At 42.3% G+C, this 222645-nt stretch overlaps 22 protein-coding genes across 26 annotated transcripts; 14 read left to right on the top strand and 8 right to left on the bottom strand.

The window, feature by feature from the left end:
* Window positions 1-10849: 10849 nt before the first annotated feature.
* LOC131284632 (serine/threonine-protein kinase PAK 5) lies at window positions 10850-15976 on the bottom strand. The gene is made up of 6 exons (XM_058313495.1): window positions 15645-15976; window positions 14294-15602; window positions 13391-13564; window positions 13086-13266; window positions 12060-12768; window positions 10850-11042 (listed from the first exon to the last, which is right to left on the bottom strand). Exons 1-6 carry the CDS (start codon window positions 15974-15976, stop codon window positions 10850-10852), a joined length of 2898 nt encoding a protein of 965 aa, XP_058169478.1.
* Window positions 15977-104760: 88784 nt separating this feature from the next.
* On the bottom strand, window positions 104761-107958 carry LOC131288958 (ubiquitin-conjugating enzyme E2 G1). 2 transcript variants are annotated; one of them, XM_058318143.1, is made up of 4 exons: window positions 107881-107936; window positions 107123-107688; window positions 105988-106090; window positions 104761-105236 (listed from the first exon to the last, which is right to left on the bottom strand). In XM_058318143.1, the coding sequence occupies exons 2-4, from the start codon at window positions 107166-107168 to the stop codon at window positions 104882-104884; spliced, it is 504 nt and encodes a 167-aa protein (XP_058174126.1). In that variant the 5' UTR covers window positions 107169-107688; window positions 107881-107936; the 3' UTR covers window positions 104761-104881. The 2 variants fall into 2 exon arrangements, with proteins under 2 accessions (XP_058174126.1, XP_058174125.1); XM_058318142.1 differs by having other exon boundaries at window positions 107123-107958.
* A 3250-nt stretch (window positions 107959-111208) lies between these two features.
* LOC131288840 (WD repeat-containing and planar cell polarity effector protein fritz) lies at window positions 111209-118865 on the top strand. The gene is made up of 7 exons (XM_058318018.1): window positions 111209-111961; window positions 114333-115074; window positions 115134-115340; window positions 115484-116306; window positions 116388-118156; window positions 118234-118411; window positions 118503-118865. The coding sequence occupies exons 1-7, from the start codon at window positions 111879-111881 to the stop codon at window positions 118592-118594; spliced, it is 3894 nt and encodes a 1297-aa protein (XP_058174001.1). The 5' UTR covers window positions 111209-111878; the 3' UTR covers window positions 118595-118865.
* A 1423-nt stretch (window positions 118866-120288) lies between these two features.
* Window positions 120289-120630, top strand: LOC131288843 (uncharacterized). Its single transcript, XM_058318021.1, has 2 exons — window positions 120289-120509; window positions 120549-120630. Exons 1-2 carry the CDS (start codon window positions 120313-120315, stop codon window positions 120553-120555), a joined length of 204 nt encoding a protein of 67 aa, XP_058174004.1. The 5' UTR covers window positions 120289-120312; the 3' UTR covers window positions 120556-120630.
* A 233-nt stretch (window positions 120631-120863) lies between these two features.
* Window positions 120864-134399, bottom strand: LOC131288842 (3'-5' ssDNA/RNA exonuclease TatD). The gene is made up of 4 exons (XM_058318020.1): window positions 134153-134399; window positions 122623-122971; window positions 122420-122531; window positions 120864-122335 (listed from the first exon to the last, which is right to left on the bottom strand). The coding sequence occupies exons 1-4, from the start codon at window positions 134283-134285 to the stop codon at window positions 122024-122026; spliced, it is 906 nt and encodes a 301-aa protein (XP_058174003.1). The 5' UTR covers window positions 134286-134399; the 3' UTR covers window positions 120864-122023.
* A 5078-nt stretch (window positions 134400-139477) lies between these two features.
* LOC131288841 (cell cycle checkpoint protein RAD1) lies at window positions 139478-140663 on the top strand. The gene is made up of 2 exons (XM_058318019.1): window positions 139478-139758; window positions 139817-140663. Exons 1-2 carry the CDS (start codon window positions 139609-139611, stop codon window positions 140600-140602), a joined length of 936 nt encoding a protein of 311 aa, XP_058174002.1. The 5' UTR covers window positions 139478-139608; the 3' UTR covers window positions 140603-140663.
* Window positions 140664-141492: 829 nt separating this feature from the next.
* On the top strand, window positions 141493-142583 carry LOC131287386 (RNA-binding protein 7). Its single transcript, XM_058316431.1, has 2 exons — window positions 141493-141678; window positions 141746-142583. The coding sequence occupies exons 1-2, from the start codon at window positions 141595-141597 to the stop codon at window positions 142433-142435; spliced, it is 774 nt and encodes a 257-aa protein (XP_058172414.1). The 5' UTR covers window positions 141493-141594; the 3' UTR covers window positions 142436-142583.
* Window positions 142584-143913: 1330 nt separating this feature from the next.
* On the bottom strand, window positions 143914-145822 carry LOC131286073 (tetraspanin-33-like). Its single transcript, XM_058314937.1, has one exon. It carries the CDS (start codon window positions 145480-145482, stop codon window positions 144649-144651), a length of 834 nt encoding a protein of 277 aa, XP_058170920.1. The 5' UTR covers window positions 145483-145822; the 3' UTR covers window positions 143914-144648.
* A 4204-nt stretch (window positions 145823-150026) lies between these two features.
* Window positions 150027-152805, top strand: LOC131286587 (mediator of RNA polymerase II transcription subunit 31). 4 transcript variants are annotated; one of them, XM_058315564.1, is made up of 4 exons: window positions 150027-150196; window positions 151061-151444; window positions 151821-151910; window positions 151972-152805. In XM_058315564.1, exons 2-4 carry the CDS (start codon window positions 151414-151416, stop codon window positions 152622-152624), a joined length of 774 nt encoding a protein of 257 aa, XP_058171547.1. In that variant the 5' UTR covers window positions 150027-150196; window positions 151061-151413; the 3' UTR covers window positions 152625-152805. The 4 variants fall into 4 exon arrangements, with proteins under 4 accessions (XP_058171547.1, XP_058171548.1, XP_058171545.1 ...); XM_058315565.1 differs by having other exon boundaries at window positions 150027-150199; window positions 151289-151444; XM_058315562.1 differs by having other exon boundaries at window positions 150027-150199.
* Window positions 152806-165017: 12212 nt separating this feature from the next.
* LOC131288673 (uncharacterized) lies at window positions 165018-165356 on the bottom strand. The gene has a single exon (XM_058317831.1). It carries the CDS (start codon window positions 165354-165356, stop codon window positions 165018-165020), a length of 339 nt encoding a protein of 112 aa, XP_058173814.1.
* Window positions 165357-166260: 904 nt separating this feature from the next.
* LOC131287616 (structure-specific endonuclease subunit SLX1 homolog) lies at window positions 166261-167570 on the bottom strand. Its single transcript, XM_058316680.1, has 4 exons — window positions 167386-167570; window positions 167266-167317; window positions 166999-167193; window positions 166261-166926 (listed from the first exon to the last, which is right to left on the bottom strand). The coding sequence occupies exons 1-4, from the start codon at window positions 167568-167570 to the stop codon at window positions 166276-166278; spliced, it is 1083 nt and encodes a 360-aa protein (XP_058172663.1). The 3' UTR covers window positions 166261-166275.
* A 701-nt stretch (window positions 167571-168271) lies between these two features.
* Window positions 168272-170110, top strand: LOC131287428 (DDB1- and CUL4-associated factor 12 homolog). The gene is made up of 3 exons (XM_058316477.1): window positions 168272-169512; window positions 169591-169779; window positions 169911-170110. Exons 1-3 carry the CDS (start codon window positions 168475-168477, stop codon window positions 170067-170069), a joined length of 1386 nt encoding a protein of 461 aa, XP_058172460.1. The 5' UTR covers window positions 168272-168474; the 3' UTR covers window positions 170070-170110.
* Window positions 170111-172097: 1987 nt separating this feature from the next.
* Window positions 172098-173881, top strand: LOC131286118 (methionine synthase reductase). Its single transcript, XM_058315006.1, has 3 exons — window positions 172098-172286; window positions 172369-172509; window positions 172576-173881. Exons 1-3 carry the CDS (start codon window positions 172191-172193, stop codon window positions 173695-173697), a joined length of 1359 nt encoding a protein of 452 aa, XP_058170989.1. The 5' UTR covers window positions 172098-172190; the 3' UTR covers window positions 173698-173881.
* On the bottom strand, window positions 173880-175089 carry LOC131286119 (muscle M-line assembly protein unc-89). The gene is made up of 3 exons (XM_058315007.1): window positions 174880-175089; window positions 174220-174814; window positions 173880-174133 (listed from the first exon to the last, which is right to left on the bottom strand). Exons 1-3 carry the CDS (start codon window positions 174972-174974, stop codon window positions 173906-173908), a joined length of 918 nt encoding a protein of 305 aa, XP_058170990.1. The 5' UTR covers window positions 174975-175089; the 3' UTR covers window positions 173880-173905.
* Window positions 175090-175448: 359 nt separating this feature from the next.
* Window positions 175449-176985, top strand: LOC131284630 (methionine synthase reductase-like). Its single transcript, XM_058313494.1, has 3 exons — window positions 175449-175550; window positions 175619-176017; window positions 176078-176985. Exons 1-3 carry the CDS (start codon window positions 175449-175451, stop codon window positions 176933-176935), a joined length of 1359 nt encoding a protein of 452 aa, XP_058169477.1. The 3' UTR covers window positions 176936-176985.
* A 6770-nt stretch (window positions 176986-183755) lies between these two features.
* On the bottom strand, window positions 183756-186781 carry LOC131289482 (serine/threonine-protein kinase PAK 1). The gene has a single exon (XM_058318752.1). The coding sequence runs from the start codon at window positions 185982-185984 to the stop codon at window positions 184383-184385; it is 1602 nt and encodes a 533-aa protein (XP_058174735.1). The 5' UTR covers window positions 185985-186781; the 3' UTR covers window positions 183756-184382.
* Window positions 186782-192299: 5518 nt separating this feature from the next.
* Window positions 192300-194955, top strand: LOC131284629 (angiopoietin-2-like). Its single transcript, XM_058313493.1, has 5 exons — window positions 192300-192311; window positions 192874-193193; window positions 193254-194357; window positions 194418-194678; window positions 194763-194955. The coding sequence occupies exons 1-5, from the start codon at window positions 192300-192302 to the stop codon at window positions 194953-194955; spliced, it is 1890 nt and encodes a 629-aa protein (XP_058169476.1).
* A 318-nt stretch (window positions 194956-195273) lies between these two features.
* LOC131283981 (T-complex protein 1 subunit eta) lies at window positions 195274-199039 on the top strand. The gene is made up of 4 exons (XM_058312830.1): window positions 195274-195406; window positions 195765-196983; window positions 197064-197252; window positions 198563-199039. Exons 1-4 carry the CDS (start codon window positions 195404-195406, stop codon window positions 198781-198783), a joined length of 1632 nt encoding a protein of 543 aa, XP_058168813.1. The 5' UTR covers window positions 195274-195403; the 3' UTR covers window positions 198784-199039.
* A 987-nt stretch (window positions 199040-200026) lies between these two features.
* Window positions 200027-201919, top strand: LOC131284628 (uncharacterized). The gene is made up of 3 exons (XM_058313492.1): window positions 200027-200588; window positions 200625-201393; window positions 201457-201919. The coding sequence occupies exons 1-3, from the start codon at window positions 200027-200029 to the stop codon at window positions 201917-201919; spliced, it is 1794 nt and encodes a 597-aa protein (XP_058169475.1).
* An 829-nt stretch (window positions 201920-202748) lies between these two features.
* LOC131284627 (uncharacterized) lies at window positions 202749-204586 on the top strand. Its single transcript, XM_058313491.1, has 2 exons — window positions 202749-204088; window positions 204157-204586. Exons 1-2 carry the CDS (start codon window positions 202749-202751, stop codon window positions 204584-204586), a joined length of 1770 nt encoding a protein of 589 aa, XP_058169474.1.
* Window positions 204587-204923: 337 nt separating this feature from the next.
* On the top strand, window positions 204924-206856 carry LOC131284626 (uncharacterized). Its single transcript, XM_058313490.1, has 2 exons — window positions 204924-206314; window positions 206379-206856. The coding sequence occupies exons 1-2, from the start codon at window positions 204924-204926 to the stop codon at window positions 206854-206856; spliced, it is 1869 nt and encodes a 622-aa protein (XP_058169473.1).
* A 421-nt stretch (window positions 206857-207277) lies between these two features.
* LOC131284625 (uncharacterized) lies at window positions 207278-209240 on the top strand. The gene is made up of 2 exons (XM_058313489.1): window positions 207278-208662; window positions 208736-209240. Exons 1-2 carry the CDS (start codon window positions 207278-207280, stop codon window positions 209238-209240), a joined length of 1890 nt encoding a protein of 629 aa, XP_058169472.1.
* The last annotated feature ends 13405 nt before the right edge of the window (window positions 209241-222645 follow it).

The following is a 222645-nucleotide window of genomic DNA, read 5'->3' as shown; positions in this document are numbered from 1 at the left end:
ATTCTAGACCTCAAAATACCCTTAAATATGTGGAAAACCATCGCTTGGTGGGTGAAACCAGCGTTTGAGGTTTGTCAAAATCCAAACCTCAATCGGTGGTTTCAAGCTTTTATTTGTCAAAATAGACCCAAATATACTTCGGGATGATTTTTCCGAAGCTCAAGAGATCCTTTCAAGGAGAAAACCATCATTTCATAGGTGAAACCAGCGTTTCAGGTCCGCCAGCAATGTTACCAGCCCAAGCCGTGGATCACTCTCCCGCTCTCGCACACTTCAAGCCGCGCGCGCTTCACTGAGCGAGGAGTCTCTTTCACACCCTCCTGGCTCATCCATGAACCATCGTTTGAGGTTTGTGACCAAATCCAAGGCGTTGGTCATGGCGTCTGCCCAAAAATATCCCTTTAAATCGATGCATACTTTTAGGCTTAAACCATAGATCGCTTATTGCAACCATCGTTTGAGGTTTGTGTATATTGCACAAACCTCAAACGGTGGTTACATCCTTCTGTGCTTCATAATTACTCCAAATATACGTGGTGATGATTTTTCCGAGGCTCAAGAGGTTCTTTCCGATCGCTGAAATCATCGTTTGAGGTCCACCATCAATCATACCAGCTCGGCTCAAGCTGTGGGGCACATTCTCACTTACGCACGCTCCAAGCAGCGCACACTCTCTCTCAGCTCGACCGTAAACCATCGTTTGAGGTTTGCGACCATAGGAACGTTGATCCATATTAGCTGGCCGTCGGGCCAACAAATACGGCAGAAACTCATGTAATTCGGCAGCCCACTTTCGGAGCCATCCATCCATTCTTTTATATGCATGTTACAGCAGTGTCAATCAAGTTAGAAATTCAACTATTGGTTTTGGCTAAATTCAGACAATGTAGATGTGGCTACCGATCAAGCAATCGTTTTGTTTTGAAATTCAACTCGCAAGCTTATCACACGAGCTTTTTGTTTTTTTTTGTAGATGGCGCTCGGGAGCTAACAGCTCGAAAACGATCGTCCGTTTCAAACGCATAAACCGTTATCACCGTTCGCGATCCACCGTTAATCATTTTCGTAAAATTAGTTTTACGCTTAGAATTTACGAGAGGTATCACCTCCATTTACGGTACCATTCAATCACACGACCAAATTGCGCAAAGACGAATTCATGTTCCATAATTTTAAAGACGAGTACGGTTGGTTTTTTTTGTGACGGTGATCATTTTATTTGAAGTCCTGACCTTTCCTCATTTTAGCATGAGGAAACGGACGTCTTCATTGCTCAGCTTCTTTCCGGGCACGGATTTCTGTTGACCTAGTGTGTCGACAGAGAACCCCTCGAGGGTACAGCAAACTGTTCCGTTTGCTTGGACAAAGACGAATAGGCCCTACACATCCTCTTCACATGCCCTCGTTTTTACCACACCTGTCATGTGATCTAGCGCTCCCGAAGAAACCCTGGCTGCGCAGAAAGTCTCATCCAGCAGATTTGCACCAGTCGAAAGCCCGGGGAGGTCGTTTGCCTTCCTGTTCGAAGCATCATGAAATGAAGAGCGGCCACAACCACCACGAAGCCGACGACGGATCGAACGAAGGTATCAACACCGTCCAATACCGTCTGGTATCGTTGCGGCCACAGATAGGGATACAGGACGAGCAGGAAAAGGTGAAAAGGGGGGATGGGAGGGAGGGGTTGAGATCCCCAGACAACCACCTAGCACCCCCATCGAACAGTGAGGTAATCTGCAAATTGCCGAGGCCGAGCCTTGTGCTTTCAAAAAAGAAGAAGCACCACTACCCACCCTACCTTGGGGCGGCGTTTCCACGAAAGGTATCAAGGGAGCCCAGGAGTTTCAAAGTTTGGCCAAATGGAGCGGGGAATCAAGTTTCAACTACGGGGACCAGGAATACGGCAATCCTACTCAGCTGACACGGTCGCTTAAGCCAGTTGTTGAGTGCACTTCAAGGTTTTGTCCGTATTCCGGTTAGAGATCGAACTTTAAACCCTGTGGGATCGGGTAATCACCGTAAACAGCGAACGCAGCTTACGAAAGGCTTGGCTTTTAATGTGTAGCAAGCGGTAGTTCGCTCCGCAGCTTCGTGCAAGTTGTTTTTAAATTTCACAGACCACAAGGCTGATCTTCTCCTTTTTCTTCGGTGGAGATCTCAGGGGCTTTCGTAAACATTTGCTACGTAATCAAAAATTGCGATTTAACGAAATTTAAGATAATACATAGTATTTGAGCATTACACAGACATTTCACACCGTTCTTTAAAAAATACGTCATGACATAGAGTTCCATTCACAGCACGGCAAACACAGCAATGTTTTATGACAATATAGACAAATATGGATATTTCACCAATATTGGATATAATGCATGTGAAATATTAAATCTTCGGCGGCAAATCAAACAAATAGTCACCTACCTTCTTAATTTATGTTCGGCAGTGCACCCTACATGGGAAGTATGAAATTGGCAATATGTAGCTGTAAATGTTGAGTTGCTGTGCTGAAAAATAGGTAAGCAATAAAACGTATTCCGCCACTACGATACAATATATCTGCAATAATTTGGATAGCTTAATCGATAGCAAAACACAGAAACATACTGCGCAGACTTTTCAATAAAAATTGAAATAGTAACATGCACGAGAACGCTGCGCACGCGGCTGTCAGAGTCGGTTTGGCTGGTGTGTATATGGGCCAGAGGGGCGCGAAGGAAGGGAGAGAGAAGGTAAGACGAGTGGACGGGAGAAAGCTCCACAGTGGGAGTTTAAATAGTCATGCAGTTCAAACCAGTCGAGCAGAACGTTGGATGAGTGAGAAATGAGCATGAGCGAGACGACCCGGGCTCTCTCACAGCTGCCCGGCGCTGGCTCACGCTCACCACTGCGACCACCGTTTGAGGTTTAGCCAAACAAACTTTTCCTCGACATGTTTAGTTCGATTCACTTTCTATATGTGTATAAGATGCAACACTAGTCAATTCGCGATACGAGCTTTTGGTGGATTTCAGTGGATTAAATTGGTTCGAATGTTGCCATCCTCTCTTCTAGTGGTTGAATTTGATTAATTTATTTTCATATATACTAAACGTTTTGAGCTACGAATCCGCACGCACTGAAACAAAACTATATAAACGCACAGCCTACCGTGGTTGTTGAGAAATTAAAAAAATGGGAAATTAGTCAACCAAACTTCGCATCAAGTAGTCTGATTGTGGAAAATGTAACAAAAATGTTTATAAATCAAACGCAGCACCCATATAGGATCAATTGTTTATGAGACGAGATGGCTTGCAGATGTGATATTATTCGCTCCCGCTCAAAAAGGCGCTCAACCCAAACAACAACTATACTTAGCGCCTTTCTGAACTTTATATTTTGCAGAAAGAAAAGGTCGTCACCGACAATGGGAAATGTGGTGGGGAAATGTGTAGATTGCCAACGAAAATCAACAAATAGACGCGAAGGATTTAAAACATTGTTCACCATCTTAGACAACGAGAAATATGGCTATACAGCGGAAGAAAAAGAACGCAGGAGGAACACCCAGATTCCAATATATTACAAATATAGGTATAGAGATAGAAATTATAGGCCTGTAAGTAGATATAAACAACTTTTTCGTATAATAAGGTGTTTTTAGATTGAAGAATGGTATTTAAGCAACTTTCGTTTTATTTATTTTCAGATCACGAAGAAACCGAGACTCTCGGATATTGATGAAAATGAGGAAATTTTCTTCTGATGTTTAATAGTTTTTCAGTAATCGATTAATTATGTATTTAGTTTTCTCTCTTTCTTTTCTTTCCTTCTTTTTTTAAAAATGTAATTTAATAATAATCGGGTAAAGGCAAAATGAAGCCTCGTGTGCCGTGTCTACTGGTTTTGCTGTATGCATACAGCCTTTGCCTCGGCACACGGAAAGATGTGCCTTGATTATGGCAACCTTCGCCGTTGAAGCCCTAACTGCGGCGGGTAATGCGGTAATAGCAGCCTCTTTTCCGAAAACGTGGCTTTACAAATCCGATTCGATGCACTCTTTCTAACACTGCATATCTTCAAGCATTTGCAAGCATATTAGAATACTCTCAAAGAAGATCAGTCTCTAAAATTAAAAAAACAAAAATTATTTTTTATAAAAAAAATTATTGATTGGTCCTTTGGGGATGTTCCGATCAAAATATTCCCAAAGAAGTATCAGTCTATAAAAAACACAAAAAAAAATTTATAAAAAAATTATTGATTGGTCCTTTTGGGATGTTCCGATCAGAATATTCCCAAAGAAGATCAGTCTCTAAAACTCAAAAAAAAAATATTTTTTATAAAAAAATTATTGAGCGGTCCTTTGGGGATGTTCCAATCCGAATATTCCCAAAGAAGATCAGTCTCTAAAATCAAAAAAAAAAAATTTTAAAAAAATATTGAGTGGTCCTTCGTGGATTTTCTGATCAGAATATTCCAAAAGAAGATCAATCTTTAAAACTAAAAAAAAACATTTTTTTTATATAAAATATAGAGTGGTCCTTTGGGGATGTTCCAATCAGAATATTCCCAAAGAAGACCAGTCTGTAAAATAAAAAAAAAAACTGCAAAATTATTCAGTGGTCCATCAATTGCATATCTTTGGGGGTGTTCCGATATGCCTTCCAAATGTCTGAGAAAAAGGTGTGCTAGAAAGAGTGCATTGCAATGCATTTCTAAAGCTACATTTGGTGAAAAGAGGCAGCTATTACCGAATTACGGGCGGCAGTTACGGCTTCAACGGCGAAGATTCCCATAATCAATGAACATCTTCCCGTATGCCGAGGCAATGGATGATCTTGCTACTATGTAGCAAAACCAAGAAACACGACGCCCGAAGCTTCATTAACCCTTTAACCGATTACATTTGAGTATTCCAAACTAAAAAAAAGATAAAAAAAATTATTAATGTCCCAGGAGTTTTCTTAGTGGGTAGGAATCCCACACTACCCATTCTCTTAGGAGAATGGGTGTCTTGATCGGGGATAACACTTGCCCTCCCGAACCAGAAGATCTTTCTCCTGGTAAAATAACAAAAAAGAAAAAAAAACGATTTCTCTCTTTTCAGAAACGGAACCAGCGCGTTGTATCGGATTTGGGGAATTATGTTTGAAATTTTGCTCATTTCACAATTTTGAAAAAAACGAGGAGGACGATTTAATAAAAGCATTCCTAGATCAATGTATGGAAACGCCTCCAGAGGAAGTACCAACCGGACCGAACGATATGTATATATTATTATTATAAATAAATCAAAACAATAAAACAAACAAAAAATTTTTCCTGCATGAAAATAATTATTTTGGAAAGAAAAGATATCCTGAACCCAGCTCAAACAAACTACTGCGAATGGGTATACGTTTTTTGCAACGTATAGTCAGAAATAGGTATTATAAAAGCACAGTCACGTTGTCTTTTTTATCTTTCTTTTTTGAGGTGTACCACAATTGTAAATAGAATTGTTTTACACTTCTTTTCAGAAGTCGGTTTACACCTAGGTGTACACCTATGGGAAATCTGCTGCAAAACAAGTGTAGAAAGAATTCTGAAAAGAAAACCGGGCAATTCCGAGGAGAATACTTTTACACCTGAAAAACATTTGTCAAATTTTGAAAACCGCGTATCTCCGAATCTGCGTATGTCGAGTACCGTGTATGTTGGATATCAACTGTACATTACAAGCACAGCGTCAGACAACCCGCTTCACGTATACGACGAATAGGTGTTTGAGCTCCCTTACACGCTTTCCAGACTGCACTGTCGCGTAACGCGACGTCGCCTGACAGGCGCTGAACTCCATGCAAAAAAAACCTAGCGCGATTCGCGCGACATCACGCAAGGTTTTTTTTATATGGAGGGTAAAATCCCAAATGAAGCCCCCCCAGTCGAAATCGCTGTTGTGGCTACACCATTTGTGAGCGGGTGCACCTTAAAGGTATGCAATTGGTGAAACAAATGTCGTTGTGTGAACCGTTTGAATTGAATTCTCGTTAAATTAAAGATGAGGATTATACTGGAAAGGATGTACAACATAAACTCCCTCATGCATTACTTACATGAGTGTATCAAAATTCGGCTACGCCATCAACCTAGGGGTGCGGTATGAGGGCCAAACCAATGAGTTGGACTGAAGAAATGAGTTTGAAACGGCGGCGCGCCCGCAGCGAGCGCAGCGAGCGGACTGCGCTAAGTCTACCGAAAAAGGGAGTTTGTTATAAATTTGTGAAATAAGGGCACCTCATACCGCACCCCTTGGTTGATGGCGTAGTCGAATTTTCATAAACTCATGCAAGTAATGCATGAGGGAATTCATGTCGTACATCCTGTCTAGTACAACCATAATCTTCAATTTAACGAGACATTCATCCGCTCACAAATGGTGCAGCCACGACAATGATTTCGGCTGGGAGAGCTTCATTTGGATTTTTACCACTCAATAATTAGATTATTACGCAGTGTAATCAAAGTAGCAGAAATTTTCTAATTCATAATTAGGACATTGTAGGCCAAATCCCTTGGAAATCCCTAGTATGTTAGTAGTCCATGGAAGTAGGTATGTATTTCAACAATTTCTTTCATCAAACTTGTTTCTCACCATAGCGACGAGTTTTTTTTTAGAAAGGAAGACAACACACTACTTGGTCAAAATAGAAAAAATTAATTGTTTTATTTGGATCAATCTTAATTGCTGTTAGCTTTTGTAGAATCTAATAAATACCCTTTCTAGCATTATCGATTGTATATCTTTAGTACTTACATAGGAAGGGAAGTGGGTGCTGCACTTTTATTCGTAAATATTGATTCGCTAGACGGTATTTCCTGTCTGTGAATGTGCTTGCCAACTGACTTTCATAATGATTCCTTTTTTTTAGTTTAGGGAGAAGGGACACAATTTTGAGGAATGTAAATATATTACATGCACAAAGATGGTCCAAGAATGTAGGGATTTTCAAGCTACTTATTTCGTTCCGCTTTCATACCAAATCACAAATTCAGTAAAAGTTACCAATTCCATTTAATCACAAATTTGGCATTTACATGACTGTGTGTAGAGTTTACATGTGCAATCGCACACAGTATTGGCTAAATTATATTACATGCCTGTTTAATTCATGTCTATAGACACTATATTCTCTAATGATTTCTTCTCAATAAAAAGACAATTTGTGAACCATTAATTGAACAAAGAAGATTGTCTGTTAAAAAATAGAGAATCGCTTTTTTAAGTGGCTTGACTTGCAGTATGACGGGAAAATTGTTGGAAAAACAACAAGAATAAACTTTGTCTATTTTCAACGACCCACCGTTCAATGGAGTTGGTTTCATTATTATGGTTACAGCACTCAGTGGAGAGTTTATTGCTATTTTGAGTAAGTTAAACACTGGCGATTTGAGATGTTTAGATTAAATACTAGAGAAATTGGAATGTAGATAGTGAAAATATGATTCAATTTGTGCGAACACGTTATGCAAAAGAAATACACATTGTGCAACTAGAAAAGTTGTGTTATAAGAATATCGCATTTGAATCATGTTAAAGCGATTTAAAAAGATTTGAAATTTGAATTTGAAAGTACTGCTGACTGTGTGAGATGGATTTTTCTATAGGGAGCTTTTTTCCATTTGCTCTTTCTTTCTTTTTTTTTGTGGTTAGTTTTGGCATGTTTTCTGTTGATTGCGTTTGCATGCGTATAGTTGCATTAAAGTATGTTTCCTTTCTGCCTTACGTTAGAATTGTAATATGAAAAGAGTAATACGTACTATAAAAAGTTTAGAGTATTTTATCGCAACATTGGTTGGAGATTAAGCCAATATATTCCAATTATTTCCTCGTAGCCGAGCATTCGCTTGTTTTTTCTTCTTTTTTTAATTTCTGTTCTTATCACTTATGAATTTTTAAAGATTTGACTACAAAGATTTGCTTAGATTCATTTGGAGTGTGCGAAAGCACAAGGTTATTCTTTTCGTATTAATGCGTTTTGTTTTCTTCTTTACTTTGTTCTTTCCTCGTCGTATTTGCCGTGTTTCATTAAAATCATGTCAAGGTCCATTCAATGATATGCTTCAATAGATCAGATGCCGAAAGGGTGATATAAAATTGTAATTTATACAGTTTTTAAAATATACTTTATTTCTTCCTTTGCATTTACTATTTCACGATGTTTACTTATGTTTTCAACATGTTCAACTATCTCTTCGATTAATGCCTTCTTCGCCTATTGTATCTTTTCTCGTGTAGTGTTTGACCGAGAGGATATCTTCTTTATTCGACTAGGAGCGGAACCTTTTAATCTACAAAATATCTCTCTGATCGACAGCAGTTTCAAATGCTATGCAAATGCATGTACCTTGATGAAGCCGACTCGTTGTGCCGTCTCAGCTTATTTTATTTCTTGCTACACCCTCCTTTGCGAAAGGTACACTGACTCTAGTTTACAATGCATGTAATAACTATTTAAAGCATTGGAATTGGTTCGAGTGCTTGCCATTGTAACGCTTGTGTATGTGCTGTTGTATAAATTGCAAACGGGTTGGTTATGATGTATATGTTTGTTTCTCATTTTTTGCTTACAGGTTTGCAACGCTTTTTTTAAACAAAATTTTTCTCGTTGTTTTTCGATCACGGTTGGGTTTTTCCTTTTCACAAGCGCTGATTAATAGAAATATGAAAATTCTGGAAAACATCAGGATGTGTTTATGTTTTATTGTAAGTAATTGAAGAACTTTAATTGAATATTATTATTTAGACAAAGGTGACACTTGATTGTAGTGGATGGAACTTTAAATAGGCTTCAGGACTACTTGGAATAATAGCTGTAAAACTGATTGAAGTTAAAATAAAACAACTGTGTTGAATGAAGAAAATCCAGTATTGACTGGCTCATCTCTTGCTCCGGGCGAAGAAGGTGCACATTCGCTTGGTCACTTGTATGGTGCGCCTAGTTGTAAGTCTTAGTCTATTGCTCTCGACATGCTTCGTACGGCGTCGGTTACGTCTGCGCTTCTCTTATAACATGAGTAATCATTACTCCTCAACTATTACTAGGTAAAAGGGCCATTTCCAATGCAGCCCCCAAAACAGCATCTAACATGAAAACAATATAAAATCCTAAACACTAAAACCCGTTTCTTTGGAGGAAACTCGTATGATCAATTAAAAGTTTATCGCCTATGGTTTAAGAGTATTTTACATACAAGGGGACATTTGCTCAGATCTATCATTGGGATTGAAGTGCTGTTATCAAATTCTCCAACAGCCGAGGATGATTGCTGTATACATTAAGTATAGTTTATAGTTTTGAAAAGTAATATTTTTATTTGTGCATGAGCGTGTTGTGCATGACGATGTACACTCAAAATGAAAGAGGATCCATAAAATGTGCGCTCGTTTTGGTATAGCGTTAGTGCGCCTTTAAATCATTCCAATTCCGTTTAGTTGCTACATGTACCGACATTTAGATGAATGTTTTATAAAAGACTGTTAGAGTACTAATGTAAAATGCTGCGATTAAAATGCCGGTGATCCCAACGATCGCCCAGATCTCGGTCGCTTTTCTTCGACGTTATAAAGCGTATTCTATTCTGAATTTCCCAACGATACTGCCTACTCGCCTGTCGTGGAATGCCTGCTGTGCCGTTTTACAGCACATTTTACTAGTGATTATTTCAATGCCAAAAATCGCCATCAATAAGTCTGTGCCCGATCTACATTAACACTCTAACAACTCGATTTAGAATCTTGAATGAAAAATGTTTCCTTTACCGTTGTATAAAAATAACTTTCTAAACTTCTTCCTGTCTGGTTGCCAACGGGGATTCAAAACTATTACTGTTAAACTTGGTCAATTTCGCATTTTGGCTGCAGCACAATGTCTTAAAACTTACCCCAATGGGGTTTTATAACTCCGACAACTCTGTGGAGTCGAAGACAAAGGTAAATATATGTATATATTGCAAAAAACATTACCACGAATAAACGAACCCTCTTCAGAAAGCGGATATCCTGTGTGCGAGAGCTTCGAGGGGATAGTAACTTTGATGACTGATGCCTTTGTACAGCGTGTACAAGCATGCTAGTTTTATCGTAATTAAGTCTTATCAACAAGTAACGTCCCTCGCGAGCTTCAACCGATCCAACGGGCGTCCGGATGGGGTTCCTCGTTGGGGGGTCAGATCTATTATTGCACAACGTCTCAACAAATGCACATCCACCAACCGACCCAGGGTCCTTGTTTCCCTACGGGTCCGTAGGACGTCTCGCGGGATCGGACCGGACCTTGGCGGTGCTGGTGGTGCGTGGGCTTTGTGCTGGCGTTATTTGTTTTGATAATTACCCCGGACGTGGTTTAGGGTACGCAACGCTTGCCTTTCATCCGTTTGACGGTTGAAGTGGTTTCCGTGTGGTGCTGCTGCTGCTGTTGGCGTAACTGGAAGAGGGCAAATCGAGCTAAAGCAGTACTTCATAGTAGGGTGTGCTAAGTAGCGACTAAGGGTTGAGGGAAAAGAAAATTGACCGTTTAGAGAGAGGAGAATAAAATCAAACGTTACACAAGGATGCATGGTGTACCAAGGGTAAGGTAAGTTGAACAGAAAAAAAGCAAATACGATACAACGAGAGAGAAAGAGAGAATAGGAAAAAGAGATAGAAAAGGAAAAAGAGAAACAGTAGGAGAGATGTTTGCGATTAGTTTGAAACAGGGTAAACATTTCGGAAAACTTTCTTCTACCACTACGCAAATCGGAAGCAGGCAGTTCGTGTTATGCCGAAACGGCAAGTTTCTACCAAGCAGCGCAGCCACTACCCTGTACAGTTGCTACGGCAAGCGGGCTACTCTGGCGGAGTGGTGACTATTTTTACCGTGGTCGTGTCGGTGTCGGTGCTGGAGGATGGATTGGACAGGTCGGACCGAAGCGTGAGGCTATCCATCTCGGAGATTATGCTGCCGGTTGGCTCGGGGCTGCCAAGCGGACTCGTGACGCCCTCGGTAACAGATGGAAGCAGCGATTCGTTGGAAGGTTGGCTGGAAGGAGATTGGTAGCGGGGCGTATTACTTTCCAGTAAGCCAGTGAGGAACAAAACGAAAAACAAAACGCAATACGCAATATCGTAAGGTTGTTGTTACAATGTCGTACAAATATCTCATGACTTTGTATTCAAGCAACGAAGCAAAAAAATGTTTTGAAAACCATTTTTTTTGGTTGATTGCCTATGTTATGTAATGGCTACCTTAATTTGTGAAAAGCATCGACTTTTTCCTTTCATTCTGTTTTTGTAGACTGAAATAATAGATACACAAAATTGTTTTAGATGTATATTTTTTTTTTAAATACGGGAGAACCTAATTTTCTTCTAATTTTCCTAAAAGTAATGTGCACATAAAAGAGATCGTAGTGCAATTCTGAACGCTAATGAAAGAAGCATTCGTATTCATTGTTGTTTACATCGAAAGGATGATTTACTAAGCCACTCTTTATAAAACGTATCAAAATGTTTACTTAATGTATTTTTCTACTGAACCACTTTAAAAAGTTCAAAATCATAAGCTCAATTTCGAGCTAATGTTTTTAACCAAAAACCAAAAAAAACGATTTATGAAGAGCTGTATACCGTAAAATAGTATAATTTCTCGATTAAAAACCACTAGAAATTCACCAAGCTGTAATTTAAAATGAAATGAACTTGGTCACTTTGCGTATTGAATTTGAAATATTCAACTGGAGACAAGAAAGAGCTTTTAAAGTACATTTATCATTGTCATGTTTTCTCTTGTCCTAGTAAAAAAGCCTATCTTACTTTGAAAAAAGAATCATATCCTCAAAAGTGCACCTACTTTAGATTGGTAAAGTGGGTAGTTAAAACAAACTTTATTTGTGCGGAAGTAGAAGTGCCTTTCGTGACTAAGCAATGCTGAAGAACAACAACTAACTACGCACTAAACGGATGCAAACGTCCGTACTAGTATTTTAAGAATTTATTAATCAAATGTCTATCAATTCAACACCGAACGATGTCGCAATAATTCGTACGAAACACTTACCGCTCCGATGTGTGGTAGTCTCCTGGAGCAGAGTTGGAACGGCCCGACCGACAGAAGCGTTCCAATCGCGATCCACCCGCTTGCGGAGCCCGCCCGGAGATGCCCTTGGTGAACGGGTTCTGGAAGGAATGCTTTTTCAACATCGTTTTGATCAGAATGAGCGTGTCCAGTTTCGGTATGCTCTTGACGACGCTGTTCATATCCTCATCGTTGATTTGCACCAGCCGACAGTTTTCCTCCTCCGTGGGCAGCTGGATCGTGCCTAGCTTTGTGAGCCACGGATGCTCCTTGATCTGTGGCAGCGTAATCCTCTGCTGCGGGTCCTTATCCAGCATCCGACCGATGAGATCCCGCAGCTCCTCGCTAATGGTGCTCGTGGCAGGATACTCCAATGGGTCGTTCTTTATCTTCTCGTACACGCCCGGCACCGAGGTGGCGATGAATGGCACGTTTCCGTGCACCAACGAGTAGAGGGTCGCTCCCAGGGCCCAAATGTCGGCAGCCTTACCATTGTAGAAGTGCTGCCCGGGCAGAAGCGTTTCCGGCGCCCGAAACGCTGGAGTGCCCGCTGTCGAGCCGTTGTTCATGGCGGCATCCTCACCGAGAAACTCGTTGCACACGCCCAGATCGGCCACCTTGACGCTGCCCGCGTCGGATAGCAGCAAGTTGGCCGGCTTCAGGTCCCCATGGATGATACGCTGGTAGTGCACTGGGCCAAAGGACATGGACGAAGGGTGAAAACATGTTAAACATTCAGTACAACTAAGCCAGGGCCCGCCTCCTGGTCGAGGGTGTTTCAATTAAGAGGGATAATCGGATCGCTGTCTGTCTGTGTCGATTGTTTTCCGAGCGTGATTTGGAGTCCGGGCAAAACAAAATCCAAATCCTTGACGCGTCGGTCGGAAATCAATCACACCGCCTGCTGGCAACGCCAGTTAAGTCCGGCCGTGGGTTTTGCGATTTTATTTTTCGCCTGTTTTATCGTTCACGGTCCGACGCTTTGCACCGGAAATACACATTACTTACGATATTCGACGCCCAGCAGCACGTCCCGAAACACATTCCAGGCACGTTCCTCGCTCAGTGGAGTGTCGGTCGGGATGCTGAGCACTTCGCCCTGCTGCACCAACTCGAAGACTAGATAGAGCGAATCCTCCAGTGGATCGTCCAGGACCTCGACCAGCTTCACCACGTTCGGGTGATCCAGCTGCAAGCGAAACGTGGACGAAAGTTAGGGACGGTTCGACATCAAACATGCGAAAACATGATCCGAGCCTCTGGGGTACGGATACGCGGCTCGACTGTCACTCTCCCGAGAGCGACCTTCCTACCTTTTTCAGCACGGCAATCTCCCGATAGACCCGGTCAAGCGGGGAAGTGCCCCGCTTCGGACCCCGTCGCATCAGCCCCGCCTTTCGAAGTAGCTTCCGTTTGGATAGGATTTTCATCGCGTAGTGCGTGGAGTCTTCCTCCGAGTATGCCAGCTTCACCAGCCCGTACGAGCCCTGAAGGAGTAGAGTTGAGCGATAATCGAGTTGTGTAAATCTTTCGACTTTATTGCATCAAGGCTCCAATCTGACCCGACGCAGCGATATCGAACATAATCGGTTCTAAGTGAGGCGAATAGGGTTCTTTGCCATAAAGCGACTTGGTCCAGTAATTTACTTAAGCCCATCAACGTCAGTGATAGTTTTGTGTGAGATTTTTCAATGAACTTCATTTGGTTAGTCAATGCAACCATGTTTGAAACCACTTGCTATTTAATAACGAAAATTCAATAAAAAAATACCTTTGAATCACTAATTTGGCTTGGGCCACCATTGAATACGATTCCATACATTTGAAATCGAAAAATTATCAAATATAATACTTTTTAAAGAATATTTTGAGAAATTTGAAAAAAAAAATAGTTTGATTATAAGCAAAAAGTTTTGGATCCCTAACTGGTATTTATCTTCCCGTGAGTTAAAGAGTTAATCCTTACGCATAATTCATCGGTGTTGGTCCGTTGGCACCGAACGATTCGATTAAAATGCAGATCAACGACATGAGGAAACGAATGAGGACATTCATCACATTTTACTTTAAAGTTACTTCACTTTTCACGGATCATTTCGATAACTGTTTAAAATATTCTTCTTGAAACATTTGTCTATTGGATCTTCATGGTTTTAGCGGTTTATGCCACGTATTGTTTTTGTGCGTTCATTACTGTGTCGGCTACTTTAACCTACCTGGCCAATTTGATCAAGCAGTTTGTACTGGTTCAGTTGCAGGAAGCTACCGGACTGCTCGATCGAGACGCGCCGTGACTCGCGCAGAGGCGTCCTCCGGCGACCACTGCGCGGACTTCCGTACGGACTGTTGTACGGACTGTACGGCACGTTCGGGTAGATCGGACGCGTCGTCTGATCGAGCGTTTGCAGCTTCGGCAGGACGCGCCCCTTCAGCGCTTGTGGCACGATGCCGGCCGCACTTATCTCCAGCTGCGACTCGGAGCGATTGGAAGCCTCCAGGATGTCGTCGTTATCTGCCAAATCGAGGGATTGAGTTTTGGGAAGTATTTTAATGTGCTGCGACATGAAGCGTGCACTGTGCGGCCTGTGGTAAGTTCCTCCTCCGGCCACCATCGGCACTGGACCGGCACTACCACCACTGGCCACCGGGGTTCGCCCCACGAGTGCTCCCTCCAGCACGTGATGGTGGTGGTAGCTTTGGTAGTGCTGTTGGTAGCTGTGGAGTGGCGGTTTGCTACAGCGTCCCGTCACCGTGTTAGTAGCCATGGGGCAGGTGTTGTTGGTGGGTACAATCGAATAGTATGGGTTGCTGGCGGATGCGGGGACGTCGGATGCGTCGTCGCCTTGATCGGCACCGAGCGGCACATCAATGGACACGGAAGGCAGACCAACGGTTGGATGATGATGATGATGGTGGTGTTGTTGGTTTCTATCACAGGTTTGGACACCGGCGTAGCATTCGTCTGGGCTGGCGCGGTTAGGGTTAGTAGTAGAAGTAGTAGTAGAAGTAGTGGTACATGCGTCGCTAGGGTCGCTGATGGTTATCAGTGGATGGTTATGCACAGGGTGAGCAGAGTTAGTCGATGGTGAGGATGATCCAGGAGTAGCGGGCACCGGAGGTTCACCAACACCAAGCGTTTCGGGGGTGTTGGGACGTGGGGAGTTTGCTCTACTGCTGAAGGTAACAGCCGTAGTCGCCGCAGCCGATGCCGCCGCCGCTGCCGCCGCCGCAGTCATCGCCACGGCCGCCACGGCAGCGGCCGTTGCGGAGTGGAAACTAGTACCTGTAGCTCCTCTGCCGCCAGCGCCCAACTCGCTCTGAGCGAATGCCGGCTGTGGAACACTGGTTGACACGCGCACCACGTCCACCAGACCCTGGGCTAGATCCCTACCGACAGCATCAGCATCGTTGGCCGCCACGGAACCACTGGTGCCCATCTCGCGGCAGCTAAAGCTATGATTCACGAATTGGTTACTTGTTGCACTAGCTAATGGGGGTGACGGTTGTCGCTCATCGTCCACCGTCCTCGAGATCGTCGTCGTCGTCGTCGTCGACGTCGTTGTAGACGGCGTCGTAATATTCGTCGGCATGCAACCCTTGGGAACCGCCGCATGAACGTGGCTCGTGGATGAGGTGACGAAGTTGAGGCATTTCATACTAGCACTATTGTTATTGCTGCTACTGGTGCACCCATCGTCGGTGACGACAATCGCCACGGCGTCTTCCGACCCTAGGAACTTGTGATCTTTATGCTCTGGTATAGTAGAACCGTCTGTATCTTCAACTTCGTCCCCTCCAACCTGTGTACGGGGTGCCGCTGGGGCTACTGCACAATCGATGTCCGCTTCCGTCTGTACTGTTGGAGACATTTCGTTCGGGTGCGGTACCCTGCTGGCCATAGCAATTGGCTCGTGCCTGCACATATGACGAAGCAAATGACGCAAAAACATGCACACAATTAATATTCGTCCAATAACCGCACAACTTGGTTGTACTCACCCAAACTTGGATAGGTTTGGAATTCGCGGAGTACATTGACTGCAGCTAATCGGTTGATCATTCCAATGGCACGATATTATAGAATCTGTGAAAAGGAAAAAAGGATATCCATTTAATTCCCATATCTTTAACACTCGTTCCTCTTTAACACTCGTTCTAATTTTTCGTTTCCATATCTTTAACACTCTATGTAAAACGAGTTATTCGTAGAAGAATTCTATTTCATCTAATCCAAATCCTGGAATAAAGGCCCGAGAACAGTTCATGGTAAAGCTCTAGTATGTCTCATCCTAATGAGATCAACAAAATCAAATTTGCTTATAGTCCTTTTCCCTTTTCGTAGGGAAGCTTCGTTACCGTGAGTCAATTAATCCCACAACCGTTCGCTCAATAAAACTGTGATGGCAGTGCATCCAAAACAATATAAAAGACGTTCCCAGTCTTCTGGAGGTACGCTGTGTTAGCTCTTTGATGTGTGCTAATTCATGCCTCAAGCAGTGAGTTACCTATGCTTGCGAAACGCACCTACATCAAACAGCATCGGTTATTCGACGAAATCGTAGCAATCACACGCCCTTTGGTCGGGACTGCTACGCTCTTGAAATGCTTTATACCATCGTTGTGTTAGGATCATACTTAAATATATACGCCTCGACGTAAATCGGCATCGTTCGGCGCTACAAACGTTGGGACGCCATCACTCAGGGATAAGTGGAAAGATGACGATTGCTAGCTACGAGAATCCGTGTGGGATTGGTATTTGTATTAATTAAATTTGTGTTAAAAAATCAAATTACCCAATTTTCTCTGATAAAAAGCTTTTATTAGTAATAAAAAAAGATGAACCTACTCATATTAAATTAAATTTTCTGTTTAATCTCATCATGATCAAAGTGTTGCACTGTAACAAATGTCGCACGCAGCGAGAAGCGAATTATGTTTGAAGGTGTGAACTTTCTTCAAGTTCAGGGAAGTTCTTCGAATGATATCGCGAAATGGCACAAATGGCGATTATTGGATCTATTGCTGCCTCCCACCATGGGGCACTCTTCGCCCCCGTTCCAATCCTTCAGACCAGTATGTGAATATAAGCGTTTACTGAACGCAAACAACGTGTTTTTTTTTCTCTATGAAAATAATATCCGGAAGAGAAGAGGAAGTCGACTAATTTTTGCTCGTGGCGAATAGAGCGCATCGGAATAAACAGCACCGGTTCCACCCTTCGAGCTAGCATACATCGTGCAGCAAATTCGAGTATCGTCTGCCGGCGACGAAAGATCTTCCAAGGATCAAAGCCTTCGCTCAACGTCCCTTCGTGCACCTGACAAAGTTTCTGCTTCCGACCCGCTTCGGGGCTGCCAGAACTGATATGTTGGGGGTGTTTTGTAAAGGTTTCATGTGTTTGCCCCGCCACCGCCATCGCCACCCGTAGGGAAGCGTGAAAGCGTTTGAACTACGTACCGGCGCAACCAACGTCCGATGTTCAAAGGGAAGCGCCTCTCTATCGATGATGGAATCTTGCGATGTGTTTATGGCATGTGCTGGGTTCGTTTCGTTCATCGTTTCGCGATGCTGGACGTGCTATGGGATTACACCTTGCACGAAGGAGTGGAAATTTCCTGAGCTTTTCCCCTATTTTACCTGATCGCTAACTTCGGGGATAAAAGTACATCGTGCAATGGGGTGGCTCGATATTCAATCCACTAGAAAATAAGACCTGTGCTTTTTAGATTCAGTTTCTACAGGAAAAAAAACCCTTGGTACATTTATTTTTAACATTTTAACACAATAGCTTTCCAATAATTGTGTCCCGTCCGTGGAGGACACTCGAGAAAAAATGGTGCAAAAAAAAGTTACACAAAAAGGATTAACCCTCACCATTGACCTTTGCAATCGCAACATTCCCCCAGGGGGGATAAAAGGTCTACAATGTGGGTTGCCATTGTATGTGGGGCGGACACAAAAAAGGCCAACATCCCAGCTATAAATGGTCACGCCATAAGGCCCTTCTACCAAAGAGTCGGGGTTCGCGGCGAGTGGCGAGGAAAAACCCATCTACTGCATTTTCATCACCACCCGAGCCTATCGACGACCTCCTCAACACGCCCCGATCGATTGCCCATCAATCAAAGCCACGGTGGCCGACCTGGCCAACACTGGTGGGCTGCAAATTTCCAGGTCAATCAGCATTTTTACAGATTACTTCGTTTCCCTTTGGCATGTTTCCGCTAGGATTCGCCGAGGGTGTGAATATTAAAAGCCCACCGGTGGTTCCGGGACGCCGGCACGTCCACCTGCGCGGGCACGTTTTTAATTGGTTCAAGCTTTAAAAGTTCATTAGGGCTGTGTGTTGGTGTCCCGATCGGGTCGCAATATGATGGCTTCACTGGATGCACGTACATTTTTACGATCCAGCGCCTCCGTATGCTTTGCAAAACTAATTAGTGCCTTCAATCCTTCTCGCGAATGCACAACCAGGATATATCGTCATAATGGATGTGCAAAACACGGAGAACGATCCACTCGAACATCCGTTCGATCGGTTTGACCACATTGATATCATTTAAAAAAATTGCTTGGTTTTTTAATCAAAAACCTTGCCATGGTGGATTACTCAAATGATCCGACAAGAATAGCAGAAGAACTAACAAATGCCTTATAATAAATTTTTCTACTGTATCACATAACTCCTTGAGGTAAGTTTAGAACTCATTTCTTCAAAGTTACTTCAAAGCATTTACTTTTCCCATCTCCAACAGTACAAAATGATTTCAAACGAATGAAATGGGACATTGTTTCATTATTCTACAATTCGTGGGCCTTTTGTTCGCTTTTCTTTTGGGATAAAACAAGCACAAGCCTTACAAGTTCTATTTCTACTTTAATTCATTCAATACTTCAATAAACAACCAATTTTTATTCCAGTGAAAACAGTGTAATAAATTTTCAGCTATAATATAGATTATAATAATTGTGAAAAGATAAAATAGATTCTACAAAAAAAAAAACTACAAAATAAAACATACATTTTGAACTGCAATTGAAACGAAAATATCATTCACCGTTGTATTTTTACATCTAACGCGTTTAACGCTTTTTATTGATATAGTGTGTGCGACATAATTTTCAAATGCATTACATTTTTTGACGACTTCACTGTTTTATTGTATAATTTGTCATACTGTACTATCATTCTATTATCAAATCTGCAATCTATTTAAATGCCATGGAGTCAATTCAGAATTTCCTCAATTGAACTTCAATTATGAAGATCAACTAAATGTTATGGCAAAACTCTATCTATTTATAATCCATTGATCATTGCTCATGTAAAAATAGTAAAATGAGGGTAAGAAACAATTATTTCATGCTGTGTTTCCCTTCAATGACTGCATGAAAACCCAAACTGACCGTCCTATGATTGCACCGGCAGAAGGTATAAATCGTTTGTAAAAAGCAAAATAAAAACTACTGCACTGCAAAGCAGAGTAATCGGTAAAGCGCAGACACGAGTCAATTTAACTCAGACCAAACGATTCGAATTTCCAGATTGCGTCCATTGTACCATTGAACCCAATTTGGGCGTCAACTAATTTAATCAATTTGAGTTCCTTATCCTTCGCAGGACTTGTTGCCGAAGGAGAAGCAAACTATTCCAGCAGACAAACTGAATTTCTTCCATTAAAATCGAAGACTTCCTGCCGTAGCAACTAGGTGTGCACAACGAAGCTGCAGGCTTTTCTGATTTTTCCTTTGTCCTTCGGGAAGTCGAATCAATGAAATTAAAGATGGTGTTCCTTTGGAAAGAACAAAACATGGACCAATCTTCGAAAAAGGCGATAGGAGGGCTGTCTACCGTTTTTTTACCCAAATTTTCCATTATAAAAAATGGCGAAGATAATATGAAACTTAATTAACAAATGTTCATCAATTGAGTAGCAATCCAATCCACTGATTTTTGCTACCATTCGTTTACACATTGATCACAAGCGCTTCAGTTTTGATTATTTCGAGTTGGTCAAACATGCGGAATCATAAAAAAAATCGATAAAATTATTTTACACAGAAATAATTTCAGTGCGAAAGGCCACGTACGCTCAAATACTTTCGGGTAGTCAAGAGAACGTTATATGTTATGAATATTTGGATTGCGTTTGCGTTCCACGGAATACTAATGCACATTTAAATATCGATCCCATCGTTCTACATTGTTATCCGTACTTGAAATGTCAACGGCAGTCGAAAGCGATATGTAAAATTGGCATGCGCTACTTGCTCGAATTTCGTTATTGAACGAGCTCTCATCGAGAAAACTCGTAGAGATGAAACGAGCGCTTTGCGGGAATCTACGCATCATGTAACGATGATCGATAATGCAATTGGCATCGCAAATTTCCCGTTTCAAGCGAACCCCGACCATCACCAGTCAACCACACACACGTACATACGATGTCATATCTGAGGTATCTCTGCGAGTTAAATGACCCTTACTAACATACCGAGTACGTGTGTCATCCAGATGATTCACGGCATGGTCTAATGGTAATTTCTAGTACACATCATGTTGGAAATGGATTTATATTTCTCCTTTTGTGCAAGGAACAATAAGGTTGGGATAAAACTGGTTTTCCTCACACAGCTTAACCATAATGTAACCGAATATGATAATTCATACCATGACCAAATGAACCTAAGGAACGAAATCATTCACTTCGAATCTTCGTTACGATTCTTCGTGCAGCTGGAATGTTTTGCTAGTAAATTACAATCAGTGTGAGCAAAAACGAACATTGTTTATACAACCTCTGCCATAGTTATAAAAAGTTAATAAATGAGTGGTCACAATATTTTTCAAAAACAAACAAATGAAGTCCATCACTTGATGTAAATCAACACGAACAGAATCGGTGATGATTTTTTCAGAATCCACTAGAATCAGCAGTTATTTGTTGCGAACCCACTATAATTACAAAAAACAATGATAATGGTATTTTACTGTTTATATTTCTTTGGGCAACCTTCTCACATTATCGAATTAATGTAGAACATGTAAAATAAAGAAAAAAAATAGTCAGCTTATTATTTTGAGGGTTTTACCTGAAAAAAACCTAGTAATTGTAATGGTAATTAGAACAACAACATAAAAAAAATTAGAAAGGTTGATAACGTGATTCACTTAGGAGATAGTGAATTGAAAGTATAAGTTCAGCATAACTAAAGGCAAAAACTAACATTCTATAAAATAAAGGAGTAGTAGCAAAGGATCAAGCGAGATTTTTTTGTAATTTCAGTGAATGGCTTCGAATGACTGCTTGCATTGCAACCGGATCAAGCTGCTTCATAAGGTTCTACTTTCACTCGCAAAACTTTGTTTGAATAAATCACCCCCGTCTTATGCGGGAACGGGCCGAGAAAGAAGGCATAACATTCATCCGGACCGGATGCAATCTGTTTCCGGGGCGATGCCACGTTCTGTTCCCTATCATTTCCCGAGAATTGTCCGGCTCGTCTCCTACGATGCCCGTAGTCAGCAAAACGTGAACCGTTTTATCCGATCCCAACGAGCGATGGCATTTGTCTTACGGTGGTAGTGCTACTATCGTTGTAAAAACAAACTTTTAACCAACTTATTACCCTACAGTTACGTTTCCGTTTGGTGCGATCTTTTGTTACAAACGGTTTAGTTTTTGTTTGGTTTGTTTGCACCGTCCATCTTCACCGGAGGGTTTCAATTTCCTTCCGCAGAACCGGAAAGGAAGTTCCCTTTCACCAGCCTGGTTGTATGGCGATGAGATGACATGGTGCAAATAAGCCGATACCGCGGTGCGTAGAGCATATTAATTTCTGTCCACCTAACCTGACCTTTGTCAACCCGTCGTAAGTTTATCAAACATTTGGGGATATTAGTTTCTTTAATATATTAACCAGTTGTATACTGAATCGAATACTTATTAATTCCACTCCTCGTTGTATTTGTAAAATCCTGCAAAATTGCTCACTAAAATTTCCTGCAAAGAAGATTTGTTTTCCCCTTCTGCTAAATGATCTTAAAAATTTATTGAATGATTTTCTTTTGCAATTTTCTCAAACCCAACACTAAAATAAAAATGTTCATTCCATTTCATTGCCCTTCCCAGGCCCTTCCGCTTTAGGCAATGCCACGCTTAGAGGGGCGGGCTTTATTTTCACAAGCACCCAACGAGTGACCACAGCCCGACCACCGTGGGAACGTCGCGCTACTCGCGCCATCTCGACAATGTTTCCACCGGCAGACTAATGATAATAATAAAAACCGGCTTCCAGCGATCGTGCCATAATAGTGCGCCCCGGCATCGATTGCCCCGTCAGCATGCGTGCACGTGGTGGTGCCGGGCAAGGTGCTCTAATAGGCAACCAGCCGTAGACTCACCGACTGGGTCCGACTGCCGCCCGAGACTAATTTGTCGAATGGACCCCGCGCAAGCCGGACGAGCACATTTTACACGATTAAAATCATGGCACCTTCCGCGTGCGGTCGATCGGCGGGCTGCGGTCTGCGGGTTGGTGGCGCCCCTCGGGGAGAAGAGCGCTCCGTTTCGTGAATTTCCAGCCAAGTGGTGCTAATTTAGTTGTCTCGATTGGTCATCGATTGCTTTTTCACGGTAAACGGGCCGGGGTGGGCTATAAATAGCCACCGGACGGGTGGAAAACTCTTCACCACGGAACGAGCATTTGCTGGAATGTGTACCGCTCGGTGGACTTCGTGTGAAATCGTGCACGGAGGGATATAAATCACAGCGTCCAATGTGAGAGAGTCTGTCGGGGCGCGTTGAAGTGAGACGACGATCGCACAACCGACCAATTATGGTGTTGGTGCGAGTGAAGAATTTTAATCTGGAAAAACAACTCCACTGCCGAGAGTTGCAGCCACATGCTCCGGTCGAGCGCATGTGGACGTGCGAAAACCCTTTTGCGGAACCCATTTTTTCCTTCAACCCATGGGGACCACCGATGTCGATCTGTTCGGTTTGTTTCCGGGTTGCGAAGATGAACGAACCAACGAAAGCGGGTATGAAAAACCTTTTCTGAACTTTAACCGTCTGCGGTCAGCGATTTCCAACCCGTTCCAACTGACCCATCACTGAATTCATTCACGGTCGATGGTCGACGGGTGCGTTAATGTGTTTTCAAGCACGGGCAAGTTGTTAGCTTGCGACAATTCGTACCAATTTCTCTAATTGCGTTGCTTAACTTTAATGTCTTCTGAAAGGGTCAACCTGCAATCCCCGGAATTACAGTATTCAATTGTTGATTTTTCGTTCCCTTGATAGGTTGTCATTGACCAAAGCAACATCGAACGATTACTTGAAAACGTGTTTCATGTAACGTTTGCATGAAAAAAATAGACAAATTTTCATCAGTGATAAGAAAAATTTTAACCAAGCTAATTGAATGAAGTACATTTTATTGTAAAGTTACATTTTTTAATACTTTTAACCGGCGGCCAGTAAAGCGGTCTTACGGTCCTTGGCCGTAACTTTAGCCATAGCCTATAAAACCAATCGCGTAAGGATGTTTTTCAATTGTTGTGAGAGATTCATGACCAAATGCTACTCCGTTTGGACTTTAAAATGTTTGAATAGGTCCTACCTTTAAGTGTTGTAAAGGTTTTTTTTAGATTGGATGTAATTGAGAGGCATAAGGAGGGTCAGCAGTGCTGGGTAAATTAAATATATTTGACCCAGTCAACTCCTCCGATGCTCTTTGCGCATGATTTACTGTGGCCAAGTATGTACAAACCACTGAATCGTACTCTTTATGTTCTCGTTTTCTGATAAAGTTGCTTAATTCCGGAAGACACTGCACACTATACACTTCTCCATACGCCGGAAGTCTCGTCAGGAAGAACAGCGACTTTGTGCATAACCTTCTCGCTGATTTTCAGCCACGATATGTCGTTCTATGGGAGTTAAGGGCCCAAACATTTTAAATATACTATAACAAGCTTCAAAAGCAACATAAAGTACCAGGGTTTTTTTACCACTTGCCTCCGCCTAGCTTCAAACAATTTTTGGACACGTATTCCACGATAAAGCTGGATGTTTTAACATATAATCAAATTTAGTTGGTTTAATGTTTTCGCCACCGCGGATTCAATTTAAATGATACAGTTCTCAAACTTATTCTAAATTTGAAAAAAACCACTACTAATTTTGCTTTCAACAGAAAATTGTTAGCGTTTTCCGTTTTTGTATGACAAGTCGTTAAAATGTGTCTATTTTTTATGCAAACATTAATAAGATGAAGTAAATTTTAAAAGGATTCAATGTAGCAAACATTTAATAGATAGTTTTGATTAAGTGGGTAAACATTTTTGGCTTGTTATTTCAGAGTACTTCCGTAACATGCAGGTGCTCTTGCAGACCTGGCTAGTCTTAACCGGTGAAATGCGCCAAGGAGAAGCATCTCCAGAAACTATGAAACCGATAAGATCTCCCTCAGGAGACATAATGTACACCGCGTCTGGGAATTTGCGGTTGTACGGTGTATTTGCATAAGTCATCAGTCGTGGTACATCTCCTGCAGACGGTTGAACAACGTTGGGTAAGGTTAGGCCCCGGCAATTTTCCATCCTTTTGGTTTGCACCCACAAACGGTCCGGAGAAAGACGTACACGGCCAACGCGCACGGCAGCATGTACGGAATGTGGTTTCTTCGAGTTGCATGCATGCATGTATTACAACAGCAACAAGGTTTTGTTTGCAGAGTTATAAAGTAAACTCGAAACTCCTTTGCAGAAGTGTAGGTAAAGCGCTCTCTGATGCACTTGAAATACTGGCGGAGAAGCCATTCAGACAGAAGTGAATATTCCTAAGAAAACTATTTTAAAAACCTTTCAAGATGATTCTACAACATGCCACCATTTTCTGTTTACCCTAGAGTGCTGTGTCAATCATCAGCGTAAATACATTTGTACAAAGGCTTTGAGGCAAATAGCAAATAAAATAATACCTGCAACACTTTTATGATCTACTTGGTCTTTTCTTTAAATAATGTCTGTATTCAAAAATAAGTTCATATTAACTCAAAAAGTTGTTATGAATATTATGGGGGCTTTAAGCAATTTGAGCAACGTGAGCAGGATTTGTTATCCTACTGATTTCACATGTCTAATATGATATCCAATTCGAATTGATTTATTAACCGACGAAATGAGTTGACAATCTTAACAAAAGAAAAGAGAAAATGATAAAGAAACCCAAGTTTTCTGATTCTCCCTCTTCAAGCTACGCAATCCTTGTACCAAGAAGCCACCAACTTACGGTGCTACGTAGAACACACTCTCTCCTTCATGCTAGCTCCTTTCCTTTCACCATTTACTGCGCCAACTCTACGGAACCAGCAAATTATGTTTCACTTATTAAAATAGATTGCCATCAGCAACAACACCCCATCGTTCCCTGCCAATCGCCGCACCAACTGCCCAACTAATCGGCTTTCTTTTTTCCTGCGAATGTTGAAACGGAGCAACGAGTTCGCTTTGCTTTACAACTTTTCCATCATTTGTCCCCCCCCTCCAGGGCCATTTTCCTTTATTTTTCTCCAGCTTTCCAGCCTTTTTCTGCCGTTGGAAAGCTGTCACCTTCAATGTGACCCTCGAAAGGTGATCGGAAGGAGATTGCAAACTTTCCACCCTTTTTTCTATGCCATCCGGAGAAAAGGAATTGCCTAGCACTGGCTTTCGTTTCATCTGATTTTCATTTCCTTTCTTAGCTGGGCCTTTTAGGGTGCCTCGCAACTTCAATCAGAAATAATTCTTTTAGCCAGGCCAGGTCGACACGCAACTCGAATCTCGCTTGCTGGGACCATATGGGTTCGTTTGTAGCCGGTGTCGGTGACCTTCCCACTTAGTCTCTACTTTTCCACTTGACATTATTTGACATGGACAAAAGCTGCGGTCAGCGCTTAATTGAGTTGTTCCATTCGGTTCTGCTCGGAAAACCTGTAGCAGGGTTTGTAGTTTCTTTGCTTATGATGATACTCTTAACGGGATTGTTTCTGGTCCTCTATAATTTTATAACTTACTTACGTGAAAATACGCTGTGTCAGGTAGTTTTTGCTTTCTATTAGGAATTTAGCTTCTGGTTGTTGATAAAACCGAAACTGTGCATAAAACTCTATGCTCATAATAAAATTATTTTCATTCAAACAATCAATATGAAAGGCTTTCATCATTCACAAGTGATAATTTACGAACAAATCAAATGATAAATGTTTATCAAAAGTAAAAAAGGCGACAGTGAATTTATTTTACACAGAAGAAGGAATTGTTACAAAATAAACCCGAATTGATGATAGACAACAAAACTTAGTCCATGTTTCATTTAATAAAAAAATAATAATAAAAAAATTAAATATATCAATTTTAAGAAAGAATTACAACTGTTGAAAAGGAGTGATCTACAAGATATGACTTCGTATGCAATAAAACAACGCATTAAAACTATCATATACGAGACTCGCTTCAGGTACGATACATCACCACATTACAAACAAATCATTACGGATAACATCAACAACGGATTGACGATGGTTAACCACAAATAGACCTGATTGAGCGAGATGGATTCGATGCCAATGTTTTCTTTTTTTTCCATAGCAAAATGCGAGATGAAGTTTTCAATGAAGTTCTTTGCGTTCATACTACATGCGGTTTAGCATGGTGGTATGTAGCATCGTTTCAATACGAATGGAAACGAGTAGACAGTTGTGGCTTTGTGGATAAAAATGGAAATGATACCCACCCATTGCCGGTAGCTGCCACATGAAAGAGTCAATAAAAGTTGTTATTGACAAATAATAATGGTGTGTGTTTTCTATGAATCGTTTATGTTTGTCCACCTGCAGATATCCTTGAATAAATAGGAAGAGAACATACTGTCCATGCAACACATTTTACCATTCATTGTTTATGTTATTTAATGGATGATCTTTAATTATATTTACAAAGAAAAAAAAAGGTATCAAGCTCACTGGAGAAAACACGAAGGAAAAATGGCTATAGTGGTTAAGAAATGTAATGAATGATGTTTTTTGTACAACCAAGATAAGGGATAAATGAATAACTTGATTAAAAAATAGATTTTGTAAAAACTAAAGTATTTGAAATGTATCACAACTAAAATACAATTTAAAAAAGTTCAATTAAATATCTTCTCTTATGTGGAAAGTTGTAGTAGAAGATTGTTTTAGTGCGAAGCAAGGGAAACATGTAAATCGTTCAAATTAAGTTTGAAATATTTATGTATTTGAATCTAGTCCCCCATTCTACATAAACGTGATACACACAAAGTCAGCACCTGGATTGATCCACATAAAGATGTAAAACACCAGGCGTCTCCATTAAGTTCTTGCCCGTGGTAGCACCTTGACGTCCAAGTGATTCATAATATTTATCTATTCCCGTTGTTTTTGTTCTATTAGATCGCTTGGTGCCAGCTGCTTTTTCGTGCTCTTTTTTCTATTCACAGAATTGCGACCAAATATATTTATTATACTTTTTCCATTTTCCGATTAGACACAACAAATATTTAAAAAATGAACGAAGCAATAAAACGCGTTAAAACAAAAAAGCTATAGAAAAAAATAGAGCTGTCATCACTCCAGTATAGTGTTATTGGTTGTCAATCAGTACATTTTTAACGTCTGGAGACTCTGGACTCTGGAGTGGAGACTCTGGACGTCAAGGCGTAACATATAATCTCTTTCATGTGTCAACAAGAACAATTGCCATTGCAACTTAGAACGAAACATAAACTTACAGTTCTGCTAAATGAACCATGTCGGTTGATTATTACTGGGGTTTACAATCAGGGTGGATGTGAAGGAAGAAGATTGAAGTGCTGGATGACATAGATACCGATACAAATTTAACTTTGCTTGACAGCTCAAAAAAAAAAGTATAACAAGTCAATTTGAAAATTTTTTGGACAAAATGATGCTATTTCCAACGGTACACTTCCTACAAAAAAATGCAGTAAAAATTTCACTCAGTTCAAAACCGAACTCAAAGTATGCTTCCATTGCATTTTGCCAGATCCATTGCAAACGCCAACTTTTCCGCCAACAAGTTCACAACCCGGTGGGGTTGGAATGTTTTACGCTGTAAACTTCTTATTTTCCAGAAGTTTACAACATCAAACGAGTCTAAAACAAGCACTTGATGCTCTCTCATAATTCCTCGGTTGATTATGCTACATGGGGCACGATTTTTAGGGCCGCAAAATGTAAAGGCAAAAGTATTCAAGAATTTAACAAACAGTTTTCTTAGATTCCTTTAGATAGAAATTTCGAAAAGCAAATCAGAAATGCAAGAAATGTGAGGAGGCATTTTTTCAGGCAAACTGAAAAACATTTATTTATTATTACGCTCACTGTTTTTGTTATTAGAAATGAAAATTTATTGAAAAAAAGATTATACACTCTTAAATACTGTTGTACATGTTGTCTATCTTTCTTAAATACATGTTGTTATCAATAAAATAAAATTTATATGTACACTGTAAAGCATTAGTTTATATAATTTTATTCGACAAATTATACTATTATACCATGCCTTGGAGCAACGGTAAGCAATCGAAGCAATTGGTAATTGATATCTAACAACAATCATCACGTTTTGCCCTCCAGCAACGGTCTATACAAACATCGTTGGCAGCATAACCCATCATCTGTGGGCCGTCGCTGCAGTCGGGATTTCTTCATTGAATTAATTATGCAAACAGAAGGAGCCTGTGCCCATGTTTCTTAAAACATACGTAAGTTCATTAGTACAAAGTTATGGACCGACCGGTGCAAGAATGTATCACACGGTGGGCCACAAGATGACGGTTTATATATGCCCCCTGCGGCAAGTACATGGATTAAACACGACCCTGTTAGCCGTCGGTATATAATTAATCCTTTCTCGTATCGAACGCTGATCGTTTAATTTCTACCCTCTGTCGCGCCACTCCGCCTTTTTCCCATCAGAAATGGAAATATCATTTGCCAGACTGTATTTTTGTCGATTAAATGTAGCATGTTTTTCGTTAGCTTATCCACGGTGGACGAAAGAGGCTGAAAACGCAGAAACGCTGCAAGACAAATACAATTGAACGAGTTGTTAAATGCGAGCCACAACGAAAACAGGCCCACGGAACCGGGTCCATAGCAACCGACTCCATTGACTCCTCCTTTCAAGTCAAGCGACATTCCAACAAATTTAAGTGCTGTAGAAAATTTAAATCCGTCCGATAAGGATTTCCGAATGTGATAATTAAAGTAAACCATGCAATGAAAAAACCAATGTATAAAGCATAAAACATACATTTAGCAAAGGCAAATATTGTTAAAATCATCATACCTACATCGATCATGAACTGGACTAATGAATCGAACTTAATTTATTTATAGTATTTATCATAATACGGTGGTCCACGATGGTTGTCTACTCTGCTCATCCTATTGAATATACAGTATCTCCGGATTATGCACTATCAGGTTTTTGTATTTGAAAAGGATTAATCGTACGAGAAATGCAAAAACAGCCCGATCACACTCCCTGATGGATGCCGTGTGATGCCGTATGACAAGCCGATGTTAAGGGTTTTGTTGTTATCACTTGCAGGAAGCCGTCCATGCCGGCGGCGTTACTCAAATGGGTGCACCGCTGGCTGTCGGTGGTGGACCGGTAATTGCCTATGATTGCAATCGCATTCAGGGACCATCCCCTCATTGGGAGACCCGTCCCCAGGTAGACCATAAAACGCTCTGAAATGTACATCTCTAGCCGTCCAACGGTAGCGTAAATGACTAATTACCGGCATGTGTGGTCATTTCAATCAACCGAAGGACAAGCACGTTCTTAGGTGTAATTTCATCAATCATCCTGGACGGTGCTTTCAAACGCGTACAAAGTGGGCATCCGTTTCATCGATTTCATGATTCCAACTATGCAGTCGATACCGATTACATTGAACATTAATTAATAACATTGGATGACAAAAACACGAGAACTACTAAAGGAAGGTAAACGATGAGTTTAATAAACTCGTTTGCTTTGCCGAGTAACTTTCGAAGAAACCAAAAAGTTAATTAAGTAATGTACCAATCAACTAATGGTTATTAAACATATGTAAACTAAACATAGAAACTGATTTACCAAATCCATCTCCAATTATTATAAGTATAAAATCAAATACAGTTCATTTACGTAGATAGATTTGTTAGTTTGACTTAAATAGCACATATCGCAGGACAGGGTGTAATGCATCCGTGTCAGCGTGTTTAGAGCTGGCGTTTGCGAGTTTTAAACACCTGACCATTAAAATCAATTACAATCGCGTGCGTACCTCTTTTCGATAATTATGAAACCTGAGACAAGTACATACGGTGTGAGTTTAATGTGTCTTCTGTAATCGACATACAATCACCGTATGTTGGGCTATAATGAAGTTTTCGAGCACGCTATCAGGTGTGTTTCGTAACGATAGCTTGTAGTTACTATGAAAAAAACTTACACTTTCTTTGGTATTTGCACGAATTAATCAATCAGTGAATATTATTTGCGTGAAATAATTTTTCTTTCAGAAAAATGTTTTTGTAACCTTTTAGATAAGTTGTATTGGTATTGTATCGATATAGGTATTGATATATTTGTTTATGATTGATGTCACTGAAATTAAATGTAGAATGCTAATATGCTAGCGAACGTTAGGCCAAAAACGCGCTAAAACCTAAATCAAACTAAATTGAAGCACGTGTAAACAAATGTCAAGAGTGTTAAGAAAAAACATCGCGGACACAACTGTCGCCGAGAGCCACTTTCTGGAACACTCTCTATCACTGTGCGTGACAACAAAAGTGCATTGGTTTAGATTTCAATTAAGATTAAGCTCATCTAAGACCGCGCCAATATACGTACGTTCGCACTTGGCAGAGGGCGAAAACCAGGCGATCGTGACGAGGTTCAGCGCCTCAGCGGCTAACTGCACATTGCATCCGTCCGGCCGTCAGCCGCATGCCGATGCCGGGCCGCGGTCGAGGCAAAGGTGTGCGTATTTCGATGCACCAATGCATCGAAACGCCCATTCCGTGACGACTTGTCGCCGGCCGGTTCGATGCGCCGATGCATCGACGGATCGTCGGGGCAACATTTCAACGGGGGTCGAGCGCAGGCGATGGTGCTTAGCTAAACCGGATAAACCAGTTCCGGATGACACGTCACGACTCTGCTGCCTGCCTGGAGTTTGTGCTGCGGTGAAATGTTTTGCTGTCCGATTAACATTATATCGTACAGCTTCAATGAACGAATTAGCGAACTGAAAAATGCATCAGCATGCATAAAGAGGCTATGACATTTGCAAAGAAATCAAAAGTTATTTACAAATTGAAATACAACAGTTTCATATTTATTTTTATTTTTTATTTACAATGTAAATACACAGTTGAGTATTTAAATAAATAGATATAATAGGTACAACTGAATATTTATATAATAATACCTCATTCCCTAGGAGGTTTGAATAACAAACTGAACTACTGAATAATAACAAAAACAGAGATCAGATTAAACAACTAATTTGTAACAAAAAATCTATTATTTCCCAACGGTCTACCTGTTTATTTTAATTTCAATGTAAGTTGGCTATTATGTTTTAATGAAAATGATATTGAGTGAAAGCTAATACCCACAGCCTGGTGCTAAGATGATGTGATTAAATTTAATCACAGAAATTGTCATCATTGAATTTTCATCAACTTATCTTTTCAACCCTTTCCCGACAGATCAGAAAATGCCAACACGTCGCCAAAGAAATTTGTCAGCCAATTCGTTGCATAATTAATGCAGTGTCTGTGTGGGTCGAGGCTGTGTTAGTTTTAGTTCTACGTGACCTAACGACTTACGTACCGGTTTAAGTCGTTTGGGTCTCAAAGAAATGCAAAATGTTCGGTAATGGAAATTCGTATATCCGGCACAATGAAAATGAGGAATACCACCCTGGTTCGAACAGATTGCGTGGACAGAGTGTCCGTTTGGGTTTCATTTTTCCAATAAGAAGAGGAAAATTAAGTAAATAAAATAAAAGAGTATTTTGTAATTTATCAGACAGCAAGACCAGTGTGTTAAGAACTTTCCTGTTTGGTATAAATAACATTAATCATATGTTTCAGTAACAAAATGAGCCTTTGATTTTCCGAAAAGTTGTTAACAAAACATTATCATGTCAAAGAATAAATTGTGTAGTGTTTGAATCAGGTTTATTTAAGATTTTAATATTTACGCTAGGATACCATATGGAGAGAAATCCATTTCACAATAGCATCGACAATCTCTGCTAGTGCAACGACATTAGAAAGAACGTCAACAAATGCAAGCTTGGTTTTGTAAAGCTCAAATAGCAGTCGTAAAGGATTGAAACCAAATACCAACATAAGAAAAAACCAACCACCGTTTCCATTTCTATGGTCAACATTAATTTATAAAGATGTTTATGTTGGCTCCGATCGCCACGGACAATTTGTAGTGACGAAATGAAAGAGCAAAAAAACTCCCGGAGAAGATGTTATGCTGATACCAACGATGATATTTAATCAACACCCGGATTGAAGCCAGTATATTCATCATGTAGTTAGTCAAGTAGCAAAGAAGCGGATCAAATTTTTTTTCAGCAATGCGAGTTCAATTGGAATTGTTTTGAAGCTCACTTCAACGACGAGAAGGAAGAACAAAAAGATTGTATTATGGAATAAAAGGAAATCTTTTTTGTATAGTAAATTGTGCGATCATGAATCAATTCAACCAGGTTATGCAAAAGGGCGTAGAAAATAAGCCTTCGGGAAAACTTTTCATTTGAAAATCAAATGTGATAAATCCTTATTTTCTATTATACTTCTTATAAACCCCAGCTTATCCGTAAAATGCAGCGTATCGAAACTGTTCAGGTTGATTTATATTTTATATCGCTGTCACTGCTTTAACTCATACTTTCTCATTTCCATATGCCTATGTTAGATCAAAGATGTATAATTTTAACAATTATTCATCTTTGTATCCAGGCTTTATATACTACTCCCATTTATGACAGTCTGCATCAGGTCCTTATCTCACCAAGAAATTTAAATACATAGATTTACCCTGAATTGTACATGAAAACACATTTGTTAACATGAAAACACACACGCCCGATACAAACGCCTCGGACGGCGAACCAACTACACGTTGCGGTAATTTAATGCCATTCGTGTTATGGTAATGCGGGCACCCGACGAAGTGCTTCGGTTCACTGTTTCACTGGAAAGCCGTATGTCCTGTTTCCCACCGTTGGTCGAACAACCACGCTGCCGTAACGCTTTGGTTTCGTAGTATCGCTCGATGTACATTCAATTTGAACTGTCTCATTGACAACATTTGCCGATGTAATTGCTGAGAAGAGATTTCAAAAGAAAACCCCGTGATTGAAGGCTTCGATACATCGCTGAACAATATTGGTCTTTGTGATAAATCATTACGTTTAACAAATAAAACAAAAACAATGTTCTCTAGTGTGAGAGCAACGACATTTATCTCATACTGTTATTTGTGTTATTTGTTGAATAAAGTTAGCACTTTGCCAGATAATTCAAAGAGCAACACGTCTATGTATCTCAAAACCCACTTGACGTGACTTTCCCGATCTGCTAAGATTTAAGAAGAGGGCGATTTACGAAAAAACCCAAACACACCCACCTGGCGCGGAATTCATGCGAGTCGGAAGCCGGATGAGCATCGAAACACGTGCAGAAGCTATTGCCCAATGCGTTGGATTCTGTTTGGACGCTGCTTTCCACCGACCGAACGGATCGAGCAAAGGAAACCCCTGATTGAAATATATCGGAAACTTAACCTTAAATGCAAACAACGGAGCGTGTTGCTGCCTGCCATCCTTAAACATTTCGCAACAGCTCTCCTTTTTGCATGCGCAATTTGGCGAAAGTTAACCATCTGCTTCGGATATCACTGAAGTGGTTCTCTATTTGCTTGCCGTAAGACACGGCAGTATGCCGAATGTGATCGATTTGGTGTAAAACGATACAGTGGTAGTAAGACTTCATGCTAAGAATTCAAATATTACTGAGAATTGCGCTCTCACGCATGAATGTACAAGTTGAATACACACGCAAAAATCGTTTTAGTTGGAATTGTATTTGTTTGTTTTTGGATGATCAGATTCGTTTAGATTCATCCATGTCAATCGGATTATTTTCTAAGCAAGACAACAATACCTTTGTCCAATTTTAACAAGGAATAATTAAGGAATTAAGGATGAGTTTCATCAGAACACACTTCATTCAAGATAAACTTCAAAAATGGTATGTAATTATCTTAACATCCTGTAAATGACAGTAGCTTAACAACCACCGCTTTTTAGTAGCGAAAAGAGCAATGCTAATTACTTTGTAATGCACATTTTATTCTCACGAGAACTTCAAGCGCAAATAATCACTGCTGCAAATCTGGTTTCATATTTTCATGGCGCTACTTGTGAACTTTATTGCTCCGTATTTTCTGTTTTCTGTTTTTCAACCCTAGCCTCGAAAGAAGTCTGCTCCGAGTAATATCAACTGGCACAAAGTAAACTTTCGCAGATCTTGCACAACCGCAGTGGACACCACCAGCCATTCAGCAAATCTGAGGTCGACCGGAAACCGAGAAAAACCGGAACCCATTCGGACGTGGGTAGCGTGGCGTAGTTACATCTTTATTGCAACCACGCCATTGCTAACCGACGTTTCTCGTTCAACCCTACGGCCATTTCCAGTGGGCTAGGCGGCGGGTGAGGGTTTTCTTGCGTTCCAGCGTGACAACTGCGTGCACACACTTCTCGTTCAGAGAACCTTCCCCGGTGGTGCTGAATGTAGGATTGAACTTAGTTCAAATGATTTACTGCTTCGCAAACAGTCAGAGAGAAAGAGAGTTCGTGTTTACCGCATCATCATAGCAAAAAAAAAAGGCAGTGTACCCCAATCTCATAAATCTTCCGAAACCGAACCACGCACCGTACGGCCAGATGTTTTAAGGGCATAGAATTTCGGACGTTTAGAAATAGACGCCTGGAGGCAGCACGTTACGACATGCAGAAGAAAATGGCACTGAAAACAAGCAAAGCTTTAAAAACGAAATGGTGACTGCGGTGGACGTTTTCTACCACCGCCAGGACGAAAATAAAGAACCAATAAAGCTTGCGTACGTAAATACGTTTGCAGGCAAATCCACCATCCGCGCGTGTACTGGTAACGTTCAATGGGCCACAAAATTTCGCTGGCAAATTCTTACTAAACTCTTCAGCGTACAGTGGATAGATTTTGTACACAATGACGGACATTTTTACGATTTCTAAACCAGATCTGTTTAGTGATTTTCAATTAAGGAAATTTGTTGTTGCTTGCTATTGATTACTAATAACGTCTTTACCTAATACTTAAATGGAAGAAACATTTTATTCGAAAATATTTTAAATATGCTAACTGCCACTTACACACCGTAGTACCACAAACAGATTGCACTATAGTATTCGATGGTTCTTTGAGTCACGCTAGCAACATTGGTTATAGAGACTCCTTTGCTTCATGAAGTGTGGCCTAGCAAATACCCCTTTCAATTTAAAGTTATACACAAAAATTACTGAAACCGACTTCTTTGACCTTTTTGCCATTCCACATTTTGCTATGGTGTTATTCAGCCTAAGCAATTTTTTTGGGGTTGTTGCATTATTTTTCACAAACTACCGTATAGAGTTTCGCGAGTTATGAGACTATAAGTCGGCAACCTGAAAGAGCAACAACATTACCAGAAAGGCAAACTTAGATTAAAGTTATTATTTGTATATAGAATATTTTTTATATATTATGCAGTCATCAATTCAAATAAAAACAACAAACAAGATTTCGCGACAAGCTGAAACTTATTCAACTCCCACTGTGTGCCTGGTTGGTGAGCTGCCTTCGAAATCGTCTACCAATAATGCCACTGCTGCGGTTCTGCTGAAGAAATGTTTTCTTTTTTGTATTATTTTTAGCCAAAAATAGCACGTTCGTGCAAGGATTTATAGCGTGGATTTAAGTGGAACAGGAGGGCAAACATTTTATTGTCCGCTCTGGCGGTAACTTCCCGGATTATTGAACACATTATTTATTTCCCACAGTTCGAAAGTTTGCTTTTAACTTGTGCCCACGACCCAAGGAAAATTTGTTAAACTTTTCCACACGCAGTTTTATGCCAACATTACGGATGATGCCTTTCGCACGAATAAATATTTGGGGTAAACGGACGAACAAGGATGTCAACGGCGTCAAGGGGACAGCATTTTATTTATGTGTTGCAAAGTCGGTCAACCAGCCTAATTATGGTTTTGCAAACACCTTTGTAATAATCGACCAATAAATTTTCCACAAAGCGCAACTCACAAGAACCAACAACTTCTGAAACATTTCCGTGCACAGGCAGAGTGAGATTGCTAATAAATTCCCCTCCAGCGGAGACCTTCCGGTCGGTCGGCTTCACATTCTCCTACGTTGCCGTAATGGTCAATAACAAAGTTTTTCTCAAAAAAGAAAGTCCGTCACAATAAACTTCCCCGCTTCTTGCTCGTGTGCCCCGACCGACGCTGGCCGCACTATCGGAACATCATTTTTTATTCCAAACAAGAGCGAGCACCAGTTTGTTAGGCTGCGGGCGAATAGTTTATAAAGTTCCGGCACCTGATTCGGGGAGGTTGTAAACTTTTTGGCTGCTATTCTAATGAAGCAATACAGCTGCCATCGTGGCTAAAGTTTTCTCAGCTGTGTGTAGGATTTTTGCAGGTATGATTAAATTAATTTGTGTCCAACTTTTGGAATCGCTTTCGGATGTTGGTCGGATGGCCGATCTGAGCGACATCAAAGCGCGCATGCAAAAGTTCGTTCCTTCGATACCGTTTCCGTTTAACTGTGGAAACTTCGGAAACGGTTTTCAGCACGATGACCGGTGCCTGGGACCAACAAGTTCACCGACGCTATTCGCATTAAACTTCCTGTGGGCACCTCGTTAAAACACGTCAACGTTTGAAGTTGCCCGTAATAGGGCCTCTGTTCGGTGGACAAATCTAATAAAACTTTCATGTGTCTATTATAACCGAACAGTTGTTCCTCCGAGGTTTTGTAGCCGTGCTGAAGACCGCCGGAAATTGATTGTTAAGTGGATTATTTTCTCTCTCTTTTGTTGTCTCGTCGAAGTTTATTTTCGATAATATGTTCCTTTTTCGCTTAAATAATTCATTTTCAGCATGCAGTTTTGGCAAAATTCAAGAAACTCCCGCGGAGTGTTGCATCTTAACAGCTTTCGTGCATTATCGCCTTGGGACAAACGGAAGCGGAACCAAACTTAAATTGTCTTGGCTGGAGACTGATTCAAATGACCGTAAGTTCAATCGATATTCTATTTTTAGCCACGTCCTCAACTGGACCCGTTGCCTCGTGATCCCATCGTCCCGAACAGCGGATTCTAGTCAAAGGTCGCCCGTTACGGTTCCCGTGGGATCCACTCTAGTCTGCCAGCTTGGAGGTTTCCCGTCTTCCTCACAATCCACAAAAATGCTAACATTTCCACAGTTCCACTACCAGACGGTTCAAAGGAAAATCTTTCAATACACAGCCTTGGTGGGGAATGTGAACAGAAGTTCGGCATGTCGTTATTATGATAAGGGGACATAATGCACAATGTAACTAATAATAGTTCACCAATTTGGTATGCAATTACCCACATTTTGTTGGAAGTGGCCTTTTTTTGTCTTTTCTCACAAAACGAAAAGCCGAAGTGGTTTTCCCTCGTCATGTTTATCCTCCCATGGGCGATGACAAATTTGCGATAGATACAAAAAAATAACAAAACCACTTTATGTCGAGCTGTGGCGTCATCGAGCAATAACATTGCTTTCAACAAGGACCACTGCCAACCGGAAACGCCTTGGTTACAAATAGGCATGAAATATATGGCATGCCCAAATTATAGTTAGCCATAAAAATCCCACGCAAAATCGCGCTTTCCAAAGCCTAGCTTTCTATTGTCCGCAATGATAGGGTTTTTCACCATGGCACAGCATAATATATTGGCAATAACCTTGATCTTGATGGTGGTTTTTCGTTGAACAGTGTTTTATTGGACGACGGCTCGTGGCACAACACAGTGCAGTTGGAAGCGTAGTCATCAATAAAGTGAAAACATAATTTAAAGACCAACTCGTAAGTGAAGCATTATGTTGGAGAAAGATGGACAATATTTCGTTTTGAAATACTTTCATTTTCACATGTGTAAGAATACAAACAATTTACATAACGTGCTACTATTATTTTTTTAACATCCCGTAAGTTTGGTTTGACTTAGTTTCTACAAAACTTAAGCTGTACAAGCAACTCAAACCATAGTTATAGTTAGTTTGTCTACCTTTTACAAAAAAAGGAAAAAATATCCAAAGGTTATAAAAAGAACAACGATACATAGTTAAATATTACACACATTACAAACTGAACTTGACCGGACATCTGCTGTTCGTACAGCTTCGATTTATATTGCCCGGAGCTGGACTTGGCCAGAGATATCGACTTCAAACGAACCAGATACTAGAAACTGGAAGATCAACCCGTAACCTCAAGCTACTTTCACTCAATAACATTCAATATTAGTTTGATCCTACCGTTGTCATATTGAAATTTACTTAGACGCTCAAAGGTAGATGATGCTTTGCGAATATTTGCCATCCGGTGTAGGCAAGAGACGGCACAATAATGATATTGCTTCCGGAGCCAATAAGATTGACCTGGCTGCCCTCCAGCATTACATTTCTCATTCCGCATGATGAAGCTTGAAATCGGTGAGCAAGATCAAAGTGCATTCTCATCTACCGTAAAGATATAATTTATTACTACAATGATACGGTGGTTGGCAGAAACAAAACTCAGACCTTCCATGCGAGCTTTTTAAACCTTCCGCAACATGACCCAAGGTGAGCAAAATTATCTGCACTTCAATCGAGCTATTGTCATCATCACCATCATCATCATCATCATCATCATCATTATCGTTCTAGATCGGGAAACTCTCTGCCGTAGGTCACGTCAAATTACGTTGACTATCAATTCCGTGCATGCCCGTCTGGCATTCGATGGTGGACAAGATCGAGATAGTGCTAAAGGCAAACTGGACGGGCATCGGTGTCCAGTGGTAACGGTCAAGCATGTGATTTGACCACGCAAACCCCAGCAATCATACCGGCAATGATGGGCGCCATCGCTTGTTGGAATGGATAATGATAATTCAACAACCGCCAAACACCCGCATAAACTCGTTTGTATGACTCGTATCACCGCACGGACACGTTTGCGGGAGAGTTAAATGAGACAAGAAACACGGACGGATTGCTGTTTCGTTGTTCCGTTTTTGTTCGTCCGATTTTCCCTCAAACGAACGGGTGATTGCAGGTGTGTCAATCATATGTCAGCGTTCGCTTAACCTCTTGCCGATGGATACATACGAAGTGCCCAGCATACTCTTTCATGACTGAATGTTATCTCTCACGTTCATGACAAACAATAATTCACACCTCCATTGGGCCTGAAAATCGACCAATTGGAAAGGATCTAAATAAAGAAATGTTAGATACCTTTGGCTAAATTGTTTTACGCTTTGCTAAAAGAACAATTTTTGATAACTCCGAGGTGATAATTTGAAGTATGATCCGAAATTAACAGTTCAGTAGTTAACAATGTGATCCTAACTGTGAATACATGTTTGGGAAGGTAATGCTAACTAGCAGATAGAAGTATTGAATCATGAATTATGATTATCAAAACAACCAATAAACATACATTAACCAAAAAATAGCTACAAGACTACAATTTAAACAATGATTGAAATATTCATGGATAAAATGATAACTCTACTCATATCGGATATACTTTGGTACTTTGCGAAAAGTAGTACAGTTTGCAAAAGATATGGAAAAATTATTCGTACCAATATGCGATATCAACATCACGAAGCATATCGTTTATAACGTAAAGATTTCTCGATAAGATCATCTTTATTTGATCGAATCCACAACCATTTACATCGAGATTCAGCCAGTCAACTTTAAGGACGCTCAATGCGCTCAGAAAACATTATTTCTTCCCGTTTGTTCCGTTTCAAATTGCGTTACAGCTATGCTTTACGGTAGAACGAGCAAATCCCGCTACATCTAGGTCATAATGGGAAGTAAAGGTTAATATTGGTTTATTTCATCAGAACCTGCCCTGGTGGAGGCTTATGCACGGTCTTCTATCTTCCGCATGTTTGCTTTTCCGCACCGTTGCCAGCAACGAGATGCCACCACGCCTGTCAAGGGCTAAAAGGTTGACCAGGAGATGACTTCATGGTCCCTTCAGCTGGCTACAGGTTGTTTCTCCGGGTTTGCATTACCGGGCACGAAAGGAGAGAAGATTCATTGCGAGCGGTAAAAGTACGGACCAATGTATAAACTGCATCACACCGGACGGGAACCTAACGGGCGGATATAGCTGACTTTCCGGCCCCCTCCTTTGGTCATCAGGCTGGGGCATAGTACGCGCGATAGCCCAACCTCGAGGCTACTGAACAATGCACCGGAAATGCTAGCATTCTTGGGTATGATGTAAATTAGGGACGAGGACACGGATCGTCGCTGGGAATCGTCTATTGACACGATGGATGAATTTGACCTCGACCTGGTTTAACTTAGCATAGCGTTCTCTTCTGGTAACCTGATGTGCAAGGGAGGGCTCACGTGCTGGAATTTTGTTTGGCATTCGTGGAAGGTATTTGAGCCAGTGTTTTGGCTTGTTAACACAACCTGTTGATGTTTGTAAACAAACAAGGTCAGAGAATGCCGATTGAAATTCACATTCCTTACTGATAATCTATTTACGGTTTTTATTGTTGTTTACTTAAAACTTTGAGACATGTTTATTAACCCTATCTAAACTGTGAATTTTTAAATTTTATACCACTGTTAAGAGCTAAACAAAGCATAATACTTTAAAGATGTCATATTTCGTGTCAACCAATGAATTCAGATGAAGAAGTTGCAGCTAGTGCTGATTGGCAGCACATGTACATGAACTATCAGAAACAATGAAATACGACCCTTCTTTTACCCTATCAAAGCACACAGAATGAAAAAAGGAAATCCATTAAGGAGAAAGATAGAGAGAGCAAAGCGAGTCATGATAGCTGCAAATGCCTTTTGCATGTTTTGTTTTAATCCTCGATACTGGTGATGCACTCTGACGATTCATCTTCTTCTTTTTTAAAGCAATCTAAATCCCTTTTATATTTACCAACCCACCATTTTTCAGTGTCCATATTCAATATAGTTATGAACAAATTAAATTTAAAACAATCGTCCGGATTCATATTATTATGGCACAAATGCACTTAACATGAGAAGGTAATATTAGAGGTTATCCTGACTTATCGACGGTACCTGTCAGTTTTCTCGACACGGTAAGGTAAAAGGTAATCGATACTTTGATAAGCCGTTTACCTTTTGTACGGAACCGCGACGAGAAAACTGACAGGTACCCTCGAGAAGTCGGGATGACCTCAATTGTTGATAAGACACCATTTATTTCAAGGCATAATTCATGCAATCGACACCACGTTTGCTTTCAACAAAACCGAAAAGACTAGCTGTTGACAAAGTGAAAAATGGACACTCGTATGGAGATAGGCGTTTGGTGCCATTATAAATAATTAAAACAATTATACAACACAAATGCGAGTAACTTCATCCTACATCCGGATGAAAGCCTCGGACACGCATTAATTAATAATCATCCATTTGTCTACTGTGCCCTGGAGGAACTGTTCCGGCAGCAGTTCCGGGACGTTCCTGGGAAAATGGAAAAGCAAGGAGAAATTATGTGCCACATTAACGGAACGAAATAGGTTCATTAATTTATATGATTGTTTACTACTCTAGTACTTGCCCCCAGAGTACAAGAATAAATAGATTTTCAGGAAAATCTAACTTGTTTTCAGTTATACTTCATAAGATTAAAATATCCAATGTGTCTCCAAATGAATCTGCTATGTTAAAATCGTCGACCATCAGAAATGAATTAGTATTATTTAACTGTTTACTAAATTTTAACGAAGTTAATGAAATCAAGTAATATAATTTTGAACCCTTTCAAATTTGGTATAAATTTCATAAGACATACAAAACCAATTTATATTTTATGCACAGAGAACTTTCACACTCAAGTACAACATAAACACATCTCTTCCATTTATTTTCTAATTTGTGCAGCAATCAGAGAAATATACACTTTTCTGTATTATTTACTAATGTTAACAGGTTGCCGTCATATTCAATGGCAATAAGTACAGAGACTGGAGATCCTTCACTCACCGCTCACTTCCCGTGAGAAAATGATCAAGGCAATGTGAAATATTTATTTTTCCTCCAACGTCCCACAACTTCCCTTTCTACTTCGCATAGTACGTGCCAAGACTACCGATCGAATCGGTTGAATATTTTCTTCAACGCACACATTAGGGCATGTTTTCACAAACTCCAAAACCGCGACTACCGGTTCGATATTCCACACTGCGACCGGTTGCATCCAACTCGTATAATAAACATGCTCAGCACGGACAGGAATATCTTCGCAAGTTGAAGGCCCTTCATATCCGTTTAATGAGATTATCACGAGTTATGTGCGGAACGTGAAACTATTTGTTCCGGCAAGCTTGAGCCTTATAGATGGATATGGAAAATCGTGGTTTCAAGTGGAGGCAATCAAGTTTTTGACGAAACAAAAAAATAAATTCTCTAGCGAGTGTATGAAATATTACCATACAAATTGTTTAGCGCCAACAACCTACGCGAAACCTAGAGCGTATCATGAGGAAAATATAGTTTTTTTAACACAGTGATATTATTTCCCTCGAGGCAATAGTTTCTGCGTTGGTGGCACTAGTTTCAAACAGGTTTAGAAATTTCAAACCCCTTAAGGATGCATAGTTTCGTATACTCTGTCGAAGTGGAAAGTTGAAGAAGTAGAGGTTATACTTTGTTGCAGTTTTGATAAACTATACCATTTGAAACAAAAGCTTTTCCTTAAACTCGTTTATTTCAACTCATACTATGATTTCAAATCAGTTCCATTATCTTAAATCTTATCAACTTCACGGTAATAGTACCTGTTACATAGAAATGTGTTAAATTACTTTAGTTTTGTTTTTTTTTTTCGACAGAGAGGCGCTACTTAGGGCGAGCAACAGTTTATTTACGGTAAGCAAAACCGCTGACATCCAATTAGTTTGCACTATCGCTAAACTTCAAACCCACGTACACCGTCTCAACGAATTCAACCCGGCATATACTTTAGTTCCGGCTGACGGAGGAAGTTGCATGCTACATTTAAATTAATCTTCCTCGGCGGCTCAAAGGTTTATCGCACGATGGTAAGCTTTCAAGCCCGATTATTACATCTTTACGTAGTTGCACAAGTCCGGTATTGCTTTTTTTTGACAAGTGTTCGTTCGTCAGCTATGCTACCTGTGGTAGCGCAGAAAAGGCAAGGAAAGCTTCACTCGCTATTATCCTTATTGCATGGCGGGCTGTGGTTAAAAAGGTGAGTAACCAACCGTTCGACCAGCAAAGAAAACACGTCGGCAAACCTAATTGGGTGAAACAATTTCATGCATGATTCTACAATAGCTTTCTTGCCTATGGTACCTCACTTCTCAAATACTTATTTTACCTCTCTCTCTCGAGCCTGCTCCACGACTGAACGCTATTTGCATAATTATATTATCCTATCGGAAAACACGTGCCACGCATATGAACATGTTAAATTGGCAGTTTCGCACATTAGTGACACTCTCCCAACATTATTCAGAGAGACAGATTTCAAGAATTCTGCAGGGTTTGCGGAAAGTTGTAGGTTTAGTTTAGTTCCAGCTACATTCCATAGGCCGTGTTCATTCAGTTTCAAAATTGATGCATTAATTGCTTTGCAATATAAAACATATTTATAACAAATGAGACCATGTGGATCGAAATATACAATCTATTTTATATTAAGTATAATGAAATCTAGTATGAACATCCAAATAGACGTATAAGCCCACATGTAAGCGCGTCCGCGTGTTTGCCTTGCATGAAATATGGGAAATAAGTTGAAATTATTCAAGCATTAAGCGGTAAACGATGGAACACGATGGAACGCTTGCTAGATGTGATACAAAGCTCGTATCATCCCACGACCAAACGGTCGGTGCTATTAATACGCAATCGATATGCGTTGTACGCGGCCATCCATTAATAACACTACTATGCATGCTTGCTAAATATTAAATCCAGTTTTGCCGCCAGCTACACTTTGATCCCTTTCGAGGGTGTATTGATTTCAACAATGGAAATATAAACACTGAGAGATTGGGACCCTTTCCGTTCAGTCGAGCTTTTAAAGGATTTGAACTCGTTGCGATTGAATATTTCATATTAGTTTAAGAACACGCGTACTATTGGATAAAAATGCGTATTTCGACCTTGTGTTACCTTTTTTCTGCTTCATATCTCCAGTGACCGGACAAAGTATGCAATCGAAATCCTCATAAAAAGTGTGGTGAGGCACAATAAATATTTCGTTTTCAAAACAGAATGAAAAATGACAACTTTAAGGCATCACCACTGGCGATAGCTTTCGTTTAATCCTGTCCGCCGTCATATTGTTCCACATGGGTGGTTCAGATGGCACTGTTTCGATTATCGAATCTCCATTGTCTCCTCCGCAGGGAGCGCGTATTGGCCACATCCGACAGCGCTCTCGGGGGAACTATCCGAAGCGAACCGGATGCAGCCGTATCCGGCACTGTCCAGAGTCGATCGTCAGCCCGTTCAGCGCTTCTGCGCTACCCTGTCGTGCTCCATTTATTTTGTTGCTCAAAACTCAATCACGAGTTTCACACAGACTTCCGACCAGCTGACGGTGTTATCTTCGGTGAAGCGTAGATCGGCGGGAAAATAAAGGCAAACTTTTATCCGGCCACCTCGATTCGCCCCAAGGTGGTGGTGACCTTTTATTTTCCACAGTTTTTCATTCCCCGGCCCGGGCGCGTGGTTCGGCAGTCGGTTTTCAATTTCCCCCAGGACTGAAACGCTCGGAACAGCTGGGTGTATATACCGGCCGGGGGCAGAAAAGCGCCATGAGGTGAGAGTTTCAACGCATTCGGAATGGGTGTGCAAACTTCTGCGAATGATGTCGTTTGATAAACTTCCGATGATATTTGCGGGCTCATAAATTTATCACCCTCGATGTGGAGTTGGAGCATAACACTGTTAATACGTTTATTTGAAAATAAACTATAAACATTTCTTTTGTCATTCGTTTTTAAAACCAAAGTAAAAAAAAGCAGTGTCATTAATCTCGTGCATAATAAAAGGCGATATATTTGAAAGAAATGAAGATGAACAAATGATGCTTCATATGATATGCTTCATACTTAACTCAGTCGTATTTATATGAACAGATGTACAGAAGTGAACTTTTAAAACTCATTTAACTCAATGTGAAATAAACAACAAGTAAAGCGCACTCTTATTGACGATTAATTATTACGACAAGTTGATACTGATGTTAAATAAGTATTTTATATCCCTTCATAAAATTCTCTCTATCATGTTTACGATCAATTTTATTTTAGAAACCATAAGGACAAACTGCGCTACTTATTCAATCCGTCCTTGATGATCGTGTCATGTTACACTTATAAAAAGGACTTTCTGCTAATTGTAGCATTGCCTTCACTTCTGACCATAATGCATATTGAAGCAGTGAGAAAGAGAACGGTCCGAAATGAGTTTGATTGTTAGACCACATTCCATCATGTGCTACCCTCCGGCGATTTTTCTTGGTGGTTATTTTCACAGCATGATTTTTTGCCGCTATCTAACTACGAACCGCAGGTTGTCTTGACTGCGTGACCCTTGTCGGAACTTCCTCTGTTCCTCGTCAATGTTTCTTATTATTCCTTTATTTGTGTTTGGCTTATCCTGTTTGGCTGACCTTATTCCTTTTGCTAACCGTACTTTTTCATATTCATATTCAGTTTTCTGTCGTGCTCGGAAATATTATGCTTGTTGCTGTTCAGCTCCATCAATCAGCAATAATGCTGTCGGTCACCAGCTGACACGCGACGACGACCCAGCCCCGACATGTGGGTGCTACGGGCCACCTATATCTCCCTCTAGTTTCGTTGACTTTTTATTGCACAGCTGCCCAACGACTTCCTACGGTCGCACCATTTAATGATAGCAGGCTGGAGCACGCGTTAGCAATGGAAAAAATCATGCTTCATGATAAAGCAGAAAATTATAAAGTTGGCAAGTCACACTCAGACATGTTTGAATAAACTACAGGCTTGGCTAATCAGATAAGAGAGCCTAAAGAAAATTAAGCTCACTTGAATTGTGTTTAATTTAAAATTTCATTTCTCTTTAGATTATCGTAACAAAATGTGCTATTAAGTTTATATTTTACTTTCAGCACGGTAGGGTCAAATTTCCAACATGGCGTGAGAAAAGCATATTCACTCCTTACATTCAAATCAACCTTACGTTCAACATCTAAAACTATCCCAAACTCCAACATAAAATGCTTAATTGGCCATACGGCAATGCGTTTACTTTGGGACGTTTTTTTTATATTTAGAATAAATATTCGACTCCATTTGACAGCAATCAGATAGTGTTGTTTGGTTATTTCCTTTTAACGAGGGAAAGTTTGCATACTAAAGCAAATGAGAAAGTTGTGTGACAAAATGATATTTAAAATCATGACCCCATTTGCATGGGCCAGACAAAGTTCATGGGAAAAACAAAGAGAAACACAATGCCAGCCCCTTTTAATAAACATCACTAGACTATGAGTTCCAGGCAACTTTCAGTAGTTTAACAAAAGCTTTTAACAGAAAACCAGTTTAAGATCAATCATACTATAAAAAATGAAAAGCTACCAGTTGCATATACAATATCAACGAGGAACCAGGCGTCTCCATTTTTGTTCAATACTCATAATCAAAGAAAAAGAGGTAAAAGGGTAAATGCACCCATTAGCCCCCCCTCATACCAAACCCCTAGGTTGATTGCGTAGCCGAAATTAACGGTACACACAACGCTTCAAATACTTGTAGGTCGAAATTTACGAATTGATGTACCACCTATTGCATACGATATACTCAGGTATGTCGTCGTACAAGAGGTGTAGCCACGACCGAAAAAACGAAGGCAGGGGCCTCATTTACTGTTTAACCGAAACAGATTTCTACAACATTTGTTCAACAGTAATAATATCTTTATTTTTCAATTTACTTACTTGTGAAAGAGCGAATTTTAAATTACTAATCCTGCGACATGAATTTTAGGCAGTTTTTATCTTCTGTTACCTTGCATTCCAATTTTTCACGACGATGAAATTTGTTTTCCAATATTATTGCATTTGTTTACTATACCTGTAATGACACAAAGAAAATAAATCCAATATTAAACTTGAGTTCTATTACTTAGCAATAATTGTTACATGATGTGTTTTAAACATGTTGGAAAGCTGATTGGGGTATTATGAATTATTGAACCATTCATGTTTATATTCAAACATATGGATGTTTCCGTTGGCAGAAAATCATGCATTTGTTTTATCGTGAGGCATACTTTTTCGGAATATTTCTGTCCAACAATCATAGTCTGGGAACACAATTTACATAAAATTGAATACGGAAGGGAAATAAAAAAACGGAAACTTCGGATGAAGAATGAAAGCAGCACAAATGAAGATATGCAAATGTATAAAGCATGTTGAAAATCGAAAACGAAGCAAACGCCGTGGGAGCGCGAGCTTCTTGCATTCTGCAAACATACTTCTTGCTTGTGCACGGGGGGGTTAAAACAAAACATAAATTTTGCGCTTTTCAGCCGGTGGCGCTCGTGGCGAAAAGGGTCGCGAGATACTGATGGTAAATCATGAGCGCTCTACCTTTCACGTTCGTTTGAACGGAAGGGTTCGGTAGGGGCAACACGGGGAACGGTAAATACAGCTCCTAGAAATTCATGGTCATAATTTCTACCGAATACAATCCTCCCGTGACCGGCCCCGGAACCGGAATAACCGGGAGACGGATGCTTGGGATGATACCTTGCTTGGTTCGCCGTTCTGGCAGCATCTCTAGCAGCACGGAAGCCTTTTCCCGGTCGACCTTAACTGCGCAGCAGGGCTGATAGGATTTACAGTCACACCATGGACCAATGGATGGCTGCTGCAAACAGGGAACTGCACAATTGGCAGCCCGAAACAAATGAAATCCCTGGGGGCACCGAAAGGTACCGGAAAACGGTAGTGCAAACGTTTTGTTTGTGTTGGCTCGAAAAGTGTTCGTTGCAGTCGTTTAGCAAGCAGGGCGGAACACTCAGCTCCTGAGGGAACAACTGAAATGCAAATGGAGTATATTTCAACAGTTTTATGTTACACTTAATCACTCATGTGTGAAATTGATAGTAAAATATAGAAAATATTATAAGAAACCCAGCCTCAGTATAAATTAAATATAATTATGTATGTCATACTCCTCAAGTGCTCTCGTAAAGAATCAATCTCGATTGACTAGATGGCTACTTTGTTGCAGTTAAAGAGGAAATGTACAATAAATTCCCGTCATTTTAATTATTTGCTGAATGATTTACGAAATTCCCTGTATCCAACTCCACCATCGACAGTCGCCCGTTACCGCATCTAAGTAACACGTTACACCCAAGGCGTATGCAATGGACTTTCCTTATATGCTCACAGCAATAAGGGCCCACGCCTACCGTCTGCGTAAAAAATGACACGTCGTCAAGAGTCGTGTCGGCCACAACAATGTCGCGTTACGGTCGATCGAGCCGTACACGCACGAAGGAAGACGTAGTCGTATCCCAGCCGCACGATTCACTTCATGACAACGCTGCAAACGAGGAGGAGAAATGCGATACATTGCTAGCCGTCCACTCTGTCACTCGGGCTCGTTAGCGTGGTTCGGAAGTGAACGGTCTGATAGTGAAATGATTACATTTTAATTTACTTTCCAAGACATAACCGCAACATCGCTTCCCTTTCGCAGAGTATATGACGCGTGCCAGCTTTGAAAACTGATGACAGCCATCTTCGACCTTATCGTAACGTAATGTAGAGTGCTCATTCTCATCCGGCAAAATCGGGAGCCTCATCTAAAATGTGGATACCGGAAAAAACGAGCGTTTATGAATATCTTAGAAGATGGAAAGCACGTCATAATTTTTTCTTTCTGGATTTTCATCAACATGTTCTGGGTTTTCATCAACATCGTAGCGCTAAGTGAGCATAAAACGTGATTAAATTATACGCGATACAATAAAACGTACCAAGTGACGATAAATCTTGAGCCGCCTTTGAAAGGCAAGGCTGGCATATGTTTAATGTACTCTCGGGAACTTTGAACTCCGTCAAGATGAATGGGTATCATCAGCGTCGGGATTGACAATGTGTTCTAGAGCTTTTTATTGATGGAGCCATCATTCAAATTGCAAATTACAAATTGTGGTATAACAGGAACAATGATAACGACTATCATTATTTTCCTCTAATGTGCCAGATCGTCTGAAGAAATATGAGAATTTTTTTGATTCAGAAAGAAATGTAGTACGCAAAACAATGAAAAGGTAAATAAAGTACAAGTGATTATTTTTTTTGGTATTATCTACAGGGTGCATGACGAATTTGTGCAGTTTTAGAATAAAATTATTCCTTAATTCTGGGTAACAATATTCAGAAAAGTGTGACATTTATGGAACGGTTATTGTGTGACGTATAACAAAAATATATATCTGGGAAGTAGAAAATGTGACAATATGAACTAAGAAACCAATCGGTCCGCAGCAAGTGCAAAAGAGATTATTTTGCAGATAAAAGTATCGGTAGTTATATGGATAGACCAATCTGAAACAGGATGAAAGTATCCCCTTTACCTTCGAAAAGAATCGTTAAAAAAGACTGGGCACTGTTTAGCCAATCAAGGTATCGTTAAACTTCGCTACTGAGTCGATAAACTCCGACATTTTCAAACTGCATCAGCAAATTATTAGAAAAAAGATTGGATTGTTATGCTTTTCATGGAGGCAGATAACGTAAAGTCACTTTTAGCTCTAATGATATTCAAAGATACCCTTTCGATGTTATACGATGTTGTACCAAAGTTTGACTATCCTCTGATAAATTTAACGGTATAACGGGAATTTTGAATTTTTTGATCGATTGATCTTATCATCAACGTTACAAGTTCAATGTCAAAAGGACATTACACAAAATACGTGAACGGTTTCGAGCAAAATGAAACATATTAATAAAAAAATAATATACAAATTCCAAATAATACCTTACAATCATTTGAATTTTGAATTTTTTGATCGATTGATCTTATCATCAACGTTACAAGTTCAATGTCAAAAGGACATTACACAAAATACGTGAACGGTTTCGAGCAAAATGAAACATATTAAGAGAAAACCAAACCTACCCTGCGCCTCTGTATGCTGCGTCCACGTGCAGCTCTCGAGCGGTGATTGCAATCGATTGCACTTGCATTCATGGGCTGCAAACCGGGCGCACCCTCTCCGTACCACCCGCTTCCAGCCATCGGAATGCTATAAAACGTACCCCAACGTCGCATCGCGTGGCAGCGATGGCCACACAAACGACTAATTACTGCCGTGTGTGTGGCCATTTCAATCAACCGAACGTGGCATCACGTCTCCAGGTGTAATTTTATCAATCAACCTAACCTGCGCTCACCCTGGGCTGTCCACACGGCAGTCGTGTGAGTGTGTGTGTGTGGGGAAAATTCCGCTCCAACTCCACGATTGTATCGCTGTTCCAGCGCGACTCTATCAGTCCGGATGGTGCAAATCTAATTTCATACGATTTATAGTTGCACTCTTCCACGAAGTGTTCAATGGTGAATTTTTGTTGATTTTTATCACACCAATTGCTCGATGATTAACCGATTTTCCTTTTCGTAACCGATTTTTTGCACGTACCCGCGTGGGACTCGTTATTCCATTGCCACGACAGCTTTCATGATTAGATAAAATTTGTACACGATTTCTCGTTACTAGCGCTTGCATGCAACGCGCTGGACCCGAAAAGAAATGCGTTGGTGAATCAACCTCCGCACGAACCGTCTGAGAGAGGGAGGGAGTGGGGCGGGCATCCAACTCCAACGTGAAACTGTCACAACTGTCATCGGTGTTTTCCGCCCGGTACGGACAAACATGCAGACCACGCCACCACGCACCAAAACACAAACGACCCCAGCGCCTCCACTGAATAGAAACTTCCAGCACATGGCACGAGTTTCACGACCACCTGCGGTTTGCGGCGTCGTCTCGCTTCTTCGAGGCGATTCCGCGAGCCTTCCAACGAGTCCCTTCGGCTCACGGTTGGCAATCGTTTGCCTCGTACGTAGCACGGTGTCTGTTCAGCCGTCAAAGAAAAACAAAAAACCTTTCTCCGAGGAAAGACATTTTCCCAACCCGCCCACTTCAACCCGCTTCCGATACCTTAAATCGCTGTCTTTTTTTCTTATCCGGGTCAGCGCGGCTGTTATCCGTAATACATGGGCATTAAAAATCAATTACAGACGCGTGCTCGCCCCTGCGTGATAATTACGAAATGCGAGAAAGTGTAATGGAGTGTGAGTTTTATTTGATTTATATTCAACGCAAGAGGATACGCTAAGGTAGGAGGAAGGCGAGGCGAGATGACTATGGCCGCTGTACCGGTCCCTTTTTTCACCTGTTATGCCTTCCTCCACAGGAACGATGTGGTAAACATAAAACCTTTTCAGATTACATACTTTGATTTGATCGCCACTTGGAATCGCATCTTGTTCTGCATGCGCACTTATCGACTGACGCGGCCTCCTTTTGTGGTGTGTATCCAGTCCCTCCTTTGGGGGTGTTCAAGAACACAATGATTTGATTGACGTTGAAATTGTGTGATTAGCAAATAAACAAATAATACGGAGTTTCTGAGGCGTTCAACAAAAGTGCCAACTTGAGGAGGAGTTTTAACTACAATTGAAAGAAAAGATTTCAATCAATCTTTTAAACCTTTCAGGACCATAAGCTATTCAAGACTAAAATTGGCAATACAACAAAATACTTTGACTATTTGGGGTGTAAAATAAGAGAATATCGCCAGAAAAACCTAGCAGTATATGTAGGTTTTTTTATAATTTCATGGGAAATATTTTTCCCTATGAACCATAAAAGTAAATAAATGACCAGTATAGTAATCATATCGGAATTTCTTTTATTTGCTTTCCACTACAAATTACATAATAAAAGATCTAAAAAAAAGATCTTAGCCATTTCTATAAAAAAAAATAATAAATTTATCAACTTGTCGAGTTTTTGTTGTTGATTGAACGCACGAATGGTTTGGTTTTGGAGTAATTAATTTTGATAATTCTTTTTTGTTTATTCGTTCAGAAAGACATTTGCCGCCTTTGACATAATTTTTTCTTTGATGTTTCGTTTCAAAAGTATCGTTTTGATAATAGTTCAACGAACAGTAACGAGTTTTGTAGATGGGAAAAATATTTCCCTTGGTTGTGAAAGGGTTAAATAACATGACATCTGATTGGTGTGTTAGTTTTTAATTTGTTCTGTGAGAATTCACATGTTTTAGTTTTGCTAGTTGCTAGTTGAAGAAAGATAAAAAAGTGTAAAATATCATAATAGATCATAAAGGAGGAAGGTTATAACTTGAGAGCGAAACTGATTGCACATGTCGAAACGGTGGAATCAAAACATTACATTCCCGTATCATCTTCCAAATCCCTTAACCTGTTAAGATAATATTAGGTTAGGTTTTGTACGAGGGGGCGTGGTGAAGGCCCTTAAGATAAACATTAGTAAGCGAAAAAAGAATGGAAATCAATGAAGTACGTTTGATTCTGCTTTTGGACTTATGCGTGTGAACCGTAATTAATCCAAATATGAATGGGGATGTAGAAAAACTGAAGCTGCAAAAATTATGTTTCGTAAAAAAATAATATTTGTAATTTGAAATCGAACTTAAACTGAATATCGAAGACACTCTTTGTTTGAAAGCTGAAAAACCAAGTAAATTTAGAAACGATTATTTTTAACACACTTTCATCCGGGTTGGTAAATTTAAAAATTAAAAAAAAATGTACTTTTTGAATTATATTCGTGTTCAAAAAGGAATGTTGGTAGAAGCTTGTCAATTCATTCTTCCTCAGCAGTAAAAAAGCGCAATTAAGCAAATAATTAAATGAACGTGTTTGGGTCGGTATAACTCCCGAGTCTTTGGCTCGCGTTCGGATTTTATTTTTCAGAAATAATAAATGAGTGTTTATCTTAATTTTCATCAGCTCCATTTATAAGTCACACGAGAGCTCCAGCTACAGTAATGCAAAAGAAAGCGCGAATCGTTATTCTTTATAGCTTACTTGAGCTTGTTATCAGCAACGCATCAGCGTCCAATTAATTATGAGATGAAACGTGACAGCAAACTACGGACGACGATGAAAGGAGAAAACTATCGAAAACGGCGCGCGAAATAATCACTGTCCATTAACGATTCCGGCAGCAGCACCCCGCCGACTCCAATCGGATCGACTCCCCGGCAGCTTCATTTAGAATTCCGCTCATGCATGTTGTCAGTTGGGTGCAAATTGATCTGTTTGCGTGCGCCGCCAGCGTCCACGTGCGTTTCCTGTCCGACATTCGGCTTCCGTCGCGCTCGCACGCGAAATATGGACCACTGGTTTTGGCAACCGGTTTTGCCTCCGGTTGGACGGGGAATGGCCAACTTCTCCGGCGGCGAACGTAAGACCAAAACGTACCGCGGGGTTCCGTGAGTCCGCATGCATCGGCATCGTCCGGCGTGGTGTCGCTACCTCCAATCGGCGCACTAATTACAGAAACTATTTTCCGACCCGGCGAACAGTTGTTTTCCGACGTTTAAGGCTCGCACATCGGCGGGGAGGAGGCGGAATTCCGATCACGCAGGATACATTACACATCCAATTTCGATTCGTGACAATCCATTAAACGGTTCCTTCGCCGGGCGGTTGGTCCGTCGTTGTTTGTTGAGGTGCGCTTGGTGGGTTTTCTCTGATTCGGACAAAACCGATGCTGGCGGCCGAAAAGTCGCAAAAGGAAATGGAACGGAACGTAGCGCCAGGATGGGATGGGCAAATCAAACTCAAAAGAAGAGAATGCGAAGAAATCGAATGGCAATAAAAGCAGCCTGTTGGGTGCTATAAATCTGCACATCTTCTCCCCGTCAATCGGACGTCGCCTTTGCCGTATTGCGCCGGCAGCATCTATCGTCTCCGAGACGAAACCAAGACGATCCGATCACACGCCGGCCACGACAAAATCGACAGCATTGCCCCGCCAGTCAGTCAGCCTGCCGTATGTACCAAAAGGGAGGCCAACGGCACGGAACACCAAAACGGATCGTGACTGCCGGGAGCGATTTTGGTTTTGCTCCCTTTGCCTCACCCAAGTGAGATTCTGGTATACACCGGTCCCCGCCGGGTTTCCGACGACGACCGACCGAAGTGGCATGGGCGCATGAATATGTAGGCCCTTTTTCACCTCTTATTCCGCAGCTCTGGATGGGCTGGTGTTCGAACATAAAATGTTTTCATTGTACTTGGCTTCGCATTCTACGCCGGCCCACCCCGCCGTTCGATGCGGGCCGGGGGATATCGATGGATCAACATTTTAATTAATGCCTTGTACGGGCATGGAGCGGGCCTTGTTTCGAGCAGCTAATGCGTGCCACCACCGCGCACCGAACAATGTATACCGATCGCTTGCCGCCGAGCGGAGCCTGAAGAGCTTTGCATTAATATGCGCGGTACACAACCGTATAAGTTCATCGGTGTGTGGCCAGTGAAAGGAGCTACAACACCGCATCCATCTATATCCTTTTTGATGTGAAGTGGCTTTTTTATCCCCACTCCTTTTATCTCCGAAATACCAGCTAGGTGCCAGCATCTTAAAATTATAAAACTTTCCTTCGCATCGACGGCGGGAGGAAATGGTGGAACTGGTAAAAACTTCACTAACGATCCTGCGCCAAACGCCATTAAAAACCCGTTTACACACAGGAATATGACGGTTCTTTACGGAGGAGCCTTATCAGAAATTGGGCCCGTATACGGGCTCGGTAATTAAAATGCCATCTCCGGCCGGCGGCCCACACATTCCCGCAAGGATAACTGGCCATTTCTTCAAGCTACAGGGGGGCAACAAAGAAAAAAAAAGAATCAAACATCCTTCAGACGTCGATCGAAACGATTGTGCGAACCACCGTTAAGCTCCAGGTTAAGCGCTGTCAGAAATTGAAATTACCTCGTCAGGCAGCTTTCGGAAGTCGTAAACACCGGCACCATTGACCGATACTATTTCCCAAGAGGTGCATCAAAGGAGGTCCATAAAACGGGACTGCTTGCAAGCGCTGCAGCTTACCAAAGCGATCAGGTTGCTGTGCGGCAAATGTTAGTGAGTGTATGTTGGCATACTTCAAACGAAATGAACTTATAAAAGTACCTGGGTGGATAATAGCGATAATTTTACTGCTCTGAATTGTTAAGTCAAGAGTCGTAAAAGACATGAAAGTTGGTCATATCGATACAAACCATAGGAAAGACATTGTAACAGCACTAGTTGTATGAAGTTTTGGAAGTGTTAATATCCACATATAAATTTAATTCAACGATCCTTAAAGCAAACCAAACAAAAGAGAGATTAAATTATTATCCCGATTCAACAAGAAATCAGATAACACAAAATTGAATTAAGCTTAAGAAAAAACTAATATTTACAATTAATAAAAAGTACAGAAATATAAACCATAGCATATTTATCAAAGCATTGTTTGCAAGCCGGAAGTATTGAAAATGACATGTATTTAAAAACACTTTGCTATAATCGACCATATTTAATTATTAAAATTATATTCTGATCCATAAAGAGTGATTCAAGAAACTGTATGTAAAGGTAAATGATCAAAAAAAATTACTTTCATTGCACAAAATACAAAAGTTTGCTTAAAATAAACAACAACGCTATAGCTTATGCTAAATCCCGTATACAAACTCCACTAACTGAGTGGTTCCATTAGACAGTACGATTGATCGATGCAAACACGTAAGCGAGATGCAGACAATTTCAACAATTTCTACCTTGAGCTTAGATAGCAATAGCACCGTTGAACGAGCGAAGCGAGCGTGAAAGTGAGATGCACAATTCCTACGCTCCGGTTTTCCCACGCACTTTACGGTTTCCCCACCCGCTGTGCTTTTGCTAAGGATACTATGGATACAAGATGGTAGGGGAAATTTTTCTTGCGCTGAACGAGTTTTTGGTAGTCGATGGTTACTTTGCCGAAATAAAACAAAGCAAAGCGTGAACGTGCTACACAGTTTCATTCAAAGTTTGCAATACGAAGGAAATGAAACGTTTTCGAGATTTAAGGGACAATTTTTTCGAAAATTGCATTTACTCTTGGGAAAAGTGGTGCTGCAACGTGATGGAAATAACCAACGCAGAATAAAATTAAGTATAAAACTAAATCCATAAGGTTAGGCCCTATAAACGGGCCCTGTAACCGGGAGCTGTCAACGGGCCTACTTACCGGGCCCTAAAAACGGGCCGTATTTCCGGGCCATGTAAACGGGTCCTGTAAATTGGCCGTGTTATCGGGCCCTCTAACCGGGACCTGTCAACGGGCCGACTTACTGGGACCTGTAAATTGGCCGTGTTACCGGGCCCTTTAACCGGGACCAGTCAACGGGTCCTGTAAACGGGCCCTGTAAACGGGCACTGTAACCTGGCCCTGTAAACGGACCCTGTAACCGGGTCCTTAAACGGACATTGTAACCGGGTCCTGTAACTGGGTCCTGTAAAATGGGTCCTGTAACTGGGTCGTGTAACCGGGCCGTTTTACCTAGTCGCTATACAAACTCCAGTAACTGAGTGGTTCCATTAGATAGCACGATTGATCGATGCAAACACGTAAGCGAGATGCAGACAATTTCAACAATTTCTACCTTGAGCTTAGATAGCAATAGCACCGTTGAACGAGCGAAGCGAGCGTGAAAGTGAGATGCACAATTCCTACGCTCCGGTTTTCCCACGCACTTTACGGTTTCCCCACCCGCTGTGCTTTTGCTAAGGATACTATGGATGCAAGATGGTAGGGGAAATTTTTCTTGCGCTGAACGAGTTTTTGGTAGTCGATGGTTACTTTGCCGAAATAAAACAAAGCAAAGCGTGAACGTGCTACACAGTTTCATTCAAAGTTTGCAATACGAAGGAAATGAAACGTTTTCGAGATTTAAGGGACAATTTTTTCGAAAATTGCATTTACTCTTGGGAAAAGTGGTGCTGCAACGTGATGGAAATAACCAACGCAGAATAAAATTAAGTATAAAACTAAATTCATAAGGTTAGGCCCTATAAACGGGCCCTGTAACCGGGAGCTGTCAACGGGCCTACTTACCGGGCCCTAAAAACGGGCCGTATTTCCGGGCCATGTAAACGGGTCCTGTAAATTGGCCGTGTTATCGGGCCCTCTAACCGGGACCTGTCAACGGGCCGACTTACCGGGACCTGTAAATTGGCCGTGTTACCGGGCCCTTTAACCGGGACCAGTCAACGGGTCCTGTAAACGGGCCCTGTAAACGGGCACTGTAACCTGGCCCTGTAAACGGACCCTGTAACCGGGTCCTTAAACGGGCACTGTAACCGGGTCCTGTAACTGGGTCCTGTAAAATGGGTCCTGTAACTGGGCCGTGTAACCGGGCCGTTTTACCTAGTGTTATACAAAAAAAACATGTTTCTTTGAGAAACCTTGAGTTTACATTTTCCGACTATTTCGCTAAACCTGAACCAGGAAAAAATCCATCAAAATCAATCAACCGCCGCAAAAACTATGACTTTCTGGCAAAGATTAATTGCAACCCTTTGCTCCCATTTGAATCCGCTGTGGCACACGGCCACGGCCAATCCAATAAAGTCAGCCCAATTGATCGCTTCGTTGGTGGAACAAAACAGAAAAAAAACAAACCCTCACCAAAAGGCGAAAGGGCGCACTCGACGAGGCGAGCTCGGTGGTATTTGCTCGCTCCGTTCGCTCGAATCGATTCCACATTTTCGCAGCCATATGCTGCTCCAGTTGCGGTTACGAGTGAGACACGAAAGCGACACAAATCACAGGTTGAATTTAATTAAAACCGAACCATCAAAACGGCCACCACAGATTTCCCGACCCGCGCAACCGCTGGTTTCCCGCCGCAGCGGGAACAATTCAGAACAGAACCACGGCGCGGATGTGGAAGGCCAAACTTTTGCATTATTTTCCTCCTACCTTTGGAACGCACGCAAGGTGAAAGGGTGAAGGATGCAAAACGGCTAGCCGGGAGCGCACGAAGCTTAACGCCACCCGGTGTAAATCGTGAAAATTTATGGAAATTTATTATATCCCCCGAAATATGGCCGCCCGAACCGAAACAACCTTCGCTTGGCGTCGGGGACATTATTCGAATCGAGAATATTGTGGAGCTTTTGGGAAGTTTCCCTGCGGCGCGCCAAAATTGGGTGCGAATGTGTTGTACCCCGTTGGCGATACATAAATTTTCCTGTCAGTACAAATATTTCACGAGCTCTGGAAGAAATGTTTCGCAAGCCGATAAATCGGATCGGTGACATAATGCATTTTTGTTTCCTTTTTTTTCGAAGCCACTCTTCAACGAACGAAACGAGAGATGAACGATCGCTAAATCACGAACCTGCCTTCTGCAATACGCCTCATCGACAGCTCGTTTGCTTCCCGTTACCGATGGTCTGTAATTGATTGAGCAATTGAGAACCCCTTGAAGTCAAGGCGTCCACGAATCCTCGCACGTGGATCGATCCTTTTCTTTTCGCACAGCAACTTAATGATAACTTTACGCACCACCAGTTTTTTTTTTTTTCTTTAATGCCGCCCTGCAAGCGAATCGTGCTGCAACCAACCCCGCAATTGGGTTAAACCATGTTTTACACTTCACTTGAAACGCTTTTGCGCCATGCTTCCGGGCGCGGCTCAAGATCCGTGTAATCATAAATCAATCGGTATCGAATCAGCTAGCAGCAGCCGTTCGTCTGCTCGAACCGTTTTCTTCGGCGTTTCCCTCACACCGGCGTAGCTACTAAGCATAAATGTAATTGATTTTAGCCTTCTAATAATGCACACCCTTTCGACGTTCCGCGCCGACGGATGGAAGCCGCCATAGTGCGGTTCGATGTTGCAGGATCAACGCTGACGTTGTACGTCAATTGAGGGGTATGAGGCGGTGGGTGAGGCATTCCAAACTGACTGCCGCAACCCACAAGGAAGGTATTATTTTCCTGGAATCCACTTGAACGGAACGCGTCAGATTGTTTCGACAAAAATGGCTTCCTGGATTAGCGGATATTCTAGAAATTCTCCTATAGAAATATTTCTTGTTAGTGATCTGAAGCAAGATAAGCTTGCTCTATTGATGATTACGATGATGGATGGGGCAAATAAAATCGACATCCATTAACATTTTCCAATGTTTCATGAGAAGTTCATGAGTTTAGCTCGTACAATATAATTTTAAAAACTGTGTTTTAAATACAGTATGTTTTACTCTTTTTCGAGTTGAGACGTTGAGTAAAATGATTTTGTAGTTTTCATCCATCCAGGGAAGGAGAAAATGCAGTGGGAAATCATAAAGCATCTCTAAAAGTTGCCCTAGGAACTATTTGCTACAATGCAATAATATCATCAATCTTATTAATAAAATCTCTTAAGTGCGATGAATTTGTTAAATGATCCAAATAATCCAACGCAAAACATATTCAAGTTAGAATAAAAGTACAGCAAAATAAAACTCGCATGCTTTTGAGATATTATCCAATAAAATCCTGTTCTGAGAGAATGCAACCAAAATATATAGCAGTTAACATTTATTTTTTTGTGACATTTGTATTTATTAATTGTTTGTACTAACACAATAATTGATTTAATAAAAGTAATAATTTGTCAAACAAAAGTTTAGTTGAAATTTGCCTGCTATGGTCTATAATTCTAGTCTTTGTTGTAATGACATTTTTACTTTAACAATAGTTTTATCATTTTGCATTTCATCGTTGAATGCAAAAAACGAAGATTCAACATACCAACCAACAATGTTCACACTTGATCCTTGCCTGCTATCATTGCTTAGTGCTAGATGCAACAAAGATGCAAATGCAAAGTACACGAGAATCTCGCCATACGGAATTTGCATATTTTATCACAGCTCCTGTCGGTTGACTGTTCGCCTTACCGACGTGTACATAGCAACTGTTTGTTTAGATTACGAGTAATTGATAAAAAAAACACATAAAAAATGCCCTATGGGAAGGAAAGTGTTGTGTCAAGCAAAAGTAACGACACAGCGGCCACAGTGTGTCCATCCGGCATTTTATAGAAAATGCAAATTTAATGATTTTTCCACAGAAACTTGCGAGCTTAAGCGAAGGCACGAGGCACGCAAAATGCCTGGGAAGCTACGTTCCAAGAGTGCCAAGAAAAAATAGATCGCGAACACAACTGTCGCCGAGAGCCACTTTCTGGAACACTCTCTATCACTGTGCGTGACAACAAAAGTGCATTGGTTTAGATTTCAATTAAGATTAAGCTCATCTAAGACCGCGCCAATATACGTACGTTCGCACTTGGCAGAGGGCGAAAACCAGGCGATCGTGACGAGGTTCAGCGCCTCAGCGGCTAACTGCACATTGCATCCGTCCGGCCGATGCCGGGCCGCGGTCGAGCCAAAGGTGTGCGTATTTCGATGCACCAATGCATCGAAACGCCCATTCCGTGACGACTTGTCGCCGGCCGGTTCGATGCGCCGATGCATCGACGGATCGCCGGGGCAACGTTTCAACGGGGGTCGAGCGCAGGCGATGGTGCTTAGCTAAACCGGATAAACCTGTTCCGGCCGGCACATCATGACACACTGTGGGCACCGGAGCGCTAAGTGTTTTGCTACGAGACACAATTTATAGCACGAAAACCAGCTGTTGCCCGGAAGGAATAAGTTGCACCAGCAGTGGGGAAGAGTTTGTGCACATCTACCGAAAATGTTGAGATTTAAGTGCATCATAAATATTGCCTGCATCTGCTAGGCCGCGAAAATTTTGTCTTCAATATTATGCATTATAAGTTTGAATCATTCTATCTCAATATCTTCACTTTAATAGCGAAGAATTTCTCCACCACTTCTATTTTAGTTTGCGCCCAAAACTAATTAAAAACTACAATTGCAAACAGCGAATGCACACACAGCTGCAGATGAAGAGACAAACGAGGCACAACACTTCGCAAAAGAAGCGCAAAAGAACCCCCTTAGTCACGTACGCGAACTTCCAGCGCCCTTGTTATTGTGTATGTGTAGCATCTCGTGCCGGCGGCCGTAGATGGAAACTGCATTTTCGCCACTCTTGACGACTCAGTGCCGAAGGAGTGAATTTGGATGCAATTTGATTGGTACACTGTCACCGACACGTCGTACATGGGGGGCATCCTCCAAACATCCGAAAACGCATCCTTCGTCACGAGCAGCTGCATCAGCATACATCACGATGGGGTTACACAAACGAAAACTGGGTGTTTTTTTTTGCATTTGGTTCATCCTCTTGACAAGGGTGGCAATTGATGAGGCAAAAACGAGAAAATTTCTGTTTGCAAATGAAGACAAGTTCACCATTAGTTTCACCATCGAACTTTTTGAACGAAAATTCAGCAAGTCAAAAAAAACACAAATAACATTCTTTACTAACAAAGTAATCCACTCTAAAATTACTGTTACACCATGCCATGAGCTTAGATAGCAATAGCATTGAAAGCGAGTGAAGGGAGCGCGAAAGTGAGATGCAGACAATTTCTACAATTTCTACCTTGAGCTTAGATAGCAATAGCACAGTTGAACGAGCGAAGCGAGCACGCAAGAGAGATGCACAATTTCTACAATTTCTACCTTGAGCTTAGATAGCAATAGCAAAGGTGAACGAGCGAAGCGAGCACGTAAGCGAGATGCACAATTTCGACGTTCCGGTTTTCCCACGCACTTTGCTGCTGTAGCTAAGGATACTAAGGATGCACGATGGAAGGGAAAATTTTTCTTGCGTTCTGATTGGTTGCGCGGTTTGATGAACGTTGAATGAATTTTTGGTAATCGATGGTTACATTGATTATCGATGGTTACTTTGCCGAAAAATAAAGCAAAGCGGAAGACTGCTATACAGTTTCATTCAAAAGTTTGAAATAGTTACGAAATGAAACGTTTTCGTGATTTAGGGACAATTTCGAATCGAACATTGCATTTAATCTTGGGAAAGGTGGTTCTTCAACGTGATGAAAACAACCAACGCAAAATAAAACTACATCCATAAGGTTGGGCCCAGTAAACGGGCCTTTTACCGGGCCCTGCAAACGGGCCGTATTACCGGGCCACGTAAGCGGGTCCTGTTAACGGGTCGTGACACCGGGCCATGTAAACGGGTCCTGTAAACGGGTCCTGTAAACGGGTCCTGTAAATGGGCAATGTTACCGGGCTCTGTAAGCGGGCCGTGTTACCGCCGTTTACCGGGTCATGTAAACGGGTCCTGTAAATTGTTCGTGTTACCGGGCCCTGTAACCGGGACCAGTCAACGGGCCGTGTTACCGGGCCCTGTAAACAGGCCGTGTTACCGGGCCCTGTGACCGGGTCCAGTCAACGGGTCCTATAAACGGGTCCTGTAAACGGGCCCTGTAAACGTGCACTGTAACCTGGCCCTGTAAACGGGCCGTGTTACCGGGCCCTGTAAACGGGCCGTGTTACCGGGACCTGTCAACGGGTCCTCGAACCGGGACCTGTAACTGGGCCGTGTAACCGGGCCGTTTTACCTAGTCCACTCTAAAATTACTGTTACACCATGCCATGAGCTTAGATAGCAATAGCATTGAAAGCGAGTGAAGGGAGCGCGAAAGTGAGATGCAGACAATTTCGACAATTTCTACCTTGAGCTTAGATAGCAATAGCGAAGATGCCGAGCGAAGCGAGCGCCAAAGTAAGATGCACAATTTCTACGCGTCGAAATTTCCCCTAAGCGTCGAAATTTCCCCTTAACCGCTGTGCTGTTGCTAAGGGAAACCAAATACCGTATGCGTGATAATGTTTGCACCACCGTGTATACCATACCGTATGCGTAATAATGTTTGCACCATCGTAGTAAAATAGTTCCCGTTTTCTCTGGGCATACAAAACGAAATGAAACGTTTTCGTGATTTTGGGGACAATTTCGAATCGAACATTGCATTTACTCTTGGGAAAGGTGGTTCTTCAACGTGATGAAAATAACCAACGCAGAATAAAAATAACCAACGCAAAATAAAACTACATCCATAAGGTTGGGCCCAGTAAACGGGCCTTTTACCGGGCCCTGCAAACGGGCCGTGTTACCGGGCCACGTAAGCGGGTCCTGTTAACGGGTCGTGACACCGGGCCATGTAAACGGGTCCTGTAAATGGGCAATGTAACCGGGCTCTGTAAATGGGCCGCGTTACCGCCGTTTACCGGGCCCTGTAAACGGGCCGTGTTACCGGGCCCTGTAAACAGGCCGTGCTACCGGGCTCTGTAAACGAGCTGTGTTACTGGGCCCTGTAAAAGGGCCGTCTTACCGCCGTTTACCGGGCCCTGTAAACTAGCCGTGTTACAGGGCTCTGTAAACGGGCCGTGTTACCGGGCCCTGTAAACGGGCCGTGTTACCGGGCCCTGTGACCGGGTCCAGTCAACGGGTCCTATAAACGGGTCCTGTAAACGTGCACTGTAACCTGGCCCTGTAACCTGGCCCTGTAAACGGGCCGTGTTACCGGGACCTGTCAACGGGCCCTGGAACCGGGACCTGTAACTGGGCCGTGTAACCGGGCCGTTTTACCTAGTCCCGTATACAAACTCCGCTAACTGAGTGGTTCCATTAGACAGTACGATTGAGCGAAGCGAGCACGTAAGCGAGATGAAATTTCTACCTTGAGCTTAGATAGCAATAACGAAGGTGAACGAGCGAAGCGAGCGTGAAAGTGAGATGCACAATTTCGACAATTTCTACCTTGAGCTTAGATAGCAATAGCACCGTTGAACGAGCGAAGCGAGCGCCAAAGTGAGATGCACAATTTCGACGTTCCGGTTTTCCCACGCACTGTACGGTTTCCCCACTTGCTGTTATTTTGCTAAGGATACTATGGATGCAGCATGGTAGGGGAAATTTTTCTTGCGCTGGACGAGTTTTTGGTAGTCGATGGTTACTTTGCCGAAATGAAAACGGCAAAGCGTGAACGTGCTACACAGTTTCATTCAAAGTTTGCAGTACGAAGGAAATGAAACGTTTTCGAGATTTTAGGGACAATTTTTTCGAACATTGCATGTATTCTTGGAAAAAGTGGTGCTGCAACGTAATGGAAATAACCAATGCAGAATAAAATTAAGCAGTAAACTACATTCATAAGGTTAGGCCCTGTAAACGGGCCCTGTAACCGGGATCTGTCAACGGGCCGACTTACCGGGCCCTGTGAACTGAGTCCTGTAACCGGGCCCTTTAACTGGGAACATTCAACATGTCCTGTAAACGGGCCCTGTAAACGGGCACTGTAACTGGGACCCGTGCAATGGGTACTGTAACTGGCCCGTGTAACCGGGCCGTTTTACCTAGTCCCGTATACAAACTCCGCTAACTGAGTGGTTCCATTAGACAGTACGATTGAGCGAAGTGAGCACGTAAGCGAGATGAAATTTCTACCTTGAGCTTAGATAGCAATAACGAAGGTGAACGAGCGAAGCGAGCGTGAAAGTGAGATGCACAATTTCGACAATTTCTACCTTGAGCTTAGATAGCAATAGCACCGTTGAACGAGCGAATCGAGCGCCAAAGTGAGATGCACAATTTCGACGTTCCGGTTTTCCCACGCACTGTACGGTTTCCCCACTTGCTGTTATTTTGCTAAGGATACTATGGATGCAGCATGGTAGGGGAAATTTTTCTTGCGCTGGACGAGTTTTTGGTAGTCGATGGTTACTTTGCCGAAATGAAAACGGCAAAGCGTGAACGTGCTACACAGTTTCATTCAAAGTTTGCAGTACGAAGGAAATGAAACGTTTTCGAGATTTTAGGGACAATTTTTTCGAACATTGCATGTATTCTTGGAAAAAGTGGTGCTGCAACGTAATGGAAATAACCAATGCAGAATAAAATTAAGCAGTAAACTACATTCATAAGGTTAGGCCCTGTAAACGGGCCCTGTAACCGGGATCTGTCAACGGGCCGACTTACCGGGCCCTGTGAACTGAGTCCTGTAACCGGGCCGTGTAACCGGGCCCTGTAAATTGGCCGTGTTACCGGGCCCTTTAACTGGGAACATTCAACGTGTCCTGTAAACGGGCCCTGTAAACGGGCACTGTAACTGGGACCCGTGCAATGGGTACTGTAACTGGCCCGTGTAACCGGGCCGTTTTACCTAGTTTTTTCAAACATGCCTTATCATTTTAGAGGCACAAACATAAGCGAAAAAGTACACTAGAGCAAAATGGCGTTTAAAATAAATAAAATACATCAGGCTGCGCGTGTCTCAACTTTATTTGAATGCATAAAATAAGCTAGTTTAGTTTCTGAATCAAACTTATTACCAAAGGAATGCTTATATAAACTTATAACTCAATTATTGTGACTAAACTTTCTTTACCAAATGTAAACCTTGTACCCTTTAAAGAGGATGATGGCAGATCTACTGAGTACACATTTCTGAGAATGGAACAGTGTTTCTTTAATACATTTGCTATAGCAATGGCTTATGTTTATTGATTTTAAACGTTACTTCGCTGAATCATCAATAAAATATTGATCCCACTAGAATAAAAATGTTTTCAGCGATATTGCGAGGCAAATTTTTATAGCCACCATTATAATTTTTATAAGTCACCATTTCAGCGATTATTAATTATTATATGAGCTCGCGTTTTTTCTACTATATATAAAATTGATACATCATTCTGTGCATGAAAACATGTTAAATGGGAATGGTACTTCGGTACTTCTCGGTACTTGTTAAATAGAAATATTCAGGAAATTATAGACAAGTCACCCTTCAGAATCCGATTGACAATCATTTCAATAATTATTGGCAACGTGAGCTAGCTTTCATCGCCTTTGTGAAGCAAATGCTACTTGCTGCGCTTTTCTATTGAAAAGCATTTTCCATCGTACAATAGGTTAATCCATTCTTCTAAGTTAGTTTTCATCGTACGACACCGGATGCCATATCGGGCAAGCAATTGAGTGGAAGTTTTGAACAAAGCTTCTTCCGTACCGCAGCAAATTGTGCGGCCCATTTTTTTTTTTATTCTACGCTCATAATGAACTCCACGAACAACATCATGCCAGACGGCAGGATTTTCGCAACGGAGGGAGGCTTTCTAGCAGGCGACTCACAATCGTCCCAAAGCGTGCGACCGACTTTTCCGAAGCTGCGTGCATAATTTATGTTTCCATACGTTCCGGCTTTTGTGGCACGGTGCCGTTAAACATATTTGCCTTTCCATTCGTCGGATATGCATAATTAACGCCGGCTGTTCGCCGACCGTACGGACCACCCCCCGGTATCTCCTGTACTCCCGCTGGCCGAGAAATCACCCCTCTCCAGCCCAGCCAGGAGGTTCGATGCACTGCTGCACGATGTTTCTTTCGCTTCCTAGAAGGCATTGCAGCAGCAAGTGGACGCTCGGAGCCCGCTCGGAGGCTGACTCCTTCTGATTGCACGGACAGCAACGTTCGCCCACACCGCAATACAGAAGGGAAAAATTATTTACTCTCGTCATGATTGCGCTCGTGGCTTCTGCGGAAGGAAAATATCCCACACATCCAGCGAAGGAAAACGCTCGAAAGCGCTAGCGAAACCTGCCGGTCCCAGGCGAAGCTCAGGCACGAGAAGGAATGAAGCGTGGTAATCTGTTTATTTAGTGGAAAGTGGGTACTGTTGATTCTTTACCATCCCGCGCTCATGGTTCCCTGCCCCGAAAGTGGACCGAGTAAACATTAACCCCGAGCCGATGCGGGCATTCGAAAGATTTAAATCGGATAACGAAGTGCTCGCCCGGATAAGCGAAAATAAAACCAAACAGATGAAATTCAAACCAAAAAACCCCCGAATGGAAATCCCTCGCAACCGACCTCTGCGAACCGAAATGAGTTGATGGACGACGGTGAGAACATGGAGGTAGTGATTTTCCCAACCCCCCTTAAAGGGTGGAAACTTTATTTCGCGTCATCCGAAACTCGAGCGGGAGAATTCGTTTTGCAAACGAACGAACTTTTTCAACTCACTACAACTATTTTAGCTAAACATTCATCCCCGGTGGACCTATTTCTGTTTCATTCTTCGTTCGTTCGTCCTTTGCATTCGTCCCACAATTTTTTTTATCCCCAGACATGTACATGGTGTAGGTTGCTTAAAAGGTTGTGTTCAGCGAAATAGAAAGAGGTGGATAGGTCGCTCCCAACGCATATCATCCCATTTGCGCAACATATAAAAAAAGAAAAATCCAAGCTTCCTTATAAGCCATGTTTATGCCAAAGTGCCATCGAGAAGGTTTTTAATCTTGAAGGTACTTTTCCAAAGGGCTCGAGTTCTTTCCAGGCTCTATCATTTTTTCAGCCCGGCAAAAAATAATACGCCATTTTTTTCCTGTACGTCCTACATACATTCGAGAACATTGGTTGTATGTTGTGCATTTAGAAGTTCTATAGCGTTGATAAATGCATGCAGAGTGCATCAAACAGCTTTGAATAGCAGAAGAGCGCGAGTTATCCAGCAGTTACGAAGTGGAAACACTCGGCCCGTTTAGCCATCCTCACTCGGAGCCATTCATAACGGGTTGTTGACGTGTGATTCGCGTACATTCGCGGCAAGGAATGCAACAAGGGGAGCTGCATAATTTGCACTTTCGAAGCATACTCAGTCGAGGAGCAGTTTGACACGAGAAGATTAAGTTATTACCTTCCACAAAGGGTAAACAACATCTCCTAGCCAAGAGGATGCCACACTTACCACGTCCATAATTTGATCCGACGTTAACACTTTCTTCCAGCAAACGCCAAATTACCCACTCTGCTTGCACACTGCAATTAATTTCATGTACTTTGACATGATAAGCCTATTTCGGGCTAAAATTGCGAGCAAACATTTACGTTGTCCGCACCCCCACCCGCCCGCTCTTGCCAGCGGCGAGATTCAAGAGAAGAGGAGAGATCAAAATTAAATTCCTCTCGCCAGTTTGATCGCCGGGGGAAAATCCCCTTCGCAAAATCCCATCCCAGTCACCACTTACCACGGGTGGGGAAAATGATTCCTTCCCCCCGTACTTTAAGGTATCGATTTTCCACAGTCGAATTCAGCCTCGTGTTGTTGTTGTTGTTGTTGTTGTCGTACTGTCCCCACCGTTTTTACCTGCAAGCGAAAAGAAATGGAAGAAAATGTAAGGATTAGTCCAGTTCTATTGCGATGATGGTGCTGGCACGGCCGGTTCACGCAGAAAAGCGCTGTAAAATGGATGATTTTCAGAAAGCTTCCACAAACCATGGACCAGCAAAGCAAAAAACAAAAGGCTAACGATACGACGTTGTTTTTCTTGCTGCCCGCCGCTTCTTACACCACTGGAAAATGCAAGCACAAGTTGGCAAAAGGTTGTGTGCCGTGGGTATTATGAGGTTCTAACCGGCAGAGAGTACAAGCAGCAGCGTCTTTCATCGCCCATACATCCACTCATGGAAACGAGCGCTTATGGATATCTTAAAAATAATCTGAGATTGGATCACATTCTCAACATGTTGCTTCGTTATGTTGCACGAGAAGAAAACGGGCTGGCATCAGCCGTGGGTTGTAAGCGTTGGATAAAACGACCCGATAAAACACGGTACATAGAAGGCCTGCGAGGGATCGGATGTCAGGGCAACAAGATACAACGACCTGTCGAGCAATTCAAAATTCTACCAATTTTGTCTGTGTATGTGTGTGTATTTGAAAGATGATGGCAAAAACTCCACGTGCGGGGCTTGGAAAAGTCAGAAAATATTACAGACAATGGTTCCGCGCGGTTCCGGCAAAATGGTAACGATGATAATGAAAGCTTTTCCTTCACGCACCCACGGTGCCTTCCCTGGGGGCACGGGCTGCCCTTCTCTCCCCCTCCGTTGGGTAAATACAAAAATTGCGTTGGTCTCGTGGCAATAGAAGATCTCGGTGCAAAATCTGTTTAACTGCCAAGTCAAACCCTGCCATCATTTGTAGCGTCGATGCCAACGCTTTATTTTCAAACGCCCGATCGATGGGAGCTGGTGCGGAATGGGATAAATTCATATCAGAAATTATGCGCTGTACGTGCTTGATGGAACGAGAGCAATATTTTGATTGGATTTAAACGGGAAAAGCGTGGAATGTTCGCATTTAGTGGGACATTCCGAATATTTTTGACTCGCCTGTTTTATATCGATTTGCTTATCGGTTTGCTCACATTTCGGACCGAACTTGCTCGTGCTAGATAAATCGATAATGGTATTATATTTTACGAAGCGTTGGAGGTGTGTTTTGGTGTGCATGCATGTTTTGCTATCACAGGCCACAACACGTTTGGGCAATGAATTTTAAATTTTTCCATTTTCAATGCCATTTTCGAAATGAACGACCAGTGGCAACCTTGAACCACAAACATTCTAAGGCACGACCCGTAACATATGTTTCACGCTTTCGCTGGTTCCCAAAGCAATAAAATTGCCACCTTCAACCAAAAACAGATGCCATCCCGTACGGGGTCGGGCTTTGATCGAGCCACCATTTTCCTTCGGGGGCAAACCCCAGCCAGCAGCAGCAGCACCATCGACGCGATCGAAAGACCCATTTAATTTTCCACTTGAATGGAACATGTACGGAAAGCTAGGGAAAAGCGGCTGGCGAGCTGGCACGAGCTGGGGATCAGCGGCCGAAAAGACCTCATCCACTTGGAGACGTTGCGGTGCGCTACAATCACCGGCTCGGCCGAACCATCTGCAATGTCACAATATTTCTTTCATATTTTCCGAAAAATTTCCCAACCCACTTCCGGTCGCTGGTTTCGTTTGCGAAAATCGGTACCAACATCACAAGCCGCGTAAACAAGTGGCAACAATAGAGCCCCATCGGGCGTCCGACGAACCCGGGATGACGATTTGTTGACAAACCACGTTAAATCTGTTCCGAATGCGACGCAAAAAATCGATCGCCTACGCAATGGGAGGCAGCTGACCTCCCTTCCGCACTCCTTGGGCGACATCATTCCCGGTGGAGCGAACCGTCAAAAATTTCCTTTCCTCCGTCCCACATACCACCTAGAACCTATCGTGAGGCTCTGACAAGAGTCGTTTCCGAAAACTCTACTAGAGCCTGCGCCTATCATCTGTCATCTGTGTCATTTTGTGAATTTTTATGACAATCATTCGGTGTATTGTGGGATGGAAGCGCTAGAGCGCGGTTCATTGAAAATATGCTTAGGAAAGGAAATTCGGGGAAAAAGTCGCAACACTTCGTTATATTCCGTGCCGTTGTTCGGCTGAAAGAATGTGCCATTCTTTTTTTTAACGATAAATTCGTTTGTAAAGCATGACGTAGGGAATATTTTCACCCTAATAGTCGCCACTAGAGTTGATGTTTGAGTGAAATGTTGGTTTTAATAAAAATTTGAAAAATTTGAAATAAAGATTTGAAATTAAAACTAATTGATAAATGTAACTGTTTTACTGGGTAATATACTATTTTCGCATTGTTTTGCAGGATTTCAGTGCATATTCCCAGCTACTTTATTGCATTTAAACATTCTAAAACTTATTGAAAAATTGATTTGGAAAAGAGTTTCTTAATCAATAGCATTCTTCTTCATTGAGAGGATCAAGATTTATGGAAGAAATGTTCTGTGGTTTTTATTTTTTGCTTTATGTCTATGGGAGATGCGTATCTGCTAACCTCTGTAATCACCGAAATGTACAACTAAATTTTTATAGAATATTAAATTTATAGAACAGAAATTGAATGGTTAAAATTGTAACTGAATGTATCGTAAATACAAGGAAAACTTGGATCTAGAGCACAAAACATTTTAATTGACAAATCTCAAGCTGAAACAAAAATCACTATCATAACCAATTTAGTTACAAAAACTTTACAGTAACACTCTTTATTAGAATGAAGGAAAACAATTCTTCTCATGTAAATGAATAATATTTCCACAAACAAAGAAGTGCACAGTCTATACATTACAGATTTTATAAACTGCGTGCATGACTAGCTGCTTTTATACAAATAGTTTACTGAAACCGGTCCACCACTTTAAATATCAACTGGGCTTGTCCGTATCCTTTTTGGTATTAGTTTTTACTATACATTCTAAAATCTTAATTTCTACAAATTTATTTTCACGAAAAGAAAACGTAAGCAATCTAACAGGAACACTCACACCCTGACCATGTTCAAATGGTTTTCATTTTCTTTCTTCTGTCGAGCCATGAAAAAAAAAATGTGCCGGAAGATGAAATCAGAAGATACGATTGGAAAGGGAATATTTTTTGCTTCTTTTTCTATCCCCATACGCAATTCGATTTCAGCTGAGATGGATTTCCATTTGGGCCAAGAAAAATCGATACCTTTTGCTGAACTAGAATAGCTTCGGTACACTACAGGCGGGAAAATACTGTTTTAGAAGGAACTTTGAAGCTTTGATCGGTTGAAGAATTTAATTAGTTTCGGTAGCAATACTTTAATGAGGTTTTAATGAGCGAATGAAAGTCCCAACGCCGACCCCACCCACGGGCACTGCAAAAGACGACCGTCCTCTCGGTGGCATGAGGCAGGAAATTAATGCCACGAAAACACTTTCTTGAATTATTATTACTTCCACTGCTCACTGCACTCCCGCCGTATGCCAACAAATCTAATTGGCCACCAACAGTATCCGGGGCGAGAAAGGGCGTAAATTTTCATTTCTGCAGCAAACAACAATAAAACCCGGAATCCTTGTCCGAGCGAACACTCGGCAGCAGCCGCCAAACCAAACGAAGCGAAATTGTTTCCTGTCGTTGTCGGCTCGGATCGTCCCGCTCAGACGCCTTCGAAGTGTCTTTTACGGCAACATCTTCACCTTTTTCCGGCACGATGGCTTACGATGGCGACGGACTGAATCTCAGGTCTTTACCTGAGCCTACAGAATCGCGGGATCCGGCACCGACCCGGTGGAAATGTTAACAAACTGTCGCGATCGGTGGCATCCTTTCGGTTCGGGTGTCTTTTTGTTATGTTTTCTCGATAAGTATGTAATAATGGGCGCGAGGGAAACCCACTAACTGTTTGTGGCTCCACAAAATCCACCGTGCCACCGACAAAAAATATTGCTCGAGAAACCCTTTTCCAAACAGTTGATGAAAACTGTTCAAGCAGGGGATGAACTGAAAAATCCAACTCGGAAACCAGTCATCGTTCGATTTGTGAGTACTTATGTAATTGAGTATTTATTTGATGTGAGGAGTACTGTCCACAGTGGAACAGTTTCTTTTCGTCGAATCTATTCGGAGGCCATCGAGAACACTCGTCTGCTAAACCTTTTGTCAACAACTTTACCAAACCCAATCAAATGAACTTAGCATGTGAATATTTCCCTCCTTCTTCCTGTGCAAAGCGTCTAGGAAGCGCTTAAAAATAGCAGACAAATAACAAATACCAGCAACAAATGCAAAACCTTGTAAGCAGAAGAAGATTATTCACCAACGCGTAACTTTGCTACGCACCGGGTCTCCTCGCGCTAGCGTGCAAGGTTAACAAGCATGACAATTTAGCATGAGTTTGGAAAACTTTTCTTCATAGCATCCCCTTCTCCAATCACGCATCCACAGCTACCCTTTTCCCCCTTTTCTTCCGTTGCCATTATCTTATCGCGCAGGAATTATGTTCTACAAGTAACGTTAAAAAACAATCGCGGATCTGCGCTATCGGAAAGGAGCATCTTGTCTGCGCGGCGAAAAACATCGTTCCAACCGATGACTACATCGTTACTTCAGCCCACCCCCTCCCCCTCTTATGACATCCCCTTGGCTACCAAGGCGGTCAGCCCAATGGTCACTGGCTGGAAAAATGTACATCAAGAACTCAATAATATCAGTATTAGAGATAGCTTAAAGGAAGAAATGTTTCTCTAGTAGTTGAGAACTTGTACGCGTGAATTACATGTTATGTATTATTTTCTTCACTGAGAGCTTTAAGTCGAAGTTCCGTTCGAATTCAATTTCCAGTATTTTTGGTGATGGTTTTATTCTCAAACGTGACATGAGTATTTAACATCAAAATAATCCTTTCCAAAAACAGCAAGTTTCCGGACCTATAACTTACCGGATATTGAAATTCCATCAATCGACGCTATTAGAATTGAGGAGGTAGTATAGAGACCTTTCCAAACATTCTTAGCGGCTCTTAAACGCGTATTTATCTACAGGAAACCATAAATACTCATTGCAAAGAAAAAAGCAAGTTTACTGAAATTAACACACCACCATGATCCACAACATACGGACGAGATGATTTAAAGCAGCCAGGATGTTCGACCCCAACGGAAAGTTCACCAACGCGCGCCACAAAGGTGAACTACACGAAGTGAACGAACCAAGAGCACTGGGTTCGGTCGGGAAGGGTGTGCAAACTACTCCAGTCTCCTGTCAACGTGACAGCATTTTCTGCTTTCCATTTGTGCGAAAACGCACAAAAAGGAAAGCACACGAAGCGAACGTCTTTCGGTCATATATCAAACGGGCTTACCCGGGCCACACGACCAACCAACCAACCACTTGGCACTTGGCTAAAAAAAAAACTACGCCCGCTCTGGACTCACTCGACAGAGAAAAGGTGACGGCGAACGTGTGCAACCATCCCGAGATTATCGTAATGTGCACAGCCGCTGTTGGTTGGTCTTAAATTACGTCCCAGAGTCGCCCGGCGGTCTACCGAAAAGCGCCGCTGATCCCTCGCCACGAACACACGGCGTTTTCCCGTTCGTCGGGGAAAACTACTCACAAATCAAGGCCAACGGTGGAACACGAAACGCTCCAAAAACCGAGCTGGCCGGAGAAGACGATCGGGGAGGGTGAAAAACGAAACGCTAGGTAGCACCGACGGGAAGCAAATAAAGGACCCCCGGATCCAGTGTGAACGCGACGAGCGTCTCCGGGTCGACCGGTCACTCGGTCGTTCATTCGTCTTGAACGGATTGACCCAGTTCAGGTTCTCCTTCTGGTCGCGATGCTTCGTTGGATGGCTATATTTTTTCCCGATCCGCTCCTGCACCGCTTCCTTTTGCTAGTGTTTTGTCAACCATTTTTCTTTATATCCTTTTCAGCTTTGGTGGTTCCAGTGTTCGGTGAGGACACCTCGCTGTTATCTCCGCTCGCTTCCTTATCCACCATATCCTTTTCATGCAGGGATCTACAAACTCTATTTTACCCAATCCGCTTAGGTTTCCGAAAGAAAATGGAAAGCAGCCTCCACTCACAGACAGCAGGAAGCCGTAACGATAAAACTAAACAAAGTGGAAGCTTACACTACGGCGCTTGGCACAGAACCAACGAAGGATATGGGTGCGATTTGGAAGAAAAATTGGTGGCTTCCCCAAAATATTGATCACAAAGAGGATCTAGATAAAGTAATTGCATCGGAGTTTAAAATAATATATATATATAGAAATATGTTTGTTTTGTCTGTCGGCAGTTTCTTGCTCAAACAAGATAAAAGAGATGGCGAGAACAGCAGATAGTTAGAACACTGAATGTGTCCATTCCAGACAAAGCCTGATAAAGATTTTAATAACCAAGTAGTTTGCTGGCTTTCAATAGTGCCATTCGATGGTCAAACAAAGAACTGGTCACAGGAAATCAACAGCTAGAAAATATAGTACTGAAAGTGTATGCTGTATGCAAAAACATTCAAATCTAGCATTAAAAATATCACTTATCTAGTTTAGAAAGGTTCCTTTATACAAGTTTTTAAAAGCGTATATGGTGCAATGTTTTATTGAGTACACATACGTTTAAAATGATGTCAGTGATACATTTTGTCGAGTTTCATATTAATTAAATTAATTTGGTAAGGCAAAGAATAAACAGATTACTTAGAATGATCTTTGCCAAACTTATGAATAGTTTTAGTTTAATAAATGCATTGGAATTATAGTAAGATTACGTTTGAATTCAAATACATTCCCTGAAGCAAACACACATAAAGTATAAAGTTTAATAATTTTTAAATTAATGTCTCACTTCAAACAAAATAAGCGTAACTGTTTTGCTTTACTGGAACAATGAACAATGGATGTTATGAATTTTTTTGTAAGTTGAATAATGTTATGAAGGAATATTCCTAGTATTCCACCAAAGATGAACTCTTCTTGAAGCAACCCGTTTCAACAAGTTTCAACAACCATACCCTGAATTTTAATGGGGTGGGTTACAGGGTCTATAAACGGGGTACGATAAAAAAAAATCCCGGTCAAAAAATAACCTAAATGCTTCCACCGCAAACCAAGGAAACATACCCGCCCGATGTAAATCGAGCAACGTATACCTTCCTCTCAATTCACCAAGATCCTGCTGAATATTGAATACCTCTTGGTTAGATCCCTCTTTCCCGTTTTGCACTACTTGCAAGCAAGCAGGGGTATTTGTAGTTGAACATTCTCTTGTTTCTACCCATCTGAGGTAGGGCTCTCAACATCTGCGTCAGCCAGCCGACGGATGAAATGATCTACTCATCAGAAATTTAATTATTCAACCATGTAACCCACGAAAATGTTCATTTCATTAGCTTTACAAATTTGTTGGTTACATTCGAACCACCGAACAACCCTCAACGCCGGTGGCTGCTGGAGGTTTGTTTGCTCCGCAAGGTTTGCTAGTGAACGCACATTTCTCCTCGCATGTACATTATAAATAAAGAGTTGAATTATTAACTTGGGCGTTAATCGGAAAACGCCTGACCTCCGCCCCCTTCCCAACCACAGCTACAGGTGGGAAAACGTCGTTAGAAAGGGTTTCACAGGAGGAGTTTTCATAAAATCCTGGTCCCATCTTTCCGTATAGCATACTGTTGCCTCCATCGTCGTTCTCTTTGAACAAACAGGGTAAAAATCAGTGCAAGAGAAATCACGGTTAGCTACACGCAGTTAAATATTTACTCCCCTTGACATACACACACACACCAACGTTGGGCTGCGGACCACAAAATTGCTTCCACACGCTAAAATCGTTGGAAATGTTCGCCTACTTAATTCAAACCAACGCAAACCTGCTTCGACGTCCCTCGAGGGTCACAGTGCGTAATTCATTTCGGGTTATTTAACGGGTCCTCACACTGACCGACGCACCGGAAAAGGAAATACTTTGCCAGATCAAACACGTACGCCTTCCGGTTCTAGACGGAGGATGCGTCACGTTCACATCCTGTTTTTGGTTTTCCAACCGCCAGCCGCCACCCGAGCATGCGAACCAAAGCGTGACGGAAATGAGCCCTTCAACCCCATTTCCAACGCAAACGCACACGCATACCGCTACACATCCATACATACAACCAGATTGGTGTTGGTGAAAAAACTTATCAATATCTGTTAAAATTAGGAAAAGCTAAATTATTACACCTAGAGCCAACGCAACGGTTGGCTTCTCTTCCGACGGTATGCTGCTGGGTCGCGGAATGGAATCTTGACCTTTGTCCTTTTTGAACACGTCTTTATTCGTCCTGGTTATGTTTTACTCTTGCAAAAAACATTTTCAAAAAACAAAATATGCCCCCAGAAAGAGTCATTTCCCGGCTTGTCACCGTGGGGACATTTTCAGGTGGACCGTTTACTTCGAAAAAAAATCAACCCGTTCAACCCAGGTCACCTAGCTCTATCTCTTTTTTCCGTTCGTTTGAACTTGTGCTTTTATTTTTGTTTCACCGTAAGTTTTTAGGGCTTTTCATCTTTTTTCTTCACCAACAACTCTTACCGGTCAAGTTACTCCATCCACGGCATCATCAAACGGTTTATTAAATTAGATAACATTGGAGCATAAACGGTTCCGACGGTTAAAGTTCGGGTCCCCGCAGGGTCGCGCCCAAACAGAGTGTATAGGGAAAATGCGACCCGGGAAAAAGTTAGATCGTTTGACGCTTTTAAATGGCCAGGTATCGTCGTTTGGACACTGCCACTGCAATTGGGTCGACGGGAAGGAAACTTTATGCGAGTGTTTTATTATTTATTTTATGCCATTCGTAAACGCTGCCGCTAAAGTGTGCAATGCCAGAGTGAAGTTGCATCGTGAAGTTTGTCCTAAGATGAAAAATAATAAAGTAGTGCCAAAATGCCACTCTGCATTTACAAAATTTATATTTGTAAAGTTAATCATTGCAGAGATAATATGAATGACTATTATGATGTCATAACGTTGTTATGCTGTGCATGTGATATTCGGTTAAGTGTAAACTGTCTCAAAAATTCTTAATTCTTTCTTAATAAGGAAAACAAAATCTCACAGTTTCTCGATTAGATTTTAACTCAAAAGTTGATTGCTCGTTATAAATCAAGAACCAGCCAAACGCGCTAATTTTCAATAAAAATTCTGGTAATAGCTCTTGAATTTTACAGAAAAAAACATAAACAAATCATTTACTTGCACTAATTGTAAAAAACATAACCTTTACATAAATATTCGCGCGGATAAACCAATGCTCTGGGCACTCTGGGACATTGTCATTACAGTCAACATTATTATATCGTACCGGCGTACCGTCGATCGAAACTTGTTTTCCCATGCCTTTCCACTCCAAATCGAGGCAGGCGTCTGTGGCGTGTCAGCAGCAGCCTGCCGTAAGTTACGTTCACTGCCCGGGGATGCTGAGGGAGCGTTTTGCAGTACATTGCACGCCAAGAAGCCAACGTAAAATGCGCGTAAACGCTGCAAGGCCTGCCATACGCTGTGAAGCCAACAACCATCATCGGTTGTAGAAAGACCCCACAGGAGGGCGCGAGTTGCGCATTGTCATGTTACAAGCAGTTGGAGGACCGAAATTGATTATGAGCATGTCCAAATCCATTTATAGCCGTTGCACATGAACCCAAACATTCCATGCCTAACCCAGGGAAGCGAACCTCGAAATGTCTTAAAAAATGTGACTTTTAGCTAAATTCTTAGTTTATCCAAAATTAAAATTTAAATAAGTTGTAAGGTTAACTGGTTGTAGTAAAGAATGTACAAGAATCTACATTCAAAATATGTATGCAAACCCGAGATGCAAACCACACTATTACTTGTGTAATTTTTCAGTAGTGTAAAATATGTATTGAGCAATTAATAATTATAATTAATAATGTGCAAATGTGTAAACACTTTTCAAAATTTCGATTGAAACTTCGAATAAAAATAAATCACATCAATCGATAGCCACAAAAAGGCTATCGAAACAAAAAAAAACAATCCAAAATCAATTGCAACCATTTTCTCGCGAGGCAAGCATACCATTGATTGATTTACCTTCAAATCGGTTTTATTTTCTTTTTTGAGAAAATGTTACAACCAAACGAGAGGACATTTAGTAGTTGAATAATTTGAAACTTTTTGTTTTGCGAGCTGGTTTAAGAAGCAAGCTCGTGTTATCTGTTTGCGTCGTCAGAAAGGTTCCTTAGAGTACAAGTTCATTGATAATATAATTAAAAAAAAAACCATTTCTTAGAAGTGTTTTGTTCACCTGTAAAGTGTTTTAACAAAACCAAGTCTCCGTCGGCTAGATTATACTTTAGTTGCTATTTTATCTTTTTTCACGTTCTCGAACCATGTACGTACCAGCCGCTCGGCCTGCCTCTAATTGGCATCAAATGTCATTCCTGCGTCAACCGTTTTGACGCTTGACCGAACTCGAACGTGAATTCGGTACAAATTGTGATAGCAAAAAGGGGTAAAACAAAAAAAACCCATTGCCCCGCCCCAACGATCAAGGGCACTAGACACATGCATTAGAAAATTGGGAACGAGCAAAACAAACACAACATTTCAGCATGAAAGCTTAGAATAATTTTGAGTGAATGTTGTTGAAAATCTAGTAGAAGAAACATTGCGGGTCACTGCACAGAACGGAACAACTAGCTCGTTTGTTTGTTAACCTTTTTCACCCGTTCGCCTTTAATTTACCTAAGGAAAACATTACATTCCTTCCGCGAAATTGTTAGGCAGTCGGCGTCCCAACTAAACACACTCACCAAGAAAAGGCTACAAACCTTGGTGCTTCGTGCCGCGGCACGGACATGAAACGACTGCTTTCCGGTATTCCGAGTTCTTCGGAATTGACGAAAGGATCGAAACCGACACGACGCGGTTGGTCTCTTAAGGGTTGCTGCTTTTAATTGTCCTAGTGGGTGGGAAGCGAAGAGCTTTTTCTTTACAGCTTCCTTACCTATATCTACATATGTAAAGCTCAGTGGTTCTCATACAACACTTTGTGTCTGAGTCTAGCCTATGCCGTTGTTGGAAATCCACTTTAGCTACTAGTAGCGCAGAAGGATTTTTTGGAAGACAGTGTGACACGGATTTCCAACCAAATATCTCATAATTATTCAACCAGCCCCAACTAACTGGATACCTCGAAAGCTTACCAGCGGTTTAAGATACGAGTAAATTGTTTCGGTGATGGCGCAGCCAGGTTGGGGGAATGGAAATCAAGCAACAAACCACAAAACCCTACTCAAATTGAAACGATCCTCATAATCTTTCCCGAAAATCCTATTTTCATCCCGGTCGGCAATTGCTTGCATGGCTAATCGACCGTTTTATATGTTTTCCATGAACTTACTTAATGCTTTCTACTAAAGGTTGGAGAAAAAAATTGTTTCAAACGTTGAAGCAAAAATTTATTATTTTTGGTGTTCACAATTTTCCAAACCGTTCAGATAACAATATTTAAAATAAATAAACAAATAAATAAAAATATATCATTAGCTCTTAAACATGTCCATCATAATGAAAACAGATAAACAATTACGTAATTACGATTTAATACGTTCAATTATATTAATCTTTGTAGAATCGAATCTCAAAACATTAATGAATCGTTCGAAACAATCATGAATAGTAATGAATCCTTCATGAAACTTCCAAGAATCTTTAAAGAATCTTCATGATTCTTCGATAGACATGGATTGTACAGCCAAAAAAAAGGAAGGTTTCCCTTCCTTTCCTTTGTTTCGTCAATCTCTAAGAATGTTTAAAAGCTGAATTAATCGCAAACTCGCTGCGAAGAGTCATCCAGATTCATGAATCTTCTGAATATGAACCCCCAACTCTAGATATAGTCGATAACAACTTGGGCAAGAATAAGCACGAGCTTGTTGAAAATCAAAAAATACCTCAACCGTACTTTGGTATTTTAAATTTATTTTACGATCCTGCTGAATTGGTTTCAATCGTTTTACTTTTCAACTCTCCGACTCCGTATTTGTACTACCATAGTACACATAGGATAGAGGCAGGTTTTTCTTGCCTTTTTCATAAGCAAAATAATCAATTTTGCCATAGTTTATCGGTAAAATGGACTGGAGAAATTCGATTCCATTAAGCATTCATACGAGCGCACGATTTTGCAGGCATGTGATAACGCCAAAAGGTATTTTCCGCTTCGTTTTGAGAGTGTAGGCCCCAAAATGATTATTTTGCAGCATTCGACAGATGGTTGAAAATGTTATCTAAGACCTGTTTGGTGAAATTTATTCATGTTGTTCCTTCGAATGTGTTTACTATCTTCTTAGAGCGTAGCAATGCTTGCTTAATAAGGATCATTCTGTTCCTAATTGATTGATCCTTATCCAGCTCGATGCCTTAAAATAAACAGCTCGATCACACCGGAGCCAAACAAGACACAACAACATCGGCTATGTTTTCGTACCGGACGGCATAAGATTGGTGAGTTTCTTTCCTGCACACTTTTGGTAATGCTGGGCACGGGTTTCGTTTGCTCACCCCTGAACTGGCCTACTTAATTTTATCGTATCTCACATCGCTTCATCATGGAGATGTGCGCTGCTTTAAGAATTCATTCGCCATCTGACAACCCGGGCCGGAACGGAAACGGAACGGTAATATGACCCACCGGTGGCACCGGTTCGGCTGGCACGGCAGGAAGTCGAATCGATAATCTATTTTTAGCAATATCCCGTGTTGCATCATTCCAGCCTTCCCAGCGATATCTTCACCTCACCCCCTTTATACCGAACGCTATTTTCGGGCGCGCTGTGTTTGATGCGAGCTCGCTAGTTTGTTCTCGGGTCGGTCCTTGCCAGCCGGCGAAGGACTCCGGTGTCTTTTGCTTCACTTCCGGCGCCATTTGATGGTGGGCTTTTTCACGCGCGAGCCACTTCTACGTCTCCGAACTGCCTTTGTTTGCGTTACCTTTGAACTGTCAATCGGTTCCACCAAATCTGGCCCGGCCCACTCCCGACACGATCCGACAGACAGACAGGTTGGCCGTGCCGTGGAAACACAACACGGTTAAAGGTTTCGGATTCCCGAAAATTACTCACTAAACAATCGCCGGTAGGCAACACGGGTGATTCAACCAGAAACTAACCATTATCGACATCGGCACCGTGCGCCAACGACACGGTGGCCTCTGGCGTTGCTGCCGGGTGCCCCTGGAAAACAAACAACTGACGCCTCGGTTTTTCCCATCTTCGTCAGGCGCTTTCTTACGAATGAAGGGTTTTCCCAGGAAACACACCGGTCCGACGGTCGAAGAAAAACCAAACGAAAAACGAATCCAATCAAACGCCAACCAACCCTGACCATCGATACCGTGGCCAAAGTGCGTGGGAAAGCAATGGCATGAACATAACCAATCTTACACACACACACTCTTTTGCCCGCTGTTACCGACACGTCATTAGACCACCTTCGCCGTCGCTAGACGGCCGGCTTCGGGATGAAAGGACACCCAAGTACACCCGGGCGAATTCCTTTCCAGGGAACCCCTTTTTCCGTCCTATGCCACATGCTTTCCACGCGAATTTTCCACGACCATTATGGAAACCAGTACGGTACAACTTTTACGAACCATTTCCACAGCACATCAACCGTCGCTGACAGAATCACGACGCAGTTTGGATGGGACATTGTCATGCTACGGCGGCTCCGGTGGCTGGTACCGATCAGAGAACGAGAAAGCGGTGAAAGAGCTGAACGTTTCCACTGGCCCGCTTCTTTCCCGAAACGAAAACCAATCGAGGGCACCATTTCGACCCACTTCCAAAAGGGTGGGTGGGTTCGGCATCGGAGCACTAGCGCTACGCCGATGGTATCGACGAGCTATTTGTCCCGTGCCTCATACTTCAAACGTCAAACAAGCTATTAAAATTCGTATTTATCTTTTCTATCGCACTTTTCTCGTATCACCAAAGCATATAAAATCCTTTACACTTTTTACTTTCTAGTATGACGTCCTACATTCTACGACCAAATGCTTTAGAAGTTACCTAAAATAACTTACTAAAATCAAATGCAGTTAAACCTTGATACACATTCTTCTTTCTACAGGAATTTATAATGAACAACTCGTTTAAAACTTTCAAAAGTTCAAATTAAAATTGAGCGTATTGGTATTATAGCAGAACAATTGTCAGGACATTTCTAATGCGTTCTTTCTAAAACTATCTTTCACACAAAATAAGCCCTTAAATAATAAATCGCAAATTGATTCAAAGCCATGTTTAAATATAATGTTCAGCATCAATTTAAATTGAACACAAAATGTACGAACTTTACATATGGCCAGACTAATTAACTAAATAAAGTGTTTGTTATCTCTGTTATCTATGTTTGTATAACTCTTCAATCCTCATACTGCATTATTTCTTCGAAGATAAACTTAATAAACGCTAGCATAGAATGTTCCTCAACTTCCATCAAAAGCAGTGCACTTATCATTTTGTTAAAACAATCGTTCTAACACCCAAACAATCGTTATAACAATCAATGGCTTATACATGGACAGATGTTTTAGACGCACAAAAATATTTACAAATTCTCAACTCAACATCCCAACCGAGACCCTTGCCCTGTACGACAGGACTAGCTACGTAGACGAATGAAAAAAATCGAGTAAGTTCTTCTTGAGGACTGTTACGCCATGATCAAGCCGGTTACGCCAAAAAAAAGAAAAAGTAGCTCAACATTTCAACAATGCTAGGATCAACATAGGTCACGTAGAATCGAACGATTGGTTCGATATCTGCTATTAAATACGTGCCGTAAATACCGGCTAACTGTAAAGAGTCTTAGTGCCAAATTGCATCCCAAATGCATCTAATGATCTTTCTCGTATAGTCATTGAATAATGATACCAGGAGGAAGAAGAAAAAGCGTTGGAAGATACTAAAAATTGAGAACCGAACGGCAACCGCGTAAAATAAATGAACACGCAAGCTATTAAATCATAACATGTTCTTCGAATGATAACCTCGAATTTCGGTAAAAATAAACCTAGTTTCTTGGCCTCTATTTCGAACTCGACATCATTTGACGTTGTTACGAGCAGAATCAGCAGCCACTTTGAACGTAGATTGTTTATTTTCGATTCACTTGACGCCTCTCAAGGAGTGAGCTCCAATGTTTTATATTGATTTTTCACCGCTTTACAAAATTATATTAACACATTATACAGTATATCTATTAAACTCTTCTCCGTAATGTAGTTGCCTAGCTAACTTGAAATCTTCTACAGAAGGAAAAAGTGCTTGCGTGTAGTTTAAGCCAGATTTTGTATCTCTATTGTACATTTAAAACACATATCGGCAACACTATTGATTCAAATTCGTGTACTGCAAAATAAACCAAACTTTAGTTTTGCGCATAAGATAAAGGGATGCCTTTATTAAGACCGATTTCTACTTCTAACATCTTTCTGACTCTAATTTCACAATCTGTCACTAACGTCAGATTAAGTATTTTCTTGCACAAAGCATATTTTAAAATCGTTAAGATTTTTCAAATCCTTTTTACGATCGTTGAAATCTACTTTTTATATTGACGTTTTATTCCCCTACCCTGAAATGTGAATTGTAGCAATGAATGTCCTTTGGTGCATATAATCACCACAAAAGAGGAATACCACAGAGAGAAAAATTAAATTTAATTATTCGGCACAATCCAAAATCATCGGAGCAAAACTGAAAGTGGGCACTGTGCGGTAATTCTTTTCTGTAATGGTTTTCAAAAGGGACGGCCAATGCATTAACAAAAATCAACTCACTCCCGGATCCACACTTAGTTTGATGATAATTGCGGTAAATTGCATTGCACCATTACCAACCCGCGCTTTTACTTTTCGTTGCTGTAGTCCATTTTTAACTATTCGGATCAACGATATGTACTTGGCATTCATTCTGCGCAATAACTGCAATCAAAGTGATTTTTTGAACATGGACTGGGGTGTCTCAACATCTTTGAACGTTCCTACGTACACCCAGCGCATGTCCAGTAAGGTTGTTATAAATCGCGCAATGCTGATTGTAGAAACATTTGTTAAACTCGCCTTTCCAGCGGCGAAAAATCACGACGTTGGCTCTCATATGCTCGTTGGACTTGCTGGTGAACAAAATATACTCACCGACCTCTGTACCCTGTTATCAGCTAGCTAGCTCAGCTGAGGTTAAAAGGGTCTTCACTATCAGACAATTATGGAAAGGAACTCGGTCTTGTATTGGTTGTTTTAATCCTTAGCATATGCGAACAACAAGAAAACCAAACATATCTGGTTCAAACCGGGACCATATTACCTCAGCTGGTTTGAAAATATGTCCGCTTGTGGTCTATCTGGTGCAATCAAACGTCAAAAGATATTTGGTACACATTTTGAAAAACATCATTGTAAGCACTTTTTATTTTGTGAATTTAAAAATTCTTCATTTTCAAATTTTACTCGTTCCTTAACGCCGTTGCAACAAAATGAGCATTAAATTTAATAAAAAAAAATAATACCACAACATATTGTTATTTGTTCTGTACCCCCATGTCGTGCCACTAATATTTAAAAGCTTATTATACATCAAATTGATTTACCACAGGGCAAATTGCGTTACATCCGATCCCTGGTGGGAATGGCCGAATAACGAAGGGAATAGTTCTCCTGCAAAAAATGATGGCGTTTTTACCGGCCAGTGACAATGATAGCACCATCTCCGCCAGTGCAACATAAACTACGGCAACTAGCCAGTAATTAATATCATAGCTCCCACGAGAACCGCTCGGTTAATGGACATCCATTCGTTCATCCGTCCCCAACCCACACGCCCCAGCGACGCTTGGGTCCAACAAAGGCACGAGCTTCGGCTTGGGCCAGCCAAGACGCTGGCCGGAAGGCTAATGCCGTCTAAGTGAGACAAATAGGCTCATCAATTACGCGCGAAGGTTACGACGAAGAGCCTCCGCCAAATATGGTACCTTCGTCAATTGCCTGCCCCATCAGGTATTACGGCTCGAGCCGACTGCCTTCCAAGGCCCTTCATTAGCCGTCGTTCTTGTTTGCTCCAGCATGGATATTGTGTGTTAACGATAGGCGCTATGATGAGTTTAAAATTTGTAGCTCTGTTTTTGAGCTCTTCAAGGGTTACCCGTTCAACGCTGATTCCTTCACCTAATTTTCTTGGACAGGCTTGTTTTTCAAGTTCGGCGAAACATAACATAACGTAACATATCTTTTTTTAATATCCAGTATACGAAACGCATTTAAATTACATATTTTGCTATATTATGCTACTGTCATACTGATCATTGTTTATGTATCACAAAATCCATTAGAAACCTATAAACATAAATCTGCCATTTTAAAAATATCATTATTGGCACATTTGATAAGAAACAACTAATGCGAAAGAAAAACAACCCATTCGATGCGGCGCATTGTTCAACACTGAGCAAACATATTTACCATTCAAATTAGAATGAATCAATACTGCCGCCTGTTTGAGTGCCTCTTTGTCAAACTTCGGCAAACTTCCCGAGACGAAGAGCTCGAACCTAACGACGCCTGTGATGTGAATTTAATTTATTCGCAGATAAATTAAAAATTATGCAAATTACGCTCATCAAAGGGAGAAAGATGGTTCAAAAGCAACCGAATGGTACGGAGGCAAGGTCGAAGCAAGTATTGGGGGTTTTTTTGTTGTTTTTGGTATTTTGGAAGACTTTATACTTTTTTTTTGTTTTTTTTGACGCTAATGACGAAAGAAAAAATTGCTGAATAATTTATGTACTGTTTGACGAGGGAATAAATAAAATGCCGAATTTCTCCATACACTAACAGCTCCATATTGTGCACCGTAAACCGATGTCAGTTTCCGATGGGCGCAAACACTGTGGAACACTGAGATCTATCACACGAATGTCGCACCATATTCAGCCGTGGATGATCGTACGGAGATAAATCTTTGCTTGTACGTCTGGCGGTGCGATGAAACGTGCCATCAATCGACTTACGAGTCAAAAAGAAATCCCGCATACTATCAAGTGAGCAAAAACCCCCACCCAGTGCCCTTTGCAACATCATCCCCGTGGGACGATTGCAAACGGATGGCTCTGAACTCGTTCTGAATGAAAGTGCAACATATGGAGCTCGCAAGATAAGAAAACGCTTAAATTAATTGACCTCGGAGTGCACGAGTCTCGAGCTAAATTGGACTGAACGAAGCGGCTTGCTCAACAAAACGGCGCAGATCCATTCGTGCAGCGATACTTTCCGTTTTGTGAAAGAACGGCATCCTTCACTCTGCCAATACAATGGGGAACCCCGGACGGAGCATGGACAATGTGAAGGGAATGTATCAATTCGAGAATTGAATCCGGGTACAAACAGAACGAACACTAAGTTTAATTGAACGGTCAAGTTTCGTTGGACTAGGTCGCGTGGAGCGAATCAGACCAACGGCGAACCGAGGAATAGACAGTGTGTGTGCACAACATCTACACCAAAATGCGGGACTACAGCACCCGACAGCTTCGACTCACTCTTTTTGCCCACCAACCCATGACATAGGTATCAGAGATCTGTCGGGGACGAGTACTCCAGCTTCCGAGAGATGCGAGATGTGGATGGACCGCGGTACGAGATACGGCGTGAAAAGAAGATGAAGAGTATCCCACGCGACTCATAACGTATTCAGAACACGCGTCGCTGTTCGCTCCAGTTTCCATTTCAACAATTTCGAACCGTACGAACCCAGCCCAGCTCGGAACTTGCGGTGGTTTTTCGCGTCTGTTTATTTATAGAACATGCTACAAACTCTTCTGCATTCAGTTCCGGATTCGTTTCCACGTTTCAACGCAATCTTCACCGCCAAATAAACGGCGTCGTTTAGCGGCCCGTCAAAACTACAAACGTTATCCCACGACTGGCATAAATGAGAACTTTCATCCAGTTGCGCGAGAATTCCCCCTTCAGAAATCCACTTTGATATCAGGTGTGAGGCACAAGGCTGATGAAATTGAAACTATTTGATGGAAAAAATCTTGATCAAATACCGCTGGTTACTTTCAGGTTCAATCACTTTGAAAGGAATCATTTTTGAAAACCGGGGTTCGGGAGATATTGAAAACATTTTTTTTTATTTTCAGATTAGCTTTCCTTTTACTTTCACTTATTCATCGGCACAAAATGATAAAAAAAAATATTTCAAACCCTAACATTTGGAAACATTGCTATCGGACTACATTTTAAAGAATCATGATAAGAAGAACATTTTTTAATTTGTAGCAGAATATACAAATAACATTTATTAAAATTGCTTGCTCTAATGTTTGCTCTGTTAGCTCTCAATCTAGGACAGAATATTAGACTTTCCCTGATCGAATCATTTTTAACTGCTGGTTCGTATGTCTTTAATGTGTGAGTATTTTATGTACTTGCTTCACGGAAAATTAACCCCCCCCCCCCCCCCCCCCCCTCCCTCAAATTATGTTTATAAGATTTATCATATGGTGAATGAATTGATGAAGCATTTAACTTCCTGCAAAGATAGTAGTACGAAATGTTCATTACATTCTTTAGTCTTTCCTTCCAGCTTCCAGCTTGATGCAAACTCTCTTCGCGATTACTTTTCCATCATCGCCATCATCATTACTCTTTCACACTTACGAAACTTCGCCGCGGCAATGGGGTTCCAACCCATTCAATTGCGGAGTAAAAAGTACAAAGACTGTGTAGAAATATGATTTCTGTAGAAACAAGTTTTAACTCGCTTCCACCGGCCAGGCCAGCTCATCGTTTCTGAATCGATCGTTCAACACCAGCCGTTTTCTGACATTTCCCTCGCCGGCCAACAGCATTCGCAGTGAATTGCGCGAGTGCCTTTCATGGCTTCTGACATCCAGGTTTTTTTGTGCTAGAAAGGAGTCAATCACAGGAACACAGTTGGGAAAAGTAGTAAAGTAAGTTGCGAGAAATATATACTTCCACCGCAAACAGTTGGGTGCAATTTATCGCCATTAGTCATCAAATTGGACGAACGCCGTAAGAACATCAACACAACATGGTGGCCGGATGCGCGTCCATGTGAACAGGGCAGACTATATTTTATTTTATATTTTTGTTGCCATTTGTTTTCTAATTTTGAAAATGGATTCTGTGGGAATGGAAAAAATGTAGTCGATATGTTTGACGCGAGAAGCTGGAATTAGACCTCTGACCTGCTCCGGTACTTAGTGATAGCGAGTGCACTTGTTTTTGTGCACGTTGTTCAATTATTCTTGCCTCCCGTACTCGGAGCAGCGGTCGACGTGCGGTCATGTCAAGCGATAATTATTCAGACAAAACCCTAGCGCACACTACACTATCGGATCAAATGGAATAACAAATCTCGCCGCTCGGGAACGATGGTGGAAATGGAGCTTGTGTTTTTAATTTTTTCCGTACGCTCCCTTCTATCTCTATTGCGGCCAGCACCAAGCTCTCGCCGGGCGTCATTCTCGTCACCGATTTGAAGTGAAGGGGCAACAACAACAACTACAATCCGCCTGAAAGCAAGCTCAGGGAATGTCGTCAGAACTTATCAACCCATCTCGGGCCACAGCTTCAAGCATCCTTCATACGGGAGCTTGAGCAAAGATTCACCCGGTGTTTGTACAGTTGAGTGCCTCCGAGTGACCTGCCGGGGAACGAGGAACGGGCCATTTGGCCAGTCCTTCAGCGGCGCGCAAAGCTGGCCAACACACTCTTGTGACTCAAAACTGTCGTATATCTGCGTCGTGTTAGGGTTGAATTTACACGAGCACGATCTGCCCAGCAATTTATCATTTTCCAATGCTCTTCTGCAAAAAAAAATAGCAAATCCTGTCATTGCACATTGTTCAGATTTCTTTTTGCGTTCAACTCATACTGCGCACTTTAGTAGTGTTCAAATAACAACCTAGAAGTGGTACGTAGATTGTTAATAACTTTGCTACAACAATTCCAAACAATTTCTTGCTAAGATATTGCCGTCAGCGTAATGAAGAAAATTCTTTCCGATGTTATTATCCACCCAGAAACATGTCAGGACAGTTGAAGAAAGAATCTCTCCTACATCTGTTACAAGGTAAAAGGGATGGTTTTGTTTACGCCTGCCTAGCAGAGAACTTGATAAGAAAAAATACTCCATGAAGTCCATCTTTATCGCATACCCTTGTGTACCGTTTTGAAGTGGTAATATTACCAAGAAGCTCACCGTGGAGAGTATCGTGGCTCCAAACTATAAGATCCTTCGCGCGGACCCTATCCGGTGCCGGTTGTTCTTTGTGCAATGGAATGTAGCTCGTGTAGCTTGTGCACCTTGTCGATGCTGTTGTCCGGGAGAGCTTAATGAGATTATCGGGAATTATGTCCAGCACGTGAAACTATGGCAGTGGCGATGCGTCACGTCCGATCGTACTACCGGGTCCCCCAATACCGGCAACACGGAACTGGAATCGAAAGGACGAAACAATCGTTGCCCAGTGGGGATCGCAAAAAAAATCATCTAGACAATGGTACATTGCCACCGAACATTGCTCGGGCGATAGAATGGATAAGAAAGGCGAGCAGAAAGAATCCTCCCAGCCTCGACATCGTCTTGGTCGCCCTTGTTTTTTGTTACTTTCGCCCCTCCCGGGCATTGTCTGTCGGAGTTTATTCCGTGTTTGATCTCGCTGAAGCTACGAACATGAATCGGAGACCGGCAATGGTGTCGTTTCTGGCTTCCACGCCTTCAAACCTGCCGGCAGTGAGGAAAGCAATAAGCTACCGGATGAACGCCAAAGTGCCATAGGGACGAATTGAATGATCGAAAATTGGCAGCGCACATCCACTATCGTCGGGCAGGATCATGTATTTGGGGCGTGATGGAAAGTGATAAAAAATGAAGGACGCTACACAACGCCGAAGACGTTGCTAGTCTTTTTAAATTCTTTCGTCCCAATTGCTTTAGTCCGAGTTTAGATTCTCGATGTTTTGTGCATGTATTTTTTACTATTCCGAGTAGCGAACTTTTCATGGATTAATTTTCGACACTTGTATTCTTCTTCTTGGCTTAACGACCATCTTGGTTAAGGGTTACAAGAAGTTGCCCCTTTTATACTTGGATAGTCAGCCCTCTCGTACAGGGGAGGAGGGTTCGGTATCGGTTGGGATTCGAACCCACGCCGTCGAGGTGGTACTCCCGGCGTTCATGGGCTGATTTTCTAACTGGCGCTACCGCCCGGCTGTCGCGGACCCCCACACACATTTTTTTATGTGGCACGACATCCCCTAGTGGGGATAATAATTTGTAATACCGGAGGGTTCCAGACTCGAGATTCGATCCCGGGAGCTGTGTGTAGTGTTTTCTAGCTCTATTGGTACGCCATGGGCAGCCCCACACTTACACTTGTACTATTGTGCCTTATTATTTTAAAATCCTAAACCAAAAGAGAGATAAGTGCATCAGATGGAATTTATTTAGAAGTACTTTTGTTCAATGTTATCTTTTTAAGACAGATTTCAAGATATCTTAAGCCCAAAATAAATGATAGCAACTTTCGTAGATTTGTTACATTCAACCATCGCTGTTCCACCAGACTTAATTTTTCCTTAACTCTGTTTCTTCATACACGGAACGTAAATTTCTGAAGCAATGTAACAGCGGAGGGGCAAGATGCTACGGTGGAGTGAAAAGCGCCAGTATGTTTTGTGTTGAATTGAGCCATTTATAAAAAAAAGCAATAGAATATGTTCAATAATGTGTCCTATAATAATTGCATGGCTCTAAATTAAGATTCAACATAGACAACAGGATCAATCTAATTACGCTAGAAACCATTTCTCATTTCGCTACGATAATATATGGTTTAAGTGTTGGAATGAAATATTGCAATTGAGCAGACATTCCTCAAGTACCTCACTATGTTGCTTAACGAATCATTGAAAAGAATTGTGGGTTCGAATCCCAACCGAGACCGGACCCTCCCCTGTACAAGAGTGATTGACTATCCACGTACAACAGGGAAACAAGTCTCGTAAGCCCTTAATGGGCAGGCAGGACCAAGAGGTCGTAACGCCAAGAAGAAGTATTCATTCCAATAAATATAAATGTTTGGAGAGGAAACCACTTTTAACTAGATTTCTTGACATTGTCTACCTTACGTTGATTTTTGGATAAATAGCTTTGATTAAATAATTACTAACGGCGTGTGTTCTGCTCCGACGTTTAGGTCATTTTTTAATTACGCGTGGTAAAGTGCGCTCTTAAAGATTTTCGCTTTATTGCAATCTGAGAATTTTAAGGGTTTTTTTTATGTAGTAGAGAGGGGGAGGGTAGATTTGTAAAGATTTGGAATAGAAGTTTCTTGAATGGATCGCGAAAAATAAAAGTTTTTCGTTTAAGGCGGGGATATAGCCTAATATTGTCTTACTTTCTTAATCTTGCTTTAATTCATTTAACATTCTAGAAGGAAATCAAATTCAATCAGTTGTGTCGCAACAATTGTATTAGCAAAACACAATACATCGGAAAAGGATGTAATATTTACGATACTTAGAAATGAGCTACATTGCGTTGTAGATTTCAAAACTTGCAATTAACCAGACCGGTAATGGATAAGTACAATAAAAATTGCGCTAGTCACTTTAACACTTTACGTTAGCTTGGTAAATTACGCCTACAAAAGATTAGTGAAAGTTGTACTCGACTAACCCGGTTATACAGAGAAATCTTTAGGATTAGATCCTACGAACCCACAAATTCTGAACAAAGTTGTTAATTTTTTAAACATTATCATCCGTTTTTGAAGTTGGGGGGCGCCCAGAACGAGGGTACCCTTCAATTCCACTCGGCCATCTCACTTTTTCGCCGATTCAGCAAAAAACGATGCACTGGAAAAATTCTCAAAGTCGAACGGATGCACAGCGACAAAACTTTTGCATACTGATCAATAAAAGGCTAAGCTTGGAAAATAAAATGTTGAACCCAACACCCAATTTTGGGTCCTCCCTCGTATAACTATCCATCTATCTATACCTTTAGGTATTTCGAACTCTGTATAGTAAGTTTTTTAATCTGAGCCAATTATTAGCAACATTATCGTAGAAGTATCAACGCTTTTATCTGATTCTGTCACCGCTCTCAATTTTAAAAAGCTACAACAATTAAGAGTCTGACACTGTTTAGCAAAACAAAAACGGTGGTGGTCGAGCGGCGAGATGTATATTGACGCATTAAATTATTGCCACACCGAAGCACACCGGACCAGCCCCAGAACCGAGACAATAATCAACAACCCCAGGAGAGTATCCGAGTGCACGCAGACGGTAAACTCACCTGAATCAATAGTTGCCATCGATGACGTTCATCGCTGATAGCTGGCGGGACGATTAGCACTCCATTCACCAGGCACCGGGTACAGGTGCGTCCTCTAATTCACTCGTTCAACTGCGTCGTCGCTTCCCTTGGAGACCGGAACCAAGCCCCGTGGTTATGCACACCCGTTACGGATAGCCCCACGTCCCGTGGCCGCCCGGATCACACTATCTGGCTCCCGGTCTGTCTCGCTGACCAAGCCCGCAGATATAACGGCACGAAAGAATGAAATCATCAAACCACTACGCCACCTCGTTGCATTCGCTTTTCACTCGGGCAATCAAAACCCATCAGGATAGCTCACAATTTTCCCCGGCCGCTGGGACCGGACCTAGGTTGAACCTCTTTTCTCCTTTTCGCCAGCGAAACAATCGGCTCACTTTAGCACTACAGAGCACCACTCCCTTTCGGTTGGGCGAAGCGAATAATCAATAACACTCCCTCGGGCAGCCGATCCTTGATACTGTGGGCCAATCCTCGACCGGACGAAAACGTATGGATTTAAAATCTGAAAGAAAAATAAAAGGAAAATACTCATCATCCGACTGGAAACGAATTTGTTTTACCAGCTGCATGAAAGTTGTCGAGGTCAACAGCTTATTGGAATGAATCAACTAATGAGCAGCGATGTTTCCCTAACCGTTGATTGATTGAAACGCTACGAAAATTTAAATTCCGATACACCTTTCGAGCGCCAGCCAGTCCAACAACTGACGAGAATCGTCTCTACCTCCGTGCAGCCCGTGTAAGGTGAACTTGTGGCCTGTATGCTAGAGTTCGATCGCACCATAAATTATTCAACACAATCAATAACCGGCACGTCACCGATGGTTGCAGCTTTATGAAGAATCAACGGGAAATAAAAGCAATTACGGCACTGCTAGCGTCATAACAGACTTGCATAAAATTTTGCTTTCTCTCACTGACATCTCCAACTCTGCGCCGTAGTGTCGCTAGACGACGGGTTCACGACGGATATCGCGAGTTAAATCAATAATTGCTGTACAATACAATACGAATTAAAATTTTATTCGAAGGCCCTATCGTTACCAATACCAAGAGAACAATTCCCAGCGTGCTTTCTCGTTCTATCTAATTGACAATTGTTAGCAACAAAACGAGAAAGCGATGACGATTTTTCACGATGCATTTTTTTTAAAGCCTCGTGGAAATACTCAGAATTTTCATTGAGCTATTTTTGACACTAATCGAAAGCTTAATTTTACGTAGAAATGGAATAAATGTCGTAGATACAGTAATATATAGATAATCGGATCATGATCGGCATTAATCTTTTTCATCGATTACTGCTTCGAAACGGAAGAGGTTATATATCTGTACCAATTTCTGCATTTCCATCCGTTGAATCTTGACTTTTCATGCAAGTTGTCTTTTTAAGAAATATAATTTGTACAAAAACATAGAATTTTACCTTTGTTCAGTTCTAAGGAGGTACGAAATAGTTGAAAGCAATTCAAATACTGATATATTTTTCAAATACGAAATCTTGTAAGAACTATGTTTTCAAAACACCATATCTTAAATACTGGGGTGGTGTTATACAAGGATGAGGTTATACACGCAGAAAACCGGTCAGTAGTTTTATAATGTGACTCATCATTAAAACCAATAAAACAAATATTTTGTGGTTCCATAAAAACTATCTTATATTTTTTTCTATTGCTAATGCTAGTTTTTAATTGAATAAAATAATTATTGAAACATGAAATGAAAAGAAACAGCTTCAAAGGATGACTCATTCTTTTCCAAGAAGAAAATCAATCCTGCGCAGAACTAGGTGAATCCCGACTGTGACTGTGAAGAAAACGCAATTAATTTTCTTCATTTGGTGCAAATTGCGTTCAACACCAACAATCGTCTCCATCATTATCATCATCAGCATACTCTTCATCGCGCAGTTCGAGCGAAAAGTGCATCGGGCTTTCAACACGTTCACAAAATCTCTTACGCCAGATTAAAACGGGAAGGGTGTAATGATCTCATCTGCATTCGCCCTCACTCCTCTCCAATCCACTTGCTTCACTCGGTGAACGATCGAGAACATGTGCACCGGGCAAGTGGTACACTTCATTAACGCACGCGTTACACTGATTAGATTCCTGGAGGGAACCACCGCAGTAACGCTCCATTTCGGTGCACCGACGGCGATGATGGCTATCGGTCTGGGACCCGGCGTCCTCCCGGCGTCTCGGTAGCCTTCGAAACTCCCAAAAGAAAACCTCCATCATCTCGTACGACGCCACGGCGGCTCCTCGGCAGACTGCGACGCCTATACTAATGCTTCATTAGCTCGTTTCGGTGCGAAACCATTCGCAGAAACATTTAAGATCCACGTGTTTCTGTGTGTGTGAGTGTACGTGTGTGAATAATGGCAAATGCCAGCAATGATTTACAGCATGCACATTCTAATTATCTTGGCCGACCCGGGCCGGCTTCAAGGGGAGGTCCGCTCCGGTTCATCTTTGGCTCGCGCGGCAGTCCGCTGTCATCCCTCGTCGGTACGGTGTAACAGTAATTACAGGATCTCCCCGACTCAGTCCGGGGAGAGATTAATATGTTTGCCCCACACACGTACCCGGCGAAGAAGCACGGCGGCTCTGACATGCTGACATCGTCGCGTTGGCACATCTTTTCCGAACGACACGTGCAATGCGCCATATTCGGTTGGGGTTCGATGGCGCAGATGAAATAAAATCCGATCATACCAAAGGCGAGTGTGGGCATGTTCCCAACCTTCGTGACTTTTGAGGTGCAATTTAGCTGTGGTAAAACGTCACGGATAGGCCTCATATGGATCCTGTAATCAAATTTATTGTGACTTATTGCGCCGCTGTTGTCCTGTTTTCGGTGCACATACAGTGTCACAGAATCAAAATCATTTCACCAGCTGTACAGTCGGAATTTTTATTCTACAAAATGATTTAGTTGACTGCCCATTATTGAAGTTAAATATTATTTGTGTTATAATAAATGCGTGGCAATACATTAAATACAAACAGACCGATCATAACAACTAAACTAAATCACTAACATTTCCACATTACCATACTCGAAAACTATCGAACCCAAAGGCTGACCTTCGTTAAAAATGTATGTCTGCTCTTTGGATTAACTTGACTTCTGATGACTATCCTTCTCTACTCGCAGAGATTGAAGAGGGTCATCAGTCAAAACTGATAAACTATTTGGGTGGCAAGCTATCATTTAAAAGCTATCATTCGGTCAAAGCAAGAGGTTACCCCCTCCTTTTTCGCAAATAATCGCAAATTTTAATCTAGATTGTTTTGAAATCTAACCCTAAAAAGCAACTCTGCCAGTGACAGGCTTGATGAAGGATATGTTTTTAGTTATATTCAAAGTCTTTTATCGGGGGGAAAGGGCTACTAGAAGTGATACAAGCTGCAACAGAATGGAATCTAATTAAAAAGTTGTACAGCTGTAGTTATGGTTTATTTTAACAATTTTTTGTGAAAGAATTTTCCTTTTTCTTTTTGCGTTAAAAGCGTTAAATATATTTCTCTTTTTTCATTTTATCTGATATTCCGATTACAGATATAATCCGTTTACCAATCATAAGATAAAGTTAAACATTTCATCTGTTCGTTTTGCACTGCCTTGTTAGATATTTTAATGAGGATTATAGAATCAATTAGCTTTGGATTACACAACTCAGCTATGATCATCTGCTTTTTTTCGGTAAAAACCATTAACGTTACGATTTATTGACGTCAAATATAGAATTCACAAGACAACAACATGAAAAAAAACGATGCGCGCAACCAGTGGCGCTCCCGTACAGTTTGTGGTAAAAACTAACGAAAATCCGCGAACGGCCATAATACGCCCGATTCCTTTCAGCAAGCGATCAATCAAAACCCATGACGAGGCACATTTAATCCGAACCAGCCTCTTCTTTCCTTTAACGTGAGCAGAGATTGTTCACTGAGGTAGTCAACTTTTATCTTTCCTTTATTTCGTTTGCTCTACAGTTAGCACTAGATTTTTGTCTGAAAATAGTTGTTAAGATGGTCTGGTATGGACTCTGCAAAAGGGTTTGTTCTTTATTTGTGTTTTTGTGTTTCACTGCCTCCCGATGGAACGATGTAATGTCATAATGTCTGTAAAGCTAACGATCGGGACAAAACGACACCATAATCATTATTAAATCACATTCTTCACGGCGTAATTGCGAAATGCCACGAGTGAACAATAGTTCCGCCGGGGGTTTCAAGGTCTCATTAAAAATAAATTAAACTTCATGCTCACCGTTTGCAAGAATCCTACCGTGCAATTGGTATAATGCTTCGAAGCGTATAATTCAGCAGCGGGAATGTGAAATCAGAGTTCCCGTATTTCGATTGAAGTCTAAAAATAATTTTAAAAAAAACTTTATGTGACGATGCCAGCACAAACATTGTTTTAACCGTTGATGGTACATTAGACACACACTATATGCGTGATACGCAAGCTTTGAGCATAAATTAATGCAAAGCGCATCAAAACCATTTACCGCATAACAACATTTTCTAGCCATAAAAAACTGTTCGCAAACCAAAAGGGTACCAAAATATATCACCCACACCCAGATTCCACCAACGGGCTTCGCCTTATTGCGCCAAATGGCTATTTCCAGGGTGGCGCGTTTTCTTGCTTTTTATATCACCGCAGTGCCAAGCGTTACGTGAACTTATTTCTTTATTCATAACGGTGCGTTTGACGGTACGTGGTTTTATGCATATCACCCATAACGGGGGTGCATTGCTGATACGGGCTGAGGGCCCATGTATCGCTTCCCAGCCGCATGCTTTCTGTATCGAAGCTCGCCATGTGAGGGCAAAAAAGCTGCACCTCATGTCTTCTTTCGATTTCCAACCGCTGACTCTTTGGGGGTTCCGGCGGACCCCCGTGGAAACCGACCCGGAGGAATGCACTGTGGGCGACCGTGCAAATGCACGTAGAGAATGAGTCCACCAACAGCCCGCAGCAGTGCCCTTCAACACACATCTCGGAAAGGAAAATAGTGCCAAACGGCATGTACTGCACGGTATGGTTTTCTTTTTGTTTTAGACATTTTCTTAATGATGACAAGGCCGTGGATGAAGGTGCATTTGCCATAAAATCAATTTCTTGAAAATATTAGGACTTTCTATAATTAATTCGATCGATAAGATTAGCTACGGCCATTACAATCGCTAAAATATGCATTAGTATTATGTTTTAAATAAAAAGTTTCATTAGAACCCTATGCGTTATAAGTATTTCTATCTTTTTTAAATTTTTTGGACAAACGTTCAACACACGCGAAACTCACCACATTTTCAGCAAGACCTAACCAATTCAATCCCATTTATTTTATAAAACGTTTTATTTATTTCTAACAATAAAATGAACAAATGATCGAATAAATTGGAAAAATAAGTAATTCTTTTAAAAACCATGAAGCTAATTGTTATCATGTTTAGAACAAAAGCACTTCTTCGGCGGTGCAGTAATGCATTTTACTCCATAAAACGAATACGGTGCAGTTTGATCATATTCTCTTTTCGGGTAGTCCCACAAACTGGGTCACAAATCAATCGATTATACTCAAGCACTGCGACACTGGAGCCGGAAGTGCGCGGGGTTACCCATTGGCACACGAAATGCACTCACTTTGCAACAGGAACGCTTTTCTGTGTGTGTGTTTGCTCGAGTGAAGGAAGAAGGGATGCTGTTCATGGACGCCCAACCCAATGGAACTTTTTGAGGGTAATCGTGGGTATTAGAAAGTAGCGTTCTTTTCCCACCTTCATCACCACTGAATGCAAAGTGATCTCTACCATCGTCACAATTTGAGTGCTGACGATGAGTCAAATGAGGTCAGCGTTCATCGAACCGCTAGTACGGGCGGGTTGTCCTTTTTAGAATTATTTGCATAACAAATGTTTACATTTGCTTAACAGTGTCACCGTTTTAAGACAGCAGTATCGATTGGAGCAGTGATGGAGAATTTATTCCGTGTCCTTCGTAGTCTAGATTTAGAGGATACGATTGTTACCAGTATCAGTATTGTACTACTCTTCTTCTTAAATACCATTCCCTGAGAAATGGTCAGAAAGTCATCCAAGACCCATATAGCCTTTAAATCAGGAGTATTTTGTTTCTGTTTGCAAAAAGTGGTAGAATGCATGAAACAACCGAATCCAGTGATGGTATGACCCATATTAAGGATAGGACCTCCACTGGACCACCAACGTAGTGAAATTCTAGTGAATGAACTATCCTTCAGAAGTATTATGACTGAATGTAAAAGTTCAAAACTGTGCGAGGGATCTAACTAGAGCCTCATACAGCCTTTTGCGACCAACTGCGTGGTCGTACGGAAAGAGAGATTGAGGTATATGCCCTAGGTCAGTTGAGTTTATAGCCCCAACTATAAGCTGGTACGAGTGAAGCCGGGGTGTACTTCAGCTATGGAAACTAATTACACTGTACTTAGCGACAAAAAATGATTACTTTGTTTAGAGTACTCCTTCGAGGGACACTTTTGAGAGCGATTAGAACACACTAGAGGTTAATACGCCGTGGACAATGTTGGCATCGTCATAATACATCAAGTTCCACCGGGCAACTGAAACCCTCTATTTGTTGTACCTTATACACCAGGTTACATTTACAGGAAGCCGGGCATGTGGTAAAGCTATTTGTGGATCCTTTATATCGTAACTTTGCCAGAAGTGGAGCTAATGGTAGACCTGCTCAATATCAGTTGGTATATTGACTTGTTTACCTTTGCCTCCCGATAGAATCCAACAAACTTCCTCAACGCCAAACTGTTCGGTAGAAAGCCGACACAAAAGCACTACTCTTCCCATTCGCATGGGTTCATCAATGATTCAAGATGTTTCTCGTGGATACATTCACTTTTTCAACCCGGCGTTCCACCCGGCTTGGCACTCCAAAGTCGTCACCATCGAACACCGGCGTTCGTATGGAATTGCAGAAGAAAACAAAAATCCCCACTAACGTCTTGGAGGGAACGAGTGTAAACGACACGGCACAACTGCACACGGAAAACCAGCACCGAAGGCCGGCATCTTGGAGGTCATCTTACGAATGGCCACACGGTACCATCATCTTCGCCGTCGCCGTCGCCGTCGTCATCATACGGTTGACGATTTCTTACACCCGTTGCTGATTTCTTGCAGCAGCAGACCCCGTTGTGTTGCTGCTCGCAGCACAAGTCTCTCTTTCACCATTCCGCAGACTTTTTCGGTGGAGATGACCAAACGACACGGTGAAACAACGGCCGCGCGTGGTCTCCACGGAACACGACGAATATGCGTTGTTATTGCCCGCTCATCGTGGGTGATGCTGGGCTAGAACAGACATCACATCGAGTTGGAGGCTGGGGTAGAAAAAAAAAAAACAATAACGCCGGACAAGATCGAACGCTTGCATCAACCATGAAACAACGAACAAAAAAGGAGACAAACAAGAGGCTCCACCAAGGCCTCCTCGCGACCAAGAACAAGCGAGAATATTATTATCTTTTCCGCATTCGTTTCTCATCGGTGGCCCACCACATCACTACCTTTTTGATACGCGTTTTTTCTTAATTTCTTCTACTTTGCTGGATGCCTAGCATTACTGGATGCCTCACCAGTTTTAACGCTGTCTTACTGCTGAGCTGCAGCCGGTTTTGCGCGTCTTCCCCCACGCAAGCCGCTCGGAAGAAGAAGCCGGTCGAACCGTTCCGCACTCACAAGCCCGCACGCACGCACGCACGCAAAACACACGTTTCGCGGGACAGAACGCGGCATCGAAACCCAGTGGGGAACATAAAAAAAAACAACAACACTCGGTTCGATTTACACTTCTAGTGTTAAGTTTATTTGTTATTGCTGTTCCGTTGCCTCTTCAATCGCGCGCCTTCGAAGGCCGTTTGTTACGCCACGCCGTGCGTCTGCGGGACCCAACCACGGCGTTCCGCGTTCGAAACTCAACTGATCGTGCCGTTCGTGCTTTCATCGAGTTTAATCACATCGGAGCCCCCCAAAGGCTCCTAGCTTTCTGCGTTCCACATATGATAACTTTTTAGTCCGTTGACCGATTTTTACAAACGATATCTCAAATGAAAGATCTTTTCGTGACCAACAACTTTGGAGAAGAAAACATACTTCCATCGCCTTTATTTTTTGAGAAACTACAAGGTAAAGTTTGTAGCAATAGAAAATTCCGCAAAGGTATTCGTTTTCAAAATTGTTTCACATTAACCGGGAGAAAGAAACAGAGAGACAACTGGACTTGAAGAGAGAACGAAACAACTAGAGTTCGAATTGCTTATTCCCGGTTCACTGCCCTTCGATTACCGATTCACTGTCCGCCAAGGGAACAAAACGTTGAAAGGATTACCGGTAATTACCGGTTCCGGTCAACCAATCAATGCTTTGCGTTGTATGTGTTGATCACTGACACATACGCAGCTGATACTAACACACACGCAATTTCTCACGCATCCAAATGTAAACAGTAATGTCACGAACAATTTCTCCGAGTCACAAAACAATCGCATTTTCAAAACGATCGTTTAAAAAATTACTCTAACGGTTAGAACTTATTAATTATCAATCAGTGCTTCAAAATTATTTACATACTGGATTGAATGTTACAATAAAATAAAAGCTAAATTACCTTAATCGGATACATCAGTTTCTTTTTTTTATAAATCACCTGTCGTGTAATATTGAGTGCATCTTGATTTGCACAAGCAGCACGTGTTGGTATTTTGAAAACAAATAAATTCATACGCCTTAAATTAGGCAGCAAGCACTACACGTCGTTGTGCCCATGAAAATTTAGTTGGATTTTCAATCACATTTAGTTAAATTCAAAACGAGTTTTAACTTTCATTCATATTTTTGAAAATTTAGTTTAGAGCTTTGTATTGAGTGTGTACAAACTGATGTTGTCTTGGAATTCCAATCCATGAAGTGTAAAGTAAATTCTATATACACTAATTTTTTTCTGATGGAAGGAACGTGTTACACGCCTCGTAGGATGATCAAAATCGTGTGTTCTACTACAATATCTTTCCACACAAAATTAGCGAACGATCTTCTAATCTCAACCGGATGTAGACCTTCTTTATTTGCATTTAATTGTTTTACAATTTTCTCCCTAGTTTCATGCACAACAACGCCCCACGTTTTCCTTGTCAATGATGCTGTTCACATTAAATGGATTTCGGTTACGTCTCCTAGCGCACGAAGAAAATAAAAAGATTCGATGCATGGCGTCTCGTATGCCAATGTTGTACAGTGAATGATATTTCTTACGAGACTAACGGGGACAAAGAAAGTAATTGCCATTTCTGCCACAGTTTTGCCTCTGATGTCGAATCCATTTTTGTTTATTTGTTTCTTTTGCTATCTTATATAGTAGGAAGGGCTTTGGCGTGCGTTGTGTTCATTCTAGAGTCGATATTCAAAGCCTTCGGAGCTATCTTTCCACGGTTACTTCTAGCCTGCAGCAAGGGCATTCTTTATTTCGAATGGACCCCTCTCAAACCTATCTAAGGTGTTGGATGCTGTTTGTTTTGCTAGAATGTTATGTTGCGCAACTTAAGCCTTAAACCAACTTTTTTATGTGTTCCAAAGCTCATCTACTGTACCACAAGCAACGATTTGTTGGTTGTATTTTCTACCTCTTTATTCTTTGTTTTAGTGAGTTCGATTCGATTATAATTACCCAAACTCACCCTTCTGTCAATGGATAATCACCTTCATTCTGTAGGCAACCTTTTTTTTGCTTCGCCATATACTTAATCTCTTTTCTGTTTTAATTTGTATGATGCATGGTTCTTCCTCATGCGGTGCCGGGTTCTTATCACGTACGTTTTACATCTTGCCGCTCTGGACAATCATGCAGCTGTGCATGTTCAGTCGATTATTCTACTACTTTTTTAAGCGAATCGTTAACTCCATCCATGTTGCTATACTATTCCGCACACATCTTGTATTATTATGCAAATCGGATCTGGTAGCATGTTTACGTCGCCGTTCCAAAGTTTCGATCATTCCGCGGTGCGCGACTGCGAAAAGTAATGATAAAAATCAATAGACCCACGATCGACCCGTGAACATTGGTTTTACTTTGCTATGTACAGGATTGAGCGAAAAATTAGACTAGTACAGAAAATGATAGTATTGTGTGGTTGTGAAGAACGGTCTCAAACTAAATTTATACCTGACGCGTACTGTACGTTTGTTACCCCTGCATGAAAAAGAAGTAAAAGATTTATCAGTTCACGATTACTTAAATTTATTGTATGAACAATTCGTTTTATCGACGCATTGTTGCAATTTGCAATCGACACACGATCTACGCTGGAAATTTGCTTTGAAACTTTGTGAATTCTTCGTGAGACAGATCGACTGATTAGGTTTTTCTTCCAGCAGGCGTGACGATTCACAATTTTATTGCGAACGTTGGGTGTAGCAGATTTCTTTATTTAGCCTGTTCATTTTGGAGTACACCCGAAACTGTCGCGTTCATCATAGTTTGTTGCAGTCGATCGGCACTACTAAGGAACTGGATTTTTTGCCTCCATTTTGTTACCCTACTCATCCAGCTTTCGCTTTCATACTACTGTTTTATTGTTTGGTTTTTTATGCAATAAATGGTTGTTGCTCACTTGATACTGCATTAAATGTAATTGTTTTAGTTCCTGAGTTTCAAATGCTTAATCTCAACAGCTCCACTTCATCGGAAGATAAAGTCCACCAACCGATCGCCGTGTTGTCTCGTGCCTTCTAAAATACAATGAAGAATATGTTTTCGACGTGCACAGTTTTGCACTGCTTGCAGCATGCTCGTTGTCGAGGGTGAAGCCCGGAAGAGTCCACAAAAAGCTACAAAGATCAGCTATGCACCTCAACTTGCCAACAAACGTAGTTAATGTTGTTGGTGCAAGTATGCGAAGCATGAGGCACATGATGATCTTTGAATGTCGAAATATCACCAAAAAAAATGCTAAGAACAAGAGAACCCCAATGCAGGTCTCAGTGAGCGAAGTCTTCGGGAAGCTCTCCTACGACCCTCTCTGCCGGTTCTTATATTGCGTTCTTCCGACGAATCGGTATCAAATCGTGATTCAATTTATCGTTACGGCCTGCTCCGCCACGTCCAATTTTCATCTCGTATATCTTTTTATCAATCACAGTCCTAACCGTCCAATCTAGTCCTGGCATTGAGGCCCGTTCCCCCATGCCATGGGTTCATGAGACACAACCGTTCTCTGCAACAACAGGCTTACTTTTCTTTCCGGTCGTTTCATCGCGCCAGATTGACGAACATCGTTCTTCCCTTGACCACCTTACTCTTACCAAAAGCTCCATTGGCATCCCTCCGGCCCAGGGATGCAAACTATTTTAGTGGTAATAGTGGTAGTTGCAGTAATTTTAAATAGTACATAGTGATAGTCGATACAAGAGTTTGCAAGAGTAGTAGACGATAGCGATACTTGATCCTTTCAATGCTTTTCTTTCGTTCATTTAAGGTAAGTGTAATCGTACAATAATTAATTAATAAATATAAGACAATTAAAAAAAGTATTATATAAATGCTACTAACAATCTTCCTGACTCTTTCGAACACATCGCGCTACCTTCCGTTTGAATTCCGGATACGCCTCCCGCCACTCCTTCGCCGCGTCGACGTTGGCCGGCGATTCGTCATTCGGATCGGCAAGCATCGATATGACCGATATCAGGATCGTTTCGACCGTGTGGACCGGTAGCCAGCGCTCCGACGCCTTCTCGTAACCCCACTTGTCATCGCCCGGCTCGTGCAGGATGCTGATGCAAACGTCTCCATTGCGGTCGATGTTCGGGTGCCAGATCTCTGTCACAAACTTCATGCGCGGTGGTCTCAGCGGATACTCCTTCGGGAAGTGCAGATGAGCCTTGAAGAATCCGCCCTCGCTAAAACAGAAACAGATAACATGATAGTTTTCTTGTTAACCAATGACTAAGGTTGTTAACAAAAGGACCTACTGTCAAAATGCATACAATGAGTATATTTGTGTGTGATCACTCACCGATCCAAAGGACAATTGGCTATCCAAAGGACCTTTAAGGTGAGGTAATCAATGGTTTACTTTTCCTCACTAATAGGACACCAGTATCGATGGATGTGATAGCAGGTGCTTTCTCTGTGAGGTACTATTTACTTGTATCGCTAATGTTTTAAAAATTCATAACTATTGCAAATGACAAACGTATGTAATGAGGAGATCGACCAACGTGGACAAGAAATACTTCTAAATTATATGTTGATTATACGAAACTGCTCCGCATATTGATAATGACACAGCGTCTGCGTCTTTAATTTCATACAAAAGAAATTTGAATTTTTACGAACAGCTAATGAAATCAGAATTAATAACACGTTAAGTGGTTCCTTCATCATACCTCTCTAAATGAATGGTGTTATAAAAACAACTTTACGGCGTACTAATATTGTCATCTGCGTACGTGATAATCAACCAAAGCGGAAATCTCGTTAAGCTTATACTGTTTGTAATTCTTAACTTAACATTTCAGTTTAAGTTTAAACCATTCGTTGTCTGATTTTGAAAAACATAAAATAAAATATTGTAATAGAACTATTTTCACAAAGCCGGATTACTGGGTAAATCTGGCGCTTTTCGTTCATGTTTTGCTTTATACTTACTATAAAGTATCTGGTGGACCAATGATCAGCACTTCCCATCGAAAGATATCATTATCATCGATTAAACCGGCCGAAAATCCTTCCACAGGATTTTTGCTTAGCTCTAAAATGACAGAAGGAAAGAAACAATAATTGAAGCAGCTATTTAAAAAACAACATATGAAAGTCTATTTAAATAACCCATCCATTGCCATTCACGACACCGTGTTCGAAGTTTGCAACATATTTCATCATATTACAGTGATTAACGTATTTTGCGTTCATCTTCTTTTTCACCATTCGGACTTCCGGAAATTCTCGAAAGCTCTCCCCGACGATGACTTTGAATTTTTCTTATAAAATTCTATTTTGTACACACACATACACATACAACGTTTTTATTCATGAGGAATAAAAATAATGCTTTTTTTCTGCAAGAAAAGATGAAATCGTTTCACAATCTCTCCAAATAAGTTCCCCGACATTTCCAGCCCATTCTAACTGTCTGACCGTAGCAGGCATGTCCTTTTTGATATTTTTTTTCTGTTTCACTTTCACAAAGGTTACACATAGCGAAGAGGGCAATGGCACCAGCGACGACCCATCTGTCGCACAGTAGAAAGGACCAGTCTCCAGCAGCCCCTTTTCTTTTTTCTGTCAAAAAAAGAACACGGCAAAGAAACTATTCCCCAGACGGAAGGAAAGCGTGTGCAATGTTCGGCGAAGCTAATGAGGCAAATATGTAATGCGTGAATCGCGGAACGGTCGAAAGCAACAGCGAAGAAGTTTCCTTGAAAAGTTCAAAGACGCACTACCCGGTGTCTGCTTGCCTTCCATAGAGTTAAAGGGGTTAGCTCTACACTGCGTCGCTTTGCTGACCACTAGTCACCAACGTTGTTATGTGCTCGTGTAATTTGTTTGGAATATTAAGACAAACCGATAAGAAACGGCACTGATACTGCTCTACACTGGAGGCACCTTTGGCACGGGGTTCGGTAAAGTAGTTGGCAAATTCCTTATTGATTAATTTCCATCCCAGCGAAACCGAGCATGAGAAATTTGCCGGTAAAAACTTCTTTTCCCTATCGTTATGATGCCATTATGGACGGCGGTAGACACTTTTCTTCCCGACTCGGTTCGCTTTTGTACCACCTACCTGCCAGTTGTTTCTTCAGAAGCAACGAAGACTGAGGTTCTGACATTGGACGTCCGGATTTGCTGGTGGATTGCACTTCTTGAACGAAGAAAATTTTCGCCGATCTAGGATTTTCTCGAGCGACGACTGCTGTCTTTTCCTCGGGATGCTCGAAAAAAGGTCTTATCTTCCCTCTTTGTTCGGCTCGCACCTATTTGTCTCGTTTTCTCACACAGCTGGTACCTGAACGGTGTGTCTCGCCACTTCGCCGGCTTCCCTCTTTACGTTGCGCTAGGTTGGCGAACGAATAATTTTATTTTACTCGTTTTTTTTTTGCTTGGATTGCCACTTCTGGTGCAGCTGCACTTTGTCGACACTCTAGCTGCACGATAATTCGCAATACTGGCTTGGCACTATTGCCCCGTTTGTCCGGTTGCACGAAACAAGAACTATTCACGCTTTTGCAAACGCTCTTTACATTCGCAGCTTTGACAGCTCGACAATTTATTTACGCCTCGTGTGCACGAATCAAGGCGATCTTTCGCTGCCTACTAGTTAACAAAACTTAAGCCAGGAACGGGGTTTCCCTGTTAAGTGTTGTAGCAGCTTTAATTATCGCAAGCGAGAGCTGCAGTCACACAATTCACAAACGATTTTGACCGACCGATACGACAAGACGATCCGGAACGAATTCCAACCGATATATCAATGGATGGCCGGATAAACGTGCGGTAAACCTACGGATGGACGGACCAACGATCGAACGCACATTTACTTACCACCGGGGCGGGTGGTTTACAGCTCTAAAATCAGAAATAAATTGTGTGATAGATTATGGCGACCAGTCGAGCCGGATGTCGGATTGTCGAATGGAGTCGAGCAAGCTATGTAGATCTGAAGGTATGAAATTGTCACTTTTCTTGTCAACCATTTTGCTTGTCCACGTGGCGGTATGACAGAGGTCAAGGTTTGCACAGCAAGGCAAGCATCGCGGTTGTTATTTGAAATGTCAGTTAGAACATTAATTTCGAACATTAATGGTTTCAAAACGTGGCAGTACTATATTTATATCGATACCCTATTCTCAGATCTGTCATTGGTCTGTTTCCAACTGTTATAAGTTAATCGTCAGAAAATTTCGTGATTTAAAAATTTCTCGATTTTTTCTTCTTCCGGCCGCGGTTGGAATTCGAACCCACGCCGTCGAGGTTGTGAGCCCCTGTGTTCGATATTGGTTTGATATCACTAATATTATTGATAGAAGATTTCTCTGTATAGTAGAAGAATATCAAAGGATTGAGCAAACGTGGAAAATTCTAAAAAAAATGAGGTCACTTTCAGCGATCCTGCCAACAAAACCCTAACCTGGGACTATACCGCCCAACGAGAAATTTTGGCGTTATTTTGGGGTAAAAGAATTCTCTTCAGAACTGCCCGCTCTTCTTTTCAGAATTCTTTTCCCTCTTCTTTTGCAGCAGATTTCCTATGCAATCTAGGCGTAAAACGGCTTCTGAAAAGAAGGGTAAAACAATTCTCTTTATACTTGCGGGACACCTCAAAAGAGAACAGTTTTGACGACGTGACTGTGCGTTTAAAACACCTATTTCTAACTATACGTGGCAAAAACGTATACCCATTCGTAGTAGATTACAGTCAGTTTCCGACTTACGCGGATAATGGGGACCAGAGAAATCCGCGTATCTCGAATTTCCGCGTATCTCGAATATTGCTTGACACATAGTTTATACTAGGAGTTAAGAGATCGAGCTCTTGTGTACATGTATCATAGAATATTCAAAAAATTTCTTTGTCCATTGATATGAATGCAATGCAAGCGTATTCAAACAACATAAATTGCAACAAACGAAATAAAAAGCGTAAGTTATGCAAATGTGTAATTTACATATATATTCGAGTGGTTGTACATCTCAGGAATTTAAATCGATGTAATAAACCCAATCTACTGTCAAATTTTGAAAACCGCGTATCTCCGAATCCGCGTAACTCGAGAACAGACTGTATATGAGCTGGGTTCAGGATATCTTTTCTTTCCCAAAATAATTATTTTCATGCAGGAAAATATTTTTGATTGTTTTATTATTTTGATACATCGATAATATTATATACATATCGTCCGGTTCGGAAGGCAATCAGGGGAAATGTTCGTGTGTCCGATCCCTCCTCTGGTTCGTGCTGGCAAACAGCGACCACGGATCGTAGCAGGCTCCTTCGATGTACGATGTGCAGCACCACTCCGTCATGTCCAGTGAAAATACGTAGAATGCGTTGATGCTTATTTCAAGCCGCTTCTTCCTCCTTCTCGAGACACTGAAATGTGTGAAAAGCGCGGAAAAATCATGATCAGTAAGAACTCTGCTGTGGGTTCTTACTAGTGATGAGCGGGTCGACCCGAACCTATCGGGTCGGAGCGATCCGTAACCGACCCGGAGCGCTCCGGGTCGAACTCTCGATTCCAACGACTCCGGGTCGACCCGTGGGTGCAACGAGTTCGGGTCGACCCGTAGGTGCAACGACTCCGGGTCGACCGGTAGGTGCAGCTGCCCATATGCGAGTTCGACCCGTTGGTTCGGGTCGACCCGTAGGTGCAACGAGTTCGGGTCGACCCGTGGGTGCAACGATTCCGGGTCGACCAGTAGGTGCAGCTGCCCATATGCGAGTTCGACCCGTTGGTTCGGGTCGACCCGTAGGTGCAACGAGTTCGGGTCGACCCGTAGGTGCAACGACTCCGGGTCGACCAGTAGGTGCAGCTGTCCATATGCGAGTTCGACCCGTTGGTTCGGGTCGACCCGAACTCGTTGCACCTACGGGTCGGAATCGATTCTTCTAGGGACGGACTCGATTCCGGGTCGATCCGTGAAAAGAATCGTAAGACTCATCACTAGTTCTTACACACGAACTTACTGTCTGGTGCGAGTTAACCCGGTCCCGGTTAACCACCCCGAGTCGGTCGATCCAAGCGCTGCTATCGACCACTGGCCACCGATACTATGTTACACCCGGTAACAACGGCTATAAGAAAAATCTAACAACTAATGAAACAACGAATACGCTGGTAAAAACACGGTCGAATGCTTGCTAGTTGGCCAGAGTTGCACGGTAAACAGTAAACAGTAAACAAACAAAGGTTTGACATCCAGTACCTCTTTCCACTGCGGCCACCCAAAAAAAAAAAAAAAAATATTGGTAGGTTATGAGGAGTCCATGCCTACCAAAAATACACTTGGAAAGGTTCTTTTTGGAAGGCATGTATACCTTTGGTAGGAAAGTGCAGAAAGGTTCTCTTTGGGATATTACTGGAACTGGAACATATCAAAGGAACTGAACCTTTGACGTGAAATGTATGAAAATTGGCAGCCCGATTCTATCGGATTAATTCTGTTGAAGTCAGTGCATAAGCTGAATAATTTCACAGAACATTCTATCTTTTCTTGAAGAGCCAAGGAGACGAAGATCGTGCGCGATGTCATGTTCGAAATAGTGGTCGAGGAACGTCATACGGATAGTAGCTAACTAACCTCATTGTGTATCACCTTGTGTTTGCTTGTCATCAAAGCTTGTTGATCGTCTCGTGTGCCGGGAGTTTCAAAATATTCATTGCAGAATCGTCTGTATCTTTTTTCAAGTGTTCGAATGAAATCAGTAATAAATGAGTGCGTTTGTGATATTTGATACCATAGACTCATTATTCAAACGACTAGGCGAGACAGAACCTGTCGATAAACAACGACCCGGGGAACCAGCTGACCGTAAGTGTAAACAAAATAATGAAGTACTTTTCAACGAATTCAACAAAATGAGCTCAACAATGGCAGAAACAAAGTACAACTAAACCCGAAATGCAAACGTTACATGTCTTCTCAACAAATTGTTGTATCTATCATAGTTTTCACTGAGAGTCGTTTGATGAAACCGCTTTTTAAAATGTAGGTACAAATGCACGATCAATTATTTATCTGCAAACTGCAGCTACATTGTTGCGCGGTGTTTCACTCGCGGCAGATTGAATTCAATCCCAATCGTACCATGTAAACGGATTTCACCTGGTCGCGAAGGTGCGCGAGGCATTGTTACGGAATGATGCAACGATCGCTGGAGCCGGCAGGTGGAAATTCGCGGTTTCGGGCGGGGGAGAACCCACGGTCTACTCGCGATCGCGATCGCGTGAAACGCCAAACTGACAGCGGCACAGTCACAGTCAACCTACGGAACGCGTATAAAGATGGCTCCCTAATTGAGTCGCGCTCTCGGTTACATTCAACAGGTAGTCATAAATTCGGATCGTTCGCGGGAAGATCGCTTCATCGTGGATATGTGAAAAAGAAAGTGATCAAGTGTGTTGGTAAATTGAAAGCTAGAAGTTTATCTTACCCGTGTAGCCCGTGCAGCCCGTGCCTTCCGGGTCACACATTCCTCTTCCAAAGTGTTTTGTGTGGATATTTGAGTGTATTGGTTCAAAAACGATCAAATAATAATGATCGCCAAGGGCCACTTGTTGCTGCTGCTGCTGCATCGTCGTCAGCGACGGTATTGTCGGTGGAACTAGTGTACGTGAAAAAGGGTTCCCCGTTTTATCGTTGCCTCACCACGGTTCTTCAGTTCGAAGCGTCCTGTAAGAGAAGCGAGGCAATAAGGAAATAGCGAGCGGGCGACAGTGATGGCCAACCAAATGACGAGTCAAACGTGAAACGTGTTGCGTGCACCGTTGTTTACATACGAACCACCCGTCGTACCGTGCATCGCCCCTCTGAACCACACCATGTTAACGCTACTCACCGAACTGCGCTTCTGGTCCACCAGGGAGGACATCTGCATACAGGACACCGATCTTGGGACAACAAAGTAAGCGTCGTGATATGGAAGATAATCCTTGCTTCATCTCAGAGATAGAGTGTGTGTGGCGGGGCATGCTGCGTAAAAGTAGATTTCCTAATCGATTACGCACTCGTCTGCCGCGAGTTTGCGTTTTAATTATTTATTTATTTTTTTAAATTTCCCACCGTTTGCAACTGGCAAAGTCGTGCATCTTTCCATTAATTCTGCAGGCTCGGAATGTCTCGGAGATTGAATCAAAAGGAGGAAAAAAAAAGCACCGCGAGAGATTGCACTGCTCTTAATCTATTGTCTTTGGATGTGATGTTGTGACGGTTTCGCTTCCCTCTGGGTGGTTGGCATCTTCCCACTGCCTACTTTGCTTACTTTGGCGAACCCCAATGGGTGTGGGAAGTAAACGGCTCTATGTGTTGTAACGGCAGGCCAAAAAGCACAGCCTAAAACAAGGCACCACGAAAACCAAAATAGCAATACACGAAATCAGCTTTTTACGATGCGCTACTCCGCGAAGGGAGGTAGGCCGCAGCCCTCCATCCACACTGCCTGGAAAGGGAATATCCAGCTCCGCCAGCTTTAAATATGAAAAGTGTTTCAATCATTGTTTTCCCCGCTCCAACTAGCAAAATACACACAATTAAGGTGTGTTGAATAAAAAAAGATCGCCGCGTCCCCTTCGGAGCCGGAGGACGATCCAAGACGATCCATCTCAAATTATGAGTTTGTTTTTTGGTCGTTGTATAAATGTGCTGCTATGGAAGATTCAATGTTGGATGTAATGTTAATTTTTTTATTTAAGAAAGATCAGCTTTTGCTTTTCTACAATTTTAGTGAAATGAAACATTCTGTTTATGCAACGAAATGTGGCATCAGCATAGCCTGGTTTATGCTGCCACCGTATCATCAATCACGCTATAGAGCTCGATAACCACGCGAGCTTCTCGTTTACCAGCCAAGAGTGTGGAGTGCACACATATTTATGCTTTGACGATCGTCGTCGCCGCCGTCCGTATATATGCAATGTTGTTCAATGCTGTCGGTGGTGCAGTGCACCCTTTGCTCGACACAACAACAGCGGCCCGCGGACGATGCGGATGCGTGCGATCGTGATCTGCAATTAAAATGTACCGTTCGTTCATTATTATTATATACCACCCGATGGCCCAGCGGCGAACGGGGTGGCCCGGTAAAGGTCATTGCGAACGACACATGCACCCATGATCCATCCAGCCAGCAAACCCTTTCGTGGGCCCCACTCGTTGGCAAAGGGATATGTCCGCCAAGCTTCACTTGTTCATTCACATATCTGTACACTGCTACTATGTCGATGATAACGATCCTATAGTATATGATGGTATGGCCATGAAGAACGTGTGATAAGCGCAACAATGTATCGATTATGCAAATTGATTGTTTCATATCTTTGGAATTTCTTGATATATTTCGTCAAGTTATATAAATGTGCTTTAAATGTATTATAAACTTACTTATGTAACGAACTTTTCCAGCAAATACGTAATATGCGTGTAAAAGTTTTTTTTTTAATTTTCGGTACGATGTTCCAAAAATGATCATCCATTTGGAATGATCACATCAGCAGGTTCAACGCAGCAACGCAAAAAGAAGAATTTTTATTCTACAAATCATTTGTAGTAATGAACACAGTGGTTTGCAAATTGCTTGCGTATTGGAAATCAAGGGCTTATTCAATAAATTATTTATTTCTTTTAATTTTTTGTACAACCTACCATAAAAATGGGGTTCTTTAAAAATTTGTGTGATTGGCTTAGTTTTTTTCCATTTTTTATGAGTTCTTATAAACTGTAGAATCTTTTGATATTGGTAGTCAACATGTTCAATATATTAGAAAACTTGTAGTATTAGCTTTGTTTATGGATCAAAACATGGTGATATTTCTTAAAATCTAATAAACGTAAAGTATTGGCTAAGGAGCTAGTCAATAAATTATTGCCAAGACTACACATAACCTTCATAGACATGGAAATTTACAAAAATGAGAGTAAATTATGACACATTGACGCCAGCTGTCCTCTATCTTGAAAACGATTTATTATTTTCTTATGTAAAATGTTCAGATTCAATTGGTTTTGTATAAAAGTTGTGAAACACAATTGAGTTGGTGTACTAAGGCTTTTAAAAATGTTTAAGTTGGATCTCAGGAATGTTCGAATTGGCAACATTGCCTGTTAGAGTTTGTATTCAGCTTTCACACCCTAGTCAAGTTAAGTTTAACTTACCAACAATGTATACCTGGGATGGAAGTAACGAAGTTGAATACTGTGTTTACAAAAGCATGTGCACCGTCCACAAATTATATCCATCATGTGATATTGATTGCGCCTGCATCTACGGTATCTTGCAGATACTGCGAAAAAAAAGTCGATCCAAGCCGAACGGTGCTGATCGAAGGAAAACGAAGCTACTGTGAATCTCGCGGCCTCAAATGGAGTCTGGACAACAAGAAACCGAACAAATTGCGCCACTCGTTGCGGCTGCTAGAGGACGAGCTGCGACAGAAGCGACTGGTGTACTGCAAATGGAAGAACAGTGTCCTCCTGCAGCTGATGCTCGCCAACGGTCTGCTGGTGCACGTATCGATCAACCCGTTCACCGGGGACATCAACCGGATCTATTTCGACAAGTATCTGATCGGGAAGTTGATCTCCGAACACATCACCGACGTGGTGATCACACAGAACCACATCCTGGTGGCGTACAACGAGAATCAAATCACGTTCGTGCAGCTGCAGAAGCCGACCGCGAAGAAAAATAACCTCGAAAAGATTAGCCTAATGGATCCGAAGATCTACAACGTGCTGCTCAGCGGCACCGGCACGACCACGCGCAAGGTCCCGAAGCGCCTGGTATGCAGCAGCAGTCTCAACCTGGTTATCGTGTGGACCAAATCGTCCCAGAACGAGGTGTACCCGTGGCGTCCGACGGTGAAGGATCAGGATCGAGCAAACCTGCACGTGTACAAACTGAACGGGGCCCGGATGGAGCTGCTGTGCTACTACTGGACGGAGTACGATCCTATTTCCGTGGAGTTTTCGCTCATGAATGATTATCAGGTGCACTGCGTTGAGCAGAAGATCTCCAAGAAGGTATCTCCGATTGACTATTTTATCGTTTTGAACCCTGAAGCAGTATTTTTCTTTTTTAGGGAGAAGTCACGATCGACAGTTGCATTTATCAGATCAATAAAACCAAAATGCGCCGCGTCGCGGTTACCTCCATTCCGCTGCAGACACAGGTGTGCTGTAATGCTCTCAGCCCGGACCACGAGAAGCTTATGCTTGGTTGCATCGATGGCTCGATCGTTCTGTTCGATGAGGGCCGTGGTATAACGCATCTCGTAAAGGCCGCTTTTGTAAGTATTCCAGGATCACAGTATTGCTTCTACATGCTGAAGAATGCATTGATTTCATCCAAATTTCATATTTGTTTTGAAATTCGTGCTCAAAAAACTTATTTTGATGACCATAATTTTTACGATGCGTCCTACTTCCACAGATTCCCACATACGTGGCCTGGCACAGCGACTCCTCGGTGGTGATGATCGCGAACGAAAAGTGTCAACTGCAGTGCTTCGATATCGCGCTATCATGCGTCCGGATGCAGCTGCTGAGTGAATCCGAGGATGGCATACCGTCCGGCACGTACGATCTGTCCAACTACTTCCTCGGCCACCATGCACCGTCAATCAATTTGGCACGCTTGTGTTGGAGCAAAAAGCCGGAACTAGCGAACCACGGCGAAAAGTACGCGACGACCGATTCGTTTCTGTTCTGCGCCTTCGAGCAGGGTCCACTGGCGTGCGTACGGGTCGTCGGCGGTTCGGGGTTAAAAGGCGACGTACACACGTCCGGGCTGACGGCGGACGTGCTGGTGCACAAGTACATCTCGCTGAACCAGGTCGAAAAGGCGATCAACATCCTGCTCAGCCTTAACTGGGACACGTACGGGGCCATGTGTCTGCTGTCGCTGCATAGGATAGCGAACTACATTTTTAAGCAACCGCTCGGTACGGAGCGAGAACTGCAGCTGCAGAAGGCACTCGGGAGCTTTCTGGTGCCGGTCAAGTCGCTATGCTACGAGACGGAGCTCGAGTTTGGCGACCAGGTGAATGACATAACACTCAAGTTCTTCCACTACCTGCTACGGAACCGATCGTACAACAAAGCGTTTAGCTTGGCCATCGACATCAACGATGCGGACTTGTTTCTCAAGCTGCACGACAAGGCGAAAACGGACGGAGACGTAGAGCTTGCCAGGGAAGCATTACGGAAGGTGGATGACATTAACCGCATCTGCACCGATCGGAGCGACAGTGAACGTATGTTTGCAATGGAATATATTATCCGCAATTGTCACTTGATTTTGTTCACACATTAATTTCTTTCCGCTTTCCTTTTAGACTCGCTTTGCTCTAACTCGTCCTGCTCATTGTGTGCGGACAGTTTCGATGACGACGATGACGACGAGGACGAAGAAGAGACTAGGAACAATGGTGTCGAAGGCGAACGGACCACCGAGGACGAAGAAGAAATGGTCGGTGAGGTGGAGGACGATGCAGTTGAAGCAGATCACGGAAGAAGCGCAATTGTTCGAAGGCGGCCTGCGACGGCGACGAATGGAGTTAATGGGGGGGCTGACCATTACTCAATTCGAAAGGAAAGGACATTCCAGGACAAACAGCACCATTCACGGGCTGATGCCACCGAAGGTAGCTTCCGAACGTTTTCTACCTCCTCCGGCTCATCGAAGTCTTCCCAAATCCAACAATGGAATGAACAAAATGACCGTTCAAAGGCAAGGCACGCACTGGCGCATCCGCCGCTGCCTAAAACGGGCGAGCAACCGAGCAAACCGAGATTCGAAAGTCCTCCGCCGAGGGTCGCTCCTATCAGTGGAGGAGGTGCCTCTAGACTACCGCCCGCCAGTAATGGGAAAGAATTCTTCGTCCACCAAGATCGACCCCCGTTGCCGTACATTGCGAAGCCAAGCAAAACGCCCCAGCACAAACCAGTCGCACCACCATTTGCCATACAGCGCAGCCAGACGGCAATGGCGTTGAAACTCTCCAAACAGCAGCAGTCCCGGATGGTGGAAACGAAAATGAAAGGCAAATCGTTGAGTTCCAGCAATTTGCTGCTACTGGGTGATGAAGGGGGGGTCGCTTATGCACAGACGTCGGGTGGAATGGTAGCGCCAGGCCTTCCGCTCCATCGGCCGCGCAATCTTATGAATCCCCGAGAGAAAGCTGCCCGGTATCGGCTTTACTCCTCCACCGCCAACAGTCTGTCGATGGATCAGCTGGATGTTTCGACGAGCGCACTAGCGCACCGTGGTGTTCCCGTGGCGGCTTACGGTGGTGAGCCATCGCTAGCGAGTACCCGAACCGCCGGTCTACCCGCCTTCCACCACCCGGATCATCATATGCACCAGCTTCAATCGCAGCAGCAGCAGCAGCATATTGTAATCGATGTTGTTCCTAAGCCTTCAATGGGCGGTCCATTTGCGGGACCTTCTTCGTCATCGTCCTACGGGGTCGCGCAATCGTTGGCCGGTGGAGGGCTAGTTGGACCATCAGGCGCTCATAGCGTACTCGATCAGACGATCGGCATACCGTTAGTACAAGACGAACCGGACTTTGTGCGGCGTACGGTTGGTGGAGGAGCAGCACGCAAGCCGCCGCTACTGTCCGCCTCCTCGTCGTCGCCGTCGTCGTCGTGGTTCAACACCAGTGGCGGTGCACCGACAAGCAGCTCCAACAGCAACAATGCACCCCGAACCATCATCCACCAGTATCCGTTGATCTCCGGTAACATTCCTTCCAAATCCCAACTACAACAGCAGCAGCATCAGCAACCACCGTTTGAACTACAGCTTGCGACGGCCGGCACGGGCAAGTACGGGACGCGTAAAAAGTTGGACGCTCCAACGGCATCTATCCTCTCGAACAGCTCGAGTAGCGTTGGTGCACTCCAACCGTCGTCGGGAGCTGTCCGAAACGAAGGAGGAGGTCCAGGATCCGGAGCGATTAACCTGGCTGGAGGTGGTGGCGGCGGTGGTGGTAGCAGTGGTGCCTCGTCATCCTCGTCTGCCATCAACAGCACCAAACGAGACGGTGGAGAGAAGAATAAGGTCAAATTTTCCGACACCGTCACGGTAGCTGTCGTACCGGTAAGGATAGAGTAACACATACGACGCCGGCTGAACGTCGTTTTCTCAAGTAATACGATCGTTTTTTTTAACGGCAGGAGATACCCCGCAAAGAAAAGCTCATGGTAGAGAAGCTCCGAAAGCAACCGATGCCGCCAGGTCCGGTTGGGTACGGGGGGCCATTTCCCATCGCCGACCCGAAGCGTGAGCTGGCAGAAAGTTTACCCCTGTGCCATCCGAACGAGGATTATCTGAAGGATTTTACACCAATGCAAGGTACCATTCGTTCGATCGAGCTCGATCGATATAGATGCTTTGTGATACTGGCCAGTAGTGTGACATAAAATATTCCTTTCTTTGTTTCCAGATCTGATTGGCAATGGAAACGGTGAAATTGAGAAGAAAGAGGAAGAGAAGAAAATTCCCAACATCAAGGTGGTACACTTTGGTGTGGTTTAACGGCCGCAAAGTGCCCTGAGGGTTTTTCTTTGCGGCTGAACGAGGCAGTATTCCGTGTGTTGCTTTAGATTTAAAACTTTCTTTTGTAGATTCATTATCGGTGTATACTTGATTGTTGTTATCCGTCCGTCCAGTAAGTGTTATAACATCGCGGTTACAGTGCAAACATATATTTTGAATTGTATATTTATTATCATTCCTATTTGTTTAGAAGCAATAGAAGATAGATCATAGTTTATTTTTACGAGAAAATATCAATAAAATTACCTCTTATTGGGTACGAGCATGGCGAAAACGTTAATTTTAATTAATGGACCAGAGTGTACTAAATTGACTTGTAGCGTTTGCATTTTGGAAAAGCGGTTGAACGTTGCTGCGCAATTGAAGATTATTCATCTGCTGGTCATTCCGAGCTAATAATTTGAATTTTAGATTCTCGCGTAAAACCATGTCGGTTTACTACGTTTTTATTCGTAAAACTTACACTTTTGCTGATCGCTTTAATAAAAATTTAATGCACGTGTGCTACACACCTTTTATTTAAAGATTGTGGGTATCTAAAGAATGATTCTTAGTTCGGAAATGTTATTAAGCTTAGAAATTCCAAACTGTCAGAATACCAAATTAAGATCGACAATTTAGTGATAGTACGAGTACTTTTCCATAAAAAGTATTTGTTCAATTATCTTTTAAAAAATCCTTTTTCGATTGGACACCACTGATATATTTGTCATGCAAGCGAACGTTTAATCGAATTCACTGTTTTTGGTGAGATCACAATTCTGCGTGAGTTCTCAGCGTGAGTTTGCATTTTGACAGTCATCTGTTGGCATTCTCAGCATTAGTGATGGGGAAACTGAATCCCTCCAGGGATTCGAATCTTTCGATTCAAATCCATTCTGAGATCCGGATCTTCGAATCCGAATCCCAATCCGTCATATCATAAATGCTCATCTAATGCCGATTTTTCATATGATGTGTTTAATTCAATGAATGATTTAAATAAGAATATCAGTAACGTTGACATTATTCTTCTAATTGCATTCAAACAACACGAGCAATCTAGTCCTTTTAGGGAATATGCAGACTAACTGATTTCATTTTTCCCGAGTTTCATCATCATCATGCAAACAAATCAATGTCGGTTTGGAAATTGTGTATCCTAATCTGAATCCCCAAAATCCGATTCAGAATCCGGTAAAAATGGTCTGGTCCTGATGAAATGGGCCTGGTTGGGTATAACAACTTGGATAATGGGCATTCTACTGTATTTCTTTGTAAAAAATAGGTTCCACTTGCAAATCGCGCTAAAAACTCAATCTATGTCCATTGGACATTCTATCTAGTGTTCGATTTGAGTAAACTTAAATCAATTACATTGTCTCTAGATCGACTAGTTAAGTGACTAATTCGACTCAAATCATTGTGAGTCGATTCAAACAGTTTAGGATCAAGTCATAATCGAATCAAATCGAGTCCCAAACCAATCAAATCTGATTCGAATCCTAATCGAATCAAATCTTTAGAATCCGTCAAATGGGACCCAAATCTTTAGAATGTCAGATGGGGTCGAATCTTTAGAATCCGTCTAGGGATCGAATCTTCGGATCTTCCGAATCTCGATTCTGCCACTACTCAGCACATTTGGTAAACAAACCTTTCCGGCTAGAATTAGTCCACAACACGCCGCTTGTGTTTTAGTTTCCAAGTTCGCTGCGATGGAGTCAAAGGCGGAGCAAAAACAATCAAAAATCGATAAAAAGAAACAATCTAAATTTTGTGCCGGTCGAGAAACTTTCGAAAGAATGAACTATCTCTACCAAGCCGCCATGCTGATGTCGGACAAAAATCCTCACCTTTCGGCATACTATGGAAAGTTAACGAAATCGATTGGCAAAAAGGCGGTTCTGCGGATGTGAGTTTACTGAATCCAACGCAAAAACTGTTTTTACAGAATATGATTGTTGTATATATTCTAGGGAACCTGCGATAAAGCGTACTCTATGCGTTCGGTGTAGTGTGCTATTAAATCCGGGCTATACAGCTGATGTCACCGAATATGCACGAAAGAAACTCCGCTACCTGCAAGTGGATTGCCAGCATTGTGGATATTCCAGACGGTTTTATAACCAAAAAAATCATGACCTATGGCTGGAAAACCCGGAGTCAGTTGTAGAAACCATGCGCTTCGAATAGAATCTTCAATGTTCTGTCCCATGATTTATTTGTGATATGCAACTAGTGCACCAGGTTATGAAATGATGGTTTTTACAAAAATAAATGATCCATTTATTGAGCTACTATTTTCAATAACTTATACACGAACAAACAGTGTTACACTTTATACAATCAAATGTTACATTAGCGTAGCTTATTTGAGATATATAAAGTATGGCACTTCTAGCACTCATCGGCTAGATTATTGCTGGTTTTGATTACGATTCTATGTTACGTTTGGAACCACCCGAACATGCATTGACGAACAGATGCCGCCACACTGATACATGGTTTTAACATCAGGCACCAATCTTTCTCCGTCCAATAGTAACTTTGGCTCACAGGGGGCAATCGCCTTGGAAGACCACCTAGCTAATTCTTTCAAACTTCCGTTCCGCGTACTATAGTGGAGCTGGTTCCCTTTAGATGCCCTTCGTTCGCGTGCCAAGGGAATAGCCTGGGTAGATTATTGTGCCTCATTTTCCACCGTCGTTCCTGTTCGCTATATATCTTGCTCATGATTTATGCCATGACGATTCTGCTATGTTCAGTCTTTCGCTTGATTTCATATTCATAACATTTTGTTGCTAAACATCTAACATTACAAACCGCCGATACAAACTAACTAGCGTTACATCTAACAGTGCATGAGAGGAGAAAGTGGTAGCGAGAATATATATCTATGTAGTACGAGCGTTTCGGGAAAAGGTAAGAGAAAAAGGGGGAAACAATCCATTTCCAACTGTACGCGAACACGTGGATCGATCGCGTACTCGAGAAATGTACGTTTAACTTTATCTTTATCACCCATAAGTTTCCTAATATCGCAAAACGAAAATATGTTTAACAAAAGTACATCCTAACGGACTGATAACATGGTTCTTCCACCGCTGGCGAGCGTTCCCTTCGTCGCCATCGGGGGACGAGAAATGAAAAACATGATAACTGTTTCCCATTCAAACATTAAGCACGCAGCAGCAGAGTGGCAAAGCGCCGCCAGCCGCTGCGAGGGAAAGTTTACACTCCCTGGCGTATAAAGGACGTTGCGCGCCACATTGGGGCTGAATGGGAAAGCTAATGCAACTCCAACACAGTTGTTTTCCGTATCTAGCTACGCTCGGATAAATATCATCAACCAAGTGCTTTGGAAGATGTCGTTCGTTTCGGGTTGTTTTGTTTTTCGCTGGCTGCACAAGAAGACGCTCTGTGTGTTCACTGTGACAGTCCGAACAGTTTCAGCGCGTTGAAGGCGGTCGCGAGCGCCACATCTTCCGGTTTCTTGTTCATAAAGGCCGCTATCATTTCGACGACCGCCGGCAAACTGCACGGTTCATTGCGCTGGAAGGTGCAGTAGCGGTGCAGGTAGAGCAACGAACGCTCCGTCAGGCCACCCTTGACGTGCTGGGGCAGTTTGGAGGCGCGCGTGTTCGGGTACATGAACGGTGAATCGGTTTCGACCAGCAGACGTTCCATCGGTAGCCGGCCGTCCTCGAGCAGCTTCCGTACGCCCGTGTCGGATTTGTCCTGCGGGTAGAAAACCGGGAGAGTAACGTGATTAGAACGCGTATGCTGAAACATCCTTGCACCATGCACGTTCGGAACAATTACCTTGCACAAGTAACCGGTCAGCGAGATGTAGTAATCACGCTCCAAATACTTTAACGCCTCGTCGGTGGTACCCATGAAGCCGCGCACGATGATCGGCTGTGCTGGTTGGAATCTGTAAACACAACGGAAACGGAAACGTGTTGAGCGAGTGTTGGTAACACATTATACAAATATGCGTGTGCGTGTGCCACCCCAAATCTTACTTCGTAAGTATCTCCAAAACATCCTCCTGTGCCGATCGCTCGTGGATCAGTATGGGCTTCTGCAGTTCGCACGCCAGCTTTAGCTGTCGCTCGAAGATCTCCTTCTGCGTGCAGGGCTCGGAGAAGTCACGCTGGTAGTCGAGCCCGCACGGCCCGATGGCGACGCACTCCGGGGCGCTTGCCATGATCTGGAAGTCATGCCAACTGCTCGGTTCTTCGATGATCGATTTCGAATCGTGCGGGTGTATGCCGGCGGTTGAGTAGATAATTCCGGGGTAGATGCGGGTCAGCCGGAGTGCTTCCTTGCTCGATTTCACCGACGTTCCGGGGACCATGATTTTCTGCACACCTTCATATTTGTTATACAAAGCGGGGAAAAGGGCGAAACATTAAAAAAGGCCTGTTACACATTGGCAGCCGCTTGTAGGCTATTTTTAACACTAAACACATTACACCCACAGTGTGGTGGAAAATACTATTCAAAACTAATGCCACAACAAATGTGATGCGCGCAGTTACCAGTATATACATATTCGTGTGAAATATTACTTTTGCGATCGTCGATGTGCCCAAGTCAATGTCGGTTAAGTTTACAAAACAGGATTTACTGGATGGTCTGAATCGGAATTCGTTTTGAATCGGAGAACGTTAAAAAAAAAAATTTATGAGAAAGCCAAGCCAGGATTTATTATTATAGAGATATAACAGTGTTTACTAATTTTTCAAGCTTCAGTTTAAAACGTTTGCACATTTATCAATTGATCGCGGTACACACATTTCATTCAGTTCAATTTTACTCGATATCTTTATTTATAAAGTGAACAGCAAGTGGTAGAATATCCCTAATAAATGTCCTTTTAAAGCTTTCCTTTCGAAAATTTTATGTTTTTTATTCGATCTCAACTGCTTTTGTTACATCTTTCAGAAGGAAATCAATAATAAAAAGTTGATTAAAAAGATATTTTGATTAGAACACCGAATTGTTAATTTGTTCAAATGAATTCTTTGGTTATTTGATTCTTTTCACTGTCCTTCCCGCGTTTTACTCGGGCAATGTTTATTCGAACAAAAATGAAAATCAAATAAAACTCTATTAATATAGGTTGATCTATGTTCTACAAAAGCTAAGACTGTGAAAGGTTTAATATTCTCCATACTAACAACCAGTTTTGATTCTTCGCGCATCTCCGATAACAGGGACAGGAACTTCCCATGTGAAACCGGTTCCTAAGGTTTCGTTTCTTCTTGTTGGTTTCGGTTCTTTAGTTGTGTCCGTGTAGAACACGGAACGGCACAGTTGCTCCATTTTCTCAAGCAGAAAGTGCACGCAGAACCACAACATAAGCATTAAATGTACGACACGGTTTAGACGCGCCTTTCAAATCCGGACTCTATCAACAGTCGGTTAGTCGTCCAACCGAATCAAACATAAATATGAGCAAACCCGCCGTCTACCCCTGCACCTGTGCACTTGCCCCCATTCGTACCGGTATCAGTCTAGACATTTGCAGTGGTTAGAAATTATGCACCTTGTAAAACTTTATTTCGCGTGCGCCACTCTCCGTTCGCCAGTGAAGTTTAGTTTTTCCTCGACGGCCGCTTTCTTTCTCGCCCCTTGCGGACGAGAAGCGCCACACACATTTCATTCACCATTGGCAATGCAAATGTAGGTACACGGTTGCAGACAGCCGGATAGAAATTGGCTCGAGGAAAGCGTGCATTCTCGAGGAAGCCTCGAGCCAAACGGGGAAAAAAGCACACGACTTCAGAACCGTCGGAATAAAACGCGGAACGGAAAATCAATGGCCTCTTTGTGCCCTCCTGGGAAGGTGCATCGGTCGGCGTGAGTGTGTCTGTGTTTATGCCCGAGAATGGAAGGAAAAAAGCCGCATAAGACGCCCCAGGACCGCAGAGGATGAGTGCATTTTGTGGGGAATCGTACCGAGCACGTGGGGTTCACGGCTCTAGGCAATTCCAACTCCTACCGCTACATTTTCCCTCCGATTCGCGGACCTTTACATGTGACCTGGGAGGGGTTGTATTATTTTTTCTCGCCTCCGTCTTCTGTTGCCTACTCTATCGATCCCTAGCCGGGTCCGGCCCGAGAACTATAAACTAGTCTGTTGAACTTCGTCGTGTTCGAGTTATGTTGAGCGTGTCCATAACATCTGCTACGAATTTGCTATTTAATTCCAAATGGCTGGGGCAGTAAAATGCAACATTTTACCGAAGGAGTGAAATGCTGTCTAGGAATGTGGACAAGACTTGCTTGTTGCCGCCAAAGGTCGACCCCGTTCGACATGGCAAACGTCGCTTAAATATTGGATGAATGTGAACCACATTTTGCGCGTCTAGCAAGGGTGGTAAAAAACGTTGTCAGAAAAATCGGAACCAAACCAAATCGATCCGTACCCAACCTTCCTGGGGTTTGTCCTCGGTTTTAATTTTGTTAAACTAGCGACAACAATTTCGACGCATACAACGGTGAAAATATGAACCCAATGTCACATAATTTGCCCCGGAGTCCGCTCGAGAGTTTTGCTCCCAACCGCGCTGAATGGATGCACATTGTGCAACGTTACGGTCATTATGCACATCATCGCATGCACTTTTCCCCTCCTGCACAGGTGCCCATCGGTTATGTAATCCCCAAACGGGCGGACACCGGTATTGCCAAGGGGGAGGAAGGGGAGGCCTTCTAAAAATAATTCTCACCTTCCATTCGGCACCGCTCACTTACTTGAGCGTCCATTAATGTTTTCTTCCTGCCATTCAGGACAAGACACAATCGGTGGTCAACTGTTTCAACCTATTAAGCACCTCTCTTCTGTGGCAATTTTCGCACGGCCATTCACGGGCACGGTGGGAAGCAAACACCCATCAGACCATTTCAGGGTCGCGCGATCGTTCGCGGCCTGAACCAAAATCTAATACGAAATTTAATTTGAGTTTTACGGTTTCTTTACGAAAGGATGCGATCGATTGGACGTTATTCGCCGCCGAAAGCACGAGGTGTGTGGCAGTTTGTTGCTGGTTTTGGGTTGTTGATTTAAACCTCAATGTCACCGTCAATTTTATTGTGCTGCGGTTTAAGTTCATAAACTTTTGCCTTTATTAATTATAGACTACAACCGAAGGTGAGCCGAACACGAAGGACGTTTTGTGTATTAATTTCTTATTGGTTTTGCCCTTGGAAAACGGGACGTTTTGAGGCGTCGTTTGTCTAAAGCGCATACAATACCACGTGTAATGTTCATTACACTCCAAGAAAGTTCAGGCAGAGGAGGAGGAGGAGGCAGGAACGGGCCTCTTGGACTTGGAACAACGATGCCGTATGCAAAAAGGAGAACAACATTTAAAAACCTGTCGTACGACATTTAGGGACAAGGGGGGCACGATGCACCGATGGGGTAAAATGAATCGTGGATTTTTTTTTATTTGAATTATGCGAAACATATTACATGACTTATAAAGTAACATTGAACGTGTTTCATTGATCGTACGCGAATTTCACAATCTTACGTCTAATTTTCACAGGGGAAAAAACGAGATAAAACAAATTGATCACGAAACCATGTGACATTTTATCATCAGTTATACCGAGTGTTGAAATGAGATATCGCAATCGCGCTTAACTATTTGACACTGAAATTCTCTAAACTCGTCCAATATAGCTTTGATTAAATTAAATTGAGCTATGGTTGTACATATTTGTAATAAATTGTGTTTTGATACGTTTGGTTGCAAAACTACTTAATATTTGATGACAAAAAATTTGTTTTACCAAATTTTTGGTCAACTTTAAAGAAAATTTAAAAATCATATTTGCCGATAAATATATCAAACCTTTATAAATAGTACTAGTAGAATACATATAAACGGGATACGGTTTGATCCGATTTGGACCATTTTACCCCACAGTTTCCACGACGTATGAAAAAGAGAGATTTTAAAAGAATTGGTTTAAGTTACATGTTGCAATTTTAAACGTTGTTTTAATATTTTTGGTCAAAGAGATTTTAGAAATTGAAGTGCGAAATCAATGCCGCATAAGGGTTCCATATTACCTCCCGGTACCTTACACCACCACAAAGGTGATACGGAATATACTACCATGCACCATAAAAAGCACCATATTTGGAAGTGATCGCGTCAGGTCGTTGGTTGGTAGCATCGTCGGATCATTCTTCCTCTACCGGCGCAAAACCAGTTTATGAGCTGACATAGTGGGATTGGATTTCACCTAGAACTGGGTTGCGGAGAGTCGATGAACGATGCGGGTTTGCAAATTGTTGCATAATCACGCGAAAGATATACAAAATAAAACGCACTCCGTTTCCTCGCAGTACGTTTGGGGGGAAAGTTTCATTTATACGTTTAAAATTCATTGTTGAGGTGACTCTGGCCCAATTGCTTCAAAATTAAATTTAATGTTGTTAGTGAACGAGGTTAGTTGACGTGGTCAAACAGAACGAGAAACGCATCATCAAGCCGTGCGTGCTCGAGTTACCCTTACTTTTATATACCCCTTTGCTGTGCATCTTCACGGGTGCATTCCTTTGGTCGAGTGTCACGGTCTTGATTGAATTTAATTTTCGTCCCCCAACGACTTCCCCTTAGCCACAACACGCAGGTTCCATTCAGCTCACTCAAGTGGACACAGAGGGCGAAACATTCCTTCACGCGCCGAACGTTTCCAGATGGAAATCGTCATATATCGCTTCTTCGGTAAAACAAGTCAAACCATCGAACGTCCATAAAAATGCATCAATTTACGCGAGCCAATGGGCTGGGTGGGTTTCGAGTGTCCCCCAGGGGGGGGATTTGTTCGTGATTCAGTTTCACACCCGCGGTCATGGGATGGCGGCCATAAGGAAGGTCTCCCTTGCTGCTCCCTTAAATTGCTTCCGATCCGGGGGTTCGCGGGACGACGGTTACGTTCCATTCGTCGTTTCGTTCGTGCCGGGAATGGTTGAAATTCTAATTGTCAAGCGTCGTCTACCCGTAAGTCTCGGGGTGCAGGGTCAATGCAGCGTTCCCAACGAGTCGCCCGAGCATCTTCGAAGCCGCTTTTGTTTTGCGAATGTATAACACTTGAAAGTTGTCAAGAATGTTTATCTCCGTTCGGCATCGATCCCGGCCCACTCTAGACGCGTAGAATTTTTCCACTCGACGATCGATGCTGGTTGCAGAAATTTCCCTTCGTTGCTCTGGCGCGATTCGTAAACCATTGGCTTTGCGGTTCGGTTCTAAGGGACCACGGTGGCGGCCAAACAAACCAGAATGCGCATGAGCCTCGCACAGCGGGACGCGCGTTGTTTCTGGCCGAAAGCGGGTTTAAATTTAGAAATGCGATCATATGCGATCACAAACATCGCATCATACCGAGCGCAAAGTTAGAGGAACACTTTGCAATGGACGAGCAGCAAAATGTATGGATGACCTCAGAGTCGCACTTGCTCGTTTCCTTTCCCTTCTCTACTTCTACGGTTGAAAGTAAAACATTTGGTGCAGATCTAGACGGGAGGAGGTTGAAACAGTTTGAAATCATCTACTCTGTTTTGTATTTTTTGTATTCTGCTTTTGTGCGACGCCATGGGATGGTTCGTATTATTAAATCAATTTTGTTTTAAAAGTACCTTCATACTGCGTTGAATTGAACGGCACGTCAAAACAGTTGTTCATACTATGCTTCACGTTGTTTTGCAAAACGCGAAATTATTGGATAGTTTTATAAATTGATTACAGTACTATCGATGAAATGGTATAAAAGTATACATTTGCAATAACTTTAGTTACGATCCGTTTTTGTTTTTCAAAGGATAAAAATACCCAGCGTAAATAAAGTCCAGCGCATTGTGGAAAACAATTAATTATTCCAAAGAGTATGTGCGTTCGCATTTGATTGTTGTTCACGAAACTGTGGACTACTACCAACTAATTTATACTACCTTTATCAGAACGCATTTTGCAAAACAGGCTACACAAAAATAAATAAATTTGTGAAAATTAAAGGCAGCTTTGTTATCTGTTAAATTGTTTTTTTTTTCGTTATTTGTTTTTTTCCGGCGCGGTTTGAAAGCAAGTTTAATTTGCCTCTGACTAAGAATGCTTTTTTTATGCCTTATCATTAAAAAGGAGGAATCGGGCCAATCATTTTCTCATGGTGTTGCTCAATAACCTATTTCAACCCATGAGTTTGATAAATTCTTCTTCCAACAATCATAAGGCGGTTTCAGGACTTTAGTTACACTCAGTATATAAATAAATCAGTAAATAAATAAATAAATAAAATAAAATAGCTCTTTTAAATGGTTTGAATACTTTTCGTGTGGCATTTGTGCGAAACAATAGTAAACTTATTCACAGCAAACCCTTCACTTGCCAAAACTGGCATTTTAAATTTATAATTCTTGGTTTACGGGTTGCTCTACTAATGGTGGGTAATGAAATATTCTCTACTGCTCATGAGTGATAATAATGTTTTTTTAACGTTACAATGTCGTACAGTGTCATATTTCTCATTCCAAATTAAACACGTGTATGAAATGTTACCATGTTTAATGTCGGGTGAGCAAAATTGAACCATTTTCATTCCAAATTCAACACACATTTCCAACGAGATGAATTTCCTACCGATTACCGACAACAAAAGAGTAAAGGCAACGACTCGCGAAGATAACTTTCGATCATTTGTTATTTCAAAACCTCGGACCTCACCTTTCCGGTGCCAGCATCAATTAACCCTATGCTATCGAAGACCGCAAGCAAGAAGCCGGTCGGTGGTACGGGAGTGAAACGGAAAAAACGAACCCCCGAACGGGTGACCGGTGGGCCGACGGAAACCCCAGCGCGTGGAAAAGCGCGTAACACAAGCGATATAAAAATTTCCTTTTTTTTTTTGAAAATTGAAAGTGCTACCGGCGGCGGCGGCGTGCGTTACCTTCCCCTGTCCGTGTGCAGGAAATAAACTGCATCCCAGACACGTGCTACCCCCCTCGATCACACCCCCTGGAACCCCTGAGACACGGCAGGAGGGAGGGTAATAGAGCATCATCATCGGGGTTGGTGGGGGGGGATGAAGATCGACGTGATTCCGCTTTTTTTTTTGTCCGTTTCATTTCACCCGCCAGTTGAAAGCGAAAATCAAACAGACATTTTTTTTTAGCCGGAATTGAGAAAAAAACGGAGAGCCACAGAAAAAGAAAAATCCGCCCAAGATGGTGGCTGGAAGTTGGGAATAATTCCATACGGTTACAACTGCACCGTGCGAAGCCGTTCAATTACGAAGCACTTAAGCATCACTAATGCGAACTTTCGGCCGGAGCAGAGAAGGAAAGATTGTATGGACGTGTGTGTGTCTTTGTGGAAGTCAGTGAGCTTTGACTCGCGGAAATGGTCACGTTTCGCGCTTGGATATCGAACAAGAAAAAAAAACGGACCAAAACCGGCGAAAAAAACCGGCCGAACCACTCTCCTCCTGATCGGGAGCTGCGAAGACGGCCGTGCGTTTCCTTTCGTGTTTCCGAAGCCGGCCTTTTCTTTCGATCGATATGACACTCCGAACAGAATAAGCATTACCATTAAATGGTGAAAATGGGCTGCCGAGCGGACATGCCGAGCTTTCTCACTTTTTCCGGGGGGTTGTGTAAATGAGAGAAATGGTAACATTTAACAAGTTACATTGAGTTGCGATCGTAGACAAATTTCCATTTATATTTAATACACTCGTACAAGCGTTGTTTAATCACTGAAGCTGCTTCGCCTTCCAAGTACGGGTGCGAAAAATGGGAGTGACTAATCGGTTGAACTTCAAACAAGGCTAATTGAGTCACTCATGCACTATATTTGTACAACGTGCCGCACCACGCGTCGTCCGCATCATCGCTCTCAATCTCGAGATTTATTAGCATAGGCCAAAGGAATGTTCACGGCCCATCGGCAATGTGTGCCGGCACCGTGGGCTACAAGTGGGTATTTTTCGTTTGCCACCTCGGCGTGATCCACGCGGTGTGTGCGTTCGAACATAATTTGCACCTAGCGGAGCATGACATAAAATAACATTCATCCGTCCAGCTACGAGAGTGGCAGGAAGTTGGTGTGATGCTTCCCAGTCGCTGCAAAAGATCTAGTTCTGGCTCGAATACCACGCTCGAACCAGTTGGCATGGTTCAGATACCGACTATGAGAGGTGTATGCTGGGCCGGTATGCTGCAAAGTATGCCGCACCCAACCAAAACACGGCGATCATCTGCATGGAACGGTTTGGAGAACATTACGCAACGGAACTACGACGGTGGGAGCCGTAGGTGGGAGAAAATGCACAGCCGGTGCGCTTGTAATGCGCTAATTAGACAGATGATTTCTTCATCAGCTACAATGTAAAGCTGTATTTCCCTGCGCCCCGAGGAAGTCGTTCATTTGCCGCCCAGTTGCGTAGTTGAGTCATCCCGTAAATCGTTACGGAAGGCAGTTTTATTGTCGACGAGGGGGGACGAGGTTTTATTGTCGCCGGGACGGCGACGAGACGGCACTGCGCCACGCTTCATTCGGCCCCGGGCATTCAATCGAGCAAACATAATGCCAAAAACGCATCTAAGCATAAACATGAGTGAGTTATGAATATTCAATCGTTACCGCGTTCCCCACCACCACCTACCGTACAATTAGGGATACAAATTGCCTCATTCAATTGCTATCATTTGAACAAAATGAACGACCAGACTTTCCACAATCCATTCGATCAGGAAGTGATATTTTTCTTTCCAAATGTACCGACGAGTGACACACGATCGGATAACAGCATCTCCGTCAATCATAAAATATTTTTAAAAGCAACACAAAAAAGTCACAATTATCTAGTCGTGATTATAATCATTTAGATTGCAATCAGCTTTACATTAACACACGCCACAAACGTTCACTCTTAACAGTTCCGGAACAGGGTCTATTTTATATCTAGGGCTGATTTTATCCGGTCCGTAAGAAAATGTTAATGCAACATAATAAAAAAATAATCTCAACACTTGACGAATTTGTTCACAACATTACTTCTTCTTCTTGGCGTAACGACCTTGTTGATCATGCCTGCTTCCGTTAAGGGCTTACTAGACTTTTTCCCTTTTTGTAAGTGGATAGTCAGTCCTCTCATACGGGGGGAGGGTCCGGTCTCGGTTAGAATTCGAACCCACGCCGTCGAGGTGATGAGTCCCAACGCCTGTGGGCCGATTTTTTAACTCCCGATTCAAAGAATATAATTTATATTATCAAAAAATATACCTCACAATATTCAAAACTTCACGTAGTTGAGACATTTTCATTACTGATAGTACGCTAATCAAACCTTGATGTGGTAAAAATTTGAGTAGAGGATTAATTTCATGTGTAATTGAAGAAATTAATTTACAGTACAACGAACAAAAATGTATGTGTTGAAAATCTACAAACATTTTGTATCAAGACTTTTCCGCATCCATGTTTAGTGAGTCTGTTCTGTGAGATCGTACTCGTATCTTTCGAATTTATAAAATTTTTGAAAAGTTTTATATTAATTTGAATTATTACGAATAGAACAACATCCCCTTTGGACTCTTTATGTGAGCAAAATGGACTAATAGCAACATTACTATTATTCTTTAAATAAAACAAAATTTGCTTTTAAACACTCTTCATAAGAGAGGTTTGGTTTAATATAAACTGCATGTGATCAAAAGGTTTAATGGAATAATAAAGCGAAATGAAGAAAAAAAAACTGTATTCAAGATAACAACTACAACAATTGAACATTAAAATTAGGCTTTCACAGCTTGCAACGGCCCACAGACAAACCCTCCCATCGCTCCGATACCCCATCGGGTGATAACAATGCTAAAATTAGGCATATTACAAAAATAGTTCCACTTAAGCTTGCGTTTTAATGGGCTGCTTGTTGGCGGGCGGAAAACTATTCCTTCCGGAGTCAGGTGTTTATGACGGTGTCATTCCACCCTGGCCATCCCGTACCTCCCTCTATCACCGTCGCGCAACGCACACCGAACGTACGCAAGAAGTCACGGAAGCTGAAATTAATGGCCCAGCGCCACCATCGCCACACCCCTCGCCTCCCGCCGTCGGTCTTTTCGTGCGACCCGCAAACCAAACCCGACGTGACGTTCACGAAAAACTTTCACGTGTGCGCACGCGGGCAGCAAAATTTCGATACTCGCCCCCCAAACAGCTGACGATTGCGTGAGCACAGTTGGCCACGACTATTCCTCGGAGGGCGGAAAAACACACACCACCCCTCGGTTGGTATCCGTTCGTTACGCACGAAAATTGGCCCGAGCATCACGCGCGCGCATAAGTTCACGATCAGCTAGCCTCGAGAAAGGCCAGCTCGTCGGACGCCGTCGATACTGTTGTTGACTGTAACAAAATTTATGATAAACAAACGCTCTCGCCAGGACGATAAGTACGACTGGTCGGAAAAGGGTAGTAGGGAGATAAAACCCACCAGCGGGGCAGTATGTACCCCTAGCCAAAGAACCATGTCAAATATTGTCCACTAATATTTCACATCGTTACTTTATGGGAACTGTGTACGTTGTGGTACACATTACATACGATGGGGGAATTTTGTTTTTGCTAAAAAATACTCCTTCTTCCACAGAAGCTTTAAAATAACTGAATATTTTACCGAAGATTCTAAACTATTTTTCAAATGGCATTTTAGCTCATTTATTGTTCAAACGCTATTGATACGTTGCCAGAAAAACATAGAATGAATCATTTTTTTAGGTCAAACAAGATTTAGATTCTTAGAAAAAAACGAATTAGTTTGTGTTCGTAAAAATATGTTTTTAACTCATTAAATTTGTTGTTTTAGTTCTAATGTTACCCGATTCGGTAAGCTTTTGATCAAACAAGATCAAGTATATTTTTTCTGATATAAAAAAAACTGTCCACTTCTTGAGAACCATTTGGTTCGTTTGAGATTATTTTTCGAAACGGGGAGGGTGCTTTATTGCCCTACGTTACCTCAACTGTGACGCATTAAAAACTTTGTTGCCTTTGTCAGATCTTTCAGTAGTTCTAACTGCGTAAAATATTTAGCAATAGAGAAACCGCCAACAAGTACCGTGAAACGGTTACTCCAAGGATACCCAACGTTTAGCCCCAACCATCAACCCTAATGCCAACATTTTCAATGCGCAAAATGTGGTTTTCCCATTCGGTTGTTTTCCATTCCAGCAACTTTCCCTCCGTAATTTGGTGAGGACAAACCGCCCGGAGGGCAGCCTTTGCCGGTGGTACATCTTGTGCTCGGTACAACACGATACGAGCGCCCGGTTTCCCTGATATGGCGGTGTTCTATATACGCGCGCCATAAAAAGTGGCACACACGGCGATAAGATTAGTTTCTATCATTACTACTCCCGGACGCCCCTAGCTCTAGCTCGCGGAGGAGACAAAAAGGAGGTGTCCCTTTTGCAGCGTGCGACTGGGGATGTTTTACCCCGTTCGAGGGGGGAAGCGCTCTGGAACTACTCACCGGAATCTTTAGCCCGCTGTATCACCGAGTCCAGGTCGCGGATGTACTTTTTGTTGGTCAGGTTCGCACCGACGTCCACGACGATCAGATTCTCGTAGCAGTGCTTCATTTCGTCGTCGTGCATGTTGGCCATGATGATGGATACCGTCGGTAGGGTGCGTTCGAACCTGTTCGCGAATCACGGTTCGGCGGGCAATCCAGGAATGTTGTGTGGTCGTTTACTTCCGTGCGGTTGTCGTCGAACGTTTTTTTTCGGCGAGCTGGCGGTTGGCGGAAGCTCAATGTATGCAGGGCCCTCGCGTGATGACAAATCGTTTCGATCGAATGTTAGGGCACCAGAATCATGAACACGGGAAACAGCGTGTCGTTGTTTTATCGGGTTTCGGTTTCGATGACTCCTTTTTTTATTTTGCTTCCAACTGTCAACAAACACCAGCACCGGAAAGTGGATCAAATCGATAAGAACTGCGTTGTTTGGTGATGGAGCCAGAAGTGATTCGGCGGAAGGGCACGAATGGGTATCGATAAGGGGATGGGTTTTGCGTAAGAAATTGCACGATGAAAACGATCACAAACGAGGAAAACCGCAGCTCAGCAGCAGCAGCAGTTGGCGCACACTTTGCGAAACGTGGACGAACGTGAGACTGCGGCCTCAGAAAACCCCAAAAACCGCACCACTTTCAACAACACTCCGAGGGCACGCCACGGCACTCGGCGGAGACGAATAAAACCAACACCAGATGATGGGGCGGATGAAAATTGTCAAAGAGATGGTGGGGAAGGAGAGGCCCGAGAACTTGGCGCCAGGAGGCAAAAGTACTAAAGAGAAGCAAAAAAAAAAACACACTAGAAACAACCCCAAACGTTGGGTCAAACGAAATGGCGTAAAAAATAAATAACAAGTAGGCAGTTTTGTTTTGTTTTGTTTTGTGTTTGCTTTCCTGCCGTTTTTTTCCTCCCTGCAGAAGACAAGTTACGTTGCAGTCGCTCGCACTGATGATGGTCGTTTCTGGGCTTTCACTCCCTTTTCCTTTTGGCCGAATTTTTCGCTCAATGTCACGAACTTGATGTTCGCCGTGGGCCGGTTTTTTTTCTTTTGCGTTCTGATGAAGATCGCGTTCAGTTAAATGCTTCGTCGCTTCTTAGTTTTTTCGTGTCGATCGCCCAACGTTAATCGCGCACTGCTGATGCTGCTGCTGCCGATGCGATCGTGGTGTTTTGAAAGTACCCGTGTCGATCCCGTTCAGCAATATTGCGTGACACAGCCGTGGTAAGAACCGCGAGGGAAATTAGCACAGTGCGGATTTTGTTGAATATCAAATATGTAGGTAGATTAGTTAGACACTGTTTTTCACCACCACCGAAACGAAACGTACGTTTGCTGACCACCGGCACACTACACTAAAAACGGCTGCGAAAAACGCTCGCGAGACATTCCTCCACGACGGACCGAGCAATTCTGACACTGTCGGACGGAGATGCTGCACCCCTGCGATTGCCAACGATGCTTCCGAGAGAGCGAGAGAGATAAAGGGAGATGGGAGCGGGACAGAGGGAGCAAGAGAACGGCTCTCCAAAGCAAATGGTCACGATGGTGATCGGTTGATCCTCGCACGCGGTTCGCGCTTCAGTGGTGGTGGTGATATGTTGCACCTTATGTTAATGCTTGGTTTCACCTTTCCCCGTCCTATACGTTTTCCCCCGTACCGACCTAGAGTACGTCCGTCAGTGATGTACCATTGGCGAAAAACTATGTTGGATTGTATTTGTTGTAAACTATTGATGCGTTGATTCCAATCAACTTGGTATAGTTAAACATTTTTCTATGCCTCAAAAACCATCGATAAATCCGTATTGTCGATAGGAAAAAAAATCTGCGTCACCAAAACAAAAATTTAAGAACGACTTTACGCCTAATTTTCGCTGGAACTTTGGTCACAACCGCATTTTTTAAGTTCGCATGTTTTCAAGTTCTTTCGTGCCCTTCACGGTCAGCTGTTCTCCAGTTTTGTCTACAAAATTGCTCAAATTGATCATGAAGTTGCGTGCTTGACGGTTGCCCAAAACTGATCGTGCTATGTGGTGGCATATGGGGCCAAAACACTGCATTCTCGTTTTGTATGTAATGATTATGAATCGGTGTTAAAAAAGTATATGGATGCTCTCATCCAAGAACCTTTTTTAAGATGTTCTACAACCTGGAGGTGACATTTAACTTTGTGTTAGAGGCTGATAAAAAGCTATTGTGTGTTTTGCCCATTTTGGCTTTTCATAACATGAATGGCGTGTGAAGTTTTCCATAAGCCCAAACATAAATTGTAAATCTTTTCAATATTAAATAAAAAAATACCGATATTATTCAATAAAGTGGCGGAAGGACATAATTGAATACATTGCATATCATCTTCTAGACAACAAGCAAAGCACAGGAGTTTATTGCAGTGTTTTACATTACATTACATTTGGTAAGAAGACAAAAAATTATCAGTCCTAAATCTCGCCGAAATGATGCCCTTTATGTTACTAAATTAGACACTAATAACATCAAACTCTTATGCTTGATAAATGAAAACCTCATTTGATACATCACTGCCGGTTGAACATACACACACAGGTCTGCTGTACCTGTAAACACATTGGCCACAAAAGGCGAATGCTGTAAGAGAGTGTGTAGACCCCGCGAATCAAAGCAGGCGAACGGCGGAACATTCGCTAAATTTGTGATGATCCAAGAACGGACCTCCCTTTCCGCTGACCGTAAGTGAAATGGTTCCAAGGACTGTGACGCTTTAGCTGGCAGACCGAGCAACGAAAGCGTTTTGCACACGATCGCCATCCGTTTAGCGCAAGCACGCAAAGCTGCAAAAGTGTGCGCCGTTGTTTACAAAAGGTTCGCGTTTCTTTTCCTTGTTACAACTGTCGGAGCACGGTGTTCGTGGTGAGTATATTGGGCACGATCGAATTCAAGGAACCACGTAGCGAAATGGGAACCGTGGCTAGGCAAACTGGATCATCTAATGGAGCGTGACTTGTTGTCCGAGATTGCATACATTGCAAGCAGCAGGGAGGTTAGAAAATTTCGATACTCTCTAAACTGTATCCGTGCGATTATTTTGGCCTCCTACTCTTTGCGCGTTACGCATCACTAGCTGCGGTCACATACGCCATACCGTTCACTCTATCCAGGCTCCTGTGAAACGTTCACCACAGCTGACGTAAAGGAGGCAACTTTGCCTGTTGCTCACGGACTAAGAAAATCGAGCGAAGGGCAAACGCGTTCCCTCCCTTATTGTAGCACGCCACACTTTCGATTCTGACGACGGCCCTACATATGAATCAATTGTTTTGCCTTCTCATATGCTGTGTGGCAATGGGCGGAACATGGAATTTACCCAACGCTCACCGGTCATCGATTACAAGTGCACACTGATAAGCTAAAAGTGCCTTCCTGTACAGACAGCATTTCGTCTAACACCTTATCACCAGCAGCAGTCGCTAATCGAGTATTTCTTTCCATATGCTGAGCGTACACTCGAACGATCACATAAAGAGGCAATATGATCACGACATTTAAATGCCCCTTACACTTACTCCTTCCTTGCCCGTGTTCACCTAACTGACACTTTTCACGGTGCTCAAGAACGATTATTCGATTGGAAGTCACGCACCTTCCATGTACTCGCCGCGCCACGACACTTCAGCGATTCTGCTTTGTCGAAGTGAAACTGAACACTGAACATCGCGGCTACTTCGGCCTCACATCGCGCCTGCCTTTTTTCCATTGCACAATGGGCATTTGGTAGGATGAAAGTTGGGAAAGAATTTTGTGTTTTAATGTATACCCGGTTGACAGAAATTGACATTGTTGCTGGTACTATGTAGTTCCAGCAAGAGTCCCAGCAAGCTGCCATGGAAAAACTTGCTGGTACTACATGACAGCTGCAAAAAATTTGAATTTTTGTCAACCGGGTACTTACCATTATATCTTCAAACTAAAGGAACAACCTAAAAACTATCCAAAATATAAAACTACTGGTTCTAACCAACTCCGATGTGCATGTGTTTAAAATTCAAAGTTGCGCGAGTGAAAATAGTATGAAAATCAACTCAATCTCAATCAAAGATACAACAATGTTTGAAAACCAATTGTAGTGTGGGCAAACATGCTACATGCTTGTGATTTAAAACTGTTCATAATTGGTAAATTTCGTAATTCTTAAGTCATATTCTAGCATTATACTTTTAAATCCAACTCTTATTCGTGAAATTGAAGTCCTATGAAATTTTTACTCTTGTAAAATTACAAACGTATAATTAAAAAAAAACATTTTATTCCGCTATTTACTATAAAGTGCCCACTGTGCATAGGCATAATCACGAGAAAGAATGCACCGCTTACGAGATGAAAAGTAAAAACCCTGTTTATGCTAGCCCAGCAAAAAAAAGTAAGATTGATCAGCAAATCATGAATGAAAGGATTTTTTCTTAAATTCAGAATGCCCTGGTAGAATTGTTGTTGGATTGCTTTGGAGTGCACGCAAAAAATAATTAATGAGCGCAGGAGGGTTCTGCACACCTGGACGCAATTCCGACTCTCCCTTGAATGGATTTTCATCATGCAATTTTTTTCATCAAAGAACCAAAAGATTGGTAAAATGTGCAATGTTAGAGAAAGAGCAATTGTTTTATCTTTTCGTGGAATCTGAAAACTGCGTAAAACGCCAGATGTTGTAACGTGCGAGCTGATTATTTTCTCATAGAATTTGTTTAACATTTTCAAAATCGCGTTTTTTGTATGTGGAGTATGTACTACGGAAAAGTATTTCAAACTGAAATAATTCTAAATATTAAAATTAGGTAATGTGATGAAAATGAAATTCAAAATAAACTTCTAAAATGTGTAGAATTTGTCCAGTTTTGGCCATTTTCAATGTGGAGATATGTTTGTTCGATCAATATTTGAATATTGACTTGGTATCAAATGAAAATTTAATTCAATTCTATTGATTTTTATTTCTTCACAGTCGATAAAATACATTTGTTGGAGCTGGAATCACTTTTCGGACGTGCTCTGCTTGAACGCGCTATCGCATTAGTCTACGGGAAGCAGCCGATTGTACTTTACCAAACGCCGGACGGAAGCTCTAATTTGGCGGAGGTGCCCGGATCGAAATTTGCTACAGTTTATAAAGTTCTGCCAACGATCAACTTCTGTGCCTGCGAATCCTTCCGTGGCTGGGTATTACAACAAAAGCGTCAGCCGACCTGTAAACACGCACTTGCGACGAAGCTGGCACTGGTGTTAAACAGAATTCAAATCGAATCTATACCAGAGGATAAATTAATTGTTTTAAAGAAACAATTAGTAGAAGATTGCTTAAAATCTAGGGTATCCTCAGGACGCTAATAGAAAGCGAGCAATTGCTACTACCACAAGAACTGGACCGGGGATTTTGATGCAAAGGACAAAACGTTTGTTTAGTAAAGGGATCATTCACAATCCAAAGATGGTGACCCAATCGCAGTTTAGCCAAATCCAGTTTCAGGCGGTATTGAACAATTTTTCGATGCTGTATAATGTCTTGAAGGCTGTTAGCTTTGCCGATGTAAGTCTGTAAAAAAACATGTTTTAAATATTTACATTAAACATTACCATTGTTTCAGAATGCAATGGTGTACCTCAGTAACGACGGCATCCAGGTAACGGTAGAGGATGCCAAAAGCATACAAGCATCAGCATACATTACACGAGCCTGTTTCTCCGAATTCAAATTAAATCCTCGTGGCAATGCACAAGCTATGGATGGTGGCTCAAATGAGCTGAATATTCCATTCGGATTGAACTTGAAAGTGTTCACAGACTGCTTGAGTATGTTCATTTCCGGGGATTATAATTCGAGTCTTAAAATGCTTCAAAAGGGAAGTGGAGCCCCTTTGATTGTCATCCTGGAGCAGAATGGTGATGATAATCTGATTACGGAGTGCTCAGTGCGCACCATGGACCCGTTCGACTGCATGGAGCTCGACGTTGACGATGAGCAACAGATCGTCAGCAAGATCAACATCAAGGGGATGGATTTCTTCCTATTGCTCAGTGAAATGGATCGCAATTGCGACGATATCGAAATAATCATATCCCCCGACGCTCCACACCTCAAATTTCAGACTTTCGGGGAGTTACATTCGGAGGCCTGTGTAGAAATCACAAATAGTAGTGATATGCTCGTGACATTCAACTGCACCGAGGCAAGCCGTAATCGGTACAAATTTCAACACCTTAAGCTGGCTATGCGCACGCTAGCCTTGTCGTCGAAAGTAGCACTACGGACGAACAATGAGGGTTTGCTTGAGCTGCAGGTCATGATCGATAACAACGATAGTTCTCACATTTTTGTAAAGTACTTTATTCTACCGCTGGTATATGATGCTGATATGACTACATTAAATTAAAAGTAGTTTCTCATCGAAATAGATTGAGGCTCTTGCTTCCAAAGAAGACAAATAAAAATATAAATCGTGCGAAGTTAAAATTTTGGAAATATGGCCGGAAATGTTTCCTTTGATCGTTGAAAAGGTGGCGAAATGTTATTTTCAACGAAGTTTCTTGAAAAGCCCTTTTATTTCAAATTGTAACCAAGGTTGAAACACTACCTGCTAAACTAACCTTGGTCATAATGAAAATAAGGACTTTCGGGCAACACTGCTGTCAATTTCGATCGTCGGAAGTTTTTTTTTAGTGATGGGGAAACTAAATCCCTACAGGGATTCGAATCTTTCGATTCAAATCCATTCTAAGATCCGGATCTACGAACCCGAATCCCAATCCGTCATATCATATCGCTCATCTAATGCCGATTTTTTCATATGATGTGGTTAATTCAATGAATGATTTAAATAAGAATATCAGTAAAGTTGACATTATTCTTCAAATTGTATTCAAACAACACGAACAATCTAGTCCTTTTTGGGAATATGCAGAATAACTGATTTACCCGAGTTTCATCATCATCATGTAAACAAATCAATGTCGGTCTGAACTCCATGCAAAAAAATCTAGCGCGATTCGCGCGAAAAAAAACGCGCAAGATTTTTTTTATATGGAGTTCAGCTCCTGTCAGGCGACGTCACGCTGTAGTGTGGACCCCGAGTTAGGATTAAGTCAGAATCGAATCAAATCGAGTCCCAAACCAATCAAATCTGATTCGAATCCTAATCGAATCAAATCTTTAGAATCTGTCAGATGGGATTCGAATCTTCAGAATCCGTCTAGGGATCGAATCTTTGGATCTTCCGAATCCCGATTCTGCCAACACTAGTTTTCTTAAATTCATAGGAATTAATTGTTCAAAAGCAAGCTAACAAAAACAACTGAGTCGAACAGATCATACGAATATTTTGAGGTGTTACTAAAGTCGTTAAAATTTCGCAGCAATCTTTTAAAAATGACTGAAGACGATAGAACGCTTTGGTGTGGTAACCTGAGCGAAAAAGTAACTGAAGACCTGCTGTACGAGTTGTGCCTTCAGGTAAGTAATTTTTGTTACTCTTCCGAGCAGAAGGATTGTAACTTTAAATTTGGATGCTTCCCAACAGGCTGGGCCGGTTGAAAATGTAAAGATTCCACGGGATAGCGATAAACGACAACGATCCTATGCATTTATTACGTACGTTCACGCCAGCAGTGTTGAGTACGCCATACGTATTTTCGAAGGTTCGGCTCTTTTCAAACGCCCACTCACGCTGCACAAGAAAAACAGAAATGGACCAAGTCCTGCTGCACCACCCAAAGAAAACTTCAGGTATTCATCGGGAAATGGTCGTTTTCACGACGATCCGCCACTCAACGCAACCGAGACGTTCAATGGACCCATGGTCCATCAGCAGGAACCAATGGATAACAATGGAGTTATGTTTAATGGAAACTCGAGCTTCATATTCGAAGAGCAGAACAACGCTCCGATGCAAAGCGACATGCTTGCGGCACTGGTTTCCAACGGTTGCACCCATGAATTGTTGATGCAGCTGGGACAACAGATGCTTGGAGCCGATCTACCAACTTATGATGACAATAGTCAACACAACAGTTCGTACAGAACGAAAATGAATCACCAGGATCGCCAACATAGAAATCCATACTCGCGGGATGATCGATACGGGCGCAAAAATTATCGTAATGAGTCTCGCAGCGGCAACGAGTCACGCAGCGGCAATGAGTCTCGTTATCGAAATGAGCACGACAACCGCAGCAACGATCGAAAACGTGATTATCGTAGACGGCGATAGTAATTAAAGATAATTGGCCGCTGCAGACGGTCAACGGGTGGATACAATTTCTCTTAGATCCTTGTGAACCGTGGTACAAAATTAAGTAAACCTGCAGCAAATAAATACCGTCTCAGAGCTCTATCCTTGACGATGCTACTGAATTGTGAATATATGTATTTGCTGGCTACACAGGAATATATTCTGTACAAACTTACGGCATCGTTTACTAAGTCAAAACATGTACCGTTAGATTCAAGCTCACATTTTCAAATCTCGATTAGTTTCTCAGGTTTTGCAACTTTCGTAATTGTTTCGGTTTTTTAATCCGCTGAATGTTTTTGCCCGTAAGACCGAAGTTAAAATATTTTTTTTATATCAACATTTTATGCGATTGAGAAAAACATAATTCGATTGAATCGGCACGATGATTCATAAAATCACAAATCATCCAATGAAAGGGAAAGTCCAGAAAGGATGTCATAGAAAGAAGTAAATATATCGGATGGTTTTATAAATACATATTTCACCAAACAAAAGCAGACCCGTTTGTTCTATCTACACTTGTTTTTAATGATGATTCTTTTGCCCCTGCAAAATTATGATAAGCCTCTCTTTATGACACGATTTCCATTGTCTTTATTCACTTGAAATACTTAATCAGTACAATTCTATTGAGCTTTACAAATATATGACATAGAATTGGCGCGCTTGTGCTTCTTTATTAGCGCAATATCGTTCCGTCTGTTTGCGTATGTTTCGTGCCTCTTATCTAAAACTTGATTACAATAATTTCTAGTGAACTGAGTAGCTCTACTATACAGTTGAGATACGCTGTTTCTTTTCTATTTACGTTTTAATTATAATACGGAAGAAACATCACGAAATGCTTGTTTTATAGAGTTGTTTGATTCGATCTTCTACGCTTTATGCTTGGATATTCGGATTCGGTATTTGCAAACAGTGTTGAGATTGAAAATGAGAATCATTTTGATTTGAAGTACCGGAAACCATCCTTTCCCATGTTTTCTCCCTTCCGCACGGTTCCCGTTACTTTGAAGATAAAAAGTAAGATTTGATGATATCTACTCTTGACTGAACACGATTGCGACCTCCAATCTCTCCAAAGACAAAATATCCCAAACAAAGTTTTCACTCTACATAAATTCTTGCTGGCTGTGAAAGGTTTTGGATAAACAGTCTAGTTTACACCTACGTACGACCAAAACCTAGTTGTTGCTTCGTAAGTTATCGTCCTATCTGCATTTTGTGCAAATATCAGTCGTTGTTGTGCAGGATGTAGGATGAGGAATGGAATGCAGTATGAGTGTACGAGTAAGATCGCGAATGTCCGAAGGATCCTATCGAAAATGACCCGGTTGACAAAAATTTAAATTATTGCTGCTACTATTTAGTTCCAGCAAGACTCCCAGCAATCTGCCATGGAAAAACTTGCTGTAACTACATGACAGCTGCAATTTTTGTCAACCGGGGAGTTACAGCTGCAGTGATTAAAAAGGGCGGTTGAGTGAAAACTTGCACCCTTATCATGGAAATGATGTGAGTCACATTTATACTGATATTGTTTGTTTGTGAAAATATTGTTGTCTGACGCAAATACCACTGGCTTTATAAATGCCTTAGACTTGACTATTTCATCATCTAAGAGGGTAACTGGAAACCTCTGCTATCACGGCTATTCCCGTTCCCTTTACTTTGAGATGAAATTTAACCTTGGCTTTTTGACAACTTCGCGAAATAATGAAAAAAGATTGTAGAAATTGAAAAAAATCATTCACACGCGATTTTCACACAATTCAAATGAAATGTGCAACGAGTGGCCAACCATCTGAGCTACTGCTGTTAGTACAAAAAAAAACGTCATCGCGATCAATCTAGTCAGCCAAGTGGAGATGGTAGGGGAATTTGAAAGCGGCGAACGTTAAGCAATGCACACTGAGCACATTTCTCACCAATGCCTTATGCTACGAACAACGAAGGAAATTATGTGGTGGTTTACGGCCACTTCGTCTTAAAGCGCAGACTTCTTCCGCAACCACCATTGTATCTCGTTCAAGCTTAGTTTTCCGTCTTTTAATCTCTCTCACTCGCTCTCGGTCGCCTCATCTTTTTCATTCCTTCGCTTACTTTTTTTTCTTACGTCCTTGCATTTCAGTGGATCAAACTGGTCTGCCTCCTCCACCACCGCTGCCGCTCCAACCAACGTAAATTCACTATGACCAGCTACTTTTCTGCAGATCGATCTGTCCTTCCAACGTTTTGGCCAGGTAGATGACGAACAGCTGGCTAATGGCTGCTCCGAGGGCAATCCCAGCAATCACGTACAGATTCCGTTCGGCCCACACGCGCACTATCTCGATGCAGCCGTTGGTCCAAATCTTCTTGCTTGCCGCAGCAACCGACTGCTGCTGGATGTGGTAGCCACACATAATGTTTACCAGGCCCGAGCTAATGTCCGTTGCGTTGATGCAGCAGCTATACGGTACACCGCACTTTTCCACACTCGGCGACGAACAGTTGAAGTACTCATTCTTGCCCCAATCCAGGTAGCCTTCGTTGCTAAGCCCACAACAGTGGAATTCTTGCTGGGCGAAATCGATGAGATTCTGCAGATCCGGGTCATCCCGGTAGGTGGTGATGATTTTGTCCGTGAAAGATTCCTCCAGCACCGCGTTCACCTTATGTGGAAACACGAACGCCGTGATGGCGATGGCCATTTCGCACAGGAAAAAGATCAACAGGCAGAGCGAGTAGAACTTTAGCAGGCAGGTGTTTTCGCGCAGCGCCCCAAGGCAACCAGCGAGACTGACCACGAACACTATTCCGCCTGCGATTATCATCACCAGCGATAGGTTCAGCATAATATCGTAGAACGTTTCCAGCTTTATCAACCCGGTGGCCTGCCATTTGTCAACAAATGCGTAAAATCCGATGCCAATGAGCAGCCCGCCGAACAGCCAGAATATGAAATTCAGTAAAAATATCATATACTTTACGCAGGAACTGACGTAAGTAAAGTTGTTGGTGGGGTATCGATACGGTGGCATTTTGCACTGCGGTGTCCTTCTCGGTCCTCGGTGAATGCCCTTATTGGGGAGGAAATGTTGCGTTTGCTGTCGATGGCTTTGCTCGGACGACAACTCTGATGAGATCAAAGCAGCTCCAGTTTACAACGAAATCCTTTGTTTACTACTCGGATCACTTCACACCCGGATGTGCTGCTTTGGTTGGGACTTCCGCGGGCTTGAGACTCGATGGATGCTGATCATTCCATCAGAAACACATTTTACTGCACAAATCCACCGTCCGTCCTTTCTGCTATTGCCAATAAACTTTCCAATTGTCAACTGCAACGAATTCAGCGTTTTTGCTTCTACAATTCTCTACTCCTCCCCAAGCCTTTATGACTCACGAACTATAGTTAGTATACCCAACTAACAATTGACAAGCATCTTTGGAACATTCTGTCTGATCTTTAGAACGTTTTTCCACCTTCCAATAAACCGCTACATTAGGAAGTGTAACCCAGCCGTTTGAGTTTTGACAACTCATGGAGGCGGCCATTTTTACCGACGGTTAAACCCGGTGAAAAAGTATAGCGATATGAAATAAAAAAAAACGGTGAATTTAAAATAGTTTGTAGTTCCACTTGACGATCTTGCATCTCCCACTCTTTGGGATCAGCCGCTGTATTTCCACCGGTCTCGCTTGTCATTTAGTTGCAACTATTATTGTCCAACCTATTAGAGGGGAATATGGATCATTTGGTTCAAATCTTTTTATAACTAGTATTGTTACTTACTTGTGTTGGTGTTTGCTGCTTCTGAGGCTCGAACTGCTTGGGACAAGAAGAGGTATGTTGTTGTCGGCTCACCAAATCACATGAGCCACGCTCCGCTTCGACGATTGGTAGCTTAAATGCCAATATCTATCAACAAACATTTTCAACAGGTGATGGCTGACCACAGTTATTCCTTGGCACAACGAAAAGCACCAGTCGGCTGTAAAAGTAGCCGCAATGTATCTGTATGTATCTGTACGCTGATGCACTGCTTTTGCTTTGATTCACTATGTGCTGCCACCAAACGATTAAGTATTTCTTTTTGATCATGGTTTTCCAGGTGCGTCTTGTGGACCAACATTTGGATGCTTGCTATGGGTATTTCCGTGGAGATTCATGTCGGCGCATCACTTGGTGAAACATCGTTTTCATTGTGTGTTTCATTGATTTGGCTAATTTTCGAACCGAATGGTGCTTTTCGTTATTCCATGGAATGACTGTGGTCAGTCATCACCTGTTGAAAAAGCTTCATGATATGATATTGTTTTTTTGTCAAGATAGGTTTTGTGATTTCCATTTTGTTTATTTGTTCCTCTAGGGTTTATGTATACAAATAATCGATATTTCTTTTATCTGTAAAATTATTTCAGTGTTGAATTAAAATTAAAATGAATAGATGTCGTTATGGAACGAAAACTCAATATTTTGTATTTAATTTGAGTGTTGGATGCACATATATGTTACATGTTTATATTATTCTTTCGATAGATTGATCATTTCTTAAACTTACTCCACCAATGTATGAGATAAACGTATAAATAGATGTTGACCCTCCTCATCTGCTTGGGTGACCGCTAGCTAGTAGCTTATTTCCCTGGTATCTTGTATGTTGGTTCCACTCAGTGAGGCAAACAAACCGGGGCAAACATTTGGGCCAGTAGGTTCAAATGGAGTAACGATCGCCCTTTAAAAACTAATGTGTGCGAATTCGGTTTATATTCGCCTTCGGTAGTACACTAACAACTTTCATGTTTCCCATTGAAGTTTGTCACAGCTGAAAACGGACGTAACAAAGATGAGTAAAGTAACAATTAGAGAGAAAAAAAGTCTTACTTTTAATAAATGCTCGTGCCAGAGCAGCAGCTATAATTGCACGAACTTTTATTTCATGTTGCATTTCGTTGATGATGGCTCCGTAATCCAAAAGGTCGTTAAGCTCCTGCACACATGCCTTAGAAACTCTTCGACCCTTAGCGGCTTCGTCGAGCCGCTGAAGACTGCCACCGAGGCTCATGGATGTTCATAAGAATCTGTCTGTGTAGTGGCAACCCATCGATAGTTAAATTTAGAGACATCGAAGCAGGTAAAGTCACATTGCTAGAAATAAATAATAATTCAACATCACGATACGTGTATTTGCCCATTCGACTAATATTTCAATCATCTTACCTGAATCGTTTGGACAAACTAAACAGCATGTCCTTCGGCAGCTGATTCTCTCGTAAAATATCTAACATCATGATCACAGTCGAATGAAACAGATTTTGAACAACTGCCAAAAACCTTATACATTCCTCCATCGTCGCGTTGTCTTACTTCGAAGTACTTCCACTAAATCTACCTAATCTGCTCACGTTATCCGGTACACCATCGATTCTTGAGACTTCGTCTTGAGCCTGATCGTCTCCGGAACGGGTTTCTTCTTCTGAACTAACTAGGTCGAAGACGATCAAAGAATCGTCATCAATCTCTAGCTGACCCACACTGGTACTAGGAGCTTCTGAAATAAATAATCATATATTTAAATTTCGTATTCACATTTGGAGCAGCACAAGCACAAACACTTACGGTCCGTTCCACAAGAATGTTGGCTTTCCTGATCAAATCTTTTCGCATTCACTTAGTACAAACTAGCAGAACGCTGAAGCTGCTCTAGAAAGTTGTTTTTGTTTGCCATTTTCACTAGCTATGGACACCACTTTTAACAAAATTCAAATTTCCGAAGTGCTGGAAGCTTGCAACGTTGCTTCTGAATTTGTTTACAAATTTGTGTGGTGCAGTGGAAAGGGAGGCACAATGGGATTGCTTCCTTGAGTCGTGCGCACTCGCTCTCGCACATGGTATAAACATTGAATGTTCCAAAGATGACAGCTCGTGGTTACCTGGGTATTCACGCACTAGAGATGGAAGGTCGGAGCATGATGATTGGATTCCATAGATTCCTACAGGGAGCTTTTGAATCTGATCACGATGAATATTTTTTTTTGATGTACGTTCATGGAGCGGTGCAGTTTTTTGGTGTGGTGCACTCTAGTATGATCGCGGCATGCGGTTTTATCGCGCTAAAAATGTAGGAACCTGATCCACACACTTAAAATTTTTTGCCGAGTCTCGGCTATTGGTTGCCGAGATCCGCACTGCTGAGCGCTCGGCAATGCTCTCGGTTAAACTTTTCTAACCGAGCACCTCGGTTAGTTACAAAAAATGACAGCTCGAGTGTTTAACTGAGTCTGTCGGTAACGAATAACCGAGATATCAGTAATTTTTAAAAACAATCATTTGTGCAGTTTACTGCACATAACGAAAACAAATTCGTTCGTCGGAAGTTTTCAAAAGGTTTTGTGTGAGTATCTTTAGAATAATAATAACGGCGATATGTTCATTTTTCAGTAAATATTCATCTTTATCGCCGGGAGTTAAACTGTCTGGTGTTGGGGATGGATGTTGTTGAATTATATGTCTTTTCAAAGACATAAAATGTTTATAACAGCAGCGACATTTTCCAACAGTGCAATCATAAAAAATACTATCCGGGTGGAAGTGTCCTTGCCGGATATGAATATTTATAAGCCGTTGCAGCTTTTCTACGTATACACACACTTTTTCCTGGCAAAAAAAGCATTTGAGGCTGGGAGTCACAACCTAAAAAGACAAATATCTATGATTTAACCATACTTATAGCAAATGTCGAATAATCTTACATCCTCCTGCTTAAGGATGTCTAGGATGTTATCCATTTTATCACTTTTGTTGGTCACGGTTTTAGAAAATGTTTCACGCTCGTACTTGATAAACATACTTCGACGACGTAAATAAAGTATGACGGAAGGCGAATGACAGATGACAGGTGACAGTGCCGACATCTCGGTTACTTTGATAACCGAAATCGGTAAGAAGGTTCTTAACGGAGGTGCTCGGCATACACTGCAGCCGAAAATCGGTTAATTGCTAAGGTTAGCTGATTTTTCGGTTCACTACAATGCCGATTCTCGGTAAAGGTGGATTTTAAGCCGAGATATCAGCAAAGTATGCTCCAGCCGAGCGGTCTCGGCAATAAAATTAACCGAGGCCGTCAAAAATTTTTAAGTGTGCAGGAGCGAGTGGGATTGTACGTTTATTTGATCTGCGATACTATGTAACATTTGTTCCAATATCGGGAATAGGGAGATGGGATTTAAAATGTGTCCATCTTTGGTCCACTTGGGGGTTACTACAAGAGTTAATGAAATTTCATTCTGGGATAGAATGCGAATTAACCGTAATTCGGGAAGACTGCGACAGGCGCTCATAAATCGGTTGGCGACGTGGCAATCTTACTGGACTGTCAAAATTTTGTGTTGGCACCCAGTTTGCATTTACCAATGCCACCAGTGTGAAAACGCAGTTATTCGGACCCAGGATTTAGAGAAAGGAAATTTGCTCCTACTCGGAGCTCCTAACCCCACCACTAGATTATGCGATGAATTTTGAGAAACGTCAAACGGAGATTGTCAAAATGTATTAAAAAAAGTCGAAGACGCGTCAAATCGTACGAAGGTGCTCTGGAAAGTAGTGGATGCTGTTTGTAGTTTTTCGATGGAAATTCTGTAATTTGCTCGAAATTCTTCCATAAACTTGTGATCAAATCACGGAACATCATCAGTGCGTTGGTTTGCTCATAGCGCATTGCCAGTCGCGAATGCCTATGATGAACCCATACGGTTGTGAGTACGATTGTGTATGCGGGAAACATAACTCACCTTTTTCCCTTTCTGTGTTTAGATGGTCCTATATAATGCACACAGACAATATTTTACCCTATATGTACATGTTCGTTTTAGTTTCGTTGCAATTTCATCCGCAAAAGTGCATAGCACAGCATAGCCTGCTAGTGAAGTTAGCTCGTTTCGAATCTACCCGGCTCATGCGGTCGCTGCATACTGGTACAGCTGGCTTACCTGCTTTGAACAATTCGCACTAGTTGATTCGATGTATTTATGTGGTTATGAATAGTTGTTACTCTTTTTTAATCAAATTATCGCTATATTCTTTTATAGAACATGCTGAACAGGATTCTCAACGTGCACTTCTATTTTTTCCGATACTGGGACGCTCCGAATAATCCTCATTAGTACGCACCCTCGTTACCATTTGATAATGTGGCACAATTGTTCCTTACTCGATCATGTGTAGATCCATGAACGAGAAGCATTTCTCTACATTGATATGTGCACCTACTTTTAAAGCAGATACGGCGAATAGTCTTACACTGTTATGCGTGAAAGCGGCGTTCTAGAATGTTAAATATCGTCCTTTAAAGTTCTATTCTCACTTGAATGTCCTTACCGACGGATTGTGTAGAGTCATCCTATTTCCATTTACAACTAAAATTCACCGTACGTTCTCGTGACCTATTTGGCACATCGGAAATACTGTACATACCTACACGTTACACCAAATTGTATCTTTCCTTTCTAGCACCGTTCTTATTATGTTGTAAATAATAAACTCCTATTTTTGTTTTTTTCTTTCTCTCTTTTCTCCCTCTATTGATCCATGATATCCAACATTTTCCTGCCCCCTAGCTTACGATCGGCGTGAAGAAGCAGAAAGTGAATGAACAGAGAATTGCATCTTCAATATTCCTATGCTTCGAATGTAACTGTCATTCGTTTCTTAATTTATGTCTCAGTTTTTCTTCCCTACACTTTCGTGACTACGTGAATTCTCGGTTCTACGTTTTATTCACCCAAACACCCTTGCAAGGGTCACTGTTGTCCCACTATTACTTTGTTTTGCAATCTCTCACCTAGCCTGTCGATCGTGAACGAAGCGAGGTATCCCGTGGCGTTAAATCGTTTGCCATAAAAAAAATAGCTAAAATCCTTACAAGTTAAATTTAAAGCACACATAAATATACTCAAACATAAACAAAAACATGGCTAATAAAATGGTCGGTAAGGGTAAATGTAAGTACTTTATGTTATATTCTATTTTTTCTACTTCTATCTTCTATCCCATTTCTTGCTTTTATTAAATCGATCGGCATCCGTTTGTTGATACATCAGCAAAGTTTGGCTTGCAGTTCGCAAGCTCCAAAGAAAATACTAGCTTCAATTGGCTCACCTTTCGCTACTGCACTTAGATTTAGTCGGCATGCATATTTAGTGGATTGTTTAATGAATGTTTTAGTAAGCAAACACTTTTGAATATCAATCACTCTTGATAAACAATCCTTCCATACTTTAATCCATTGTGCCTAAATCGATACCAAATATCTGTTGTGTGAAGTGAATGAAAAAAATCGTCTCCGTTTTAGCTAATGCGTTTTCCGTTTGTTTCCAGTACCCGTTGAATCCGAAGATGCACAGAAGCTCAGATTTCAGGTCGAACTGGAGTTCGTTCAATGCTTAGCAAATCCGAATTACTTGCATTGTAAGTATAGCGGATCGTGCGGTTGTGTCGGTAGTGTATACTATGTACAATTTACTTACAGTTTTGGCACAGCGAGGCTACTTCAAAGATGCTGCCTTTGTTAACTATCTCAAGTATCTGCTGTACTGGAAGGAACCGGAGTACGCAAAGTATCTCAAGTTTCCCATGTGCCTGTACTTCTTGGATCTACTGCAGTACGAGCACTTTCGGCGCGAAATCGTTAGTGCCCAGTGCTGCAAGTTCATCGACGATCAGGCGATCCTCCTGTGGCAGCATTACACCCGGCGGCGCACGAGATTGACGGCCCTCGGTACGACCAGCTTGACGGGATTGGCTGTGGGCGGACAGCCCGTCGGAGGCGGGGTACAGGGCACACTGTTATCGAACGAACCGTCATCGATCATGCCCAACACTGGCAACAATAATGGCAACCAAGCTGGCAGTAATGGCGCTGGCAGTGGCATCAGCAACAACAACGGCAGCAGCAACAATGGGCCCAACAGCGGCAGTGTCAACGTGCCAACTTCTGCGGTGCAGCAACAGCAGCAGCAGCAACAACAGCAAAACGGAGCTGGTATACCGCAGCACAACGGTGTGGGTGGAGGTGGAAGTGGTGGTGGCGGTGGTGGAGGCAGCATGATGGGTAATCCTTTAGGGACGATGGGCACAGGTGGCGGTATCGCTGGGGGCGGTATTAACCAGAAAGTTCCTTAATCATTCGTTAGCACATGTGCGCTGTGGTCGACCCATGGTTGAATCGAGAATAACGTCCTCATACGTTATCGTACAAACGCGTTGGGTATCGTTGCTGTATAAAGACTGTTTTTATAAATATTGTATAGTGTATGGTAGAATAAAATAATGATTAAGATTAACTCTTAATTCAGATATCTACAAACTATTTGATGATGTTTTTTTATTACCCACACATACAGTAAGTAAAAAAGAAGTTGTAATAATTTGATTGCTGTACACCCTGCGATGGTCAAAGTATTACATATTAATTTTTAAAAGCTTACTCATCATAGACCCTTTTACATCACACCACCTTCAAACGCAGTTCGTTTTGATGAAGTGAAAATTGAACCATTTCAAAAAATGTTTCCCCTCACCTGTAGAGTTTACTGGTAACCCGTTGGAAACTAATTAACAATAATGGACGTCGGGCAAGGGTGGAAAAATCGATGGCGAGACTTTAATGGACTTGATCTCGTTTATATCTTTGTGAAAGACTCCACTCACAAAACTGCCAAATTATTTGAATTTCCATTCAGTTTTGCCATTGAGTTTTCGAGGAGTGACCAGTTTTCGATAACGAAGTGCTGCCCTACTCCAGTCTGTAACGAGATGTAACGGGTTCCGCTGATCCGTCTATCGATATTTTCCGAACCGTGGGTTGAACGATCGGGCAGTGCATTTCGAAGGCAGTGCTTGCCGAAGAAACGAATGGAGAAAAACAACACGTATCAAAAATCGCATTAAAATTGCTCGAGAGTGGTCGATAATTTTTAATACTCCTCACTCCCCATCGTTCGGTCGTTCATTAACGGTCACTAGAAATCAATTTGAAAACTGCATTTACGAGTGGTAAGGGGGTACTTCCGATGGATCGTGTGAATAAAAAAGTTACGTTACATTTTACGACATCTGCTTTACGTCGAAACAATAAGGTTATATGGAGTTTTCAGGGTTTATTTTTGTTGTCAACAGAAATGAATGAGTCCGGTTACTCTGGCAGATACCTTCTCTGGTAATAAATGAAGGTCGCTGGCAATATGCTAAAATAATTATTTGTCGTTAAATGATGTTGCTATGCACATGTTGGATAGGGGAAACAAATTTAAACGCTGATATCATACTCTATCCTATGATAATTTCACCTGCGAGAGGTGATAATTCTAACTTTCACTTACCTTATGAGTTTTGTCTGCCATGCAATTCTCTGCTCCGCCAATGTACCAAGTCACAAAAACAGGTCACGTCCAAACGGTAGGCAGCACTGCTAAGACATTCCATGGTTAGATCGACTGCTTGCAGATGGCACTTTCTTTCTTCTCCCGTGGATTGTTTGTCCATGCACGATACGTTTTCTTTCAGGAGGATTAAAGGGCACGATAGAAACGGCCTGTCGTAAGCACTCTCTGTGACACATCGCACAGACTACCTTTCCTCTTTATTGCGGTTCCTGGGAAAAATGCAGCCGGCAGGAGTCGGAGATTCGGATCCGTTTACCGCAGCGCGATTAACGCAACACGTGGTTTTGCCGAGATGCTGTTCGCAAAACACAGCAGGCGTGATGTTGTCGTTCACTAACGCGAAGATGCGACGGGAAGCTAGAGAAATTCTACTCTGCCGAAAGAGAAAACGAACCCGTCACGACTTTTCGCTAAATTCCCCGCGGAATGTATCGTCTTCTCGATTTCCAGTGTAACGAGACGGCGGTTTTCTTTCGTGAACATGAGCATATCATTGACCGCATCAGCCGTCGGCTAGGTAGTGGATGTATTAACGGATTTGGCAGATTATCCTTTTACGCAAAGTGGCCAAGAGAGGGTTTCGCTTCCATTAAAGCTTTGCATTAATCATGTGCTGTATAGATCGTCAGCCATGTGTGCAGAAAAATGATAAGATTGACCAACGACAAACATTATTCGCTTTAAAATATTGCATGCAAAATTTAATTAGGGATTGCTAATTGGTATATTTTCCTAACAACATTATAATTTCATTATGCAAATTAATTACAAATGAGTGGGTAAGTGTGTCAATTTGATTTGCAGTTATATCTGCCTATAGCACTAATTCCCGGATGAAAATTTAATAGTTTGCTAGCAAATTGTTTGAGGTGTGATACAAATTACGGTCTAATTCACTGATCTATTGATAGTGGCCATTGAGCCCTAAAATAGACAGATTATTTAGTTTAAAAAATATGCATTAAAATTTCGTTCAAGCCGGAGTAATACAGTGTGGGACTGAGAAACTGGACGATTTAACAAGTCATTATAAGGAAAACAGCTAACATGTCATGTTAGTTCTTATGTTATCGTCATGTGCACTAAACGATTTTTTTCATGTTTAGCCGATAAATTTGAGATAATCTAATTTAAAATATATTAAGAAGCCATATTGGTGGAGGGCGGCACATCAACCCTCAACGAACAAAGGGGTTTCTGAAAACGTGGGCTCGTCGGCGAACGCTTGCTATCCGTATCCAACACATGAAGCCATAGATTATGTTATAACAATATTTCGGGTACCCTTTTTTCAAATGAGCTTATTGCAATTTCATTCTATAAGCCTACTTTTCTAAAATTTGCAGCTTTTCCAAATCGTCCAGTGGCGCTACCGCACCCTATATAAACGCGAAATGGTAAGTCGCAATTATTGAACATAAAAAGTAACTCGAATGTTAGACGAATGAGGAAATGGGAATTTTGTGAATAACAAACTTATAGTTTGAATTACATAAACCAATTTCTGTTCGGATTGTACGCATGTTATCACTTGTGTATGGAATTAGAGACAACAGATTCATAAACTTTAATATTTAAATATTCGCTTAACTTTATTTCCGGTATTGTACATTATTTACAGCTTTGGATGGATGCGTTGTATTGCAATAAATACATTTCCTTACTCACTAATGGTTGCGCCACGACTTTTACTCCTAGTAGTAGTAGTAGCAGTAGAATAAATAAAGCGAATATAATTTCTAACCGACTTGATCCCTAGAAAGACGTTTGACGCGTCAGAACGAGCTGCAAGGTTCGTCTTTGCTAGAACATAAAAATAAGAAAATAATCCCACCAATAATTCGGTTCGGTACAGTTTACCGCCTCTTACCCCTTAGCGTGTTCATAAATCACCGAAACAGTTAACAGACCAATTGTTCGAAAATAAATACCTCATAATAGCCTAGAAATTGTGCACTTCAAAAAGGTGGTTCATGGTAAAAGAAAAAAAAAACAAATCTCATCTCATCCCTACGTACAATTTCCTCTATTAAACACTCGTTGTGCTCCCTGGCCCGCGTTTGGCTCCTCATAACATTTACCGGTCAAACAGGCCGCCGATGGGCCGATGGGTAAAGACAAACAAACTCTCGGGTCCGAAACTGAAACTTCCTCCAGCGGCGTTGAGCAATAGTTTTACTTTTCTTTTCGACAGTTTAATTGCTAAAACCAACATCGCCGTGTGCCCCTCAGGCAGGTCTCACGAAGCGCGGGCTGACGCAGCGGGATTTGGGTTCTTTCGCTAATTACGCTTTTATCTTCCTTCATCACCTCCTGCTCCGCCGACTTTACCGGTGATGTTTGCTGGCTCGTCCACGGTGGTTTTCCACGCGAAAATCCCGCGGGACTGGGAAGTTCTTCCCGCCGTTCCGACACGGTTTTAAGTAGGGCTTTTTTAACCGCCGCTTTTTTCCCCCGATGAACTAGCCTTTAGACCACCTGTTGCTCGTTGCTTGCGCATCGTGTGATGGCTTGTATCTTCTTATCAACCGGTCCGCTCATCAGGGCGCCGTACGCTATGCTTGGCGATGTGTCGTGATTTTAGTGGCGAAAGGAAAATGAAGAAAAGACCCCGTTGGCCGGTCCGGGAAAAACGCTTCGCTGCAACCGCGATTCCCCGCTCGCCGAAGAATGGGAAGTTTCGTTACGGCAATCGCCCCGTCAATAATGCCCCGACGTTCCAGGAGGTCCAGCGGAGGGCCGGTCGCGGTACTTCCGCAATACTGATTGAATTTATTGTAGTGTGTTTATTTTTTCCGTTTACTGTTTCCGCAAATCGATGGGCTCCGTTGGGTTTATGCTGGGTTTTGTTTTTTCGTACTAGTTTAGCAGGTCGCAACTCTTGCGATCCTCCAGGTATCCAACGGGGGAGTTCTGGAATGAAGGAAGGAAGAAAAGGAATATGAAAAAAAAAATTATCTCTAATCAGAATAAATATGCATTACAATGTTATTGCTCCCCGTCCGAGTACCACGTGGGCAATCATTAGTAAAGTGCCTCGCGATGCGGGGCACCATCGGATGTCTTTATTATTATCTTTCGAGTGGGTCGCTTTACTCGGTTCCGGTACGAAGCGAACGGTATGGGAGAAAGAATATTTAAATCACCTGAAATTAGGCCACCACCGGCGGCTGGTGTCGCTTCGATGACGGCACGCTCGGTTAAAATCGAGCCCGGACACTCTTTCGATAGACAGGCATGCTGATCCGCAAGAAACCGCGACTAGCAATTATGCATTCCAAACGGTTCCACGATCGATGGAAATATATGCCGATCCAAGAAAGCCTCGTTCACGATAGGGCGCGCGAAGGCAGATAGAATGGGGCCATGCAAAGGGTTATTCGCCTCAGTTGCTGCAGTCGTACCTTGTGTTTCGTGACGGAAAGTTGTGTACTTAACATGAGAAAAACATACGCTAAACATGCCAGACGCACCATTCTTAGTATGCAAACAATGTGTCTCGAATGCAGTGACCTTAAGTGAAAAGGTCAATGAGTTCGGTACAACGTACATTCCCATTTGATAAAAATAAATTGTCCTACGACTCCTTCGCTTATATAAGAATTTATTAGTTACACGTATAACGCATACTGTTCGGAACCATGCTTTATACCATACACTAGTCCTCGTCTGTGTGTTTTTTCGTAACCAATTTTTTTTTATTTATTACACTTTACAAATAACATGAAATGGTATATCGAAATAATGTTGCTGCTTAATTAAAACAAAAAACAACATTGTGTTAGAATAAGGATTTGAACCTGTTGAACCTGCTTGTTTAAGGATAACAACCTTGTTGTTTTGGTTGTTTTTTATAAAAGAAGAACAAATCGATATAGTTAATTGTCGATTATTACCTATTAAGTTTATAAATTGTTCAAGCCCTCCATAATTGCCTAAGGTAGGCATGCGTTCTAGTTCTAGTTACCATTGGAGCTTAAGCCTAATTGGACTTAAGCTTAATTGGAATGAAACTTTTCTCATTTGCTTGAAATGTTGTGTAATATTTCCTCTTGCTTAAAACGAGCCAGATTATGCAATATACAGTAAAATTTAAAATGTTACGACAAAATATATTATTTTGTTGAAATTCCCTAATAATAATTCTAGCGTCTTTTTTAATATTCTATAACGATACGTTTTCATAACATCATCGTTTTAAACCCCAACTCGAGAGTAATTTTTTAAAGTGTGGGAAAAGTGATTATGCTAAATAGAGTAATTCATTCTCAATTAACACTCATCCGTTTTTGCAACCAAAAACCAGTCCTTTTCTAACGAGGCCAATCGACTCAAGCGGAGCAGCATCTCGCCAAACCATGTTTATGCTGTTGTACCTCCAACACCTCCGATGCTTCGGAATGCTGCTGCAATACTGGCCAGGACCACAAATTTCGAAATCATCGATTTGAGCAGGTACCAGCTGCCCCGCGGTTTTTGGCGTGTTATTGTTGTTTCGTTTGTTCCCTAATTTCGACGGGTACACACACAAATGGGCACCTTACGCAGGGGGGACGGGAGGAGGGCCAACAGTTGCTGTGCACAATGAAGATAAATAAAACGGTGGGCCAGTGTAGTGGCGTTCTCGGATGGTGGCAGGCTTCAATGTGGGCTAAATTGAGGCAAACATGCCGTTAGCGTGTGGGGTTCGCTTTCTTTGCTGCTCGAAACGGGATCTTCCCGTGTGGTAATGGCCGTCCATTCCGGGTGGCAACGTTTAGCTCCTGCCAACGGCGCAACCAGCTGACAAAAGCCGGTGACAATGGCGGCGATAGACTCCAGCTCTCAGGGGCTTTAATACGCAGAACCGAAGAGAAAACCGAATTTCCCATCATCCTACGAGCCAATGTTGCTGCGTCGCGGAACGGAACCCATTGTCCAGAAGTTGGACATCCATGTGACTGGCGCCATCGTGGCTATTTTTGTCATCCAACCAAAACTGGCCCGCTTATCACGATGTTTTCTACGTCGCGATCCACCGTCAAACAACAATTAACCGCTTCATTACATCATTCTTCCAGCTTCGCTCCGCTGAAGATTGCCTCCCTGACCCAACCGGTGCAGGGGAAGAGCACTTCGGGAGCTTAACCGACCAAGACATTGCTGAAGCTAATTCAATCAAGTTCAAGTTCAAGCCCCCACCGGTACCCGCTGGTGTGCAACATCTTTTTCTTTCCACTTCCTATCGAGGTTAATTTCACCGCTTGGCCGGATGACAATGCGCCTCGGGAACTCTTCCATATGAGCTGGCTGGTAAGGGGGCAACTCAGAGCGCCGCGGAAGGCATCCCGGGCGTCTAACTACATTTCATCATGCAATCTAACCACCGCCAGCGCCGGAGAAGAACCACCGAAGTGTGCCGGGTTATTATACAATTTGTCCAGGCGCTGCGACGGCGACGAATCTGCTTCCAATTCCGCATTCCGGTTCTCCGGTGTGAGAAAATGTGTCAAGATATCGCTGGCGTAACGGAGTGTGACCGTAAGATCGTGACGCTACAAACCCACACACACACACACACACAAACGTAGATTGCGTAGACCGATGTGAAGCAATAGGTTAAGTAGGTGATAAGTGAAGCCCTCCGGGGCATCTGTCTATTAGTTGTTTGTGGAGAAAGAGGTTTTTTTCGGTATAAGTTTAGTTTTCTTTCTCTGTTTCCCTTCCCCTAAAGTGCGGAATGATATTAAGCGGCGCGGATGTTTCTATTCGCTAAGCGGAATTTGAAAACTGCTTATTAACTCATCGCTGAGATAATTTCTGCGATGCTGTTCACCACTGTGAATCGGCATGCCCCATAGCCTAGGGGCTTTTGTAGGTATTTTGGCGCAGATTCAGTTACACGAAACACACTCTGTTGTCTTTATCGAGGGTCCGTACGAGTGAAAGTTGCATCTGATTTCGATGAATTGTTCCCGCTCTTGTTGCAGCACTAGTGAACAAGATGATTACTGATGGGATACTGTTATGTTTGCAGCATCTCTAGCGATGGTTTCAGTAGGGTACACAGAAGTGCGATCATATCGACAGCATCATTGGTCACCAGTAGAGCATTAAACAGTACTTTGGAACCTCTTGAAAGTTTAAAATTTTCTAATTTGGGAGCTTCATAGCGAAAACCTATCATTTTCGTTCGTTTCTAGTCGTACACGAGATGTTATTAATTGATTGATTTAATTTGTAGGTCGTCTTGCGGCTAGAAGTGATGCACACAAAGTTTATTATATTTTATTGTTCAGCACAAACATAGAAACATAACTAACATCATCAAAGATCTTTCTAATATTGCAAAATATCGACCGTTTGTCTCTTTTTAACTTCCGGTTGAAATCGAAACCCAATTTGCATATTTGACATTCGGCCAGGTGTGTCCCGCTTGGATATTCAGCCAACTTTCATCGTCCTTTACTTATGGCTCATTTCTTCTTCCGATGGTCGTTATTGATAAGTTCCGTTCGGTTACATTAGCTATCCTTAAAAGTAGACTAATTTAATTCACGACACCCAATTTAACTGCTTAGGCAATTTCTCTACGTCTCACCAGTTGATTAATTTAATTGGTGAAACGTTAAGGTGTTGATAATTGGATACGATAGCATCAAGCGACATTAGAATAAGCTTTATATGTTGAAGCTTAGGTTTCAAACTTAGGGAACGATAAGATCATGTGCGGAAAGCTGTGAATCATATATTTTAATATAAAGCACTCACACACGCGTCAAATTTTCCACCTTTGATATAACGTATTTATCAAATTTGCGACTAAATTTATCAATTTAAAATGTAACAAAATATATTGTGATATTTAACTTTCATCGATCATTTTAAATCATTCGAAAAACACTTCCAAAATTCAACTGCCACAAAAGTCCATTATGTTCGAGCTATGCTCGGGCATTGTAATAAATATATTTTACATTATAGTTTCCATAAACGGGCAAAATAATGTATGCTTCTATTTATGCTACCCATGTCCGCCACAAACACAGCCACCTTCGTTCCTCTAAACAGAGCATTCGTGCCAGTCTCGGTCGCCGTCCGCCTGTGGAACAAAAGACTTCAACGCCCGTAAAAGCGAGAAACCCATAGCTCATCGTTTGGATCAGGGTTGTCAGGCCACTGTTTCGGGTAATTATAATATCGAACAATATGCACCACTCTCGGTAGCGACGGAATCACTGCAACGTGCCGAACGATTTCCCGCTCTCGATCCATCGTCCCTTTCACTCCTTGGCGGAAGAATTTCTTTTCTACGATTCGATATGCAAATTTGCTATCCCTCCGAAGAAAAAAGAAAAACAAACGCTTGGCCCAACGACCACCGCTCACGTTTTCGATTAATTTCACCTTCCCAAACGTCGCCGCCCGGAGATGGCTTCCGATAGGTTTCCGCGGTTCGTGATGGAATTGCGCGTATTTCCTTTTTTGTTGCCCTCATCATAAACTCCGGACGGGTTCGGTTTCGGCCCGACCTGTCGATGGTCCGGACGCCCGGAATCGGTAGCATCAGAGAGTGTCATCGATTTCCCACGAACTGGAACCGTTTAGCGTGCGGGCGACACAAGTTTCACTTTTTTCGCCTCCGCCAGTATCGGATTGATCGTACCCCAATATTCCAAACCGTCCAACCGGACGTACCTATCCCCGAAATCGTACCCATGCCGTTTAAAATAAAAATAAACATTCGCATGGGGACAACTGCTGCAACGAAGCGCTCACGCGAAAAGCAAACGCACTTTCACCGGTGATGGTGGTGGTGGCGATTTGGTGGCCGGAACACCTGACCGACGCCGCTTGTTTTATGTTCTTGCGGGAAATATCCGCTTCCTCTTGGGGCTTTCTTAACGGTTGCATTGGCTGGCGTCGGTATAACGCTGACTTCCCTTTCACTGTATTCCCGGACTGGTAAATATGGCTGCTTACGGGCAAGTGATCGGAATATGCGTAATTATTGCCAGCGTGGTGCGTATGCCGGATGTTTCGATAAGCTTTCTTTTCGTGATAACTCCAAGATGGAGTCAATAATGGGGGGCGTCTGGATCGATTCGCTCGCTCTGTCTGCTCCGGAAAGCGATTCTCTTCATTTCAGTGTTTTCTGGCCGAGATCATAAGCCTTTACGCAGCAGCCAAATGTTTCCCACAAGGTTAGGAGTTGCCCTGGCCACTGTTCTGTGGGATTCTTTTATTTTTCTCGCGCCACTTAGATGTCCATAGTGCCTGGGTGTTTGCGTGCTGCAGCTTAAAATCATTTCTTGTGTATGCTTCACAATAGAGCACTCGTGTGATGAGGAGTCAATGCGATGCCGGAGAAAAGTGGTGTATGGTTAGTTGAGCTATGAGAAGTTTTTTATTGTGTGTTTCTATCAAACCCCTAAGAACAGATGGATGTATGATGCCGTGCAATGACTGTTCACGCACCACGAAGTTTCCTTATCGTTCGATTTGCTTCGCCCGTGTGACTACGAATAGAACAAATTATGCGCTCGGTCGGTATCCGGTTCTTTCCGGCACAGTGGTTCTGGTGCATTGCTGCTCGACACAGAACCATAACGTTTTTCTCAGACTACCGGCGCCCGATCTATGCTCACCCATGCTTTGCTATCACGCAACTAATGCAAATTAATATGGCAAAAGCTTCACGGTCGAGAACGGAACAGCATAGACTTAAATAAGCGAACGCATTTTCTTCTGTTTGTGCAAAGTATCTCCGTTGTATTTGGTCTTTCATTACACAAGGCTGTTTGAAAAAGCATAAAAACTGCTTGGTAACATACAAATCGCTACAAAGTACAGCAAATAGATTATAAGAAAACTTTTCAAGTACCTTTAAGCACCAAGCAATAATTTTCGTTTATTAAAAAAAACATGAAATAAATTTTATTTTAAAGCATAAAAAACGATAAACCATCATTTTTTGCATTATGAAAGATACGAGAGGTAAACCGCGGATGACCCGATAAACCATCTAAAAGCTATAAAAACAGTCAAAACTATTGCATAGACGTTCATTTGAAAAACACTGTGTCGGTTGGTTCGTGATCGTTCATAGAATCATTACTCACTTTTAATAAGACATACTGAAGAACTGAAATACAATATCATAACGGTTTGGGGAAACAGCATATGGGTTTAGAAAAATGCCGTACTGAGAGTTGTGACCTACACAGTCTTCTAGAAATACTTCAACAGGACCACCTTCTTGAGTAAGGCACTGACAGGCAGTATAATACCTGCAGTTTATGACTGCATAAAGCCATAGACATCGATATTTCAAAACGGTATCTTTTTTACTTATCTGATTTGATTTTATTGATTCAAGAATTATTATTCTTCATGTTATTTTCAAATTTCTTATATTTTCGCTTTGTTTTGTTCTCTAACATTGGTCCACCACTTTTCCAACACTTGTTTAAGGAGAAAAATCTAATATTTAAGGAGACAATTCACTAAACTAAACGATTCAAATTCTCATTCCCGTCCAATGATGCAAAGAAGGTCACAATGATTGAAAGAAGCATCCTCACACATTGGCGGCTTTATCACTTATCATCGTTTCCTAATGTCTTTACAGCTTTCCCACTTTATTTATTCAATTATGTTCCGTGCAGCCATTTGTTGACACTAGCAACGTGCGCAATTTCCATTTCTTTTCCATTTGAGAAAGAAAAGGCTTTCATTTATCAACCTACCGCGCGGAACGTGGCCAGTAATGGCCCATAAGTGGGCGGTTTCAGTTGCGGCTGAAGGAAGCAAAAAAAACCAACGTTGACGTTGGCATTCGAAACTACGTTGGAGCCTGCGTTCATTAACATTACTTCTTACTACTGGCCGAGGCAGTACGGAGGAATCAGGGAACCACCACTTTCACAGGGTCAACCGTTTCTCGTGCCAATGGCGCACTGTCGGTGGACGAAATAACGTCGTCTTGTCGCAGTTGGCCAAACAGAAATGAATAAATATGTTGCCGCGCGGTCCGGCATTGTGTTTACCTCATTTCCGACTTGGGAAAAAAGTGTCAAATCAAATAGATTTCCCGACACCCGGGGCACATCATTTAACCCTCGCCAGGGTCCGATGATAAACACATTGCGGAGGATGAACTGTCGTTTTGGCCGTCGAGTGAAAGGGACGTGACCACCCATGTAGAGTGTATCCGGATGCATTTCTGCACACCGGCGTGTACATCATCGCCGACGAGAACAATGGCCCAAGCGTCATCGCCAAATCCGGTTTATTTTATTCCCCGGTTTTACAACCTTCAAGTTGCAAATGGGTCACCGGGGCAAATGGTTTGCGACTTTACATTTGGGCGTACTTTTCTGCGGCCGTATCCTCTCCCGAATCAACCGCATTCCGGCCCGCTCCAGGGATTAAAAAATCACGTGGACGAACTTAGGCCAAGCTTGGCGTTATTATTTAGGTTCGAAATTTCCCTCTGGCGGACAACACGACGAAGCCGCGTACCTCGAGGCTTATTTAATGAAAATCAACTGGAACCATCCATCCACCGAGCCCGTGTTGGCACCCCGTGTTGTTTTACCACCTCTCGGGGCCAATACGATCGATTATGTCGGACCGGAGTCAGATGAAAAGTGGCACAGATTTTGGCCTTCACGCGTCTCGAAAAATCGCCTGCAATGAGCGCAACGAGCTGCCAAAAGGCAGGGAAATGAGTTTACGCGGTCTGAGCCCCCGAAAGGCGCACGAAAAATTTACCGCAAACCACTTTCTTTCACACCAAAACTGCCGCTCGATCGATGGCACCGATGACGCATAAACAATGATCCGGCCGGTTCAGGTGTGAAATCGCGCTGCAGTGGAAACTAAAGAAATTCTGTTGCTTTTACGTGTTGTTGGTTCCGTGTTGTTCCGTTTTCTTTCGATTTCTTTTGAGTGGTGCTTGAAATTTGTGTCAACCAACTGACGCCCTCGCTCGCCGCGAACAGAAGATTTAGAGCAACCTGCCCTGTGGCGGGCGCGCATAATTTAGATTAAATTGCTTTCTCTGGGTTTAAGAATGTCTATCATAAGGAGCACGAACCCCACATACCAGCAAAGGATTAAAACACTTCTACTCCACCCGTAGCTTACCTCACAGACCGAAACTGAAGTCCTCGCCGCTTTCATCGCTGAGCACATCGAAAAAGTCGGAACTGTCGTCGACGGCGTTCGGGGGGACAAAGGCGCCACCGAACACGTTGTCCAGACGCTCCTCGACGCCCATCTGCGTCGCGATGCCGTAGATCAACCGCATCAGCACGAGCCGGACAAAGTTGGGTGTGTTCGTTTCCCGCGACTCGTAGTACAGTTGCTTGAGCGTTTTGCGCGAGGGACCCCTCCGCCGGTGCGGAAACCGACGTCTGGCGTCACAGATGCTGGCAATGGCCAGCAGCACGATCAGACCGAGTACCAACACTTGACGGGAGTTCATCGTTAGTACGATTGATTTGCAAGTCTTAACAATTTAGCTTGTGTCCTGCTTGGGACAACACAATCGATCTTCAGGAAACTAAGATGCACAAACGGATACTAGACCGAATTCTAGTGGTTCGTTTAATCCTTCGTAAAGTTGTTTTCAATAGACGGTCACGGAGCGCACGTGGTTAATCGGCACTTCTCGAATTATTTTTTCTTACACATACACTAAATTTACGTGCGAAGACTGAACGCGAACACTAGCAGTATGCTTAAAGACGATCAATTTTTGATTGCGCTTCACCACGAAACGATTGCCTGCAATCACGTTGAGTGTTTGAATCGGAATGATCGCCAACGATCGTGCTGGGTAGCGTAGTAATTTTACTACAGCTTGTTTGTCGTTCGCTCTCTATCTTTTCCCGTCTCTTTCTGTATGCCCTTCTTTCGCTCCGTTTTTATTTCCTTCCTTAATGCTGCTGTGCAACTCGCGGTAGTGGCTGAGATCACGTTCACACCGTGATCACTATTCGGTTAGGCCATGGCTCTCCCCATTTCACCCCATCCGGAATGCGAGAGCATAGAAGGAGTGTGTTTGGAACATAGGATGAGATATTCCATTCACCAAGAAAGCGGCATTTCTTCTCATATCTCAGGAGGAAACATGTTTAGAGTTTAAAGGCGAGTTTCAGCATTGAAAAAAGAATCCATATCATCTAGAGTTTGTTGCGTAACTGATCTAGGATACATCATGTAAGAGATAGTTTAGAATAGTTGCACCAGTTATTATTTTCAACTTATTATAAAATGTGAGTATCCTTAATTTTCTAAATGAGCTAACTTAAGATACTTTTACGGAGTTCGGATCTTTTTTCGTTACAATTTAGAAAAACAATTTAAATACATATAGAAGGGTTAACTACATCCTTAAATATTTATTCATCTTCATCGGATACATCATTTACCTCGAGGGGATCAACATTTTCAACATCATCTACTAAATCACAGCATCCGTTTGCCTTTCTTATGATGTCCCCCCAAAGAAAATGTGTCTCACAAATGGGACAATCACCTTCAACGGGAACGTACTGACCTGGTTCTAAAACTAATCGAGCTAAACATTCGAGATGGGAAATGAGCTGACAACGTGGTTGCAAGCACCTCAAAACTACTTCACTACTTCCCTCCGCCGGCAGGCGAGTGTCAATGGAACCCCTACAAAGAGTACACTCCACATTCGTTTCACTGTGGGCCGGCTCGACACCACCATGCTCCTCTTCATCGGAATCGGAACTAATGACGATGGTATCGGCTGGATTATTGTCCCCTACCGTGGGCCGATCTAATGACTGACTTATATAATCGTCAATTTTCTCACCACCCATTACGATGCGATCGAATTCATCTAAATCGTAATTGATGGGTATTTTTTCGTTCGCCTCCTGATTTGATACGGTCGTATGTGTTCTCAGCGATCCAGCCTCTTTGCTCGCTTTCTTGGCAACGATTGTGGGCTTCCGCTTCTTGTTGACCTTCTTAATTCGCCCGAAGCATATAGGCATGTGGAGGGGTGGAGTTTTCCCAATCTAAAATGTTTGTAACAAGATAATAATGAATAATCTTTTCTGTAACGTTACCAAACAAGAATGTTCATGTACCTCAAATTCACGGTGATACTCGTCGGCCAGCCATCGAATGATAAGGGGTAACCGGTTCCAAGGACCTATTCGAAGCATTTCCGAAAGGATACGGAAGTGGTACTCGAAATACGTTTCATTCCTTAGTTTTTTCTGTATATCCGGTATCTGTTTCATCCGCCTTGAGACTCGTGGCTGCTGCCAGGCCCATTCGAACTTGAAATAACAAAAAAAAACATCTAGATTCGTTTTAATTCTGCGAAGAGCAGAAACTGCTTGCTAGCTTACCCGGAGTGCAGATATATTGTTCGGGAATCCATGAATAATCATAACCATTATCCTTGGAATAGAAGCGTTGATTGAATCATCCACGGTATCTTAAAATTCGTTTGCAAATGGAAATCATACCATGGTCCACGATTCGAAGTCCGCCTAGCGCCGCCTGCATCTTGTCCGCCGTTATGTTGTTTTATTCTACGATTTGGATCCACAGTGTATCCAACATAAGTTCGCCCGGCAAACTTCGGATTAGTACTTTTGCTCACTAGCAGATAAACTCCATAGAAATCCTCAATTTCTTGTACCAAATCCATTGTGAAATTTAACTAGTTGCAATTAGAAGCACAACAAACAAACAAATAAACAAACAAACAAACAAACAAACAAACAAGCTTATCGCGTCGAATGTTGTTTATTTATTTCCTGCATGACCATCACTAGTGTATTCCACAAATGCAGGAATCAAGAGTGCATTTAGCTGAGTCGGAGATATTATGGCACCATTTTATGGTTTTTATTTTAATCAGTTTCGGTTCGATTTTATTTTTGTATCATTTCACTTCTATTGTATACAGGTTATTTTATTTTAAAAAATCAAAATCTTCCTTACCTTTGTGATTCATGTAAAATTAGCATTGAGGAAAACCCAGCTATTTTCGTTGGAAGGAACTAGGTACACCGGCTTAGTTCCAGAAATTGTACAACACTGACAACTCCATTGGATCGGATCTATCAACTAGTGTTGGGAAAATAAATTCCTAGTTGGCATTCTAATCTTTCGATTCCAATCCGGATCTTCGAATCCGAATCCCAAGGGATCTATCAACACTAGTCTAAATTATTTTTCATTACAAAAGGTAGAGATAAACTGCAGACTGACGATTTTTACTAAATTGACGACGTCTCAAAGCAGTTTCCTGGGAAATTTTATTATTTGCCAACTTGCAGCGAATGAAGCTATCAACAAAATGTTCTGACGGCGTTATTTGTGCATGATACAGTGGGTTAAAATTGCGTTTTCCATTGAGCTCATTCCGTATCACCGTCGCACCGCGCCGCCACTGCCTTTCGTTGTTAAACCTTGTGTACGGCTGGCCTCATCGGACCCCGTTGCTGCATCATTCTCGGTGCACAACGGGACAACAAATTACTACTAGTTTGAGCAAAGGTGTTAGAAGTGTTTTGATCTAGCAGCCTCAATCGGCTTGGCATCTGAAAATGTCCAAAACACTTAAACGACCGGTAGCTGGGATACGTCCCGGTTGCTACATCCCGAATCGCCTGGAAGAACGAAGGGCGAGGAACCGAATTCTAAGACAGGAACGGCGCCGGAAGCCCGATAAGCCCGACGACTTTGTCACGTACGAAGATAGCGACAGCGAGGAAGAAACCCCGAGCCAGCAGAACGAGGTCCTCAGCACATCGTACAACTTTGTAGACTACATAAGAAGCAGAGAATCAGACTTGCGGGAGGAAAGATCGATCGATCCGGCGTACGCCAGTCGTCACATCTTGACTCACGATATGTTTAAGGAAACGCCGATCTCGCTGGGTAACATCAACAAGGTGTTCTGCTCGCAGTGGCTCAGCAACCGACAGGTGGTGTTCGGCACCAAGTGCAATAAACTGATGGTGTACGACGTGAACATGCGAAGGGTGGACGCGATACCGACGCTACCGAACAGTCGCGGCGCCAGCCCCGATACCCAGTCCGGCATTCATGCCTGCCAGATCAACCCTAGCCACAACTTGCTAGCGACCGGGGCGCGACATTCAGCAGATATCGCCATCTACCGATTACCGACGCTCGATCCGTTGTGCATCGGCGAGAATGCACACACGGACTGGGTGTTTGATATGTGCTGGCTGGACGATCAGTTTCTGGTGACGGGAGCACGCGACAACAATCTCGCACTGTGGCGGGTAAACGAAGATCTGATGGAGTTCCCGGTGGCAAAGGATGGCGAGGAGGAACAGGATGTGCCCACGTATGCGCACATTTCGCCAGTATCGGTGAAACTATGTCGTGGGGCGCAGAAGATTCGAGCCGTGTGCTTTAACCAAGAATACCGGGAGCTAGCTTTGCTATCGCTTAACGGCTACATGCATCTTTTTAATGCGGAGACATTTTCGCAGAAGCTTTCCCGGAAGCTGCCAAACTGCCAGGAAAACGTTTGTATCGCTTGCCAACCGAATGGGCTCTACGCCGTCGGGTGTCGTTCTTATACGCTCTTGTTGGATCCTAGAACGTTGCAGGTAAGTACCTTCGGCGTGACTTCGATGTAGCAAAACACATCATGGTGATAATACAATACCAAATGATTGTCTTTGCAGGCAGTGAAAAAAATTGCTTCCCGATACAGTGGATGTGGAATCCGTTCGGCAAGCTTCCAGGGCAACATCCTTACCATTGGAACCGGCTTGGGGATGCTTATGTTTTACGACATTCGGGCTGGAAAGTATCTGGAATCGTGCATCAATTCCTCACGAACAGTAGTACTGAAGGCGAGCAGAGGCTACGTGGTAGGTATCAAAAGGCGTCAAACGGGAAAGGTCACAATTCCTCTGGATAAAGAATCATTTTATTAATAACATTATACCGTAGTGTGTACGATTGGCTAACTATAAAAAACCTTTTCTTTTCATCTTTTTAGGCACAATTTCCCGATGAGGAAATAGATGGCTTCCAGCAAATGAAGTACATGCCGGCAATTTACACGCACTGCTACGATCGTAGCGGGACCAGATTGTTTACCGCGGGCGGACCATTACCAGCAACATTGATAGGAAATTATGCAGGCATTTGGCAATAGTGATTCCGTTCAACTGGTACGAAGGCACAACATGGGTGGGTATCGAATGCGCATACGAAAAGCATACTTTGTGGTATCAACTGGTGAGTGGAGCGTTTTAGGAGGTATTGATTTTGGCTAATTAGTTGCGACCATTTTTAACACAATGTTCAGTAGACTGCAAAAGTCTTTTTTAAAGTATCATCAACAAAAACGTGAGCAATTAAAATTTTACGTCGGATACCCTAATCATAGCCAATTTTATGTTTACGGTAAAAGGTGCATTTTTCCGATTCTTAAATCATGACTAAGAAAAAAAGCTTTCCTTCCCATTTCTTCGAATTTCCCTCCTGAAATGAGTGCATGATGTTCCTTGTTTTCGATTTAACATTATCGCTCCTATAACATTGATACCACTTATGATATGCTCTTTGTTTATCTCTGATACTTCCACGAGATTATTAAACACCTAAAAAACGTTTAATTATTGTGCGAACCGGTAGCAAACATCAACTAGCAAATTAATAGTGTACGTAAGAAAAGATACATTCGGATCTTGACTAATGACTTGTAGGTTTAGGAGAGCACAACCAATAAACGGTAATATTTGATAACATAATAGATACCAAGACGATATGAAAGAAATTGGTAGCAGTTTGAGATGGTCAGTGAACATGAGTGATAACACATGAAGAGAAAAACATCTTTTGTCTCAACACATTATCAATAGGGCTGAGTAAAAGGCATTAGCTCAGGTTCAATTTAAAGGTTGTTAACAAAAAAACAGTCCCATCTCTTAACCAGTGGACCCACAAGCAAAGCAAGTGATTATTTTACTAAGTTATTTTTACTTTGTTTTCGTACTTTGCAAATCGTATAGAGTTCTGCTAATTTTATAGACGGTTTTAAGTAAGTAAACTATTTACGACAACTTATCGAATAATACTGGACTAAAAGTTGTTATGCGACCATGATGCATACAAGCATGGAGCATTAGGAGAAACGAAAGTAAAAAATCAACATTTCATTTTATCTAGCTAAAAATGCTCAAGGCGATTCGCTAGTTAAACAACTTGAAGGCAATTGCATTGCAGTAAAGGGTTGGTTTTGCCTTGCGATTTTTCTTTTAAGTGTGTTATAATATTTCGTTCCCTCGACATACATTTGTTCAGAATGCCCCCGATAAATGTGTACATAGGATAAGTTAACGTTTTCAATAAATCTGGAAAACTAACTTTCATTCATTTTCATCCAGTGGGATAAGGGAGATATATTTGTCGGTAAAATGTAATAGCGTTTCACCTTCAATGGTTGGTAAAATGGTCAACAGTTGAAAATATCTCCGCTCGAAAGATAAATCCAACTTTAAATTCGAAAAAATGTTAGTAGAATCGATACCAAGTCACACGTTATTTGTAATGCATTCTCGTTTCAACTTTCCGAAGCTTTGGGAGATTGTGCAAAAATGTAAAATTAGTGAAAATGCGTTTCCTTTGATCATCATGACAAAAAACCCAACCACCTTAACCTATTGAGAGTTAATTTTTTTTGTCGGGCGCATTGTGGTCAACAGCCGGTAACACGTGGTCCGACAAAATTGGAAATCTCTGGTTTCGAACCACCGAAATTGTAGACCATTGCCGGTGAATACGTTTGTATATCTATTGATTTGCTAATCGGGTTACTTTTATGTTTTTAAAATATTCTCAGCTATTTCATTATCACTATCACATACCGTAAAAACATGATAAAGAAGAAATAAATAGAAATCTTGAAAGCAACCGTTGAACTGATTCGTGCGAATCTGAGCCGGTTGGATTTGGCTACGGTTGTTTGTAGATTAGAATTTAGTCCGACTAGTGGTCGAACAAGTGTGAACTAGCATTAGCATTATAACGCCATCTCTACCAAGGAGAAGCACGTTGCAGGTGGTCTTACTTGTGACAGCTGTCAGTAAGGATACGCTGTTTATTTGTCGTACAAAATATTTTTACCAAAGCGGCAATCTGCTTTGAGTGTGCTTCTATTATAAACCGTGCTTGTGCTGAATTTCTCTAATTAATCGATTGCCTAGTATAGAGTGAAGTTTGTAAAAGAGCTTCGATACTTTGGGAAGTGTTTTACTTCAATCAGGAAGTGAAAATGAATGTTTTAGAGCAGTACAAAGCCACCGTGCTAACACTCCCAAAACTACCAGCACATTTCATCGAGGCAAATCTGGCTGATAGTGGGCAGGTGGTAAGATTTAACAACAGTGCCGCAATAATAACCACCATCATTGATAACTTGAATTTGGATTCCAAATGTGTTTATTCGATAGCCGCATGACCACTTGCAAAGCACCTCCCGGCAACCATTTGGCTCGAGCAGTGTTTACAAAACAAGCATTCTTCACTACAGAGTTCTGGCGGAAGGGGACGATGTAAAAACTGTTTATGAAGTAGCGTTAAAGCTTCCTCCGGTAAGATATAATTATTGCAATTTCAAGAAAAACCCCTAATTGTTTTCGATGATTTGTTTGTCACAGAATATGGAGGAAGAATATTTCCCTGGTGACGCGATCGGTATTCTCACATACAATCTGCCCAGCGAAGTGGATTACGTTTTGGACCGCTTGCACCTGCTCGAGGAAGCGAACAAAACGTACGAAGTAAAGCTGGCGAAGCCGGTCAAAAAGAAAAACCCAGAACTGCCCCATTACGTGCCCAAGCTTGTGACACCTCGCCGGCTACTTTTGGAGTGCTTGGACATTCGAATCACGCCGCGCAAAGCACTCCTCCAGACCATGGCCGGCTATACCAGTGATGAGTGTGAAAAAAGATTGCTCGAAATCCTAGCCTCCAAGGAAGGATCGAATCTGTACAATGAGTTGATCTTAAAGAACGAAATGAACTTCATCCACATGTTAAAGTACGTTGCCAGTTGCAAACCCCCGTTGGCGATGCTGATCGAGCATTTGCCCCGACTACAGGCACGGCCGTACTCGATTGCAAGTTACGGTAGAGAAAATCAGGTACGCATTGCGTTTGCAATGTTGAACGATGGCAAGGTGGGCCTCACGACGCACATGCTCGAGAGCAAACTGCTACACCCGAACAAATGGGACAAGTATCTCTACATCTACCTGCGCCAGTTGAAGCCCGTCTTCCACTATCGCGAGGAAGACTTGGAAAAGAATATTATCATGATCGGACCCGGCACGGGAATGTCACCGTACGTAGGATTTCTAGAGTTTCGTAAACACGCAAAGGTATCGAATCGCAAGGTAAAGCTGGGGACCACTTGGTTGTTCACGAGCTGTCGCTATAAGAGCCGCAACTATCTGTACGAGAACGAACTGAAACAGCACGTGCGGGACGGTGTCCTGGATCAACTGCATGTGGCATCCTCCCGTGACACGGACAGCCAGTACAAATTCGTGCAGGAAATTATCGAGGACAAGAAGGAAGAGTTGATCGACCTACTGCTTGACGATAGCACGAAGCTGTACCTGTGCGGGGAAGGTCGTACGATGTTGCCCCGAATTCAAGACACGATTGTGACGTGCATGAGCAAGGTGAAAGGCATTCCCAAAACTGAAGCAGCGGACCTGTTGGCGGAGTACAGAAAAACGGGAAAATATCTGTACTACTCGATGATACGGTACTGAGTCTATTGTGTGCGTTAATGCGAACAGTATCGTAGCCACTTGTTGAGGTGATGATCTTGTGTCTCTTGATTCAACTCATCAATGGTTATTTGGTTGGTGTATTTAAAATAAACATCTATTTATAGAACTCCCATTAGATTTTTAATAAATAGAAAATGAATGAATGCTTCAAACTCGGGCTTTACATACAGAATTTAATGCGAGGCTTTTATTCGCTAGCTTTTTTCTTTAACTTTCGATACATTTCGATGACACTCTGCTGTTCGCGTTCTATATTCAGACGCGTAGCCATTGGTAATTTTTTACGCTTTCCTTTCAAGTCTACTTTAGTAGGCGGTACCTTCTTCGATGCACGTTTTTTCGTTGGCGTTTGCTCATCTTCTTCTGGCTTTTTTGGCTCTATCAACGAGTGCAATAATAGACGTTTGCTGGCCGGCTGCAAAGAAAAAAAAGATTAAATGTGAATCACGTGTTTATAGAATCAGGTTCTTTTTTCCAACTATCGTGAAACGAAGTACGAACCCGCGCTACACTTTCCGGTTTGTTGGCTCGACGTGGCAGTGTATGCAGGGACGGTGGTTCCTTTACGACGTCCCCGAACGGAACATAATCATACTGATACTCCTTCAAAAGTAAGTCTTCTTCTTGCCGTTTTTGCTCCTCTTGTTTCTGCAACTTGAGAGCCTTTTTTTCGGTCATCGTCGGTTTTTTAGCCTTTGCCACCCGCTTGTCGGGTTTGCCGCCTTTCCTTTCATTTTGTTTCATACGTTTGTTTAACATTTCATCTACCTCGTTTCCCTTACGTTTGCGAATCCGAATCGCACCCGTTTCTTCGTTGCGCTCAACTTCCACGCCATACTTTACACCGAAATCATTTTCTACAGTACGGTCCTCCTGCATTCTGGTTGCTCGATTCAAAAAGGATTCCTCCGATTCCTTCGGTTGCTTCTTGACCGCGGTTTTTCCGATATGGATTGTTGGCTGCGTTTTACCACGAGGCTCTTTTCGTGAGTTGCGGCGAGTCGCCTGTTCCTTCATCTGCATGAATCTTTTGAACTGTTGCGATACTTCCTGCACATCGCGCTCCTTTGGAGGGTTGTTTATATGGTCCTTTATACTATTCAAGACACCCAGTCAGAATTACGAAACGAGGGTAAAGATAAATATCGTTAGTTTACTTACGCGGCCTCCCGTTCGGCTAAACGTTTAAGCGGATCACGAACTCCGTGCCGCTTCGGGACAGGAATTTTACGATGTTTCGGTCCGAAACGAGACATCTTGTTGACTGTTTGATTTTTCTTGAGCGATTATCTCGCTTAAATATGGATCCAACAAACTGTTCAATTTGCCGGCCGCAAAGAAATGCGACCCGAACTTTTATAAACAAAACAAAATCACATGCCAGCAACCATGGCTGTCAGATGTTGTCCTCGGAGATGACAGTAGACATTCGATCAAGGGAAATTAAAGCATAAAAATTAACGGCTTCAAAGAGGTTTGGTTTTTGTTTAGCAATAGGAAGAATCTACATGGAAGAATAGAAAATTTACAAACTTCTGAAAACAAAACTTATTTTAGTTTTGCAACCGCTGATTTGCTAGGAAAGTTGGCTGATGGAAGTGATGCCAACAAGTCGTAACAACTTTAAATTTATTAATCTGCTGGCCACACTGCATTTGTTTTGATGTGCACGTGCTCCAATGTTTTTATTTGTTTTCTTCACGTAGTGCTTATCCCTCAAACTTTCCAGCATGGATATCGTCAATATATCCGAGGTTTTACTTGAGTATGAAGGAAAAGCTCTTACCTTGCCTGCTGTTCCAACAAGTTTCATATGCGTCGAGGAGAATTGCGTATGATAAGTTATTATTATTATTATTTACATGCTTCATCAACCCGGCATATTTCTCCTCACTTGCAGTCGGATCTACCTTTACCAACAGGGCATTTACAAGCGAATGCACCACAACCGTTTGCTGCCACCAAAGTTTTAGACGGTTTTATTTCCAACCTGAAACCCGTACTCGAGGGAGAAGATGTGAAAACGGTCTATGATGTCACATTGAACTACTTCCAAGATGCTCTCCATCGGCACTGGCCGGGCGATACGATAGGGATTTTAACGTACAACTTACCGGCCGATGTATACTACGTATTGAATCGTTTGGATTTGGAAGGTAAAGTAGATGCTATCCATCGTGTGGGGATTGATAAAAATTGCACGAAGAAAGCGGCCAAGGTACCACCATTTGTTCCTGCCGCTGTGAGTTTGCGGCGTCTTTTCAGTGAATGTTTGGATTTGCGCGCCGTTCCGAAAAAGGTAAGCTCAAGCTGGACCACCCTTCGGAAATCGATCATAATGTTGGGTTTTATGTTTTAGTCTTTGATCCGTGCCCTAATCCCTTGTACCAGCGACCCATGCGAAAAGCGATTCCTGGAAGTGCTTTGTTCAAAAGAAGGACATAGCGTGTACGAAGAATACATCCTTAAACAAGGAAAAGGATTTACCTCTCTCCTTAAGCTGGTCGCTTCATGCAAGCCAACGACAGCAATAATGATAGAACATCTTCCGAGATTAATGCCGAGGCCATATTCAATCGCAAATGCGCACCGTGAGGACGGAAAGCCGACGATTCGTTTTATATTTTCACACAACGCATCGAGGCCTGGAATCACAACCACATACCTACGCGGACTTGACACTAGTGCCCTTGTCTATTTTTACTTCCGACAAAGTAGTGCATTTACCATTAAGGATAGTGAACTGCAGAACGATTTGATAATGGTGGGAACTGGCACGGGCGTTTCACCATATCTCGCTTTCCTGGACCTTCGTGCTGAGGCGCTGGCAAAGGGACAGACGATTGGGAAGGCTGAACTAATAGCAGGTTTTCGCTACCGGGACCGAAGCTACCTGTGCCAGGAAGAAATTCTGGGTTACGTTGAAACTGGCGTGCTCGACGCCTGCTACGAAGCGTTTTCCAGGGATGAAAACAGCCGATTTAAATACGTACAGGATCGCATCAAAGAACGCAAAGCGCAGATTGTAGAGAACTTGAGGAGTCCACATGGCTTATTTTTCGTTTGCGGCGATTCGAAGGTTCTCCTGCCTCAAATTACTGCTACCATAGTAGAGTTACTAGCAGAGTCATCAGAGGACCCAGAAAGGGAAAGTAGTAAAGCGTTTATCGACCAGTTGAAAAAGGATGGTAAATATCGGGAGGACGTTTGGTTGTGAGTAGTTTTTTTTTCCCGGACGACATCCGTTAAACTCAAACTGACAGTAAAATCATAACCGTATGAAAGTGATACGATTTATTACAAAAGGATATCGATAAATAAAATAAAAATAATTATTGAAGGAGGTCACAGGAGTTTTGGCCCACTAGAAAGGAGATCAATTATCACACTGATTTCAAATACCCGCGCCTATTTCAAAATGGTTAGCTGTTTTTTTCCAATAGAAATTTAATAAAACCAAACCTTAAGAACGTAAAACGTTTTTAACAAAAACCTTAGGAAAATTATTGTTCATTCGGTATTCCGTTAACAATCGCTAAAGAACGGTTATTCACCCAGCAAATAAATATTTCAAAGGAAGATTAAAGTTTACATTATTACATTATTTAAGCATGTACAATTAGTTGTTGTATGTCGAAATAATTTGCAAATTGCAAATGAATTACATATCACATAAGTTTACAAAATCTAATGTTGTACGTTTAAATACCATCCTTTATTACTCTTTACCACCTTTTCCTATGTTGGCTGAACAGACTTACCTTCACTATCGGGATATTATTTTCGGATTATGTATCTCCGTCACGCAGTACAAAACAACGTTCTACCATGACTAAACGTAAACATATTTGATCGCTTTATTACAGCATTGGAAAAAGTTGGACTACAAAATATTACCGTATCGAATGTTGCATTTATGCGTCTATATATGGATATGGTAGTGCAATGTGGTGTGACTTCATCCTTTATTCATTACAATAAAAAATACCACGAAAACCTACGTACCGTTCTAATACCGTGCAAAACCGTTTGTTTCAGCATGTTAACCATATCATACTATGGCGTTGAAATTATGGAAACATGGTAAAATTCATGAATACTTTCATTTTCTGTTTCTTGTCAAAACTCTACCCCCGCAATGTGCTGCACGTTGCTTTTTAAATGCTGTTTGGATGCACCCGCCTCACGGGCCCCAGAATGATTTCCTATACACACAGAAAAGAAAAATCTTATAATAATTACAAAAAAGAACTCACGCTACGTTCCCCAAAAACACTTCCCCTCTCGTACACGAATAAAAAAAGCGGCAATTTACGATTAAGAAGCCTTACGTCGCTAATATAGTATTATATCAGCAGGTTGTGATGGATTTATGTGCCTATTTACATATCGTCCTGCAGTAGAGCGTTTGGTGGTGGTGGTGGGACTGAAAGTTCAATCCGTAGCGAACCTTCTTAATGCGAAAAGAAATCGTTTACTTGCACTCTATATACATTCAGGGTGGTGTGTTTGGATCCTGCTACTTGTGCCATCGTTAGTTGGGATCGATCGATTTTAGCCGCGTTAAACTTCGGGACACCCTGAAAAGTATAACGCATTTTACCACTTCGTTATGGCTGTCGATTGCTTTGTATGTACACGCCGCTCACAATAACGGCGTTTTTCTTCCGGGTTAACTAAATCGATCAGTGCGTTCGATAGTACAATTTGTCTCATCGATAGTTGCATCTGTTATCATGTTAGCACAAAAGCTTGAAGCAGCTCGCGTTGTGCGTGCAGTACAACTATTGAGCGACCACATTCGGAGTTGCATCTCCCTTATCTCGCTATCGGCTGTAATACCTTAGTCATTTTTATTGTTTTTTACGTTGGTGGGAGAGCTTGTCAGTTCAGTTTACGTAAGTGGTACACGTTTGATGCCGCGAAGCAGCAGCACCGCGGAAGGCCGTGGCACCGGTATTCAGTTTGTGTTCAGGTTTTCCACTGGCGCCCCGTTCCAGCCCGAGGACGGGGGGTCGTTTTTATGCGAAACATGTGCAACATTGATTGTGGAAGTCAAGGCGATATTGTTGCTAGTTCGTTCGTTCGATGGGCTGTTGTGTTAGCATTGTTTCCGCATCGTCCAAAAGCCGCCCCCGGTAGCGGCCGACCGATATTGGAATCTTTCCCTCATTACCTCTTTCCTGCCGGGTTGGTGATGGATGGTTACAAGTGTGTCATGGATGTGGATACGAATGAACACATGATTTCATAAACACCCTCCCGGGTAATTAGAAAACAACCAAAATCCGTCCCCACCGAAATTTATAAAACATTCAAACTCTCTTTCTCCGGTAGAACACGCTGAGAGGCTTTGGTTGCCGATAAACTGCCCTGCCCTGTGTGTGTTTGCTTGTCCACTTCATCAGCGGAATCAATGGACCAGATTAAAACGGCCACTCATGCGCGCCCCACATTAGGCGGCGTACCTTCCTCGGGGTGTTAGTGGGGCATGAGTTGATAAGATAAAGCCGGAAGTAGCTGACATGACGATCTGGCAAAAAGAAATGTATACAGGACCAACCGGGAGGAGGAGTTCATTCAAGAAGCCACATCACACATTCGGCCGCAGTGTGTCGAATAGTTGTAGCTGAATGTTATCTGATAACGGTTCGGTGATACACCCGGTGTTAATTTTGTTGGACACAATTATAGACGGCAGTATTCGTTGCAGGGATGCTAGGAATGGTTGCAGTTTGTACAAATGACTTATTTCGCTGGTAATGGTTTAAAGGCAAACTAAATGGCTAACACGAGCCGCATGTGTTGGATTTCGCTGGTCATTTTCTGCTTTAATACTGGCAACATATTTTCTCTTTTTAAGAGAAAATCAACTACAATCATGTTCAATTTCACATGCAGTCGGAGTGTTACAAAACCCGGAAATCTGAAATTACTTCATCACACTCCAAGGAGCTTTTGATTTCACGCGCCCTCTTCTTCTTAGTTCCCGACCCCCAGTGTTCCACCAATATCGCACGAGAACAATCATCTTTACAACGACGATGGGACGACACACACGTTTCCTTCTCCCTTGCTGCGAACCATCCGAGATGGTGGGTTGCATTGAAGCATAAGGTCAAATTAATTTACCCCGTAACCGAGAGTGTCACGACGTTAGTGAGACACCTTGTCGCCCTCGTCTCTCCTCAAAACAAGAGCTGCTCTTCATCGGTGTCGTACCATAGAGTAAATTGTCTGCTTAGAAACACCTCGTAAAACCCTCCAGCATCTCCTCCGCATGGAGTGTGATGTTACGAAAAAAAAACCGGCACCCGAAGCCGCTGCTAGGCGGAATATGAAATGATTATCATCTTCGTGTAGCGTGAAACATTAAAGAACCGTTCCCTACCAAAGCCATACAGTCCGTGACTCTTGGCGCGAGGCACACAAGAACCAGCTACATAAAAAACACACAAATCATAGCGAACAAGTAAAAACATAGCTAAAGTAATTTTATTCAATTACTAAGACAATGAATCACTTGTTACTGAACCGGAACAAAATATGTAGCACATTTTGCGTTCAATAGTTTAACTTGATGCGCCATCACGCATTTATGTTCAGTTAATTTTTGCACCATCGGTTGTCCAAATTATAGCAAAGGAGATCCTAAAGATGTCATTAGTTTTAGTACGGATTTTCCTAATTTATCTTATTGATTCTGTTTCAAATTGGTTGACAAATGTCGACAAAAACCATCTAGTAAACAACATTTGAACAAGAACCATCGATCGGATTGACGATCGTGGGAAAATAGTTGAACAAAGCTTAAATCGAGAGGGTCGGCCGCCTACAAAAATATGATTTTTATTTTTCAATTTATGCTATAAGAACAATTAGTTGAATTTCATATTGCATAATATTTTTTCAACTAATAATGGAATATCGCACACACAACATTTCTTATCAATCTAATCATTGTCCTAAATGAGAGCGACGGTCTGAACTACAGCATTGACATTCTTCTGAAAATCTATCCCTCTTCAGAAATAAGATCACCGGCTTACACCCTCGACGTTCACCGCCGCTACCGGCTTCAGTATTAACCCAGGTAACGGTAAAGTCTATCACAGACAGAATCGTCTGCCGTGTCACTGCCGCACCGGCACCGGGACCATCGTCACGGGATTTAAACCGTTTGATACCGCATATTCCCCTCCCTCTCTCCCTCTCTTCCCCTTTGCTGCAGGGCACCATATCGGCACGAGCGATATATACACAGTCCCTGGGACCCGTTTCCAGTGGATGAATCATCCTCGCAAGCGAGGTTTGTCACTGTGGTTTTTATTGCCCACATTTCGTTGGCGACGGAAAAACTGCTACGAGGCCCGAGTGACTCACCGGTATAACCTCTGCCCGTGTCCGGCCGAAGAAACTCTCCCTTTCTTAAGTGGACGTTTAACACCTTACGTCCCCATTTCACCTATCCTTAAGGGAGCGAGAGAGTGAAGGTATCTGTGATTGGTTATTTTTTTGGATATAAAACTCCCGTCACAGCGTGATCGCGCGAAAGATCGTCGATCCTCGTCAAACCGTTAGAAGCTGAACAACTGTACATAATTATGTAGCAAATTACAAATAATTTAGCAACTTAGAAGCTAAAACATACGTTAAAACCGAGCACTAGTTTTCAGAAGAGTCTCCAGAGAGTTTGATTGATTTATGATCGCATCTGTCCGTAGAAACATTTGCGAGAAAGTGCTTTAAACAAAAAGAGAAAAAAAAGTACTCCATGTGTTCGCTCTGAACCGTTTCAGACTCAGTCAACACACCAGTGGCAGACACATTAAGCCATGCTGCAATTAAACTATACATGTGTCGCCTCTCCATCCGACGAACTACCCCGGGATGGGATGTCTGGATCTATGCTTTCCAAAGCGAATTATTTATAGCATAAAAAGCGGCTTGCATGAAAAATCGTGTCTCGTGGGGTTTTTTGCGCCTTCGTTTAGTGTTTTTTTTTTATTCTTTCTTATGTGTACAGCCCCAGCAAATGTACCAGCATCGTACCGTCTGAAGATGGGAGCATATGTAGATCCTCCTGGAAGGGAACAGTAGCGTAGGTTTGCGCGGCTTCCGTTGGAAGCGAAAGAACCTCTCCGCTCTGCCTACAGCTGGCGGCGGCCTGATGTTGGCACCGGGAAAATAAAACCCCTCCTTGCCGTCCACCACGGTGCAAACACGATTGGGATCGTCTATCGAAAGGGAACATCAACTTGTGTGAAGGCGGTAGCAAAAACCGCTTTTGGTACGGGTAAAGCACCGGTAGCCATCTCCATCCGGTTCTGTGCTGTATGTTTGTCTGTAGACTTTTGGAAAACATACTAAACGCTTTGTGGTCGATGGCAAGACAGTGCTAATCAAAATTTGCAACACCGTCCCATGCTGGTGTGTTTGTGTGTTTGTGCTTAAGGAAAGGGTCACGACGCTAGCACCTAACAGCAAACAAACGCACAAACACACATTACTCAAGGACCAGACTACCAGCAGGGCAGGGAGTGAAGCGTGGTTCGAGGAACACACGACACGCACGCGGGCTTCAAGTGTCGTCCGGGATCGGCAACCAACGTGATTTTCTTCAATGAGATGTAAATTTTAATAGAATAATTCCAGCGACAGTGCGCTTCTGCCTTTTCTCTTGATTCTTCTGCACTCGCCTTTTTACAATCCTTTAGCTTCATTCTCCTCCCGACCACCGTCCAAACACCATCCGTAACGTTGTGCGACGCCCGATCTCGTCCGCAAGCGAACAGATTGAATGCACTTTCTGTGCACGTTCCACGAGCGCGCCATAGGGTGATGATGTACGCACCATCCCCACCCGAATACGCGGGCATCGTTCGTATCCGGACCGCTTTGGAGGACGACTACTGGCTCCATCACGGTCGCGTTCGAGAAGTCCGTCCAAGAGAGAGACGACCGTGTGTAGACCAACACGCAGCATATGGAACGAAGTTGCCGAGCGGGGTTGGGATGCGACCCGCGATGACTGTAGTGTTGGTGCCATGTACCCCAATGAAAGCGAGTTATTTCATTACCCGAGAAACGATCTTCTTTCGTTTCCTTTGGCGTTTGCGGTCTTCCGACGGTTCCGGCTAATCGCCTAGCGACATTATTATCGTTCTAGGGGCATTCTTTTGCCCGGGTCATTGTATATGCTCATGCTCAACCCGGCGCAATACGACACGGCGAAAGCATAGCAGTGGCTCTCTTGAGGAATGTTCCTTTTCATAAACCCCGTTGCAAAGGATGGAAGATGAGAAAAAGGCACCGAAAATCAAAATGTAATATCGGATGGTTGAAGAAGCACCAAAGAGAGCCATCGATCGAGACCATTAAATCATGTTTGACCACTTTCAATTACAAGTGTTGAATCAATCTCTCCAACGAATTATCAATGGAATTTGTGTTCAACCCTATAACCAAACATGGTGGTTATATTTCAAAGCAAAATGGACAAAGGAATGTGTGGGCTACTTTAAAAATCCACGTGTTTTGTGCTTAATCAGTTTTCGAAATACCTCGCGGGTCACACAAATTTGAAAGAAACACTACGAGTCTATTAGCAAATTGTTCCGGAAATGTTTGGTTTTCCATTACTATTACTGAAATAGAGCAACGTGTATTTCGTTTCAAAACACTTTCAAAGGCGAGTGCCATTTTTATTTTAACTGTATACATATCAAAAATCAGTGTTGAGCTGCGCCAAAATGAGCGAAAAATAACGGAATGCAAAGCAATAGACATTTTATACTGATTGTTTAGGATACACATGTTTCCAAAATAAAAAAAAATCTAGTGAAGTATCCCGAGTGAAGTTATTTGACAAAAGTACTCCCTTGATTTAGTTAGATGATCCAGTGTAATACATTAAAGATGTATTGAGCAACGTACACCATTATAGTCAGTTGAAACGGGAACAATTACCGTAACGTTAATGCTTGTGATTTTGGTATTCATGGATGCTACCCACATGGTCACCAAAGAGACGGGGTTGCTAAGATTGATTGTACTATTACAACATGTAACTAACACAAACTGAATACCGGACCAGCCAGCACCGCCTGCTAGGACACCACAATCTAGCCGTCTTGTGTCGCTTATCAACAACGTTAGCACACACGTTATCGATACTGTTCGATCCTCACCCTCCTCCTCCTTGTTCTCTAGCAGCGGGTTTTGTAAGCTCTACATTTTTTCTTATCTTTAAGCTCGTTGACTACGGGTGTGATTTTCGAGTCGCGTTGTGCAACACCTCCTCCACACGGTCGCACCATAATAATTGATTTTTTTCCTCCTTTTTTTAGCAAACTTCATATGACAATTTCGCACTCCTTCAGTTTTTTTTTATGACACCTGTCCTTAAGATGCTTTGTTTTAGTCATTTATCCGCCTCGCTTCATCTTCTTCCGTCGGTCGGTTTCGGTAAAAAAGGCACTTAATCTCACAGCCACATACGGCAAAAAGTTCATCCTAACGAACCTTCAATTTGACTCGTTGTTCATTCTCCCTGTCCCGATTTACCCTTTGTCCAACGATCAAGGATAAATTCGGCCTTCAACAAGCCCGTTTGTCCCATCCCCATCAATAACCGTGTTACCGTTGGTTCGACTGTAGGTTGTTTATTGATCCCGCTTCAGCAACCTCCGGGCGGCCTTGATGAGTGGCGTCAGCGTCCGCAACTCCATGCAGTCCTGCAGGAACGGATGGCTCAGCAGTTCGTCGGCAGAGGCGCGCATGTCGACCTCCACCTGCAGGCAGCGATCGAGAAAGTCTTTCAGGTTGTCCGACAGCTTGTCCCAGCTCTTCACGTCGGGCCGGCCGTTCGCTGCGATCAGGTAGAGCGCACGCAACGGAGCCTGGTTCAGGTAGGGCGGCTGGCCCTCGATCATCTCGATCGCCATGATGCCGAGCGACCATATGTCTACCTTCTTACCATACTGCTTTCGCGTGACGACCTCTGGCGCCATCCAGTACGGTGTGCCGACCATGGTCTGCCGCTTCTCGTCGCCCTCGATGTTGGCGCAGAACCCAAAGTCGGTGACCTTCACCGAGCCGTCCATACCAAGCAGCACGTTGTCCGACTTGATGTCGCGGTGTATGATGCCCTTGGCGTGCAGGAAACTGATGGCAAGCAGCACCTCGCGACACACGGCCGCAATCTGACGGTCCTTCATCACCGTCTCGGTCACGACGTCCGTTAACGGTCCGCCGTCCATGTACTCGAGGATGACCCACAGCTGGTCGACGTCCTCCAAGTAGTACGCCTCCAGGAAGTTTACCAAATTCTTGTGGTTGAAGTCCTTCAGCACGTTGATCTCGTTCAGAATCGACTCCTTCGACGACTGGTTCTTCATGTCGATCGTTTTGATGGCCACCTTCTGGCCGGTGTTGCGATCCAGCGCAATGAACACAACCCCCGAGGCACCCTTGCCCACCTCGACCGTCTTCTCGTACCGCTTGAGCGGGTCGTTAAGGTTACAGATTTTCTTCAGCTCGTAGTACACCTGCTCGTCACTTTTCGGCTGCCGGGCGAGCGTCTCCTTTGGTCGCAGGATCAGATCGGGGTCGTCCACCTCCCGGTCGAGGTTGTTGTTGTTTACGTTCGAGCTGATTTCATAGGAACTTTGGTGCGTATCGAGATGAGGCACGTGATGGATGATCATCGTGTTGCTTCTGCTGTCCGAGTCGATCAGGTGCAGATTGTCCGTAGCCTTGTACACCTTGCTGATGTAGTTCTTCGGCTTTGGCTTCAGCTGCGGCTTCGGCGGCAGCGTCATGCTTTTCTTCGGCAGGGGTGGCGGCGGGGCGGTCGGTACTGTTTCATTTTCCTCGCTACTCCCGGCCAGCGAGTCGACGCTTTTGTGTGTGGTTTTCTGGTCGAGAAACTGGTCGATCGATTCCGTCTCCTCGTGGATCGCATCCTCCGTGATGAACGGCTTGAACGGTTCAGTGGCTTCTTTCTTCTTTATCGAGTAGCTGTAAAACTTGACCGCCTGATAGGCGGCTTCCGGATTTTTGCTCTGCTCATCGGACGTGATCAGTGCGTCCACCATCCGGATCCACGATTTCGGGAGACCCTCCAGGTGGCCAGTTTGCTGGTTCTTGCTCACGTGCATCCCGTGCACCACGTTAGTGGGAAGGCCAATTTCGGAGATTTTATTCCGCTCCGAATCTTTCGCACGCCTGTTGCCAAAAATGTTCTTAAACACCTTGTCTGCCATGGTCGATAAATGTGGAACGGTCGGAGTAGTAAAAAATTAAGCACCAAAGTACGGCTGGATGGAAAGTTGGTCGATTTTGAACCAAAATTGTGTTGTGTTGTGCGGCTACCACCTACTAACTCTAGTTCGTTTCAACCAACCCAAATTATCGGTAATTACACGTCACACTCAGCGAGCATTCGGAGAAATGTGCGTTTGTTCACCTCCGCGACGCGGAGCACCATACGACTAACGGGGGACACATATGACTTCTTTTGTCTGGAGTACTATCTCACACATTCGGTGCAATAATTAGAAATGCCAGCGCAGAAGATCTACCCCGAACGTTGATGATGCACCGTGCACTGAAGACCAGACATTCACCAGCAACAACAGACAGAAGAAATAGGGAAAAAACGCGAACACACACACACAGTCCCACGACACTCCGCTTATCGCGATGCTGGAACAATTTTCTCGGGGATTTTTGTCGTGATCACCAACTCACAGGCAGCACTCCAGGAGATTCGCCTTTAATTCGCGATCGATCGTAAGACGAATTATACACGAACATAAAGCAGTAGCAGCAATTACTCTGCTGCAAGAGTTTCCCGTCTGCGCGATACTTTGAAACGAATTCTTTTGGAAGGACAAGTCAACGATACCACACCCCACGAGTGCTATGACGAATCAACAATGCGTTCCGGCGTTTTCGATAGTGGACTCACTGCGAACGATGCGATTTGCGTTGGCCCAACGTTCAACGCAAACTTAATAACACAATTTAACTTTACTTTTCGCACCGAAACTAACCACAGACCCCGACTTCCGACGGAATTTCCATGCACTTCAAAGCGAAAACGCCAAGTGACAGATGCGATGGACTATCGATGCATGTTGTTGCGATTACCGACGGTAACTAATTTTTGGTGTTGGCAGAATCGGGATCCGGAAGATTCGAAGATTCGATCCCGAGATGGATCCTAAAGATTCGAATTCCATTTGACGGATTCGGATCAGATTTGATTCGTTTGAGTCTCAATTTGACGATTTGAATCGATTCACACACGAGGTGAGTCGTATTACAGCCTTCTCCTCGGTACACGGGAACTTGTTCATTGATTATGGGAATCTTCTCCGACGAAGTCCGAACTGCGGCCGTCGATGCGGTAATAGCTGCCTCTTTTTGCCAAACGTAGCTTTAGAAATGCGATTCAGTGCACTCTTTCTAGCACACCGTTTTCTCGGTCATTTGGCAGGCATATCCGAACAACCTTAAGACTAGAATCCAAATTGGGATCATTTTGACCTCAACACAGTTTTCGATTTTAATATCTCGAAAACAGCTGAATATTTTCACAAAAAAAAAATAAGGCTTTTCTTAAAATCCAAAGTTTTATCTTTTTTTTCCATTCGACCAGTTCCGAGAACGAACCTGACTATACCTAGAATGCTTTTTAGGGGTCATTTCAACCCCTACTTGTAAAACGCTATAACTCCACTATTTTTGAAAAATTTGCAAATCCGTAAACTGTTACTTTTTTGTATATTTGTTGACTATCTTTTGCCGTTTTTGGTTTTTCGATGCATTTCTTCATAATTCCGCTAGCTCGGTGTATAGCAAAAACGTTTTTGTTTTTGTTTTTTGTTTTTGTCGAAAATGCGTTTTTTTTTTCAACTTTTATTCATTCAAAATCTTTAATGTAAATCTAGAAAAAAGTGTGCGCTAGAAAGTTAGTATGTTGAGCAACATTTCAAAAATAAAATCATATTTTTGCCATTACTAACGACTCCATAAATTGGCCTCAAAGATTGTAAATAATGCCAATTTCCATAGAAACGCATCGCGCATAACGCTTCGAAACGCTCGCGTAAGGAATAACGGAACAAAGCGCAGAACGGAAAATATCTATGGAAAATGCTAAAATCCACATATTCAAGATCAATTTGTGGCGTTATTTGTTAATTTAAAAATATGAAATTATTTTTCAAAGGTGGCCGAATATATCAACATCATAGCGCACACTTTTTTTCTGAATTTACATGATAAATTTTGAAAGAATAAAAGTTGAAAAGATTAAAATTCGACTCATATCGATCTTTTTTGCTATACACCGAGCTAGTGGAATAGTGAAGTAGCGCATCAAAAAATTAAAAACGCCAAAAGATAGTCAATAAATATACTAAAACGTAACAGTTTACGGATTTAAAAAATCTTCAAAAATAGTGAAGTTATAACGTTTTTCAAAATAGGGGTCAAAATGACCCCTAAAAAGCATTCGGGCAAGTTTCCAAAGCAATGTATTCTAGTGTTAAGGGTTGCAATGCGTTTCGCGATTGTTTGATGGAATGGGAATCGGATTTGTGGATCGATGTACCCACCACTAAAACGAAGCAGCGGCACACCAACAAGCTTCAAAAACCTTAGTCCAACTTACAATACTGGCTGAAATAGCTAATTTGTTAATAACTTTTTAGTGCCCCGGTCAATTTCCACAACCGACCTCTGAAATGAAAGGTCTTTTGAATACAAACAACTTGATACAACAAAAATTCCACCTCGAATCGAGGTTTACGAAATAAACATTTGACTGGGACGTAGGTACAGATACCTTGGTTCGTTTTTTTTTGCTGAAATAACAAATTTGTTAATAACTTCATGATCGCTCAAGCGATTTCTACATGTGACCCATTAAATGATCCGATTACCGATTTCCACAAACGACCCCTCAAACGAAAGATCTTTTCGAGACACCTAACTTTGCCTCAAGTAAAACATTACATTTTGACCATCTTTTCTAGTTTTTCTACCAGCTCTCCGTGAGAGCGGTCTGAATCGCATTTCTAAAGCTACGCTTTTTGAAAAGAGGCAGCTATTACCAAATTACCGGCGGCAGTTACGGCTTCAACGGCAAAGATTCCCATAATCAATGAACATCTTCCCGTATGCCTAGGCAAAGGATGATCTTGCTACTAGCAAAACCAAGAAACACGACGCCCTAGGCTTCATTAACCCTTTAACCGGTTACATTTTAGTATTCCAAACTAAAAAAAAGTAAAAAAAAATATTAATGTCCCAGGAGTTTTCTTAGTGGGTAGGAATCCCACACTACCCATTCTCTTAGGAGAATGGGTGTCTTGATCGGGGATAACACTTGCCCTCCCGAACCAGAAGATCTTTCTCCTGGTAAAATAAAAAAAAAGAAAAAAAAACGATTTCTCTCTTTTCAGAAACGGAACCAGCGCGTTGTATCGAATGAATAGATGAAAACATCCCTAGATGAATGTATGGAAGCTTCTTATGAAAACAAACTTTTCCTCGACATGTTTAGTTCGATTCACTTTCTATATGTGTATAAGATGCAACACTAGTCAATTCGCGATACGAGCATTTGGTGGATTTCAGTGGATTAAATTGGTTCGAATGTTGCCATCCTCTCTTCTAGTGGTTGAATTTGATTCATTTATTTTCATATATACTAAACGTTTTGAGCTACGAATCCGCACGCACTGAAACAAAACTATATAAACGCACAGCCTACCGTGGTTGTTGAGAAATTAAAAAAATGGGAAATTAGTCAACCAAACTTCGCATCAAGTAGTCTGATTGTGGAAAATGTAACAAAAATGTTTATAAATCAAACGCAGCACTCATTTAGAATCAATTGTTTATGAGACGAGATGGCATGCAGATGTGATATTATTCGCTCCCGCTCAAAAAGGCGCTCAACCCAAACAACAACTATACTTAGCGCCTTTCTGAACTTTATATTTTGCAGAAAGAAAAGGTCTTCACCGACAATGGGAAATGTGGTGGGGAAATGTGTAGATTGCCAACGAAAATCAACAAATAGACGCGAAGGATTTAAAACATTGTTCACCATCTTAGACAACGACAAATATGGCTATACAGCGGAAGAAAAAGAACGCAGGAGGAACACCCAGATTCCAATATATTACAAATATAGGTATAGAGATAGAAATTATAGGCCTGTAAGTAGATATAAACAACTTTTTCGTATAATAAGGTGTTTTTAGATTGAAGAATGGTATTTAAGCAACTTTCGTTTTATTTATTTTCAGATCACGAAGAAACCGAGACTCTCGGATATTGATGAAAATGAGGAAATTTTCTTCTGATGTTTAATAGTTTTTCAGTAATCGATTAATTATGTATTTAGTTTTCTCTCTTTCTTTTCTTTTCTTCTTTTTTTAAAAATGTAATTTAATAATAATCGGGTAAAGGCAAAATGAAGCCTCGTGTGCCGTGTCTACTGGTTTTGCTGTATGCATACAGCCTTTGCCTCGGCACACGGAAAGATGTGCCTTGATTATGGCAACCTTCGCCGTTGAAGCCCTAACTGCGGCGGGTAATGCGGTAATAGCAGCCTCTTTTCCGAAAACGTGGCTTTACAAATCCGATTCGATGCACTCTTTCTAACACTGCATATCTTCAAGCATTTGCAAGCATATTAGAATACTCTCAAAGAAGATCAGTCTCTAAAATTAAAAAACCAAAAAATAATTTTTATAAAAAAAATTATTGATTGGTCCTTTGGGGATGTTCCAATCCGAATATTCCCAAAGAAGATCAGTCCCTAAAAAAACACAAAAAAAAATTTATAAAAAAATTATTGATTGGTCCTTTTGGGATGTTCCGATCAGAATATTTCCAAAGAAGATCAGTCTCTAAAACTCAAAAAAAAATATTTTTTATAAAAAAATTATTGAGCGGTCCTTTGGGGATGTTCCAATCCGAATATTCCCAAAGAAGATCAGTCTCTAAAATAAAAAAAAAAAATTTTATAAAAAAATATTGAGTGGTCCTTCGGGGATTTTCTGATCAGAATATTCCAAAAGAAGATCAATCTTTAAAACTCAAAAGAAAAACATTTTTTTTATATAAAATATAGAGTGGTCCTTTGGGGATGTTCCAATCAGAATATTCCCAAAGAAGACCAGTCTGTAAAATAAAAAAAAACTGCAAAATTATTCAGTGGTCCATCAATTGCATATCTTTGGGGGTGTTCCGATATGCCTTCCAAATGTCTGAGAAAAAGGTGTGCTAGAAAGAGTGCATTGCAATGCATTTCTAAAGCTACATTTGGTGAAAAGAGGCAGCTATTACCAAATTACCGGCGGCAGTTACGGCTTCAACGGCAAAGATTCCCATAATCAATGAACATCTTCCCGTATGCCGAGGCAATGGATGATCTTGCTACTATGTAGCAAAACCAAGAAACAAGACGCCCGAAGCTTCATTAACCCTTTAACCGATTACATTTGAGTATTCCAAACTAAAAAAAAAGATAAAAAAAAGAAAAAAATAAAAATACTCATGTCCCAGGAGTTTTCTTAGTGGGTAGGAATCCCACACTACCCATTCTCTTAGGAGAATGGGTGTCTTGATCGGGGATAACACTTGCCCTCCCGAGCCAGAAGATCTTTCTCCTGGTAAAATAACAAAAAAGAAAAAAAAAACGATTTCTCTCTTTTCAGAACCGGAACCAGCGCGTTGTATCGAATGAATAGATGAAAACATCCCTAGATGAATGTATGGAAGCTCCTTATGAAAACAAACTTTTCCTCGACATGTTTAGTTCGATTCACTTTCTATATGTGTATAAGATGCAACACTAGTCAATTCGCGATACGAGCATTTGGTGGATTTCAGTGGATTAAATTGGTTCGAATGTTGCCATCCTCTCTTCCAGTGGTTGAATTTGATTTATCTATTGTTGGGAGCCACAGTGTGGAGCATCATTAAGTTCACTCACTGGTGACAGTCGACTGGCGAACCCTCCATGGGGTGAGCTGGAGTTCGTCGGTAGTAGTAGTATATATGTTTTATATAGCCTTTGAGCCGGGAGGCCTCTTTCACCTCTGAGTTCGTTGGTAGGCTCCCATGAAGGTGCCCGGTTGACATAAATTTAAATTTTTGCTGGCATCATGTAGTTCCAGCAAGAGTCCCAGCAATCTGCCATGGAAAAATTTGCTGTAACTACATTACAGCTGCAAAAAGTTTGAATTTTTGTCAAGTGGGGGTGTCTTCTACCTCGACCGTTGGCCAGGACGGTATCGCTTTTCGGCACACGCAACGTTTTAGCTGTTAATCGATTCTAATTAATGTAATTGTATTATTTTAGAATAAAGAACACGAATACAAAACATTCAAACGATCAGACGATCACACGATCACATTGCACGATCAGAATGTTGTCAAGTTCAAACCCGTTCTTTAGCGAAGAAAGACGTTCAGCAGCACAGACGGCATGAATCGCTTTGCCAGAAATCAGTGCATCTTTGGACGCCACAGACGTCGGTTGTGTGTTCAAGATGAAGTTCATGGTAAGAACAGCTAAGAAGCCGATGGACCCTCATACTTAGCGTTGGAATAGTGCGATGGATGTGCTCAGCTCAAGGACGGTCAGATAAGCGTGGCCTAAGATCCGTATGTGCCAAATTTAGACATATACTCTCCAAGTGCTCCTATAGTTTTATTATGCCGATCCATCAACATAAAAGCAGATTCAAGTGGGAAATGGAAATTTCTCTTCCACTGAGTGATCGTAAACCATCGAATGTCGATTAACGGTTGATGGTGCTATTTTTAAACCATAATATCAGGAAAACCAATCGTGGCGGATTCGTTGCGGAACTTTCGTTTGGTGATAGTGATAAAGCGGCTAAGTACAGTCATGCGTTGCGTATGAATTACCGAAATGTGCGTGGGCGCTTGCTTGTAAACAAACGGCCGTATAACGCGGAAACCACGTGCGCCTTTTGAGCAGAAAGATGGTTTTCAGATTGGGAGTGATGTATTGCTCTAGTCAATTCCGAATCTATTCTCCTTTATTCATGCGTCGTAATTTCAGTTAAACTGTGTTGCTATTTTCTCTTTTATTTGCAGCCCATTCCTCCAATACTAGTTGTGATTCTGATTGCCGTTGTGGGTCTTCAGGCTGAGGAGTTAAAACATGAAGCAACACCGGCACAGGACATCCGGCTACTGCTGGAAGAAGTGAAATCTCATTTGAATCGGTTCAATTCACATTACCTCATCAATCTGGAGCAGCGAATCGTATCGGTGCTTACCACGATGACAAGCTTAGATTCAAATGTGAAAACGCTGCAGGAGAAATCGCAAATTTGGGACGTTTTCCAGCATCATATTGGGGCATGGAGTGAACATATCAAATCGGTTGATAACAAGCTTGATATCTTGAAGAAGTAACTTTCGATTTCCTTTACCATTACGACTTTTCTTACCAACCCCTTTTTAAATTTTAGAACCCACGAAACCCCTTCCGCAGCGCTAGAGACGAGACTTTCAAATCTCGACTTTAAGGTTCAGCACATTTTTGAGAAGGTCGATACGATTAACGAAAAATTACACGACATCACTAAAACGGTGTACGCTCTGTCCAGCAGCAGCAGCAGCGCAGTACACAGGGGGCGTCGAAACGAGCGCATGGACGCGACCGAGCAGGCTACGATTCTTACAAAAATTGGCAATCTTCAAAAGCAAATCAATCGTATCGAAAGCAACGGAAACAATAACAACTGCCCAAACAAAAGCAACGGCCAAGGAAGCGGAAATCGTGGTACCAGTAGTTCAAAAATTCGGAAAGATGTTTCCGACTCTGACGAAGAAATAGATGACTTTCTAGATAAGCTCACAGCAAAGAAACTTCGTGAGCTGGTTGCAAACCGAAAAAACTGTCGATCGATGGAAATGCTGACCGGCATGATGCGATCGGTGGAAGATCGTACCGTGCGCATTTATGATCTTGAAGCTTTGCAGTTTGAGCAAATTCTTTCCTGTTGTCAGCGTACGAACAATGAAGTTACGACATTTACGAACAGTGCAGACATTCTACTGAAGCGTATCGAGCATTTAGTGCTAGATGTTGATCGTAAGATTGAAAAACGTAACAATCAGCAGTGCAGCAAGGACCCATCACCGACATTACCCGACCATCAGTCGAAGGTGAAATTCAACAATACTCTGGAAGAATCGCTGGATATTTCAACCCAGGTAGATCTGGGAAGTGGAAGTGATGAATCAACCGGCGACGATAATGTTATAACAAGTGCATCCATCGATCAACACGAGGAAATTGATTTCCATCATCCGGATAAAGATGGATGCCATCAGCTTTTGAAACGAGTCGATGGCGTGTACACCTTCGCTGTTGTGGAACTTAATGAAGCTAGACGCGACTTTAACAGAAGATTCTGCCAGTTTGCAACGGAAGGATCGGCCTGGACAGTTGTTCAATGCCGTAATTGGTACGATTTGCAGGAGAACTTTAATCGCTCGTGGAATGAATATAAACACGGCTTTGGTGATTTGGGTTATGAATTTTGGTTCGGTAATGATTTTATTCATAGGTTAGTTAACTCATCCAGCTGTGATGTTTCCAAACCTAACGTTAATTTGTCTTGTTTCAGATTGAGCTATGATGATAATGTTGAACTAAGGATTGAATTGGAGGATTTTGATGGGCACAGAGCGTATGCCCAGTATGGGACATTTAGGATGGAGTCGGAAAAATTCAACTACAACTTGATGGTGTCCGACTATCGTGGGAATGCTTCTGATGCCCTTTCGTACCACAACGATCAAGATTTCAGCACATATGACCGGCCGAATGATAAATCTGATACCTTTCCCTGCGCTCTCACGTTTGGCAGCGGTTGGTGGTTTAACAGGTGCTAGCACAAACGATTTAATTTATACAACGAAAACTGATGTAGATAAATTTGAATATTTTTTTTCTTTTTGTTTGCTTTCAGTTGTGCCGAGTCTAATCTAAATGGTAAATATTACCTCGAAAACCCTCGTGCCCATAAGTCTACCGGCATTTTGTGGGAAACCTGGCTCGGAGACTATTCGCTGAAATCGGTCAAAATGATGATACGCCCCAAAGATGTATGGAATAAGGACGATGAGGTATCATCAGATGCCGAAACCCCGCAGGATCCATAGTTATGGTTTTGAAAACATACATTACCTTTTTTTTACACCATATATGCACTATATTCCCAATGAATAAAACTATAATCACACTTTACACACGTAGTTTAAACCTTTTTTTTAAATAAACACGAATTGCATAACTGTTGTTTTAAATTCTATAAACGCTCGAGGTAAGCGTTTCGAAATTCAGTAGAAACGCTTCGTGATTTTCATGCTCACAGTACACCGTTTTGTGATGCTCATTGCGACCAGTTTATTGTTCCAATAAACTCTGCAAAGACGAAGCCTATGTGAGCGTTAAAAGTGACGTTTTGTACCTTGTGCGATGATTTAGTCGATCACGTTCACGAGGTGCACTTCTGAAAGTAGAATTTCTGTAATTTTCCGGATCAGAAATTCTGTCATAGGTACCTAATTTCATCCTTTTGTCGGTACAATCTGCTAACTCCTGTCCAAAATGGTAAGTGTTGTAGTTTGTTATGGTACAACGATTGAAATATACCGCTGTACAAAGCAATTGGAAACCATTTGTTTACCGGCTTGTTTCGCCGACATGCCTTTCCTTATATAGTGGTAAAGCTAGGGTTAATTATGATCTAGTGCTGTGTTGTAAAGTGTTTAGGCTTTAAGCAATGGTTCAACGATGTTTTTGTTGGTGAAATCCATCGTTAATTGAGAAGATTTTACACTTCTCGAAACATCTTCGATGCCGACTCCCACATGAACATACACACACACACAACCATGACACTTCTGGTAACACGAGTTCGGAAACGCCATGATTCACCAGCGCCGGTTACTTTTTCTCATTTTTTAAGGTGCAACCGCAAATCATTCTGCTGAAGGAAGGTACGGACACTTCCCAGGGTAAGCCGCAGCTCGTCTCGAACATCAATGCCTGCCAAACGATCGTCGATGCTGTCCGTACGACGCTGGGCCCCCGCGGCATGGATAAACTGATTGTGGATAGTAAAGGAAAGGCCACCATCTCCAACGATGGTGCCACGATCATGAAGCTGCTCGACATTGTGCACCCGGCAGCGAAGACGCTGGTCGATATTGCTAAATCGCAGGATGCCGAGGTGGGTGATGGAACCACTAGCGTTGTGCTGCTGGCCGGCGAGTTCCTCAAACAGCTAAAGCCGTTCGTCGAGGAGGGTGTGCATCCGCGCATCATCATCAAGGCGGTTCGCAAGGCACTGAACCTCTGCGTCGCTCAGATCAACGAGCTGGCCTTCAAGATCGAAAAGCACGACAGTGAGAAACACCGTGCGCTGCTGGAGAAATGTGCGGCAACGGCATTAAATTCGAAGCTTATCCATCAGCAGAAGGAGTTCTTCTCCAAGATGGTCGTCGACACGGTCACAACGCTGGACGTGCTGCTTCCGTTGAACATGATCGGTATCAAAAAAGTGACCGGTGGAGCGCTGGAGGAATCTCTGCTGATCGAAGGCGTTGCCTTCAAGAAAACGTTCGCCTACGCCGGATTCGAGATGCAGCCAAAGAGCTACGACAACGTAAAGATTGCGCTGCTGAACATCGAGCTGGAGCTGAAGGCCGAACGCGATAACGCCGAAGTGCGCGTGGACAATGTGGCCGAGTACCAAAAGGTGGTGGATGCTGAGTGGCAAATTCTGTACGACAAGCTGGCCAAAATCCATCAGTCCGGTGCGCAGGTGGTTCTGTCCAAGCTGCCCATCGGCGACGTGGCTACACAGTACTTTGCCGATCGGGATATGTTCTGCGCTGGCCGTGTTCCCGATGAGGATCTTAAGCGGACCCAAAAGGCGTGCGGTGGTGCCGTGATGACGACAGTGCAGGATATCAGCGAAAAGGTGCTTGGTAACTGCGCCCACTTCGAGGAGCGACAGATTGGAAGCGAACGTTTCAACCTGTTCCAAGGCTGCCCGAACGCTAAGACGTGCACGATTATCCTGCGTGGCGGTGCCGAACAGTTCCTGGAGGAAACGGAGCGTTCGCTACATGACGCGATCATGATCGTGCGCCGTACGATCCGCAATGATTCCGTTGTTGCAGGTAGTTTATATTTCATCATCAAGCCGTTCTTCTATTGTGACATTCTAATTTCTTCTGATAATTCCTTTTACTACTCGCAGGTGGTGGTGCAATTGAAATGGAGTTGTCCAAAATGTTGCGCAACTACTCACGTACCATTGCCGGAAAGGAGCAGTTGCTGATTGGCGCAATGGCCAAAGCGCTGGAAGTTATTCCACGTCAGCTGTGCGATAATGCTGGCTTCGATGCAACAAACATCCTCAACAAACTTCGCCAGAAGCATGCCCAGGGTAAGTGATGTAGTTCTAATATTGTCCTTAGTGTAGTAAAACATATTTTCGTAAACAAAATTATTTTACTTTTATATTTCTCAAAACCTATTCGCTATTTCGCTGATTTTCGTTTAAGTTAACTCGCAATTTTCAAATGAACTTTACAATGCTGTCATTTGAAGTAGTTCCGTTTGACTCTGGACATTTTGCCGATCTCTCAGTCACATTCTGGGTTCGTTTATAACAAACTAATTTCACTTCTGTCATAAATAATGTGGCATTTCATTTTTGGAAATTCATCGATTCGGGTTTTTGCGTAGCTTATGGTTTCGGCCATATGTGGTGGTGCTTTGAGATATTAGAATATCGAATTTTTCAAACCACCAACTGTATTTTATGACTTTAAATATTTGCAAAGCCTTTCAGAGACACATTAAGTAAGTCTGGATTATAAATAGTATGCTTCATTTTTAACGCGGAGGGTCCGCTACAGCCGAGCGGTAGCGCCGGTGAGAAAATCGGCCCATGAGCGCCGGGGCTCACATCCTCGACGGCGTGGGTTCGAATCCCAACCGAGACCGGACCCTCCCCTGTACGAAAGAGACTGACGTACACATAAAGTAAAAAGTCTCGTAGATTCTTAAAGGGCAGGCATGACCAGCATGGTCGTTACTTCAAGAAGAATAAGCTTCATTATTTGGGTTGGAATACGGCCGCCGCAAATTGTTATTATTCAGATTGGAAATTTAACTCACGGACATTTAACATATTGTTGTAGTACAATGTTCCGTCGTAAAAATGACATATTTGGCATACCTTAGAAGTGCCTTCAATCCGGCTTAAAGGCTCTAAAAAGTAAAATGAACAATTTCAGTACAAATATGCACTTGGTCAAAGTGATCTTGACTTAGACTCTTTGGGATCTTGAGGTCATGTTATGCCAAAACAAAAAAACTCTGATTCGTACTTTTACTATTTAGTATCGAAATCATACAAACGCAGTTCGAGCAACCAAATCTTTCGTTTCGTATTTGGCGGACACAGGCTTCCAAATCATTTATCGGTGTAAAATATCTTATGACGTGCTAGTTTATAAGTCCAACAATTTATTGAAATAATGAATTTATATTCTCGAAAAAAGGGCACCAGGAAAACCATTTTAGTTGAAAATTAATGCTTGTACTAAAAAAACAAGTTACGGATTGAAGAATTTCCTACAGATAAAAGTCATATGAATTGTTTCGTTGGTGCGTTGCAAGTTTTACATCATATATTTGTCTATTAGTGCTCCAATCTTTCCGCACTAACATTTATTTTCTTTTTGGTAGGTTGTCAATGGTACGGAGTGGATATTATGAAAGAACACATTGCCGATAACTTTGAAGCATTTGTCTGGGAACCGTCCGTCATCAAAATCAACGCGCTGACGGCCGCTTGCGAGGCTACGTGCATGATTCTGTCGGTGGACGAAACGATCAAAAGTCCCCAGTCCGGTGGCGGCGAGGCACCGCAGCCCCCAATGGGCCGTGGAATGGGTCGTCCATTCTAAGGCTGTTCCTCGTACACTAAGACACACATACACACATACTCTCGTTTGTTCACGCTTCCCACGTGTCTGTCATGTTCATTTTTCACACGTATTACCCCTTACTAACGGGCACCCAACATTCGTCTCAGAGAAGAAAGCACGCAGTTTGCGTATTCCTAAGTTCACCTTTCACTAACAGCGCAAATCGAAACCGTATGCCTTTTCTTAAGCTAACGCTCTCATTAAGTGAATAAAAAAAAACGAGCGCAAATACTTACCAAACATATCTACCAATGTTTCTTTGCGAATTTGTAGAAAGAAAATCGTAATTTTAAATGCCTCACTAATCTTCGAAACTTTTAGACTGAAGGCGTAATTGTTGTTATGTTTCTAATTGTTTAATAATTGTTTGATGATTGGATTGGGTGATAATTGGTTCATGTTTTTTGATCAAGCTCAATGTAGAGTGTGTTCGTTGAAATTATCGATTCGAGCCACCTTACTCGCGTACCCTGGCTTTTAATGTCAACTTGCAAAATCTGGTCAAAATTGTCCTCTATTATGTCATTATTGTAAGAAATCTGTTGGTGGGCTTTTTCACTTTTTAAATAATGAATCTATCTATGGGTGGATACAACTGAAAAGAATGTATCTTCAAAAAAAATCTTACCGATCTTTTAACCGCAGCTCATAAGTATAAATTAAATGTTGTTCAAACATTGCTTATTCTGATAATTTTTTATTTAAATGTCTTTTTAGCATATACATTATGAAAATTGAACTATGAAAACACTTGAGATATGATTGTTTACACTAATGGTACAACTTGAAACACTCAGTATCTATTCAATATTTTATGTTACACATGAATTTCAAATTAAATTAACATTGTTTACTAGCAGTATTTCAAATTAAGCAATGTTTCAATCTAATAACTAAATCTCCTTTATGAACAAGTGCAAGTGATTAATCATCTGTTTTTTTTTCTCAATAACTTATTGAGCAAATCAACATTGCAACAATCTAAAGAACTTGCGTTTTTGTGCTTCTGTTGGCAAAATGTGTAACGTTAGTACACATGTGTATAACATGCCCAGAGTGTTAGTGTTTGCTTTAGCTTTTTAAAGCAGAAGTCGCAGGAACATTGTGTGAATAGAATCATAATGTACTTTTTACAATTATTTATTTTGACGAAGCCACTAGGCGTATATAAAATGAGGAAAACCTCGCTCAACATCACTCTCTTCTGTGCACGATGCACAGGATGTGGTTGATTGTGGGGATCTTCATCCGTAGTTCCGTTTGTGATATCGTTTTACCGCCAAATCCAAACATCAGTCGGTCCGACTACTTACTGGTGCCTCTAGCAAGACACTATCGGATGTCCAATTTGGCGGTTAATTTCTGTTTGGAAAACGATGTTCGATTGTTGAGTAGCAGCGAGGAACTGGATACCATCAACGCACTGCTGCACGGACACATGGACTGGATGGTGGTTACAGTGCACTATTCCACCCAGTGCGGCCAGATGCGCTTCTTCCAGAATGTCTTTCTGGCCGCCACCTACCGGTCGCTCGAGGAGATGGTTTCGAGCATGGACTACGAGTGCTACGACGCGTCCGGATTCTACATCGTCACCGTTGCTGAGCGAACGCTAAACGAGAGCAGCATAGTGCAAGTGTTCGGAACATTATGGAAGTATCGTATCATCAACGTAGTGTTTATTGCCCCGCTATCGGGGGACAACTACCAGGCGTATAGTTTTGATCCATACCAGGACAACTTTTGCGGGTCCATCCAACTGGTACGGATCGATCGGTATGCTGGTAATCGATGGCAAATGTTGAGTCACTGGTTTCGAGATTCGATGCGAAACTTCGACGGATGTCCGCTAAGGATTGGCACGTTCGAGGCCAAACCGTTCTCGATGGTCCAGCAAAGGGGCGGAAAGACTGTGTACTATGGGTTGGAAGTGGACATTATGAAAGCGATTGCCAGCAGGCTCAATTTTTCATTCGAGTTCGTCTCCCCACCGGGAAGGGTGAAATGGGGTGTTCTAAAGCCTGGCAACAGCACCGGCCTGATGGGAATGATTCTACGAGCTGAAGTAGATTTTGGTTTTGGCGCTGTCGGCCACAGTCCCTACAGAAGCCAGATGTTGCGGTCCAGCTACCCGGGAGTTATCACGCAAATGATCATGGCTATCCCTCCGAGGAGGCCTTACACTTCCTTCGAAAAGCTGTTCCAACCGTTCACGCCCTCAGCTTGGACGTTGATTGTGGTTTGCTATTCGGTTCTATGCGGACTCTCGGTGCTTATGTGTTATGGTAGGAGGCATTCATCCCTCGAGCGCATGCCGCAAATGTTTTACACCTTCTGGATTATACTGCTGGGGGGTCCTGGGGGTAACGTCCGTAGACATAGTACAAGAATATATATAATCAGTTTGTTGCTCAATGCATTCGTCGTGCGTAACCTCTACCAGTCGGCGCTCTTTCGGTACCTAAAGTCCTCGGATTTAGCGTCATCGAAGCTGCATACCTATGACGATATAAATGCTGCTGGTCTGTATTATTACATGTACCCGACTACCCGTATATTCTTCATGGACAATCCTTGGGTACAGACCAGGTGAGCCACGTCAATAAAGCACCTCCAACATATGAGAAGATGTACTTAATTCACTTTTTACAGAATTCGCACTTTGGACGACGAAGAACTGAACTGGGATGAAGTGATGTATAATATTTCGCAGCATAGATTACCAGGCGTTCTGACACTACCATTGGAGAGCATATCGTACTACGTTAAATATCATGGGCAACGAGGTATGGTTTACGTTGGCAAGGACACCGGAATAAGCTTCTACATCGGGTTCCACTTTCCACGAATGTCGGCACTGAAGGAACCGTTTGATCGGCTGCTCCACCGGTTCTACGACGCCGGGCTTATCGTACACTGGAAGCGCAGCTTTCGGGACAATCCGAATACCTGGGTTCACAAAAACGAGGATAAAGATAATGTACCCACACCACTTCACCTTCATCAACTGTCCGGGGGGTTTTACTTGTGGGCATTCTGTACGTTGCTGGCAATAGGCGTTTTCTTTACGGAAGTAGTCCTGTTCAAGATCAACTCAGCTCAGCCTCGCAATTAATTTGTTAGGATAACGAAACAATCATCATACCATTTTTTTAATAACGCGGTGAATGCGGTTAATATGATAAGAGATGTGGGTAATTTAGTAAGAGAAGCAAAAAACAAATAAAGCATTAAAACTCCCATTTCATTGAATGATAGGACACATGTATATTACAGGAAGGTACATGTTTTGAGTTGGATGTTCATCATCTCAGTATTTTAAACCCGTTAAAAGGACTTTGTTTGAATTGTTTTTTTTTTTCATGGGGTTTTTGTATATCGATAGATTAAATTACTTTGATTTAAAAGACATGCTATTCCCAAAGATAGACGCACTACTTGTGTTATGCTCGTTATCACATTCATCGTCATTAAATAACATTCAGATTCAGTTAATTTTGAATTAATATTTATTCAATTTCTCGGGCAAAGTTGAAATCGTGACTCGTAAATAAAGAATGAACAGGCTAAACTAAGCTCGCTGGTTTAACTTTACCGACGACCCTCTATTGTACCAAAAGATGCGATCATAATTTCCAATTGATTCGACATCGTACCGTTTTGCTCAGTCGGAACTCTCGGTACAAGCAATGGGTGGGTTGCAATGTGGACAAATACTAGTCGGTGAGTAGATCCGCCGGTAAACGATGTTTGCTAATCATGGGCTGTGTAAACTTATACCGAGTTTAATGTACAGGTATAAGGGGTATGATGTATTAAAAAAGAGACCCAAGGATAGTTTGAGTTCTGCAGCGGATCCAAAGCCATTGAAAATATTTATAAAATTGAGGCACAATTACGCAAGTTCATCAATGAAACTTTTTTCGTTGGTACTTGCGCTAGCCATGCTGCAAAGTACTACTGCAGGCCTTTTGAATCTTTTTACTGAAAAGCTTTATGTTACCGATGTGGAGTATTTGAGTGCACCGTTGAACAGTTTTTTCCGCCATCCTCAAAGTTCGGTGCATTTTCAAATAAGTGAAAGTAATTCTTCGGTGAATGATAAAACGCTGTTGCACACCGTCGGTGAGATTCTGCGCTCGAATAACGAATGGCTGGTTTCGACCTCAGGTGAACGGGATGGCAACTCCGTTTCGTACTACAACGTTCTGCTTGCCGATAACTATGACTTGCTGGAGGCCCTTCTCCGAAGCTTAACTCACGAGCATTACGACTCGTCGGGGCGAAGCTTGCTTGTAGTTACGCGCGGTAGTCACTTGAAGTCGATTCAAACGATTATGGTTACTCTCTGGGAACTGCGGATGGTTAACGCAGTGTTAATTGTGCAAAGTTCCGGAGAAGCATACACCTACGATCCGTACTCGATTGGAGCGTGTGAGATGAATGAACCGATCCTGCTGGATCACTTCCAAGACGGTCGCTGGTCGAACCTGTCCGTGTGGTATCCGGAACGGTTGAGAAACTTTAACGGTTGCCCGGTGAAGACAGGCACGTTCACGGCGAAACCGTTTTCCATGGTACGCAAAACGGCATCCGACGATCTCGAGCGCTTTGGGCTGGAAGTTACGGTTGTGGAAAACGTTGCTAGACACTTCAATTTCTCGATCGAGTACCGTACACCGAGTGGAAGCGTCAAATGGGGCCTGGCTCGGGCGTCCAACAGCACCGGCATGATGGGTATGATCCAGCGCGGCGAGGTCGAGTTCGGGTTCGGCTGTCTTGGGATGAATGTGTTTCGAAATCGGTACCTAAAGATGGGTACACCCAGCTTTCTTACACAGCTCACCATGGCCGTACCGCCGGACAAGCCGTACACATCGCTGGAAAAACTTTTCCAACCGTTCTCGCTGCCGGCATGGCTGTGCATCGTGCTGTGCTATGCAATCTTCGCCCTGCTGACGATGCTGATCTTCGACTCGAAGCTGGTGAAACCACCGGAGCGCTTCCCCAATGCGGGTTATAACGTATGGGTGCAGCTAATGGGAGGTCCCACCACGTGCATGTTACGCCAGAACACCAGCAGGATGATCATCATAGGCTTCGTCCTGAATGCGCTTGTGGTACGCACAATGTATCAGGCGGCCATGTTCGAGCGTCTTCAGGCCCCGACGAAGTTGGGCACGCGGTTGAACACCTTTCAGGACATCAACGATGCAAAGCTGTCCTACTACATGTACATCACCACCTCGTTTTACTATCTGGACAATGCCCTGCTAAAAGACAGGTATGTGCCGTACACTTAGGTCTGGAACGGATCTATCCTAAATAACGTCCCCTTTCCTCTAATCGCAGAATCCGTATTCTGAAGGACGAGAACAAGGACTGGGATGAAATCATGCTCGACATATCGCAACACAAACTACCCGGCGTGTTCGTCATTCCGCTCGATTGCATCGAGTACTACGTGAAAAACTTTGGCCACCGGGGTTTGGTGTTCGTCGGCAAGCACACCGGCATCAACTATAACATGGGCCTGTACTACACGAAGCGGTCGCCCTTTGCCGTGCCGTTCAACGAGATAATCGGCCGGTTTCAGGCGGCGGGACTGATGCACTCGTGGAAGGAACAGTTTCGCGATAACCGTTACTGGACAAGTGTAAAGAGTCAACCGGAACCGGAGAGTCTCCAGTGGCGGCAAGTTTGCGGTTGCTTCTACCTGTGGGGCCTGCTGCTCGTCTTCTCACTGGCGGCGTTGTTTGGCGAGATAACGATGAGACAATGAGCGAATGAAAGTTTAACGAGCGATGGAATGTGGCCACTAAGTGGCAAACACATCAAGTTTTTCTTCGCCGAAGTCTACCGTGCACGGAACACACCTACGAGCACAAACGCACGGTAAACCGTTTAGCCCAAATTACATTCTACGGAGGAAAATAATGATTTGAACATAGTACATCGCAATTGGCAAGGTTACACCTCCACCAGAATAAACAGTTTTAACATGCATCATAGATAATGAAGTGCCTACCAAGAGAAGAAAATTGTCTGGCACATTTCTATAAAAATCGAATGGCATCCGTTCACGTCTGCACAACGTTATCTGATTCTTGTGCAGGAAAATGGCCAGTTCAACGGCTGTATCCTTGATCGTGCTGTTAAGTGTTTCGATGACAACTAGCAACGCACACGTGGAGACTTTTGTAGGCACCCATCATGCACCAGATTTATTGGGTCAAGTTGCGCAGACCTATTACCGATATTCTGAGACGTTTGTCAAGGTCGAAGTGCTAAACGGAAACTCCTCACAGGCAAGCTGGTTTCAACAGGATTTGATTACCCATCTAGTTAGCCGAAGCAGTAACTGGATGCCCGTGGTTTACAGAAATTTCCCCAGAGGTGAGGAACGTCCGGCCTACTATAACGTGTTTCTAGTTCGTGATAGTCAGTCACTCGCTAAAGTAGTAGCTAGCATGAACAACGACACCCATCACTTTCACGGCCTCTATACAATTGTTATCGAACGGGTGACAGAAACAACGCTAACGGCGGCCATGGAAACGCTTTGGAGCTCGATCATTCTTAACGCAGCCATCATTACTGAGGCAAGCGATGGTGGATTTATTGCTCACTCGTACCATCCCTATATGGCGGGAAGCTGTGGCGTAGTGACACCGTTGGAGATTGGTCGTTTTGTGGGCGGCTCGTGGACGGGGCTTGGCGATTGGTTTCCATCAAAGATTGAGCGGTTCAACGGGTGCCCACTGGTAGCCGGTGTGGTCGACATCCAGCCTTTTGCCATGCACCGCCGGGCGGAAAATAACACAATGGTACATACGGGCATAGAGGTGACCATGGCGAACTATATGGCGCACAAGATGAACTTTACCATTGTGTACCAGCTGCCGGAGGGAAACGTGAAGTGGGGTATATTTCGTGTACCGCCCGAAAACAGCACTGGCCTAGTGGGGATGCTCCTGCGCCGTGAAGTCGACTTTGGGTTCAGCTGTTTGGGTATCAGCCTTAGCCGCTATCAGCACCTTCGGCTCGGTACCACCAGCCGCTACGGACAGCTGCTGATGGCCATTCCACCGAAGCGGCCATATACGTCGTTCGAAAAATTGTTCCAACCGTTCAGCCTCCAGTCTTGGGTGTGCATCGTCGTTTGCTACGCGATTATATGTGTTATCGCGCAGGCCATCTTCAACGTGCGGCAGGCACCCGGGGTCGAGCGATTGCCAAATTCGTTCTACACCCTGTGGGTGCTGCTGATGGGGGGATCTTGCAATCCTCTTCGGCTGGACAGCTCTCGTCTGTTCATCATAGGTTTCATACTGAACACACTCGTCATTCGGACGCTCTACCATGCCGGGATGTTTGAACGATTGCAAGCCTCCGATAGTCTGGCATCGGATTTGAATACATTCGGCGAAATCAACAAGGCTGGCATGAATTACTACATGCACAAGACGATTTCACTCTACTTCAAAGATAACCCACAGATAGATTCAAGGTACGGGAAGAAGGCCTCGGTGCAAGTGTATGAACGCTTGCATAATATATGTTTTTATTTGCAGGAAAATACGCCTCATACAGGATAAGGCCACTGACTGGGAGCAGCTGATGTACGCTCTGTCCCAGCATAAATTGGACGGTGTAGTCACAATGCCGCTCGACTGCATCAAGTACTACATCAAGCAGAATGGCCATCGGGGCGTGGTGTACGTTGCAAAGTCGACTGGCATCAATTACAACACTGCATTCTTTTTCCCAAAGACATCCTCGCTGCAGGAGTCCTTCAGCTCCTTGATGCTAAGGCTGCACACCGCCGGACTAGCCAACTTTTGGTCTCAGGAGTTCGAGGACACTCGGTACTGGTCGAATGCTAAAACTGACCCCGAACCAAGCAGCCTGCAGTGGAACCAAATTTCCGGTGGATTCTATCTCTGTGGCATACTGCATTTGACAGCAGTCCTGGTTTTCTTCGCCGAGATCTGTTGGCACCGCTTGAGTCCCAGATTGGTCTCGTGGCTTGGTCAATTGAAACACAGATAATCGCGATTTTAAGAAAAAACAGTAGTACAGCGTTGAATTGGCTTTTGAACTGCAGCTTCCAGCACGGTTAGTGAAATTGCTTATAAATTGTTTATAATTCACATACCAGTGAAGTGGACACAGCACTTGGAAAGCAAACAACTAATTGGTACTGTACTGCATGGGCACTAACGCAAAACGCAAGCACGATGCAACGTAAAATAAATGAAGGCAAAGGACAAACAGGTTGTACTCTAATTGAATTTCTCCTCAACCGTCCACATTTTTCCTGTCTTCAACACCTGCTACAAAGCTCCACGAGATTAAATGATTCGCAAACAAATCAAACGGCACGACACCGACTTTGCGGTCAACGTTGAACGGCAGAGGTATAAAAGTAGGCTGCATGAGGTCCTGACGTGGTAGACTTCAACTGCTGATGATGGTACTTTGTGTGTATTTTTTGCTTTGGTGGCCTTTTCATGGCGTGCTCTGTGAACGACCGGTGTTACTTGACTTTGCGACGGAAGGGAGGACCAATGTTTTTGTGAGCATAGTAGCGGCGCACTATCGGGAGCTTGGGGCGTACGTAAATATCCGAGTTCAAAATAGAAACTCGTCGGTAGCTACCCTGGAACAAAAGGATTTAATCGACAGTCTGGTAAGAAGCTCGTGTGCCGAGACGTTGACAACGGTTGCATTCAGTGATCTCCCGATCGAGGAAGGAAGACCTGCGTATTATAATGTGTTCCTCGTTCAGAATTATGCATCATTGTGTGATCTGTTAAATGGTATGAGTTATAGGACCCATCACTTTCATGGTTTGTACACTATTTTCATCCAAGAATCATCTCCGGATTCGGTGGAAGAAGTTGTACAAAAGTTGTGGAGCCTTTGGATCATAAACGTCGTTGTGATCGTACAGGATCGCCGGAGAGAGACTGTTGCCTACACCTACGATCCTTACGAAGAGAGTAAGTGTGATACGGCCGAACCGATAGAGATCGGTCGGTACATCGATGGCACCTGGAGTACCCCGGTGAACGATTGGTTCCCCGATCGAACGGTGAATTTTCACAACTGCCCTCTGAAGGTCGGTGTGGTCGAGGTAAAACCGTACTCAATGTTTCGTCAAGAAGGCAACCTCACAGTGTACTATGGGCTTGAGGTGTACGTTGCGGAAACTATCGCTAAACGGTTAAACTTCTCGATCCAGTACGAGATGCCGAAGGACAACATCAAATGGGGTATGCTGCAGCCCGGAAACAGCACCGGTTTGGTCGGAATGATTCAGCGACGGGAGGTATCGTTCGGTTTCGGTAGTCTTGGATTTTCCCATAGCAGACACACGTACCTGAAATGGAGCACACCCAGTCACGTGACGCAGATGATCATGGGTATACCGCCGAAGCGGGCGTACACGTCACTAGAGAAACTTTTTCAACCGTTCACCATCGGCGCCTGGATTTGTATTGCCTTCGGCTATACGATGTTCGGGCTGATGACACTTGTTTTGATCAAACTAGACCTAAGCCACGCACGCGAACATCTCCCCAACCCGCTGTACACGCTGTGGGTGTTGTTGATGGGTGGATCCGGGACTCACTTCCGGCTGGACAGCTGGCGTATTTTCATAATTGGATTCATCATCAACACGCTAGTCATTCGAACGCTTTATCAAGCGGGAATGTTCGAGCGTCTGCAGGCATCAGCCTCGCTGGCTTCGGACTTGGACACGATAGAGGCGATTAACAGGTCAGGACTTCACTACACGATGTTTCGTTCTACAACACAATTCTTTAAGGATAACCCGCTGATACCGACCAGGTAAGCGAAAACGGTGTCGACTAAGGGTAGTGCGACACATTGACACGTATACTATTAATCACCACTTATTTAGCCATGTTCGAGTGATCCAGAATGACAGGCAAAACTGGGATGAAATATTGTATGCCCTCTCGAAGGACAAGCTAGGCGGGGTCATTCCACTACCGCTCGACTGCATTGCGTACTACGTGAAGCGGTTCGGAAAGAATGGAATAGTTTACGTTGGCAAGCACACCGGGTTCACATACCCAATTGGTATGCACTTCCCCAAGACGACGTCTCTGCAGGAGCCATTTAATGCCTGGATTCACAAGCTACACGCGGTTGGCTTGATCCGCTACTGGACGGAGGAATTTCACGACAACCGGTACTGGACGAATGACAAAGAAAAACCTGAACCGGCCAGCCTCAAGTGGAATCAAATTTCAGGTGCATTTCTCATGTGTGGTGCAATGCTGCTGATGGCCACGGTGGTATTCTTCGGAGAGGTAATTTACTTCTATTATTTCTCTGGCTCATTGTGCAAACGAAAGAGTTGGTCGAAAAAAGGAAAATGTTTTGCTTGTGAACGGCACTAGGAGTAACATAATTTAAAAGAATGCCATTCGATGTTTGAAAAAATTATGTGTTTTTTGCGGCGAACTTGTTACCTGAACAAAGTAGTATAGAAGTATAAAGTACAAAGAGTTTTCTTAATTGAAATAATTGGAATGTAAAAAATTTACAAAATACAAATCTCTTTTTTTTTATTTGTGCGTTAAAGGTAAAGCAAAACATAATTTTGGAAAATATTTGTTAAAATGCCCACACTATGCATCTTTGAGCAACGTTTCCATTCAATGTGCACTCAAAAAACTAGGTCATATTGTATGCAAATATATTCACATTGCCATAGAAAATTTATGTAATGCTTATATCCTCTATTTTTTCGAAAAACTTAAAGTTTCCGAACCGTCCCTTATGTAGTATTAAATACTTATATTTTCCAGCATTTCGAGGCATTGTAGAATTGTTAAAAAAGAATAACATTTTTAACAAACAATAATGCAGAATCCCATTGTTCCACAAATTTGTTGAAAAAAGTTATGTGAAATTTATATGGTGCTTGTTTTTTCTTTCTTGCTCTCTATGGATTTACGTCTTTCGTTTCGAAATGTTCAACCGATCACTATCGCATATTTCTTCGAGCACCTTTCAGGTCGAATATGTTCACCCTACCGCTTGGTGGAGATTAAATTATCAAACAGCAAACCGTGCAACGGAAACTCTTCGACTCGCGTTATCTTTTCGGTATGATGTACCCCTTTTCTCACCGACAAATATTGCCTTAAACCCTTTGCGGTTGTAGATACGTCATCGACATTTTATAACTCCCTTATCATCCAGATGCTTCGATTGTACCTACGTAGGGTTATGTTTGATTAGCAACTAAACGATAGAAGCTTACGATGCCGTGTGTGCCGATGCCAGGGCGGTTGACCGCTGCGATTTATTTGTTGTCCAGATTTAGATTAGCTGATTGCACAGATTTCTTTGTGTTAGAAAAATCTATGGCCCATATGTTACGGAGTCCGTAAGGAGTTGCCTTTGTCCCATCGGGAAGCCCAACGAGCGACAAAGAAACCGGAAAAGAAAAGGTCCCCTTCCGTAAAGACACACACACACACAGCACTGCTGGCCGGTTTCTGCAATCGGAGCAATGAGTCATCATCGTTCGCGCATAGTCATCGCTGGCGGACGACCCGGGAAGAGGAAGCGTTATTTGCGCTGACGCGCAGTCGTTACGAATGGCGCAAGCGTTTATCGAATGCGCCGCGTGCTGTCGGTTCGATTTACGCACAGCAAAAACTTAAAAAGATTCAAACAAATCGTTCCTTCGTGTCTGCGGTTTTTTGCGGCGGAAACGTTGTTGGCGCCTTGAGAGGCAGTTCGGAGATTCGTTTCGTGATCTCGTAACCACGCGCTGGGTCATTTGGAACGATGTTGAAAGTGGCTGGTGATGTCGAAGCATACTCCCTCCATGCACCGTGACCGGTTGGCTGGCATGGAAACCGGTTTACTGTCCGTGCCGGACACGGACCACATTTGGTAACCTGTCGGTGGTGCCCGGTGAAGAGGGGGATTTTCTCGTTTAACGTACTTTCGAGTCGAGTTCGAGAATGACTAATATGGCAGCCGAGCGAACAACAAGTCCCCCGTTTGTGGTGGGGAAAATCTGCGTTTTTTCGATCGATCCCAGCTCAGGATATGGCTTCTCGACGTTCGGGAAGGTATTATAGTTATAGTTTATAGTTTATAGCATTTGTTTATAGAGCATTCATTTCAGAAATTCCAATGTAATAAAGTTTTCTTCTTATTAACCATTTCTTCTTTGTGAGATTCACTCGATTGCAAAGCAAGCAAACCACCCCTTCCCAATCACCATCTCTCGCCGGATCGATGCTAATGGTCCACATTGGGGAGTTGCTTGTACATCCTGCAATATTCATCGCCAACGGTAGGTACGCATTTCCAACGCAATGATTTTTTTTACGGTAATTTTCTCCACCCCCGGGGCCACTAAACCAAATTAAGTCGATAAACAACGCACTCCTAGCGAAGCAAGCAGCAACCATTGTAGTGTGTTTGTTGACCCAATTAGGGCCACAATGGGGGCTTTCTCTTTTCTTCGACTGTGTGGTAGTGTGTTATGCTTTTTCCGTTGTGCCTCCCTCTCCGGTTTCCATCTTTGTCTTACGGCAAGTAACAAATCGCACAAAAATCAGCGCACAAACATCATTACGCGATGGTGCAGCTTACCACGGGTTGCCCGGCACTTTAGAGCGAGGCCCGGTAATGACACTAACGACCAGGGAGGGGATTCCACGCAATGAGCACTGCATCCAGTCGTGGATCTCCATTGCCTCTGTAACGGGTTTGATTCAGTTTTCTTGAGTGTTTCTTTTGCCAACGGATTTGCTTATGCAGCTTTGTCTTTGATCGCTTTTCTTCAGTGCGAAAGACGGTGAACAAGAAGACACACAGTTTTCGCTAAATTATTGTAAAGCATGTAAGCTTACAAAATAAATTAAGCTAAATAACATACTTTGATTGCACTATCGTTAAATTTCAATACTGTTGAATAATAAAAATTAGGATTAATAATGAGGTCCTTGCAATTGTTCGCTAGGGATGACTCCAAAATCTTTGAGAATTGTTTTCTAATTTTTTTAACATTAACACTAACTTCCACCTTTTGACATGAAAGTTACCACCTTTTGTAAATGCATTTTTTATATAATGTTTGTTAAATTAATTTAATTAGTTCAAATTCAAAGTAACATCTTATTTTATAAACAATGATTAAAGGATCCAAGCAATAAATAATTGTGTAAAGCAACAAGTTCACAGTGAAACAAGGATTTGATTTTCTTACATTTTATTCTTCAAATATTCTACCAACACGTCGGAAGACACGAGGTTTGAAATCGTTAAGAACATATAAATTAGGATAAAATCTTTACAAAATTCACTGCAGTTCGTTCGGTAGATTTCAAAAAGTAAAATTAATACTCTAAATTATCTGAGTATGTTGCTGAATATTTTAATGGGCATTTTACTAACTGAGCAAGCATTCGGCGTCCACCTGTTTACTCCGCTTTTAAAAACATGCCTCGAGACAAACACGAACCTTGTAAATCGTTGTTATAAATCATATCAGCAATTTAATCATCAATGAACTGGCTTGTTTAAGGCATACCGATCTGAATTTTGTTATCCTTATCCCAAAATGTAAAATGCCCAGGACTGTAGCGTACGTTAGTTAGAACCACGTGGTTCTAAAACTTTGAAGAGAAGAGTAATTGTTTTTTTGAGAAGACACCACCTTATCCATTTTCTGTGATTAGCTTTATCATATCAAATTGCCGTAGAAGATGCATCTTGATCCCGATTTTACAAAAAACAAACATTTAAGGATAAAAAAAAACAATTTAATTTTCTATAGGATAGAGGGTGCATTTGGTAAACAATTATAAAAAAAGATAAAGATATCGTACTCATCAACTTTCTTATATCCTCTCAGCATTTATCAACTCCCCTTCATTTATATATCACCGGTAATACATCCGGTATATACATTATATACAAAATCGAATAAGTGCAGAAAAACTATTCGAATTCTTGCAGATGTTTGTACCTACATTTGTACGTACATTTTTCAATATAAATCACATGTTCATAAGAACATGGACGTGGATGAATACGAAACAACAAATACGATTTGTTGTGGACATTACAAATGGACCGTATTGATCTGTGCCCATAAACAAACCTTACCATCGTTGAAGCGTTTTACAAGCACTCAAAGCAGACCGACATTGCTATTCGTATTTGTGTCGCCTGGAAATTGGAAGCCTTCAGTGCACGAGGCCTAATCCTTCACCGATTGCAAAGCCTTTATCGTCACAGTCTTCCTTATCGTTAACATTAATGTGGTGTTCAGCGTCAGCCGTGACAAACAAAAAATAACTCTCGGTTTTTCCAGACACTCAGACCCTTGCTAAATGCTCTCTGAGATAGTAAATGCATGTCCACCATTTGGCTCGAAGGGCAAGTGCTAGCCGTCGCATGACAGAACCAACTTAACGGTCAATATTGATTTTTGGTCGTACTTACCTACGTTTAAACCAAACCGTCGACACCAACAACACGCTACTCGCGGCACGTAGACAGATGCCCTTGAAAGTTATGCTCTGCGTAGCTGGAACACGTTTCCGATTTTCCATAGGAAGCCGCCCGAATGGAACGCGCGTAAAGATTTCAATTGCGCATTAATGTCGGGAATGGCGTAGGGAAGAATGTCGCCCCGACCCACGATGGAGCGAAGCCGGGATAAAAATCAAAAATTCATTTTTGGATTTCAGAAAAATGAAACATGTTTTCTTAAACTACAAGATGAAACTAAGAAATGACCCAAAAACTAGAGCCTCTGTTCTTCCAGGTTCTGAGAAACAGCCTGTCAAAGTGAAGATTTGTGAAAATATTGCGTGAAAAATTGAAAAAAATCCATCAACTTTGAAGGTCTGTAACTCCTATAATAATGGCCAGAATCGGATTTCAAGCACAGTTTTGGAAAGGTATATTATCATGCTTTATAATTGTTGACAGTTTGAGTAAATTGAAATTGAATGTCAAAAAATATTAAGCATTGTTTCGCAAAACTTCTGGAAAATTTTTCAATTTTCTGTTTTTAACCTTACGCCATCGCTAAGGATTGCGAAAGATTGTAATATGATGTATACCCACTTATAGTCTAGAATGTTTTGTAACAATAAATGATAGTTTTTTTTGCGCATACGCGCGCATCTTTACGTTATTCTGTACTTTACATGTGAAGCTTATAGTTTATCAGCTACTAGGCGTCTCCATCATGCCATATGCAGCATCATGTGTGGTAAGAAATATATGAAATTCTCATTCAATGAAATATAGGTCGATGATCGTATCGTAAAAATGTGAAGCAGGGTAGTGATTGAACATCATGTAAAAGGGGAAAGACAAGCCAAGTCACTGGCAAAGAATGAAATTTGGTTTGGTTTGCTTTGAATGTATCAGGTCGCTTTTACTTGTTCTACAGCTCACAAACCCATCTTTTTATACCCGAAATTCCTCGGAATAATGTACCCTACACTAAAATAATAAATAATAATAAATGTACCCTACACTAACACTTTGTTCTGTTTGTACCCTTACCTGTAAAAGCCGTGAATTTTGGGTAGATATACCTGTCACTCTTTTTCTACCCTAATGGTAAAACGCCGCTAATTGTGGGTGGATAACTTATAGAAGTGAACACAAATATTTGATAATATTTGCTTTTGAAAACAATATACCCTAACCATACAGTAACAGCTAAGGTAGATGTTAAAATTTTGACCTTCGAACGGCATACCATAGCGGTATGCATTTGAAAAGATACATATATAACCATCGTTCGTTTATAAAAACATCATTCAAGCTTTACCTTGAACAGCATAAACAGCAATTGTCAGAAAGCTCCTTGGAGAACGAACAACGTTTTTTTAAGTTTTCAAGTAAATAATCTATCTGAGATTGATTTAATAATTTCACGATGGGTTCCTTTATAATCAATGATATCATAAACGTTTTGAAAAACAATGCTTCTTGCAAGGAAAACATTGGGTATGCTGTATACAGTTCATTGAAAATAAAGTAAGCATCAAACAGAAATGAACAGTGTAGAGCACTTAGAAAATGGATTTATTCCAAATCCTGAGAATTTATCTTATGGAATATCTCCACTGCACTGTTGGATGAGATTTTTCGAATGCTTGCTTCACATTTCGTACAGAATTGAATTTAAAAAATGGAAGGTTACTAAAAATTATAAAAACATGTACAATGATCGAAAAAAAATTGTATTGGAAAAGATGTACAAGGAATTTGGTGTTAAAGTAGATGAACCAAGGCAAATGGGTGGTAATAGTACGACGGGAAATGTTTGTCGTCGGGCTTTTTCAAACATAGAAAAATTGAGCGATATTTTGCAAATAAAAACAGAACTTATAGAAAGGTTTCGAAATATTTTAATAGCCATCAACTGTTCACAGCCTTTAAATCCAAAAACTATTAGTCTATATTGCAAAGATACATACAAGTTTTACATACATCATTACAATTGGTACAAAATGCCTTCCACTGTCCATAAAGTTCTTGCGCATGTAGGTGAAATCATTGTAAATGCCCCAGCTCCATTGGGATCCTTAGGAGAGGAAGCAGCAGAAGGTAGGAATAAAATATACAGAAGGGATAGAAGAGAACACGCCCGTAAAATGTCACGAGAATTCAATATTAAAGACATTTTTATGAGAGCATTACAATCATCCGATCCATACATTTCAACAATATCTCTAGCTAAATCGTTAAAAAATAAAAAACAAATCCCTTACCCAGACGCAGTAAAAACATTCTTCGTAGATTATAGCTCCTCAAATAGTAACAGTCCCTTGCCAATTCAAACCCAAGAAGATGATGGTACAAGTTCAGAATATTCAGATAGTAGCTCTTCGTTAGGAGACGTTATGTCCGCGTTAGATGCTTTGAATATCAATTATATTCCAGATGACAATATTTTGAATGAAAGTTTGTAGTAAATTTTGTTTGTTTTATATCAAACTTTAAAAAATCTTTAAGTTAATATAAAAAAAAAAATTGAAAAAATAATGCACCCATAGAAAATTCCAAAAATATGTGGTTTTTGCAGCGCCACCTGGCGGGATTGTCCCGAAACATCATAATTTCGTGTAATATAATAGTATTACACGATATTACAATGAAAAAATTGCAAAACATTTGATTCCGAATTTTATCCCGGCAATTTGCTCTTTTCGCTCCATAGTGCGACCGTCAGCATAAACCCAGAAAGATTCGTTCGCTGCGCAATACCCTCTCTGGTTCCTCTTTTTACAGCGGTCCGCCGCTACCCCATGGTGAAGTGGAAGACTGTAAAATGAAGCAGGAAAAAACCACTCAACAAACTAACCGAAAGTCACATGCTCCGACAGACGATAGGTTGTTTGTTTTTTCTTTTGTTGGCCCCCGTCGTCAACCCGTAGTAAATGGAAACCCTTCTCGGACGGAATATGGTGAAGGAATGGTATCGCCGTATGATGGTTCGATAAACAAAAAACACGGTTCGCATCCGGCCATATGTCAAAGGGTGGTTTGGAAGTGAAAATTACAATTTTGAGAAAAAGAAAATCATTACTTTCTGAAATGTTGGTTCTCATTAATTTTAATAATTAGGTCAACAAGTCCACATCTTGCGATGAAAAGAATACTTAAGACAGTTTTATTAATGTCATCATTTATATATCAGATCTCAAAAATATTAAAAACACATTTTAAAAATAATACTGGAAACGACTCGTCAAGCGTGTTGCTTATAGACACTCATCTACACGTTGTTATATATTTGTTAATTGATTATAAATGCCAATTACATATAAACAAATTTTGTTTTGTTTTATTTCGCGCATATCGCATGCATTTATAAACTAAACTATACATTGATTTAATTTAATAATTTTGATGATGTATGTCTCTGAATTCATCCCGAAAAGTGTTCCCTGTTGCTCAATGCTCAAAGACCAGAAATATACGTGAACAGCTTCACATTACTACCAGGTAATATTTTGCCTTTACACCCGCTAAGTTACAAATAAATATGACCGAAAATCAATCTTTACACGTTGCTTTCTACCTTCCTAAGGTATTTGATATTATTTTTCCCAAACCCTTAGAGAGAGGGCGGTCGTACCGTAGCAAACATTTCCCTCCCGGTGTAACGCACCGTACGACACGGTAAACAAAATCCTTTCCACTGGCGTCACGAGGACGCATGTGTGAAAGTTAAAAATAGTGCCCACCTACAACGGTGCACCGAGGCAAACGGTGTCGATAGCCGACGATGCTAGCCGATATGACTCTCGAAGAGTCCGGCGTGGTGAACGGTTTATGGGAATCGCTAAATATTATCCCCCCCAGGGAGAAAACAAGCTCCTCATCAATTAGTGATTGTCGAACACACTCCAACCGCATCCGATCGAGAGTGTGTTGTGTGCGCAAAACATGATCGAACGCAACTAGAAAATTAAACCGATTGCCCACCGAGCTTGTTTACGATATGTTTCAAAACGCCCAGCATCATTACCCAGGCTCTCGGTAAATGGAAGATTACGTTTTCTATTTACAGACTCGGCGATTCACCATATAACGAACGGTCTTATCAGTTGTTTGCGGTAAACAACGGGGGAAAATAAATAAATAAAACAACTTCCAGGGTCAAGAATCACATACCCCATAGGGAAGCAGATACAGTAAATTGCGAGAGAGAGGGAGAGAAAGAAAAAACGAAGTAAAAAAGATGCACTAATGGACATTTTCAACGGCGAGCGATAAGAGCCCTGGTGGTTGACGATAAACATGTTTCTGTTGATCCGTTATATCATATTGCCCGGGGGTGGAATATTGTGATGCTTGAAGGTCGTTTTAATAACATCCGGAAATCAATAAACACGTCAATAACGGAAGCAAAGAAATCGGTTTCTATTTATGTAGGTTTTTTTCCATTTCGAGATGATTAAAAACAGCCATTGAAACAAACAAATCAGACTTTTGTTTTTCAAAACATAAAGGTCGAAGAGGATAAAGACAAAAAATGAATTGTACGGATTACTTTGAGTACGATCTTTTGCGATGTTTTTCTTATGGGTTATCGTGGTTACACGTGTCGCATCTTTTTTTTTACTTGTGTATTGGAAAAATGTATAATCGGCTCTATTCGAAAGAACCCCAAATCCTTCAACAAACGCTGTGCGCCATATTTGGTAGCCATAGCTTTGTTCTTGAGCAAGTTTACATACAACTCACGTTCTTTATCTTCGCCAACGATCACCTCTATTTAACTTCTGGTGGTGTGGTTGTATATGTGTGACTGTGTCACTGTAAATAAATGGTAAACAATTCCCGAAGGGACCTTCTTCTTCTCATCGGAGGAACGCGCGTACCGTCAACTAGTCTGAACGACGCGAAACGATCAAAGTTTTGTGGTAGATTTATTCGTCACTCGAACCAGATATGGTCGATTGGTGAGCGAACCATCGGGAAAGGGACGGGGTAGGAAAGAATGTTTAAATTCCTGCAGTAATAGATCATCAACACTCGGAGCGGAAAACCACCATCGATCGATGTAGCAAGGGAAATACGGTTGGACGCGGAACGCGCCGTGCTCTGTAAAATCGTCCGCGAGGCAACGAGATTGACGAGTTTTCTCGCCGCAGGGGACCAAAAATAACAAAATTCGATGAACAAACCAACGAGGAAAGAATAAAAAAAAAAACCGAAATAAAACAACGCCCCCCGCATAGTGTCGTTCAACGTCCAATGTTCAGTTCAAGTAGGCGATGGTGTTCGCAGTCAACGATCTTGCAATACAGTAGGCCCTGCCGGGTGTTTGAGAGTTTCATTTAACGAAAACCGTTATTCGTACTAATCAGATAGGGTTGGGGATTTGCCTACCAATGGCACGTTTCCGTAGTTCCTTGGAAGTTTTCCATACGGGGCACGTTTAATAGAATCATTTATTTACTATTTATCTATTACGCGCAGTTGCCAAAGGAAAACTTAGAATAACACGTGAGCGACCACGTGTTGACAAGCAAGTGCTTCTTTCATCTCCTTCTTGAAGCAAGCTTGAAAAACAATCGGCCACATTGCAGTTTTACATATTTGATAAACAAAACGTGAGGAGCAGGTACAATAAAGTTAGGAAAATTATGTTCTTTTATTAGACAACGGAAATGTTGTAAGGCTCGAAATTATCATACAGAACTAGATAGACGGTAATGTAGTGCATATGTATGTTGAATAGCACATAAAACACCTAATTCGACCGACCGCTACAAACATTGGAAAGCGCAAGGCAATGTCAACGGATTGTATTTGGCTCTTTAGTAAATTTTGGTCATAGAAAGTAAGGTTTTATCGCCCTGGAGTGTAGTATTTACACATGCAAAAAATGTTTGATTGTGAATTTTAATATATTTCAATTTTAATTTAACACTAAGTACGTTTTAGATAATTAAAACAAGGCCATACAAGTTCAACTCAAAATAAACCCTGCATGTGTAAATTGGCCCTCCAGCTAATAGCTCTATTTTCGGGCTCTTATACATATCCGGCGAACACCACCAGCATCGATTTTTGAATCCAGCAACAAAACCATGGAGATGAAATAAAAGAAATTGAAACCCTATGGCCGATGCACCGGCGCAAACGACGCAGTAGTGCCCCCTCTGCGTTGGTCTGCGACAAGCCTACATCAGATATGTGCCTTCCATAGTGTTGGTAGGTGCAGTTTGGTGCACGTTTGCGCATGGGACGTGTTTTTTCCACTTTGAACCGCCCCGTCTTCCACTACGCCTGATGCAGTTTCCAGTTACCCGAGGCAAACGATCACACACTCTGCTTCTGTCGATCGTCGTCATGCATGGCCGGATTTCCAACATGGTTTTCGACTTTCGACTGGAACGTTCTCGTCGCAACACACCAAATTGAATACGTACGGAGGCTTTAAAGGTACGTGTAGTGGTGCATCTTGAAAGGAAGGTTAATGTAAACGGAGAAAACGATGCACAATCTAAATCCGTGCTATTGCTACGATGATCTCCAAGGGGCTCATCCGACGTACCTGCAGGCAAGCGCTTTGTTCCGTCTCTGCGTGATTTTACGATCACGTCCTTTTAACAACCTTGCGAGCTAATTCACCTCAAGTAAATAAACAATGCCAAGGGACGGTTTTACAACGGCTCAGAACAAGTTGAATGAAGCGGTTCGCAGTACCCTACCGGGTACTGTAGTAAGTCCTAGGAATCCGCATGATAACGTTCGTTTATAGGATAGAATCCCGAGGCTAGCAGGTACAACGCTTAACGAACAAGGATCCTCTGCCCGGAACATTTCATTTTAGCCATGCTTTTGATGTACGCCGCATCGTACCCTGGGCACGATAAACGCATCGGCAACATGCCCACAGCTGGCAGGACTTTATATGGCCTGCTATGTTCAAACATTGTTTCTCCACCAAGAAGCCGTTGTAAAAAGCCCTTTCTTTAGCGGCCCTCTTCGACCGGAGAGCACCTGGTTGCTTTACGCCATCGGGAGGATGTTCGATTGGAAAAGAAGTTTTACCACTTTCTGATTTTGCAGTGTGTTGGTTCCACAAGCGACCGTCGCCTGCTGCGTCGTGGTGATGCGGTCCTATTTTACACCGGGGGAAGATCGACACACTGGAGATGATTTTAAATATTAATTTCCAAGGTGATGAACTGGCGTTCGAACGAACACGCCGAAACAGGAGTGTAGCGAGTGAGGCATGTCTTCGTTTGCCTCGAACACGAACATAGGTGTGTTTGTTCGGATTTGTTGGGTTTTAGTTCACAAAAAACAAAAGGCCAGGTTTTATTAGTGAACGTAAAACGTGACTATCGGATTAAGGTGCAACGCTGTCAGTGGATGTGATTATCGTCGTTCGTTGAAACAAACGTGATTTTATGGTTTAGAATGGAAGTTCTATTGACACGTGACATCGTTGTATTTTCAACGATTTGTGATCAGTATATAAGGGTATTTTTTGATAATTTCACTAATTTCAAATCAACACTACATTAGACCTATGCCAATTCAAAGCCATCGACATGTATTGTTTTCGCAAACCTTCAAAACGTGGAAGATAACCTTTAAACTGGCCCACCCATCACTGAGGAATGTGCAATCGAATCGTGTAGTCTAACGATCCCTTCTCTTTTAGCCAGCGAATCTCTCGCCGCACATTGAAAGTAACGTTCCCTCGCAGCAGCACGATCGTTGTTGCGGAGCCCCAGGCAAAAGGCAAGACTTACCGACTTACGCTTACGTCTCGCAGCAGTCAACCTTTACCAAAACGTGTTGTCGAAACGTTAGGAGCGCACTTTTACGCATACGCACTTCACGTCACACAGCGGAGGCTGTCCATTTGGCCTGAGTTTCTAGTTTTTCTAATAATTTTCAGGCGGCTGGATCTCGATGGTAGGGGGGAAGACTGTCACCGGTTTTGACGGTTTGGCCTCGGTTATGTCGTTGACTTTGTGAGCTGAGCTAGTATCTTTCTGTTACGATCCAGTCGTTGGTCGTTGGACTAATACACAATGGCTTTGAGGGTGGTGCTGAACATGAAGAAACACTAGAATGACACTATACTGTACAACAAAAGTCGTGAGAGTCTAAACAAAATATTGAAACATTTTTAAAACAGACAACCCAAATCTAAATATTTAACCAATCATTAACCAACAATAGATGGACCAGCGTGGATTATTTTGACCCAAGCAACTTGTGAGCATAATAGGCTTAGATTTTTTCTTTTAAAATAAATTCTAATATGTTTTAGCAAATATACAACATCACACACTCCTCATATAATATCATATTCTTCATGAAAACAATATGTGATTATTTTTTTCAACGATACCAAACTGGGAAAGAAGCTGGCAAAACATGGTTCACGATAAAATCTGGCTACTGATGGTTGTTTATTGTAACGATAGTTTTGCACAATTTTTCCACAACGATCAACTTCAATCAACAATAATCAAATATAAATATTTTAAGGGGATTTAAAAAATAAGAAGTTGTTGTATTTTATTCATTTGAATATTTTAAAATATAAGTAAAAGCTGCGCCACGTTTCGTCAAAATAAAGCTGAAATTAATTTCGGATAATCTTCAGATTAGATATTCTTTATTAAAAAAAGCTCTTGGAAAGGAAGAAAAAACACTCACCTGCCGGATTCAACCTATCTCAGCTCCGGGAACTTCGTTCGAACTCTTCATCCTCTTATGGCAGGTAGGTGAGGGGTCATTTTCGTCGGGTTGACGGTAGTTCTTCACATTAACGAGGCGTGCTGGTGGTGGTGGTTGTCGCTTGCATTGCGCAAGTATTACGAATGTTTTGAATAACCCTTTTTGTAACATATTTGGGGTTGGACCTCACGTCAGGGGATAGAGAGTGTAGGTTTTATTTTTTTGTTTTTTCGTGAGGTCCGGGGAACGGGAAAAAAGGAATGAAAGGATAATTTGGAAAGGATGTGTGGGATATAGCAGGAGTAAAATATATCGATAGATTTTTTTTCGATAACTGTGGCTTACTAGCTCTTTTCTCCAGAAAGATTCCACCCAGCCAGGGACAGGGGAACAGAGTGGGTGGGAGCGAGAGGGGGCGGGGATAAGATGGTTTACGGCGGGTGGAACCCCTTTCTGGTTTTGATTGTATGTGCGAAGTAGAGCATAATCTGCTATTTTTTGTTTATTTTTGTTTTGCACTCTACTTCGATCTTTTCGTACAAAATTGAAAATGGAAAATGTACAACTGATTCTTCGGTCAGG

The sequence above is a fragment of the Anopheles ziemanni genome, chromosome 3, assembly GCF_943734765.1.
Source record: "Anopheles ziemanni chromosome 3, idAnoZiCoDA_A2_x.2, whole genome shotgun sequence".
Taxonomy (NCBI): domain Eukaryota; kingdom Metazoa; phylum Arthropoda; class Insecta; order Diptera; family Culicidae; genus Anopheles; species Anopheles ziemanni.
This window is presented reverse-complemented; position numbering and strand designations above follow the sequence as displayed.

What these genes read in the sequence shown, in the direction of transcription:
- LOC131284630 (XM_058313494.1), top strand. Translation starts at nt 175,449, where the DNA reads ATGGATATCGTCAATATATCCGAGGTTTTACTTGAGTATGAAGGAAAA. An exon ending in TATGCGTCGAGGAGAATTGC is followed by an intron (nt 175,551 to 175,618) that starts GTATGATAAGTT and finishes CCTCACTTGCAG; the next exon opens with TCGGATCTACCTTTACCAAC. An exon ending in TGCGCGCCGTTCCGAAAAAG is followed by an intron (nt 176,018 to 176,077) that starts GTAAGCTCAAGC and finishes TTTATGTTTTAG; the next exon opens with TCTTTGATCCGTGCCCTAAT.
- LOC131287616 (XM_058316680.1), bottom strand. Translation starts at nt 167,570, where the DNA reads ATGGATTTGGTACAAGAAATTGAGGATTTCTATGGAGTTTATCTGCTA. An exon ending in ACTTCGAATCGTGGACCATG is followed by an intron (nt 167,318 to 167,385) that starts GTATGATTTCCA and finishes TTCTATTCCAAG; the next exon opens with GATAATGGTTATGATTATTC. An exon ending in AGTATCACCGTGAATTTGAG is followed by an intron (nt 166,927 to 166,998) that starts GTACATGAACAT and finishes CAAACATTTTAG; the next exon opens with ATTGGGAAAACTCCACCCCT.
- LOC131284629 (XM_058313493.1), top strand. An exon ending in AAGCTTGATATCTTGAAGAA is followed by an intron (nt 193,194 to 193,253) that starts GTAACTTTCGAT and finishes TTTAAATTTTAG; the next exon opens with AACCCACGAAACCCCTTCCG. An exon ending in AGCGGTTGGTGGTTTAACAG is followed by an intron (nt 194,679 to 194,762) that starts GTGCTAGCACAA and finishes GTTTGCTTTCAG; the next exon opens with TTGTGCCGAGTCTAATCTAA.
- LOC131284626 (XM_058313490.1), top strand. Translation starts at nt 204,924, where the DNA reads ATGGCCAGTTCAACGGCTGTATCCTTGATCGTGCTGTTAAGTGTTTCG. An exon ending in AACCCACAGATAGATTCAAG is followed by an intron (nt 206,315 to 206,378) that starts GTACGGGAAGAA and finishes TTTTATTTGCAG; the next exon opens with GAAAATACGCCTCATACAGG.
- LOC131288843 (XM_058318021.1), top strand. Translation starts at nt 120,313, where the DNA reads ATGGAGTCAAAGGCGGAGCAAAAACAATCAAAAATCGATAAAAAGAAA.
- LOC131284627 (XM_058313491.1), top strand. Translation starts at nt 202,749, where the DNA reads ATGCTGCAAAGTACTACTGCAGGCCTTTTGAATCTTTTTACTGAAAAG. An exon ending in AATGCCCTGCTAAAAGACAG is followed by an intron (nt 204,089 to 204,156) that starts GTATGTGCCGTA and finishes CTCTAATCGCAG; the next exon opens with AATCCGTATTCTGAAGGACG.
- LOC131288842 (XM_058318020.1), bottom strand. Translation starts at nt 134,285, where the DNA reads ATGGCCAACATGCACGACGACGAAATGAAGCACTGCTACGAGAATCTG. An exon ending in ACAGCGGGCTAAAGATTCCG is followed by an intron (nt 122,972 to 134,152) that starts GTGAGTAGTTCC and finishes ACAAATATGAAG; the next exon opens with GTGTGCAGAAAATCATGGTC. An exon ending in TGACCGGTTACTTGTGCAAG is followed by an intron (nt 122,336 to 122,419) that starts GTAATTGTTCCG and finishes TTCTACCCGCAG; the next exon opens with GACAAATCCGACACGGGCGT.
- LOC131283981 (XM_058312830.1), top strand. An exon ending in CAATGATTCCGTTGTTGCAG is followed by an intron (nt 196,984 to 197,063) that starts GTAGTTTATATT and finishes TACTACTCGCAG; the next exon opens with GTGGTGGTGCAATTGAAATG. An exon ending in TCGCCAGAAGCATGCCCAGG is followed by an intron (nt 197,253 to 198,562) that starts GTAAGTGATGTA and finishes TCTTTTTGGTAG; the next exon opens with GTTGTCAATGGTACGGAGTG.
- LOC131288840 (XM_058318018.1), top strand. Translation starts at nt 111,879, where the DNA reads ATGTTAACGCTACTCACCGAACTGCGCTTCTGGTCCACCAGGGAGGAC. An exon ending in ACCGATCTTGGGACAACAAA is followed by an intron (nt 111,962 to 114,332) that starts GTAAGCGTCGTG and finishes GGTATCTTGCAG; the next exon opens with ATACTGCGAAAAAAAAGTCG. An exon ending in CGATCGGAGCGACAGTGAAC is followed by an intron (nt 116,307 to 116,387) that starts GTATGTTTGCAA and finishes CTTTCCTTTTAG; the next exon opens with ACTCGCTTTGCTCTAACTCG.
- LOC131289482 (XM_058318752.1), bottom strand. Translation starts at nt 185,984, where the DNA reads ATGGCAGACAAGGTGTTTAAGAACATTTTTGGCAACAGGCGTGCGAAA.
- LOC131286073 (XM_058314937.1), bottom strand. Translation starts at nt 145,482, where the DNA reads ATGCCACCGTATCGATACCCCACCAACAACTTTACTTACGTCAGTTCC.
- LOC131284625 (XM_058313489.1), top strand. Translation starts at nt 207,278, where the DNA reads ATGGTACTTTGTGTGTATTTTTTGCTTTGGTGGCCTTTTCATGGCGTG. An exon ending in AACCCGCTGATACCGACCAG is followed by an intron (nt 208,663 to 208,735) that starts GTAAGCGAAAAC and finishes CCACTTATTTAG; the next exon opens with CCATGTTCGAGTGATCCAGA.
- LOC131288958 (XM_058318142.1), bottom strand. Translation starts at nt 107,168, where the DNA reads ATGTCAGAACCTCAGTCTTCGTTGCTTCTGAAGAAACAACTGGCAG. An exon ending in TCTGAAGAAACAACTGGCAG is followed by an intron (nt 106,091 to 107,122) that starts GTAGGTGGTACA and finishes CTGTCATTTTAG; the next exon opens with AGCTAAGCAAAAATCCTGTG. An exon ending in GGTCCACCAGATACTTTATA is followed by an intron (nt 105,237 to 105,987) that starts GTAAGTATAAAG and finishes TTTCTGTTTTAG; the next exon opens with CGAGGGCGGATTCTTCAAGG.
- LOC131288841 (XM_058318019.1), top strand. Translation starts at nt 139,609, where the DNA reads ATGCAAAGGACAAAACGTTTGTTTAGTAAAGGGATCATTCACAATCCA. An exon ending in AGGCTGTTAGCTTTGCCGAT is followed by an intron (nt 139,759 to 139,816) that starts GTAAGTCTGTAA and finishes CCATTGTTTCAG; the next exon opens with AATGCAATGGTGTACCTCAG.
- LOC131287428 (XM_058316477.1), top strand. Translation starts at nt 168,475, where the DNA reads ATGTCCAAAACACTTAAACGACCGGTAGCTGGGATACGTCCCGGTTGC. An exon ending in TGGATCCTAGAACGTTGCAG is followed by an intron (nt 169,513 to 169,590) that starts GTAAGTACCTTC and finishes TTGTCTTTGCAG; the next exon opens with GCAGTGAAAAAAATTGCTTC. An exon ending in AGGCGAGCAGAGGCTACGTG is followed by an intron (nt 169,780 to 169,910) that starts GTAGGTATCAAA and finishes TCATCTTTTTAG; the next exon opens with GCACAATTTCCCGATGAGGA.
- LOC131286119 (XM_058315007.1), bottom strand. Translation starts at nt 174,974, where the DNA reads ATGTCTCGTTTCGGACCGAAACATCGTAAAATTCCTGTCCCGAAGCGG. An exon ending in TTAGCCGAACGGGAGGCCGC is followed by an intron (nt 174,815 to 174,879) that starts GTAAGTAAACTA and finishes TGTCTTGAATAG; the next exon opens with TATAAAGGACCATATAAACA. An exon ending in AACCGGAAAGTGTAGCGCGG is followed by an intron (nt 174,134 to 174,219) that starts GTTCGTACTTCG and finishes TTTTCTTTGCAG; the next exon opens with CCGGCCAGCAAACGTCTATT.
- LOC131288673 (XM_058317831.1), bottom strand. Translation starts at nt 165,356, where the DNA reads ATGAACTCCCGTCAAGTGTTGGTACTCGGTCTGATCGTGCTGCTGGCC.
- LOC131284632 (XM_058313495.1), bottom strand. Translation starts at nt 15,976, where the DNA reads ATGGCCAGCAGGGTACCGCACCCGAACGAAATGTCTCCAACAGTACAG. An exon ending in TGCTTGATCAAATTGGCCAG is followed by an intron (nt 13,565 to 14,293) that starts GTAGGTTAAAGT and finishes CTACTCCTTCAG; the next exon opens with GGCTCGTACGGGCTGGTGAA. An exon ending in GCTGCTGGGCGTCGAATATC is followed by an intron (nt 12,769 to 13,085) that starts GTAAGTAATGTG and finishes CCTTTGGCCCAG; the next exon opens with TGCACTACCAGCGTATCATC.
- LOC131286118 (XM_058315006.1), top strand. Translation starts at nt 172,191, where the DNA reads ATGAATGTTTTAGAGCAGTACAAAGCCACCGTGCTAACACTCCCAAAA. An exon ending in TGGCTGATAGTGGGCAGGTG is followed by an intron (nt 172,287 to 172,368) that starts GTAAGATTTAAC and finishes TTTATTCGATAG; the next exon opens with CCGCATGACCACTTGCAAAG. An exon ending in TAGCGTTAAAGCTTCCTCCG is followed by an intron (nt 172,510 to 172,575) that starts GTAAGATATAAT and finishes TGTTTGTCACAG; the next exon opens with AATATGGAGGAAGAATATTT.
- LOC131287386 (XM_058316431.1), top strand. Translation starts at nt 141,595, where the DNA reads ATGACTGAAGACGATAGAACGCTTTGGTGTGGTAACCTGAGCGAAAAA. An exon ending in TGTACGAGTTGTGCCTTCAG is followed by an intron (nt 141,679 to 141,745) that starts GTAAGTAATTTT and finishes GCTTCCCAACAG; the next exon opens with GCTGGGCCGGTTGAAAATGT.
- LOC131286587 (XM_058315564.1), top strand. Translation starts at nt 151,414, where the DNA reads ATGGCTAATAAAATGGTCGGTAAGGGTAAAT. An exon ending in AATGGTCGGTAAGGGTAAAT is followed by an intron (nt 151,445 to 151,820) that starts GTAAGTACTTTA and finishes GTTTGTTTCCAG; the next exon opens with TACCCGTTGAATCCGAAGAT. An exon ending in AAATCCGAATTACTTGCATT is followed by an intron (nt 151,911 to 151,971) that starts GTAAGTATAGCG and finishes ATTTACTTACAG; the next exon opens with TTTTGGCACAGCGAGGCTAC.
- LOC131284628 (XM_058313492.1), top strand. Translation starts at nt 200,027, where the DNA reads ATGTGGTTGATTGTGGGGATCTTCATCCGTAGTTCCGTTTGTGATATC. An exon ending in ACGGATCGATCGGTATGCTG is followed by an intron (nt 200,589 to 200,624) that starts GTAATCGATGGC and finishes ACTGGTTTCGAG; the next exon opens with ATTCGATGCGAAACTTCGAC. An exon ending in AATCCTTGGGTACAGACCAG is followed by an intron (nt 201,394 to 201,456) that starts GTGAGCCACGTC and finishes CACTTTTTACAG; the next exon opens with AATTCGCACTTTGGACGACG.